The following is a 229,026-nucleotide window of genomic DNA, read 5'->3' as shown; positions in this document are numbered from 1 at the left end:
GATTCAATTGTGATGGAAAATGGAAAAAAAGACAGAGGACTGCCACAGTTGTTTGGAAACAGGGGCATCTGCAGAATAAAGCAGAGGTGAAATCAACTTACCTTTGCTACCAGCTCGCCAATGTGAGGGGGTGTTATTGGCTTTGCTCACATGTGCCACCAGCTCGCATGCGCCACCTCCACTCATGTGCAGGACCTTCCACACATGCATCAAAAATGGGACATGATGGCATCCTGGTGGGTGGGCAGAGCCTCCCATCACCACCAGTTCGCCTGAACTGGACAGAACCAGCGGAATTGCACCACTGGAATAAAGGTGCTAAAAGAATTAAAGAAGGCAATTGGGAGTGGGTGGTTGAAGCTTGTCTTGAGTGGTTTTAACATATCCCCAAAAATAATGATGCCTCAGTCACAAAATTGCAATCTCTATCGTTACTCCCTGTGGATAGCTTTTTGGAGATTCCTTAAGGTATTCATGGTCTCTAGGTCACTTCCATGTCTCCTTTGGAATCTCAAATAGGGAGCAGAGATTAGAGTGACCTTAAAATACCCCAGTCTTGTAAGCAGCATCCTTAATGCTATTGTTTAGAAAGAGCCAAGAAATAAGTTTCTTGACAATAAGATTAAGGTTGAATGGAGCTTTAATTCATTCAATGGAAGCCCCTGAATCCAGAATTAATTTGTTAAAGATAAATGTATAAACAGCTAAGAGTTACAGCAAAACTGACATTTTAGATAGCAATAACTTACAGTGGTGGGTTATCAACTTGCCTACTAATATCAGTGATTACAGCAGGGGTGGGCTTCAAATATTTTAGCAGGGGTTCTCTGCCTGGTTGTTGGATAGGCGTGGCCATGGTAGGTGTGGTCTAGTTGGCTTCCTGAACCATGGTGCAGGGGTGGCATTTTTTCCCTCTCCGGGCTCCGGAGGCTTTCTTCGAGCCTCTGGGAGGGCAAAAACGGCCTCCCCAGGCTCTGGAAACCCTCCCTGAGCCTCCATGCACGTCCTGCACTTACCTGCATCCGAAACGGGCTGCATGGAGACTCCTGGGAGGGGAGGGGAGTGGTGGGTGGGGCCAGCCAGGAGTGGGATTTGGGGTTCTCCGAACTGCACAGAATCTTAGCTAGAGATTCTCCTGAACCCCTGCGAACCTCCAGCAGCCCACCCCTGCAGCAGATACAACTTACTTCTTGTATAGAATTCTCTAATACTTCTGTTAAACTTTTAGTACAGAACAGTATATCATATTTCTATACTAGTGGTAATATGGAATATTTCTTTTATATTGAATAGAAAGGCATTGAATATATTTTATTCATCCTTCTTAACTACAACACTTGAACAATTCCAATACTCCATGAATAATGTGTTTTGCCAAGTGCTGAAAGGTTAAAATGTTCTCAGTTAATGATTTTTATCCATCATTCTGTCTTACAAACAGAAAGCTGATTTTCAAAAGGATTCTATTTTTTTTTCCTATTACCAGGATTCTTTTGAAACCATGAAAGTTGGATCTTGTACTTTCATACTCACAAACATGTTTGTTTGGCAGAATAGAGTTTTACAAATTACAATTATTGTAGGAGGGGAGCTACGTTAGATTATGGTATCTGAACATCAGATAGAGTCAAGTGGCCACTTCAATTAATACATTTTATTAAAAGTTATAAGCTTTTGTGAGCTGAAGGTCACTTCTTCAGGTGCATGGAGGAGTGTTCTGACCTCAGCTTCCCCAAAAAGCACGAAGCAGATTCCTGGTCCTGACAAAACCCTTTTTATTAAATGAATGTGAATTCCTCTCATTCACATTCAGCAAAGGCCTGGTAAACAGTCTTTCAAAGGTGAATTTATGACCACAGACCTTATCAAGCTTGGAAAGCTGCCATGTAAATATTTTCCCAATGAGGTGCCATCCAAGGAAAGACACAGGGCACAGAGTCTCTGAGATTCACGGACAGATCTTCACGCTCCTGAAATGAATGAACGAATTGTTTCCTGCAAAAGCCCACTCCCCTTTTGCTCCTTCTTTTCTTATGGGAGGGGACGTTCACCATCTACCTGTGGCCTTACTCCCAAGCAGACCCTGATTTCTTAACTGTTCTTTTTTTCTGACAGCTCTGCGCATGCACACATTGGGAACAGGCTCCAGCTGTTTCTCTGTCTCACTGCTGTCTAGCTCTGAAGGCAGCTGAGAACTGCCAGACGGTCTTGGTCCCATCTCTGCCTCTGATGCAGAGCCCTTGTCTGAGCCTTCCCCATCCTCCAGGACTGGCCCATGTTCCTCCCCAACCTCCTCACTATCCTCCTCTGCTGCCAGCTCTGCTGGCTGTTGGCGGGCCACCACAAGGAGTTTGACCAATGTAGGATTTGGATTTTAATGAGAGGAGGAGGAGGAGGGGAAGACAGGATGGTGACAGAGATGGAGGTTACATGGGAAAACCTCTCTTATAATTTTATTTATCTATTTTAAAAATTTGTATGGCTGCCCATCTTAAGTGTACAACTCTGAGCAGCTCATAGGAAAAATAAAAAACTATATAAACCACAGGTGTGAAACTCACACTGTCACGGTGGCATCACATGATGTATCAGAACTTTCCCCCCTTTCGCTAAACCTGGCGTGGGCATGGCCAATGCGGGCTGGGAGTTTGACAGCCCCGATATAAACCATAAAAGCCAAAACCAAAACTAAATACCAGTGCAAGCATCTTCCGAAGGTGCTCAACAAACCTTCATAGGCCCAATCAATCTGTCCCAGAGGCACATCTTGATGGCCTTCTGAAAGACTAAAACGGTGGTGTGGATAAAGTTTCTTCCCATTATCTTCTTCAGGGTTTGAGTCGAAAACTTCTCAGAGGTGGTAGCTATTTATCGTAGCCTAAATATTCTTTCATTTTATTAGCTGTCCCAGTTTATTTGTTTAATTTAAGACAGGGGTATCCAAACTTGGGAACTTTAAGACTTGTGGACTTCAACTCCCAGAATTCCTCAGCCAGCATGGCTGGCTGGGGAATTCTGGGAGTTGAAGTCCACAAGTCTTAAAGTTCCCAAGTTTGGACACCCCTAATTTAAGACATTTAAATGGGTCCCCATCATATAACAAACTCTGGTTGGCTTCCAGTCAAAACCTAAACCATTAAAACCACATTAAACCAACAAATCCAAACAGATAAGAACAAAAGTGTGTTGCCAAGTCAAGCTTCTGAAAAGCAGCCATCGCATCTCATTTATATACATTCCATCTTTATTATTTTTATAAAGAACTCAAGGTGGTGGACATGTCCAAAATACCTTCCTATTTCCCCCACAACAGCCACCCTGTGAGATGAGTTGGGCTGAGAGGGTGTCACTGGCCCAAAGGCACCCAGCTGGCTTTCATGGCTAAGGCAGGACTTGAACTCACAATCTCCCACCTTCTAGCTTTACCTCACACTTTAGGGAAAAACCTAGGTCTGTGATGGCGAACCTATGGCACTTGTGCCACAGGTGGCATTGCAGCGCCCTCTCAGTGAGCACGCAAGTCATTACCCCCGTTCAGCTCCGCAGTGCATGCGCGCGCCTCCCACTGGCAAGATGGTCTCTGCTGCATATGCGTGGAGGCGGGGTGCATGTGGGAGGGCCGTGCACCTGTGTGTGGCACGTGAGGTGTGTGCATGCACAGGGGCTGTACACGTATGTACAGTGGCGGGGCACATGCACAGGGGCTGCACGCTCATTGCATTGTGGGGGTTGGTGTGCTTTGGGCATTTGGTCTGGAAAAGGGTAGCCAACACTGGCCTAGGTCTTTGGTGCTTTTCAGAAGGCTAGGATGGAAGAGACTTGCAGAAATCCAGGGGGCAGAGGGTTCCTGAGGGCAGGGGCTGGCTTCTTGGCTCCCTGCACCCATAAGGTGCAGCCTTTAAAGGAAGGGATTAGGAGTGTGCTCACTCTATCTTTACCCAACTTTCTTGGCTTTGCAGACCAGCTGGTGGGGGAGCATGTGGGCTCCATTTGCGCAAGTGTCAGGCATGTGTGTTCACCATTCACACAAATGGAGCCCACACGCACATGCTCGCCCAAGTGGGGATATAGGCACACTCACCTGCTGCTTCTGAGGCCCAAATAGTTCGTGGCTCAGTAGTGGGCCAAGGCCTGGGGACTGGGGACCCCTGCTCTATCTAACCTGGTAAACTGGGTAGATGTTATTTATTATGTATTCAGTTTTACTAATCACATTCATATCCCAAGCAAGTCTCCCAAGTGTTGTATCTATGGGAAAATTTCTCTCCCTGTATTATCTTTACAATAACTATGGGAAGTCAGGTGACATTCTGACCAAAGTCCATTTCATTACTGGGAGATGTTTGAATGTGGGCTGAGTTACACTGGCAATATTTTATGCATAATCAATCAAATAGAACTGGAAGGGACCTTGGAGGTCTTCTAGTCCAGCCCCCTGCTCAAGAGAACCTGTACCATTTCAGACAAGTGGCTCTCTGTACTGTCCAGACAGCAATTAAGTGGAATAATCTTTTGACTCTTCAATTTAGGAACATATATTTGTTTATGGATCTAAACACCAATTAAATGTTCAATTTTTGGCACCTTTCACTTCTTTTCCTTTAAGCAACTGTGGCCAGAGACACTAGAGACGTCCTAAGTCTTGGCACCGGGAACAGATTTCATGCCAGGATAGTTTCCTGCCATCTCAAGGCTGAGTGGAAAGGCCTTCACCCATCGAAGGGGCAAAGGCCTCTAACGGGAAATAGAGGGCAGTCAGGCAAACTAAACTATCAGGTCTGGTGATGAGTTGGCTGACGTTGCACTCCGTAGTTTGCAGAGATGGAGAAATCAGTAAATAATTTTTGAAACTGAAATGCAGATCCGAGCTGGTGCCTTTTCTTTCTTTCCCTCTTTATTCTTTTTCTTCCTTTCTCTCTTTATCCTTTCTTTTCTTCCTTTCTCTCTCTTTATTCTCTTCTCTCTCTCTTTATCCTTTCTTTTCTTAACCTCTTTATTATCTTTCTTTCCTTCCCGCTTTATTCTTTCTTCCTTTCTCTCTTTATCCTTTCTTTCCTTTCTCTTTATTCTCTCTTTATTCTTTCTTTCTTTTCTTTCCCTCTTTATTCTCTTTCTTTCTTTTCTTCCTGCTTTATTCACTTTCTTCCTTTCTCTCTATATCCTTTCTTTTTTCATTTCTCTTTATTCTCTTTTCTCTCTCTCTTTATTCTTTCTTCCTTTTCTTTCTCTCTATTCTCTTTCTTCCTTTGTCTTTCTTTCTTTCTTTCTTTCTTTCTTTCTTTCTTTCTTTCTTTCTTCTTCCTTCCTCCTTCCTTCCTTCCTTCCTTCCTTCTTTCTTTCTTTCTTTATTTCTTCTTTCTTTCTTCACGCGCAACAACCCAGAAAAGTTTAAGGCGGGTCCTTCTGGACTCGCAACTCTTCAGGATGAAGCGGCGCGACTCCTCGCAGGATGCCCAGGTCAGCCGCCCAACGAGGCGCGCCGGGCGAAGGGGAGCCGAGGGCTCTGCCGGGCGGCCTCGCCTGGCGGAAGGGGAAGGCTCGTACCCGTGAAGTGGCCGGGGATTGGCTGCCGGGGAGGGAGGCATCTTTCGCGTTCCCTCTCCCCGCCGCGCTTGGCAGGGTCTGGCGCCTGCTCGCCCGGGTGCAAGTGGAGCCTTCTTGGGGAACTGCGGCAGGTCTGGCGGGGCTCTCTACCGTCGAGGTAAGCGGTTCCCTGCAGGCTGGACGCCTTGTCACTCCGGGGGATGGGTTGGGCGAGTCGGGCCTAGGAGTCGCCCAGATTCCCGGCGCGCACATGCTGCTTTTGCAGAACCTGCTCTCCCTCTCGGTGCTGAGCCCCCTTGCAGTAGGCCTCGCGGGGAGCGCATGGGCCGTGGGAGCGGCGCGCCAGGTTAGCCAAGGGAGGCGGGAGCGAATCCTCCTCCGAGCTCTCTCCTCGCTCAACCTGCATCTCCTACGAACCGTCTTCTTGCTCCTGGCATTTAATGGGACCCTTGTGGGCCCCCTTGGCTCTTCTCTCGTTCCCATTTCTCCCGAGCCCGTGGCTTTGGGGAGAGGGTTTTCCCAAATTGTTTTGGGCACATTCCCAATCGGCATTCGGGGATTATGGTTCCAATATGTGTAGAGACCCTCTTGGGAGAAACATCCTGGGTCTGCATCAATAATATAATATAGCAAAATAAAATCTCCCCCCCCCCCAACTTGAAAATCCCTCAGAGGCAGGAGAAAGCAGTTGGCTCAAAAGTTTCTTTAGCCACTAGATCAGAGGTCCCCAAACTTGGCAACTTTTTAAGACTTGTGGACTTCAACTCCCAGAGTTCTCCAGCCAGCAGGGTCCACAAGTCTTAAAGTTGCCAAGTTTGGGGACCTCCCCACTAAATAGTAAAGTACAATACAACATTTAAGAGGTTGTGGGCTCCCATATCAGTCCCACTAAAGATATTCTTAGAATATGAATGTTCAATAGTCTTGGGGCAGTTGAAGATTTTGCTTTAGAGAATTGCTTTAGAGGTTAGAGATTTCCAAAGGCGACTTACACCTGCATATTTAACATATAGCGAAGCAGTCCTTTTGGTGTAAGCAGGGAATAAAAGAACCAGGAAAGTGATTTCTATTCCTGCTTCAGCACAAAGTTAGCTGGCTGACTTTGGGCCACTCCTTTTCCCTCAACTCTGCCAAAAAGAAGGCAATGGCAAACCGCTACTGAAATTGCTGCCAAAGAAATGGCATAGATAGAGAACAGCATTCATTATTTAGAAGAGCACAAAGTTTTGAGGTTATCACCCCATCCTATCTCCATCCAACCTAATACTATTGGCTTCTAGATTAGTTCTATTTTCTTGTTCTTGCTTAGATTAAAAGTTTGGCTGTTATTCAGTGCTACTTTTGCAACTTTTCTGGGATTGTTTCTGTATCAGATAATGATTTTCTATTTCCATACTGTAAAGATCAGGTCAGTCACCCAATTCAGAAATGTAGAGGAGACAGTGATTTTCCATTGCCATTTCTTAGCAACCAGTGTTCAGTAAATGCTCTCTGTGACCTCAGAGAAAATAAATAGGTGTGTTGGATGCCTAAGTTGTAATTCTCGTGTTTATTCACTTTGGTTTTTTATTCTTTTGGTTATAAAAATTCAGAGTATTTCTAGTATTGGTTCAATTCCAGTATAAGAAAAATAAGTAGATAACTTATTAAGATGAATTCTCATTGGTAGATGATCCTATACGAATTTTTCTAGAGCCTTTTAAAAGCCCAACTTAATTGGTGACCATCAACACTTCTTTTTACCTCAACGCACTCATTCGTTCATAAGTGCATTGATGTTATTTTACAGAATTTTAATGAGCTTGCCAGAATAATTCCATCCTGAATTTCCTATATTTAATTTTACTAGATATCTTGAGTTCTAACATCGGGAGAAAGATTTTTCATACCATGATGATTTATAAATCACGTTTCTTCTTCTATGGTTTTGCTGCCAGCTAAAAAGTCCCCCAAAATGTAGGCTTTCCTTGTAGAGGCCCACAGTTCCCCCACACCACACTTTGACAATCACTACTCCAGAATATCCAGTTGTGGTGATCACAATGATAAGCAGTGCTCCAAACTTGAATTCATAAAGTCACATAAGGAAAATCTGTTGATGTCTTTTTTATTCTTGGTTCCCTTCTGAATGATTTCATTTCAGCAGCCGTACACTGGATTGATATTTATTTTATTTTATTTATTTGTTAAATTTGCCACTTATCTGGCCATGCGGCTACTCTAGACAGTTATTTTTCTTAAGCTTCCCATTTGTAAGTCAAAAACAGGTCTTCTGATCTGCTTAGATCCTATTAATGTGTATTTGAAGTTTAGATTTTTTTTTAAAGTAAATGACACCCTTGCTTCCCTTTAGTGTGTTTGCTATTTGATAATTGGGATTGATCCTATTGGAGCTCTTTGTAATCTTTTGCTTTTAATATAATTAACAATTTACTAATATTAGTAAATTTGATCAACTCACTGCTCTCCTTATAGAATCCCAGCTTGCATTTTTCTCAAGCATGAGAACTGTCTACTTATTCACTTTCCCATATTTAAGTCAGTTAACAATTCAAAAGAACATGTGCCTTTTTATCCCGTGTTACTCCCTTTGGTAACTGTAATAGTCAAGGAAGGTGTTATATAACTGTATATTGATTTTAGAAGTGGCAACTAAACTGTGAAACAATGTTGCTGTTGGAAGAACAGTATGAATATCTTTGCTACAGTGTTTATAAAATTGGCTGTAAGCAATTTCCAATTTATTTGTGGAACTTTTTTTTTAAGGCTCAGATTTCTTGTTACTTATCTGCATGCATGCTAGCACATGTATAAATTCCAAAATTGCAGTGACCGTGTAAATCACTGAATTACAAGGGCACTCTAACTTTGGAGGCATATGTGGTGTTTGAAATTGTGGGTACTTGAAATTGTGAGTTCTGTGGTTGAAAACTTTGAAGGGTTGAGGACTCCCAACAGCAAGAAGTAAGAACAGATACCTATTGTTCTGTAGATTATTTCTTATCTTTTCCCCTGGAGTAGCAGAGAACAGACCTCTGCCATCTTCTGATTCACAGAGTTTCAGGTGTTTCAAAAATGTATCCCTGTGCTTGGGTAAAAATATCTCACAGCAACACTATATAATGATTAAGTACATCTAAAAAAGTTATCTCAACTCCACACTGGCATAAATCAGTGTGCAATTTGAGAGTTTCTCTGGTAAAGAGGAAGAAGGTGATATTCAAATTTGATTGATAAATAAAGAAATAAATTTCTCAAACCTCCCTTTCTTTTAGGCTTGTGGCTTACTAGTAGTACAAATTGCTAGGATAGTAACTGGAACTTGAGTATAACTGAACTACAGGTAGTTCTGATTATTGCTTTAAAGCCCAAGGTGACCTCAGATAGCCAGAGTAAACCTGAATATGAGAAATGCCACTTTATCGTCTCGTGAATCTACTTAGGGACATAGATATTGATCTTCTCCAGGCACTTTTGATGTCAAACACACTGCAAATGTCAGATGTGGCTTTTTGTGATGGAATTTGGAATATTTTCCCTGAGGAATTTCATTGGGTTCCAATTTATATATCTTTCCGGTAAACTCTTTGAACTTTGTTTCACCTAAGACTTTCCGGTCCCACCTTTGGCACAAAAACCAGCTGCATAACCTTGGGTCATTCACTCATTCTCAACCCTATGAAGTAGGCAATGGCAAATCATGTTTGAAAAATCTTGCCAAGAAAACGGCCAATACTACACCAGGTGGTCACCAAGATTTTTAAAAAAATGATTTGAAAGCACAGACATCCCAAAGAATTGGACTGTGATCCAGTGGTGGGATTCAATTTTTTTTTATTACCAGTTCTGTGGGTGTGGCTTTGTGGGCATGACTTGGTGGGCGTGGCAGGGAAAGGATACTGCAAAATCACCATTCCCTCCCCACCCTACTAACCTGCTTTCCAGCTCCATTCTCCTGTTCAGGGCAACAAAAGAAGATCAGCTGGGAGGCAAGTGGGGGGGGGGAAGCCTATTTTCCTGTTCTCTGAACTATTCAAAATTTCTGCCAGCGGTTCTCCAGAACCAGTCAGAACTGGCTGAATACCACCTCTGCTGTGTTCTTTTTGGAAGATAAATAAAATCTGGCTGTGCAGGCTGACTTGGTGCCCCAATAGGAGCACTCAAGGCTGGGAGGGGCTGATGGTTAGAGAAAATATCCCCCTCCCTGTGTTGCCTATCCTGTGGCTTTTTAGTCTATTTAATTTTTCTTAATGTTTAATTGTTTTTTATTATCTTTTTATTGTGCTGTAAGCTGCCCAGAGTCACTGTTACAGTAGGGGATGGGGGTGGCATATAAATTTAATGAATAAAATTTTAAAATAAATAGAATTGGAATTGTGGATTATTATAATTTCGATCAATGTGGTTGGTAGGATCTTTTATTGACAACCAGGAACCATGTGAATTCTAGGGGAAGGTTAGGATTGATTGGTTTGGATCTGTTTTTTGAATTCTTGAAGCACCTTTGGGGGATTTTTTTGGAATTTCACATGTATATTTACGGCACGTCTCCTTTTTTGATATGTTACCTGCAAAGTTCTGTTATGATCTTGTTTAGTAAAGAAAAGCCATTTGAACAAATTTAGCTGCCTAAATTTTACAGCAGATTTCTAAGGAATCAAGATTTCTTGCTCTGTTGTTCCATTAAAATGTTGCTTCAAAACATATTTATGCTGCATTTGTTTGTTACCACATCTTTGTTATGGCAAGGTTTTAAATCATGCTGCAAGCATTCAAACACACGGGGGATCAGTTTGAGAGGCACCTTTCTAGATGGCAGCAATATCATAAGTCTGTCCTGGCAATCAGGAGGGAGGATGTTAACGCCTGGGAAAGAAGAGCCCCTCTAGCACCACGCCATGTCAAGATGTTGACCAACTTGGGGTACAAGGTTCTGGTGCAACCGTCCAATCGCAGGGCCATCCATGAAAAGGTATGTTTCGGTCGTGGTGGTGTTGCCTGTTTTGTTTTGCTCTCTTGAACCGAAAGAATATATGAAATGCACAGGCAAATTAATAAGCTGTCTATATTACGACCCTCACTCTGTCAATGACCTAGGAGTACTCATCTCAAAAGATCTAAGCCCCAGAGCTCACTGTAACAGCATTGCCAAAAAGGCATTAAGAGTTGTTAGCCTAATTTGGCAAAGCTGCTTCTGCTGTGAAACTGTATTGCTAACTAGGGCATACAAAACCTTTGCCAGACCAATTCTTGAATACAGCTCGTCCGCCTGGAACCCACACTGTATATCGGACATTAACACGATTGAGCGGGTTCAGAGGTATTTCACCAGAAGGATACCTGAGATGCCAGTAAACTCAAACGGGACTTAGATCAAAAGCGACACTCAGAAGAAGGAATGTAATGAAAGAATGATAAGAAGAATTAGAGATAGGCGAGAGCAGCAGAGGTGAAGAAGGATGAATTTACATTGAAGAATCTTTTGTTCAGAAACTTCTGGCCTTCTTTTAATGTGAAAGTAATTATATTGCAGCTTCTGCTCTGGGCTGATGAATATGATCTAACTAAAAATCAAAAGGTTTCCTCCCCCTACAAGACTGTAGAACCACTCCATGGGGAGGCTTCTGCTGTAGCTACGTGATCCTGGAAACAGATGCGATTGCTTTAATGAGTGGCACGCTCTGTACTGGTGGTCCTTGACTTACAGACACTTGTTTAGTAGCCGTTCAGCGTTTCAGTGACACTGGAAAAAAAATGACACCAGTGCCTCCGCTTAATGACTGCATGGTTCACTTAACCACAGTGAGTTGCTTAACAACCATGTCAGAAAAGGTCATAAAATTGGGCACAACATACTTACCAACTGCCTTTTTTAGCATCCAATTGTGGTTGTAAGTCGAGGACTGCCTATAATTCAGCCTTGCCCGTGTTCTAAAATAGCTATTCAAAATCAAATCTGAAGAACTGCACATTTATCTTGACCAATATAGATATAAATTATACTCATTATTCAGAACTAGCATCTAGAAAACGTATCTGTGTTTTCTGCTTTTGTTCATCTTGGCTGTGTCAGTAACCTTTTAATGATCCATCGGCAGGACTATATTAAAGCGGGAGGCATCATACAAGAAGATATTTCCCAGGCATGCCTTATTGTGGGTGTGAAGAGGCCCCCAGAAGATAAGCTAATTCCCAACAAGAACTATGCTTTCTTCTCTCATACTATCAAAGCTCAAGGGGCAAATATGTCCTTGCTGGATGAGATCCTAAGCAAGGTAATACTGCACTTACTGAGAATTATTGTTATGATAATACCATCATGAAATGCAATAGAAGCAGTGTGATAATACTTGTCAAGCATGCAATTTCCATACTTTCCATACTATGACAATTTTCTATAATGTATGTTAGGAGTTTTAAAGGCAAAAAGGAGGAGAAAAATGCACACATTCCCAATCTACTGTTACACCTTTTTAGACTATATTAATCTAAGCAGGCAACATTCCCTTCAGCGTGGCTTACATTTTAGTAGACATGAATCAAATGCTTGATTTAATTTCTTACTACAATTAAAAGATTTTTTTTATCTTTAATTGGTTTTCCCTTCTGTACCCATCTATATCTTTCATGAACTTTTCTCCATTCACACAGTAAATTGTTAATTATTAAGTTAGGCAAAGGATTGGAGAAACGGAAATTGTATTTTAGGTTATTTAGAGAAATTCAAGTGGAGCAAGGAAAGGATAAGTAAAAAAATGCAAATTAAAAAATCAAGATTGAATTAAAACAAAATAGTCACTAATACTAAGAAATATCCTCTTGGGACAGAGCTGATTTTCAATTTATATTAATCATTTTTTAAAAGCATACATAATATTTTGAACTTGCGAGTAAAATAAAGGCACATTTCTCTTCTACGATTTCTGAAAGGGATACGGTGGCTCAGTGGCTAAGACGCTGAGCTTGTCGATCAGAAAGCTCGGCAGTTCAGCGGTTCAAATCCCTAGAGCCGTGTAACTGAGTGAGCTCCCGTTACTTGTCCCAGCGTCTGCCAACCTAGCAGTTCAAAAGCATGTAAAAATGCAAGTAGAAAAATAGGGACCACTTTGGTGGGAAGGTAACAGTGTTCCGTGGGCCTTCGGCATTTAGTAGTGCCAGCCACATGACCACAGAGATGCCTTCGGACAGCACTGGCTCTTCAGAGATGAGCACCACCCTCTAGAGTCAGGAACGACTAGCACATATGTGCTAGGGGAATTTTACCTTTACTTTACCTTACTATTCTGAAAAGAAATATATTAAGACTAGCTTAATCTTTGATAATTGCATCAATCCAGTGAATATGTGCGTAGATTTTGTAAGGCACCCAAACCTGATATAAAAACTGAAACCATATTTAACTCTGTTAAAAGTACCTGTATCTGGATCATTGCGATCCAGATGTGAGAAGCAACTTGCAGCCTGGCTTCTATGACTTGACACATGCTCTCTGCTTTATGTTTTTAGAATATTCGATTGATAGATTATGAGAAAATGGTGGACCACAGAGGAGTGCGAGTTGTAGCATTTGGAAAATGGGCTGGAGTTGCAGGTATCCTGATTGAATATTAATATTGTACACTTATTTTTCAAGAAGAATATTTGGAGTAACTATGAAGTGATAGTGTAGATAAAGTGATGATTCTGTTTTGTTCAGTTTTAGGGCATTCATTTAGAACAGGGGTGTCAAACTCAAGGCCCGGGTTGGGTGCTTAGATCTGGCCTGTGGGGCCGCCCTGGAAACAGCAAAGGACTGGCCCGTGGTGCCTCTTGTCAGTGAAAACAGAGCTTGGGAGAGTGGCCCTCCTGAGCTGTTTTCCCTGGCAGAGGGTTGCATGAGGCTGAAAGGGAGCTTGGGAGCCCGTTTTTGCTGGCAGAGCTCTTGGACCACCACAGGCGCCCCTGACACGTGACATTGAGCTGGCCACACCCATGCTGGCCACGCCCACCCTGACCACATGCACCCCACTCCCCCCAGGTCAAATACAACCGTAATGCAGCCCCCAATGAAATCGAGTTTGACATCTCTGATTTAGAATGTCTTAAGTTTCTGCAACATATTGCCCTCTTGGACCGCAAGATTCTACCTTATCACAAGCAGCTCAGTTTCATTTGGGAGGTTGTAGTCTGCCTGGTAGCTACTCATCCCGCCTCCTCCCATTAAAACAAAAACTGGAATGCAGTGCCTCACTCAGGGGTGGATGGTCTGCATTAATCAGTAGGATAAGCAATAGATGATCTTATCCAGTATTTATTTGAATAGGAGATTGCATTTATATATAGGATCTTGTCTGGCTCAGTTTTAGATAAGAATAGGTAGGAACTTTCTCCAACAGGAATCCTTCAAACACTGCAGGCTAGAGTTCCCTCATTCCTAGTAATTTATTTGATAAAGGTCTGAAGGGATTTGTACTTCTAAACTTCAGAACTGACTCGTTTTGGAAAGGATGATGATATATTTTTGATATACAAGCTATTTCAGTTCCGTTCTGTCTTTCAATGTTTTTTTGTTTTCTTTTGGCATCATGATTGCATCATTTGATTAATAACTGTATAAATTGCAATTCTAATCCAGGTATGATCAATATTTTACATGGAATGGGATTACGTTTTCTTGCTTTGGGACATCACACCCCATTCATGGTAAGACTGTGCACCAAGCCAAAAGTTGGATTACAGGCTTTTTTAACCTTTCTAAAAGTTTTATTGACAACAGTGTTCTGTCTTTGGTTTCAGCATATTGGTATGGCCCATAATTATAGAAACAGTAGCCAGGCTGTTCAAGCAGTTCGGGATGCTGGCTATGAAATTTCTTTAGGATTGATGCCAAAATCTATTGGGCCCCTCACATTTGTGTTTACAGGGACTGGCAATGTCTCTAAGGTAAGACACATTTGAAACATGCCACATTAATAGATTTTCTCACTGAAACCATAAGCTATTATCTATATCAGGGTAATAAATATTTTTATAAGCACATGATGCCTATCTACTTTATAAATACTCAGTGCAGAAGTGTGATTGCCCCAGGTGGCAGGTAGAACAAGCCATTGCCCTTACATCAAAGTGGGAAACTCATGGTCTTCATTTCCAATGAAGCTTTGCTCCTACTTTTTTATCTTGGCCCCAGGATCACTGAATCTCTCTTATTGTTGTAAGTTGTCTTGATAGTCAAATATGCTACGGGTTTTCACTGTGTTCTCTATGGAACCACAGTTCATGAGAACTGGATGGAGTAAGTGCAAAGTCTCTCTCTCCCCTCTCTCCCTCCCTCTCCCTCCTTCCCTCCCACCCCCTCCTTCCTTCCCTCCCACCCCCTCCTTCCTTTCCTCTCCCCTCCCCTCCCTCCTCCCCATCTCTCTCTCTCTCTCTCTCTCTCTCTCTCTCTCTCACACACACAAACAATAGACTTTTAAAAAACAAACACACTCTGGCCCTCAAAAGTATAAACATTCTAGCAATAGTCAGAAAGGTAAATTAGGAATCCAACAGGAAATTTAATTTATAAAATTGATATTAGTCAGTAAGAGTTTTTTAATGCTTTGTGGAGATAAGGGCAAAATAATTGCATTATTTTGTTTAGTTATTCAATTTATATGCCACCCATCTCATTATAAAGCTTCCACAAGACTCAATACACGTTTTTTTTCCTTAGCTACCTCTTTTTTTTTCAAAAGTAAATGAAAATGGACTACAAAAGTTTAGTAGTATTAAAGCTGACTATATCCCACAATGGGATCGTGTATACTCATTTGTGGAATCTCCACGATTTTAGAGGCTTTCTCAGATTTCTAGGCTGAAAGCAGATATGGAGTCAGAATTTGAAATAGCATGAGGAAACATGTGTTCCGGGGTCCCTCTCTGTAGTATCTATCTTACATTCAGCAGTAGGGTCTACAGGAAGCAAGAAATGAGAGCAACAATTGAGAAGGAGGGAACTGGTGATCTAAAGTCAGGTAGGACTTGAATCAGAGGTGGGTTGCTCCCAGTTTAACCCAGATTGGGCAAACTGGTAGTAGCACCGGTGGGAGGCTCCGCTCACCCGCCCGGACGCTTCTGCGCATGTGGAGAAGCATCGAGCTCATGTGCAAGCAGGCACACATGCACGAGCAAACCGGAAGCAAAAAATTTGGAAACCCACCACTGACTTGAATGGCATTTTTCCTTGGCCAATTTGAGCATCATACCATTATTGACTCAGCATACTGGCTCTATAAAGTATAGTGTACAAAGGTCTTTAGTATAAATATTATTTCTCACTGATTTGCATTATTTCTAAAATCTTATATTTTTCTCTCCAGGGTGCCCAGGAAATGTTTAATGCTCTGCCTTGTGAGTTTGTGGAACCCCATGAATTGAAGGAGGTCTCTAGAACTGGAGGTACTACTAAATCAATCATGTGTGCATTGGAAATTTGCAGTATCTAGTATCTCTGTCTGATTTACTGCCTACTTCATCACAGACCTTAAAAAAGTATATGGAACAGTACTAAGTCGACACCATCATCTTGTAAGGAAAACTGATGGAGCATATGATCCAGTAGAATATGACAAGCATCCAGAACTCTATACATCACGGTTTAACAATGATGTAAGTAAGACTTCTAATTTTTCCAGACTAGGAGCTCCTTGTTCTTTGAAATTCACCATGGATTGTGAGCACCTGCCCTCTAGTTATAAAACCCTTGTCTGAAATTCATGCTAGTGCTAGCCATTCTTGGCAAGGTATCCTACCTGAACAAAGGTGTTTTTTTTTGCTTTTTTATTTTGGGTTCTTCAACTGTTGATTACTTAGACCTGCTTCTGGAAAGCCCATAATTTGCATGTAATCTTCAATGATCACAAGTGTCAGCTTCAGAAGGAACTATTTATTTGTTTATTTTATTTTTTATTTATTTAGTTTGTCAAACATGTACAAGATAACAGGTATAAGTATAAACATGGACATGAACATAGAAAATGTGTACGAATAAATGGGGGACAGTAGGATAGGAATGGTAGGCACGTTGGTGCGCATATGCATGCCCCCTACAGACCTGTTAGGAAAGGGGTGAGGTTCATACTAGACAGTTTAAGGTTAAAGTTATGGGGGGCGGGGTGGGTTTGAGGATGTTTTCTGCAATTGAGTTTGGAGCGGTTTACCTTTAGTTTGTATCTATTGTTTGCCTGTGTATTATTGTGGTTGAAGCTGAAGCATTCATTGACAGGTAAAACATTGTAGCAGACAATTTTGTGTACTACGCTTAGATCATACCTTAGTTGGTGTAGTTCTAGGTTGTCTAAGCCCAAAATTTCAGGCCTGGTGGCATAAGGGATTCTATTGTGAGCAAAGGAGTGCAGGACTCTTCTTGTGAAATACCTCTGGACTCGCTCAATTGTATTAATGTCCGATATACAGTGTGGGTTGCTGGCAGATGAGTTGTAATTGAGAATTGGTCTGGCAAAAGTTTCGTATGCCCTAGTTTGCAGTACAATGCTACCGGAGAAAAAGCTTCACAAGAAGAAGCTTGGTGACTAGGTTGCTGTCACCAAAATTCTCTGCCAAATACCACCAAAGGAAGTACACTTAAGGCTCCTGTTCAGTGGGATAGGGAAAGGATAATTTTCCCGGAGGCGAGAATCAGAGTGGTACAATCTCTCCTCAAGCATTCAGCATTGTAACAGGAGATCCATCTTGATCACTTGTTATCAGGTAGCCTGTTCTGCACCCAAATCTTTTGATGCAAGGGGTTCAGTTGATGGAAAAAGCCATTCAAGCTAATTAATTTGTCTCATGCAATTGACATCACATGGAATAAGTAAAATACAGTTTCATTTACAGATTGCACCCTATGCTACCTGCGTGATAAATGGAATCTACTGGGAGCAGAAAACGCCACGCTTGCTAAACAGACAGGATGCACAAAAGCTTTTGACTCCTCTCCAGCCTTCTCCTGCGGCTACAGAGGGCTGTCCTGAATTGCCACACAAGTAAGATGTTTTAACTAGGACATGATTTGGAAACAACCCGCTAAGTATCACAGTGGAATGGATGGAGGTGGAACCAGGCTTAGAGCCCGTGGAGCTTGGCTGGCACTGGAGGGAAAAAAAGCTGAGAAAGCATTGGAAAAGCAATGCTCTTTAATCCACCCCCTTCCTTCCCTAAGCCACTTTAACATTACTCCAGATGCTGCTCAGATGTTCTGGAACATGATGAGAGGTGGTGCTGTAGGTTGCAGGACAGATGATGATTGGAGAACTGGTCCTAATATATCCAAAATAGCCAGAGGCCAAATTATCTTCTTCAGCTGCTATCTTCATCATTCCCATTATTAAGAGCCGTGGAGGTGCAGTGGTTAGTATGCAGTACTGCAGCCTATTTTTGCTGACTGCCGGCTGCTTGCAATTTGCCAGTTAGAATCTCACCAGGCTCAAGGTTGACTCAGCCTTCCATCCTTCCGAGGTGGGTAAAATGAGGACCCAGATTGTTGAGGGCAATTGGCTGACACTGTAAACCGCTTAGATAGGGTTGTGAAGCACTGTAAAATGGTATATAAGTCTAAGTGCTATTGCTGCCAGTCATGCTGACTAGACTGACAGAGTAATAGGTGACAATTAATTGATCTAGTTGCAAGTTAAATATCTCTTTCCTGTCCAATAATAACAAATAGTAATAAAATAGCTTTCCCCAATTTATAAGACAAACATTTAAAGGCTTGCTGGCAGCAAATATAAATCAAATATCGTTTAAAACCTGTTAGGGCAAGCAATAATAATAATAATAATAATAATTTTATTTGATTAGCCGCAACCCTCTCCCGAAGGACTCGGGGCGGCGTACAATCAAAACAAATAAAATACAGATAGAGACAACATACATACATAAGAAACAAAGACATATACATGTGCATGGAGGAGGTAGACTAATAAGTGAAGACAATTAAAAAACACAATTTAAAATCCCATTAAATAAAATTACCAAATTAAAAAACCCGTCAGGAGCGATATGCAGTTATGGTTGAGCCAGGCCAGCTATTTGGAATAGGTGGGTCTTGAGCTTTATGCGGAAGGAGCGGAGGTCAGTGATGGTCCTAATATCCGGAGGGAGGTCATTCCACAGGGCTGGGCCCGCCACAGAGAAGGCTCTGCTCCTAGGCGCCGCCCCTCGGCACTGTCTGGTGGACGGCACCTGGAGAAGTCCCTCTCTGTGCGAGCGGATGGGTCGCAGGGATGTATGGGGCAGAATACGATCCCGCAGGTAACTAGACAGTTTAAAAACTGCGGATCCGTTTAGATGAAATTTTTTTTGCCTATCAATAGATAACATTGAGGGGTTCCTTGCCAATCTGAAGATGTTAAAATCTTTACAAATAGCATGTCTTCAAATGATGTCAAGATTTATAGACCAATCATTTGCGTTTGAATAGAATATATCAACTATAGAAAGAGACACATTTAATCCCAATTGTTAGGGCTTTATGGGAAGGATCCTGGAATTACTTTTCTAATGAATAATTCTGTGCTGAAGACATAGTTGACTAAATTGGTATATTTCTGGTCTGTTCTAACCAATGCAGTAACTTTTCTGTTATTGCTAATAGTAATATTTTTTCTCTCCTGAGTTCAGGTTATGCATATGCATTCAGCTGCCCTTCTCTATTTTGTGTAGGAAACCTGGTGACCTCACGTAGTTTGGAGTTATTCGGTCTCTTGCCACTAACCATGGTGGTTGGTAGTGATAAAAATGAATCCAAAATATTTAGATAACAACAATTATCTATCTCTGTCTTATATGATCTACTGTGTATGGTTACTGCATTATGATTTCATTAATTTTAGGCGTGTCACATTCTGCAGTCTTGATTTTAAACATACCTTTAAAAATACCCAAAATGAATAGGAAAAAAAATATTCATACTACTATACTTGCATCTAAACTTTACCTAATGATTAGCATTGTGATAGCATTCTTCCCACTGCTTTCATTCCTTTTTAATAAAATTATACCCTGGAATGGTAATGCTTCTCAAATAATCAGTTTTATTGTTTTTTTTTCTAATTAATGACAATTTTGCTGAGATGAATGTAGTTAAATCAGCCTTACTATATAAGCCAGGGGTGTCCAAACTTGGCAACTTTAAGACTTGTGGACTTCAACTCCCAGAATTCCCCAGCCAGCTGGGAGTTGAAGTCCACAAGTCTTAAAGTTGCCATGTTTGGACACCCCTGATATAAGCTATAAGTAATGTTGAACAGACAAACAGAGACAAAGGAAGATCTAGAACTATTCCTAATTTGGATCACTGTCCAATTAGAACATGGTTAGAGGCTAGATATTCAGAAATACAATTCTCATAATTTATCAAGATACATTTTTTTCCCACTTAAATCTATCCATAATGATATTTCATTCATTATTCTGAGGGATTTTTTTGATCAATGGATTATTATTTTGTTTTAATCAATTCTAGACTTGTTGCAATATGTGACATCTCAGCAGACACTGAAGGATCTATAGAATTTATGACAGAATGTACAACAATTGATAGCCCATTCTGTATGTACGATGCTGACCAGCATATTATTCATGACAGGTAAATTTGTACTGGCTTGCTTTTGATTTGAGGATTCGGAGGTTTTTTTAAAAGATGCTTTTGGAATTCTTTACTTAACTAGGATGAATGTAATGAAGCATAAGAGATGCCAAAATAATTTAGTTTAAGGAATTTCTGGAAATAAAAGTTTCCTGTCTAACCACCCCTTTCTTGGCAGTCATTTGTAAATGAGCCCCTTCTCTAACCACTCTGGCAGGGCAAGGGTTCTCTTAAACAGCAAAAATTAATCAGACTTTTTGGAAGAGAAATGAATTTTTTGTTCTGTGTACCATTTACTTTAAGATCCAAGCCAGATTTGGGAAGTAGGTCATGCTCCTTAGAATTCCCTAGACCAGGGGCGTCAAACTCAAGGCCCGGGGCTGTATCTGGCCCACAGGGTGCTTAGATCTGGCCCACGGGACCGCCCTGGAATCAGCAAAGAACCGGCCCTTGGTGCCTCTGCCAGAGGCAGAGGGTTGCAGGATGCTGTTGCAACAGAAAACGGAGTTTGCGAGGGCTGTGAGTGGCCCTCCTGAGCTCCATTTTCAATGGCAGAGGGTTGTAGGAAGCCGTTGCAACCAAAAATGGATCTCGGGAGCCCATTTTCAGTGACAGAGCACTCGGGCCACCACAGGCACCCCCGACACGAGTGACATTGAGCTGGTCATGCTCACCTTGGCCACGCCCACCCTGGTCCCCCAAGGTCAAACACAACGCTGATGCGGCCCTCAATAAAGTCGAGTTTGACACCCCTGCCTTAGACCTTATCTGATAGGTGGTCTCCTCTATCTTAAGAGACAGCTGTTCTCTCCCCCAACGCCATTAATGACATATTTTTGGCTGTTCATTTCATGGAATGAAATGTCTCTCTCTTCCAGTGTGGAGGGACTTGGGATTTTGATGTGTTCTATTGATAACTTACCAGCTCAGCTTCCAATAGAGTCAACAGAATGTTTTGGAGACATGCTGTTCCCCTATATTGAAGAAATGGTAAGTAGAGGATGCACCTTTTGATCTATTCTAAATAAAAGAAATCTGCTGCAAAATGTAACAGGCTTTCATGAAATGATTTCTAAATATTCTTTTTTTCATCTTGCTAAAGTTTAATCCCTTCAAATGGTTTAATATTTTCAAATATTGTTGGACCGCTTTCCTTTCTTCCTCTGCTCACATTGCTTGAGAGAACTTCATCATCTGGGAATAAAAATGTAGGAGCTGAATGTTGCATACATATAGTATATCATATAGGAGCTGTTTCATTGAAGTTGTCTTCCTACCCAAATTATGATAACTCTTTTCTGGATATGTTTCATTTAGCTAATTATGGGCAGTTCTTAAAAAGGTGGCTAGTGAAACATTTTTTTAAAAAAAAAATTGTAATGGATAATATTGTACTATAGCCCAATCTGATTGGCTATGTGGTATCACGATATCAATACATTTGTGGTATTTAAAGTGGAAAATGGACATTATTGGATTGATACGACTGTAAATAGCTATGGTAAAACCAGGGAAAAATTAGACAGCAGAAAACCTCCAATACAGTGGTTATAAAACTTAATACAGCTTTCATTTGCACTGAAAATATATTTTGGATAGAGTTGCTTAAAGTATTAAAGTGGAGTCCTTGGTAATAAAGTAATAAAGTGGAGTCCTTAGTGCTCTCTGAACTTGGTTGTTTGTTTTCAGATGTTTTATTACCTGAGTAGATAACATTATCAGAAGTAGTGAGTATACAGTTTACTCCATGTTTATATATGTAGTAGCTTACCCTACCAGTGTTGATAGGAATGCAGTTTTCTCCTTGATAGTTTCTGATTATGACATTGGGGGTTTCTTTGCTAGATTTTCTCTGCTGTTAATTCTTGCTTATCTGGGTTTTGGTTGCTAGAGTGGAATGTGGACTTTTTGTTTCCTTCTTAGCTTTTTTAGTGGCTCTTTTGAATGGTGTGACACACCTTACATCACAAAAGCAATGCTTTTGACATTTGAAAAAAAAGCCTCCAATCCTATGGATGCCTCTGATTAACCTGATTTTATTTTTATCTTTATTGATTCACCCAATCAAACAATTTTCTGACAACTGATAAATAGAGATTAGGAAAGATTTGTGGCTAACAAATCTTATCTGGGGAGGGATATGACTATTGCAGTGGTTTCCTAGATAGTAGGCTGCAATTTAATCACTAATTATGTGATATGAGAACAATGAACTAAATATATAGCAGTATTATTGACTGTTTTGAAGATAGGATGCTTCAAAATAGCTACTAAAGATAAATATGTTAAATATCAAATTTTAATCAATTTCAATTATGCATGCATTTTAAAATGGAGACATCAGTGGCCGAATTTGGGATAATCTCATATAAGACTAAGCTATTCTGTTGACTAGAAATGGACTGCAAATGTCTTCATAGCAAATGAAAACTATATTATGGTGCTTCCAATGCAAGTTATTCCTTTGCTATAAAGAATTATTCAAACATATTAGAATTACAGCATTCATAGCCATTGGCGTGACTGTTTGCCTATCCCTATTTTAAACTGTGCTTCTGTAAAATCCAGCTATTAAACTGGTTTGTTATAGTTTCCTAATAGTTTCTTTTCTGTTGTGATATGAAAACGTATCTTTGTTAAATTTAGTTCCTTTCCAAATCTTATTCTAGAGCAAAAAGGATACTCTTTTATATTACTTTCTAAGAATCATAGTTCTTGTGTTTCTTGCTTTCTAGATAAAACCTGTAATTATCAGGGAATGTACAAAAAGACAGGTCTGGCTTTTTGCTTGTATTTTGCCATTCTTCTTTTCTTCCTGCCTTTCAGCTTTTGTATGTGTCACACAGATCAGGCCTCCTATGGATAAAAAGTTGGAACTGGTTCTTGATTTCCTCTTTAGAAAATTGTACATATATAATATAGTCTATGGTTTAAAAATATATTGTGCTTGTATCCTTTTCACTTCAGTGGTGTCAATAAGTTAAAACGTGGAAAAGTTAATCCTAGAAAAGTTTTAATTGCCAATTAACGTTCCAAAAAATTTCTCATTTTCAAAAATAACGTGGCTACTATTGCAGCCCGCTTTTTCAGCTGAGTTTCTCTTGACAGTTCCTATGTTTTTAATAATTTTTTTGCCCAAGGTTCTCTTACCTGTCCAACATAATTACATATCTGAGCATGTCTGTCTACATAAAAGCAAATATTCTAACAGAAAACCTTGCTCTCCACAGCTCCTCTCTGATGCTTCAGAGCCCCTGGAAAGCCAGAATTACTCACCTGTAGTTAGAGATGTAAGTCTTACAAATCAATTGTCTTTCTTCCACACATTTTAAATAGGAAATCTGGCATGCCAAGGTCAAATGTAAAGAGAGTAACAATGTCTCTCCTATATCTTTCTAGGCAGTGATTACATCCAATGGTTCACTGACTGATAAATATAAATATATCCAGAAACTGAGGGAGAACAGGTAGAGTACTTTTTTCCTCTTCAGAATATAGTGTAAAATTATTGAGTCCATTTGTGCATGCTAATATCAATGTTTTGTTTTATTTGATGAGGTTAACAGCAATCACAACGTGTCTATGTAAAGTCATGCAAAAACAAAAGGAGCAAATATGGACTATTCCTTTTAGTGTCACCACTAATGATTAGATATTTGTGATTCTTTGGGGAAATGTTCAAAGTTTACTTTTAGATCTGATCATCTGGATGACAGTCTCTTGCCACTGAAATATGTGGTATATAAAAATTCACTTGAAGGTGACATTGTCATTGATTTGAAGGATTCATTTGAAGGCAAATCAATTTAGTGCAGAATTCAATTGATATAATGAAGTGGTTTCTGCACTTTGTGATTGTGGGGATATGCGTACAACAACACATATGTCTTTTGTGCCTGATCAATGCACATTTGAGGACATCCCCGCAGTACAACAGAAAGCAATTAACATTACTAGTTTCTGGGCAAGATCTGTTTAACTTGTACATATTTTAATCTTGTATTTTATATTTTAAAGAATATGTCTTATACTATGCATTATTTTAATTGTGATGCTTCTGATACGATTAAACAAATAATGAAGTGGCCTTATATAACACTAATTCTAAAAGGGTTACATTGGTTGCCCACTAGCTTTTGAACCCAAGATGATGGCATTTAACATTTAGCCAAGGATCATAGTGGGAGAAGTAATGGTGCAAAGTAGCTGAAATTTTTCATCTTTTTCCCCTTGGGTTTTTGGACGGATTTGGATTCTTCTTTGTTTTAAAATGTATGTTCAATCATGTCTTAAGACTTAGGCTATATTTCTGTGTGTTTCCCATCACACAATTCAGAAAAAAAAACATGTTACCATTTTTAGCAATTTTGGACAGAGAACCTTCTAGGGATTGTAAATGATAGTTGAAGCTTGTTTTAATCTCTTAATGATTCTATTTCTCTATAGAAGTGTTTCTTTCAGTACCCCACCAAGAGAGAGGGAGGGGATTCCATGTTGCATAAGGGGAGGTAATTTCTGGTCTTACATTGATTATAGAAGCTTCTAGAGCAGCATTTTTAAAGTTTGGATCTCACTTAGAGTTCTTTTGGAAAAAAGTTCCACCAATATCATACAGCCCTGGGTCTTTTCATTGTACACTCCTGGCCTCAGGCAATACATTTAATGCTGCCATTGTAGTCCCTGTAAGTTTTGGGTTGTGGCAAAATGAGCTGTCCTGATATAGTTTGGGATGATGTAATAAAAGTTGTGGGATTAAACCCTGTTGTCTATTTATTATCATCTTTACTTTTGTGAATGAATTCAGACTGGCTAGCTAAAAGGTTCTTACACCAATATTTAAGCAAGTCTCACTGATCAATAGAGCAACGGCTGTAATCTCTTGGGCTGTATTTAATAATATGTGTTGATACTATGATGGCAGCAGAAAGGAATATATATTGATTTCACTGTAACCTTGTAAGTGTAAAGCTACTGCTAGAGTTAGTAGAGGCATAGAGACAGGGGCATAAATTCGCACACTATTAAACTGACCATTTTCACCGTCAAAAGCAAATGCAATATTGAATTTTTTAAAAAATATGGGCTGAAATTAAATGAGCTCTGAAGGAATAAAACCCTAGTAATCAAACGTTTTCAAAGCTAATTTATAATGTTAACAATTTTCATGTTTATTTTACTGATATTTACTTTTAATTGTATATATATATATATATACTGTATATTGTAGGGAATATATGCAATCCCTGACCATGGATAAGAAGAAGAAGGTTTTAATACTTGGATCTGGATATGTTTCTGAGCCTGTAATAGAATATCTTACAAGAGACCCCAATGTTGAAATAACAGCAGGTTTGTAAGTAAGGTTATAACCCTAAAATCTCAGCATTATTCAAACTAGGGGAGTTTCCTTTATTCAATTTCTCATTTGTTTGAGAAGAATTGTGTCTTTGTTCCTTCTGTTTGTTCTTGGCTGGCTACAGCTAGTCCTCACCTTATGACCACAATTGGGACCAGAATTTCCATTGTTCAGCAAGTCAGTTGTTAAGGCAGTCATGCCCAATTTTACAGTCTTTTTTTAAAATCCTGATTGTTAAGTGGATCAATGCAGTTAACTCAGGGGTGTCCAAACTTGTTGAAGTCCACAAGTCTTAAAGTTCCCAAGTTTGGACACCCCTGTGTTAACTGAATCAGACAGTCGTTCTGGCTTCCCCCATTGACTTTGCTTGCCAGAAGACAACTGGGAAGGTTGCAAATGGTTATCAGTGATGCTGGCACACTGTAACCAACGTAACTACAAGCTGTTTGCCAAGTGCCCAATTATTATTTTTTTCCTGATCATGGGGATACAGCAATGGCTGCAATAGCACTAGCAATAGCACTTAGACTTATATACCACTTTACAGTGCTTTACAGCCTTCTCTAAGCTGTTTACAGAGTTGGCCTATTGCCCCCAACAATCTGGGTCTTCATTTTACCGACCTCGGAAGGATGGAAGGCTGAGTCAACCTGGAGCCAGTGAAACCTGAACTGCCAGACTGCTGGCAGCCGGTGATCAGCAGAAATAGCCTGCAGTACTGCATCCTAACCACTGCGCCACTGTGGCGCTTGCAAGTGCAAGGGCTAGTCATAAGTCACTTTTTCAGTGCCATTTGAAAGATCACTAAACAAGTGGTTGTAACTCAAGGACTACCTGTGCAGGCCATTGGGTGGAATGAACATAGAGCAGAAGGTCATCACTCACAGAAGCATCCTACCATGAAAACATATTTTAGCACTAAATCTTATTAAAACAATTACTTTGTATCCGACTTACTAAGTTTTGAATTACTTCAAGAAATGGGTAAAAGCAGAAGAAGGCAAGCTTGTGTTTCAGTGCCAAGGGGTTCTGTAGATCTTTAGACCTGCATGTGTGAAAATTTGCTTTGCTCTTCCATCATCATCATCATCATGGTTTTTTAAAAACCTAATATGGAAGCTTCCTGGAGTTGCTTCTATGACTGAGGTTTATAGATGTTTATAAATAAATAAAAAACACACATCTGAGATACCTAAATTAACCCAATATACCGGTGTGCATTGATGTTTATATTGTGCTGCTAGATCTTCTCCCATAAATATGCTATGTTCCTTTGGAATTAACTTTTTCAATACTGCCATTAGCATCTCTGCATTTTTTTTTAAATTGCAGAACTGAGATTTTAAATTGAGAATTGAAATTTGGATGGAATCTTGGGCCAGCTCTTCTTACTGGGATTATTCTTTAATTTTTTTAAATTTTGTTCAATGATGTTCTCAACATCTCTCCATCCATGACTGATAAAATTGTAGGGTGGGGTGATTTTTCTTTTGCTTGATTTTAGTGGAATTTTAGTGGAAGATCTAGAGCCTTATGCTACTTGCCAGCAAGTTGAGTTAAAATGTACCTGACTGCCTACAGTATCACCCACATTAAATTTCTTCCTGGTGGAGAATGTGGGAGTAGTTGACCTGAATGGCTTAGAATGACTAAGCCATCATTTCATTATTTTCCTTTGTTGATACTCTTGATTTCTTTCCCCTCCAAACAGTTTCTTCGGTGAGCCTTTGTCCTAGATCAGGTACTGCTTTGCCTGCATGGATTAGCTTAGTTTTAGCTAAATATTGATCAGAACTCCTCCTTCTGTTCTTGCCACTATGTACCACAACATGGTTTTAGAGAACATTCACTTTTTGGTCATGATTCTACAGATAATAGTTTCCACCAATAAGGCTTGTTTGTTGAAGTTTTATTGCTCTAATCCATTTGATACCTCCTTCTCCTTTCATCTTAAAATGCTGCCTCCCTGTTAGAATGGCTGCCTTCAGAAACCATTGCAAATTGCCGAAGTTTATTACACCTATTTTATTGCCTAAGAAAAATAATTTTGCCAACTTGTGATGGTTAAAGTACCAAAAAATTTCCCATCATTGGTTTACATGACCAGTTGGGCTTTATATCTCACAGATAATCCCCTTCTTTTCTGGATGGTTCAGCAAGCTATGCCTAATCTGATAAAGATGTGAAACTTTCTGACATTGTTTCAGTGGAGGAGGAGTGCATGAGAACAAGGTTTTCCTGATCTCATCCTGCTAATGCTAAGCTATGGTTCTGGTTTTGAGAGGCAGCATCAAATCAAAGACAATATACAGGTTAAAAATACTGTGGGAGCCAGTCTTTTTCATCTATTATTTGCACTCTCCAATAGCCTCTATCATGAAGACTCAGGTTGAGCAGTTGTCCAAGAAATACAATAATATTGTTCCTGTCATTATGAACATCACAGAAGACGAGAGATTATCATCCTTGGTGAAGAAACATAATCTTGTTATTAGGTCAGTATTTGATTATCCATTTCAGAAAGTGAAAATGAACTGTTCCAGAATAAACCTTGATAATTTAAGCAACTGATTCCTAGCAGTCACCCACGTTGGAATTTTATTTATTGAAACCTTTTAGGTGTTTACCTCCAAAATATGGACCCATCATTACATAACATTAGCATTAAACAATAAAAATGAATTATAATGATACAATGATCGCAAAAATAAAGTCTAAATGTATATGTTAATATCTCTGATAAGTATACTCTGATGAAATATAGTGAAATTCCCAAAAAGATTATATTATAATACACTTGGCCTTATATAGATGTTGTCTTTTCTATTATTTAAAATGTTTTGGGTTTTTTTAAAAACTAAGAACATGTTTCAGGCTAGTTGAAACATACAGTACATTTTCTGGTTCAGGTGTTTTTTCCCCAAAGAACTCAGGATTATATATGCTAATTTCCCCCCAACTTGGTGTTTTCTATGGAGTTTGATGGAAGATCATCATCTGGAAAAGCACAGTTTGAAAAAAAAAAGAGATGTAAACTGTCTCTCTCCCTCCCTCCCCCCCATTTTGTTCTTAACAACATCTTTGTGAGAGAAGGATAGTAAGTGATTCACTCACTGATATTATTTATGTATTTTATTTATTAAAAATGTACTGTATGGCTATGCATCTAAAGCAAATAATTGAGTGGAAACAAATAAAAACCAAAAGAGACATAATAAATATAAAAGCTGAAGCATCTTATGCATAATTAAAAATCCCAATGTACTATATAGTCAACTTTGCCTTCTACTAATTTAAACCCAGTTTGTTCGATTTGAAATCTGTCATAGTAACGGACGAAGTTCATAATTCTGATTTCAGTAAACTATGTAGAACTGAAGAAGTATGTTTTTCTATGTGTGGGTGTGTGAGTATCCATGCAAACACGCACACAAAAGAAAGCTCATGTAGCAAGAACTAAAGGCATTAATTGCCTCACATTTAATTAAGTATTGGTCCATTTGAGTTAGCACTGACAACTAATGATTTCCCATAATGATTGAGCAGAAAGAGGAAAAGGCATAGGTCTTCCTCTCATGTTCATGAGAGATTCCAGATTTAAACCTGGATCATTACATATGTAGCATGTGCCCTAGTCCTCTCAAAATTTCATTTAGCAATTTTTATATGTTTTATAAAATGCTGCTTAATAACGTTTAAAAAATAAAGTAGAGCAGTTCATATTTAGAGGCAAGCAAGTTGGTCCCTTTCTCAGAAAATTTATTTTAAAAAATCTGACAAATATTTCCTTCTTAAACCTTGATACTGAATACTATTTGTGGATGTAAGTGTGGCTGAAAAAAAGTTATTTTTCTTTTCGCTTTGTGACCTTATTTTAAAAGTCAGAGAATGACCTTTCCAATTAAACTGATTTTATAGAAATCGGTAAGTATGGGCTACCTTTCTCTTTAGAAATGAGATAACAGTGGCCTGGGTATTCTGCCTGTTTTGACAGCATAAAAGAGAACTGGCATTTTCTAGTGTTGACCTTGCCCTCACTTTTTCACCCCTCTTGTTTTTAGTTTGTTGCCATATTCATTCCATCCTCTGGTTGCTAAGAAATGCATTGACAGCAAGGTGAATTTGGTGACTGCAAGTTACCTGACGCCTGAAATGAAAGAGCTACAGAAAAGGTATGACCCACCATGTTTGAGCACTTAGCATCCTCTGCAGATTTCTCAACATCATTCTTGAAGCTGAATGTAAGTTTAAGTCAGGTAAATGACTTAAATGTGGATTATCTCCAGGCACAGAAATTTCGCCATTTTAATCAGAATATCAAAATCCAGCGGGGCTAAATTACAATTTGCCCCCATCTTGTGACAAACATACAAATGAGGCAAGATTTGTGACAACTCTGCCATGCTGTTCACTGACAGCAGTCTGGTCAGTCCTCACTTCTCCTTCAGATGTCACTTCCTCCAGCAAGAATGGATAGCTGGCCTCAAGGTTTTTTCCTTAAAATCCATGGCTGGATTATCTCACTTAAGATATACAAGCTTTTGGTGGCAACACTTAACTGTTTTTAAGAGGATGAAACAAAGGAGGCAGGATGATGCCATGTCCCTATATGCTTGTCTTCCCAGCCATCTACCCCCAAGTTTCTGCTTTGTTTTATAAGCTATTAAAACATGTTGTAGGCACATGCAATATGATTTTCTTTCAATTTTCCCACCTCATTGGGAACCCATACCAATGACTTTTGGCAGTTATAATAGGGAGGTACACTAGAAAGAAAAGGAAGGGAAGGGAAGGGAAGGAAGGAAGGAAGGAAGGAAGGAAGGAAGGAAGGAAGGAAGGAAGGAAGGAAGGAAGGAAGGAAGGAAGGAAGATTGATCAGAGACTACCTATATGACCTGGAGTCAAAAGTTGGGTTTGAAAGAAAGTCACCTAAATAAAAAAAAACTGTTTTCCAGATAATTTATTGTGTGTAGAAAGCACATGTATATCAGTATAGCTTACTCACTGAAGGAATCAAATGTGGTCCATTCAGCTCACTGCAGCGATATTTGAAAACAACCTGAAATACAATGAATTGTATGTACCCCGCTTGCTGGAGCAGTGTCTTTCAACTTTGGCCTCTTTAAGACATATGGACTTCAACACCCAGATTTCCTCTGCCAGGATGGGTTTCAAGTGTGGATGTTGAAATCCACACTTCTTAACAATTGCAAGGTTGAAAAACCTTTGTTAGAGGATGGTTTGGGAGCTACTGAGTTCAATCAACAGTGGAATATAGGTAGTCCTCGACTTGTAAACCACAATTGAACCCAAAATTTCTATTGCTAAGTGAGACAGTTAAGTACATTTTGCCCCTTTTAGGACTTTTCTTGCCACAATTATTAGGTGAATCACTACATTTGTTAAGTTAGTAACACAGTTGTTAAGTGAATCTGGTCTCCCCATTGACTTTGCTTGTCAGAAGGTTGCAAAAGGGGATCACATGACGCTGGGACACTGCAACCGTCATAATACGAACCAGTTGCCAAGTCTCTGAATTTTGATCACTTGATCATGTGGATGCTGCAATGGTGGTAAGTGTGAAAAATGGTTATGTCACTTTTTTCAGTGCTGTTGTAACTTCAAATGGTCACTAAATGAAAGGTTGTAAGTCGAGGGCTACCTGTAGTTCAGGGGTGTGTCAAACTAGCAACCCACAAGCCGGATGTATCGCATGCAGGCCACGCCCACCCCAGTTCCGCGAAGAGAGAAAATGTTGCGATATGTCACATGATGGCAACATGATGCCGTGCATTTATAGAGATACCTTGTAGTCTGTACTTTGTAGAGATACCTTGCTGTTGCTTTCTACCTGATAGCTTTCCTTGTATTATAGTGCAGAGGCAGCTGGCATTACCATCGTCAGCGAAGTAGGTTTGGATCCTGGCCTTGATCATATGTTGGCAATGGAATGTATTGATAAAGCAAAAGAAGTGGGTGCTACGGTAAGCTCGACTGAAAAAAGAATCCACATCATCCATCGCCCACACTCCTTCTCCCAGGTTTTGTTTTTATCCTCCTCTTCTTCCTTTGAAAAAATGGAAAGCTTTCCTCTTTCCTTTGCTTCTTCTATGAAGCATCAAGTTTTACCACACACAAAGACAAAATGGAAAAGACAAATTCCGATGAATCTTGAGTTTTGAATTTCACCCGAGCAAAGTCTATGGACTGAGGAGCAGCTTAAGTCCTGCAGAAAGTAATAACATGCAGCTGCTGTAATTTTTAATACATTTATAATAAATCCTATCATTTTCAGAGGGGTGTGTAGGAGAATCCCCATCACGTCTACCCATTTCTTTTTCTGAAGCTCATAGATAGCTATGGGATTGCAGTGAACTCACTTTGTGATTTGTTTGTGCTTAGAATGTGCAGGCTTTATATGAATAGAAGATCCTAAGTTAAATTTTAATTCTTTTTTTTGTTACTAGACATTATGAAAGTTAAATGAATGAATTTCTAAAGAAAACTATATAAATGTCTTAGATGTCTTTCTGTAGACATACTGCAAAACTATATTAATCAGAAATACAGAGTTAGACTATGTTAAATAAATTCAGGAATCTCTATTGGATAAACTAACTGAATTTAGATTGAGAACTTTATTTTCATCAACTCCAGGTGATCTCCTACACTTCCTTCTGTGGAGGCTTGCCTGCTCCTGAACATTCTGACAATCCCCTGAGATATAAATTTAGCTGGAGTCCACAGGGAGTCCTACTAAACACAGTTAAACCTGCAACCTATTTAAAAGATGGAGAGGTGATGTAATTTCTCTCTAAAAGTATAAACATTTGTTTGTATGTATGAGTGCTTTCAAGTCCATGCCTTTCTTGTAACATTTTCACAAATGGTATGCCGTTGCCTTTCTCCTGGGACTGAAAGAAAGTGACTGGCCCAAAGTCACCCAGCTAGCTACATACCTAAGGCAGGATCAGAACTCCTGGTTTCTAGCTTGAGGATTTTAACCACTGTATCAAACTGGTTTCCATGTGTATGCATATATATATGTTAAAATGAAAAGGTGGCTAATAGGTATATCAGGTTGAGGAATTTTGAAAACTTCTGAAATGAACCAAGTTAGTTCTTAACGGAACATTTTCATTTTCAGTTAGGAAGGGGCAGATATAACTGAGCCGATCCAAGCACAGCCATTTTTGTATCACTACCCCTTTCCAAAGTTGTCTTTCCCATGTCATCCATGGTTAAAGGAAATGTAGCCTTAGCTGTCAATCACCTATTAACTAAATTGTCTAATTCAGGGGTGTCAAACTCCCCCCCCCCCCGTGGGCTAGATGTGTTATGCGCTGGCCATCCCACACCCAGTTTAGCAAAGGGGAAAATGTTACAATACGTCATGTGATGTTGCTGTGACACCATAAGTTTGATACCCCTGGTCTAGTTCCTTCTTCTTAGAAATAATCCATGGACAATACAATGGTCACCTAACTGTTACGTGGTGAGGTGATCAAAGAAGAAATCACTCTATGGGGGAGATAAATTTGATAAATAATGTGAATGCAAGAAGAGTCTTCATGCTGCTATAATTTGCATGGAGACTGTTTTAAAGAAAAGCAAAACATTGATCAGCTCGAGAAGGACTGATTTCTCCTAATTTTGAATTAAATCTTGTTAAAATTCAGCCACCCATTGGGACAAATTTGAAGAGGAACAAACAATTTGGCATAGTAATAATAACTTTTGTTACTTCAAAAGATTTAAACATGAGATTATGTTAGTAACCTAGGCTTTTAGAACATGAATCAGTAAGATTTAAGGCACTGCCAAAACTTTTTTAAGGAAAGTTTCTGTTAAGGGAATGCAGGTTATGTGTGCCAGGTAGCACACTGAAGGTCTTGTGAAAGAATAGAGGACAGAGCAGGGACTGAAAGGAAGTGGCCATAAATAAGATTTGGGAGAAATGCTCAATCTTCATAATTGTGGGAGACAGGCATTTGTAAAGAGGAGTTTACAAAGTTTGGTGGGCCCTGTCCTCAAATATAATACACTTACATGATTGTTATTTTTCATAATCCTTAGATTATTAATATTCCAGCCGGAGGAGCTTTGCTTGATTCTGTTACTGTCATGGATTTTTTCCCAGGATTAAATTTGGAAGGTTTTCCAAACAGGGACAGTACAAAATATGCTGAACCTTACGGCATTCAATCAGCTCAAACTCTTTTAAGAGGAACTTTAAGGTACACGGTAGGTACATTTGGCATCATAGAAGTGTGATTGATCTTAGAGAGAGCATGGGCACCCACAGAGGAGGGGGGGAAATGACTCAAACCACATGGATTATGTATTTGCATGGGATAGGGAACAAAAGGATGAAAGACTCGGCTTTTGTGTTGTGATATCATAATACAGCGATGGCGAACCTTTTTTGGCTCGCGTGCCACAAGTGGGGGGAGTACAGGGGGGGTCGTGTGTGGGTGTGCCACACACATAATGCAATACGCAACCTCCCCAGTGCGCATGCGCGCAGAACATGCGACCCCCCATTTTTACATGCTTTTTTTGCCCTCCCCAGGCTCCAGAGGCTTTATGGAAGCCGGGGGGGGCGGCGAAAAGAGCCTCGCCCACCCCAGCACCCCCGAGACCCTCCGGAGGCTTCAGGGACCATCCGGAGGCTTCCCTGAAGCCTTTGGAACGCTTAAAACCACCCTCTGAGCAAACCGGAAGTCACTTCCAATTTGCTCAGAGGGTGGTTTTAAGCACTCCGAAGGTGTCAGGGAAGCCTCTGGACGGTCCCAGAAGCCTTCGGAACGCTTAAAACCACCCTCCGAGCAAACCGGAAGTCACTTCCGATTTGCTCAGAGGGATGTTTTAAGCGTTCCGAAGGCTTCAGGGAAGCCTCCGGACGGTCCCTGAAGCCTCCGGAAGCCCCCTGGGAGGGTGGGGGAGGCTCTTTTCGCCCTCCCCAGGCTCCTATAAAGCCTCTGGAGTCTGGGGAGAGCGAAAAATGGTTTTTAAAAAGGAGAACTCAGCTGCCCAGCGCGCGCATGCACGCTGCCCAGCTGACAGGGCAGTGCCTCGCGTGCCCTGACAAATGGCTCTGCGTGCCACCTGTGCTACGTGTGCCATAGGTTCGCCATCACTGTCATAATATATACATCATTGTGGTTTGTAATATATACATCACTGTGTTAGAAAGCTGAAGGTACTGTATGTCCATACCAATTAAAACACTAGTTAGTTGCTCTTTGGCTTTTAATTCTGGAACAGGAGGCTTTTTTTTAATAGCCCCTGCTCAGGGGTGGGATCCTACTGGTTTAACAACCGGTTCGCTGACTACATATGTTTGCAGTTTACCTAACATGCCTGACTGCTGGCAAGGAAAACAGCTGAGGTACGGCAATCCACTCTGCTGTGCCGATCAGCTGGGCTTCGGAAAAGGAAATACAGGTGAGTATAGTGCAGGGGCGGGCAGACAGGCCCACTTCAAAGTTGTAGCAAACCAATTTGCTCCCAGCTTATAGTTGGAGCTACTAGTTCGCTCGAACTGGTAGAATCCCACCCCTACCCTGCTTTACACACAGATAATCCATGACTTGCAACTATTTGTTCAGTGACTGTTCAAAATTACAACAGCACTGAAAAAGTGACATGGGTGGTGCTCACAATTATGACAGCTTCCCCATGGTCATGTAATTGAAATGCAGGCTCTTCCCAATTGGCATCTAACTGGTTGCAGTGTGCCAGGGTCTCGTGATTACCATTTGTGACCTTCCCAACTGGCTTCTGACGAGCCAAGTCAATGGAGTCAATATTGTCATGAGCTTTTTTTCATGCTTATTAGGTTAGTACGTCTGAAGGTTTGTGTCATTTCCTAATCCTTTCCATTTGTCTTTTCCAGGGTTACTGTAAAGCTATAGAAGGTTTTGTGAAATTGGGACTAATCAATCAAGAACCCTGTCCTATGCTTAGTGTGACTACACCTTCTGTAAAATGGGTAAGTTATACCCGTTCCAAATGAGAGAAGTAAACTGAGGTTGGTGTGATAATTAGTCCCTGTAAATTTAACAAGTTTATAATATGCATTGTTTTAAATTAGTGTAAATAAGAGCAAACCTGTAAAATCATTTTCTTTTGAGGGATTTTGAGTAGAGCGGCCATCATTCAGAAGGCCCAATCTTTGATGTCTATGAGCCTTTTATAATTTTTATTGAAGATTTTTTTTTACAAAGTTAAAATTACCGGGGAAAAACCATGGGAGAGAGAAAAAGACATAAAAAGAAAAATAGAACATTTTATAGTATATAGCTCAACAATAGAGAAAGAAATAAAGCAACTCCAATTTTCTTTGCAGAGGTTGCAAGGATAATCAGTCCCCCCTCCCCAAATTACATAACATAATTTACTTCTTCCCGTCTATAACCTTTTTTTATTCAGTAAGTCCAGAGATCACCATTCATGTTTATCTATTTTCAGCAAAATCTTCATAAAGTCTATTATAGTTTATTATAAAAGTAGCTATTGCGCCTTCCCTAGTCAAATAAGTCAATTTAGCCATTTCTCCACATTCTGTCATCCTCATCCACTCCTCCATTGTGGATATTTGTATATTTTTCCATCTTTGTGCATATAATAGCCTTGTTGCATCTCTCGTGAGTCTTTTCTTATTGTCTGTCCTTAAGTCCTATTAGTAAAAGTTCTGGTTTTAGCGGAATATTAATTTTTAAAATTCTCTATGTATTTGTACCCAGCTTTTAAAAAACTTTTTCCTAAGTCTTCCAAATATGGTAAAATGCCCCTTCATCTTTCGGGCGTTTCCAACAACAATTACTGATATGTGTCAGAAAATCTCTCTAGTGATATATACCTACAGTATATCATTTTATTTTTAAAAATCTCTTAAATTATAAGACAATGTAAATTTCATTTCTTTTACCCACATTCTTTCCCATTGATCTATCTGTATGTTGTAATATGTTCTTAGCTTATGTTATCATGTACTCTTTAACTCATTCATCTTCTATTTGAAATTTCAACAGTCATTTATACATTTGAGCAATTGCATGTTCATCATTTGTTGTATACCTGGTAGCTTTTTATCTATATTCAACTTCTTCCTCAGTTGTGCATATGAAAACCATTGAAAAATAAATCCTTCTATGGCAGGGGTGGGCACCTACGGTCCCTTTACAACCTGTGAACTTCAACTCCTAGAATTCCTAAACCAACATGGCTGGCTCAGAAATTCTGGCAGTTGAAGTCTACAGGTCAGAGGTGCCCACCTCTCTTCTATGGTCATTTGTTCTCAGGATTTCAAATTTCCAATTTTCCTGTATTAACAAACCTTGATATGTTACCCATTTTTCCTTGCCTGTTGATTCTTTTGGTATATTTTTCTGCATTTTTTAAGGCCTCAGTACCTTGGTTTTCAGAATTTCAATCATTTTTCTTAAATTGCTTGTATTTAGAAAGAGCTAATGTGTAAATTACTTGGACTTCAGCCTTCTGTCAAATACGATGAACTCCAACAGGCTGTCTGCAGACACCTGGATGGGAACAAAAAACAGTTGGAAGCAGTGGAATGGTATGATAGAAATTGTAGGATTTCCTCATTTTTTCCTTTCACTTCTAACATTTAGATATTTCATATACTGGACTGCTATATCGTTTTTCCTAAAATGTGAATCAGTCATGTTTATCTTGAAATGTTTAGCTCAGTGAATAAATCGGTACTCGGATTTGCTTGCAAGATTACTGGCAAAGGTTAATTTACTGGGGATTTTTGAGCTGCCAGCCCTCCCTCAAATACCTAAAAGGGGAGTGTAATAATGTTTAGAACAAAAGTAACCTTATTAGTGAGATTAATTATAGAGAAAGCAAAAGGCAAGTCTCCAGCTAAAAATATTAGCAATATTCTGATTTTGCTGAATAGTCTCAATAGAGAATGCATTACCAAAGGTCAGAAAACTGTATGAGTGTCAGGGAAAGTAGGAGGGAGGGGTGCATTCCAGAGGCAACTCAACCTTGATGTTATGTGGGAGAGAAAGGGGATGAAGACAGTCTCAAAATTATAGTTTACAAACTAAATGGAGATGGAGATACAGGAGATGCAGGATTATGTCTATAAATGTGAAAAAAAACAAGAAGATCTTGGAAGAATAATCATGTAACATTCCTCGTTTTAGGCCTGATATCAACAGAACAGTCTGTCCAACCCCTCCCCCCCACCAACCATAGCTTGCACAAAAGTATTCCTAGACTTCATGCTTAATCATTGGATAGAGAATTCCCCCCTAAGAAAAGGAAAAACTAAGAATTCCATGCTAAGTGTCTTATTTATACTATTTATACTGTTTCTTCATAGAGTTCCTTCTCTGCACAACAAATGTATACAAGGAGTCTAAAAACATGGCAGCAACCCGAAACTCCTTGAGAGAAATGCTTTTGTACAGCTGTTCATCTGTCATTTATGTCACAGTGACAAAATGGTGTATACTTTATGACCATATGGGGTGAACTCGGAGTTTGGGGAGAAGATTAATATCATACAAGTAGCCCTTGACTTATGACCATAATTGAGCCCAAATTTTCTGTTAAGCAGGGCAGTTGTTAAGTGCGTTTTGCCCCATTTTATGACCTTGTTAAGTGAATCATGCATTGTGTAAGTGACTCTGGCTTCCCTCAGTGACTGTGCTTGTCAGAAGCTGGCTGGGAAAGGTTACAATTGGTGATCATTTGACCCTGGGATAAATATACGACAGAGGCCATGTGCCCGAATTTGGATCACGTGACCATGGGGATGCTCTTATGTGAAAAATGGTCAGTCACTTTTTTCAATGCCGCTGTGTTAAAGCTTGTACTGAGGAGACGGACACAGCTGGATGCTAGGAACGCGTTTATTAACTCAAAACAAACTGACAGGAACAAAAACCTAACAGAAGCCGTCTGACAGCTATTTATACATGCAGCTGTCAGACGGTGGACCAATAGGAATTGGGTATTTGTCCCGCTGGCCGGCAGGCGCGCCTGGACCAATCAGAGGCACTTCTCTGAACGCCCTCTGCTGGCCGGGCTCGCCAGTACACAACACCCTGTAACTTCAGTGCTCAGTAAAACAAATGGTTGTAAGTCAAAGACTGTACTCTTGCTTCTCAGTCATTCCTGTGCAGAATAGGAAAGTACATGTCAGTCCTGCATGTACTTAAACAGGGTATAGCTTTTCAACTTCTTTTCCTAGTTTGACATTTTAGGGTGTCAATTTTTAATAAGAAAATTGTGCCAGAAATTTGTATAAGTTCAGGTTACATACATAGCCTATCTATATCCATGAAAATATAATTTTCAGGGTAGTGGGTAGGATTTTTTTAAAAAATAGTTCAAGTGCTTTATGTTCTGCCCTTTACACTTGAACAAACTCTATTTCACTGGGGAAAAGTCTTCTTGCTGTTCTTCGCATTACCTGTTTTTTTTCTGCCTTTCAGGTTGGGGTTACTTGGAGATGAACCTGTTCCAGCAGCGCATAGTATAGTAGAGGCATTGGCCAAACATATGGAAGCAAAACTCTCATACGGTAGGTGACAGGCTCTTCACCCATAGTTCTATTTTCCAATACAGGTAATCCTCAATTTATGACTGAGCCAGGAATTATGGTTCTAAGTCATTAAGTCATTAAGGGAGTCACCATGTGACCGTGTCTGATTTTCCAATCATTTTGTGGTGGCTATTAAGCAAATGCTGCAGTTGTTAAATGTATCTTTTTTACCCAAGGAGTATTTTTTGGTGGAATCTAGAAGCTAATGAAACAAAGGAACTACCAGATGGATTCATCTAACCTGTCCTAATTAATGTCAAGGAAACAGCTGAGCACTGAGGTGGTCAGACCACTCCAATGATACAGTAGAGATAGTCCTCCCCTAAGTACTAATTGGGACTTCAAAATCTCTTGTTAAGGAGCACGGCTATGTCAGCCATCCCAAGTTTGTTTGTTATTTATGTCAGAAGCATCACAATTAAAATAAGGCATACTATAAGGCAGCAATGGCAAACCTTTTTTGGCTCGCGTGCCATAAGTGGGGGGAGCGCAGGGGGGTCATATGCAGGCGTGCCGAACCCATAATGCATTGCGCAACTCCCCCAGTGCGCATGCACGCACTACAGGCGCGACCCCCCCATTTTTGCATGCTTTTTTTGCCCTCCCCAGGCTCCAGAGGCTTTATAAGAGCATGGGGAGGGCGAAAACCGCCTCCCCTGCCTCCCGAGAAGCCTTCCGGAGGCTTCAGGGACCTTCAGGAGGCTTCCCTGAAGCCTCCGAAGCCGTCAAAACGACCCTCTGAGCAAACCGGAAGTGACTTTTTAAGAGCTCTGAAGGCTTCAGGGACTGTCAAGAGGCTTCCATGAAGCCTTTGGAGCTCTCAAAACGACCCTCCAAGCAAACCGGAAGTCACTTCCGGTTTGCTCGGAGGGTTGTTTTAAGCGCTCCAAAGGCTTCAGGGACCTTCAAAAGGCTTCCCTGAAACCTCCAGAGAAGTCAAAACGATCCTCTGAGCAAACAGGAAGTGCATTCCCGAACTTCTGGTTTGCCAGTAGGGCCGGTTTTTTGCACTCTGGAGGCTTCAGGGAAGCTCATGAAGCCTCCGGAGGGCCTCCAGTGGGGGGAGGCTCTTTTCGCCCTTCCCAGGCTCCTATAAAGCCTCTGGAGCCTAGGGAGGGCGAAAAATGGCTTTAAAAAAGGGTGAATTCAGCTGGCCAGTGCGCACACTCCTCAAATATTTTTCCCTGTACAGCTATTGCTAGCCGTCCCAGGTGATCAAGCAGGAAACATGATCATATGAGCTAAATCTATTTTATTATAAGGCTCCATTAACAGATTCTTGCAGATCTGAAAGCGCAAACTTCCTGCTGCCACTTTTAACCATCTGATTAATTAGGGTGGATCCATCCTACAATTCTTTCTCTGTTAATTCCTTGGAGACTGTACCCTCTCTTTGATTGTTTCCTAGACAACATCTCTTTCCTTCATCCCCCAAGGTCATTCACACATTCCATTTTGGTCAGAAGTCAAAAGAATCATGTGACTGGTTGCAACACTTAGCCACCAGTTCTGCAGTTCTAATTGAGATCATTAATCGATGACCATGAGGACCATTGAATGAGAACTTCATGTGGCTGCATATTCCTGCCAGCTTCCTCACCTGTGTTTGCTCATCCTAACCAGGCAGGGAAGGCCATAAATTGCAATCACATGACCTTTTTAAATAGAGAAGTGAATCTTTAGTATGATTTGGATGGGAGTTAAACTGCTGTTTTAATGCATTTGTATTTTATGGCAAAGTTAGTGATAACTGAGTTTCATAATGTAAGTACAGATTATTTTTACAATTAAAATTTTACTTAGCAATAACGCAACACATACAGATATGCATGGAGAGATGTATTCAATTCCCTCTTTCAAAAGGTGCATTAATAGTGCTCTATGCTAATTCTTTTATTATAATCCTTTCATTGTTCTTAAAGGTGTATTTTCAAAAAAATATTGTCTATGAATAACAGATAATTACTACTCAATATAGCATTAGTAAAAGTTGTACTGTTCTTGAAATAGTTTTGCAGTTCACTTTTAACTTGGTCAATTTTTAAAGAACAATTTCCTTTTGTTTAGGATCTGGAGAGCGAGATATGATAGTTATGAGGAGTGAAATAGGAATTAGGCATCCCTCTGGTCATTTGGAAGACAAATATATCAATCTTGTGGTGTATGGAGATGATAAAGGGTATTCTGCGATGGCCAAAACGGTGGGGTACCCTACTGCTATTGCAGCAAAGATGATTCTGGAAGGTATGTAACTTTCTTCCCATCTTTTAACTAAGGAGTCCTTGAAAGTAATGTGGTTGCTTTAGACAATTGTTATAAAATGCCTCCTGAAAAAGCACAACTTATTAACCTTGTTATACCTTTCTATTTATGTGGTAAGTTAAGTCTCAGTGCCCAACTACTTATTTTAAAGGGCTTTGGTTACACCAGAGGTATTTCGTTAAGATAACGTTTTGTTGTTCTAACCTAGAAATATGTGTAGAGTAATTTCCCATAACGATCCTGTTCTCATATTCCTAGTATGGTATGTTCCCCATTTTTCTTTTTCTTTCACTTCTCTTTCTCTGAGTGAAAAGAAATGAATTGTTCACTTGAAATTAATACACTTGCAGCAGATATATGGTATTCTATCTATTCGGAGTGCTTCACTGAACCCGTAGCAGAAATTGCGTGTGGCCCCGCCCACACACCCCAGCTTTATGGCATCCCATTTGAGCCCTTTTTTAGCAAAAAGCACACGTGCGGAAGGCTTAGCGCGTGCGCACTCACTTTTGTGAACAGGTAGGGAAGGTAAGTAAATACCACCCCTGACTTGCAATAGTGTTTCAAGAATAAGTAAAGACGCAAGCCTTAACTGCAAGTAGAATGCCATTGTATATTTTTTTATGAAATGAGTACCTACACTTTCTTAAATGAAATGTTATAGAACTATTATGCTGTTATGCCCCTCTAAAATTTGTTCAAATAGAAAATTAGATTATTTTGTATTTCAGGTGAAATTAACAGCAAAGGTATGATCGTCCCGTTGACAAAGGATATATATGGACCAATACTAAAACATATTCAGGCGGAAGGCATTGCATACACAACCCAGAGTGTTATCAGGCAATAAAGCAGTCTTCATGTTCCTCTCAGCCACCCGTCCATTGAGTTTCTAGTATGCACAAATTGAAGCTTGAAAATCTGCCATGGATACCTTCAGCTGCAAAGTCTTCTGTGCTGAACCCATTGAAATGAACAGAAGAGCAACAACATTTCTATTAACCTCCAGCCTTTGGTTCAAGCTTTCACATGAGATTATCCTGTTGAATTGGGTTAATTAAAGGCCACAGTCCCAATGAACTAATTTGGAAGCAAGTGTCAATGACTTCTGTTTTATTTGTGTACTTACCACAATATTTATCATGGTATGTCATGGTATTTTTTTTCTTCAGAAATGTAGGATTTTTATATGTGAGGCAAGGCTCTTAAGGCTGTGCAAAAGTATTTTTCATTGTTTCATAAATGCTGCAAAATTGCTGCATGTGGTGAATGTTAAGACTATTTTCTAGTACAGCGTTTAAAATGGGTTTCTAAAACAACGTATTTCTAAATTTAGAATGATTTGCTCTTTATTAGGAATGAAGAGGTTTTATGACCTAAGTGTCCATACTATTGATTTTGAAAAGCTCCCACTTCACCCAGACATGGTTACGTTTTGTTATATCATTGGTCTTCTAAGAATGTGTAAGGCAGGGGTGTCCAAACTTGGGAACTTTAAGACTTGTGGACTTCAACTCCCAGAATTCCCCAGCCAGCCATGCCTCCCCATGCTGGCTGGGGAATTCTGGGAGTTGAAGTCCACAAGTCTTAAAGTTCCCAAGTTTGGACACCCCTGGTGTAAGGGATAATTCATTTTCCCATGAGCCATTTTTGTAGTCACTTTGTGATTTGGTCCATATGCTTGATGAGCATCTTCACTGATTCCTTGAATGATAACTATAGAGTCAAAAGTAGTTTGGCTTTTTCAAAACTTAAATCATATTGTTGAGCTAGCTTAGTCTAAGCCAGGGGTGTCCAAACTTGGCAACTTTAAGACTTGTGGACTTCAACTCCCAGAATTCCCCAGCTGGCTGGGGAATTCTGGGAGTTGAAGTCCACAAGTCTTAAAGTTGCCAAGTTTGGACACCCCTGGTCTAAGCACTTCCAGTTAAAGGCTGCAATGAGCAGAATTGGAAATGATCTGTCTCTAGAATTCTGAAAACCTTCTCCTAAAAAGGAGATTTTAATGTGCAATACAGCAGCCTTTCCTAACTTGATTACCCTCCAACGGTATTGGGACTGCAGTTTCCTATATTTTTAGACTGTATGAACAGTTCTTTGAATGTCATAAAACTGATACAGCTGTAATATGATTTTATAGCCAAAGGGAAAACTGTTTTTCAGTTGCGCTTTTAATTTGGCATTTTTAATGTATTGAGAATATGATTGTTCTAGACACTTCTATAATACATGTTTAAAATACTATTGTGGAGGTAAAATGATCTACTTTGCTTTACATTTGCCAACGGTTATATTCCTTGAAATTATGTTTATATATTGCTAAACTTCTAAATTCTGAAGTGCCATGTAAAGTTGCCAATTAGTTTATTTATTTACATTATCTTGAAGACAGAATATTCTGCAGTGCCTTGTAAGGGTTCTTACGTGTTTCAACATTAGAGAGAAACAATATAAAAACCTGTTCTTATTCTGTAATGGACTTACAGATCAGTGTCACACAAATAATATCAATTTCCTGTTTCAAATGGAAATATGCTGCATGGGAAGGAAACCAGGATGCTTTCCTTAAAACCATTCTGGAATGGAGAAAGGTTTTTTTTTTTAATCCCAGGGAGGGAAAAATGTGGGCAGAATTCATTTGGAAGTATAGATAAAAATTGAATGTGATGGGAAAAATGTGGAGTCTCCACTGATATCTGCAGCCATACTCTGTTGACCATTCAGATAGCTAACCTAACGCCAACATAATTTTCCCAGAAGTTTTAATTCCGAGATACAATGAGTGGTAGCTCTGGCTCTTTTCTTAGTATTCTTGGATATACAAATACTAAATTTACACATGGGCCCCTGATATTTGATGTATTAGTTAGGTCAGAGCAATTTTTAATATTGTATAATCCTGTGTTATACAATACAATTGTATTGTATTGTATACAGTACAATTGTATTGGATAACACATTTACTGAAAAGTAAATTCCACTGTAGTGATGAAATGTAATGTGTATATACAAGTCTATCAGCAGAAGCCTTAATATCTATATAGCATTAATGTCCCTAATTTTTTTAATGCTCACTTATGCTAGCAGAAGATAATTGCTATCTGAAATCATTTTTTAAACACAATGTCCAATGTTCTTTCTCTGCCTGTTGCGGTCACTGAGAAGTAGGAAAAGTGAGTACAAGATATACAAACTGGAGCCCTGGGGGCGCAGTGGTTAGAGTACAGTACTGCAAGCTACTTCTGCTGATCACCGGCTGCTAGCAGTTTGGCAGATGGAATCTCACCAGGCTCTAGGTTGACTCAGCCTTCCATCCTTCTGAGGTTGGTAAAATGGGAACCCAGATTGTTGGGAGCAATAGGCTGACTCTGTAAACCACTTAGAGAAGGCTGTAAAGCACTGTAAAGCGGTATATAAGTCTAAGTGCTATTGCTGTATTCACTGGAAAGTAGTGGAACTGCTTCATTTATACTTAGCAAATTTTGCAGACATTTTTTTGAGGGCTGCTGGCCTGCAAACAATTTGCCACCTAATTTCACAACAAAATGCCTCACTTTGTACAATCCCCGTAACAACCAACCGCCCCCCCCCCGTTCTAAAATAAATTTGAAAAGGTTAAATAAAGCTGTGTTACTGTGCATTTCTGTGGCTCCTGCATATGAGAATGTATGCATGGAGAAGTGGGAGAATAAGGAAACTAAGCAGTAAGGAGTAAATGTATCAATAGAGTTTCAGGAGGGATGATATACAGGTTTAGACTTCACTCAGGGAAAAAGGCGCAACCTGTTTAAGAGAAACGTTTTAGGTCAGTGATGGTGAATCATTTAGACACCAAGTGCCCAAACTGCGTGCGCACACATGCCCAAAACTGAATGGCGTGCCCAAACACGCACATCACGGTTTTAGGTAACCCAGAGTTGATTCAGATCATTACTCTCTTCTCCTGCCCAAATAAAAGGATTATCACGGAAGCCTTAGTTTTATATGGTTTTCAGTATCAGAAAGGGACAAGAAATTGCCTGACTAAATTCAGAGTCACTGACATAAAAAGTATGGTTGTGAGAGACAATTTTGCAATTTGTGTTGTTTTTGAAAATTGCTTTCTTGCAGAGACGTAAAGTGGAGGACAATGTGTTACATTGGGTTTTAAAAATCTGGTGCTTTTGCTATCCTGCCACACAAAATAAAAATGTTTGATCTTCATGTGGGAGCAATTCTTCATATACGTGAGAATGTTCATACTGCATTGTTATCCTAATATAGTTTATGTACAGTCAGTGCAAAGAAGCATTAGACCTACATGCAGAAATGTTTTGAATTCTTTTAAGTATAAGGCATGCATTCATGTAGCAAAGTATTAACCGCAACAAATCTCCTTAGCTTTTGAGATCACTCAGGTTAAGAGTGGCTTGTTCACTAAAAGGAAGCCCTTCTATGGCTCATGAATTGAATCCCCCCCCCCCCCAGAATTAATGAGGATTGGTAAAGTTGCTGCAATGTTACCAAATGTCAAAATGAATCTTAATGGATAACTTATATGTCTAGTCTAACGCAAAGAAGGACCAGGGGAGACATGATAGCAGTGTTCCAATATCTCAGGGGTTGCCACAAAGAAGAGGGAGTCAAACTATTCTCCAAGGCACCTGAGGGTAGAACAAGAAGCAACGGGTGGAAACTAATCAAGGAGAGAAGCAACTTAGAACTGAGGAGAAATTTCCTGACAGTTAGAACAATTGGAACAGCTTGCCTCCAGAGGCTGTGGATGCCCCAACACTGGAAGTCTTTAAGAAAATGTTGGATAGCCATTTGTCTGAAACGGTATAGGGTTTCCTGCCTAGGCAGGGGGTTGGACTAGAAGACCTCCAAGGTCCTTTCCAACTCTGCTATTGTATTGTATTGTATTATATATCCATAGCATTGGCCTCTTTTACAGCTAAGGATGCACTTTAGACTGTTGCCTGATTTTGTAATGAAATATTTGGTTCTAACAATGAGAAATGAAGCACCAAGTTAAAATCAAAAGTTTTGGTTAACAATGTGCCAGAAAGGTATATATTGGAACCATGAATCACTACTATCAGTGAAATACTGGAAAACTTGCAATTTTCATAGTGGTTGGAATGACATTTAGGAAATGACATTCTTGACTATGTACAAGAATAATCTGAAGGTTTGCCTTTGTTAGGATCATTTGTATCTCTGATATGCTTATTTCTAAAATATATATGCCATTCAGTTCCAAAAAGATTCTAAGCACCTTACAAATTCAGATGTTGCTTGACATATAACTCTTTAACAATCATTCAAATTACAATAACCTTGGGGAAAAGTAACTTACAACCTGTCCTCAAAGTTACAGCTGTTGCACTGCCCGTTTGATTATGTGATCACAATTTGGTTTGGCAACTGGCTTGCATTTACAACTGGTTGCAGTCAAGTGATCATGATTTGCAATCTTCAGCTGGTTTCCAACAAGCAACGTCAATTGGGGAAATTGGATTTACTTAACAACCATGTCAGAGGTGGGCTGTACTCACCTTAACAATCGGTTTGCTGGTTGTGAGCGCCAGCGCTCGCTTCGCTCACACCTCTTCGGGGCTGAAACGGAGCTTCAAACATGCAGCTAATCAACTCAGGCAGCCCTGGTGAGTAGCACAGGAATGGTGTGGAGCTTGTCTGGGCAGGGAGAATCAGCCAGAAAGTTAGTTATAAATGGAAAGGACAGTTCAGGGGTGGATGGGCGGGGCCAGCCAGTGATCACAACTACTAGTTCACCCAAAACGGTCTGACCTGGCAGCAGCCCACCACTGAACCAAGTGATTTGCTTAACAACAGTCATTTGTTTGATATGTTATGACTCACTTAACCACATTGTTTAGCAACTGAAATTCCAGTCCTAATCATAACATGAGAACTACCTGTAATTAAAAAAAAGCAACAAGGAAAACACCACCATCCTAAAAAACCCTAGTAAGATTTCTTGTTGACAGACACAGGGCAAAAAGCCATCTTACTTGTCTCTTAGAGGAAAAGGCCTTGCATAGATGTCACCATATCAACAGTCCTTAAAAAAACAGTAGCGTTTGGAGGAGTTGGGTGCCAAATGTAATCCTGAGTATCAAGGCCTGTGAATGTTTTCCTGCCTTGCCAATATTTTGCTGCTGAAAAATGAAAAGACATCTCTGAAGGTACAATGAGGGTCTTTAAGAGTGATGAGGCAGATTTTATTTTTTCCAAGTGTTCAATACAAGCTGAAATATTGATACTCATTTTTGTAATGCCGTGGATAAAAAACATTGAAACAATGCTTAGTACAGACGTTATTTTCATAGAAACTTCATATTTCGAAACAAGTATATTTCGATTTCCCACAAAAGTTAAAATTACATACAGAGATAGTTACCATTTAGGATGCATGACACTATATCAGAAGCTACTAAAATTAAGAACAGGTAATGAACTACATCATTTTAACAATGCAATTACACAGAACTAGAAAACTGACTTTGTAGTAAAATATAAAAATCTACAATTATAAATATAAATTTGGTCCATGGAATCCACTCTAGAAATATTTACAATAAGTATCAGTTCTACTAAATGCCTACTAAAATTTTAAAATGTTGAATATTACAGAGAATATATTTACATTCTACTATATTAAAAGTTAAATTTCTAACAAAGGTATTAGGAGTGCTATAAATAACAGGGAATTGGATACTAAAATGTGTGTTGCTGAAAAATTCAGCTTCTATAGTTATGACAAAATTTAAGTGAAAATGTAATCACAAAAATTAAGAACTAATACTGTAAAAGACTACATACCATTCTTAGAAACTGCAGAGTTCAGCAAAATTAGTTCAAACATAACAAAATGCATTACGAGATTTTTTTTCCCGAAAAGGCACACATTGTTAATGCATTTGCAAGAAATGTTTATTCAAATCAAATGAAATTAAAAAAAGATTATCTAATAGCTGGACATCACCCTGCCCCATGTAAAAAAAGGAAATATTTCCAGCTCTGGATAATTGCTCTGACATATTTTGATTGAAGTCAAACTAAGGATTCCAAGCTTTCCGCTGCACTGCCATCTGGTAAAGCTGAGCCATTACTGTCGATGGATATCGAGGGATTTTCTTCTTGCCTTGAACTAACAAGACTGAGGACAGTTTTGTACAAAAACTGGTAATGGTCCTAGAAGAATATAGGTGGGTAGAAAATGATGAGACATTAGCGTGGCTTGTATGAATTACAATCACTAACAGCACATTCAGTAGTAAGAAATAAGCAACTGCATGCTCAGGAGAGGGTTGAAAGAGACACATCAATTTGTCAACCCCACAGCAAGGAGAGCATTTTCCTGGCCAAGAATAGTGCCTAGGTGATGGTAAGGAGAAAATATAAAATGACATTTTCAAAATGGTAAAAGAAGTTCCTGAGTTATAGATCAAGTATATCCATGCTCAGCAAATTGGCAAATTCATTGTTGCCAACACGAAGCAATACCAGGGTGGGATTGAAAAATTGTAGCAATGGATTCTTAGCTGGATGGGCATGGCCATGGGGGCATGACCTAGTTGGCTTCCTGCACCACAGCAGGGGGGCATTTTCACCCTCCCAGGCTCCGGAGGCTTTTCTCAAGCCTCTGGGAGGGTGAAAACAGCCTTCCCCAGGCTCCGGAGGCCCTCCGGAGGCCGGAAACGGACCCGTTTCTGGACTTCCAGTAGGTCTGTTTTTCACCTTCCCCAGGCTCCAGAGGTTTTCCTTGAGCCTCCAGGAGGGTGAAAATGGCCTCCCTCAGGCTCCGTAGTCCTCTGGAGGCCAGAAATGGGCCCATTAACAGACTTCCAGTAAGCTCATTTTTTTGTCATCTCAGAGCCTCCGTGCAGGCCCTCCACTTACCTGGCATGATGAAAGGGCTGCATGGAGACCCCTGGGAGGGAGGGGCAGGGTAGGTGGGGTCAGCCAGTCCTTCCAACTACTGGTTCGGTGAATCGGTCTGGGTCCGAACTGGCTGAATGCCACCCCTGCCACGCCTGCTATTTTAAATACTTAACATGAGATTTAATCTCTTTGAGAATGGAATTTCATCCCACAAAGAATGCAGTTTCATCATGCAGAGTAATTCTTGGCTACTTACAATATCTGTGAAGACTCCAGGTCTCATCAAATTGACCATCTTAGCTATTTGATAAACATCCACACAACTTTCATTTTCTAGCTGATGCATAAGTGTTGTTAAAGCACAGAAGGTACCCGCTGTCACTCCTCCATGCCTTATGAAAAAAAATACATGAATGTACATCTAGAAAAAGGGCATGCCTTATACTTTGATAAATTACGAAGCTGCTTAATAAAAATACCATTTAGGACTTCCTAGAAGGGTAGAGAATCAATCAAATGTGATTTATTTATGATCAACTACTAGTTCTGATCACTATTAGATGGGCATACGCACTAAAAAAGCATATTAAAGGGTTCACATTCTCTCATTTAAGAGCATCCTTCGTTACCACTTGGCCTGTTTGATTGTTGCAGTTCTTATGAAACATAAAATATATATTAAAAAAGATGTATGCACACTACTTTTGGACCTTTTAACAACTGAGTTATTATAAACCATGAAATCTCTTGCCTTCTACTCCAGAACTGTGCTTGCTGTTCTAACATTTTTCTTTTTTTCCTTTTTCCTATTTCTCAAAATCATTTCTTGTAGGTGTTTCTTGGATCGATTTTGAAGCTGAATTAATGTCTTTGAGTTGACATGACATTAAATTTTCTGTGCCACTACATGTTTTATTATTATCCTTTTAAGTAGTTTTATAGGTATTAAATGTGCAAACATAGCAATAGACCATGTAGATACATTTTGTTGCCTTAAATTACAGAGGATAGCGTTAGGGCACCTGACTAGAAAGTGGGAGTTCTAGTCCCACCTTAGCCAGGAATGACTTTGGGCCAATCACTCTCTCTCAGCCCAACCCTCCTCACAGGGTTGTTGTTGTGGGGAAAATAGGAGGAAGGAGGAGTAACTCCAGGTATGCTCACCACCTTTAGTTATTTGTAAAAATAATAAAGGCAGGATGCAAATAAATAAATAAATAAATAAAACCTGATTCTTTTTTTTCTGACACGGCAATGACTGAATAGTAAGAAATTATTAGTCATTGCTTTTGCATGATCTTTCACTTACAATGATCTTTTATTCTATTAAAGTGTTGCTATTTCTTTTCCACATACTCTTGAACTGTTTTGCTCCATGGGCAGTTCCCACAGATGCAATATACTGAAGTACTGGCAGAGTCAAGAAGGCATTATTAAGAGATGGTGAATGCCGGCACTTTTAAGTGGAAGAGAAATTTGGCTCCAATTTCTTTCTATAAATATGACTTTTATAACTCACAGATGCTGTACAAAACATACATAGAGTTGCCAACAATGATTGAATTTGAATTAATACTTACTCATCATGCACAATCATAGGGCCATCTCTGTTGGAAGTTTCTTCTTTTATGATGCTTATAAGTTCAAATGTTTTACTAATAGGGCTATCTGGATTTGGCCATTTTGGACACTGAAAGTGCCTCACTTCAAGAACGTAATCATCCTCAAAGATTAAAAAAAAATAGTGCATTTAATTGATTCACATTTATGAAACAGGTGAATCGATACAACTGAAAAACGTGTTTGGCTTGGAAATTTCCCACAGTTCTGTGAAAAGGTACTTGCCCCCATAAGGATTTTCTGAATGTTGACAGATCTTTGCCACTAAATCCATCAGAGTTACTGAGATATAAAAGATTGAGTGAACAGAACCTCAATCTCCTCCTCCTCAAATGTTTGGGATATGTTTCATTTAGTTCATGAACAAACAATCTTACACATAATGTTCCAGTTTATCTATATTCTTTTAAGAAAACAGGAGTGACCTGTTTTTTTTTTTAGCTCATTCAAGTGAAATTCTCATATGCAAATTCTAGACACAAGACATAATACCTCTGAAATTAACATTTTGAAAACCTGGGTTAAAAAGGCACTGATGCCTTTCAATCTGGAAAAGTTTACAAAACTATTTCTAAAATTCTGGGGTTCTACTACTACTTTAAGACATATTTTAAGATTATGTCTTAAAGCAGTAGTAGAACCCCAGAATTTTAGAAATAGTTTAGTCTCAAAATGGAGAATGTTTGGAAACCCTGAATTTTCCCAATTTTCTCATCCTGTTAAAATGAATAAAAAAGTGCAACATAAAAATGGAGAACTGCAATCCTTTTGCTTGCCAAAACAATTGCTTATCTCAGTTATTAAAGGGTATCTCTGTGGAGGAATGTTTTATGGAGAGATGACTCAAACATGCCCACATTTGGTCTACATTGATATTGTTATTTCTTCTGGAAGCCAAATTCTGTGTTTTACAGTAAGACTTTCATACGAATTATGAAGCATGGAAGTACTGCCATGAGTTGTTAGGGTTGTTTTGCTGTCTTGGGAACTAGATATTTAGTCATCGTTTAAGGAATCAAATTCTTTGTTTTATATTAGAAAATTGTACATGAGAAAATTAGAACGTTAACAATTAACTGAAGAAGCTGAAGAACAAGTGGGTTAAGAAGCAAATTACTCCAAACAGGTCTATACAAAATGAGTTTAAAAATTTCAAGATTTGCTTGGAATGGCCAGATCAAATCAAAACCTAAATCTTATACCCGTGATGGCGAACCTATGGCATGCGTGCCAGAGGTGGCACGCAGAGCCCTCTCTGTGGGCACGCCCGCTGTCGCCAACTGTGTTTCTGGTTTATGAGGTTTATACTTATATAAGTATAAGGCAGTGAGGATGAACCTTTTTGCCACCGAGTGCCCAAACTGGAACATGTGCACGTGTGCATGCGCCAGAAACCCAAAGACCAGCTGGCCAGTGCGCATGCACACACTGGGCAGCTGAACTTTGTGCGTGCCAGAGTGCCAGAAACTTTGTGCATGCTAGAGTGCCAGTGCATGCATGCGCACTGGCCAGCTGGTCTTTGGATTTCTGGCACATGCACGCATGCACATGTTCCAGTTTGGGCACTCGGTGGCAAAAAGGTTCACCCTCACTGCCTTATACTAATATTTTGACAGATTGTGAAATGAGCTGCTCATGCTAGAAAATTCTGAAATGATATTGAGCTGAAACAGCTTGGCATGGAGTAATGGCCTGGGTTCTGATATAGGAATGTAAAGAATTAATAAACTAATTATGAGGAGTATACTAATCAATTAATTGTTAATTCACTGCCTTGAGTTACTTATAAGGTGATAAAGGTTTAGAATAAAATCTAATAAATAAATAAATGTGACTGCGATTACTGCACTTTAAGGTGGTACAACCAGATACCAATCACTCTTTCATACTTGTTCACTACATATTGGATCACAATGTATGAAATAAATGAAACAAGCATCAACGTGACTTATTCACTCAGACTCCTTTTCACGTCAACAAGACTATATGAATTTCTGATAACATTAAAGGTAGTTACATAAAAATTAAGAACCTTCAAAAAGGTTAAATACAGGTATTCCTCTACTTATGACCACAATAGAGCCCACAATTTCCATTGTTAAGTGAGACATTTGTAAAGAGAGTTTTTCCCCATTTTACGACTTTCTTGCCACAGTTGTTAAGCGAATCACCACAGTTGATAAATAAGGAACTGGGTTGTCCCATTGACTTTGCTCATCAGAAAGTCTCAAAAGGTGATCATATGACCTTGGGACACTGCAATGGTCATAAGTATGGATCAGTTGCCAAGCATTGGGATTTTGATCACATGTTCATGGGGATGCTGCAAAGGTTGTAACTGTGAAAAATGGTCATAAGTTGCTTTTTTCAATGCAACTTTGAATGGTCACTTAAACAAACTGTTCTAAGTCGAAGACTACCTGTGTACTTCTTTATAAAAGTATATATACATATGTAATAGTTTAGAAATGGTTTCCATGAAGATTTTAACTTTAATCATTTTTTTATTATGTTTCTATATACTGTATCAATGATCCAAATCTGGGGACATGTATAAATGTGCTTAGAATTATATTTTTGGCTGTTGTGAAAAAACACTTTAAGAATATTCCAACCAAAGAAGAAATAATTATATTCATTTTATGCCTTATTAGGCATATTCCATTATGGCATTTGGAATTACAAAAATATAAAATGACAGGGCTAGAAAGCAAGCTATTGTAACCCCACCCCTAAAAGCAAAACAATCATCTGTTGTGTTTTAATTCAAAGGACAGTAACTGTATTGTATAGTAGGAGAGCAAGTGTACTTGTGTAGCTTCTAAAATGAAATCCTGGATTATGAGCTTCTCTTCATTGGATAAACACTTATGCTCTTCTGAAATCAGGCTGACTTTAAAGCTCTCACAGTTTATAGGATCCTCTTTGTTTGGCCAGTAGACAAATTCATCTTCCGCCTGCTAAAAGGAAAGGAAAATAAACCCTTCAGATTAGCTATGAAAAAAAGGAATAAAGGCTATTTTAATAAACTAACCATGATGTCATTTAATTGCACATTCTAAAATAGGTCAGTAATCACGTTGACCTTAACCTTTATGAGTATAATCAAGATTTTAAAAATATGCTTTAAAGCAGGGGTCTCCAACCTGGGCAACTTTATGGCTTGGCGTACTTCAGCTGGGAATTCTGGGAGTTGAAGTCCGTCAAGGCTTAAAGTTGCCCAGGTTGGAGACAACAATTTCCTATCTCTATTCTTATGACAGAAATCTATTATCTTTCCAGCATTCCATCATTTAAAGTATTTTATTTTATTATCCCTATTATGTCCAAAAGACTATATTCCATGCCTTCATTAAGATATTAGTAATGAGAAAAGCATTTTTTAATATCATTTTCTTATTTTTAACACCGAGCTCACTAATCAGCAAAGCGGTGAGATTCTGTTTCGTGATTAACAACTCTAGTAAGTAATAAAAATGCTGATATGAAGCAAAGCATTTAATCTTACCATATTCTGACTGTCAGGGAGCATAACAATTATTTGAGCATTGTGATCCCATATCATTTTCCAGAAATCTTTGATAGTGTGCAGCAAAGGATGTTGGGTAATAATGAATTCATTACTTTGATAATAACCCTGTAAAGAATACAAATTAAATTAAGGACACCCTGTTTCTTATAAACATGTGTTTCTTATAAGGAGTGCTCTTCCTTTTAATAGGATTGTGCTGTTTCTTAGAAGCCTCAGAAAAGGCATAATCTTATTAAAAGCAAGAAGATTCCTCCAGAAGATGAAGGACTAAACCAGTGCATACACCACAGACTACTGCAGAAACACTTCAGAGGATTTCTTGTTCAACCTTTTCCGTGACCTGTTTTATAACCACATGGTTTAAGGCAGTGATGGCTAACCTTTTCTGGGGTGAGTGCCCAAAGCGCGCCTGAATCCCTGAAATGCAATGCATCCCCTGCACATGTCCCATCCTCGCACATGTGCACGCATCCCCTGCAAATGCCCCTCCCCTGCACATGCGCCCTTGCATGCTCCCACCCCTACATATGCATGCACAGCCTCCCCTCATGTGCATGCGTGCCAGAGACCCGCTGACCATCTGGTTGGAATGAGGGACGCATATATGTACGGTGCTGAACTAGGGGGACAGCTTGCACGTCCACAGAGAGGGCGTCGCATGCCCCCTCTGGCACGTGTGCCATAGGTTCGCCATCACGGGTTTAGGAACTTTTTAAAATGTTTATATTGGCAAGGAAGAATATTAAATCATTTTCATTTCTTTGATAGCGAGGATGTTAATTTCTGTCCAAAAGTAATCCCAAAGGTGCTTTTTCCATAAGGCAATTGGACTTTCTTTTTCTCCGTGAAGTTGTCTTGCTTCTCATCTAGGAAGCTTCTTCAGTTCTTTAGAGTTCTTCAGAGAACTGAAAAAACCTCTTGGATGAGAAGCAAAACGTCTTAAAGGAAAAACCAAGGAAGACCAGTTGCCTTTTGAAAAAGCACCTTTGGGATAACCATGACCTGGATTCCTGAGAATTTCCATAAATATTTGCCTAAAAGTAAGTTATTTTTGCGTATCTATGCAAGATGACCTACATCAGAATTGTTTCCAAAGCTTTTATGAATGCTAAACAGGAAGTTATTTTCCTCCATGCACTTGAAACAGAACATTAATTGAATCACATAAAGCAGAGCTATTGGGGAAAAAGTGAAAGACCTGGTAGATCTTGGCAAAAATAATTGCAGTAGTTTAATAGTACCTACACTACCATTCTGTATAATCTGTATTTAATTCATTGCTTAAAACTGATTAAAAATGTTGATCTAGTATAATTTTACTAGTTCTCTGTAAATATACTTCAAATTGGCTATATATTCAATTAGAGTGATACATAATTTTTGTTTTTGTGGTTTTAACTATTTTTAGCTGTTTATAGATTTTTTATTTCCCTTTTACTTTCTAGGATTTTTCCCCACTGCTTTTTCTCTCTTCAGTACAGTACAGTACAGTACTAGTATTAGTATTAGTACAGTATATAATCCCTTCACTGTACAGCTTGTTAAAACATTTAAAAATAAGAAAGCAACAACGCAACAAAAAAGATAGCATAAATGCTATCCTTTTTTAATATTTGTTTTTATATTTTTTCCTCTTGTAATATTGATCCACAGAACACCTTCAGATTGCACCATGGATGTTCAGTGGGACTGATTATTTAGCTTTCCTTTCCTTCCAAAAGTTACAAAATAGGTGAATTAACGTTCCCAAAGATGATGTCTTTCATTAAAAGGACCCCTGGCCTCTATGTTCTTTCAGTCTGTAATCAGTGGGAACAGACTGACCTGGAGAGGAGGGGATTGCTTAAAGCTGCAGCTACTCCATCCTGGGGTTGGGATGATTTAAAAAGCTACAATTAAATATTAAACTGTCACATCCAACTATAAATAGCTCCTGCTTCCTAACTTAAGGACTGGCATGGATTTCTGAACAACTTTTCAACTTAAAAGAAAGCTGTGTCATGATATCTAAAGCCAAATATTGTGTAATATAGTGCTGGTCCTTACATTTTACTTGATTACATATGTGTTCAATCCATGGATGCCACTTCACACAAGATAATGGCAACTCTTTGGTGTTCTCTTTGCCCTATCTAGTCTTGTTGCTGGTTTGTTTGGTCAAAAGCTTGGCTGACACAAAGGAAGTCCCTCAGAAAGCTGACACCAATGAGTAGATCAATTCAAATTGTAGTGTGGTTTACAAGATAACTTACCATAATATAGGAAGCATTAATGTAATCGGTGCCCTCACCAGACAAAGATGAAATACCAACTCTAGATCTTTCCACTGTAACACAAAGATAAGAATTTATTGGGATGTGTGTTGCCAAACATCAACCATTTTCTGACATATGTTTTAAAATTCTCCAAAGCAGAGAAACTGGAGGAGCACAAGCTATTAACACGGGAACCAATATCTGCAGCTATATCTATTGTATTTATTTTACTGAGAGGCCCGGTTTAATGTTCTGTTGCTGAGATCTGGAAGCATAATGGGGCTTTCCTTTCTTCCACTCTTCCATCTAAGCAAATTATACATTTTGGATCATTTGTACATTGGATCCATACATTTTATCCCTACAGATGAAGTTATGGTAAATTGCTCCTCCTCCATTTAATATTGTGTGAATGGTCTGTAAATTATGAGAAGGACTCTTTCTTTCTTTCTTTCTTTCTTTCTTTCTTTCTTTCTTTCTTTCTTTCTTTCTTTCTTTCTTTCTTTCTTTCTTTCTTTCTTTCTTTCTTTATTCCTTCCTTCCTTCCTTCCTTCCTTCCTTTCTTCCTTCCTTCCTTCCTTCCTTCCTACTAAAAGTGCATGAAATACAAAACTGAAAAGAGAGGGTTTGGGATGATCTGAGTTACATTATCTGAAATGTGCAGTCTTTCACAAATGCATTGTCATTTCAAGGTGCATCCATCTTATCCATTTTGAATTATATCTATGTAGGCTTACATAGAAAAATACCAAAAGTTAATATACCGGTAAATGACTATTTACCACAACTTTTAGTATACTGCATAGATAACTTCAAAATTGGTCACAAATATTAAAAAGGGAAAGTGCAAAACAACAGATTTGTTTTCTCCAAACTTCCTTTATCATGATATACTCTGGTATATTAATAATAACTGCAATAAAATTACTGTCTTAATTTTGTGGTTATATTTAGTGAATTTTGTTTTTGACAAACCTACCAGGAATTATAGACGAAGTCCTGTTTTTTTCTCTGTTGCACTGTTTCAATGCAGTAGAATAATCACACTGCTGTATATTTGATTGGTTCAGAAGCTGAATAAAATACACATATAATAATAGTATTAATAATAAATGAACAACTGTAATACCACTTGAATACCATCAGCATAGACAACATTGCCATCAGTCAATTGCCAAAGGCAGCTTGCCCAAATATGGGAGGGAGCGCACTACTCCCCCTTTCTGTCCTTCAGCTCACTACAGAAGACCATCCAGGCAGAAAACCATATTTTTATTTTTAATGTTGCCTTTGCTATGTTTGTGTTGTATTTGTGCTGATAAATAAATAAAGGTCAATTTATAACAACATATATATATTTATTTTATATATATATATGCTGGTTTTGTTGTATTCGGGTCTTTTCCCGTGTAAGGTTGAGATTGTCTTTGCAACGTTTCGGCAGGATCACACCTGCCATCTTCAAGCTGTGGGCTTAAAATATATATGTGTGTGTGTGTGTGTGTGTGTGTGTGTGTGTGTGTGTGTGTGTGTGTGTGTTTGATATATATGATTATATATCATTTTTTACAAAGAGCCTAAGTGATCCAAGCATCAGGGAGGAAAAGCAAATTCCATTTTATTCCTGAAAGGCATTGTAACTGCAATAATAGAAAAAAATGAAAAAACTTGTGTTATGATGTCAAAATGCAAACCCTGGAGTGTTCTCTTGCATCCTAATGCTGTACACATCTACGTAAGTCATATCAATTGTGTTACGAAGTCATAACAGACATTTTGTCATTTTCTGCTTAATCTGCAGACCCCAGAAACATTATGATAATTGTCCTATGATTTTAGTGGGTCAAAATGTTAGGCAACAAAAGCATAAGAGTATATTTCTCTATGGCTGACAAGTAGTGTGAACTTTGCTTGCTTTATTTATTTCCAAATTTATATAGCTGCCTAACTCACACACAGTGATATTAGCATGCAAAAGGCATGCTAACTACCTGGCAAATGCCAGGTAGTTAGAGGTAAATAATCTGTCATGCTTCACATGGCAATATTTGCAACAGAGTTGAGGAAACAGCTGAGGCAGAATTGCCAATTTCTTGAAATCCAAACAGCCTCACCTTGAACTGTTTCTCTAATCTTGTCTTTCCCATTGGTCCTGGTATTAAGAGTGAATTCACATAGGCATGAATGTGATTTTCGGGTACTTCTGTTTCTTTGCTTAGTATGGCTTCCACAAGTGCATCATGAATGAAGATGTACTGTTCCTGATTTACAACATGAAGAAATAGCTTGGTCATAGCATTAGTGTTTATTGTGATCCAATGTCAGTTAATTTAGGCTATGTCCTACTATAAACTATTCAGCAGAACAGACTAAATAACAATTATACCAGTGGTGAGTTCCAGCTGGTACCGGCCCAATACTGCTGTACCGGTAGCGGCCAGGAGCAGCTGACAGCGTACTGGTACAGTGGCCCGCTTGGCCCACCCGTCCGCCCACTTTCTATATCTATTTTTAAAGCAACCAGCCAATTGCACACACGCAGATAGCATGCGGTGCCTGTGTGAGCTCCGACAAGCAGCTGGGTGTCGCAGGGGTGTTGGAGTGCGCAGGCGTGTGCAGCATGTGTGCACAAACAGGACGTGCAGTCCCGTGAGCAGCGTACCAGTAGCGACAGGGAGAGGAACCCACCACTGAATTATACACATTTTATTCCAAAGTCAGAAACATGTTTTTTTTACAGTTACAACAATTATATAAATTGCTACATTAACATGCTTATATTCATTACTGATCACAGGAGGCATCAACAAACTATAAGGTGTGTAATGTTTCATTTTTGTTAGAACTTGTCAGTCATTGGTAGTCTCCTGTATTTGGACTATATGCTCAACTGCTGAGTTCCCCTTTTTTCACACACATATATTTGCAGGTATATAAGAATATTTTGAACATTGCTATATTTTAAATCCACCTTAGAACTGCATGACAAATTTGTAGTTTTTCATTTTAGATCTAGAGCAGAAAATGTCATTAAAAGGTCTCCTAAACTATAATAGTAACATAAGGTTCCAAGAAAGAACAGTTTAATGCTCCTGATACTGTCTCCATTGTTCATTTAAGCACATTTCGGATTTCTTCTAATTAGTTGCAGAGTAAAAATCAGGCAGCTGATATTGATTTTATCTTGTAAAACAATGTAGGCATTTTCTATACGTTCCTTATAATACCTTTCAAAATACAGTTCCAGTGCATTCTTTCATTTTGGAATTCCCTAATGACACACACACAGATTTACAATGCATTTTTTTTGTACAACTGGCTTCTTGTTTCAAGTCAGCAGTGGTGTCAATAGAGTATGGTTAAAACAAAAATTCAAGGATGGCCTCAGTGACGTGATCAGCACATAAAAAAATCAGGTGGAACTTTGATAGCACCTGTGTGGATGCCATCTCCTTTTCTGCCTACGTGCCATTGCAATGTAAATGTGGATGAAGCCACAAGTAAAATATGCATATGGCAATTTTCTGTGATAGATTTTAATTAATTTATCTAATATAGTTCTCTAATGCACTGAAAAGGTTACAGGTAGTCCTTGACTAACAACAATAATTATGCCTGGAATTGTGGACATAAGATAGTGGCAGTCATTCATTACAACTCATAACACATGACCATGCCTGACTTTATGGCCTTTTTATGGCAGTCATTAAGAGAACATTACAGACATTAAGTGAATGCTGCAGTCATTAAATGAACCCATTGTATCCAATGGGTCTTTTTTACTTTTTTACTTGGTTTCCGGCAAAAATTCATGGTCAAGTGACCATGGGACGCTGCAAATGGCTGTAAATTGCCAAATGGTCAAAATGCAATTATGTGACTGCAGGACAGCCATTGTAACCTCAAATGATCCCTAAGTATCTGGCCATAAGTTAATGACTATCTATATATTTCTTTTTCAAAACTAGTGAGCTTTCAGGTGGTATGTTACTTGTTTTATATGTGGGGCAGGGGAAACATTTTATAACAGGGCTCTGCAACTGGTATTGGAACCATAGCATATTTTGATTTGCCTCTTTTAAATCCATTTAAAGAGTTACCTTTGTGAGTTTTCATGATACAACATAGACAACCTAATTCAAAGCAACCCTTTTTCTTACCTCTGTCTGCACCAAATAATTCCTTTGTGTTCGAATATGCTTCAGGAACCCAAATATGTTGACAGTCCCTTCATGTTGAATTTGCTGGAGCATGCTGTCTAATACTATGTACGTGCCTGTCCTTCCAACACCAGCACTGTTAAACATTAAAAGTGAAGGATATATCTAAATCTGAGAAAAAGCATCAATGCGCCTATTCAGATCCATTCATTCATAAAAGGCCACCCACAGAAGAAAGGGCTTGATACCTCCTTATGCATAGTTGAAAACAACATTTTACATTTTATGATTCAAAATCTGCTTTGTTAAAGTGAAACCTAAACGAGAAAGCCAAGTTATAAAGCAGACTGAAGTTCACGTGGATTGAAAACATTAAGAAAATATAGCTTCCTTATGGAGAGGTTCATTATGTTTTTTTCCTAATAATTAGTTTAGTTTATTAGACTTCTAGACCGCCCCCTCTCCCCGAAAGGGACTCGGGGCGGTGTACAGGTACAAAATTAAAACCATACAATCGATAATAAATATAATTAAAATCTGATTAAATAGACCCCTGTACAAGTTTATAAAAATTAAAAACTTAACCTTAAAATCAAACCGTAAAATTTAAAAATACAAACTGAGGTGGGAAAGCTGGAATTAGGCCAGGCCGGCTAGATGAAACAGGTGGGTTTTGAGCTTCTGGCAGAAGGAGCAGAGGTCCGTGGTCATTCTAATGTCAGGGGGAAGGTCATTCCAGAGGGTCGGGCCCATCACAGAGAAGGCCCTTCCCCTGGGCGTTGCCCGCTGGCACAGCCTAGTGGACGGCACCCAGGGGAGTCCCTCTCTGTGTGAGCGAATCGGCCGAAGGGATGTGTGGGGCAGGATACGATCCCGCAAATAACTAGGTCCTGTGCCAATTAAAAGGGGAAAGGAGAATAAATATCTAAGTGAAAGATAAGAACCACAGACCTGCAATGTACCACCACAGGACCTACAGCATGTCGTTTAGCATAGGATGCCTTTCGAACAAATGTCAGCACTGGCAACGTGTATTCAGGAACACCCATGTCAGGCCACTGAGTATAATGATACTGAGAAACTAAACGACCACTTGACCTTCCTTTTTGGGAGCCCTGTGACATAGAATAAAAATTAAATCAACAACATTTATATTCATTGTATAGTTTTATAAAGCCACATCCCTCACAACGTGCCTGGCAATGTACAAAATGAGTAAGGTATTATTACATAAGACAAAACAATACAAAGCAAAACCAGCAGATCCCAACAAAATTGAAAACATAAGCCCCAACTAATGGGAGTATCTACCTTCTTCACTTTGGTGTTCCTGATAGTGAAATTCCTCACAGTGTAATAGGCGAGAACATGAATGCTCTTTTGCGTCACCATAAAATTTCCATATTCTTCACTGCCATCAGCAGGCCAGTACTGGTCACATTTTCTCTGGCAGCCAAGAAATATACAATGTTAATATGGAAAGGAAGCTATAAAGCATTATTTTAACTAGTAAACTGTCCGAGCATGTGTATTTAAATATCTCTAGTGCTAAGTAACTACATTATATAAATGGTTTGTGAATGCTGTTATTTCCCCCCCAACTTTTTCTAATGGTTTTCTAATGGCTAATATTAATTGAACAAATGATTGCGCCATACTAGTATTAAGCCTTCCACTGTTATGAGTCATTTTCAAGAGTATTTCAAACCTATGTGTGCTTATTTAAAATGAAGCTGCTTTGTTCCGTGAGTTTATCATTAGAAAGCATTCAATTAATAGGTTTTATTGAGAAGTTCATACAACATATAAAGCTAAAGAATATTAACTAAGAGATTTATACCCGTCCTTTCTCAACAAGGTTCGTTATCATTACAATGACTTCCACATTATGTTCCCATATCATTCTCCAGAAATCTTCTGCTGTTGATTTTAAAGGCCCCTGGGCGGCAATATAAGCTTTTGGTCTGTTGTAGCCCTGCATGAAACAAAGCAAAGAAAACAGTTTAGGATAGGACAGTGACATATTGCCCTTTTTAATGAAGTTGTAGCTTCAGGCAATCTTCTAGAAATATATTCATTTTTTAACGTAATGAGAAATAAAAATGAAGCTTTTTTCTTGGACTGAGGTTATATTTGAGGGTGTAATGTTAAATATTGCTCAGCATGGATTTCTCAGACTTTCAGGCTGAACTGGATTGATGATTGGCCTTTTACACAGTTTTTTTTTCCAAAAGGGAATAACATGAATGGGTATGTGAGAGACCAATATTTTATGTAAATTTGTTCCATTTGCTAGCCAACTGCTATTTGACCCATGACGTAAACACCAATATGCAACTTATCTTAAACAGGAGAAAAGAAAGAAAGAAAGAAAGAAAGAAAGAAAGAAAGAAAGAAAGAAAGAAAGAAAGAAAGAAAGAAAGAAAGAAAGAAAGAAAGATCCATCTTCTGAGTAACTGGGACCTTTAAAGCTACTGGTTCTAGGCATAGGGAGACTTGATTTAATCCATCAAAAGACTGTTGATATACAGTATAAATGCTAATCTTAAACTAATCTTCAAGGAAATACTTCAAAATGTATAAGGCTATTCACATACGCCACTTTGAGATTATATGTATAAAAATAATTATGTAGCAAGCAGATAAATTGTGTTTGTGTCTCACAATGAGTGACATACATGGACAGCAGTGGTGGGTTGCAGGCATGGTACGGGCATACTGGATCCTGCCCAGAGCACTGGATACCGGAACGGTACGGTACTCCGGAGAGCCCACCCGCCCGCCCACACTCCTTACCGGTGCTTTATGCTGTTGGAGCTTCCATGCATGTGCATGGCGCATATGGTGCCTGCATGACACTCTGCGGAGCAGCTGGAGCGTCGTGGAGGCTTGCGGAAGCCTCATTCGACACTAGAACGCATGCGTACACCACATGTGCATGCACGGATGAGGGCGCACCACGCGTGTGCATGTGAGTAACTCCGTACCGCTTGGAACGGAATCCGGAACCCTCCACTAATAGACAGGCATCAGGATGAAAATATGCAATGGCAGCATTTGTGTGATGACTTCATTTTTAATGTCATTTGGATGTCACTATAGTTTTTGCAGATGCCAATGTATCAACACATACTTAATGGCAGTTTTGGATCTGCTTTTAAGGTTCACGTATCAGATTGTGGAGAGGAAAAGGGGATTACAATAAATATATTATTTTTTACAGTGCATATTCTTTTATACAAAGAATGTGATAAAATGTAAAATATCTCCAATATCTCTATTCTCTAAAGTAATATTTCTTAACCTTGGCAACTTTAAGAGATGTGGACTTTTAATTCCCCAAATTCCTCCACCCAGCAGAAAAACACTGCTCTAAATAATACATTTTCTTAATGTTCTTAATTTAACTTATTGGTTTGGTGACTTAAGCTCTCAGCTGGGTCTCTTTTTTCTTTTTCTCAGTAACTTGGTATACTCCCAGTGCTGGGAAAGGAGAAATCTTTCAGGGATCCAAGTTCGAAACTCATAGAAAATGGTGAATAAACAAAAAAATAAAAATAAAACAACCATATGGGGGAAGATGCAAACTTACATCAACGTAATTGGCATTAATATAGTCAGTAACTTTTCCATCCTTGTCTGAAAGTTGGGTAAGTTTAACTCTGCTATGATCATCTACATTGGAAAGAAAGTGAAAACAAAAATGTTTTAGCAACAGGAATAATAGTCTTTCTTAACAGCGAACTACTAAAATTTAAAAAATCAGAAATTATTTATAGTGCATCCACTATCCTAAATTTACTAGACATAATACAATAAGATGAAAACAAACCAAAATAAAAATATACCGGATTCGAAGATAGAGTGTAATTGCTTTTGGTAGAGGGGTGTTGTTGTTGTTTTTTTGCTATACATGAAATCGTCTATGTGAATTTTTAGTGAAATACCCTGTTTCCCCCAAAATAAGACCTCCCTGGATAATAAGCCCAATTGGGCTTTTGAGCGCATGCGCTAAAATAAGCCCTCCCTTGAAAATAAGCCCTCTCTGAAAATATTGCAACACAGCAGCAGCCATGAGGTGACCACGCTTACCGCCTCCTGCACCTCAAAAATAATAAGACCTCCCCGAAAATATGGCTAAGCACTTATTTCGAGGGTCAAAAGAAAATAAGACCCTGTCTTATTTTGGGGGAAACACGGTATTACTTTTGTAGACAATTCACACTGTTCCTAGAGAAGCAAAAGATTCATTGGGGTAACTAGAGAGGGAAGAGATTGTTCCCTGTTTTGTACATGTTGACTTGTATATGCAATACATACATACATACATACATACATACATACATACATATATATATATATATACACACACATACGTGTGTGTGTGTGTGTGTGTGTGTTACAACCCCTGGTATGGCCAAATATGGGGGGGAACTCACTACTCCCCCTTTCTGTCTATCGGCTCACTGCAGGAGACCATCCAGGCAGAAAACCATATTTTTAATGTTGCCTTTTTATATTTGTGTTGTATTTGTGCTGATAAATAAATAAAGGGAGACTAGTATAGATATATTTCAAGCTATTTAGCTCTCATCAGCTAGTCATACCCTTAGGTTCGAATCCCAGTAAGGGTATGGCTAGCTGATGAGAGCTAAATAGCTTGAAATACATCTATACTAGTCTCCCTTTATTTATTTATCAGCACAAATACAACACACACACACACACACACACACACACACACACATGTCATTTAAACCAAACTGTTATGAATTTTAAAGAAAACCAGTTTCATTGGAATACCCAAACATAGTATAGTTATCTGCTTCTACTTTATACCTCAGTTTCCTTCTGCAGCAAATAGTCAACATGGCTTCTCCAATTACATAGAAGTATAGCAGCTAATTTATATCATATTTCTTAACATTAACAACTTTAGCATGTGTGGACTTCAAGTCCTAGAATTTCTCAGCGTATTACTATTTACAATGAATAATATGTAGAATTACTTACAGGCAACTATATTTATGTATCTATTCTTATTCTTGTTATCAGGATGGTTTGAACTGTCTGATGTAATTCCTAGATCTACTGTGCAACTCTGGATTTCCTGTAAAAAGGAAAATAGAAACATGCTGCTGAATACACATGTACATTTGCATACATGGCCCCACCCCACCAAAGATCCATATCTTGCCACTATTTCTTTACTAAAATAAGATTTGTTTAAATAATTCCTTACCTGATAAAACTCTTTCAGTGTCTAATGAAGGAATGAATGCAAAAATAAAAATAAATCAAATTTCACAGCACACAAATGAAAGTTTATATATTACAAATACAATGGAAAGCAGTTATGGTTATGAGATACACATATATACCGTAAATATATACATGTTGAAAATTGAACATTGCTGAGTATTTCCAATATAAGGCATGCAATTAAATCATTTTGTTTCAATCATTTTGAAACATAATTTTACTGCCTAGATCAGGGGTGTCAAACATGATTTCATTGAGGGCCGCATCTGGATTGTGCTTGACCTCGGGGGTTGGGGGGGTGGAGTGGGCATGGCCAGCTTGACATCACTTGTGTTGGGGGGTGCCTATGGTGGCCTGAGCCCTCTGCCAGCAAAAATGGACTACTGAGCTCCTGCAAACTCTCTACAAGCAAAAACAGAGCTTGTGCGTGGCCCTCCCAAGCTCTGTTTTCGCTGGCAGTGGCACTGTGGGCCAATCCTTCACTGTTTCCAGGGCGGCCCCGCAGCTCAGATCTAAGCACCCTGTGGGCCAGATCCGGCCCGCGGGTCTTGAGTTTGACACCCCTGGCCTAGATGTACAATACAATGTTCATTGAAGTCAGTGGAAATACATCCTTTTGCTATCTTAAATCATGGGTTGCTGTTTCAATGCATAATGCGTAAAAATGCTTGTGATTTTTCAGTAGTATTGTCTTCAACAGAAAGTGGCTTGGTAAATGCAAACTTGTTTTGCAAATAAAAATATTAATGGCAATGTTTCCATTAAAACATGCAAATAATAAGTCATGCACAGAACTGGTAAAATATATGAACTGCAAATGAAGTTAAATTTCTATTTCGCCGATGCAAGACATAGAAATTAGGTATCTAATGGGGTTACTTTCAATGTTTTCAATGCCTTATATCAATACTATTCATGCATTGCTTCCTAGATAATAAAATCATGATGTATACATGTATTCTCATGAAACTAACCACCAAACACATACTGTGAATCTCGGAAATATAAGATGTAAAACTGAATAAGGTAAAATTCAATCTATTATTCTATTATATATTGATCAAGACTTCCATATTTACTTTCATATTTATTATTCAGAATTAAGGTCAAAATCAGCAGTTCTCAGGTGCGACATGCCAATTATGACAAAACCCAACAACTGTTCAACTTCAAGAGCATAAAGTACAGAATGAGAAGCCCAGTGAAAAAGGAGAAAGGGCAGAAGAAAAAGTAAGAGATTTAAACTACAATACGGTGGGTCTAAAATAGAACTGTACTTAAACACAGAGAACAATTAATTCAACTATATCAGATGAAAGAGTTCAGGTGAGTTCACATTTAGCAGCATACTGCAGTTAGGAATTGGATTTTTAGCCAGGTCCTCATCCATGAGCCTCACACCTATGAAATGTATAACATGTGAAATGAGAGTACAGGACAATAATAAGTTTGAAATGGGGAGATTTACAGGAGAGAATAAAATTTCCTCTTCCAATGCTCCATGTGCAGAAAAAGCTCAAAAGAAAAATCATTTCTTGCACTTTTTATAGTTCTTATGGGTACATTTTGCATCCTTATTACTATAGTTTTTTTTACTATAGTAATTAAAAGTATGGTTCAACCCACACAGGCTTAGATATTCTTTTCATACAGAAACTTATGTTCTGAAATGTTAAGATGAAAAACTATTTACACACTCAACTTGATCATTGCCCAATATCCAATTCACTTTGTGCTCATCATAAAATGGCTGAGTTTAAATATGTCTTTTCCATATATAAATATGGACATTTCATTCTTTTAATTTCAGAAAATCTGATTTTTTTCACCACTAATGAATATACTTGCAATTGTGCCTTTAATTTTAAAGGAGCAATAGTTTGTACCTCAAATTCTTCTGCAAATCCATTACTGGCATGCAAATCCGCAACATGTTTTGGAAAATGTTTTGTTGGGATTGCTCCAACATCGTCTTAAAGGTAAATTGAGAAAAAGGGAGAAAGGGGTGGGGAAGAAGAAATGTAAACAAGGTAAATAAAGTAATTGTAAATAAGTATTTATTTTTAAGTTATTATTTTTGAACAGTAAAAGCCAATCAAGTCTTAATGATTCCTTCATAAACATGTCAGAAGATGGATGTCTCCACTGTTGAAATGCACCAGTGAAACATGGAAAAATGTTTCTGAAGGCACACAATGTACATATTAACCAAGCACATCTATTCTAGGATAGAATATACATCAGCACAGCAAACTATATATTTAATTATTGGTCTAAGATTGATTGGTTCTCCTGAAAACTAGAATAACCACATTGCAATTGAGTGCCTTATTCCACTAGTTCCTTTCTTTTTTTCTTTTAGAATAAACTCCTGCCAGTTTGTTAAGTATTTTTTAAAACTTTTTTAAACTTAAAAAAAGTGGCTCTAAATATCAGTGATATTTATAGTATTTATTTAATTGTTTTTGTTGACTGTTTTTAGGTGGATGAAATCGGCATATTAAATGGGTGGATATGTGTGTGTGTGTGTGTGTTGCATTTGTGCTGATAAATAAATAAAGGGAGACTAGTATAGATGTATTTCAAGCTATTTAGCTCTCATCAGCTAGCCATACCCTTACTGAGATTCAAACCTGGGCTCTTTTTACACGTTAGGCAGTTGTATTAACCTCTAAGCCACAAGCTTTCCTCCCTTATCAGCTGAGCCAAGGAAATGATTAAGTGTTATGTCAAAGCACCTGGTATGCCCAAATATGGGAGGGAGCATAATGCCTCCCTTTTGCCTTTCAGCTCCACCCTAGGAGCCTTCCAGGCAGAAAACCATGTTTGTGTTGCATTTGTGCTAGCTGGCTAGCTGATGAGAGCTAAATAGCTTGAAATAGATCTATACTAGTCTCTCTTTATTTATTTATCAGCACAAATGCAACACAAAAAGGGTTTTCTGCCTGGAAGGTGATTATCTTATTAGAAATGAGATACTGAACTAACCCCCTCCCCCAAATATGATCAATAGGTTGCTTTGTGTGTTCTTCTTATGTCATGCTTTGTAATTTCAAATGATGAATAAACATCGAAAAAAAACTACACAAGGAACTTCTATTTATGTCAGCAGATGTTCCCTTATTTAAGTTAAATAACTTTTTAAAGCTTCAGCTAACAATAATTTGCTGTTTTGTATTAGGATCCATCTGTTCTTCTTTTATTTGAATAGGCTTGAATGCACAGATCAAATTAGCAGTTCAAACCTGCATAAAACTGCATGAATGTGCAAGAATAACTTCACACCTTGGTGAAGGAAGCTGTCAAAATGTATTGCCTAATGAAATTAGACTATATGTTAATTTTCTTTTAAATACACAGCCATACAATTTTACTATAGGGAAAAGACACAAGCACACTTGTAATAGGCATTGAAATTACATGTTATATAAAGTGGGATAAACTTATATGAATATCTATACGTATAAACACACAAGGGATAGAGATCCAGATGTTGCAAAATAAATAATTAAAATGGAAAGATAAGTTGTATGAAGGTCAGTTTGCGACTGTTAGGCTGCTTAGAAAGTTCACTTCAACAAGATGGAATGCAGCATAAAATAAATCTTCTTGAATACAATTTTATTTAGAGAATTGCTCTCTAGCATATTGTGAGCATATTGCAGTTGCTTATTGTTGAGAGAGTGATTGTCATTGTTCATTGTCAATTGAAGCTTGCTAGAATGCTAGAGATAAAGCCCACACACATTTATCTAGAAAAGGACTCTTTGTCCAGTCTTTTCTTTGTGCTTTTCCTGTGTTGTGATGAATCCTGGAATTTAACTTTTGAAAGAATTTTATATTTTCTTAAATGCAAGGCACATACACTTAGCTTTTATCCCCCTTCAGAAGTGATTTTTGGATTAATGTCTACAAATAGTAATTAAACCTGGCATATTCTCTATATATCTAAATATACAGACATTGTTAACAATGAACACGGGCGATGATAAAATAGATTTAAGTTTAAACTTCTTTGCTTTATGCTCTAATGTATAAATATAAAATTGTCAAACAATGAATAAATTTGCCTTTTAGGAACCACATCTAGAAATGCAGACATCACTCCTTATTACATTTCAAAGCGATTATGATTATGTACCATGTTCAGAAATTTCTAGAACAGGCTTCTGATCAGATACCCAAATACAGTTGAACATAAACCTCGATTCTGCATATAGCATTGATCTTGATGTTTTTCTGCTGGATGCTTAGATTTTATAATCTGAGTGAAAAAGCCTGAATGGAATGTCTATTCGACACATAATGATATGGTATATCACACCAATTCATGCCTCTTCATCAACTCACAATTCCATTTAATGAAACAATGCATTAATCACCATGATTAAAACTAGCCATTCTTCATAAAATATATTCTAAGCACATTACCTGACACAGGAAAGACAGGTGCTGGGGGAATGGATATCACTCGAGGGGATGTGTTATCCTCTAAATAAAAGTGTGCAGTTTGAAAGCATTTCCTAAAACAAAAGAAAACAAAACTTCACATAAATGTAAGACAGTTCCACCCAGTATTAAGATGACATGCAGTTATTTGTCTGTTAAATCAGGACTGAAACACTTGGGGGGGGGGGGACCTTCCTCTGCACGCATGTTCTGACACCTATATGCTAACATCAGTACAGTACATTCCAAGTAATAACAGGGCATTCCTCAGCCAAAGTTTAATACATTTATACTGCCTTGATTTCTAAATGAGAGTTCAAAAAAGATACATGCAATGACACCTTAAAGCTTTAATTTTGGCTTGATCACACCAAAACATTAAATGAAACAACTGTTTTTTAAATACAATTTTTACCTGAAGAAGATGCAGAAAATATAGCAGACATCTGTCATAGTGGCAAGGGTGTACCCCTCAAATGCATATTCTTAATAATGAAGTTCAATGTTTCAGTGATAATAAAGCTATTACTGCAATCAAATCCAAATGCTTCCTTAACAGGTCTTTTTCATAAGCTAGCTAGCTTAGTTCTGGATCTGCTCTTTCAAGCACCTTTTTATATTACACTGAGATATGTTTCTCCAGGGATATTGGATTTAATGAAAAAGTAAACCATTGTGAAGAGGTTCCAGTAGTTTCCAATAAAACAGGTAAAATTCAGGGGGGAAAGGTTAGTTAATCAAACGATCATCACTCTGTTGCACTCCTCATCCACACCCATTCATTATAGATTACAGAACATTTCATTGATCAACAAAGAAAGTTAGCAATTTAAGTCAAAACATTTACTGTGTTTCATAACATAATTTGAATATTCTTTCAGTACTCCAGATGTGATGATAATAGAAATAGCATCTGGTAAGAGCATGCTATTAGCAAATTAAAAAACAGTACTAATCAGCTTCAGCTTCAAACAATGCAGTTTTTCCTTAATTAAAAAAATCAATTTTAGATAATTATGCCTACTAATAACACTTTATATGGATCATTTATTTTATCAGAAATATTATTTACCAAATATGTTTTTTAATATGAGACAGCTGCAAAGAAAGCACCACTCTTCCGAATGAGTCATTTCTTTTTGTATTTGTTTTCTGACTATTACATAAATTAATGAAACTGGATTTTTAAATTTTCAAATCTATTATGTTTCCACTGATTTAAATACTAATATAGTATACTGGATAGAAAAATTCTTTTACACTGGACTTAATAGACTTCATTACATTGTGCTTCAATAAACTTTTTGCTATGGAAAACGCAAATATCAAGATAAATTAGGATTTTTTAAAAAATATGGAAGCACCATGAGTTAGCATATGAGATGATGAAATAATACTTAAAACATATGTAAGCAATAGTTAATTTGGACAACTTAAATAGCCAGAATATTCAGCTAATTAACCTGATTTACTAAGTCAAATGAGATGAATTTCAATCAAGGGGAGTTTAGATGTTTAAGTCACAAACTATTCCAAGCAAATAGAGTTCCAACTTCTGGAATATTTCTGTGTTAAGACAGAGGAAAAGCTTTGTTCTTGTATGAAACAGCACTGGTCTTTTCTTACCTGCCACAAGTATTAAATGGTGTCAAAAGAGGGATCTGAACACAGCAGAAGCTCTAAAAAGAATGACCTCAAATACATGGCAAGTTCAGCAATTGATTTCTTATTCTGGGAAAGTGGCAGGAAATTGGTTCAAGTCCAGCAGGAGTTAGAATTTGCAGGCTTTGAAGCAGAGAAATGGCCTGAAGAGGACAAGGAGACATGCTCCTGAAAGCCATATGTGGGAAAGAAAGTGTTCAGGTGTGTGTGTGTGTGTGTGTGTGTGTGTGTGTGTGTGTGTGTGTAGATTGCAAGTGTTACTAGCTAGCTACTGCCTAATCACAAACTATTATTTATCATCAACTATTATTTACTATTTATTATTATATTATTATTTTCAAACTTTTGGGCAAGAACAATACTATGGAGAGCAGGTTTACTTATGGGAAGCTGCAAGGAGAATGTTAAATCATAAGTGACTTGACTAAACATTGCCGTAAACTTTGCACATTTCATGAAATGGCCAAGACACAAATCTTTGCTAACTGGCACAAAATAAACAATTAATCTCAATGGAAGTTGACAAAATGAAATTTTTGTCAACTTCCATTGAGACAAAGCTGTAAATGCTGAGGAGTTGAAGATGATGAATTAGAATGCCCTGTAAGACTCTGTATTATATATTTTAAATGCAATATGTAATTAATTCCTTGCTCTACAAAACAATTTTAATATTTCTCATCTGTTTTTGTGTGACTTTACCACATCTAGAATTAAGATGTGCCAAGAAGACAAGAGAGATAGGAAATGTTGCTTGATTTGCACTTTAACATGAATCTGATGTATGTTTTGAGACAATGATACAAACTGAGATCCAATTATTAGTTGAAATTCACACCTTTTTGTGATGATGTTCCCAATCCCTCATTTCAACTGAAAACACTGCACTTCTATTTTACACAAAGTACTAATAATCACAATATCCACGAGTTTTCACATTATACAGATATTAACAGAATTGGCTTAAATGTGCGATAAAGAACAACTAGGGATTCACCAAAATATGCTTCAAGCAAACATTTATTGTACCCAATCAAATATGTGCATCTTCATACTAGTAATTTGCTTGGACCTTAAGTTGTGGAGAAATCATCTCCTCAACAATTCAAAGGAATGGTCCCAGAATAAATAACCCCCTAGGCAGTGGGTTGGACTAGAAGACCTCCAAGGTCCCTTCCAACTGTGATATTGTATATAACATAACCCAGAAAACCATTCATTTCAGAGGTGGTATTCAGCAGGTTCTGACCAGTTCTGGAGAACTGGTAGCAAAAAGTTTGAGTAGTTCAGAGAACCAGTAAATACAAACTCTGATTGGCCCCGCCCCCATCTATTCTCTGCCTCCCGAGTCCCAGCTGATTGGGAAGAAATGGGGATTTTGTAGTATCCTTCCTCTGAACTGGAGTGGGAATGGAGATTTTACAATATCCTTCCCCTGCCACGCCCACCATGCCACATCCACCAAGCCATGCCCACAAAACTAGTAGCAAATTTTTTTGAATCCCATCACTGATCCATTTATCCAGCATAATGTATTACTTCACTTGAAAAAGTATCAGCCACCATTTGCTCAATGTCAGTGCATATTTAGAATTGTTCTTACTATTTTTAACAGCATTTTCATGTGGTTGAAATTCTACTTCAAACAAGGAACTAATGTTCAGACTTTCAATTATGATTTTCTATTAGGTTCATTCATCTGAATTCATTCTCTCTCTCTCCCCCTCCCTCTCTCTCTCTCTCCCTCCCTCCCTCCCTCCCTCCCTCCCTCCCTCCCCCTCCCTCCCTCTCTCTCTCTCCCTCCCTCCCTCCCCCTCCCTCTCTCTCTCTCTCTCTCACTCTCTCTCTCTCTCTCTCTCTCTCCCTCCCTCCCCCTCCCTCTCTCTCTCTCTCTCTCACTCTCTCTCTCTCTCTCTCTCTCTCCCTCCCTCCCTCCCTCTCTCTCTCTCTCTCTCTCTCTCTCTCTCTCTCTCTCCCTCCCTCCCTCCCTCCCCCTCCCTCTCTCTCTCTCTCTCTCTCTCACTCTCTCTCTCTCTTAAAAAAATTACCCAAACAGGATTTACCAGTATCAGGCAGAGAAATGATCAACAAAAATGTAAGAGTGCAAACAAGGCTGACAAAAAAGAAAAGCTTACCTCCAGTATATTAGAATAGCCACAAGTATCACTAGACAGGTGAATGTCAAGGCTGATACGATCACAAGGGGTATAACTGTCTTCTGTTCCGGCAGTCCAATAATCAACTGATGGCTACTATTATTTGCTTCTGCAGTCGGAGAAAATTGAAACAGCCTATATTTAAACTTTGGCAAAAGAGACCACATAACTGGCCATGATTTCAGAACTTTAGGTTATTGTCACTTACCCTCATGCTTTAGCACACAGAGCAAAATGTGTGTGAACGTGTGTATACATAGGCAGCACATGTACATTTGCAAACCAGTTTAAGGGAAATAGACAGAAAAGGCAGCAAAGCAGGAGAAGTCAGGCTTAAGCAACTGAACCACCTCAGAGTCCAAAATCCCATTTGCCATTCATGATCTTTATGGTGAAAAAAAAAATCAGGTTTGATTCAATCCAGAATAATAAAGTAGGCATGTACTTTATTTACTTATGGTTAGAAACAATAAAAATAATTTCATGTGTGTTTCCCTATAGTTTAATGCTGATAGGATGCAATTGCTGTTTCTAACTTACCATTTTATTCTTTACTCATACTTTATAATTAAAGGTATTGAATATGCTCTTCGTTGAACATCAGACCTGCATTAAGGCAACTCCCATAGAAAATAGTATTATATTATAATAATAATACAAGCTAGAAATAGACCAGGCTTAACCTTTCTGCCAGGAGAACTTGTAGAATGTTTTGTATCAAAATGTCTGCTTTTCTTCATTAATATATTGACATCGAATGGCAGGTATTCTTCTGTAATTATAAATGTTTCCATAAAAGCTCAATATATTGTAATGATCTAATGAGAAGAGTAGAAGCTAGACGCTAAAATTATAATCTTCTAAGTCTTCGTAGAGTATATTTGAAGTATTAACATAGTCTGGAGACATAGGCACATATTGTGAAGTATTTCTAAGTAAATTTCCCAGCAATGACAATATAAATGCATTTGTGGAACACATACATATATCTGAGCTCTTGGCTGAAAATGAAAACAGTAATAATAATGGGATGGGGGAGGACAGCATGACAGGATGCCAAATTTGAAAACCTACTCTCTGAAATAAATGATTCTATCAAGACAAATAGAAAATGCTTTTCTTGGCCAAATTTTGTAGTTTATATTTTAGTAAGTACCCAACTTGATGGAAAAGTCTGTATTTAAATTGTATCACAAGACTAGAGAAATAAGCCCTGATTTTTTTAAAAATGAGGATCAATTGTAAATTATTGTTACACTTAAGAGATCCTGACAATGATTTCAAGAAGATGTTGTGTGGTCCAAGGAGTTACGTCCAACAATCAACAGAATTGATATGGCTAGCAAAATGGATTTCTCCTTCTGCAAAGAGGTCAGTGACCCTGCTAAGCAGATTTGGAAAGAACAGAAAAGGGAAAGAAAGAAAGAAAGAAAGAAAGAAAGAAAGAAAGAAAGAAAGAAAGAAAGAAAGAAAGAAAGAAAGAGAAAGGGGAAAGACTGATAAAGCTTGTATGGAATCCACACCAAATAGCACTTTGTTCACTGTAACATCATGAAAAAGTAGGTGCTGTGCAAAAGAGATGAGTGCACATAAACTTTCACAAAATCCCAAGGGAAAAAGACAGTCATTACTCATACCAAACTGCACACATGTATTAAGGTAAAGGTAAAGTTTCCCCTTGCACATCTGTGCTAGTCATGCCTGACTCTAGGGGGCAGTGCTCATCTCCGTTTCAAAGCCGAAGAGCCAGCGCTGTCCCAAGTTGTTGGCATGTGGCCGGCATGACTAAACACTGAAGGCACACAGGTGTTACTTTCCCACCAAAGGTGGTTCCTATTTTTCTACTTGCATTTTAGATGCTTCCGAACTGCTAGGTTGGCAGAAGCTGGGACAAGTAACGGGAGCTCACTCCATTACGCAGTGCTAAGGATTCTAACCACTGAACTGCCAACCTTTCTGATAGACAAGCTCAGCATCTTAGCCACTGAACCATTGCTTCCCACATGTATTAGCATCTAAAACAACATCATGCTTCTCTATTTTAAGCTGTCAGCTACACGAAACTGAACAGAACATCTTAATGCCTGTAAAGCAATTGAGGGTTGTTTTTTTAAACGTCTTCAGATTTCTGAATTTATATTACTGACAATGGAAGGAGATAAACTGTGGATTTCATACACCAAAATGCATAGCCCCAAAAAAGTAAGCAGACTTTGTAATAATCTATTGACTGTCAAGAATCTGTTCAGGACAACTGATCCTTCTGCTTTCAAATTTGTCTTATTCACACAGATCTGACCGGCATAATATAATTAGTATTTCCATGTGTTTTTAATGCAGAAAAAAAAATCAAAACATGTAAAAGCATTGAAGAGTTTTTTCCCCTCCACTGAAGATACTGGGGTATTTAGGAGCCTTGCAAACATAATGAGTAGCGTATAGTAAATGGAGAATAATGGACTGCATTTAAAGGCCATTTATAGAGCAAGACAAAAATCTTAATCTGCTAAAAAAAATTGCCTACTTCTAAAGGAATGCTATTAATGAGATCATCCTCCTTGCCAATATTCATGTATTTACTACAATCCTGCACACTTGGAATAATAGGTATTTCTGTTTAAAGTCAGTGACATAAACGCAGTCAAAGCAGGGATGATGATCACCTTGGGATCTGCAAGAATTGCAGCCCGTCCTGGATCTTCATTCTAACACCCCACATCACGGTCTGCTAAAAGACTAGTGCCCACTCACTGAAGTACCTTGGCATTTGCCTAGGTTTGCAGAATGGAGATAGAATTAGTCACTGGCAGAAGAGGGCTGTGCATGGCACAGTGACCAGCCTTATTCTGTGCTACATAATATGAACTCTGGTTGGCATCAAAGAGATACAGAAAATTCTTAGTTGTGTTGTCTTATTTTTGTCTGGATTTGTGTAATTCAGATATGGTAACAACCTGTAAGTGCTGCTCCACCCAAGCTGCAAACTGTGCTGCTGCTGGCCCTTCAGAAAATAGCTTGTATGTGCAGACCCTGCTGCTTCAAAGGGAGCCCCATCATTCTGTAATGATGAATCATTACAATGGGGCAGAGGTCTCCAACTTTGGCAGCTTTAAGACTCAGCTGAGGAACTCTGGGAGTTGAAGTCCACAAGTCTTAAAGTTACCAAGGTTGGAGACCCCTGCAATGGGGCACCTCATTTATTTAGGGACCAAAAAGCTTTACTCATACATATGGTTTAGAGTCAAATGCCCAGGTCACTGAATTTTACATTTTGTTTTATTGTAAACTGCTAAATGAATAAATAAATAAAGTCCCTCAGCCACAGCTATAGGGAAGTCAAATATTCGATCCATTCATTTAGAGTTGAAAATCCATGAAGCGATAGATGGTCTTTTATGTGTATGAAGGACACTTAAAAACCATTTACACAACTTCAGGCTTACTCAACACTCCTATTTCCTGTACTTGGATTTCATTTGCATTTCTAGTTGATTAGCAAAATACCGCTTCATAGAAAACATTAATGTTTAACTGCTCCTCTGCTGAAATAAAAAATAAAGCAGAGTAGAAGAAAATACTGTTATAATACCAGGAAGGGGTAGAAAATCAAAGGTTACTTCCCATGAAGCATAGCATGCAACATTTCTAAGATATCCTTTAATTGCTGCTTAGGGTGAAATGCAGACAGCATACTATATTGTTAATTAGAGTAAATTAAATGTATTGTCCTCACTTAACTTTTAAAATCTCTCTTTGTATATTTCATTTCTACCCTTTAAACAAATTGTCAATAATCTGATTAATGATACTATTGGAAAGCTGTTCAGTCAGTGTGACATGTGGATATACATTTTACTGGATCCTTGCTATGGTGAATATTTCATGCAATGATCTAAAATCATGCTGAATACCCATAACATCATTTCAGTGAAGGTAAAAATAAAAAATAAAATAAAAGGCATTCCTCAGAATTTTTAGCCTTATAATCATGCACAGTAGCTCAAATTGTTGTATGTGAGGCTGAACTCTCAAAAACTTAAATACACAATTCTTTCCTACACACAAAAGATAAAAGGCTATATAATACTGCCCTCTACAGGTACAGCTTCAGAGTGCAGTTTACACTCAATTTATCAAATTTAATTTAAATCTGTATCATATGAGACCATAATTTTGACATATAAAATATCAGGTGAATAAAAAAACTGATTTTAGTTCCCTAATGTTTATTTTAAATTAAATCATATTGATATAGAGAAAGATATTTAATTCTTCTTTCAGTTTTAGTGTGAGGGCAGATAGCAATGCCTTTATGCCAAAACAATTGAAATCGGAAACTTTTCCTTACCAAGAATTGTCTTATCCTCAGCTATTCCAGCTGAATATTATAAAATCAATTCATAGCTCTAAAGTTAATACTGATGCTTTGTTTTCTTCCCATCCCCCCATTTTTTTCTTTTGTATTATATTAGAATGTAAGCGAACATAAAGAAAATGTTTTATACAATCTCCCAAAAGTGTCATATTAATGAACATTTCCTAGATTCAGAGAATACATTGTTCTGAATGAACATGGGCCTTCTCATAGTATTGCCCTACAATCCACAGAATTCTCTTTAAAAAGATATTAAAAATCAAATTAGAAGGCTGCTGTAGCTATGCAAATCATGAATACCCACCCACGACTAACCTGCCTCAGAAATGTTGAAGACTGTGGAGACAGCTCTAGATATGAATTCTATTGATGACTGTTGCAGTCCAGGAGTTAATTCTGAGTTACCTGTTCCAACTACCCCTTCCAAGTCATGTTCATTAACACCAAAAAAACTGAAATCTGTTGACATCTCCTCATTTATGCTATCTGAGGTAACTGGGCCAGAACCGCTTTCTTCATCACTGGTAAAAACTGCCCAAGATTTAGATTCTAATGTTCTTTGCAATGGGTTGCTAAGAATCTGAACAGAATTATCCAGTAAAGCCTGATCACCGTGTTTCTTCATCTTCCTGTTTGGAGCCATAGCGGGAACTGACGCTTGCTTGAGTTGATCTGTCTCCTCAGTAACCGTATGGTCTGACAGAGAACTTAGGATTTTCTTCGCTTCCTTTTTCTGAGGCCTTTCAAAATATAGTTTTCTAATTATGTTCTGATGACTGTTCGCACTGTTTAGGTCAGTAGCTGGCTCATCTACCTCTTCCTGAGTTTCTCTGGTGGAAATGCATGTGTGACAACCACTTACAGGCAAGCCACTATCATACTCATCGTATTCATGATCAACAAGAGAAGACCACGGTTCACGATCAGAACTGGTTGTGGGGAGCAATTGAGTGGGAATTAATAGAGGGTTTAAATTTTTGCTGCCTTCACTGCTGGAAGAATCAGCCGTAAGAGAACTATGTGTATCTGGTGCATTGATAGAGGCATGCTGAATAGAACCAGAAATTACTTCAGGCATAGAAAATGTCACATCAACTATCTTAGCACTTGAGGATAAAGTGAGAGACTCAGCCTTTGGCCCATCATTTGGAGGATTGTAACTGTGAGCAAAGGTAGCTGCATTTGGCAACATTTCAGTTGGCCCAATAGGAATAGTCACTGTATTCACTGCATTCAAGGGGAAAGCATTTTTATTTTCAAAATTGGTTGGTGGATACGGCACACCATTATTATACAAGGAAGGAGAAACCTGTTGTATGTCTTCACTCTTAGGCAAATAGGGAGAGATGTACTCATCACTTCTATGGGGAAACGTTAAACTTTCTGGCGAACTGATAGCCTTACCAACAGTATGGGATATATTTACAGCAGATGGTTTTGATGTAGAATGCAATTGTTTTTTATTTTCAGCTGCATTTGTGGCCATTTGAGACAATATTTGGCTAAAAACAGAACTACTACTATGACCATTTGTAACATTTTCAACCAGTACTGGATCACCAGGGACAGATGTTTTACGCACTGTATCATCATTGGAGGATTGAAAGGAGGTTTGCAGCAATGAAATATTATTTAGGGTAGCTGAAGCCCAGTAAAAGTACTGCTGGCTGGGAGAAGGCAGTGTTTTGCTAGAAGCAGGGGTAGAGGAAGCTTGCTGTGAGCTTGCACTAAGCATAGGCTTAAGCAAAGTGTCATCAAAGGCCGGAGTTGCAACATGCAAAGACCGAATAGGAACATTTTCCAAGCGCTTACTAACATAATAATCAAACACCTTAGTAGCAGGAAAAGCAATAGATCCTGGCAGGATTCCCTTTGCACTAGAGACAGTAATGAGGCTTTCTTGAGGACGTGGATCCTGCTTAGGAATCTCATAATTAGAAATGGATAGAGGAGGTTCAGTCATTTCATTTTCAGTGTGAGAAGCCATTTCACCGAAAGCAGAAATTGGCAGTCCTTTGTCATATCCATGCATTACACCATTTTGGGGAGTCATCTCAACCTCACCTGTGAATACAGGTGTGCTGCACATTACTTCACTGGAAGAAACATGCGAAGAAGCTTTCAGTACCGACCAAATATCTGTGTCAGGCAAAAGGGACTCACTACCAGAATGAGCTTCAGAGCAATCCGTTTCACTAGAAAGAAAACATGGAGGCCGCAGAAAAGTATCAGCTTGCGAGACTGCAGAAGAAGGCTTAGGCACCGGCATATTGCTATAGCTGTTAAACAACGGACCCTGATGAAATGTGCCAACAGGCTCATGCACAAATTCAGACGTGTAATAAGAAGCAGCAACAGTTTGAGGAGAACCCACACTACCAGATAAAGCATAAACAGATTCAGACATTGTAGACACTTCATGCCCATTGAAATCATTGCTGGGTGGCTCCACTTGAGGTAACAAGTGAGTTCTATCACGGCCAAATCCCAATGTCTCTGAAGTAGCATGGACCATCTGATATGATGTCACATCAGAAAACTGAGTGAGGCGTGATTTGGTTAATGTGCCACCCTCCTCCAATGTCAAAGAAACATGCAGGGACCCTTTATCATTTTCAATAGCTGGAGCAACTTGTGGAAATGTTTGAGAAACCATATATAAATGGTGAAACATTTTACTACTGGAGGAAGCAGAGGAAAATGGAAGCAGAGGTACATCATCATAGGAAGACAAGGTGGATTCAAATGACACACCAACACTGGGAAATACAGGTGTAGCATGCAAGGTCACATCACTACTTGATGCTTCAGGGGAAATGTTGAGCAACTGAATGTCAGACAATAAAGGGGTGACTAGAGGAAACACTTCACTACTGTAGGAAGGTTGAAGTGGTATCTCACCATTATAAACTGCTTGAGTTGTCTGAGAGAGTACCTCACTTCCAGAAGAAACAGAGCCATGTTCTTCAGAATTTGATGAGACAGAGTAAGATGATAACTCAGAAGAGGAGAGCGCAAAGGTAGAAGAATTTAGCAATACTGTAACTGCAACTGAAGTATCTTGTGGCCCCTCGGGATCATTAGGATAAAGTGCTGTTGTAGGAATAGGGGAATTAACGTTAGAAAGATCCTTGCTATCCAATGCAACAGCAGTACTATCTGTGCTATTAGGATACCACTCATTTTCATTGATTGCAGATATTTTGGGGGCAGATTCTTCTGCTTTTGAGGGTAACATGCCATCTGATAGAATTTTGACATAGTTTTGAGAAAGATCATCCTGTGTGGTTGTGTCTGGACTTCCAGAACTAAACGTATTTTCCTGAGATGTCTCCATATTAACTAATCGGGTAGCAGAGGTGATAGGAATGGAACCCCAAGAGTCATCAGTTTCTAGGTCAGGCTTAAAAGCAGATACCTCTATATCATCTTCATTACTATCAGCAGCAGATTCTCTGGTTGTTTCATTGCCAGAAAAAGTGTGTGCATACTCTTCCTCATTACCTTTGGTGGAGCTGCTTGCAGGAGGAACAATTGCTGTTGCTGCTTGAAATTCCATGGGGTTATCCTCTTCCTCCTTTAGTCCTTCAGTGAAAGGTGGAAAAGTTTGATCAAAAGTTGTTTTGGAACTATCGTGTAAGTGTTTCTCTTCTGTCAAATATCTCTGTATTCCATCTTCATTGAATTTTGTTTTCATTCTTTCCTGACTGTAGCTAGGTGTGGTAAACTGGAACTTGCTTTTTTGGATTTGGTTTGTTGCACTATCTCTACTGGCAATTACAGTAGCGTCTTCATCCAACCCTGTCCTTTCATCTTCCATTTCATCTTCCTCCTTTAAAAACGTGTGTAAAATATAGTTAATGTCTTCTTAAATAATGCCTGAACAAATGAACTAAGATATTATAAAGACACGTATTTCTGTAGCTTATAGTAGCAGAGCAGTGATCCCCTGGCTTTGCGGACTGGCGGGGGGTGGGTGGGAGAGGGAATGGTTACATGGAAGTGGTGGGCATGTGCACACATGTGAATGACTCAATTTGTGTGAGTGGTGGGCACATGCACCTGCTGCTCACATAAATGGAGCTGCGCCCACACTCACCTGCCGCTTCAACAATCCAGTTCTGAAATGGGCTGGTACTGGACTGCGGCCTGGGGTTGGGGACCCCTGTGATAAAGTACTGCGATGTGGCCTCTCTCTGGATTATCCTTTAGAAAAAGACTACCAAAAGTAGCATCCAAGTTGTTTTTGGAATTAGCAATATTCCAGAATTTTGCAAACATACAAAATGTTTTCAGTGATATACATAATCGCTATTAAGAAATACACATGGTAATGAACCAGAAAATCATTTGATGTCATGAATTAGATTTGATTCCCATCCAATGATAAGCTCTATGTATGATTATTTCCCATCTCTCTTGATAATAGTTATTGATACAAAATGTACAGTATATCATAACATTCAAAATTTCATCTGCTCAAACAGTATGAAGTACAGCATGACTGGGAAACGTATTTAAAAGAACACATGGCAAAACCTATTTTGGAGTATGGCTTTTTTCTGCATTATGTATAATATATATTTTTGAGAAGATGCTTTAGTATCTGTTCGTTGATGTAAATTGGTATGAATCATATAGCCCAGTGGTGGCTAACCTTTTTCTAAAGATGTGAGAAAACTGTGTGCATGCACGCTATTATGCGCATCAGCCTGCCCACCTGCGTGAGTGACCCCCCCATCTGCACATGTGCGAGCAGCCCCCCTACTGCACATGTGCGAGCGACCCCCACAGGGGGGTATTTCCTGAAGCCTGGGTAAGGCAAAAACGGCCTCTTGGGGCCTTCCGGAGGCCTCGGGGGGTCGAGGGAGGCCATTTTCACTCTCCCTAGGCTTCAAGAAAGCCTTTGGAGCCTGGGGAGGGCTAAAAAGAGGCCCCAATGGGCCAACCGGAAGCTCATTTCTGAACTTCTGGTTGGCCCGTTGGGCCTGATTTTTGCCCTCTCTAGGCTCCAGAAGCTTTCCTGAAGCCTGGGGAGGGTTAAATGCTGGAAGACCGAAAATCAGATGGCCGCCACATGCATGCGTGCTGAAGCTGAGGGCTGCCAAGGGCTGCCGTACTGGCAAATATGGCTCTGTGTGCCACCTGTGGCACTCGTGGCATAGGTTCACCAATCAACAGCCATGTCTTACAAGTGTCTAATGAGATATGCCATATTATTAGGAGTATAAGATGCACCAGAGTATAAGACACACCTTAGTTTTTGGAGAGGAAAATAGCGGGGAAAATTCTGCCTACCAGATATTCATCTGGCTAGTCCTTAGCCTGGTCAGCTTCAGCACATTAGTTCGCTCGCTGGTTTTGAGGTTGGGGATGGTGGGGGCTGTGCTTCTAAAGCACAGCTGATTGTCGGAGGGAGCAGCAATTAGAAAAGTAGGCAAAGCATGGAAGATTGCTTAGCTTGTGTTTGGGCTGAAAAACAGCTTCAAAAGCACAGCTGATCTTTGGAGGGAGCTCCAGTGACTAAAGCAGGCAAAGTAGGGAAGGGGTAAGACAAGGCAGCCATTTTGGGCACTGCGCATCAAGCATTTGGAGGCTGAAAACGCAATGCGCACAGCCAAAAAACACAAGCCATTGTCGGTGGCAATCTCTGCAGCCAGGAAGAGAAGGCATGGAGGCCGAAGGGTAGGGGCTGGTGGGTGGGCGGGGCTACATCTGGAGTATAAGTTGCACCCAAATTTTCAGCCACTTTTAGGGGAAAAAGTGCATCTTATATTCTGAAAAATACGGTATGTGCTGTTAGTTCAAAGGATCTACCTTTACACATGTTATCGAACTGCAGCCCTGTAATCATTTTTCATGCTTTAATATAACTTGCCATATTATTTAGAATGCTTTAGACTGACTTTGTGACAGCTAAATATTTTACTTCAAATGTCAAAATATTCACACTGAATAGTCTATTAAATGCAATACTTTTATTTTCTAATCGCAGGAGCATAATCTCTTGCAAGATAATGTAATAACCATACCTCATAATCTTCTGTTTCAGTCAATTCAGGAAACAGTTCAATTTCTACAAAAGAAAAATATGAATGTTTAAACTAAAATTTCAAATTCATAGACAATAAATCATGTTACAATTTTTTAAAAAAAGTTTTAATGGAATTTCTGAATAATTTCTGTACTCTGATTTCCAGCACAATTATTTCTGACATGTAGTATGATATATAGCAGAAATATTATAAAGTACTGATATTGCATGATCGAAGGAGCATAAATAATTATTTAGAAAACTCAATCTATTCTAGGATACAAATGTATAGGGAAGATTAAAAAAACTAATATTTAATTTAATTTAATTTTGGAACTTCTATGACCAAGGACCAAATTATATGTGACTGTGGAAAATGCAATTTAGGTATCTATCTATTTTTTGATTCATATAGTACCAGAGTTGCATTTTGTGTGTCTTAAATTTAGAACTGGCCATACTATGCTTTGGAATATACTTGTCCCATATTTTATTCATGATAATACCTTCTCTGAATTATTTTCTGTTTTAATATTTTCTGTTTTAGTATTTTGATGAATATTTAAAGTTGGGATCAAATATTATAAATTTACAATAAGTAAATAATATATTTAAAATTGATAACGTGTAGCACAAATAATATCCTCACCATCTTCCAAAATATTACATTTGTGATTATGTTTTTCCAAACAAAAAATGTCAAATTCCCAGTCATGAATTCCCACATTATATCTTAGTCTGTTTATTAAGGAAGCAAGAAAATAAATGCACCCTTGTGACTTTCTTAAACTTGAATCTATTGAACATGTCCATCTGTACAGCCCATTCCATAGGAATGTTAGAATTAGTCTAAGAAGTTACTCAGACATTTTCATTTATTACAAGGTTATGTTATTACTGATTGTAATCCTTTAATAACTTATATGGTTGGGTGTGGTATGGCAGCATAAAATAAACATTGGGAACTGACTGCTAGTAAACCAAGACAAATATCATCTTAATACATCTGCAATTTTTCATTATCAGTAATTATTTATCTTTTAGCTTTTTATTATTGTATTATATCATAAACCTCATTCTAAAGCAGGGCAGAATTTAAATATATTTAAATAAATTCAATATTTTTATCTTAGGCTACTCAACAACCATATCAACTTTTGGGTTAGCAGTACAACGATAGCAACAGAGTTCCCAAAGTTGAGTTTTAAACGTTTACCAGCAAATCAACGGTTGTAACTTTGTCAAACTCCCTTTTAGCTTTTGATTTGCCAAAAATAGCATATAGCAAATAGCATAAAATAGTTTTTTTATTTGATCTGAGGAAAAAATAAATCTATGTAGGCATATGCTATTTTTTGCAAATCAAAAGCTAAAAGGGAGTTTGACAAAGTTACAACCGTTGATTTGCTGGTAAATATTTAAAACTCAACTTTGGCAACTCTGTTGCTATCGTTGTACGGCTAACCCAAAAGTTGATTGGCAAGCCAGTCATTAGGGCTCAGATTCAACCAATTCCCAAAATTTCAGGGAATTTAACAATTACCTCTTGCAAGCCTGTGTGATCTGGCCCAAGCCTGTGTGATCTGTACCCCATAACTAATAATTTAAGAATAATTGGAATAGTTTGGGCATAATTGGAAGTTCCATTAAAAAAAATAATGCACCCTACTTTTCTGGTGTAGAACATGCACCAGAGGTGTTTAAACAGCGTACTTAAATACATAAGTGTACAAAAAAAAAAATGCATTTAGGAAAAAATAGCATGGAATACAACAGGTTTTTTTAACAAAACAAAACGAGATGCAGAATTTTATTAGATGTTTAGGAAAAATGGTCTTACCTGTTATGTTCTGAAGACTAAGAAGCTAATGGATAAAATAATGATGATATTCCCTGGCTTCTCAATACTTAAAGATTACACACACACACACACACAGATGTGGTTTAAATATTTTTCTATTTCATCCATTAGTTACAATTACAGCACTCTCTTACAGATATTGCTTTTGCAAACTATTGTGTTTCCCCGAAAATAAGACAGGGTCTTATTTTCTTTTGACCCCCTCAAATAAGCACTTGGCCTTATTTTGGGGGAGCAGGAGCTTCTGTATTGCAATAATTTTGCGGAGGGCTTATTATCCGGGGAGGATATTTTCCGGGAAACATTATAACCATGGAAAAGTGAAGCCTGAACGTATTCACCTTTTCCCTTTCTATTCCTCTTTTTAAAAGTACATATTTTCAGATCCTACACTTTTATTTAATTATATAAAATTATAAAATATAAAAAATTCACTGGGTGGCTTCCAGCCAAAAACTTTATGCTTTAAATAAACAAATGCTGCTTCTCTTCTTTTTTAAAAGCACTCACTGATAAAGTTTTACATATTCTTGTATTACCAACAAAACACTTCACGATGAAGAGCCAGGTCTCCCTTGAATACTGATGAAGAAATAAATGCAAGTGAACTTTATTTGCATAAACCAGAAACCAGGCTGAAAAATCAGGATGTGTCTCATTTGAGAAGACACAAAAGGGGACAAGAAGAAAGACTCTGAAATGCAACATAAGCTTTTTCAAGTTCATCACAATAAGTCTGCCTAGGACAAAATAGTTTCTCCAGTTTTCTATAACAAAGAAGTTTCCTAATGTCACACTTCCTTGCCTGGAAGAAAACAAATGTTGGATAGGTTTATGAGTTCTTTGTTGATAAAGGGAATAACAAATAAATGTAATCTTACTAATTCATTCATTCATTAATCTTATTCATTCATACTACTCTGATTGAAAAAAGAGAGTAAAAAACTATCAACTTAAAGCTGTTTGGAAATATATTCTTTAAAAACAACAACAAAACTTTACAACAAGCAAGGGAGCAAATTCAGTCTTTCATGAATGGATGTTTGTTCCCTTGTTGAATCCTGAAAGTTCACCAACCCTTCTGAACTAGATTTAAAACAGAAAGGTCTGTAAGAAGAGCATCTATGAAAAAAAAGGGATAATTTGTTCTGCTGGAAAAAAGTTTTGTTAAATACAACCATATTTATGGTTCTGAGTCATCATGGTGTATTTGCTAAAAGAATATTTCACAGAAATTCAGTCCTTCCAGCAAATGTGCAATAGCACTATTGTTTTACATGAAAGCTGAACATTTTAAAGAAATTAGTGACAATACAATGGATACTAGCTGCAAAATTGGATCATATTCATTTCAATGGGAAACAGGTGAAACAAGTGAGTCATATTATGTCTTTCAAGAGTGAAAATAAAGTTTTGAAATAAGTGCAATTAATTGTTAGTCTTCTGATTTCAGCAATTCAACATTAAGAAGCAAGGGAATTCCATCACCACTGATCTCATTTAGAAAAGCAACATGCAATGGAATTTCAGAATCATAAGAACAGAATTTGTTAATTACTGTGTCCTATGCCATCAGGCCTTTCCTTAATAAATAAAAATTACACATGTTTTATACATTCTTTTAATCACAGACACTTATTATTTTTTCTCCAGTTGGAATTATGTTGAGTAGGAATCTGAATCTAGATTTAATTTATTATTTTTAAAAGTAATCATAGGCATATGTTATGTACCAGCTCATAATAAAGCTTACTGTAGACCCTCAGATATTATATTTATCGTAAAACAATAAATCTGGTTCTAACATTTCAAAGGAATCTTTGAAATATCTCAGAAAACGAGATATTTAAGGTGAAGAACACTGGTATAGAAATGCCATTGCATTGTGTTTTGTGCTGGTTTGCAAATAAAAGACCATTGTGGATTTTAAAGTAAAATTTACCTTTGTAAACTTACCTGGGTCATCTAAAGGCATGTCAACAATAACTTGATCACTGTACTTTCCATACAGACCGTTAGCACAAACAGCAACTATCTGAAGAATATAACTCGTATTGGGCAGCAGGTTATTCAGAATTGCTCCCTGAAATGATTTCAATTCAAAACCATATTTATTACTTTCTGTATTTCATATAAAGTTATATATTATATTTCTTTAGTCACAGAAAATTCCACTGATAAGAAAAGGCTTTCAAATTAACTTAATGTCAAAATAAATATACAATTTTAATCATTCTAACACTTCTGCTCATCCATAGCTACGAAGAAAACAGCTGAAAATTAATTTATATATATATATATATATATATATATATATATATATATATATATATATATGTATGTATGTATGTATGTATGTATGTATGTATGTATTTGTGTTACAAACAAATTGTGTTACTAGTCTCCCTTTATTTATTTATTTATCAGTACAAATACAACATATTTGTATGTTGTATACAAATATATATATATATATATATATATATATATATATATATATATATATATATATATATATATATATATATATATATATATATATATATATATATATATATATATATATATATATATATATATATATATATATATATATATATATATATATATATATATATATATATATATGTTGTTCTTTTGTGTTGTAACGACCTGGGTGGTGGGTGGGGCTCGTTTGTTGACTAGGGCTGGTTTCCAGATGTCTGGCAGGTGGAGGTATCATCACGTTTATTCATGTTGTGGGGGTATTTTTCTATTTTGATGGGTTCCATAATTATTCTCTTCTTGAAGTGTTCAGTTTTGGAGATTAATTTGGTTCCTTCAAAATCAATTTTATGTCCTATTGCTTTAAGGTGCTGGAAAAGGGAGGGAGTTTTTTCTTTTTTTCTGACTGCGTTCTTGTGTTCTGCAATGCATGCATTTATTCTCCTGTTCGTTTGTCCAATGTACGTGGCAGGGCAGATTTTGCATGGTATTTCGTAGACTCCTTGGTTTTTTAGCTGGATTTTGTCTTTGGGGTTTCTTAAGATGTTGGCTATTTTTTGGCCAGTGCTGAAGGCTGTCTTGATATTGTGCTTGTGGAGAATTTTGCTGATTTTATCTGTGGTGCCTTGGATGTAAGGGAGGAGGGCGATGCCATTGTCCTATTCTGTGTCTTGGTTCTTGGGGGGGGGGTCTCCTTTTGGATTAGGTTGGTAATTGTTTTTCTTTGGAATCCATTGGAGATTAATACATTTGTGAGAGTGTGTAATTTTGCATAAGTTACAACACAAAAGAACAACAGACACACAGCCAGCACCTCAGCCACACAGGATGATACGAAACAGCCGACCAATCTACAAACATCAACTCCATCTACCGATCAGGATGCAGCTACACAGCCAATCAACCCACGTACAGCAACAAAGCCAGCACTCCACCCTCACTGCCACCAAGATTTATAGAGAGAAGGAAGCTCTGACCACGCTTTACTCGCACAAGCACGAAGCCGAAAACACCAGCCTGAAGATGGTGAGTGGGACCTCGCCGAAACATTGCCAAGACAATCTCAATCTTACACGGGAAAAGACCCGAATACAACAAGACCAACATACCTACACCTGTGAAAATCTACGAATATGTAAATCTATGAATATGTATTATATATTCAGTATATATTATTGCAACTGTGATTTTTTCTGACAATATTCAAGGGAAAATATTTTTGTTTATGTTCCTCATGGATCATTAATGATGGCTGCAAACTTAAATACATTTAAGTTCAGTTGTACCAGAATTCCTCGACTTATGATTATAACTGGGGGTAGAATTTCCATTGTTAAGCAAAGAAGTGAAGCAAATAACTGCATTTGTTAAATGAATCATGCAGTCATTAAGTGAATCTGGCTTCCCCCATTGACTTTTCTAGTTGGAAACTGGCTGGGAAAGTTGCAAATAGTGACCACATGACCCTCTGATGTGGCAAGTGTCATAAATACATGCCAGTTTCCAAGTGTTTGAATTTTGACAAGGCCATGGGGATGCTGCAATCAGGGTGAATGGGAGGATTGGCTGTAAGTCACATTTTTAGTGCTATTGTAACTTCAGATTAATACTTTCAAATTAAGGACTATCTGTACTTCATCTGAATAGCTTATTTAACATCATTGCAATCAATTTAGATATAGACAGTATTCATATTAACATATGTGGACTCAGAATGAGTGACACAGTGGCCTAGAGATGGAGCTCTCCTGTCACAATTGTGAGGCTGTTAGTTTGATCCTAGGTAGCAGAAGACATTTCTCTCTCTGGGCATGAAGTGAAAACATCTGCTGCAAACTCTGCATAGGCATCATGAAGGGTATCCGGCTAGTAAATGTTCAGCTTCATTCAGTTGCCCCAACTCTACCCCAAGGGATTACAGGGTTGTTAAAATAAAATAAAAAAATGTGGACTCAGCATACCACTAATACTATTGGTAAAGGCTACAAAAAGCACCAACTTTTCATCTTGCAAATTGTAGTAAAGATACAGATGATTGTGACTTTCTTATTCTCACCTGTCTGCTGTAGGTTTCCCAGCTTTTAAAAAGCATCTCTGAAAATGACCTCCAAGGCAATCTGCAAGATGGACTGGTAGAGAAAAGTGGGCAGCAAAACTTCCTTTTTCTTAAGATCCCTTAAGCTAACTTACCTAAGATTTGGAGTGAGTCTATTCTCCAGTTATGCCTATGTCCCACTCCATTGTGTTATAGAGAATCCAGAGAGTTTTTAAAGCGTAGATGGAGAAGAAGAATAATTTGGAATTTGCCTCATGCAGACTTTTAAAACTTTTTGAAGTTTATTTATTTTGAGATGGAGGATAGTATTTTTAGCTAAGCCCTAGGGGTTTTGCATTAGTATATGATTATATGCAGCTGATTCACAGAGCATTTATTTCATAACATTGCAAAAATCATTTATAACATAATCAGATGATATTTTGGATGCCATTCACAAGGACATTTAACATAAAAATGGGAGTAAGCATAAAAACATTTGGAGTTAAAAGCTGCACTGAATGTCCATTAAGGCAAGTAATCAACATGAATTTGAATATTATTGGCTTAAATGATGGGTGAACTGCACAACACTGATTTTGTCATCATTTGTGATAATAAGTTGTTTCAGATGAGTAATTATTTGCAGATTTTCTTGTGCTTCTGATAATATCTTTATTGTAAGAGATTTATGTATTTATTTATACAGGAACTGTGGCTGCCAACCTGCAGCAATGATTCTGACAGGCTAAAAGTAATAAAGAAAAAGGAACAGCCAATAGAATAATTAAAAACATCTACAATAACAATTGATATGCAATGTATTGGAGGTCCAAATCAATCCCATCAATCTTGAAACCAACAGTCTATAAGCAAATAATCAACAAGGTTCATGCTTGTGGGAAAAGTCAAATCTTTTAAGGCAGTGATGGTGAACCTTTTTTGGCTTGTGTGCCATAAGTGGGGGGAGCGCAGGGGGGTCATGTGCAGGTGTGCCACACCCATAATGCAATGTGTGACCCCCCAGTGCGCATGTGCGCACTACAGGCATGACCCCCCCCCCATTTTTGCATGCTTTTTAAGCCCTCCCCAGGCTCCAGAGGCTTTCTAGGAGCATGGGGAGGGTGAAAACAGTCTCCCTCGCCCCCCCTGGAAGCCCTCTGGAGGCTTCAGAGACCTTCAGGAGGCCTCCCTGAAGCCTCCGAAGCAGTTAAAACGACCCTCCGAGCAAACAGGAAGTCCATTCCCGAACTTCTGGTTTGCCCATAGGGCTGGAAGTCACTTCCGGTTTGCTCGGAGGGTCATTTTAAGCGCTCCGAAGGCTTCAGGGACCTTCAGGAGGCTTCCCTGAAGCCTTGGGAGCAGTCAAAACGACCCTCCGAGCAAACAGGAAGTCCATTCCCGAACTTCTGGTTTGCCCATAGGGCTGGTTTTTGCGCTCCGGAGGCTTCAGGGAAGCTCATGAGGGCCTCCGGGGGTGTGGGGAGGCTCTTTTCGCCCTCCCCAGGCTCCTATAAAGCCACTGGTGCTGGGAGAGGGCAGAAAATGCCTTTAAAAAAGGGTGAACTCAGCTGGCCAGGGCGCGCATGCGTGCTGGCCAGCTAACAGGGCAGCGCCTCGCGTGCCCTGAGAAATGGCTCCGCGTGCTACCTGTGGCACGCGTGCCAGAGGTTCACCATCACTGTTTTGAGGCTTTACAAAACACCAACGGTTAAGAATCTTGCAGGTGGGGGAGTTGCTATTCCACAGGTGCTGGAACAGAGAAAGTATGTATGCTTAATAGATGACACTTGGAGTGGGACAACCTGTTCCATTTGGTAGGTTTAGCAGAAACAATAAAAAGGGTATTCCAGAAAGAACTTTGCTCTTATAGCAACAACCACCATTTGGATTTGCACTCAGAAGCTTACTGGGAGCTAGTTCAGCTCATGAATCAGTGGCTTTCAAGCTGCTCTTAATGCCACAACCTGGATCACTGCAGCTTCTAAATGTTCTTAAGAGCAAGCCCATGCAGAGCAGATTTTATTAATCAAAACAGAAGGGAACTAAACCAAGGATGCCTATGAGTAAGTACTGTGGGTCAAGAAATGTGCATGCAATGAACCGTGAGTGCAGAAAGAGCTCCAAGCAATATATGAACTCTGTTGATATCAGAGTTAAAGAGGACTCTCACAGTGTCCAGACACTGTCAAAATGCCTGTTCAGGTAGTTCTTTGCTTACGAACATAACTGAGACCAAAATCTTGGTTGTTGAGTGAAGTGATCATTAAATGATACACCATATAACTATTTTGCTTAATAACTGCAATCCCAATACTCCTGGTTATGGTTGTTAAGTGATCTTTGAGTTGAGTGATCTTTGACTTGTTCAATGGACGGAGTCTGAGGTGAGGTGTGTAGGAGTGCCTCAAGAGGGTGGAGCAGGTCGGGTAGGGACCTGGGGCAGGTTATAGGACCCACCAGCACATGAAGCTTGAGCCTGATTCCTGCCTCAACATGTCCAGGAAACCAAGAAGACCCAGAGGCTCATGTCTAAAATCTGTCTGAAAAGTAGATAATCCAGATAAACAGCATGGAGACTTCAATCATCATCATTCTAAGCATCTAAGACCCTAGTGGAACCATGTATCAGAGTCCCAAGACAAGACCAAGTTCCCTCTGAAACCCAATAAGAATCCATGAATTGCTGGGGTAGTTTATTCAACTAGGTCCTATCTTCCTGCAGTAGAGCAGTCACACATTACTCCAAGACAAATAGGGAGAGATGTATCCATGTCATGGCATTAAAAGTGACACCCCTCTATTCCAAATTATGTTGCCATAGACCTGAATTAAAAACCAGATCTAATACATAATCCCCACTGTGAGTTAGGCTAGAGATAATCTTGGCTGCCATGATGACCCTATATTCCTGGTTCATTTCTAAGTCCATATCCATGGATGGAAGGCTGATCTTCACGAGTAGCATAAGCCTGGGAAACTCCACTAGTAACTCATCTGCAGATTCTAATAGATAGGCAGATTACTATGTGCCTGTGGGGATGATATATTAGCCTTCTTATCAGAACAATTTCACCAACAGAGTCCTGGTGCCAATTATTTCTGTGGTAAGGGTTTTTTAAAATAATAATATTTACACAATCCATGAAGCGTCTTGGTAAGGGAATGCTTGTAATGAATGGGAATGGCTTTAGGCATGAGGCATGAGGTAAAATCAACTTGGTAAGCAAAAGCTGTCATAACAATTATCCTGCTGAAGCACTTTATATCCAAATTTATCTAATCCACTATATATGTGCAATCCCTTACATTTTGATTCCCAGCTCTATAGAAAACCTTTTAAATTGTCATTTACCAAGTCCTGATAACCATCTGTTAGAAATTCATGCTTTGTCTGGTCTTCTCCTTCCAACTGTTGGTAAAAAACAGCAAATTTTTCTATCATTGTGTCATATACAACTCGTGGCCTTTCCCAAGTAACAAGGAGACTGGTATAGTTCTTTGGATCAGCTTGAACATTTTCTGGTTCTAAGCTGCAAACTTAAAAAAAAGAAAGAAAAGGTGATTTACAAGTTATAGCAACTAAAGGTATGTATTATAAAACAACAACTAGAAGATAGACTTACAGAGAGAAAATTCACATTTATGGCTTTCACCAATTAAAATAAATATACTTTTTAATTAAGCAATATATAGTCCTCCTCCCTAAAAGACTTGAGTACCATACTCCATAATTCTCACTAGAGCTATTACTCTAGCCTCATTTTTTAGTCTTCATACTGTAATATATGTCTTTGTATATTATGAGTTATTATATAAACATTTTAGAAGCATATGTTAACTTGTTAAATTTATGTCTTTTAAAAATGGGAATTCAATAAATACGATGGGATAAATAAAACATGTACTATTTCTGTGATATATTTGCAAGAACTAGAATGATAAAAATAACCAAGGAATTGAAATGAATAACTGTTATGATCATCTCTGTTTCAAATATATACAATTCTCCTCACATTTTTTTTAAGCTTGGAGATTTAATCTGGAAATCTCTTCTCATTTTAAGATGGAAGAACTTGAATGATGTATCATCTCAGACTATGAGAAGGTTTTTGGTTTTCAAACAAACAACAGTGGTCCTTGTACATCCAATTAAGTATAGAATTGCTGAGAATGCTTGGATAATTTGGGTGCAATGAAAACACGTTCTGTGGTATTGTGGTAAAAATCAATGATTTCCCACAGGCCAGAAAAGCTGAACTGTCTTTAATTAGATTTAAACTAGTTCAATGCAGCTACCTTAAAATATAAATTGGCCTAAGTTCAGATAAAAAGCCTTAACTCATTTATTGAGATGTCACCATTGCCCAATCAATTTTCATTAAATCGATTTCACTTAAGTTTTTAAATGTGTTTTTCTCTAACATTATTTCAGAATTTATCTTTTGAACACAAGAGGGCACTCACTACTCAATATAGGTTTCCAACATTAAACCTGCATAATAAAATAAATTTTAAATTGGTATTTTCCCATTTTATCAAACTGAAGTTTAATAACACATTCTTATTTAATGTGTGACCCATTTAGAGCTTCTTTTAGAATAAAACAAACAGATAATGTATTAATGATCATTTGCCTGATTTTATTACATATTCCTTTGTTAGACTGAGTAAATACTCTGAGCCTTGATTTGCCCTCTGGGCAAAAAATCCTTCACTCAGTTGTATTAATTGCCTTTTGGCCTTTGGCTAACTAAGCTCATTCACAGTGTGGTTGGATTATACTAAAACAACAAAACATGGAATCTATGTGGGGTGAATCATGTGATAAATGTGTGTGATGGTATCATCAACTACCACAGCTTATATACTTGTTTAGATCTCAGGATAGAAATACAAAATTGTTGCATTTGCAGGATCCCATTACCACAAATGGATGGTACTTATCTTACATCCACACTTTTTGCTGGGAACGGGAGTTGTTTCTGTTGCAAGTAATAGCTCACTTAACCAAGGTGAAGGTAATATGAGCAGCCTTATCTAATTTGGTGTTCTCCAGATGTGCCAACAGTCCCAAGGTATCTAGAAGGTACTGGCCTGATGTAAAGGCATGTACTTATGTGCGCATCCTCAGGACTATGTTGATATAGCTTCAAAAGCTCAATTTCATGACAGCTGATCACGCTGGACAAATTTTCAAGTTTTGGCAAGGTTGAATTTATTTACCCATTTATTTTTTGCTCCTTGCTTAGTGCCCCACAGCTAATTAGCACAAGAGATAATTGCCTTAAAATTCTCTGCATCTGGACAGTTGAATAAGGCTCTCTTATTGTTATCCTTAGGAGCAATTCACTATGGCAAAAATTATGCTTAAGCCCACAATTCTAACAAACAAGTACCTGCTTCATGAATTTCTTCCTGCCCAGTGTATGATGAGAATACTTGGCCAGAAAATTTATGCTGTTGATCTCTAAAATTATTTTGTAGATAGTCCATTAGCATCACATAACCAGATTGCTGCATAGTTAGAACATCACAAAACACTGACAGCTGGAATAAGACAAGAAATGGAAACACAGAAGTAATTTAGTAAGGAATACGTTTTTGAAAAGCCACATTCCGATGATGGAGAAACATGTACTACTCTAAATGTTACATTGCCCGGTTCTTCCTATATAATCTTTTTGTTCAACAGAATAAAGTTGTTTAGAACTAGAGAGTTCATAAACTGTTCAGATAAACATTTAAAAGAATAAAAATTTGAATCTTTCTAGACAAGTATATCAAGGTTGCTGACTTTATTATTAAACTCTTTCCATACCTTCCATTCCAATTGACTTTTTTCTCTTCTTTTGTAACTATAGTTCTAAAGAAACTCCAATGTATTGTGCAGGGATTTTCACTTTGATGCCCCCTCCCCATTTCATTTTAATCCCCAAGCAATTGTTTAAAAGAAACATACTCAGAACCTCATTTTGTCATTCTTTTTGTCAATAAAATAATTCAGATGTACATCAAAATGGCATTTAAACCACAATAGAAATAAAAGGTGGTATTTGATAGGAAAAGAGAAAGAGAAGACATAAGGTAGCACACTGTAAAGTTTGAAGTTCATTCTGAGCCTTAACAAAATATTTGTTATTGGTCAACATTATTATAGATATAGTCCATACTATCACAAAGTCAGTTTCTAGGTACAGATAATACTCTAATCACCAACAAGCAAATATATTTTGTTGGTTCAGAAAAGAACATCCTTTTCCTAAAGCTGGTGTAGATATAGATACCACAACTGTTTATTTTTTGAGGAAACTCTGTCCTTGTTTCACTCTAATCAGGTAGATTTATTGACTGATGCTGGCTGCATATCATTTTTCTTTACCATTAGGATCAACTCTTTCATACAGACATGCATATAAATCACCTGGTTTTCTGAAATGTTAACAGTGTCTTTGAACACAATCCATTCAACTGTTTCTGAGCATGGAGGAGTTGACAAAGATCCATTGTAAGTGTAATATTTGTCTGTTGAATTTGGCAAAAGATTCAACAAAATGAAAGGTTCCAGTTCATTTTTCTTCCCTGCAAAATATAAAGAAGTTCCCATGATGATATTTTAAAATCCAAATTGCATGATGTAGAAATGGGGGAAGCTAGATGAAGGCATGGATCTGTCTAGGTTAGAATTCAAGACTGAATTGTCTTCAGGATTATTTGAAATCAATACAAATAAGGAAACCTGTACTTTGCATTGTCCCCAACACACAATTTATATCTCACAGAGCAATAGAATGCCAGGCTTAAAATTTGGGGAATAAAGGCTGCCTTAAACTTTGCAACGATATAAGGCTCGCTTAACATCTTTTAAAATTTCCCAAGTCTACCATGAAGGTACCTAATTTTTCCAACGAGGAGAAATGGAAGGGTTAAGGGGCAAAATTAGTGCTTTAAGTCTGGGAAAGGAAATCAAATTAAAGCATCCCTATTATATAAATTCATGTATGATAGATTGTTAATCAGGGGCCACTAGCCATGGACTAAAATGTTCAGTAATCCACTCATCCAGCCAAGTCTCTTTTCAAGCTTGGTTCCCCAGTTTTGCTTCTCCTACACCCTGGAATCTCTCTGTTCCTGCTGATATTTTCCTGCTATACCTGAATAGCTGCAGTTTTAGTATCAGAAATAAAGGGAAAAAAACCCTATTAGATTACGGTACCAGTTGAAGGGAAAAATTAGAAGTGAAGGTTTGCTTCTTTAATGCTATGGTAATGAGCTTCTTGAAGAAACTCATTAGCTTATGCTAAAAATGCAATGCTAGATTACATGATTTTTTCCCCTTTAATCCAAATAATAACTTTTAAAATGAATGTATGTATATATTTAATGATAAGCCTCCTTTAAATTGTCATGCTGGGAATCTGATATTTTCAGATTCCACTAAACTACCTGAGCCTGTGATTGTCTCCAATGGATCTCTTATAAACAATAGAAGTGACTACAATTCACCAGCTCTGTCATCTATCTTGTGAACTACAGGAAGTGTCCATTGCTGCCACACATTTTCCACCATGGTGGCACAGTTTCCTTTTGGTAGAAAAAGGGATGCAGTTCCCTTCCCCACGGCTTCATGCCTCTTGCCAAACAGAACACAGAAGCGGAGATCTCTCTGCCATGGAAATGCTTGGCAGACCCATTTCAGGAAGTGTGAGGTGGTACAGCAGGGTTTCGATGCCTTAAATCTGTTTTTCACTGGGGTTGCTGAACATGCCATGCTCAGGGGTGGGCTGCTGTGGATTCGCACAGGTTCATGAGAACCAGTAGCTAAAGTTATGGCCACTTCAGAGAAACTCCAAATCCCACCCAGAGCTGGCCCCACCCAACCTTCACCGCCCCTCCCAGGAGTCTCCACATGGCCCATTTTGGATGTGAGGTAAATGCAAGGCCCACGTGGAGGCTCAGGGAGGGGAAAAATGGGCCTCCCAGAAGTTCCAGAAGGGCCTCCCACCCAGCAACCAGGCAGAGAACCTGTTGCTGAAATTTTTGAAGCCTGCCCCTGGCCATGATGATATCTTACTGAGAGCAATGTGTTATATTTGCTCTGTGTTTTATTTCAAAACCCAGATCTCTCAACAATTTGGTATATAGCCACTCTCTTAATACAGATTATTCTAATCCATAATATTTAAACCAAATATAAAGGAGGCCATTACAGCTTGTTTGGTGCAATTTACATTATTCCTGACTTAAATGCTAATGAAACACTTTGACCTTTTTTTTTTTCCTTAATTTACTTATATTGACTAGGGTATGAGGGAGCCACAAAAGTGCACTAAAATAAAATTTCCTTTGAGATGAACCTGACTCCAGGTGATCTCACATATCTTATGGAAATGGTTTGCCATTAACTTCTCATTTTGTTGTATTTTGTTGTTGTTTTTAATCACTATAATTCATAACTGTTAGATTGTTGGATTCCAGTCCCTAATAAATTCCAACCTGAATATTGAGTTTCAATCCTGCACTAGTGTGCTACCTGGCCTTTATAAGGAAGGTCCATATTTTGTCATGATATGTAAAGTTATTTTTAAAGAAAACAGTATCTTTATTCACATAAAATGATATTGAATACTATGGCTGCGATAATAGGGGAGCAGGGCTGATTAAAATCCTTTGGAGACATGCATTGCACAGCATTAGAGCCATGTTCTTTTGAACATTTGGCATGCCATCTAAGCATGTTCAGCTCAATTTCCATTGACACGCAAAGTGCCTATTGGATGGTATGCAAAACCCTACCATTTATATATCTTCAACTATAGGATTTGAATAAATGTTTGCCATGTACCCAGATTCCATAAATTCATATATTACCAGACTTAGAATCTTAAAATTGATAACTTCATATAATTTCTCATATTTTATCACAGACTCACCAAACCGACTAACGCTGGCCACTCCTTCAATAATTGAATTATAATCTATATTATCTTCCAGACCAACCTGTTGAAGAAAGATTGGATTTTTTTCAATAAGAAATCATGCAAGATATTGTTAGTTTGACAGCTAATAAATAATAAATATTATATTTCTTTTAATATTTAACACAGATACACATTAATGCCCAAACTTTTTTAAAAAATAAAGCTAATTCTTCTTATGCAAAAATAATTAACAATAACAATACCCATAACTTTTACCCTCAAAATGGAAACAATTACATTTCAAAGTTGAAGAACCATTAATCATTAAAAACTATTACCTCAAATAAAATTGATAAAGTTCTTAATTTCCCATTTCCTTCAATTGCTTTGTCGATATCTGAAAACTCATTTGAATCATAACAGTGGATTTGCATCTATAATATAATACAGTTAAAAAAGTTAATAGAACCATGAAATGAATATGCAAGGGACATTAATTAGTTCTGGTATACCAGGAACTTTAGAAAATTAAAGCACTGATATGCTCAGTTACATATCACTTGGTTTCAGTCAATATAAGAATATAATAATTCAATATGGATATTAAATATAATTAAATATAATTTAATATGGATATTAAATTAAATTATAAATTAATTTTATTATTATTATATAGTTATTTAGTTAATGATTACTTTTCCATTAATAATGGAATACATATCAAAGTTATTGGGTGGCACAGGACATTAGCAATATTTTAAATGATTCCAAAGCCATGCTCTGTTGTACAGCTGATATTGTGCTGGATTTCAAAAGAGGCTAACTCTCGATTATTCTGATTGTTCTAAATTTATCAGCAGTAAAAAAAAATAACAAAGAAAGTGACAGGGCAGCCCATAAAATACCAAAATGGTATGAAATTCCAATTCTACTAAAATTATAATAATAAAAGTCTGAAAGCGAAAAGCTGTCAAAAATAGGACCATAATAGGTTGCAGGTGGAGCTGGATTAAGGCTAACCTAAGCACAGCCTAACAATAGTGCTCTTCAGCCCTGCCACTTCTTAACTTAAATTAAGACTCAATAAGTGTTGGAAACTAAAGCTGAATGTGGCAGTGAAAGGGTAAAAGTCATGTCAAATAGAGAAAAAATGTCTCTGGTGCCCCCCTTTTGCTTAGTACCCTTAATACATGCCTATTTGTCTGAGTAGCTACAGCTCTCTGGTAAGAGCGTACAACAAATCCGAAAAGGGGATTGAAGAAAACATTAAGGCACAAGAAGGATTCAACCATTGGAATGAAAATTAATCTGTGCACCTTGAAAGACTACAAGCAGCACCTCAAAAACTGGGTCCACAATTAGTAACTAGCACACATGGCAAACTAGCTAGATTCTTTGAAACAAATTGAGGTTATCATATCAAAGGTAAATTTATTAATGCCATTTATAGCTATTTAATCATGTCTAGGCAAATGAATGTGCACAAATATATTGATATTTATAATGTTATTAAATCAATTACCTCAAGGGGATATTTTTGTCCATCTATACTATGTTCAGATCCATCATGAGATATATTACATTTTCCCCAGTGAAATGTTATCCTGCTTGCTTTAAATATTGCTTCTGATCCTCCTCCAATCACAAAGTATTCATTTTTCAGCTTGATTTCCACTGGGGAAAAAACAAAAAATAACTATTATTCATTATATTTAAGAAGAAAAAAGTGGCTTGCACCTCAAATTTATCAGCATTAATTTTAAGATTATCAAATCAAATTATATCACACCATGAGTAAAATTTAAAATAGGTTAACTATATTTTCCCCACTGAAATCAACAGGATTTGAGTTAAATTAGGCTTATTATTAATTATAATAATGTTCATATAGCTCAACTCAGAATATGGTTTGAATTTAACCTAGTAAGTATAATTTAGACCTTATGGATAGGAATTATGGAAATATATGTAGACTCCAATATAGAAAGAGTTAATTTTACTGTTAAGAAATATTATTTTCTACTCTCACTGTGACACTGCTTGAATGTTTAAAGTAATCATTTCTAAGAACTTTAGAGAACAGAGTCAAATTATTACTAATAGCTCTCTTCCTGCGTTCCACCCTTAAATGTTCATGCACCATCAAGTATTTCTTCTACACATTTCTATGAAAATAGATCCCATTGCCTATGTGGAAATAGAATGTAATCCAATTAAAAATGAATCTAAACTTAGCATTAATATATAGTGTTTGCATGCTAGATTAAATATGATTACTTATATGAACTTTAATATATTCTGAACACTTTAAGTACGATGTTTGTATAGATCACTTTTATTTTTTCAATTTATAATTTTCAAAAGTTCAGTTTGCTTTAAAAATTCTCTGAAAAATAAAAGAACAAAATAAATTATGAAGCAATATACAATTGGTTTGCAACTACATAGCTTCAGCAGATAAATTGTACAATAAGTTACAGTAGGAAAACCTATTAATACTAAATATTATATCAAATTTAACTAAATAGCTCAATTTCAAATGTTGAAATATATTTTATAGGTCTGGTGAATATTCAACAGATTTCTATTCCATACTTCAAGTTTTTGTAATTTCCCTTCAGTTTTCAAATGAAGCATTACTAAGTAATTTAGTGATTCAAATGTATGTTTTGAGGAATAAGTCAGTGTTTTCTCACACAAAAAGAATACAAATCATTAGAACAAATTGATATGAAGTTTTGCAGGTTTTATAATATATATTCTAGACAAATAATATTCTACATGATTAAATCGTATTCTGCCCCATACATCCCTACGACCCATCCGCTCGCACAGAGAGGGACTTCTCCAGGTGCCGTCCACCAGACAGTGCCATGGGGCGGCGCCTAGGAGCAGAGCCTTCTCTGTGGCGGGCCCAGCCCTGTGGAATGACCTCCCCCCGGATATTAGGACCACTACTGACCTCCGCTCCTTCCGTGTTAAGCTCAAGACCCACCTTTTCCAAATAGCTGGCCTGGCTCAACCATAACTTCGTAACGCTCCTGATGGGTTTTTTAATTTAGTAATTTTATTTAAGGGGATTTTAAATTGTGTTTTTAATTGTGTTTTTTAATTGTGTTTTTAATTGTCCTTCACTTATAAGTCAACTCTCCTCCATGCACATATGTATATGTCTGTTCTTTTTGTATATATGTTTGTCTTATGTGCATTTTTATCCGTTTTGATTGTACGCCGCCCCGAGTCCTTCGGGAGAGGGTTGCGGCTAATCAAATAAAATTATTGATTATTGATTGATTGATTAAATACCAATTGGATAAATGATAGGTTTATTTCAACTCATTTATTCATGCGACTATCAATATATTGATAATCTGTACATGGCAAACTCTCAATAATTAGAATGATGCCTCTTGAAATAGAACATTGTAATTAAGTAAGATAAATGTTTAAATCTATCTTTATAAACTGTGAAAACATTAGCTGGGTCTTTGTGACATAACATTGTGCACAATGTGGGCTGTATTAATAGCATGCATATTATGCTAAAATATATTTATATTCAGAAAATAGAAAGGACTTGATTATAGGAATTACGTTATTTCAAGGGTTATTTTTGTTAATGTTTCTTTTGGGCCTGGAGGCCTCTTGAATTAATGCTTGTTTGCTATTGCCATCTGTCTTCCCATTAATTGCAAGAATCTTAATTTCAAAAAGATAAAAAAGGATAAACCAAACCAAGAGACTGTAAAAAAAAATTGCCTCACATATGAAGAAAAAAACTTCTATGAATATCAAATATAATATGAATACGTATTCTTTACCTGTTTTGCCTGTGTTATAGATTAAGGTGTCCTCTGAAGTTTCTTCTTCCCAACCTTTGAACTTCAGTTGCTTGAGGTTCACATTTACTTGAGAGAGATCTTCATCAATATTTATAGGTGACTGCTTGGCACCATTGCATGCTGGATATTTTTTCCCCCACTTTGTTTGATTTAAGGCTCCTAAAAACCAGAACGAATCCGGGAAGTAATTTATCTAAACATATTTGATAGATTTTCATTTGTTTATGAAAGCCACAAATTATGTTCTAAAAGATATTCTGTTAATCTCTGAAACAACAAGACTCCCCTCTAATTCACATGCTTTTACAACATCAGAGTGATATTCAGCCAGTTCGGACCGGTTTCGGTGAACCGGTAGTGGCGATGATCAGATGGTCCGGCCCACCTGCCCCTGCGCTATCCTGTCCTATATTTCCTTCTTTCTGGCTCAGCTGATTCAAGTGGCACTGCTGATTTCTGCGCCTCCGCTGTTCTACTTATCGGGGCTGCCTTAGAATGTAAGCAGCTGAGCTTCAAATTGCTATATTTTGAACACTACACATAAGTGCGTTAGGTACGCCCATGAACCCAAAGTGTGCGCCCACCAGGGACGTGCGGTCAGGGGAGACAGGGGAAGCAGAGCCTCACCGCTCTCATCATGAAAAAAAGGGAAAGGCGCTGAGGAGCCTCGGGGAATGGGACCACGTGTGCAGGAGGGAGGTGCAGGAGGCTCCTCTAGCCTCAGCCTCCCTCCTGCACATGTGGTCCCATTCCCCGCCTTCCTGAGTTGCGGTCCCCTTCATGTTGACTCAGGAAGGCGGGGAATGGGACCACGTGTGCAGGAGGGAGGCTGAGGCTAGAGGAGCCTCCTGCACCTCCCTCCTGCACATGTGATCCCATTCCCTGTCTTCTGTCGGGTTTGATGCCAGAGCTCATGGTTCCAGGGCGAATGCGCATGTGCGAGCGGCTCCCTTCCTCGCCCTGAGCAATGGCCATGGCTGATTCCAAGAAAACTAAGCGGGGTCAGATTTGATTAATCTTTGGTTAGGATGGGGACCCAGGAAATCCTAGGCGGAGAATGGGACCACGTGTGCAGGAGGGAGGCTGAGGCAGCCTCAGCCTTCTGCACACGTGGTCCCATTCCCCGCCTTCCTGATGACATCACCACCCTCACCAGCCATAAACCTCACTGCATGTCACTGGCACCCACCGAACTGGTTGTTAAACCGGTTGCATCCCACCACTGATGACAATGCCAGAAAGGTTGTTACGAGTAACATTGACAAATATCCTGCCAGATCACAAATCCTCAGCAAAGCTAGTATATCGAAGTATGAGACTTTTCCTTGAACATGAAGTTTGAGTTATAGCACAATCATTTTCAATTTCATGGTGTCTACAGTAGAAATGCAAGAGGGACAAATGTTGACATGTGCATGTGGTAAAGATGGTTTCACTGGAAGATGGGTGAAGACGAATTATAAAGATCTGTGTCCTCGACCTACAATTGCAAAGGAACCTGCCCATCATGGTTGTAAGTAGTGACCAACTTGATTTTATAACCATTTTTATGTGTCTATGGAGATTCTCAGTCATGCAGGTCATGGTTGTCCCAAAGGTGTTTTTTTCAAGAGGCAACTGGACATTCTAGTTTTTCTTTTTTCTTTGAACACATTTCGCTTCTCATCCAAGAAGCTTCTTCAGTGAGAACTGAAGAAGCTTCTTGGATGAGAAGCGAAACATCTTCAAGAAGAAAAAAGAAAACCCAGAAAACCCAGTTGCCTCTTTAAAAAGCACCTTTGGGACTTTTTTGAGGTGGTTTTAAAGCAGTGTTTCTCAAACTTGGCGTAGCATAGCTGGCTGGGGAATTCTGGGAGTTGAAGTCCACAGGACTTAAAGTCGCCAAGTTTGAGAAACACTGTTTTAAAGTGAAACTATTGTTTGTTATGAGATGTTTTTGCTGAAAATCATAGATAATATTAGAACTACTACCGACTTCCGCTCCTTTCGACAAAAACTTAAGACTCACCTGTTCCGGTTAGCCGGCCTGGCCCACTTATAGTTCTACTCTTACCTCCTGGCGGATATTTTATTTGGGATAGCTTTTAAGGTTAATGTTTTTAACTTTTTAAAATTTTTAAAAATTTTTATTCTAACTTCACTAAATTGTACAGGGAACTTCTACTACCTCCTCCAGTCCTATATTTAATTTATTTATTTTATACTTATAACATGTATATTTACTGTTTAACTATTTTAATATGACTGTACACCGCCCCGAGTCTCTTTTGAGAGAGGGGCGGTTTAGAAATCCAATAAAGTTAAAGTTAAGTTAAGTTAAGATAAGCACTATTTCATTTGGCAAAAATGTGAATTGCAGTCATGTGACCACAAAATATTGTTAACAATTGTTTGCTAAGCACCCAAAATGTGCTCAGGTGACTGTGGGGCTGTCGGAACATAAAGTTCCAACTTACAATCAGTCTCTTAACAACCACTCAAAGTTACAGCAGTACCCCACTCCCCAAAACAAGTAACTATGACCTGGTTCTGAAGTGGTGTGTAATACCGTGTCACGTAATGTTTCAGTATGTAATCATTAAGTAAGCATTTATTTTAACCACAAAAGGCTGATCCTTTGTTTTGTCCTCTCTTTGGTAAGGAAAGTATGTGCAAAGTTTGATGATCTTTCTCATCTTCAATGCTACTTAATCTGGTCTTAACCTTGGCAGGAATGGGTGATGCATTCCAGGAATAAGACAAGATAAACTTATCTCTTTGGGTTGGCAAAATCAAGTGAGACAATGCTTTTGAGAACAGAAAGGGCTAATTATGCTTTAGAATCTATATAAACTGGTAGGCAATCCCCATGAGATGCACGTTCCATGCAGACCTGACTGAGACAAGTGCTGCATAACCAATAGCTTTGAAGAGGCTCACCATCATTTTTCTGGGTTCCCTGACTGGCAGAAGAAGTCTTTTGTCTCCCTTTTGTTCTTGAATATTATCTGATTGCTATTTTATATTATAATGTTATCTTTAATGTTATGTTGTTATACTGCTTTGGAATAAAGCCATATTAATGTTGTCATTGCTTCCGAATCCAAAAGTACCCATCACTCAAACTTGCTGGCCTGGACACAGAGCAATATACAGCATGATGCATGTAAATTTTGAATCAGGCATCAGGACACAAATATACAGTCATGGGCCATATATGACATCATATATCAATTTCATCATTTTAGCATCATTGCAATTTTTTTGCAGAGACTACTGGTCATCTTCATTATCCTCAACTCCTAGTTCATTTATTATTGGTTTCTATTTTAAAGAAACTCAGTTGGTTCTTAGATTAATATTCAGTCCTTTTTCTCAATCACTTTGGTTTCAAAATTCATTTCTTCGGCAAAGTTGACCTATCAAAGAGTGACTCCTCTTAACTTTGCATTTCTATATATTTTCCATATGTGTAATTGACCATAAGAATGTCAAATAATGTTTTAGTGCAAGAGCAGTAAAGTTGTGTTAATAGTCCTTCTTTCCGATATAGCATCTGTCAAATTTAAAATGCCCCTATCATGCGAGGTCACCAAATCTCCCTAGATTTCCATATCCTTTGAAATTGTTACAAGGTTTCCTGTCACAATTCCATCATTTTATATGTATTGTTAATGTTAAGTTTTCACAAGGCATTTATGTTTGCATGAAAAATGTGGTGAGCTAGTATTATTTCAGTCTATTATTTTCACCTATTTTCCACCTCCTTCATATGACAAGAAAGAAATGTGTATCACTTGACAGATCCCAGAATCACCAACTTAGGTCTGAATACCTGAATACATGTTGAATACCTCTAAATGAAAGTATATTCTGGATTAAGGTTCCTTTCACAAATTCCAAAAGAATGAAACAAGAACACTTATGAAGCCACTCAGCTGCAGTCTAGCCCAGTGATGGCGAACCTATGGCACGCATGCCACAAGTGGCACGCAGAGACATTTGTCAGGGCACGCGAGGCGCTGCCCTGTCAGCTGGCCAGCACGCATGCGCGCGCTGGCCAGCTGAGTTCACCTTTTTAAAAGCTATTTTAAATGACTTCAGGGTTGTTCAGAGGGTGGTTTTAAGCATTCCGAAGGCTTCAGGGACTGTCCGGAGGCTTCCCTGACGCCTTCGGAGCGCTTAAAACCACCCTCCGAGCAAACCGGAAGTCACTTTCGGTTTGGTCGGAGGGTGGTTTTAAGCATTCCGAAGGCTTCAGGGACCGTCCGGAGGCTTCCCTGATGCCTTCAGAGCGCTTAAAATGACCCTCTGAGCAACCCGGAAGTCACTTCCGGTTTGCTCGGAGGGTCGTTTTAAGCGTTCCGAAGGCTTCAGGGAAGCCTCCGGATGGTCCCTGAAGCCTCTGGAGGGCCTCCGGGGGGCGGGGGAGGCTCTTTTCCCCCTCCCCAGGCTCCTATAAAGCCTCTGGAGCCTGGGGAGGGCAAAAAAAGCATGTAAAAATGGGGGGGGGTCACGCGTTGTGCGCGCATGCGCACTGGGGGGTCACGCATTGCATTATGGGTGTGGCACGCCCACACATGACCCCCCTGCGCTCCCCCCACTTGTGGCACGCGAGCCAAAAAAGGTTCGCCATCGCTGGTCTAGCCATTGCTGAAATGTTGATGCTGTACATACCATGCTGGACAGTTGCTTTGCTAACTTGAATCCCCAATACTAAATGATTCATGAGAGTGAGAAAGGAAACTGACATCACACATATCATTATGCCAACAAAAGTGCTTTATAGTCAATGCTATCGTTTTCCCAGTTGCAATGTATAGCTGTGAAGGTTGGACCATAAGAAAGGCTAAAGAATTGACGAATGTCATTATGGCTACATATCACCCAACTCCGTATAATCCCCTGTCTCATTTTCCCACAATAGAAAATGCATAGTAGAATAATAGAAAGTGTGGCAGGCCTGAAGGCCAAAAAAGAAAAGATGGCTTGCAGGCCTGACACATAGAATGTAACAACATAACTCAACTATGATTTTCTACCATTATGGCAGGATTCTTTCTGAGCAATATTTCCAGGAAATTATTTGTAACAGAAAGTTCACTTAAAAATAAAACAATCATACTACCTCCTCCTAGTCCTATTTTACCAATCTCTAAAAGTTAATAATTGTTGTCTATGAAACAACTGACTGCTTAGATTTAAATGTTACCAAATTTTAACAAAGCTTTTAATTATAAATCTAACCTTGCAAACTGTGCCACCCATTTAAATTAATAGTAGACAGCTACAATTGCATCAAAAAATATTATTACATTGGCATTTTGCTTGATTACTCTCATTTTTGCTGACTTCCATATAATCTGTCACAAAGAACAGAAATATATAACAGCCTGTCATCTCCTCATTCTCTGCCAGAGCAGGTAATTACTATGATTTTCAAGCAGCAATTGTTCTATCCTACTCTGAAAATATTCTTAGCACTGTACTTTCCTATGTCCTCTGTTGCTTTTTGGAATTAATCCTAAAATGCTAGTCCTGCAGCTGACAGATACTGTATATTGGATTTTTTTTATATAAACAAAGTTTTATTGGTTTTCAAATATATAGGGAAGGGTAAATAGGTATACAAATTTTTTTGGCAGCTTTCATACTGCTGGTAGAGATCCCAGCATGGTGCTCATTTATATAACATTGTACAACAAATTTATAGAAGAAAACAGTAAACCAAATCTTACTCTATATTGTTAGTCTTGTGTTCCTACATGTTTCTCTTTGTCATTTTCTAATATATCATTAACTGCTATTGTTCCAAATAATTTTATTTTTGAGATCTGAGCCTTTTCGATATTGCTTCTTCCTCCCTGTCGCCAGAGAGAGCCTCAGTGCCTCCCTCCTTCCCGTCTTGGATCTTACTGTCTTGTGTTTTACTGTCTCTTTCACTACTCCCACTCTGTTCCTCCTCTGAGAGTGGAAAATTCTTTTTAATGAAGGCCTCCGCCTCCTGGACTGTATTGATTCTGATCCTATTTCCCTCCCAGAAGATTAACATCCCCTCCAGAATCAGCCATTTAAACCAGATCCCTTTTTCATATAAATTTTTTTGCTAGGGAGGAAAATTTCCTCCTTCTATCTCTTATTTTTTTCGGGATCTGTTTAAGAATGGTGATCTCTTCACCCTTATATTTCAATGGTCCCTCCCTTTGGGTCGCAAGTACCTCGTCCCTTGTGGATCTCCTGACAAACTTAACATGTATCTCCGTCGGAACATTGTGTCTTCTAGCATATGCTGAATTTATCCTATAAGCTAGATCCATATCCCACCATATTTGTTTTTTATCTCTCTTGAGATAATCTGCTAAAATTGTACTCATAATATCTTTAAGGTTTTCATTCTCTGTTTCTGGTAAGTTCTGGAATCTAAGAAAAAAGGACATTCTTTCAAATTCTACTTTTGTCTGAAAGCTTTTCATATCTATGTTTGCCTTATGCATTGCTTTCACTTCTTCCCCCAGCCCCGCCATTCCGTCCTCTAACACCAAAATTCGTTGTGTATTTCCAGCTATATGTTCTTTAACCACTCTGAGTTCTTTGATCTCAGCTCTCATTTCATTCTGTCCCTTCATAAGTTCTTTAAACATTTCCGTAACAGATAATTCCTTAGGATCCTCCCCAGCCACTGTTTTCTGCAACATTGACGATATCTTAGACTGTTGCATCGTGGGACTTGGGGCAGCCGATGAGGGGGCTGAGTGCGCTTTGCCGCTAGGGGGTTTCCTTGCCGCCATTTGTTTAAGTTCAAAGATGCAAATCCTTGCCAAGGGAAGTGGTGTCAGAGGGTTTCACAGCTACGCTGGTCTCCAAAGGAAAACAATCGCAACAGCACCTAATTTGCAGTTCCAAGAGTAAAATACACCAAGATGAATGGAGAGAAAAGTCAGCCAAAGATCAGAAGATCCTACACAGGAGGAGGTCCCAGTTTCCCTTTGGGAGAGTAAACAAGCAATCCACTTTTCTTTATTCTCTCTTTGGGAGTAACTTCAGAGGACAGACTTCATTTGCATAAAGACAAAGAAAGAGGGACGAGCGCCATCTTGGCCCTCCCCTTCGCAGGGAAAGAAGTTGCCAAAAGTTTTTTGTTTTAAAACAACAGTTCAGAGTCGTTTCCAGCAATTGTGAAAGTCATTTTCAATTAAAAGTCAAATAAATCAGTCTTTTAACCTCTCTCTTCCCGAGGGTCCATTTTCAAAGCTGCTTAGTCCGAGCAGGGGAATGGTAACCCCCCCCCCCTAATCTCTCTTCAAGGACAGAAACACAAAAGACTCACAAAGTGATTGTTGCTTTTCTCCTAAGTCCTCCAAGAGCATTGGTCAGGATCCCCACCTTCAGTCTCCAGCTGCACTTCTCCAACTTTTCTTTTAGCCTCTGGAGCCATCCGATGAGAGGGCAGGCAGCGCGAAACTGTCTCTCGCCCCGCTCCACTTCCCAGCTCCTAGGCAAAGCCGAAAAGCACCCCAGCTGGCTGCCGCCAAATGCGGGGTGCCTCGGCCAGCCGCCCTTCGGCAGGACCCCCCTACAAGGGCTTCTGTGTCCCCTAAGGGACCCACCGGGGAGACGAGCGGCAGACAAACATGTCCGTCATCGTCCGATCCCGGAAGTGACATCACTGTATTTTGGATTTTTATTGTTTCCAATACAGAAGAATTTTGAAAGAAAGGAGGTTGAAATTCTGTCGATGAGTTTAATAAATTGATGGAAGAGAATATTTGTAGCTGAGGGTTGAACTGTGGCATTGTTGATGTACTGATGATGTTACCTAATGTGGTAATGAAATGTCTGCAAGAAATCAGCCAAGCTCAGAGAGCATCAAATACCCCACAGTTTAAGAAAATTCTGAAAACTGAAAAAGTCTGGAACCAAGTAAGCAGGGAGAAGTTAGCAGAAGAAAAAGATCAGGGAGAGGGCTACAAAGGGGGGGGGGGAAATCACTAGTGGATCCCCATTGTTCAGTGGCTCAGAAGGTGATTCATCTATTCTAGGTCCTAGCCCCATGACAGCAAACCTATGGCACGTATATGTGCGCATTTCCCACCCCCCACCCCGCCGCACCCCATTCTGTGCCTGGGAGGCCTCCTGCACCAACCTGGAAGCCAAAACGGGGTGCAGGGGTGGTGCCCTGTTTTGGGCCTGGAAAGCCTCCTGGGGGAGAGGAAGGGGACGCATGAGTGGGGACGCACGCGCATGTGTGTGTGGGCGCATGCACGGGGGGTGCTTGCATTGCATTTTGGGGTTGCGCACATGTGCTTTGGGCACTCAGCACCAAAAAGGTTAGCCATCACTGTCCTAGCCCCTTCCAGTCACATGATCCAAAGTGGACCACATGCAGCTTTTACAGTCCTTCCCAGCACTCTCAATGCAATATGAACGAAAGCAACACTTTACACTTAGAAACATCACTTTGTTACACAAAAGAAAACATAGGTGCACCTGGCTTTTGGTAAGAAGTTGGAAGGAATTCCAGAAGTCATTCTCTGCATGCTGTGGCTACATTATTTATCAATGCATTATATACACTAAAGGTTTTTTTTCTTTTTATTTCTCCCTTTTGTATTGAACAACCAATACATACAATGGCACATTTGGATTTCTCCCTGCTAGTCAATTTGTTTCCTGTTTAGGAGGCTGCCGTACTTATGCCCATGTGATATTTCATGTTTTTTTTCTTGTTAATAAATGTACAGACATTTCTAAAATTCTGTTTTCACTTGTTATTATGGAATACTGAGTGTAGATTAATGAGAAAAAATGAATTTCAACAACTGTAGAGTCAGGCTGCAGCCTAACAAAATTGACAAAAGTGAAGGGGGTCTGAATACTTTCTGAATGCACTGTCTACAGTATTTCAAGAGCCCAGGAAAACCGTCAATAGAGGAAATGTTCAGCGACCATTTAATTTTAATTTTAAATACAACAATACTGAACGAGACACTTATGGCTGGTCCTTACAGTTGCAGCTGTTACAATGTCCCCATTGTCACATGATCACAATTTGGGCACTAAGCAACTGGCTATCAATTACAATAGTTGCAGCATCCTGTTATCATATTTGTAACCTTCACGGTAGTCTTCCAACAAGAGAAGTAAATGGGGAAACTGACAGGAGATTGCAACTGTCTATCACATGTTCCTCTACCCAACAGCCATGGGCAAAGTGCCTAACAAACACAACCACTGGAATTGCTGCCATTAAGTCAGCATGGTCACGGGACATCACACTTAATGACCTCATTGTTTAATGACGGGGTTCACAATTCCAGTTACATTTGTCAGCCAAGGATTACCTTCATTATAGGGAGTAACTATTTTCAGGTTGAAGTCTAAAATATCCCAAAGAGTTCTTGCATGAATTAATAAGAACTGAGCAAACAGAATAAGTTTGTGATAAACAGTGAATAATATATGCCATTTCTTTAACTGAATGGATTTCCTTCCAGAGAAAATATCAGAACTTTTAACCTGATAATCATTCTGAAAATTTAAAAGTTCATATTCCACTAATTAAAAAAAAGGACTGCTGTGAACAGCTGGCTAGGAAGTGACATTCAAGCTAAGCTTCTTTCTGAATTATATCAGTATAGGTGACCTTTAAAATAATTGTAGTCTCAGTGGCTGTAGTTGATTCTGAGTTATAAATTTATAGATCAGAAAGAAGACAAACTTCACAGTCTGTGGAGCAATGTCACATTTCTGTGTGGCTGTAATATTCCATATAGATGGCATTTTGGGATTTTTTCTATTTTAAGTGACATGCATATTTTAAAGTTGGAGTTTATGTTACAACTCCACTCCCTTATAATAAATATTTTAGAAAGTCATGCTGAATCTTTCAGATTCAAATTTTGGTCTTGTGCTCCATTATATTATTGCTAATACGTTTTATGTTCTCTCTCTCTCTCTCTCTCTCTCTCTCTCTCTCTCTCTCTCTCTCTCTCTCTCTCTCTCCGTGTGTGTGTGTGTGTGTGTGTGTGTGTGTGTTCATGTATGCATGTCCTATCCATACCTACCCTCTGACAGGTCCCAACACTGTCACAATGGCATCCAAGAACATGTCTACTGTATTAAATTGACTTTCCCTAGGAGGATTGAAGCAGATTAGGGAATGGATTTATCACACTTAGTCGAAAACCATTGTCATCTGAACTTTGCTGGGAAAATAGACCAATTATGGATACTGAATTTATTATATTTAACTGGACAATTGATAAGAGATGGTATTAAGAAACAAACATGAATATTTGATCTAGAAGGAATTATTCTTAACTGATAATTTCAGATAAGTAAGATGCCATTGTAAATTTTCTGTAAATTGATTACAATAATAGTTTGTTAACAGAGGGTTTTGAAACTTTAACCTTGCCTTTCTCGTTATTATTGTTCTTCCTGCTCACTATTTTTTCAGTAATATAGCATATAGATGACAGGTCAATAATCTGAAAATAGATTTACCGGTTTAAAATTTTTGGGAGCCTGTTCCGCAAGGGGTGGGAAAATAACATTGATGTATTAATCAATGTTCAACTGGGGGGGGGGGATAATATATGCATATGTGTTGGTTTTTGTTTTTAATACACTTTTTCAATGTCTTGTTTGTTTTTTGTTTTTGGGAGTTTTGCATTTTAACTTTTTTTCAAATAAAATAAAACTAGATTAAGAAAAAAACAATACATATTTGCCAATGGAAATTTATCACTAGTTTAATTTAGTGCTTAAGGCAACAAGCTAGAAACCAGGAGACCATGTGTTCTAGTACTGCTTAGATATGAAAGTCAGCTGGGTGACCTTGGGCCAGTCACTCTCTCTCTCAGCCCAACTCAACCCACCTCACAAGGCTCTCGTTGTGAAGAAAATAGGAGAAGGAAGGAGTGTTATATATGTTTATTTCACTTCACAAAGGACTGAAGTTTCAGTCCTAGATACATTTGCAGAAAGTAGGATTTATGGGTATACATGGGTAGGATTAGACGGCCCTTGAGTTATTAAATAATAACAATAAAGATAGGATAGTAAAAAAAAATCTAATCTCACAAAGGAAGCAAATATATAGATGTTCCAGGATAATGTTGCAGGATTTAATCTGGTCAGTCACTACGACCAGAAGTTAACTCTTCCGAGCCTTTGAACTCGTGCTGGAGCAGATCCTCAGGGAATTTCTCTCTCACCAGAATGTGTAGGATGGGCTCCAGCATGAGTCTAAAAGCTTGGAAGACTAAACCTCTGGTCCTGGTGACTGACCCAGATTGGATCTTGCACATCTAAATCTAAACTAAAGAGTGAAACAAAGGAAAACAAAAGATGAAATGATAAAATTAAGATAAAAGAATAAAAGAACTTCCTTTTGACAGTGTAAAACAATAATTTCAGTTTCAATAAAAACTGAATATCTTGAAAAGATTGGACACTCCACAGTGGCAAAGTATCAAGCCAATCAATATAGTTTCTTATTTAGTTTATTTAGTATTTATTTATTTTATTAGACAAAGACATCTCTGGACATCAAAGTGACAATAGACCAGGGACGTGCGGTCAGGGGAGGCAGGGGAGGCAGAGCTTCAATGCTCTCATCATGAAAAGAAAAAAAAAGGGAAAAGGGAAAAGGCACACGTGGTCCGATTCCCTGCCCTCCTGAGTCAAAAATGAAGGGGACCGCGGAGTGCGCTCTGCCAGCTCGCGCTCCGTGGTCCCCTTCATGTTGACTCAGGAAGGCGGGGAATGGGACCACGTGTGCAGGAGGCTGAAACTGCCTCAGCCTCCTGCACACGTGGTCCCATTCCCCGCCTTCCTGATTACGTCACCAGCCTTACCAGCCATAAACCTCACCGCATGTCACTGCAATAGACAGCTTGTTAAAATTATGAAAACAGATGCCCCCATATCCTATATACAGTAATTAGTCTGAGATAATAGCAACATCTTCTTACATTTTCTTGAAGTTAGATCAATTAGAATAAAAGTCAAGCAAAAGGATACACATTTTCTGTATTGCATTGTAGAATCCTGGGCCCACTAACCACATGGTGCTGATTAGTGCTAACAAAAGAAACTGGCAACAAGGCCAAACCCAAGAATGCACAAATTTGCTATCCTGAATAGCATATTTTTAAACACAAATTAACTATTGGAAAGTAAATAAATCAGGAATCCTGGCAACAATAAAAAACAGAATGGAAACAGAATTCCCAAAAGACACTTTTTCTTTCCTTTGCCTAATAAATATCTCATAATCCACAGACATGCATGCAAATTCTACACCATCAAATGATGGAATGTATAAACCTTATTGAATTTTGTTTTGGTGCAAAAATAATGCTGTTAGATTCTTGATTCTTTTCAATCAGTAGTAAGAAAACAATGAAGCAACTATGAAAACACATTGGACTGGTGGCATTTTTAGGATATAGGAGTGATGATATATGCCTCACCACTAAGAGTAATTCAAACCAGTTGTAAGAATCAATTAAGTTGATACATGACCTGAACACTAAAATCCTAATTGAAAAATATACATATGAATCTTATTTTTATCTGTATAATTTCTGTAATAAATTATGCATTCTCACATTATTCATCATAGTATTATTCTGCATATATGTCAGAATAAGAGATAAAATAGGCAGAAATGTTACTTTGTATTATCTCTTTCTGACATTTTCAGTAATCAATATTATTTTGAAGCCTACAGAGCATGAAATTCATACTATCATTCTAGTCCTACATAATGAAATCTTACATTTGGAGAGAAATAAAATATTTTAGAATGGAATATAACTAGTATTGTTTGGGATTATCTATCTATCTATTATCTAGATAGATAGATAGATAGATAGATAGATAGATAGATAGATAGATAGATAGATAGATAGATAGATAGATAGATAGATAGATAGATGATAGAATATATCTATTTATCTATCTATATTATATCCCTGTATATAATATATAGGAATCCCAGTAAGGGTATGGCTAGCTGATGAGAGCTAAATAGCTTGAAATAGATCTATACTAGTCTCCCTTTATTTATTTATCAGCACAAATACAACACACACATACACACACACACACACACACACACATACAAACACACACACATACACACACACACATACATTTTGTGTATTGTGTCACAACCCCTGGTATGCCCAAATATGGGAGGGAGCATACTGCTTCCCTTTTCTGTCTTTTGGATCACCCTAGGAGTCATCCGGGAAGAAAGCCATTTTTTATGTTGCCTTCTTACATTTGTGTTGTACATACATACATACATACATACATACATACATACATATATATATAATACAAATATAACACACACACACACACACACACACACACACACACACACACACACACACACACACACATATATATATATATATATATATATATATATATATATATGATTAAAAGCTAATATTTCATACTGGTCATTAAGAAAATGGGATAACATTTGGTGACTTTTTAAACCAGTATTATATTATTATATTGCTTCTAATAATTCTGTACATTTCTGGATGCACATTTTCTGTATTCAGGAACATTTATTTTTCGACCAATTTTATTGCTTATTATGGTAAAATCTGTGCTATATATGAATAGGGACAATTAATTTCTTTAAGGAACTATTGTTTTATCCCATTATCATCTTAATACATTATATGGAAACTCTTATTACTCATTCTGCTATCTCCAAATCCACTATGTTAGAAAATGGAGAATAAGATAAAAACATTAAAACTATGCTAAGTGTGCTTTTACGTTCTTCAAACTATACATATTATCTTGACATTTTTATTAAGAAATTCTACTTTGAAATCTGTGTATATTTTATTAGAACTCTGCCTTGTTATACTTCTGCAGTTGTTATAAACTCTTCTCTTAGCATTATCATTGTTTCAAAACTTACTATGAACCTCTCACAGAGAAATCAGTGGTGGTTTACTACTGGTTCTGTGCGTGTGGCATCGTTTGGTGGGCGTGACAAGGGAAGGATACTGTAAAAACTCCATTCCTACCCCACGTCAGGGGAAGGATGCTGCAAAAATCTTCATTTCCTCCTGATCAGCTGGGACTCAGAGAATAGATGGGGGCAGAGCCAGTCAGAGGTGGGGTATTTACCGGTTCTCCAAACTACTCAAAATTTCCGCTACCGGTTCTCCAGAACTGCTGAATACCACCTCTGAGAGAGATCATATAATCAGTAATAATATAATTGGAGATTAATCAGAAATTACATTTCTGCAATTCCAGGATTTGAACTATAATCATGTGAAGGGTGTTTATATAGTTAATAGTTTAGCCATGAAGGGTAATCAAAATTTTAATATTCATTTTCCCGTAAACTTTTAGTACCCTTTTCACATCATTTAATGTAATATTCCCTTAGTGTTAATTTATATCATTGAAGTCAACGCTACAATAAACCATTTTTTATGGATTTGTGCATTTTTATGGTCAAGCAAATCATCCCTGATTCTTTCAGCAGCCAGTGACATGTTGTTTCTTTGACTGTATGTAGTTCAGTAATACTGCTCAGGCTTGAGAAAGCAATTAAATGAAATCATAATTCCCAGTTTAGCATATTCATTAATTAACCCAGAAGAGATGGGACAAAAAAGGTTACTTCTTGTGTAAAACAATACAGGCATTTACTCATCATGGTAATCCTTTTCCAGACAAACTATTATATACAGTAGGAAATAGAGTAAAAGATAATAAACCAAATAATTAGGTGTAATATAATACAGCTAAATGTATTTTATATTAACTAGAACCATTCATACATCCCTTTGTATCTTTGTAAACCATTTGTGCTTTTACCAACTCCACAAACCATTTCAGTATTGTGTTTTTGTTCTTAAAATGCCGTGCCTTCTGTAAAAATTCCTGTTATTGAGAACTACAATTCTTCAACAAATTTTGACATCTAATTATATAAGCCATTTACTCCTCAATCTTCTCAGATTTAGTAATATGTTATTTTGATACAAGATTTACATATTATGCTTATTATAATTATAATATATACTTGTTATATTAAGAAAATGCCTTAGACTATTAATTCTTTACAACTACATTGATAGACCTTCTACATGCCATTTTCCCATCCTTAATACATATGTTACTAAAATACAAACACTAACCTAACTTGCTGTAGGTTTTTGCCCTTTATTTTTAATTGGAATTGTTCTGTCAAATATGACTATCTTGCTCTTTGGCACATTAATATTAAAAGGCATAATCCTAGTGGCATTTTATACACTGTCTATATACATATAATCTCTATACACATTGTAGACACATTAAGCACACTGTAGAATCACATCCAAATTTAAACATTTTATAATTCCACATGCATTTGCAAACTTACCATTTCTCAACAATCTCAAAACATTTATAATGTTCTCATCCATTTTTCTTACATTAACACTTGATGTATCAAATTTGTTTCAATTCCATTTTTCAATATATCTTTCCTGTATACTTTACATTTCTCACATGCATTATTTCTTTCAAATACTTCTCATTTAAGTTTCTTCCCAAATCATTCAATCATCTTTATTCTTAATTCTATTCAATTTGCTAAAAATGTTTTGTTCAGCCCTCTTCACCCACTTCCAAAGCAATTGATTTCCATCAGAACTGCGCTGCATTTTCTCAGCCTCTTTTAATTTTAATTATTCATTCCTATGTTTCTATGTATTAGAGAATATGTTTTTCTCATCCTAAACCTTCTCTTACATACATTTTTCTCATCCAAGCCTCTTTTACTTTGTCATCGCAAATATAAAAAGTATCACTTTTATATTCCCCTTTATTAGGTCTCTTCTGTGTCACTCTCTAACTAATTCTTTTCACTTTGTTCCATATCACTTCCCATTATGTCCACTTCCCATGCTTTCTGCTGGGTGATTAATCTATGTTCCAATGCTTTTCATGGAGGACTATTTTCCTTTATGCAGTCATTCTTCTATAGCACGGATGTCAAACTCAATTTCGTTGAGGGCTGCATCAGGGTTGTTTTTGACCTCAGGGGGCTGGGTGGGCATGGCTTGGGTTGGCATGGTCAGCTCAATATTTTTCATGTCAGGGATGCCTGTGGTGGCTTGAGCGCTCTGCCAGCAAAAACGAGGGCCTTAGCTCCATTTTGGCTGTGACGGCCTCCTGCAGCCCTCTGCCAGCAAAAATGGAGCTCAGGAGGGCCCTCCTGAGCTCTGTTTTCGCTGGCAGAGGGTTGCAGGAAGCAGTCGCAGCCAAAAAACAAAGACCAGGAGCCTGTTTCCACTGGCAGAGGCACCACGGGCCAGTCTTTCACTATTTCCAGGGCAGCCCTGACGGCCAGACCTAAGCATCCCATGGGCCGGATATGACCCAAGGGCCTCGAGTTTGACCCCCCTGTCCTATACTCTACTTTCTTTCTCTTCCATGTGCATTTTCCCCCCAACTCTTGATGCTACCAAAAATGATCTCTCCCATGACCTGAATCTTCCATCCAGACAGCCTTCCCTAATTTGTTCATTCATATTTAACCAAACCATTCAATCTTTTAGTTTTATATTCATTCCTTTGCTTTGTACATTATGAATAGATTTGTGCTTAAACTAGCTATTGTCATTCAGCAAGTCACACAATTATCTCCTGTACTCTTTTCTAAATTCTTCCTTCATCATCCTTCACTGGAGTATAACATGCAACTATCACCACTTACAAATTCCATCCACAAAATGTAGATAATATATTCATATTTTGTGATGTACATTTTTAGCCTTTCCATTCATAATTAAACCAACATTTCCCTTTCCACAGATGTATTCATAAATTCTACTTCACAAACTCAAGAAACCTTCACTCTGACTTATCTCCCTGTTTTTAGTTTTTTTAATTTTTATTTCTTCAATTCGTGCTTTTTATGATTTACTTCTATTATTTTCCAAATCTCAATATTCCACATCTCAAACTTGACAGCTTTAAGACTTGTGGACTTCAACTCCCAGAATTCTTCCTCCAATCATGTTGGCTCAGGAACTCTGGCATTTGAAGTGTGCAAGCCTTAAAGCTGTCAAGTTACAAGACCCTTGCACCCCTAACCCTTTAGAACCTCCCCCCAAAAACCTTAAAAATATTTTTAAAGCATTTTGCATCTGGGGAAAGTCGGAGCAAGGCACCCCAGCCACACACCACTCATTTTGAAGTCTTTCTCTTGTGCTGCCTCACTGCTCTTCACCTGCGGTCGCCCCTTCAACCTCCCACACGTGGAGGATGCGTAGTGGTCATCCTGGAGGGGCAGCCGAGGGGCACTTTCACCCACCCCCCAAATAGCACATAGGCTGAGGAAAGTGAGAGGGGAGAATGGAGCTGCTCTTTTTTTCTGCAGGGCAGAAGGAGGCGAGGCAGCCTCAGGTGCCATCTGGAGACAGCCCCTCAGAGGCATTGCTTCTTGCCCAAAACAAGCGGCAGTGAGGAAGGGGTCTCTGGTGGCTGCAGCAGTAGCAGAAGCGGCGACTGCCGCTGAAGCACAATCCCAGCCAGTCAGTTCTGGCTCTCCCTTCCCCGAGCATGTTCCATTGCTGCTAGCACTGCTTTTGGTGAATCCAGCTCAGCGGCAGGGCTCTTGCCATCACGGGCAGCCGTTTCTTGCCATTGCCGTCGAGCCAGATTCACCAAAAGTGGTGCCAGCAGCAACGGGACATGCTCGGAGAAGGGAGAGCCAGAACAGACTGCCTGGGATTGTGCTTCAGCGATGGTCACCGCTGCTGCTTCTGCTGTTGGTGCAGCCACCAGAAACTCCTTCCTCGCCTGTGCTTTGTTTCGGGCCGAGAAGGGACGCCTCTGAGGGGGTGTCACTGGATGGCACCTGAGGCCATCTTGCCTCCTTCTGCCCCATGGAAAAAAGAGCAGCTCCACTCCCGCGCTCTTCTCACTGACGCTGCTCAGCCTGAAACATGAGGATTGTGAAGGAAAGCGTTTTCAGGATGAGCAGCAGCGGCAAAGAGAGCGCAGACCTCCTGAGCTGTGGAAAGCGGCTGCTAGCGATGCTCTCAAGGTGAAGATGTTGCAAGTGGAGAAGACTTGCCCCCCTCAGGAGCTGCGGGTATATTTTATGAACTAAAACCAACAGCCAACAAATCCTATGATCACAGCCATCCGGGTCCTACAAACCAACTCACAGAGCCCCCAATTCAGCCTCTTCCGCTCTGGGGGTTAACTGAATATGGTTAGTTGTCCTGTTATCTCTTGGTTGCAGTTTCCGCCTTAATAGCAGAGTTGGAGAGGGCTAATTTCAAATGGCTTTTTTTTCCTTTTGCCGAAGCCCGATTTCTCTGCCACTCAGTGGGTGACCTGGTGGGTGTTCGAAGGTGTTGGGCATGCCATGGAAGGCACGAGCAAGCAGGCATGGCCATTCCCAGTGTTGCAGCCAGTGAGTGAGGCTCTTCACTCTGATTTCACCGGACTTGCCTCTGATGATGTGAGAGCAGGCACAGCCATTTTAAAATTGATTTTTGACAGCTTGGCTGCGTGGAGAGGCTCTAGCAACTGGCGGGCAGTGCACACAAGTTGCCGTGCCTGCTTCCAGGCTCACAGACTTTGCCAGCTTGTGGGAGGCACGCGCGAGCAGGCGCACCCATTCGCAGCCTTAGGCAGGATATTCTTTCTTTCACCATGGGTGTGTGGCCAGGCCGCCATTGTTACTGGTTTGGTCTGGTATGCCAGATTTTCACTACCTCTTCTGGCGTACTGTACCATACCAGGAGGAACCAACCTCTGGGAAAAAGCAGCCAAATAAACGAAGAATGTTTCAAAGAGACTGAAGGAAGAAAAAGAGGCATGGCACTAAAAAAATATCAGTACTTTATCTGCTGGCCATTAATAAAAAATAAAATAGAAATATAATGAGAGAGAATGAGACAGAGAGGATTTAAAGGAAGACCAGGATCTATAAGAATTAACTAATATGTACAGCATAGAAGAATAAATACTACCCTGTTTCCCTGAAAATAAGATCTCCCCAGATAATAAGCCCAATCAGGCTTTTGAGTGAATGTGGTAAAATAACCCCTCCCTGAAAATATTGCAACACAGCAGCAGCCATGAGGTGACCACGCTCGCCCCTCTGCACCTCAAAAATAATAAGACCTCCCCCCCAAATAAGGCCAAGTTCTTATTTCAGGGGTCAAAAGAAAATAAGACTCTGTCTTATTTTCGGGAAAACACAGTAATATAGTAAAATAGTAGAGAACATTGCATAAATGTAAGTAGTAATTGAAATATAGTTCTACACATACATAGAAAGAGTCACACATATATATTTGAATGTTTCATTTTTGTATCTTGGACATTTTTACAAAATAAATTCTCTTCCTAATCTTTATAGGGATATATAAAAATCCCATTGTCTGGGGTCCTATACTTTTTGTGGATGTTTTGAGTTGGAGTCAATCATAGTTTAAAAAGAACCTGTGACACAGGGAAATTTATGTGACAGCAGGGTTTGACTTTCTTTGCTACCCATAGCCTAAAGACAAAGAAGGTTTACTTCACAAAGCCCAATGAAGAGAGCTGGCATCAGTCAATTAATGGCTTGGATTAAGACCAAGAGCCGTCCTTGTGGATGCTGAAAACAATTTATTTTGTCACAGATAATCTAGGAAACCCACACAATGTACCTTAGTGAAACAGAATGAAACATTAAATTTGCATTCAAGAAATGTGATAATATGGAGATCTCTTTAAAGAATTGACTTGAAAGCCAGTAATAAGTTTTCTTTCAAAAGGAGCATGATTTCAAAAAGGCAGTTTCTTTGCATCATTTCGTATTCCTACAAAGCCTTCATTATAATAATGGGAAGTGGCATATTCTTCTTAATGTTTGACAATGGCAGACAAGTGAAACATGCTTTAACTGCTATTTCAAGAGCTCTGGTATCTGAGATGAAATATGCATCTCTGCTAAACTGTCTGATCCTACCCATGTATACCCATAAATTCTACTTTCTGCAACTTCAGTCCTTTGTGATATGAAATAAAATATTTTACTGTATCTTCAGTTCAAACTAGAAATAATAATCTTATGTATTTTGTGATTTTCTGCAAAATTGAGGTTGTAGAGACACATGGACCGGACTGAGAAAATACATTGCAATAACTTCAAATCTGACTTGATCCTCTGTGTTTGTGTTTTGCTCCAGAGAAGACCACTGAAGGTAATCTCCATGCCCATGTGACATAATTGTAAGCTCTTCCCTCCCCAAAAGTACTATAAAAAGAACCACACAAAATTTAGCATAGGCTTAGTGTGTCACCGGCCATTCTGGCAACAAGTCAGCAAGTTTCTTTTGGTTTCTAATTTATATAAAACAATACGAAGTCATTAATAGTTTAAAGACTTAGATTTGATGCAGGAGATTTGTGATGAAATTGCTAATTTTATAGAGTAGGATAGGAGATTAATTTATTTCTTCCAGTGATCCTTTAATGAACTGATCTGTAGTTCAATACTACATCTATTTCCTTCCATTTCCCTCTAAATTTCTGACAAGTCTAGGTTAACTTGAATCAGGTAAAATCATTTTTATATTACACTGAATGGTCCCATGAGTTGCTTCCAATGACATGACTTATATTAAGTAAAACAAAATAAACGGAATCAGAAAAACTAAAATATAATTCAAACCATTAGTGAAGAAGAGAAATTTCAAATCAAGGCCTGGGAAAAGAGAAACAGAAGGCCAGAAAGCACAAATACTTGGAAGCAATTAGATTAAGATTAAGAATTTCTGTACTACAGGTCTTCAGGCAGTTTACAACCAAAAAAATAATAAAAACAGTTTTACCTAAGTCTTTCAACCACACTACAAATTCTAATCAAACTTCCATAAAATAAAATAGAATAAAAATCATATTATTATAATAAAAGGTAAGCCCATTGCAGTGGTGGTTCCGGATCCCGTTCCAAGCAGTACGGTTGGAACGGTCCCGGCGGCGTCCACATGGATGTGCGCAGTGGGCGTGCACACGTGTGCAGTGTGCACATGAGTCTTAGCACCTCTGCGAGCCTCCGTGACGCTCCAGCTGTTCAGCAGAGCATCGCACAGGGACTGTACGTGCCATGCGCATGTGCAGAAGCGCCAAAGACTTAAAATACCGGTAGGGAGCTCAGGCGGGTGGGTGGGCCCTCCAGAGCACCGTATCGGAACGGTATCCAGTGCTCTGAGCAGGCTCCGGTACGCCCATACCGGAGCATACTGCCTGCAACCCACCACTGGCCCATTGATAATTCAGATTCGACATGACACAAAATACTTTTGGTGTCTCCTAGTAATGGAAAGGCCATGGAAAGGCAGTTCCATAACAGGGCAGTTAGTGAAAATACTTTTCTTTGCTCTCTTAGGTTGAATGTTGAGGGCAAGAATATTCTGCTTGAAGGAAGATACTTAAGGGCCATCCTAGGGAGGGCTTTATATGATATAATGCATCCATTTCAGTTTATCAAAATAGCTGTCCACAATGCCTTCCTCATATGCTGGCTGGGTAATATTGTAAAGCAATCAGAACAAAATTTAAACGGAAGTGGCAATATGGATACAATAATTGAGCAAGGCCTGTTTCATTTCTAAGCCAGTTGTCTTCTAATGATCCTGTCAAATGGAGTTAAGCTTCAAGACGAATGAAATAGGAATTATAATTGTCCAAGAATTACAATAGTACTTCTCCTTGTGTGTGTATGTGTGTCTTTGAGTCTATGTTGACTCCTAATGACTGCTTAGACATGTGCCTTAAGTTTTCTTGGCAAGATTTCAGAAGTGGTTTGCTTCCTGGGGTCGAGAGAGAATGATTGGCCCAAGCTGTCACTCAGCTGGCTGTGTTCCTAAGGCAAGACTGGAACTCACTGTTTCCCATTTTCCAACCTGGTGCCTTACCCACAACTCCTGTGATGGCAAACCTATGCCACGTGTGTCCAAAGTGGCACAAGAAGCCATTTTGCCCAGCACACAGGCCTTGCATGTTTGTCTTCTGGGTTTCTGGCATGCAGAAATCATCAACTGTCCTTTGTGCGCATGGCAGTGATGAAAACTGGTGTGCATGGGAACCGGCCAGCTGATTGTCAGGTGTGCCAGAACTTGGAAGTTCGGATTTTCCAGAGTGCGATCCCTTTGAGCGTGCAGCAGTTCCGAAAACTGGCTTGCCTATGCACACCAGCCAGCTGGTCATCAGCTGACCATCATACACACTAAAATCAGGAAGTCCAGCTTTTCCGGAGCACTGCCCCTACGAGCACATGTACCCATGCACGATGTTTCCGTGCAACCTTTCCAGCATTTGGTGCCGAAAAGATTCGCCATCCCTGCATTACACCAGTCTGGTTCTTGCTCCTTCTTATTTTGTCTACAGCAAAGAAGTAATCAGTTCAAACTGACAAATCAATACATTCTGACCCAGGAACTCAAAAGAAGATGACACTTGACACTTGGGTTATAGATGACTGGAATAATTGAACACTCCCAAAATGGTAATACAGACTATTTTGCAATAATTTAATCTTCAATCTCCAGTGACTTTGGGCAAGGGAGTGCTCACTTGGAAGACAAATTCATGCTAAAAGATGTTCACTTGCAAAGATACACAGAAAAATGCCAAATTCAATTCTCTAGTGTCCCAAATTACATTGCAGAAAAGCAGCTTCTTGTTGCATATTAATATAAGTGATAGGAAAAGTGTGAGATGACCATCTGTAAAGAATTCTTTAGGTCCTGCATTAACCTGAGGATTTCTTGTTCTAAGTAATTGTATGATTTTACCATTCTGAATATATATATATATTGCTTGTCTTAAAGGCACAAGAGTAAAAATATATGAAGAAAAGTAAAAAGGAGATGCCTATTTTACTGGTTATACATAAAAATATTCATGATAAAAATACATATATATCTAGTTCTTTTCTTTTATTACCGATAGTATTAACACTACGTTGGAAGATGTAATTTTACCGCCTCCTATATTTAATATTTATCCCTAATAATTTCAATTGGAATAGGATTTCAATGGTTTTAATAGTGTTTGTTCCAAAGAAATGAAAATAGGGAAAACCCTAATTGATATTAAACATTCAGCTGAAGATCTGAAGCAAAAGTATTTTTCTAAAAATCTGCAGAAGGAAATAATGAAAAAGTATGCTACTGTCTGATTATTCTCAAACTGCTATTTTGGATAAGTGTCTGCTGAATGAGCTTTTAAAGAGTACAATTATGTATATAAAATTATCTAATTTGTGAACTTCTGAAGGTATTAATTGGGAGAGCTGACAGCAGAATTTTACCATGGTAAATCCAGTCCACTCTACCACCTTTCTAGACTATTTTACTAAGGAAAGATAATGACCAGACATACATAGTGAACTAACATCTACAGAACATGAAACTACATCCCAGGCTGACTTTCCAAGGGACTCAGATTCATACTTAATTTATATACATCATAGGAGTTTCTTGGTGGATCAGGGTACCAGATATAACGGCAGTGCAACATGAACCTGAGAAACTGGGGTTGTGAAAGTAGTATTTTCTAACTCATGAGAGTATGATTGATACCACTAAGCATTATTAAAGCAGCCACACCTTTTGCAGGATTTATGTGCTGCTTTGGCAGCTGCTTCTAGATGTTTCTACATGTCTATGCATGCACATAGCTAGTTTATTCCATTCCATTACCCAAAGAGAAAGATAGAAAGAAGCAAAATAATAAGAGCTCTGAAAAGATCAATCTAATTAATTAGAAACACATTAAATAGTTTCAAAAGAAAGCATAAGTAAGTCATAGAGGGAAACCTCTACACAAAACTACATCTATTATCTCTAGTGCAATGAAGCATTGCATACTGAAATGGATCTTCCAACATGAAGCACTTCTTTCAAATGCTTTGCACAGCCTTGTGAGGCTTACTCCACATGTACTGAAACTTGTTTTGTTTTCAAGCAATTGGAAAAGAATCAAGACTATTTATTTATTCATTCATTCATACCTGAGGGGCAAATAACATGGGTTTTGTTATTTGTTAACTAACATAGTTAGTTTGTAATTTCATCTGATTTATATTCTTTCTTTTAAAGCGATGTTCAAGATTTATTAGCTTTTAACATTCCTAAACTGATGAACAAGCTTCTGATAAGAAAAGTTTGTTAGTACAAACTGGGGTCTGGCTTATCTCTTTTGTGAACCCTAAACAATCTTTCTTCTTACAATTTATTCCCCTGCAGACCTCATTTTAATTTTATTATCCTGTCCAGTCAACTTTCCTCTTTCAGATTTATTTGTTATGTTAGCTATAAAAGGGGATGTAAGCTAAAGATCAGGGTTCACTCTTTGAATGAAGAACCCCCTTTGTCTGAACATTCTGATAAATTGTAATAAAATGATCTTCCTGTCTCGGTTTGTCTCATTGGAAAATATGTACATCGAGGCACGAGCCTGAAAAAGCCATATTTAGCCATCATACCCCCACCTTTATTATTTTTTATAAATAATTCAAGGTGGTTGAATTAGGAATATAACACATCTTCTTCCTCCTATTTTCCCCACAACAGCCATGTCAGATGGATTGGACTGATAGAAAATGACTGGCCCAAAGTCATCCAGCCATTTTGCATACCTAAGGCAGGACTAGAACTCAGTCTCCTTGCTTCTAACCTGGTGCCTTAAGCAAAGGGCAAACTGGTTCTTTGAAGTCTCAATTGATTGCCTTCTAAAAGAAAATTTGTTCTTTCTGCTTAGCCTGTCAGTAGTATGAGCCACTCATTATCTCCTAAGTGTAGGAATGGATGATGTCATTCTCCTTTCACAGATGGACTTTAGCAATTCATTTCATCCTAGTAGCAATCCCAACTCCAACTGGCTACAGGGCCTGACACACCCCTTTCCCTCCAGTGGCTAGTCACTGTCATGGGTAGCCATTTTGATCTGATAACAGAACAACGGAATTGGAAGGGATCTTGGAGGTCTTCTAGTCCAGCCCCCTACTCAGGCAGGGGACCCTATACCATTCCAGACAAGTGGTTGTCCAGTATCTTCTGAAAAGGCTCCAGTGATGGAGCACACACAACTTCTGGAAGTAAGTTGTTCCATTGGTTAATTATTTTCACTGTTAGGACATTTCTTCTAAGAGTTCTAGCTTGGTTCTCTCCTTGATTAGTTTCCATCCATTGCTTCTTGAACTGCCTTCAGGTACTTTGGAGAATAGGTTGGCCCTCCTTTTCTTTGTGGCAGTCCCTCAAATATTGGAACACTGCTAACACCCCTAGTTTTTCTTTTCAGTAGATTAGACATACCCAATTCCTGCAACTGTTCTTCATATGTTTTAGCCTGATATGCTTATATGTTGTATTTTTATACAAAGTAGCTTTCATAAGTTTCTATCTACTGGTCTCTTACATTCCCTCTGATTATTTTCTTTTTCATCATATTGAGATTGATCTAATAATGACCCTTTAATCAATGAATTATCCTTAACTGTAGAAGTTCAAGCTTCATTCAACTTTTAGATCTCCCAGTGGACACAACTTTCCATGCTTCCACTGCATTCCCCTTCTTTCCAATCCTCAATAAGCAAAATGTAGTTTCCCTTTCCCCTTTTTCAGAAAACCCCTTTGCTTCTATGATACTGAATTACTTGTTCATCCTTGCTATAAAGTTTCCATGGAACTGCAGAGCAATATAGGAACAAAACAGCAATATGTTTCCTATTGCTTTGATTACTGCAGCAGTAGAATAATGATGGAACCATAAGAAAGAAAGAAAAAACCTGGATTAATCTCAAAGGAGATAACTGAATCCTGATAGTGAGAGTGAAGGTTTCAAAGAAAAGGCATTTGCTCTCCCCCCCCCTTTTTTTTTTTTTAAAAAAAACAGATCCCGGTAAACCAGCTAACAAGACTTTGCTTTGCTGCAAAGGTAGGAAAAGCAAAAAGATTGAAAATGGCAAATGCCTTGCAATGGTTGTAGACCAGACTGAGCACCAGCCCATTGCTAATCCAATTCACATATGCGAAATTGATTTAAGAAAATTCAGGGACATCATGGGAAATGAGATTGCAGGGCAGAACTGCCTTAAATATCCTGAAAGTACAAAGGTTTATAAAAGGCACAGTAGTGTTTTTAGTGAAAAGAGGTTGTGCCTTTTAGGACAAAAAATTATTAGCCAAATGCAGTCCAAAAATTAATATTTATTTGCAGTAACTTGGGGTAAGGTAAAGTTAAAGGTTCCCCTAGCAGATATGTGCTAGTCGTTTCTGACTCTAGGGGGCAGTGCTCATCTCCATTTCAAAGCCAAAAAGCCAGTGCTGTCTGAAGACGTCTCTGTGGTCATGTGGCCAGCATGACTAAATGTGAAGGCACACAGAATGCTGTTACCTTCCCACCAAAGATGATCCCTATTTTTCTACTTGCATTTTTACGTGCTTTCGAACTGCTAGGTTGGCAGAAGCTGGAACAAATAACAGGAGCTCATTCCACTACGCGGTGCTAGGGATTTGAACCACTGAACTGCCGACCTTTCTGATTGACAAGCTCAGCATCTTAGCCATTGAGTATGCCAATCAACCACTCACTTTAAGTATATTGTCCCCCCGGACACAATAGTTGGAATGGTTAGAAAGATTTTAATTCTTTTCTGGATTTGAAAGATTGATCAGTAGTTTTTTGCTTCACAAATTAGACCATGCTTATTTCAAGAATTACCACTGTTTTTTGTTCCATGTTAGAAATAGTACAAAATCATGACTGGTCTCTTAAAACTGCAGTCAAATTTGGCTTTGGTGTCCAGAGGCTGCATGCAATAGGTGAATAAGTGAGCATCATAAGACCTTCTAATATTTTTAATTAGATCCACAGAGCACATTTTAAATAACTGATCTTTATAGCTCATACTGCAGCCAACAGGAACAATTTGATTTGGCCAGGGGAAAACTGGCCGAATTTTTGTAATGAAGCATTGTGAAATAAAAGTATCCAAAAAGTGTCAAAATAGGGTGATCAAACAATTGCCTGTTTTTATGTGATGCACACCATTGCAGCTTTCATCTTAATGTTTTTGACCACAGTCTTTGAGCACTTTTGGTGAAGTAGCAGATAATGTACTTACCTGAATAGGACCAATCAATAGTTTCTGCAAATTTTCGCTGTGGTGGAAAATAGCCAAGAATCAGTTCTAAAAACAAACAAGCAACATAAAAAGTTAACATTAAACAGCAGAGAGGAATTGATTAAATATTATTAACTTCAATGCATTTGCTCTCAATTTTAGTGACTTGGTGTAATTGCCTGTGCAGGAGGCAGCATCTAGTTCAGTGATGGTTAATCTTTTAGGCACTGAGTGCCGAAACTGGAGTGCACGCACATGCGCTGGAGTGCTGGAACCCAGAAGAGAGCAGCTAGCCAGCATACATGTGCATGACAGAACCTGGAAGATCAACTGACGATGGCGCACATGCCCACAGAGAGGGCTCTGCGTGCCACCTCTGGCATGCTGGCACACATACCATAGGTTCACTATAATGGATCTACTTGACTTTAGGCCTGGAAGCTAAAACATAATGCCTGGAAAACTTCAAGAAGACTTCTCTATGGGCTGCATTGGGAAATAGAGAAAATACCTTGAGAGAAGAAAACCATGGCAAAGTCATATCTGTCTTGTGGCCAAGAAAAGTATATAGATATGACCCTAAATTCTCCAAGAGTCAATATCACATTCAAATTTACTTTGACCTTTCTTAAAATTAACATGCTATTAGTTATTCTAATCTATCCAAATATTTACTTAATTTGTACTATATAACAAACCTTCACTCATTCTTGTTTCCATTGTTCTAGTCTCTACTTCTTAAATCAATGTAGCTTTCCAATGTACACTGGGAAATAATTTATTTATATATTTAGAACAAGGGGGAAATTCAGCAGATTCTGACAGGTTCTGGAGAACCAGTAGAGGAAATTTTGAGTAATTCAGAGAACCAGCAAATATCACCTCTGGCTGGCCCGAGTGGGGTGGGAATGGAGATTTTGCAGTATCCTTCCCCTGCCACCCCCACCAAGCCATGCCTACAGAACCGGTAGTAAAAAAAAATGAATTTCACCACTGATTTAGAAGATTTATATGGCTGCCCATTCACTCTCAGTGATTCTGGGTAGTTTACAAACATAAAGAAACCCCGCTATAAGAGAATAAAAACAATACCCAACCACTCCGGCGGCAACAAGCAATCAAACAAGCCACTTGATGGGCTCCATCCCTCTCTGGATGCCACAGGCTGTTGGCCAAACCAGGTCTTCAGGGCTCTATAAGAGTATCAAATCTCTGTAGAGATGGTATTCCAAAGGGAGGCAGCCAACACAGAGAAGACACTTCTTCTGGGTCCTGCCAATTGTATCTCCTTAGGAGACAGGACCCACAGCATTCCCTACCTTCCCGCTCTAGTGGGTCAGGTGGATGTAACTAGGAAGAACGGTTCTTCAGATAACCTGGTTCCCACCCATGAAGGGCTTTAATTTTATTTTTCAAAAAATGGAAGAAACACAACAACAGACAGCAATTATTGATTAGTATCAGGGTTGATTATTTGAGATTTCATAAACTATGCCCTTGCTTGCATGCTCTCCCTAACCTTCTCTCGTACATTCTCTAAAGAATAGCTTGGGGCTTTGCATTATAGCAAAGTTCTTGAACTTCTGGTTTAATGCCAGATAGCAAACCAAAACAATCAACCAAGCAAACAAACAAAACAAATAAATCCCCAGCATGAGATTCTATTTTCATATAGTAGTTGGATAGTATATAAAGTTAGAGCAAGGGAGAAACTGGGGTGAAATAGGCACTGCTAAGGTTAGAATATGAATTTTCTCAGTCTTTCACTTGTTTGAATATTGTTCAACAATTCTTAGAAATATTTAGCATATTAATAACGTTTTAAACATAATGTTATTAAACTTTAGAAGAATTACAATAGCCATTTATTTAAAAACCTTAATTGTATATGTGCATACGAATAGTCATATAATTATATAATTACATCACCATTGTATGAAATACTATAGACTTTTTTTTACAAAAAGGTTTAGCTTATTATATAAAATAAAATATATAGTAAAAGAAAAAATAAACGTATACTGAACTGCATCAGGAAAAATAAAGCAGAAAAACAATGAAAGAAAACACATTCCAAATAAAGGAATGCATTATAAGCTCCAACCCTACACTTAAATTGCATTTAATTCTAAACATTGAGAAAAGACCATTAAGAGAAAGGGACAAAAGGTAAAATATACAGTATATCTGACATTTGAAATGATATAAGTTTCATGATTCAGTTTTTGAACAGTGATCTAATTCAGGGCATATAGATTTATATTGTGTCTCCTTCAGCACAAAGCTAGACTAAAATCTGGGAATTGACAACATTTCTTAAGCCAGTCTTGACCGTCTAGGACAGTGGTGGGCAACCTTTTTTTTCAACTGAGCCAAATCTCGCCAAAATCACGATTGAAATTTATTTGGAGAGCCGCATTTTTAAAACCGAAAATACATAGGATGGTACACTGTTTTTAGTTTCAATAAGTTTTTATTGAGAATATTCTGCATGCAAGTATCCACATAGGTCGGGAGGATACAAATAACACAACTAATAAAACAAAAACTTTAGAACGATATTATTTATCGATAACGTTAAATTCCGTAAAATTTGCCTTACAATGTAGAAAAAATTACATCCTGACATTGACTGACAAAGTCACAACCACTAATGTGAACATTGGCCTTGCATTTCCTTGGATAGTTTGAGTAAGTCAGGTTTGTATGTTGTTGTTTTTCATTTCATCTCTCTCTCCCACTTTCTTTCTTTTTTTCTTTTTCTTTCTCTCTCTCTCTCTGGCTCTTTGACTCTCTCTCCCTCCCTCCCTCCCTCTCTGTCTCCCTCTGTCATTTTCTCTGGGTGTCTATTTGTCTGTCTGTCTCTGTATCTCTGTCTCTCTCTCCTCCTTCCCCCATCTCTGTCACTCTGTGTGTGTGTGTGTGTGTGTGTGTGTGTGTGTCTGTCTGTCTGTCTGTCTGTCTCTCCCTCTGTCTCTCTCCCCTCCCTTCCTCTCTCTCTGTCACTCTGTGGATGTGGATGTGTCTGTCTCTCACTAATTCACTTAATCACTCACTCTGTGTGTGTCTCTCTCTCTGTCTGTCTATTTTTCTCTCCCTCCATCCCCCTCTCTGTCTCTCTCTGTGTTTGTGTGTGTTTGTGTGTGTGTGTGTGTGTGTGTGTGTGTCAGTCTCTCTCTGATTCCCTCCCTCACTCCCTCTCTCTGTTCCTCTCTCTGTCTGTCTGTCTCATTCACACACACACACACACACACACACACACACACACACTGTGGTCACCTTGTTGAGTGTTCCAATCACATTTGAAACACTCAACAACTGGCCTGCATTTATGCTGCAAAATACCATAAATGCAGGCCAGTTGTTGAGTGTTTCAAATGTGATTGGAACACTCAACAAGGTGACCACAGTGTGTGTGTGTGTGTGTGTGAGTGAGAGAGACACACAGAGAGAGGAACAAAGAGAGGGAGTGAGAGAGGGAATCAGAGACTGACAGAGCTGTATGCGCGCGCCTGTTTTCCACAGCGTGGAGCAGCGGCGAGATTCTGTGCGGCGAGAGATGATTCTGGGGGCCATCAGTGGGGGGGGCAGGGTCTCCCCTCGCGTTCCTCATCTTCCCGGATGGCCCCTGGAATCATCGCTCGCCACGCAGAATCTTGCCGCTGCTCCACGCCGTGGAAAACAAGCGCGTGCGCACAGCTCGGAAAATTACAGCCTGGGAGACTTCTCATTCGGCTTTTGCAGAAGCTTCCCTCCGAAGCGCGGCTCCCCTCCCTCCTCTCGGGCTTCGGAGGGAAGCTTCTGCAAAAGCCGAATGAGAAGTCTCCCAGGCTGTAATTTTCCGAGCTGTGCGCACGCGCTTGTTTTCCACGGCGTGGAGCAGCGGCGAGATTCTGCGTGGCGAGCGAGGATTCCAGGGGCCATCCGGGAAGATGAGGAACGCGGGGGGAGACCCTGCCCCCCCACTGATGGCCCCCGGAATCATCGCTCGCCGCGCAGAATCTCACCGCTGCTCCACGCCGTGGAAAACAGGCGCGCGCGTACAGCTCGGCAAATTACAGCCTGGGAGACTTGTCACTCGGCTTTTGAAAAAGCTTCCCTCCGAAGCCCGAGAGGAGGGAGCGGAGCGGGCACCCGGCACACTGAAGAGCCGCATTAAAATGTGTAAAGAGCCGCATTTGGCTCGCGAGCTGCGGCTTGCCGACCACTGGTCTAGGACATAAATATTCTTTCATGAATACATAATCACTTTTTTTTTTTGCAACAGTGAAAGTTTTCATATATTGAATTTTCAAGATTCCTTGTGTGATGAAAAATCACATTCAAATTTTCTATCCAATAATACCCTGATATGTCTAACTATTTTAAATGCTGGGAAACCAAATTCCTACTGTTATCACCAAAAACTTGCCATTCATCTATAAAGGTGATAACGTAAAACTCTCAAGCTGTGCCCAAAATGGTAGAAGTGAATATTATGCTCATTCCACTATTGTGGTTAATAAATCAGCTAGTATCATTAGCATTGTCAAAACTTATGTTCCTTCCATTAAAAATTTAACATTTAAGCTTACCAATCTTCTTGAAATATATAACTAGAACTAATATTACTTTGTATTATCTATCAGTCTTAATGCAACATTAATTTTTGCAATAAATATATCTTTATTTCCATAAAAGTATGGATATTTTTAACTACCTCATATCATTTTCCATCTAGATGATAATTTTGAAATGTTCTTATCTATTATTATAGATAATATTTGGTATTATAAATACATAACACTGGGTATTTCCCTTGGCATAGTAATCCCAGATATTTAATAACTTTGGAACAATATATAAAATCTAATATTAACTGTGAGTTTTAGAATTTTCTTGCCAATTGGCAAGTGACTGTCCAGTTTACTGAATATCCCATATATTTATTATATCTATATACCTAAAAAATTATCAATGTTTGTAGACAATATTTTTTAAAAAAATCACTTGCTTATTACAGCATTGTATTCAGAAAACATTTTTAAACGTTGTGTTTTATTAAGCATATTAGGGGTTCCAACACTAAATTACAATTTAAATGTGATAAAGACATATTTGATGAGTTTCACATTGCACTTTAAATAATAGTGAAATATTCCCATTCTTGGTTATATGAGAAGGATATGACATTCTATAAAAAAATTAACTTCTGCCACACTTAATTGAAACGTTATTTGAACAGAATTCTAATAATGTAGAGGTATACAGTAGATAGCTGCTGTTTTTTCTGGTACATCTGTAAAGGTATACTATGGTTGGCAAGTGAGGAAAAATAATCTGAAAACCACCTGTCAAATATAATTCTATGGGAAAAGTTTAAGTCATTCATTCTAATTAATTGCTATCTACAAAAGATCAAGCTATATCTATATGCACTTATAGTTTATGAAGTAAATAAGAGTACTTAGTGATATTAAGCGTGTCTATCACCACTTTTTTTCTTGAATTTCTTTATCCATCATTTTATCTGTTATCTGAGTTTTTTAATTATCTGTTGCTTTTCTTAATTATTAAGCACTCATTAAAGTATTAATTGAAAAACTATGTGAAATTTGCACATAAGAAAATCTAGTTTTAAAACTCCTTAAGGATTTTAATGAAAAATAAAATGATAGTCCAATAAAACAGAAGTGTACATTCTGTGCATATTCACAAACACATTTATCATAGTTAATAAGTATCAAATGATGCTAATTTTAACATTTAAACTATAACAATATTTCTTACTAATGCCTTCATTGTTTTAAATAAATAAAAACTGATGGGCAAAACAGGAGCAAAAGTAATTTAGAATGCACTTGACAAATACTAAATATATTACATAGCTAAATAAGAAAAACGTTTACTATATGATGGATGACTATAATAAATTGAACAGATTTGAATTGCATTGTTATTGTGTTATTTCTTAGTAAACTGCTTTGGAAAATGAGCATATTGTGGAGAAAATATGAAGAAAAAATTGCCCTTCAGTTGACTTTAACATTTACCTTATTTAGGTAGATCAGACTACAGATTTATGGACAGTATTTTGTCTTAAGACTACCCAACACAATGTTTACAGGAGACCACAAATAGCATATCCTGTTTATGTTCCCTAGCAACTAGTAGTGAGAAGCATGAAATTTTTGATATTAATGATAAGTAACAACTGAGCTTTACTCTTCATGAAATACAGGTACAGTATATACTTGTCTATTTTAATGCATTCCAGATGATATTAAATTGCTGAGAAGTTATTTCATATCCACATTATACAATAAGATAAATATGACTACTCGTATGTATTAATGGGACGCAGTGGCTAAGATGCTGAGCTTGTCAATCAGAAAGGCTCTGCAGTTCAGCGGTTCAAATCCCTAGTGCCGCGTAATGGAGTGAGCTCCTGTTACTTGTCCCAGCTTCTGACAACCAGTAGTTTGAAAGCACGTAAAAAATGCAAGTAGAAAAATAGGAACCACCTTTGGTGGGAAGGTAACAGTGTTCCTTGCGCCTTTGGCATTTAGTGTGCCTTTGGCATTTCCCTAAAGTTGGGAATGTGCGAGGGGAATATGTGCGAGGGGAACCTTTATCTCATGTATTAATATCTATGGATTTATATAATTATTTTTAAATTTAAACTAAGGCTAGTTGAACTCTCAAAGTGGAAATTTAAGAATTCACAATGAAATCACAGCAACCAACAATTCTGAGTAGGATAAAAACAATACTGAGATCAACCTTGAAAATATATTTGAAGAATTGGAAAGTCATTGCTGAAAATGGGCTAAGTAGGCCAAAGTTCTCCAAGCTTTCCGGCTTTGTGGACTGGCTTGTGGGGCCGCGGGGTAGGGGATGGTTCTGCACCAGAGGCCAGCAAATGCACACATACAGCTCCACTTGCGTGAATGGTGCCCACACACATGCAGTCACCCACTGCTCGTGCAAGTGGAGATACACTTACGTACACACACATTCATCCACTGCTTCTGCAGGCCACTTTTTAATGGCATATGGCCCCATAGTAACAAGGTAAAGGTAAATGTTTGTCCATCTGTGCCTACCTTAAAGGAAATCACCAACACCAAATTGTATCTACGAATGGACTGATAGACAAGATAACTTCATTGTTTCATCAAAAAGATGCATTTAGTACTTTAATCCATTTTAGTGTTTTAGTTTCAGAAGTACTTAAAGATAGCTTCATACCAGAGGTGGGTTCCTGCTGGTTCTAACGAGTTCGGTAGAAGAGGTTCGTCAAATCTACTGTATCGGTTAGAAGAGGTTCCACCTGTGGACCCAGAAGTAAGTTCCGGAATGCGTGCCCCGTCCCTTTCGCTTGTTCGCCCTGCCCATTCCGTCGCAGTTTGCTTGCTCCCCCGCCCGTCTGCACTAAACTAGCCCAGCCCACCACTCACTGATTGGCTGGAGTCCAGCCAATCAGTGAGCAGGCTGGAGTCGACCCGCCCATGTCTAACACCCGTTTAAAAGCATGGCACCAACGGCCAATATCCCGAGCAGCTGTCACATTGCACTTGCTGATCGGGTCCTCCCTTCGTTTCGCTTCGCCTTCCAGCAGCTAGCTGCTTCCCTGAGGTAAGCAACTAAGCGCGAGGGGTGGCGGCGGCGGGAGGCTAGTGTACGCCAGCTTTCAGGCCTTCCCTCACGAAAGCCGCGAGCTGGCGTACACTAGCCTCCCGCCGCTGCCGCTGCCCACCCCCTTTCGGCCATGGGCTGGCATACACTAGCTTCCTGCCACTGTGCCCCTTTCGGCCATGCGATGTACGCTAGCCTCCCACCGCCGCTGCCGCCCACCCCCTTTCATCCACCCAGTATATGCCAGTCCGTACACTGCATGGCCGAAAGGGGGTGGGTGGCAGCGGTGGCAGGAGGCTGGCATACGCCACGTAGCCAAAAGGGGGTGGGTGGCAGCGGCGGCGGGAGGGAGGTTAGCGTACACCAGCTCGCGGCTTTCGCGACAGAAGGCCTGGAGTACGCTGCATGGACGAAAGGGGGTTTCACTGCTACACCCCCCCCCCCGCCCCAGTCCCCAGCCTGCTGGTAAGTGACCTGTTTTTTTTCTTTTATGCTTTTAATGTTTTTTAAAGAATATTTTATTTATTGTGTATAGAATTTTTTTTAATCGTTTTATTTAAAAGTATTGAGTGTAGAATTTTTTAAAAATGGTTTATTTTAATTTATTGTTGATAGAATATTTTTTTAAAATTGTCTTAGACTATTTATAAAAAAGATTCTATCAACAATAAATTAAAATAAACCATTTTAAAAAATTCTATACTCAATACTTTTAAATGTATTGTGTATAGAATTTTTTAAAATTGTTTTATTTAAAAGTATTGAGTATAGAATTTTTTAAAATGGTTTATTTTAATTTATTGTGTGTAGAATACTTTTAACTGGTTTTATTTTAAATTATTGTGTGTGGAATACTTTTAACTGGTTTTATTTTAAATTATTGTGTGTGGAATACTTTAAAATGGTTTTATTTTAAATTATTGTGTGTGGAATACTTTAAAATGGTTTTATTTTAAATTATTGTGTGTGGAATACTTTAAAATGGTTTTATTTTAAATTATCATGCATAGAATATTTTTAAATGGTTTTAAAGGATTTTTTTATTATTTATAGAATATATATTTTTAAAAAATTATTTTTAGGGAATGTTTATTTATTTATTGTTTATAGAATATGTTTATTACAAGAAATGTTATTCCTTTTTGCAAATGTTTTATTTGTGATGCAATATGTTGGTTTTAAGTGTGCAGATTGGTGCATGGTTTATGTGTCTCAAAGTGGCTGCATTTCTATGGGCATGCCAGGTTGGTGCAAGGCAGATTTGCCAGATTTTGTGTGTTTCTGTATGATACCTGCTTGTTTAGGTAATTGTGAAGTGGTTGATGGTTCTGTGAGCTTCCTGGCACTGTCCTTTATAATTTCCCACAATGCCTTGATGCTTTTTATTCCAGTGGCTTTGTCTTTCCTGTCCTAAGGGTTAGGGAAAAAAACTGCAGTCTTTTGGGGAGGGGAATTGTTTTTGGTTTTTTTTTTTTTGGTGTTTTCCTGGCACTGTCATAGTTTGTGTATGTGGGTGTGTAATGTCCCGCAGTTATCTACACATCAAGTACTAATAATATTTCCTTATACATTTTAGTGACCTTTCCTTACATAATTGGTGTTTTCTTTCATACTTTTAGATTTCTAATTTCTGTTTCTGTTAGTTAGCAATTGATAAAACAAGTGCATGCAATGAAAGAGTTCATTTCTGTGTCTCTTCTTTGTGCAGGCCATTCATTGGAATCAGTGATATTGAAGATTGGCAAGGAAAGTCATCTTCCTTCGGTAAGTAGCTCTTTTATTGTTTTGTTTACTTATTTTAATCTTATTTAAGTAGTAAGTACACAAAATAATAAATTTCCTTTTTTATATCTTTTTGTAGATCATCCATTGGGGCAAAGAATTCAGTGACATCATCTTGGCCACTCCCACCCGGTCACCTGACTGCCAAGCCACTCCCACCTGGTCACATGGCTGGAAAGCCACTCCCACAAAGCAGGCCACACCTACAGAAGAGGTTCCAAAAAAATTTGAAACCCACCACTGCTTCATACAATCCATTGCAGAAGCCTCTTTTACAAGATATTATGCCATGGATAATTTTGGCCAGGATATTCATATCTCAGCAACACAAATGCAGTGCAAACATTTATGGAAATTCACCATGTTTTCATTTATGCATCGTTCATTACTTAAAACTCAAAATCAGATTAAGTTCACCTCTTTTGTACCAAACAAAACCATCTTCTAATCTTTCTCTTTCTGTGTGTGTGTGTGTGTGTGTGTGTGTGTGTGTGTGTGTGTGTGTGTTCCAGCATAACTCTGGAATACCTCAAGCAATTTCAACCAAACTTGGTATACAGATAATTTACTCTCTGGAGACAAATACTGCGGTGGTAAGACACCCCTAACACCCCTCAGGGTGTGTGTTCTGTTAAGATGATGCAGCTTGTTGTGCCTTTAAATGGATTCTACTGTACTGCCATAAAATGGCTTCTACTGTACACAGCAGTGGAGTTGCCATGGTAACAACTTCACAGTACTCCCCAAAGGGGCTCCCTCTGGTTAGGGGGAAAATCCAACATTAGAAATTACGTTTGGTCTGGACATTTTTCCCCTATAAATAAATACCTGGACAATGCTGGGTTATTGGATAGTCCTTAATAAAAATAGAATAGAATAACAGAGTTGGAAGCAACCCTGTAGGTCATTTATAGTTCAACCCCCTGCTCAAGCAGGAGACCCTACCATTTCTGACAGATAGCTGTCCAGTCTCCTCTTGACAGCTTCCAGTGATGCACGCAACAACTTCTGAAGGCAACCTGTTCCATTGGTTGATTGTTCTGTCAGAAATTTCTCCTTATATCTAGGTTGAATCCAAAGGTGGGTTGCAGGCGTACCAGAGCCTGCCCGGAGCACCGGGTATCATTCCGGTACGGTGCTCCGGAGGGCCCCACCTGCCTGCCCGAGCTCCTTACCGTGTTTTAAAGCTATTGCTGCTTCTGCGCATGATGCGTACAGTGCTTGTGCGATGCTCCGCCGAGCAGCTGGAGCATCATGGAGGCTTGCAGAAGCATCATTTGCAGCTACAACACATGGACGTGCCACGCGCGTGCATGTGAGTGATGCCGGGGCCGTTCCAACCGAATCCGGAACCCACCACTGGTTGAATCTCTCCTTGATCAATTTCCATCCATTATTCCTTGTCTGGCCTTCAGGTACTTTGGAAAATAGGTTCATCTTCTCCTCTCTGTGGCAGATGCTCAAATATTGGAACACTGCTATCATGTCCCCTGGTTCTTCTTTTCACTAGACTTGTCATGCCCAGTTCCTGCAACCATTCTTCATGTTTTAGCCTCCTGTCCCCTAATCATCTTTGTTGCTCTTCTCTGAACTTTTTCTAGAGTCTCAGCATCTTTTTATAGTGTGGTGTCCAAAACTGAATGCAGTATTCTAGATGTGGTCTTACTAAGGCTATTTTATAGAGTGGTGTTAGTACCTAATGTGATCTTGATTGAAACCCTCTCTTGATGCAATTTAGGATTGCATTGGTTTATTTTGCTGCTGCTGCACACTGCTGGCTCCTATTTAATTGATTGTCGATTAAGTCTTCAATCTCCCTCTCACAGTTACTGCTCTGAAGCCTGGTTTCACTCAATCTATATGTGTACTTTGGGTTTTCTTTGCCTAAGTGTAAGACTTTACTTTTCTCTACACTGAATTTCATTTTGTTAGATAGGCCCAGTGTTCAAGTCTGTTAAAATCCATCTGGATCTTGAGCCTGTCATCTAGGGTGTTGGCTATTCCTGCCAGCTTAGTATAATCTGCAAATTTGATGAGTTCCTCTTCTATTCTTTTGTGTTCTGAGTTAAATGACAAAACGGCTACTGAACGGTTAACTGTTTATTAACACCAGTACAACAGAACAAGAACATACCGGGCTGACAGCTATTTATACCCACAGCTGTCAGACCGGCAACCAATAGGAACACTAGGATTGTCCCGCCACAGAGATTGCTCGGTTGGGCCAATCAGGGGTGAGCTGCTGGTCGAGCTACCGAGCGCCACCTGCTGGTGGACACTCTTGATACATAACACCCCTTCCCCCTTGTCCGCGCAAGCGTAGTCACGTAAATATATAGGTCGTCTGCGCACGGGCTGAGATCTTCTCAATTGAGGTGTGGCCGTCGTTGCAGGAGGAGTGTTCCTGGGGAGTGACCTGGTAGACCTAAGTCCTAGAGTCCCATTTAATTTTGAAGGTAAGGAGTCCGGCGAGAGCGGGGCGGTTGAAGCGGCGCCGGAGCTAGTTGGGTTGTGATGGTTGGGCCGGCAGGCGGCGTTGTCAGGGCCTGGTGTATTCTGAACTGGAACGTGCGAGCTGTCCGGTGTACCTTCATTGATGCGCCGCCGCAGCTGGTCTAAATGCCACCTCCATTGTCGTCCATTGCCAAGGAGGACCCTGTAGGAACAGGGCCCTGTTAACTCTGAAATGACTCCGGGTATCCACTTCGGGTCACCTGCGAAATTTCTCGCAAACACCACCTCCCCCACAAGAAAAGTCCTAGGGGGTGGGGAAGAATGAAAAGAGGGGACGGAATAAAACGGGTGCAAGCGGTCTAGGGTAGTGTGGAGTTTTCGACCCATAAGGAGTTCGGAGGGGGCTTTGCCCGTGATCGGGCATGGGGTGGTGTGTTGGCAACGTAGAAAGGTAGCCACGCGTAGATGCATTAACAAGGATGACATGCGGGAGAGGGATTCCTTAGCGGAGCGCACAGTGCGTTCTGCCATGCCATTCCCCGCCGGGTGGAAGGGAGCTACGGGGGCGTGGCGGATGCCTAAACGTTGCAGGTAATGTTGGAATTCTTGGGAGGAAAATTGGGGCCCATTGTCCGATACTATGATGTCGGGCAGGCCATGGGTCGTGAATAGGGTATCCAAAATGCGAATGGTGGCTGAGGAGGTGGTGGAGTGCATGGGGAAAAGTTCCACCCACTTTGACCAAGCGTCTATGACGAGGAAAAAAGAGGTGCCATCTATGGGGCCCAAAAAATCCACATGGAGGCGACTCTATGGAGCCCTAGGTTGTTCCCACTCTCGGGAAGGAGCGGCGGGAGGCGCCACGCGGACTTGTTGGCAAGGCGAGCAGCGCTGCACCCAGGCAGTGATGTCCGCATCCATGGAGGGCCACCAGACGTAACTGTGACCCAGGCATTTCATACGGACTATGCCTGGGTGGCCCTCATGGAGGCGGGTCAGCACTGCATGGCGCAGGGAGGCAGGAATGACCACCCTATGGCCCCATAGTAAGCAGCCTTAGATGGTGGACAGTTCGGTGCGGCGGCGATAAAAAGGAAGGACTTGTTGGTCTATGGGGGTAGTTGGCCAGCCGCTGCGAACAAAAGCGATGACCTTAGACAAGGTAGGGTCGGAGCGGGAGGACAGGGCTATGTCCGAAGCGGACACAGGAAGGTGGAGATCGTCCAGGAGGCAGATTGATTCAGTTGGAGCAGGGTCAGAAACCGGGAGTGGCAAGGGGCAGCGGCTCAGGGCGTCTGCATTACCCATGTGGAGGCCAGGCTTGTGAGTTAGTGTCTAGGTGTAAGCAGAGAGAAATTCTGCCCAACGTGACATGTGGGGTGAGAGGATGGGCGGGGTGGGGCGGTCTCCTGAGAGAATACCTAATAGTGGCTTGTGGTCGGTCAGGAGGGTAAAGGGCCGCCCATAAAGGTAATGGTGGAAGCGTTTTACTCCCGCGACGGCGGCCAGCGCCTCCTTGTCCAGCTGGCTGTAGTTTCGCTCAGGCTTGGACAAGGTGCGGGAGTAAAAGGCTATGGGGGCTTCAGAGCCGTCGGGGTAAACGTGGCTCAGCACAGCGCCAACACCGAAGGGGGAGGCGTCGCACGCTAGGAGAAGTGGCAGGCCCTCATTGTATTGGGTTAAAACAGGGGGAGCTGTCAAAGCCCGTTTGACAGCCGCGAGCGCATGCGCTTCGCGGCCAGTCCAAACCCAAGGCGCTGAGGAGTCTAATAGGCAGTGGAGTGGTTCCACTAGGGATGCCTTGTGAGGGATGAATGATGAGTAGAAGTTGAGGAGGCCTAAGAAGGCCTGCAACTCAACTTTGTTCGTGGGGGTAGGTGCAGAAAGAATGGCATCAACTTTTGAAGGGGAGGGGTGGATTCCATCTTTATCGATGAGGAATCCAAGGAATTCTACAGCAGGAACCCCTAGCCTGCATTTAGAGGCTTTCAGATGAAGACCAGCGGAGCGGAATTTAAGAAGGACAGCGAGGAGGGTTTTGACTAGTGTAGGGGCATCCTGCGCTGCAATGAGAACATCATCGAAGTAGGGGGTGACCCCAGGAATACCATGGAGCAGTCGCTCCATTAGCCCTTGGAATATTCCTGGGGCCACGCTGACGCCAAATTGCAACCGGCGGCATTTAAAAGCCCCGCGGTGCGTCACGATGGTCTGCGCAAGCGCGGTGGCTTCATCAACAGGGAGCTGCTGATATGCTTGCACCAGGTCCAATTTAGCAAATATTTTGCCGCGTCCCAAGGTATGTAGGACATGCTGGACGACAGACACAGGGTGGGGGTGGGCTTGGAGCGCTTTATTTAAGGTTTTTTAAAAATCCGCGCAGATCGTTATGGATCCGTCGGACTTCAAGGGAACAACGATAGGTGTTTCCCAAGGGGAGAAGTCGACGGGTTGGAGCACCCCCTGGGCCAGAAGTTTGTCAATTTCCACGTCCACTTTCGCCTTCAAGGCGAATGGCAAACGCCTTGCCTTGAGACGGATGGGAGCGACTGCAGGGTCAAGATTTAGAGAAATAGGGGAACCCTTATAGCAACCCAGGGAGGGTGAGAATACGTCCTGAAATTCAGATAGGAGAGAGGAAAAAATATTAGGAGGAATAGAGGTATGGTGGGTGGAGTGAATGCCAGCTATGGACAGTCCCAGAGCCCTGAACCAATCGAGCCCCAGTAGAGATGCGAGGGGGTCTCGGACCTCTAAAAGAGGCAGGCGGCCGGAGAACGAGCCGTAAGCGACTTGGAGCGTAGCGCAGCCTAGGAGCTTAATAGAATTTCCCTGATAGTCCCGCAGGCGGCAGTTTGCAGGGGCGAGCTGCGGAATGCGGTAATGGGGCAGAATTGAAGACAGCGTCTGCCAGGACATGATGGAACGGGCTGAGCCGGTGTCAAGTTCCATCGAGCAAGGGCGTCCTTCGATGAGGATGGAGAGGTGCAGCTTACCACGACCTCCCGTAGAAGCGGAGGAGGAGTCGACAATCCATTCAGGGGAGTACTCCTCGATGTCTCCCAGGGACAGGGAGTTGAGCCGGCGGTTTGGTGGGGCCGATGCAGGAGAGCAGTAGGCAGGACTTTGAGGTGGAAGCCGGTTGTCAGGAACGGGAGAGCAGCATACTGAAGCCAAATGCCCTTTTTTTCCGCATTTTCGGCAGACGGCTGCACGGAAACGGCAGGTAGAGCATGAGTGACGGCCGCCGCAACTGAGACAGGAATGGCCATCCTTGTGGGTCAGTGATTGCAGGCGGTCAATAGCGAAGTCAATCTCGGATTGTAATGATGGGGCAACTTGCTGGTGATGAACTTGAGGCGTTGGCATCGGCAGGCCCGTAGGTAGGGGCTGAGGTAAACGGCGACAGTCAGGAGTGGACTGATCAGCCATTTCTGAGGCGCGGGCTTCATCAACGGCGATTTTTAAAGTTAGGTCTGACCAGGAGAGGATTCGGCGGTGTAGATTTACATCCTTGAGCCCGTAAATAAATTGCTCAAGGAGAGCTTCATCTAGGTCAGAAAATTCGCATGGTATTGCAGCCGCGTGGAGCGCAGCCACGTAGTGGCTGATGGATTGTCCCTCTAATTGTATACAGTGGCGAAAGTTTTGTCACCGAGCAAATCGGGAGGGAGCTGGTTCGTAATGCGTCTTTAGTTTAGCCATCAGGGTGTCCCATGACACTGTATGGACGGGAGTCGGAGCTGAGAGAGCTCGAGCGGTAGCGAACATTTCTGGTCCGCAGTAATTGAGGAAAATGCCTCTTTTTCTTTCTAGTGTGAGGCTCGTAAGGTCGTGAGCGAGCAGGAAGCACTCGAAGCGCTCAACGAATGCCTCCCAGGTTTCTGCCTCCACACGGAATGGCGAAAACATCGAAGAGGTCGTCATTTTAGATCGATGGTCTTGGGTCACTTTCGCCAACCTTCGTCGCCAGTTTTGTGTTCTGAGGTAAATGATGAAACGGCTACTGAACGGTTAACTGTTTATTAACACCAGTACAACAGAACAAGAACATACCGGGCTGACAGCTATTTATACCCACAGCTGTCAGACCGGAAACCAATAGGAACACTAGGATTGTCCCGCCACAGAGATTGCTCGGTTGGGCCAATCAGGGGTGAGCTGCTGGTCGAGCTACCGAGCGCCACCTGCTGGTGGACGCTCTTGGTACATAACACATTCCCTCATCTAAGTCATTTATGAAGATATTGAAGAGTACTGGGCCTAGAGAGACCTTGTGGTACATTCTATTTACTTCCCTCCATGTAGATGTAGTACCATTAAGGACTCCTCATTGAGCATCGTTTGTCAGCCAGTTACATCTGGTGGTGATGGTCTCACCACAAGATGAGAACATCACTGCCACCATAACAATAATAAGAGAAGCGCTCTTGCTCTCTCCTTAAAAGGAGCACTTATTTCCAATGTTTAAGTACAACATGTAGCCACTCATGAATAAAAGAGAAGTATTCAGTAGCCTTTGGGGTATCAGCTTTGCAAAAATAAAGCACTCATTGAGAGAATGCTAAAATGAAGAAAAAGACAGACTCTGTGCAGTAATGGCTATAAATGCTGATTGATTATTGCAGGAAGGGAAACTGAAATGTGTGAATGAATACTGAGAAGGAAACCCTCATTCCCTTGTATCTCAAACTCTCCCCTGAATGCCAGTCCTCATGAAGTTAAACCTAGATAAAGGATCTTGAGAAGAACAAAGCTCTGTCACTATATTTAGGATTCCTCCCTTCCTCCCTCCCTCCTTCCCTTTTCTCACTTAGCTCTAGATAGAGCAAGCTTTCTCTTGGTAGAGATGGATCTAGTTCTTTTTTCTAGTCTTTGAAACCTTTAGATTGCTGAGCTACCTCAGAGCCCTTTCCCTGATTTGATTTGATGGTAACATCTTTTATAATTTTATGTTCTTTTTTTTGTACTAATTTTTTATTATTTTTGTCTTTTTATCACATATTACAATCTTTATATCAACAGTTTGTACAATGTTACATCATCGTATCTATGTATGTTTTCCTCTCTTTACCATATATTACAATCATTATGTCATCTTATCTATACAGTTTTATGATATTTTACATATTTACCTACTTTTATATACAGTTCTATGTTTATTTATGTATATTGTTTTCGGCTTAATTGTTTTTCTTATTATCCAACCATTCATACCACTTATTCCAAATTTCGTAGTATTCAGATTCTTCTTTGTCCTTTAATTTTAGGGTTAATTTGTCCATCTCTGCACAATCCAAGGTTTTTTTTATCACTAATTCGTCTGGCGGTGTATTATTTTGCTTCCAGCATTGGGCAAAGGCAATTCTAGCTGTGGTTAATATATGTGTTACTAGATATTTAATTTTTTTGTGTAGTTCCCTTTAATAATTTCTAGTAAGAAGGTTTCGGGTTTATACTTTATTTGTTCCCCCGTAATTTCTTGTGCCCACTTCCAGATTCTTTTCCAATATTTTTGCGATTCCGGGCAGGTCCACCACATGTGGTAGTAGGTCCCTTGTTCTTTTTTACATTTCCAACAGGTTGGTTTCAGTGTTGGGTACATTTTTGCCAATCTTATTGGTGGTAGGTGCCAACGATCAAACGTTTTGTATATATTTTCTTTCAGTGTTGCTGATCTCGTTAATTTATAATTTATATTCCAAATTTTTCCCCAATCCGCTAGATCTATATTATAACCAAATTTTTTGGCCCATGCTATCATACATCCTTTAACTATTTCTTCTTCTAAGTTTATTTCTAACAAATATTTATACATTTTCATTATAAATTTGTTTTCTGGGCCAATTAAGATTTTGTCTATTTGTTGCAGTTCCGTATATATTCCATATTCTTTTATATCTTTTTTATATCTTGATTGTAATTGGAGGTATGGCCACCAATCTATATTGATATTGTTCTCTTTTAGTTCTTGGTTCGTTTTCAGATTCCCCTGGTTATCTAAAATTTCACTATACCTAACCATTTTTGATATATCTAGCATATTGGGGTGTGTCATGGCTTCCATGGTGGAAAGCCATGCTGGTATTTTCATATAGTGTTTTGCTTTAATTTTGTTCCAGACCCGAATCAATGCTTCTCTAATGTAGTGTGTATGGAAATATTTTTGCTTCTTTTTACTCTCTTCCCATAAGAAAAAGTGCCATCCTGTTTGCAGGTCATGGCCTTCTATTGCTAATATTCTTTTGTCTTTTAAATTTATCCAATCTTTAATCCAAATTAGTGCTGCTGCATTATAGTAGAGTTCCCAGTCAGGTAGCCCCATACCACCTCTGCTTCTATCGTCCTGTAATGCTTTCAGTTTTATCCTAGCTTTTTTCCCTTGCCAGATGAATTTTTTATTTTGTTCAGTTCGGTAAAAAAAAAATTCTCTAGTTTTATGGGGATCGTTTGAAATAGATATAGGACTCTTGGTAGTATGTTCATTTTTATAGTTGCTATTTTCCCTAATAGCGATATTTGTAATTTCCCCCATAATTCTAGGACTTTTTTTTATTTGTTGCACTAATTTTGTGTAATTATTTTCTTTTATGGTTGAGCACTTTGCAGTTAGCCATATTCCTAAATATTTGACTTTCTTTACTACCTGGAGTCCTATTGTTTTTTCTAATTCTTTGTTCTGTTCTTCCTTCAGATTTTTGGTTATTATTTTGGTCTTTTCTCTATTAATTTTTAGTCCTGCCACATCTCCATATTTTTCTAGTTCTTGCATTAACTTGTTCCCTGTTTCTAATGGATCTTCTATAATAAATACTAAGTCATCTGCAAAGGCCTGTATTTTGTATTCTTCATTTTTAATTTTGGTTCCTCTTATTTCCTGGTTTTTTCTAATTCGTATCAGAAGGCTTTCTAGCGTCAGAATAAAAAGCAGAGGTGATAGTGGGCAGCCTTGTCTTACTCCTTTCGTTATTTCAAAGGACTCTGTATTTTCCCCATTCAATAGTATGTTTGCTTTTTGGGTGGAGTATATTGTTTCTATTAATCTTTCAAATTTATTTCCTAAATTCATATTTTTAATTTGTTGTTTCATGTATTGCCAATTTAAATTATCAAATGCCTTCTGTGCATCCAGGAATACAAGTGCCACTTGTTTCCCTGTATGCACCTCATAATACTCCAAGATATTACCTATTATTCTGGTATTGTTTCTAATTTGTCTTGTTGGGAGAAATCCATTTTGATCTGGGTGTATGTAGTCATTTAGTAATCTTTTTAGTCTCTCTGCTATTATTGTTGCAAATACTTTATAGTCCGCGTTCAGCAACAAGATTGGCCTGTAATTTTGAATTTGGTTTTGGTCTGTACCTTCTTTATATATTAACGTAATGTATGCTTCCCTCCATGTGTTCGGTATTTTTGCTTTCGTCAATGTTTCGTTATACATCTCCAGCATTAGAGGTTCTATTGATTCATTCAGATCGTTTATCGTTTTGTACCATTCTGCTGGGAATCTATCTGGGCCTGGTGTTTTATTATTTTTCTGTTTTTGAATTGCCTGTTTCAGTTCAATATTTGTTATTTGTTTCGTTAGCATTTCTTTCATCTCTTCCGGTATTACTGGGAGTTCTCTGTTTAAATATTCTTGTATTTGTTTGTCATCTATTTGTTTCCCCTTATATAACTTCTCGAAATATTTATGTACAATCTTTTTTTCCCTTCCATTGTGTGTTGTAATTCACCCGTTTCCTCTTGGAGTTGATATATTAATCTTTTTTCTCTTTGTTTTCTCAATCTATAAGATAGCCACCTTCCTGGTTTATTTGCTTGCTCAAAATTTTTTTGCTTCGTTAGTTTTAAGTGTTTTACTATTTCTTCCTGGACTAGTATGTTTAATTTGTGTTTCGCTAGCATCCAATCTTTTCTAATTTTGTCACTTTGTGGTTTGTTTTGGAGTTCTTTTTCTAGGTTCTCAATTTCGTTCTCTAATACTTTCTGTTGTGCCCATTTTTCTTTATTTCTTTTTGCTGAATATGCTATATTGATTCCTCGTATGTAGGCTTTCATAGTATCCCATAGGTTTTGTATTGATGTCTGTTCTTTTGTGTTTTCTTTGAAAAATAGTTCCAACTCACTCTTACACTTTTGGATAAATTCTTTTTCTTTTAATATTTGCAGATTTAATGTCCATCTTCGTCTAGTTTTTTTTCCCCTTTCCAGATTATTAATGGGGTTATGGTCTGCCCAGGTGTTTGGTAGTATTTCAATTTTATATACTTTATATACTGCCCCAATTTCCTTATTCATCCATGCCATGTCGATCCGTGACCAAGATTGGTGTGGATTTGAGTAAAAAGTAAATTGTTTTTTATTTGGTTCCATTTTTCTCCAGATGTCTATTAGATTTAGCTCTTCCATCATCTCCATACACGTTGTTGGTAATACTTTTTTTTTGGTTTTGGTTTTTTTGTCACTTACATAGTCTTTTTTGCTATCTACTATGGCATTATAGTCTCCTATTATACAGATGTTTTTCCCTCCAATTTCTCTGATTTTTTCATGTAATTTTTTATAGAAATTTTTCTGGTCTTCGTTTGGGGCATAAATTGCTACCAGCAATATTGATTTTTGGTTTATCCATATCTCTAATATTAATATTCTTCCCCTTGGAGCTGCATAAATTAAGCTTGTCTTTATTCTCTCTTTAACATAAATTGCTAATCCTTTTCTTTTTTCTTCTGCCGATGCTGTATATAATTTTCCCAATTTCGGACATTCTAAGTATTTTATATCTTGTTGTTTGATATGTGTTTCCTGTAGGCATATTATGTCTGCTTTTTGTTTTGTTAATTTTGCCCAGATATGTTTTCTTTTTGTTAGTGAATTTAAACCATTGACATTTACAGATAGTAGTTGGATTTCTTCTTCCATTTTCCTAAATCTCTACTTGTCCTTATCTTTATTTGCCTCTAGTTTCTTTTTGATTTCTTGTTTTTGGTCTTACTTCCTCTTCTTTCTGTTGTTCTTCCTCTTCCCTGCTACGTCCTCCCTGTCTTCCCTCCCTTGCCTTTTGTTGTCTTTCTTCCTTTCTTCTATATTCTATCTCCTCTTCTGTATTTTGTTTCTCTTCCGGATACATTAATTGCTCGTATAATTCCTGTGCTTTTTCAAGGTTGTCAATTTTGATTCTCTTCTCCTGCCATGTTACTAACATCCCTTCTGGTATTAACCATCTAAACAGTATCTCCCTCTTAATTAATTGTGTCGCCAAGAATTGGTAGTCTCTTCTCTGTTCCCTCACTCTTCGTGGGATTTGTTTTAATATTAGTATCTCCTTCCCCTCGTACATCATCGGTTCTTGTCTTGTTATTTTATATAGTATGTCTCTTACTTTTTTCCTCGCGAACCTGATGTGCACTTCTCTGGGTAGTCGATGTTTCCTCGCATAATTGGTGGTAACTCTGTAAATGTCGTCCAATTCATTTATGATCTCTTGCTTATCTCTGTTTAAAGTTTCTGCAATTAAGCCGGACATTATCATAGTTAGGTCTTCATCTTTTACCTCTGTCACATTCTGAAAGCGGAGGTAGAAAGCTGCACAGTCCATCTCCATGTGAATAAGCGATTCCTCTAGATTTTTATTTGATGCTTTCATTTGTTGTTCAACCTGGTTTATTTTTATTTCTGTCTGTTCTGTTCTTTTTTCTACTTCTTTTATTAATTGTTCATTCTTTCCCAGAGCTTGTTGTATGGTTTCCATTTTATCATCTAATTTCTGTATGTCTTTCTTGACTTCGTTTTTCATTTCACACATCTCTGCTTTCATTTCATTCATATCTATTTTCATTTCATTCATATCTTTTTTCATTTCATCGTGGTTTTTTGTTGCTGTTTCTTGGAATTTTAACATAGTTTCTTGAATGGTTTGCAGCACTGTCTGTATATTTTCAGTATTCGGCCCCGCATTTATTTTTTCTGTTTCATTCATTTCTTCTGTTGGTCCTTTGGATGTTGGGGGGGGCGGTGAACCCCTTGTTGTTGGGTTTATTGCAGGGTTAATGTTCGTCTTTTTTCCACTTCTAAGTGCTGTTGATGTTATATTTGCCATTTCTCTTATAGTTTTATCTTGTTCTGAAAGTATCTTGTATATATTGTCCCAAACTGGCATTCAATCTCCCCCCCCTTTTTTTGTATTAGTATATCCACATTAATCTTAGTATACTATATAAGTTTTAAATAATACAGTATAAATAAATATACAGTAATATCTAGAGGTTTTGGCAGAAGGGGTTATATAGGCAAGGAGGGGGGACTGGGGAGGGTCTCAATATTTGTTCATATTAACATCTACAATGCTATATTTTAAGTACTTAAATGCTTAGATTGTTTCTTAATAATGTTAAATTTAAACTTATTTAAATGGTTGTGGCATATATAGCTAGTAATTGCCACCAGGTTTCAAACTTACTTATTTATGGTTATAACAATGTAGCAATAGATATATATATATAAATAGAGCTATTTGTCTTAAATATTGATTAATTTAAATATTTGGTTATAAAGATTATAAAAATTGTATATAGTTATGTATTGTTAATATAGACAGTTCATTCACCGCTTTTTCCTCTGTGTTTCTTTAAGTTTAGAGCTTCTTTAAGTTCTTTTAAGTTCTTTTCAAATCCTTTCTTTCAACTTTGCTGTTACCCTGGCTCTTCTAAGTTGTTACAATGTTGCGATTTCGTCAGCTTTCTCTTCTGCCTTGATACTTTGTTGCTCTATAATTAATGGCCGTCTGCTGCTGTTCCCCGCTCTAGCGCAATCTTTCAATGTCTCCCTCTGTCTCCTTTCTCCTGCTACCCGAGTCCACAGGAGCCCCAGCCAGATCGTATTTCCCCCCCCTCGTTTCTTCGGGCTCGTTTTAGATTTTAAAGTGTCGCTCTCACCTCTTCCAGTGGCCTTTTTAATGGGGTTTTCACGCCAGATCTCTGGAGTCTCCCTGTTTGCCCGTTCTCCTCTATAGTTTAGGTACGTCTTTTCCCAGCCTGTAGCTCTCCGCTGTTTTCACTTGTATCAGGCGTTGCAACAATGTAGCAAAAGTTGATTCAATTCTCTTCCTTCCTTCTTCTATTTGGTGGTTTGCCGAGGCTTCAGGTCCACCATTCAGTGAAGCAAGCGGCGAACGCTTACACGCTGGGTTAAAAAGGGTATCCTCAGTCGTAACGGGCGATCGCCTTCCACCTCGTTCATTCTGGGGTATCCCTACTTCTCCGCTTCACCCTACAAGTTCAGCGTATCCCCCTGGGGGATCCTCCAAACGTGTATATCGGGGTTCGAAGAGCAGAGCCCTGCTTTCTTCCCCCCACTTGCCTCCACGTCACCACCGGAATTTTATGTTCTTTGTAATGCTGTACTGTTTTTATTTGACAAATTTTATATTGTTTTTGTGTGTGTTAACTTATCAAAAAGTGGTGTTCTTAGTTTTGGTGGCTACAACTACATCATAGTCTGTCCCATAAATAATATATAATGACAATACAATGAAAAATAAATATTTCCCTTATTTATTTTATTTTGCAATTCTATTATAGCTACTGTGCTCATGAAGCTTAATATGCCCAAGATTAAAATCAAATTATATATCAAAAGGAGAGTTAAACAATAAAAAACAGAATTTGGGATATACTTTAAGAATTTAAATAATATCCTACTACAAAACATATAAATGCATCCAATGTCTAAATACATTCAGAAGGATGTGCAGAAATATTTATCTGAAATATATGCCACCATAAAGAAAATAATACATAGAGTTACAATCCATTTAATATACTCTCAAAAGTGAAATCATCACTTACAGGTACAATTGCTGAAATCATCTTTGCAGACATGTACTAGATATTACTATATATATTTAACAAAACAGGGATCTTTAAAACTATTCATCTTATTCATCTTCCAAGACAGCTTGAAAAGTCTAATTCTAGCCACTGAGTCAAAAGGTATTTCAAGGTATTGATCACCATCTTTAAAACGCTCCATGGCAGAGGACCTAGTTATCTGCAGGATCGCATCCTACCACACACGTCCCTGCGACCTATCCGCTCACACAGGGAGGGGCTCCTCCTGGTGCCGTCTGCTAGGCAATGCCAGCGGGCGACACCTAGGAGTAGATCCTTCTCTGTGATGGGCCCAACCCTCTGGAATGACCTCCCCCCAGACATTCGAACTACCACCGACCTCCGTTCCTTCCGGCAAAAGTTAAAGACCCACCTATTTCGATCAGCTGGCCTGGCACTTCCTTAGTTTTATCTCCCGGGATTTATTATTTTAATTGGGTTTTAAGGGTTTTATAGGTTTTTAACGTATTATATTTATTATTCGAGTACAGTCTCATAACCTCCTTCACCAGTATTAATTTAATTGTTTATGTATGTATTTTATATGTATTTTAGTGACTGTACACCGCCCCGAGTCCTCTCCGGGAGAGGGGGCGGTCTATAAGTGTGAATAATAAAATAAATAAAAATGTAACAGGGTTAATAACTTTTAGGGCAATTTCATGTTATATTCATTTGATTAGCTTTTTTAAACAAAAAGCTGTATAATAAGCTTTAATGTATAATAAATGTATAATGCACGCATACACACGCACAAATAATATTATTATTATTATAATATTTTATTATCTAACTAGAAAGGTAATACTATATAATATCTCATTATTGTACTTCATTCAAGAAACATGATTGTGTGTGTGTATGTGTGTCAGTGGTGGGTTTCAAATTTTTTTAGAACCTCTTGTAGGTGTGGCCTCCTTTGTGGGAGTGGCTTGCCAGCCATGTGACTGGGTGGGCATGGCCAACTTGTAAAATGTGGTGAAACTCACTTAAAAACGCTCTTGCTTAGCAACCAAAATGTTGCCTCAGAAACTCTGGCATTTGAAGCATGCAAGTCTTAAAGCTGTCAAGTTACAAGATCCTTGCACCCCTAACCCTTTAGAGAAAAAAAAAACCCAGGGGTGTTCAAACTTGACAGCTTTAAGACTTCAACTCCCAGAATTCCTCCTCCAGTCATGTTGGCTCAGGAACTCTGGCATTGAAGTGTGCAAATCTTAAAGCTGTCAAGTTACAAGACCCTTGCACCCCTAACCTTTTAGAAAAAACCCCCAGGGGTGTTCAAACTTGACAGATTTAAGACTTGTGGACTTCAACTTCCAGAATTCCTCCTCTCGCTCTTCATCTTGATGATGTGAGGACGGTCGGGGGGAAGGAGCTGAAACCGGTTCTAAACGGCACTGTAGATTTGTGGAACCTCTTCTGTAGAAGAGGTTAGAACTGGCAGGAACCCACCTCTAGTGTGTGTGTGTATGCATGCAAGGTAGAAAATGGAGAACTAAATGGTCAGCTCTATTTTCTATACACATATAAGCAACCTGGGGGTGGGAAAGGGATGGGCAGACAGCTAAGGCCAAGTAAATGCTGGCCTAGGGCAGCAAAGCTTAGGGGCCCCTCCTTCTGAATAGCTGCATTGTAAAAATGCAAATCTTTGCATCAACAAGAGGTGGCAACATCATTCACTGTGCCTAGAGGCACCATATACCCTTTGGATAAGAAGCACAGGAGTCACACTCAGTGTGCTATTACATGAATGAAACTAGGACAAAAGACATCAGAAAATACATTTCAACTCCCACCTGGAGTTGGTTATTCACAGCCTGAAATTGCTTTCAACATTTTTCCACAGAGTTGTGTTAGATTTTCTTTGTTCTACTCTTTAAATAGAGGACAACTTCTATAATCTTTCTCAAACAGTTTGTCAGTTTGGGTTTACCTATGCAAACATACTCATCTACAGAACAGCTTCTCGGTTCAAAATTGTGCCAGCTATTTCTATTATCATACAACTGGTTCCTTGTTTAATCTTTAACAAAAGTGGTCTAAGAATCATTTTCCCCAGCATCTTCTTTAACAAAGCTCAGGGCTTTAAAAAAAAACATTTTAAAAGCATCCCCTTTTCATCTGGAATAAACTTTTATATCCTATAAACCTAATTATACAGTTGATGCATCTGCTTTTGAGCCTAAGGCTGGAAATTTTTTAAGGTTTAATTATTGCTTTCTGTCGCAAGTTGTTTTTCTAATAGCTTTGTTAAGCAGATGTAACTATTCTAATCATACAGGAAGTTTCATTGCAATAAAAAACTGACTGAAAAGTATAAAAACATAAAGATGAAATCAGTTTGTTTAATCATGACATATTATATTATTATTATTGTTGTTGTTGTTGTTGTTGTTGTTGTTATTATTATTATTATTATTATTTGTATTTGTAGTTATTTATAATTATTTCATATTTAGATAAGATGCATTTTAACATCTTCTACATTTTATGGAATTGATGAGATCCTGTAATTTGGTTGTACATTTACAATTCCCATTTTTCCTTTTTTTAAAAAAATAGAATTGGCCTTGTCTCACCAAATTTTAGAAATTCACCTAAAGCAGACCAAAAAAAAAGACAATGAAAGAAAATGGCTGCCATGGCATCCATAAGGTGAAACTTCTGCAATGCATCTCCATACTACTGTCATCGAAGACCACTTTGAAAACTGCATTGGTCCAAAATGCAGCAACCTGCATATTGATTAGGGTCAGTTGCTATCACCATAGGTAAAGGTAAAGGTTTCCCTCACACATATGTGCTAGTTGTTCCTGACTCTAGGGGGCAGTGCTCATCTCCGTTTCAAAGATGAAGAGCCAGCGCTGTCCGAAGACGTCTCCCTGGTCATGTGGCCTGCATGACTAAATGCCAAAGGCGCACAGAATACTGTTACCTTCCCACCAAAGGTGGTTCCTATTTTTCTACTTGCATTTTTACATGCTTTAGAACTGCTAGGCTGGCAGAAGCTGGGACAAGTAACGGGAGCTCACTCTGTTACGTGGCGCTAGGGATTCAAATCGCCGAACTGCCGACCTTTCGACTAGGTCAGCCTCTTAGCCACTGAGCTGCTTTGTCCCATTACTATGACATAATATACCTAATTTGCAAGCTATGTATTGATTAGCAGGGTTATTGGTGCAATGCAAAGAACTACAGGTAGTCCTCGAGTTACAACAGTTCATGTAGTGACTATTCAAAGTTACAATGGTACTGAAAAAAGTACTCTATGACCATTTTTCACACTTATGACCATCGCTGCATCCCCATGGTCTCGTGATTAAAATTCAGATACTTGGCAATTGGTTCATATTTATGACGGTTGCAGTGTCCCGGGGTCATGTGACCACCTTTTGTGACTTTCTGGCAAGCAAAGTCAATGGGGAAGCAGATTTGCTTAACAGCCATATAACTAACTTAACAACTGCCGTGATTCACTTAACAACTGTAGCAAGAAATATGGTAAAATGGGGCCAAACTCACTTAACAAATGTCTCATTTAGCAACATAAATATTGGTCTCAGTTGTGGTCATAAGTTGAGCACTATCTGTTGTGATGTTTTATGAGATAAAAGAGGTTGAACAAGGCAACTTTGCCTATATGAGGCCTATATTATTAATGCAGAAAGGTGTTATAGCTTAGCTGGATAATACTACAAATCACTACTGTGGAAATTTAATGAGTAGTTCTGTCTTCATTTCCAGTTGCTTATTTAAATTTGTGAGCAGGCTCATTTTTACACATCATAGATTTTTCATATCATAGATTCTACAAAATTAAGAGCTGTCCTTTTGGAGAAGATGACATCTGGGATGATAGGTTGGGGGGCTACAGCCTTTTAGCCATGAATTAATTCCAACTTTATTAACATTTGGATTTATTATACTGTCGTGAAACACAGTATAAGGACCCATAATTTGATCATCAGGATAAATAACTGACCCATCAAGGGTGATACATCTTTTATGTAGTCCAGTTCATTAAGTCATTGAGCTGTTTTTAATAAAGGAATACTGTGCTCTAAAAGAACGTAGCTTTTGTTCAAAAGTGTTTCCAGGAAAAAATAATTGTGCTTAGCTTAATTTTATGCAGTTTATGTCTTGGTAGCTTATAATAATGGAAAAAAAAATAAAAAGCCTGCACAGTGACCTTTTTTTTAAAAAAATGACTCAGTTATTAACTGTTATTACACAATACCAAGTGATCTTTTAAGGGAAAAAAGACACCTGGTATGTCACTAGTATATATGAATTAAAATATCCATTGAACCCTTTTTATAGATGGTAGCAAAAGAAGAAAAAGAAAATAGAGAAGAGCCTGAAGTGCAAAATACAAAGTATCCTGGGAGATTCGCTACTGATAAGACTGTGCAGAAGTGATATTTGAGTTGCAATCCTCAGATAATTTACTGTTCATTCAGTTATATTTTATTCTAGTTTAAGTCCTATATGCTCTCAAAGCAAGAACAATGAAAAAAAATCAAGTTCAGTTTTTTAAAAAAAAACAGTTAATGGGACCCCTGTTATTCCCAATTGACTGTTAAATCATTATGTACAGTAGCACCACTACACAAATGACAACACATATATATGTATACAAAAGATGTCAACTGATGCAAAAGTTCTAAATGCAATGTATGTTTATTTATTCATTTACTGATCAAACTTATATCTTGTTTTTCCTTTGAGAGCTCATAATAGAGATTTAGTCCGCAGTCCATCATGGAATGAACTAGATCTTGCTAGTGTCATTCACACATTTTCACTATTATTGTATTGGCATTGTACTTGAAAAATGCCTTCCTTTCAATGCAACAAACATATGGGTCTGTCATATGTTGTATCTACGCACAGAAATACAACACTAACAATGGTTCATATATAAAGCAGATTTTCTCTTGTTTATGTTGCATTGAGCGAATACTGAATGTATTGTTCTGATTTTCCACGCAGTCAATGTTTCTTGGATGTTCAGCTGAGACACACCAATTATAAGAAGCATTTAGTATGATACAATAAAATATAGCCATTGTTACATAATACAGACTATGATGAGGATACTATATGCCACTTCCCATGGAGCAGGGTGTGTTAGACCTTTTGCTGACACACAGGAAAATACTTGATTCTTCAACCTGAAGTTTTTTTTGAATGCTGTACAATTTTAATAAGTTGAAGTATTTTGAATGACAGCATATGAACTTACATAGATTAGATTGAAAATATGTAGTGTACAGGAACATATCTAATATTGTACTCATTAAAACCTGAAGAGTATTGTTGAATTCATCAGTATCACTACATTGTTAACGTACCATGATGTACTCATTTATTTAGGTTCAACTAGCCAAAATGATTTTGCAAGGAATTTGAAGACAATTTCTACCTTCTGTAAGGTATCTACTAGTTTTATGAACATTACTTGGCACTAAGGAAAATGAAAGAAATTTCCATTTACAAGACTTTTTAAAATTCTCTTGACTGTTATGCGGTAGTTTTTCTTCTTGAGATAATTTCTTATAAACCATCTGACTCCTTTTTAAAGCATTTTAATGGTGCTATGCTTTCAGATCTATTATGTTCCCAGCATACAACTGATCCATTACCCTTGCTCATTTGAGCTGGTCTATTTGTTGCATTAATCTACTTCTCTCAACTTGATCATTTGTTCTTGCTTCACATTATTTGTTCCTTTAATTTATGTGGCTGCCTATTGTACAGATGTGATTCTGGATAGCCAACAGCACATTAAAAGCACTAGGATAAACAATATCAACAGAACATTAAAAAAATCAATGATAACTGAGAATAAACCCAGAAAACATTCAAGAGTACAACAACATTTCATTTAACCTTTTGACCAGTTATGCCTTCGAGCGCAAGCAGCACTTCAATGCTGCACAAAAGGATAGCAGGGCTGGGGGCCTATCTAATCTCAGGAGTATATTGTTCCAGGAGACAAAAAAGGCCTATTTCCTAAGCCCTATTCGATGACATTCTTTAATTGAGAGGGCCTGGCCCCATGCCATGAAAGCTTTATATGTGATACCCAGCACCCTGAATTCTACTCAAAAGCATATTGCATACTGCAAGCATACTGCAAGCAAATGTGGCTCATGGAGCAGAGGTGTAACCTGAGTGTGCTGTGATATACTCATAAAAGCCCAAGGTACTGGGTTATATGGAAGCTACCAGTTGTAGCTTCCACATCACCCAGGTATAGCACATTGTGGTAATCCACACAGGAGGTACCATTCAGGAGGCAGACAACTGTCACAGAAAACAAGATTACGAAAAGTCCTCTTGGTCACAACAGCCAACTGCCACCAAGAAGCCCTGTGTCCAGAAGGACCTCCTGATTGCAAACTGGTTTTGTCTGTGATCTACATCCAAAAATGGAAAATCACTAGGCCCAGTGGGGGGTCCTACAACCCTACAATCTTGCCAAAGTTCAGCCACAAACGTGTGAGCTTCTGCTTACTGATCACTTCCTTTCTGATAGCAATCTATGTTTCGTATACTTCTTGCACTCCGTGGAACTCTTAAAAACTATGCCCATCTTCTGAAGAAAGAAAAAATTGGAACTTTCTTAGAAAATAGTATGAATCTACTCATGGTAAAACATTAGAATATTTATCTGCTTGATAGATACGTTAGACAAGACATGCAATTCAATCCCACAACTTACAATTAAAAAAAGAGAAAGAGAAATTCTGGATGGAAACTAACCAAAAAGAGAAGCAATTTAGGACTAAGGAGAAATTTCCTAAGGGTGAGACCAATCAAGCAGTGGAATAGCTTGCCTTCTGAAGTTGTGGGTGCTCCATCTTTAGAGGCTTTCAAAAAGAGATGGGACAACTATTTGTCTAAAATGATACAGGGTCTCCTGCTCAAGCAGAGAGTTGGACTAGAAGACCTCTGAGGTCCCTTCCAACTCTATTATTCTATGTTCTCTATGTTCTATGATTCAAAATCCCTGAGAATAGTAGGATTTCTCTTGGACAGACCAATTGGTTATGAATGAGTAAAGAGAATAACTCATAAATCAACCATTTTTAGAAAAATGTACCATTAGCGAATGCTACTGCCTTTAGTTGTATTCAGATTCCTGTATAGCTTACTGCTTGTTTTCTTGCATAAACAACTGGTGCCAAAAACCTAAAACACTGCAGAACATTAGAGTTCAGTAACTCATAAATGTCTAAAGTTAAAACTCCTGTTTCCCATTTCCTAGTGACTGGTATTTGTTTTTTAAAACAAATAAAAAAACAACTGGCCAAAATAGAACTAGTTTGGTCTAATGGTTAAAGCACTGGGCTAGAAAGCAGAAGACTGGTTTCTAGTCCTGCCTTCGCCATGAAAGCTAGCTGGGTGACTTGGGCCAGTCACTTTCTCTCAGCCCAATCCACCTCAGAGTCCTTATAGTGGGGGGGAAAGGAAAAGGAAGGTGTTGAATATATTCACTGCTGTGAGTTATTTGTAAAAATAATAAAGGTAGGATATCAATCAATCAATTAATGCAGGGGTGTCCAAACTTGGCAACTTTAAGACTTGTGGACTTCAACTCCCAGAACTCCCCAGCTGGGAGTTGAAGTCCACAAGTCTTAAAGTTCCCAAGTTTGGACACCCCTGAATTAATGGAATATCTACGGTGCTTAATCTATCAAGGCAATGCTGTATGTTAAACTGCTGCGGCTAAACTGCTTTCTTCTATTTAGTAGTTCAGAGTAACAGGTTGCAAAAGGATATTGGATTTTTAAATGCACTGCCTTTTTGTTGCAATTGATTGAGGACCATTTGTGACTGAACTACAGCAATCAAAGTTGGAAGAACTAAACAGTTTACTCTTCTAGCTTATCCTCAGCTTTTGAAGGTCCTTCTCCTTAGATAACAAGAAATATTACAAAGTTGCCTCCTTCTGCTATTATTTCTTTCTTTCAACTTTGCAACAAATGCAACATTATATCAATTAAGACCTATAGCAAAGGTTCTCAATCATAGATTTAAATGTGAGTGAACTTACCTGACATGCACATTTTATACTTTGAAACAAATAAAATGTAAATGGCCAGATAGCTGGTCTAGTACTGGGGTGTCCAAACTTGGGAACTTTAAGACTTGTGGACTTCAATTCCCAGAATTCCCCAGCCAGCTGGCTGGGGAATTCTGGGAGTTGAAGTCCACAAGTCTTAAAGTTCCCAAGTTTGGACACCCCTGGTCTAGTAGTTAAGGCACCAGACAGAAATCAGGAGACTGTGAATTCTAATTCCACTTTAGGGATGAAAGCCAGCTGGCTGATTTTGGACGACTCACTCTCTCGCAGCTCAACTCACTCACCCCATAGCAGGATTGCTGCTATGGCGAAAATAGAAGGAGGAAAGAGTATTAGATACTGTATGTTCACCACCATACATAAAAGGCAGATAAAAAATAAAATAAAATAAAAAATATTGGGGTTTCCCACACCACCAACTGAGGCTATCAAAAACTATGCTTATATAAATAGACAACTACAAATGTGAGTTACATATTTGCCTAATAGGTGACAGAATAGCCCCCTAACCAGTGAAGTGTATTCTGGAAAGGGAGCAAGGAAGAATGGCATATGCCTGCAGCCTGTCTATCTGATTTCTTTCAGAAAAGCTGGACTGAAGCATTTCATCCTGCTGGTCCACAAAATGAGTTTTCAAACTTTTGATTCACATTGTCCCATTAATTCACTGGATAATTCATACCACACCATACCTTCTTTAAAATTTAAGGACACCATTTCTATAAAGTTAAATTTGAGGCTTTTAAGTCACTCTTGCAATGCTGAATGTAGCTGATACAAAATTTAAAGCAAGAAAAAAAAACCACTCAAATTTGGAAACTCCTAATGGTTTGCCAAGAAAATATACAAGTTACAGTTGTACAGGCAGAGAAACGGGTCTTTATTCATTAAACTCCATCTGGAGCCCTTTATTTCTACATAATACATTCCATTTGGAAAAACAATGGTATGTCAGTAAAACTAAAAAACAAAAATGCTGTCCAGAAACTGCATAATTTTGTACCTCATTTTTCTATAAACAACAAAAAAATGTTACTTATCTATATTTTTTCAGGCTTTAAATTAATTAAAGTATTGTATTTAAGTCAATTTAGATTTCTACTGAAGCATTAACTATGTGGAGCATTAAAAGCAGTTTACTAAGGATTCTGCTCTTTTTTAATTCCAGACACCAATATTGTGTTAGCCTTGAATGTTTGTGGCTACTAATGAGTCTTGCAAATAGAATTGGGATTCAGTTGATGGAGCAGCCATTCTTCTGCCAGCAGGCTCCCTCTTTCTTTCACTGGTGATAAAAACAGATTGATAGCCTTGAGGAAATAAAATATTCACGTCCAGGTGAGTTCAAGTGGAGCAGCTTGAGATTTCATGATTTTGTATTATAATGTTGCAAATTATAGTAAGCTTGTCATATGTGAGACAGGTTTTATTATGCTAGAATAAGGAATACTAATCCAAGAAAATGGGAATTCAGTTATGAGGACATCTATAACTGCTGAAAGATTGACCAGTAAATAAGGTCTGATCCAGTAAGTCAGGGGTCAGTAAACTGCAGCTCTGGAGCTGCATGTGGCTCTTTCCTCCCTCTGCTGCAGCTCCGTCACCGGTCGGCGCCACAATTTTGAGAGGAGCTTCCGGTGGGGGGGGGGGAAGCACAGTGTGCCAGGAGAAGACTCTATGGCAAGGGGAGGGTTTTCCAGTTGTCTCCACAATTGATAGGGCTTATGACAGGTAGAGGAAAAAGTATGCCGTGCTAGGAGGAGACTCTATGTTGGGGGAACTGAACTTCCGGTCAGCTCCAGAATTGAACAGGGGGCTTCCAGTGAGGACCTTTGTGGCTCCCAGTGTTTTCTTTTCTGTGGGAAACGGGTCCAAATGGCTCTTTGAGTGTTTACGTTTGCCGACCCCTGCAGTAAGTGATGAACACTGTTCAGGATTTATACGGCTTTCCTCCACAAGTAGCCTGCAGCCCTTTTCTTTATTCTTGGATAGGCTGTACAGTAGAATCATTGAAACTCTTTGATGTGAGGAAAATGGCAGAGGTTGAAGATCAGGGCCCACAATTATTTATGTATGTATTTATTAAAGTAATTTCTATGCGGCCTACCCATCAGACTCAACATAGCTTCTAATATTAAAATGTTAAAATGTCATATAAATAAATTTAAATATATCAGTTACTACCGGTTGTGAGTCCCTAGGTGTGAGATGGGGCCCAGGGAGGCAGTTGGGCCTGCTGATTGTATACTTGGCTCCTCGCTATACATCAGCGGCCCTGCCCGAGCTCCTCGAGCTGATCTCAGAGACGGCGGTTGAGATCCCCAGGCTTTTGGTTATGGGGGACTTCAACCTGCCGTCGACGGGTGCAGCATCTGAGGTGGCTCAGGAGTTCATGGCTTCCATGACAGCCATGGGCCTGACCCAATTAATTCAGGGCCCCAAACACGAGGGCGGTCACACACTGGACCTTATTTTTGTATCTGAACAGTGGACGAGTGATCTGGGAATAGGGGATTTAGTTATTACTCCCCTGTCATGGTCAGATCACTCATGTCTCCGACTCGACTTCCTTGGCGCTACCCTCCACCGTGAGGAGGTGGAACCAGTTTGTCCAAGCTGGTACCGCCCCAAGCACCTGATGGAACTGGATAGGTTCCAGACGGAGCTTGGGCCACTACCTGTAGCCCTGACCCGCGCTCGGTCGGAGGACCTAGCAGCCGCCTGGAATAGGGCGGCGGCTGGGGCCTTGGACCGGGTTGCGCCTTTGTGACCTCTCCTGCGGCAGCGATCCACCCGAGCTCCTTGGTACACCAAGGAGCTGAGGGTGATGAAGCGCCATAGGAGACGTCTAGAGAGCAGGTGGAGATCCTCACGCTCCGAGTCTGATCGAACACAGGTAAGAGCCTATTTACGGACCTACCTTGTGGCATTGAGAGAGGCCAAACGTAGACATTGTGCCGCTCTTATTGCGTCCGCGGATAACCGCCCTGCCGCCCTGTTTAGGGTGACCCGCTCCCTCTTGTCACAGGGGACGCGGGGGGCACCCTTGCAGGGTAGAGCAGAGGAGTTTGGGGAATATCTGCAGGACAAAGTCGCTCAGATCCGGAGCGGATGGGCCCCCTCCAGTGGACCGGACGAGCCGTCAACAGTGAGTCTTGTGAGACCATTCTGGGAGGAGTTTGACTCTCTTGCCCCCGAGGATTTGGACAGGTTGCGTGGACGGCTGCGACCCACCACATGTTTAATGGACCCATGTCCCTCCTGGCTGGTACTGGCATTCTGGGAGGTGACACGAGGCTGGCTTCTGCGCCTGGTGAACGCCTCATTGGGTGAGGGATCCTTACCAACTGCCTTGAAAGAGGCGGTGGTGAGGCCCTTACTCAAGGGGCCTTCACTGGAACCAATGGAGCTAGCTAATTATCCTCCAGTCTCCAACCTTCCCTTTTTAGCGAAGGTTGTTGAGAATGTGGTGGCACAGCAATTTCCACGACACCTTGATGAATCCGAATATCTAGACCCACGCCAGTCCGGCTTCCGACCCGGACACAGCACAGAGACAGCCTTGGTCGCGCTGGTTGATGATCTCTGGAGGGCCAGAGATAGAGGCTGTTCCTCTATCCTGGTCCTATTAGACCTCTCAGCGGCTTTTGATACCATCGACCATGGTATCCTATTGCGCCGGCTGGAGGGGATGGGAGTCAGAGGCACCGTTTTACGGTGGTTCGGCTCCTACCTCTCCGCCCGGTCGCAATGTGTGTTGACAGATGGGCAGAGGTCGACCCTGAGGCGACTCACCTGCGGGGTGCCGCAGGGGTCGGTCCTCTCGCCCCTCCTGTTCAACGCATATGTGAAGCCACTGGGGGAGATCATCCGTGGTTTAGGGGTTGAATACCATCTGTACGCTGATGATACTCAGCTGTACATTTCAACCCCAAACCACCCCAGCGAGGCTGTCGAAGTGATGTCCCGGTGTTTGGAAGCCGTCGGGGTCTGGATGGGTGACAACAGACTCAAACTCAACCCCTCCAAGACTGAGTGGCTGTGGCTACTGGCACCTCGGTTCAGCCAGCTGACTCCAATGCTGGCCATAGGGGGCGAACAATTGCCCCCTGTGGAACGTGCGCGCAATTTGGGCGTCCTCCTAGATGCCCGGCTGTCAATGGACGACCATGTGGCAGCCGTGGCAAGGGGGGCGTTCCACCAGGTTCGCCTGGTGCGCCAATTGCGCCCCCTTCTGGACCGGGATGCCCTACGCACGGTCACTCATGCACTGGTGACGTCTCGCCTGGACTACTGTAATGCTCTCTACATGGGGCTTCCCTTGGGACGCGCCCGAAGACTGCAGCTAGTCCAGAACGCAGCCGCGCGGGCAGTCATGGGGAGTACCAGGTACTCCCACGTAACACCGCTCCTGCGCGAGCTGCACTGGCTGCCTGTGGTTTTTCGGGTGCGTTTCAAGGTTTTGACCACCATCTTTAAAGCGCTCCATGGCACAGGACCTAGCTACCTGCGGGATCGCATCCTCCCACACACATCCCTGCAGCCAATTCGCTCTCACAGGGAGGGGCTTCTCCTGGTGCCGCCCACTAGGCAATGCCAACGGGCGACACCAAGGAGTAGGGCCTTCTCTGTGATGGGCCCAACCCTCTGGAATGACCTCCCCCCCCGACATTAGAACCACCACCGACTTCCGCTCCTTCCGACAGAAATTGAAGACACACCTGTTCCGACTGGCTGGCCTGGCATAATTATAACGTCTACCTCCTGGCAAATATATTTCTTACTGGTTTTTTAGGGGGATTGTTCTTTTAAATTTAATTTTATAGGATATTTGTTGGGGTTTTAAATTTTTAAATTTTAAATTATTTACTTAGCAGTACAGTTCTGTAAATCTTTTTATCCTCCTCTTATTTATTTATCTATCTACTTAATAATTTTAATTGTCTAAATTTTATAGTTATTCATGATGTATTTCTGATATGGACTGTACACCGCCCCGAGTCCCTTTCGGGAGAGGGGGCGGTCTATAAGCGCTAAGAAATAAATAAATAAATAAATACCTTCCAGTTAATAGTCTTTATCTATAAATAATCTACTGAAGAGGTTGTTTATGTATTTATTGTTTCTTAAAAAAAACTAGATGGCTCCTCAGCTCACTCATGGTGGCTACAAGAGTGACTTACAGATATAAAAACCACAAATATGCAACCCAATAAACAACCCGCCCCCCAAGACAACAATGAAACAAACCATGTTCTTGCAAATTCCCTGAAGGGTGAAAGAATAAGGGCTAGCGTGACTTCTAAGAACAAGGGGTGCTACAGATAAGGATCTACCATGGAGAACGTCAGTCTCAAGATTTCTTAATGTATAGCTAGATAACATAGGGTAACCACTTTTTATTTAGAGAAGTTGTCTGAGGAGTAAAAAGGGCCCAAGCTGTAAAAAGTGTTGTAGTTAGCATCAGCATCTTGAATTGAATGTGGCTTAGGGCAATCAGTCCTGTTCCAGCAAGTTAGGTATTAATTTATCAAATCATATAATACCAGCTACTAAGAGGACAGCTTCCAAATCGTTTTCATGGGTAGCCTCCTTAAAACAGATGAATGGTTACAATGCCATTATCGCAGCATTGTTGTTGTTCAGTTGCTAAGTTGTGTCTGACTCTTTGTGATACCATGGACCACAGCACACCAGGCTCACCTATCTTCCCCTGTCTCTTGGAGTTTGCCTAAATTCATTTTATTGCATTGATGACATCATCTAACCATCTCATCCTCTGCCGTCCCCTTCTCCTTTTGCCTTCAATTGACCTATCTGCAAAAAAACCTAATAGTCAATTTTGTATTTGATAACATCTAGAGAATTGGCCTACTTTATGAAATGTAGTAGCAACTTATCACCCTGAACTTTAATTTTACTTCATTCTATTTCTATATTCTTTTTTCTTTATGCAGTTTGATTTCCCCCCTAACAGACCCATAACTGTTCTTTCTTCATATTCCATCTTCAATGCTTTCTCTTATCATTTAGAACTATGTAATATTATTTTCATGCCCTATTTCTGCATATGTCTTCTAATCAATAATTTTCCTTGTAAAAAGCACAGCAGCACTTATTTGAAAACTTCTCAGATATGAATTCTTCAGAGATTTATCTATCTGTTATTTGATAGCTTCCAAATAGGCAGAGAACTCATTGTCTTCAACAACCCATTTTGGTCCAGATAGCCATGTTTTTTAAAGACATCTCTTGTACCTCTTAAGGTAATTAACTCAATTCAATAATTTTCATTGCAGATGTCTGCTACAAGATAAAATAGCAACAGCTATAAATGGTATTTCCAAATCAACTTTATTCAAGTCGGGGTATTCAGGCATCAGTGATTTCTTATAGCAATCCTTTTTCTATTTTTTTAACTAAAAGGAAAAAATAAAGAAATAATAGCTGGTATATTTTGATGGAACAATTAGAAGGTATAGATTTTAATATATGTGCATGTGCATTTGCTTGTTTAATTAATTTATAGGCTGCCCCACTCTATCATGTCTCTGAGTAGCATACAATATAAGACAATTTAAAGCAATGCTAATTAAGAAGCATATCTCTGGAAAAAATACCAATATTCTGACAAACCCCACAAGGAGTCCATCATCCACGATAACCAAAGAGAAAGGACCAGTTTTAAGGGTTCATTTGAATAAGATAAGAGTGGTGGAAGGCATATGAATCTTGGCGTAAGCTGTATCATTCCAAAGGGCAGGAACTAACAGAGAAGGCCCACTTCCCAAGTTCCATCATATAACACTATTTAATCTATGACCCACAGCATGCTGATTCTACCAATCTGTATAGGATGACTAGAACCTATGGGGGATAGACAGTTCCTTGGACCTGTGCCATGAATGGATCTATAGATGACAACCTATACCATGAATTGCATCCAGAAGCCTTTTGGTAACTAGTATGGCTCATAGAGAAAATATGTTATATGAACATACTATGGTATGTCTATGACTCCCTGTGTTTCTGTGTTCTGGCCAGCTACAGCTTCTATGATATTCAAGAGACATTCCATGTAGAGTAAAATGCATTCATCCAAACAAAGGTGACCAAAGTATGGGTGACTTCATACTTAGGGTACTTCAATAGTGAACTGATGATAACTGGCCACAAAGAAAAAGAAATTACAGCAGCCTCCTATAGATATTAAACAGGAGCTGAAATAAAGAACTTGAGTTGAAGCAAGAAAGGTGAGAGTACTATGCCCTAAGGCAATTCATACGAGAGGATCCTGGCTTGATCTCTCCCTCCCACAATCAATCAACATTAGCTTGATCTGATCGCAGAGAAAGGAAGACTGTGATCCCTACCTCTAATCCCTGTAGGTGGTCCACAATAATACCATTTTAAATAGTATTGAAAACCACATTCCCCCCCCCCCGATTCTTGTCCCAGTTCCAGCAGATATCATCAAGATGCATGAGCAATGCTGTATCAGTGCCATCTTCCAATTTGCAATCTGAATGAAAGTAATCTAGATAATTCATATTTTCTAGGTCTGCAAACCAACTATCTTTTCAACAACCTTCCGTAAGAAGGAAAGATCAGACACTGCATAAATTTTCTCCAAGACTGTCAGGTCCAGTAGGGAGAAAGCATGCCATTTTCCATTGGTATTATAACTCTTTCTCTTAGTAAACTATATATTATCACATGGGTTCAATCATATATCATTCCCTCAGATAGTCTTTACCAAACAGGAAGAATATGGAACTAATAAATAAGTCCTGCATTACCAGACCTGAAGATCCTGTCCACTTCATCAGAATTACTGGCTCAAATAACTACACAAAAACATGCTTCTAGTACATTAGTATAACCTGTTCAAATGGAGTCCAACTCCAAGCAAACTCTGAGTGATTTTGTCTACCGTGGGCCACAAATGTTCCTCACAGTGGCCATCCAAACACTTCTGTGTTCTGTCCTTTCCCAGCAATATAAAATCACTTTAAATATGGTCTCTGGATGTCTAGCAGCAGAAACATAGTGGTAGAAAAATGTGTTTTCCTATTGTGATTGTTACAAAATAATCCCTAATATGGGTTTGGTCAAATTCACTGTGCATCTTCCTCCAGTGATACTCCAGACATCTGTTCTGGCATTTCATCTCTTGACATTCCTCAGAAAACCAAGGAGCATCTCAGGAACAACACACAATGAGAGGTTGCATAGGAGCAATTTGAGCCAACACCCACATCACTTGCCTATTCCAAACAGCAACCTTGGCCTTGGGGGAAACCCTAATCTCCTTCTGAAATCATTAGTTACTTAGCACTATTAGTCACATGGGTGGATCACTCTAATAAATCTTATCTTCTTCAGGGTCAATGTTGGGAAATGCCCAGCCAGGTTAGGAGGAGGGATCAAGAGAGGGAATTAGCCTTGAATTGTTGTACAGCTGCAAGAGATCCAGGACTCATTCTCTCTCTCTCTCTTTCTCTCTTTCTCTCTTTCTCTCCCTCCCTCCCTCCCTCCCTCCCTCCCTCCCTCCCCATGGAATCTTATCTATCTGTTCCCAAGGGAAAGCAAGCAGTCTAGGGAGATTCCTGTATTATAGAGAGAATACAATAAAGTAGTTAGGTTGAATCCTACACATGAGGATCCTGTCACTTGTGCGTGACACCAGGCAGTCAAACAGCTATTAGAAAATGATCTGATTGTGGCAATTGATTGATATTTTACATTCTTAGATCACATCACAATTGTCCCAAGGCAAAATGCAACCCTCAGTCCATGGTTGCCATGTGGACATGAATTACTGAGCTATCCCAGACCTGTATGTCACCTAGAAGCAGTTTAAAGTAACCAAGAACCATAAACTTTGGGAACATGACTCTTAACTAGGCAATGGAATCTAGCAACTTAGGCAGAGATGTCACTGCAGCAATGACAAAATCCAACTGCTTCTTAAAACATAACTTCAACCAAGATGTCTCATACCCAATGATTTGCAAAGCAGATCCTCTAAAAACCATAATAATGAGCAAAGTGTGCATGTAGCGACCCAGTACCAACTAGTACAGGAAGCTACCCCTAGTGCCTATCCCTATGAAATGTTGACATCATAATCATTATTGTCATCATAAGACTCAACAGTATCTAAAAATACCTCTAGGTACATGCGAATATAAATCCACTTCATATATTGACCTAATATTGCAGCTAACGAACAGCTTGACAATTACAACTTAGTTCTGCATACCAATATGTGATGCATGTTCTTTAAACCAGTACCCATAAGATACACATTAACAACGCGAACTTATCTTTAGTGTTATCCATATGAGCAATCTTGCTGCCACAGAAACCCCTAATAAGCTTACCTGAATAGAGCCAAATAATTACATTGCACAACATAATTCATGTTGGGCTCAAAGTTAGAACACTTCCACAGGGTATACGATTACATTTGTGCAATAGTTACACCGCACCTAAATCTCACTGCCTCTTAACCAGTATGACACATCACAATTTATTGTGTTTTCATTCTAGAAACACTTTGGTTATTTATTTGGTCTTATAAACATTGTAAACACTAGCCTTTTTCAAAATGGATGCTTTAGAACTACAATTAAAGATTTCCCACCATAACTGAAGAGTACCAGATAGATTAAAAAAATACATGCAAGGTTTAGTATGTTTTAAATGACATTAGAATTTTATATATTCTTGTAAGGTGTCCCAAAATTTTGGAATGGTACCATATGTACTGTATGTACAAAGAAAAAACCAATTAGGATTAAAAACTTATCTGGATTAAGCAGTATCTTTATTTACTTTTGGAAAATATTTCATGCTAAGATTTCAGATTGTAACAAGCAGCATCACCTTGGAAAAAATAAAATGTCACTGAAATATTTGTGTGTTTGTGTGTATCACATTTTTTTCTAGTGATGTTATATACATATACATATGCATATGCGTAGGTGGTATTCAGCAGGTTCTGACAAGTTCTGGAGAACCGGTAGTGGAAACTTTGAGTAGATCGGAGAACCAGTGAAAACCACCTCTGACTAGCCCTGCCCCCATCTATTCTTTGCCTCCCAAGTCCTCACTGATTGGGAGAAAATGGAGATTTTACATATCCTTCCCCTGCCACGCCCACCAAGCCACGCCCACAGAACTGGTAGTAAAAAAATTGAATCACATGCACACACACACACACACACACACACACAGACACCACATATATACATACACATACATACATATATTATTGGACTAAAACCTAGACAAATTTTGTGAAGTACCAGTTCCAACAGTAGTTTCCCAAATTAATGTAATATTAATTTGGAGTAGTATATTCCAACATCAACCTGTCAAGGAAATGGAATCTCTGATAGAAATCTACCTTTTTGAGTAATAAAAAGAATCAATTATAAAACCAGCAAGATCTCTGTTTATATTTAGTTCATATTTGTTATATTTAAGATCACCTATGTGCTGGTCATAGGGAAGCTGTGATGTTCTAACATAAGATTTTTCATTTCTTACATTATTGGTCTACTAAACAGAACATCATTAATATATCTGAAAACTTTGAGTAGCAAGAAATGAGAACAACCTATCCAGATTGCAAATATTGAAAACAATCCACACATTCTTGCTGCCATCGCTTGAAAGAATAATTGCCTTTATAAGTGTTGAATCAGTTTTATTCCAATGATAATATTTTTAATCCTTAACAAAATTTGATTACTGTGATTTGAAAAGACACCCATGCAACAGTACTAGCAAGACCACCAAAATCCAACCCTATGATTTTATGAAATTAACTTGAATTTACATGGTCGTATGCTTCCCTGAATATTCAGGCTGCATCATATAGAAGTAAAATATTACAGTTTTAATCAACATAATTGACATTAAGTGGCTTGGTAAAATTGATAGAAATAAAACTGGAAAATAATTAAGCAAACATACTGCTTAAAGAAATAATAAGATGAGAAGGAGAAAGTAGAGAGAGAAAATATCTTCCCTTCTAATATGTCCTTAGGATTTTCTGCAATGAAGGATAGAGGGTTCTCTGATATTTCAAGAATTAATTAAAAGAGAAAGAAATGCCATATTTGAAACTAAACAAGTGCTTAGGATGCATCTTCAATCTCATTATTCTGGAATAATCCTATTAGCGTATTTCAGTTATTCTATGAAAATATTCTGCCTTCTTTTTCACACATTTTCAATATTCCTGCATTTTGTCTATTGTATCTCTAAAATAGAAAAGGATTTATGTCTACCCTCAAAAAGAAAAAAAAACCCTTAAGATATAAATATTGTAAAATGTAGCCGTTTCCTTGGACAAATAGCTCTTGCACTGATGAGTAGCATTTTTCAGTTTTATTAATCAAAGCTTTATCATCTTTTCCAAGATTACTTTTGTTTCCTCAGGCAGAAAAAAAAAATCCTGGTATCTCCCAATAGACCCTCGCCTTAATGAGAAAAATAGTTGATAAGGATAATTAGTTCATTAATGAAACTATGAGTCAAATTGGAAAAGTTTAGAAAGTACAAGAAGTTGTAAAGAATAAAGCTCTTTGATGCTCTTCTATTCGAGATCAGATTTCCAGGGACTGAATCACACTGTTTCAAGAGGAATTGAAATTGTCAGCAAAAGAGCTGAACCATTTCACCCTTAAGTTCCTAATTAAAGCAGGCAGCCACAGTGGGAACTGACCATTTAAATGACAAGTAGAAGAAAGGAGGGAAACAAGAGTTGCTAAGATGACATTACTCAATTAATTACTTCACAGTAATTCTACAGTTCTCAGTGAAATACATTGCCCAGAAAAATAATGCAAGGATGCCAAAATACCATTTAAACTATTTTCAATCCTGTTGCAGTGTGTAGGTCTAAATAGGCTCAAAACCAACACTTTGGCACATTGTATTGATTGCTGTAAGCTATCCAACTACTTTGAAGAATAAAGAAAAGTGAGAGAGTATCAACTGATTATGGTATCGATTCAACATTGTTTCTTTTAAATAGCCTACATATTGCCACAAATACATGCAAATTTACCCTCTTTCTTGGATTGTGTTTTGTATGGTTCACTGATTATTTCTGCTGTTTTCCATATTTGGATTTTGTTCACCACTAGAGTTGTTTTGGCTTGGTGGGTGGGTGGGGGTTACTATACAAATTTAAATCAGTAACATATTAACTGATGGAAATGCTCCTATATGATGAATATTAACATGAGACCACTTCTGTTCCTCTACATAGTAGAAGATAAAAGATAGATTAAAATAGTATACAATGTATACTATTTTAATCTATCTTTTATCTTCTTCACATTTTAAAATAAGATTTAAGTAATCCAGGACTTCCTAAAGCCTTGAAGAAGGGTCACCAGATCGGGGCTGCAAAAAATTATCTGGACAACTATGAGATAGCAGAAAAGGTCTAAGAGTTCTCTACATATTTTTGCTTCCATCTGGTGATCATTCAGATTTTTGCAGCCAGATTAGACACACCTAGTTTAGAGAATGTATGATGTTATACCAGGGGTCCCCAACTCTCAGTCTGGGCCTTGGCAAATTAAGAACTGGGCTGTGGAAGGGGGGGGGGCAAGTGTGCTCCACTGCAGTTGTGAAAGTGGCATGTGCATGCAAAACCATCCCCTTTCCCCACCACCACCGCCACTACTGCTGGTCCATGGAAACAGTTGGAGACTGTGTTATACCAATGTTTGTGTTGTGCCAATGTCTGTAGTTATACCAAAGTCTGTAGATTTAAGGCTTTGAATATGATCTCAAAACTATAACACCATTTATAGCATTTTTGAATTTTTGTTTTATTCTCTGGTGTGGTCTATGCTTTGCCAGGGTTATCAATCAAAGGCCTCTCTTGCCACCTATGTAATGTAGTTGTCCAACATTAATATTGGCTCCAGGAATTCCTAGGTGTTCAGTCTAATCTCCCAGAAGAAATGCATCCCAATCCTGATCAGACCTATTTTTCAAATTCCCAAATCAAGCCATCTTCTTGAACTCAGTTTCTTATTCAGTTTCTTCTCTTTACAGCCTAAAGTCATGCAGAGCAGAAGAGAATCCAAAACTAGTACATTCATATATTTAAATTAAATAAGAAATTAATATAGGACTTTATCAGGGATTCAGGATACTACAACAGTTGTAAGTGGGAAAAATAGTCATAAATCACTTTTTTCAGTGCCATTGTAACTTCCAACGGTCACTAAATAAAATGTTGTAAATCAAGGAGTATTTGTAATTCATACTGCTAACTTTCTGGAAAACTCTAGGAAGCCCATCTTGTTGCACATTAATATCACAGGAAAGTAGGTGACCAGTCAGGGGAAGCAACTCATACAGATGAACAATAAGAGTGTACAGTGCCTGGATTCAATTCCAGAAAGATGCATAAACATAGCACATATATCAGCAAATCTTTAAATTGGCTGTATTTTCTTCCAAGAATGTGTGCCAGCTACAGAGGCCAGCTGCACAATCTTGAGAAAAGACATAGGTGCTTTAAAGCAGTGTTTCTCAACCTTGACGACTTTAAGTCCTGTGGACTTCAACTCCCAGAATTCCCCAGCCAGCTATGCTGGCTGGGGGATTCTGGGAGTTGAAGTCCACAGGACTTAAAGTCGCCAAGGTTGAAAAACACTGCTTTAAAGAATTGCAAACAGGTGCCACTTTTGTGCCCTTAAGTACTTCAAAGAACCTTTTTGTGATGTGAATGTGAGGTACAAGTCCTAAGAAATCAATATTACATGGTGCATTAAACTCATCAAGAGTACCACTCCTCAAAATGGCATCAAACCAAGTATACATCGAAGCAATTTTGCATCCACAGCTCAAGGTGTTCATAATGTAATCAGATGGAATTATTTGGCCAGAGCTACCAATGGCTACATCCTCTGGCCAATAGTTAATACAAGCTCTGGGATCCTGTGGTACCTGCTAGATATGGTCAGCTCCCTTGGAGCTCAGTGAAGGTTTTCTGGACTAGATGACTCCAGCCTATTCTTGAGCAATTCTGAAGCATCCAGACTAGCAGTATTTCATCCAGCATTTCATTTCATTTGCAGAAGCTTAAAAGAAACCTGCTCCCTCAACACTGTTCAAAACCATCTGAATTGCTTTGTTGAGATGAATCAGACAGACTTGCCAATTCATGAAATGAATCTCATCATCTTCATGACAAAAATTGCTTGATATCTACTGTATATTGCTTATGCTTTGACTGATCAGATTCATCCTTAGATGTGCCCATTAGTCACTCAAGTTCCATCACCTGCAACCATTCTGTATACTATTATGAACAAAGATATGCTGGAGGAAAACATTATTTCCTATCTATACCAGGTTGCAATAGGGTGGCCAGCCAAGTTCAAGAAAGGACCCCTAGTTAGAGCTACCATACCTAAGATCTGGACCAGCCAAATTTACAGTATATCCTGACCTGTTCAATGGGTTTGGTTTAACAGTAATCCTTCACCTGGCAATGTTCCATCCATGGCATGGACACTACTCTGGAATTGATATAAAGATGATTTGTAGTTCAGGGCTGAAATGAGGGGTCCTTGGTGCTAGAACTGATGATGTTACCTACTTTGGGTAATAAAAGATGTGATATAAAGCAACCAAACTCAGAGAGCACCAAGGACACCTCAAAGATAATTTCCCACTGTGATAGTAATGAGATTAAGGAATGAGATTACTTGCTTCATGGGCATTCTGTGAAATGGACTGGTAAAAGATGAAGAAACCAAGAAATCCACAAAAACCTAAGGCTGTTCCTCTCAAGGAAGACAGCTTCAGAATAAAATCCTGAAGTCCCCCAATGCCTTGAGTGTCTCCAATATTATATTCAAGATTACCCAAATCAGCTCAGTTAAGTTTTCCATTATGCAGTCAATACATCAGTGGAATTCCTGTCTTCACCTGACATTCCACACCAATATCATACTCTGACTTCCCAGTGAAAGGACCTGAAAAGAAGATGAAAGTCCTAAGGATTATAGCAACTTCCAAATGGTTGCAATTCATGTACAGAATCTTCTCTAGGAGCAGATATATCTTAGGAGAGTTATTTTATCTGACCAGGCTGGGTTTTTTTTTCCAATCAATTACTCAATCACAAATCATGAAAAGGTCCTCTAAATGCTTCTTTTTTCAGCTCCTTTTATCAAGTTGTCAGGAGCATGATTTTCAGTTGCAATACCCATAGCCAGTTTAAATTATGGTGCTGCCAGAGTTAGGGTTAGTACATGCCAAAAACAAATATCATTATTATTACAGTTATTACTATAGGCGTAATACAGTAGATTTTATTGGATTTTTAAAAAAGAAATCTATTAAAGTTTAATGATATAGAAATGTGTCTCATTAGAAATGACAGCTTGTAACAATCCTTTCAACTTTCCAAATGAATTGTAATAATTTGTATAATAATTAGATCAATACATTCATATCTGAGAATAATTTATTAACTTGGAAAGCAAAATGTCTACTCAACAAACGCCACAATAATTACCCTTGTCCAATAATTTATTATTTTTATGATTCTTTCAGCACATATCTGAAAATAATGGTGTGTCAGCTAGACAATGGCCAACATTATACCCTTTGTATAAATTAAAAGTTTTGTTCATACCAATATCATTCTAATTTGTATCCCAAATCAAATGAGCACTTCCCACCCCACTTTAACAAAGAAACCTTGTTGAAAATATTCAAGAAAAAGAACCAGTACTTTATTATAGAACGATATCTTGTGTCTTTATGCAATTGATATTAAAAATGCTCATTTAAGGTGTCATAAATTCAAGTTGTGCCCCATTCAAAGAATCAGTGTCCAGCAACTGGAGAAATGTTGCTCATCTTAATATCTAAACTGAATTCTGTTCACATTGAACAGATTTGACTTTAGTTAAGATTTTTTTTATTCCAGTCTACATATTTTGACACTCATTTATTTTTTGTTCAACTTATTAATATCTAGTACCATGGTTGGAAGAATTCAGTTAAAGCAATAATGACTACCAAAGCATTAAAAATATTATTGTATCACTCATCCAATTCTACTGGAGACTGTACTTAATAAACTCAGTTAGTTGCAAATTAAGTTTTATTTTAGCAGACTTTGAAATAGGAATGCAAATTAATTTGATGTATGAAATAATGATACGTTATAAAGAAATTTTTTTTGACTAGTTGAAATAGGATACAAATCATCATGGTGCAGAGAGGTTTAATATACTAAAAGGATGCTTACCCGTTGGGTAAAGAATAGAGATTAATGTTTTTTGTGGTAAAAGTGGACTTGAATATAAATTATTGCACCAAGTCATTACTTTCAGTAAATATTAATAATATAAGGTACATTAGCCTAAAAAAATCCAATGCCAGCTTGTCAACATGTAACACTTGTAAAATGATTGGTGTAATATAATTCCTATTGTAACTAGTATTAATTACAAAGGAGAAAAGGCACTGTTCGATTTTATACTTTCAACTGAATTTGATTATGCAAGTTGTAGTGTTTAAAAAAAAACACCCAGTATTTGAATAAGTAAGTGATGGCTGCAGGTAAGTTTACTAATAAATTGTTTTGCAACTGTGAGCTATCTATATAATACATTTCACCCCCTCCCTCCCTCCCTCCCTTGCATTCCACTTCTAACTACATCGGAGGTAAGAGCCATTGATTTCAAAAGAAAGAGCTTTCACATCCAGGGCTAACTGCCTGAACATGTAATACAATGTAATACCCAGGACACTGCACAGACAGGTTGATGCCTGTTGTCAACACCCTGCTTGGACTGTAGGCAATTTCTTATTCCCCATCTCATTCTCTTTTATAGGTCATATGTGCAGATGTTCACCTAAATGTTTCATTTTGCCAGGGAGAATGGCTGAAACGGATTTCCTATGCTCTCTCTTTCTCTCTTTCCCTCCCCCCCCCCCCCCATCCCCGGTTGCCGATTTCATGGCAATGCCACTGATCTGTATGAAATCCTACTGGATGTGGCAGAGAGGGAAGAATGCAAGGAGGAAGCTTCTTCATTTCTACCCATCTGCCGGTACAGGGGAAGCTATGCTTCCTACACTCCGGTAAACAGAAGCAGGGGAGGGGGGGGGAGCTTTCAAGAAATGTCCCTTCCTTTAAAGAAACTCCCGCCCCTCCCCAAACTGAGGCCGAAAAGGGAAGGGGAGAAAAAAGGAGCAGGTGCGTCCTTCTAGGCGCCTTGGTCCCACGCCCACAGGCCAAAAGGGCTCGTTTCTCACTCCAGGCATGAAACCCCAGAAGTGCCTTTATTCCTTAAGTTTTGTTCCAGGCGCCTAGGAAGAGGTGGAGAAGGGGAGGCGAGGGAGGAAGGGAAGGGACGAAAAGCGAGAGGGGGACCCTTCCCAGCCTCGTCGACGGCGCGGGGTGCAAGTAAGGCAAGAGAATGGGACGGACAGAGGCGCCAAGGCAAAGTTGCCCGAACCGACGCCGTGCAAGCGGCCCTCACTCACCTATTGGGCAGAGGCAGAAGAGCTGGACGGAAAGAAGCAACAAATGCCGAAGGAGGCGCATTTCCAACCCGTCCGGAGGGGTTGCCTCTTTCTTCCAAGCAGCCTCTCTATTCCCCCCTCCGGTAAGTCGCCTTTTCTCTCGCCGGGGGAAAAAGGCTCGCCGGGCTGAAAAGGCTGCAGGGTTGGGGGATAATAAGTCCCGTTAGCGAGGCGCTGCGAGAGAATCCAGCTCGGGCTGAGCGGCCAAGCGCATCTCGGAGCGCCTTCCCCCCAGCCTCCTGGCAGCCCCAAGGCGCTCGGCGAGAGGAGAGCGGAGTGGAGCGGAGGAGCGGGCGCCGGCTCTGGCTCGTCCGCGCGTGCGGGGAGAAATGCACGGGCCTGAGCACGAGCGTGACAAGGCGCGCGCTCCCGGTGGGGGTATGAGCGCCCGCCTCAGCCGAGCTCGGGCAGCAGCCAGGCTGGGAGGAGCGGCGTGGAGTGGCCTGAGGCGGGGGGGGGAGGGCAGTCGGGTGTGTATGTGTGAGGATGGGTCGGAGGAGAGGGAGGAGAGGGTCGTCCGCCCTTGGCGGAGGAGGCGAGGGAAAGAGGACGAGCGTCTTCAATCCTACAGCCGAAGCATCCTTAGCGCTGGGCTGGGTCTATGGGCTGGGGTGGGGGGCTGCTTGTGGTTGGGATGCCCTTTTGAAGCTTGCTCTCCCTTCCCTCCCCCCTCTCCAAAAATAAGGTCAAGAAGGGGAGGGAAGGAGGGAGGGAGGCAGCCTTTCGTACAGATGGTCGTTTAAAGGTTGTGTGTGCCCGCGGGAAAAGAAATTAAAGAAATGACGGGAGGGAGGAGGGAATCGTCCATGATCTCCCCCACCCTCCTCCCGGCAGGAAAAGAGAAATGGTGGTGGTCTCTGCCGAGCCAGGGGCGGCCTCCGTCAATGGCCACACCAAATCGTCACAAAAGCCAGTGGGGGTGACCAAAAATATAGGTAGGCATTCCGTTCCGTTGCTATTCCTGCCGTTGCCACCAAAATGCAAAAGGAAGACATGCGATGCTTGCAGGCACATTCCCTTGGAGTCCGTTGTCTTCCCCGAATGGTGATCCAAACGTTACTGTGAGGTAGGATAAGGCAGCACGATAGGGTAAAGCTTATCGTTGCAGATGTTCCCCCCCACCCTTTTAAAAAAATAGAAACCCAATCTGCCTTTCTCCAAACTACTCAGCTGTTGGCGAAGTCATGTTTCCAAGATGGCACAGGGGTTTTATAGAAAGAAAACAAAAAGGTACCTAGTCAATCTTAGGACTCTAACAATATGCAGAGCTTGCAACTTGAAGTAGCCACTGCTCCATCGCTCCCCTCTTTCATCTGTGCTTGCTGTCTTGTCTGATAAAGATTTGGGGGCAAAGTCCCAAATTCACATCTCATTATCAGACTCTGAGCTGTTTTCCCTAAAAGGCATGGCTTCATGGATTTGGGAGCTGAAGGTGCTACTCAAGGGCATCTTCCCTAAAGACGAGAACCATGAAAATAACCTAGTTGGCCTTTCCTGGTTTTGTAGAATTAAGCATGTGTTGGGTTTTGAGCTTTGTGTTTAAAAAATTAGAAAAATGTCTAATTTGACTCTGCTGGTGGATTTCTCTCTCACATACACCCTAAAACCATGATGGTGCTGGACAGCTACTCTACCTGGTTCCGGGGTGCAAATGGGCGCCTGACACCTGGTCTTCACATGAAGACCTGCTGGCCAGCATGCATGCGTGTGCCTGGACCCAGAAGAGAGCAACTGGCCAGGGCACATGCATGCTGGACCAACTGGACACTGGGCGCATGCATCCCAGTTTTGGCACTCAGTGCTGAAAAGGTTGACCATCACTGCCCTAAACAAAAGAAGATTCTGTATATCTTCCCCTCCTCCCCACCATTTAAGCCATCCTAACATGACACTTGGTGGTAGCACCAAAGCTGGGCCCGAAATAGAGACTCTGGCCTTGACTTCAGCCCGAGTGCCATCATGACATTTTGAAACAGTTCATTTTGCACCATTCCACAAAGCCCCTGCAGCCCAGTGATTTTCAGGATCAGTCATACACTGTTTACCTTTAGGTGGTATTCTCTTTCTGTTTCCCTGTCCCTCAGGATTGCAGCTCCAGGCTACACAAGACCTTTGTTACTGAAGCAGCTTCAACGAATGCTCTTCAGATCTCCAAAAACTGCACAAAAGCAAAGTTCTTCCAGGATTTCCCCCCCTATAGAAATCTCTTATTTAGGCCCCACTGCAGCCAGTGACATGAGATTCTGCCCTTGCAATGCACCCTAATGTACAGTTCTGGGGTAAAACCTTGCCGATGCTGAAATGCTAATTCCAGTAATGTCAGTACCATCATGTATATCATATATTGCATTCATACAGAATAATACAGGGGCTGGTATTAGGCAATGCACACAAGGGATAAGCAACACAAAGTTCAAAAAAAATAAGACAAACGATAAAAACAGATGCTGTGATGGCCTCTAACGATCAACATTCAACAGTTTAGAATTGTATAGATAATTTTACTTCAGTAAATGACACACTAACTATTGATATCACAGTGGTAAAGGTAAGAAATTACAGGTAATTCTTGATACTAACCCTAGAATTAGCATGACCTAGTTACTTGCGGGATCGCATCCTCCCACATACATCCCTGCGGCCAATACGCTCACACAGGGAGGGACTTCTCCTGGTGCCATCCACTAGGCACCGAGGAGTAGGGCCTTCTCTGTGATGGGCCCAACCCTCTGGAATGACCTCCCCCCCGACATTAGAACCACTTCTGACCTCCGCTCCTTCCGGCAAAAACTGAAGACCCACCTGTTCCGATTAGCAGGCCTGGCATAATTCAACTGTCCCTCCTGGCAAATGTGTTATATCTGGTTATTTTTGGGGTTTTTTAATTTACTGTATTTGTTTTTAGGGGTTTGAATTTATCTTATATCTGCTTTGTACAGTTCTTTTAACTGCTTTTTAACCTCCTCCATGTCAATTGTCAACTGTACATATTTAATTTTATTGTATCTTGTTATATTTTGTATGAACTGTACACCGCCCCGAGTCCCTTGCGGGAGAGGGGGCGGTCTAGAAGCATTAAATATTATTATTATTATTATTATTATTATTATTATTATTATTATTATTATTATTATTATTATTATTATTATTATGTGTAACGTGCTAGTCGTTAAGTGGGTCTCATATCATCGACTTGATTATATGACTTTTTTGTGGTGGTCACTAAGCAAATCACCATGGCTGTTGAGTCAGAGCTGGGTTCCTACTGGTTCGGACCGGTTCGACCGAGTAGGTAGTAACTCGGCCGGCCACGCCCCCGAACCAGTTCCATCTTGTTTTTTGCTTCTGAGCAAGCGCAGAAGCATTTTTTACCTACTGGCTGTGCATGCGTGCATAACACAAATCAAGCGCACATGCACCCAAAGTATTTCCCTGAGCGAAGCCGGAACCCACCCCTGTGTTGAGTGAATGTGCTATTGTTAAGTGAACTCATTGTTCATAAAGGGTGTCCTTGGCTGGAAACCAGAATGATACACACACACACACACACACACACACACACACTACTCCTCCCTCCTATTTTATCTGCACCAGCAACTGGGCTGGGCTGAGAGAGGATGATGGACCCAAGGTCACCCAGTCGGCTTTCATGTGTAAGGATTAGAACTCGCCGATTCCTATTTCTAGCCTTAACCACTAGACCAAACTGATCATCACATAACCACATGCAGAGAGGCCAATTGTCAGAACTTTGAATCAAGGTCATAAGTACCTTTTATTTAGATCCATCATAACTTTGAATGGTCATGACTGGTCATCAATTGAACACTACCTGTATATGTAAAAGAAACTTCCCCGGGTAGCATATTTATTCATTTAAAAAAGAAAAGCCATGTGACACTTCACAGCTTGCTTTAGTTAATACATGTCATGTGTTCAATCTCATACTTAGCCAGTTTTTAAATAACATACTTATCTTTTTTTCCCTATGACATATATTCCCTTTGCTGTTGGAGAAAAGGTAAGATATAAATCTAATGAAACGGGATGTCACAATAATTAGAGGAAACTAAAAGCCTTGTGTCTTTTTTCTTCTATAATGTTAACTTTCATACTCCTCACATATAATGAAAAAATGCTCACCCTAAGGTGACAATTCTTCCTATCTATAATTTCTGTAACATATGCAAGTTCAAACGAGATCTTAATGATCATTTAATATCATCTAGCATACCGGGATATGTCAAACAAGATATGGAAACCAGTTTTAAATCATGTTTAATACATCTGGTGTGTGTAGGTGGAATTTTTGTTGTTGTAGATAATTTGAGAGGCTTTAACTAACCACATATCTTAGAGTGGTTAAGGCTCTTAATTCTCATTTTCGCAATTGTGTGCTTTCAGTAACTAGTGATCTCTGCTATAGCAGTTAGTAAAAATCAGTAGAGACTGTCAGTTTGTCTCCTAGACCCCCTCCAACCTTGGCAACTTTAAGCCTGGCAGACTTCAACTCCCAGAATTCCCCAGCCGGCTTTGGGAGTTGAAGTCCTCCAGGCTTAAAGTTGCCAAGGTTGGAGACCCCTGTCCTAGACTGCTTGTGCTTAAGTGTATTTCAGGGGTGGGTTCCTGCTGGCATTACTCAGCGCGCAAATTTTGCTCTCTGCGCATGCGCATTTGCACCTAAAAAGGTCTGTGCATGCGTACAACATTAGAAAAGGAAAAAATAACATTTTTTTTCAATGAAGATTGTTCTGCGCATGTGCAGAACAGAAAATCAAGATGCCACCACCTAGAATAGAACCAGTTCGGGCGCATGACCGGGCCGAACCAGTAGGAACCCACCTCTGGTGTATTTGTAACATTAACCTTGCTTCTTTAATCCCCACCTTATAAATTGAATCCGTCTTCACTGTTGAGGCTCTAACAAGAGGCCATACAGAAATGTAATGTATTACATGTATTAAAGGATTCTGTTTTTAAAAGAGAAATGTCACCGTTCCAGGAGACATTTCAGTGAAATGCAGCGGCAGTAAGGATGAATGTTAACCTTTTGCTTCACTTCAAAATTTCCCTCAATTTCTTTTCTTACCATGGATGACTTCAGCAATATTCTGGTCACAATCATTATTCTATAATATGATTTCCATAAAGCTTGATGCACTTATTGCAACCTCGTAGCACCGAAGGTCCAAACACCCATAGCTCTTGTAAATTGATTGTAGCAACGGTGAGGGCCTTGGAAGATTATGGATACCCCTACACTTTACCATGCTGTTTTCCAATCGGTGAGGAAGAAGAAAATGTGTTAGAACTATGTTTGGCTCACATAACTGATCTCTCCTCTGTCTCAGTAACAAAGTCTGACTTGCAAATGGGATTGTCCTAACAATTCAGAGCAAGAAATTCCTGCTGGCAAGAAAAATACCTACCGATTTCTCTTGCTCAAGTGGACTAGTGAAGGGACTGGAGGAAGAAATGAATTAGAGAAGAAGGTGTCTGAATGTTCTCATGTCAGGCCTGCAGCCATCTTTTCTTTTGGACCTTTGACTTGCCACACTTTTTATTATTCTACTATGCATTTTCTATTGTGGGAAAATGGGAGGGGGGATTGTACAGAGTTAGATGATATGTAGCCGTAACAAAATTATTTCTAGAAAGCTAAGGTCATCCTTTGTCTTTGCACCTCTGCACCTGACCAGAACTGGATGGGTGGAACTGCCAGTATGGCAGTGGAAGATTGGGCCATGTGATGGACTTGTTGGTGTGGGAGCAAGATCTTGAACTTTCAACTGGGTGGGGAAAACCGGGAAGCTTTCAGATTCGGGTTTTCCCAGATGTGCCAATATGGCTCTCTTAATAAATTGGAACTTCGAGCAATACTTTGCCTTGGACTCTGATTTACTTTTGGATGCTATTTGGAACCCTGATGTCTCGTTCCAAACTTCTTCATCCTTAAAAAAGTTTAATTATGTTAATCTACATGAACACTTATTCATGGACAAGGTGTATATAATGTCCTCCTTCTGACATTGTTTCCTCTTAATATTCTTGTTCTTCCCCAGGCTTTTATGATGGTTCTTTTGGGTGATAGCAGCTTTTCTTTTTTTAAATACTGCAAATAAGTATTGTTCTATTTTTCAGCATTATAGTTCCTATTGGTAGGAGTGGTTTCAAAGTAGCTACAAGAATGGGCAGCATGACAGAACTGGTTTTCTGTAAATGGGTTGGTCATCCATACCTCTTTTGAATGCCTTAGAAGAGGGTGATACCATTATAAAAGACAGTGTAAAAAGAAATGCAAAGAAATTCCTTTGAAGTAGTAAAGAATTATTTTCATAAAGCAGAGTTTCTCCAAACTGGGAGAAAGAAATTTGCAATTAAAAAAAAAACCCCAAACCAATTTATTTTAGAGTAAAATTATAATTCTTACACCTGCATTCCTGCATATATGGAGATATGTTTACAATTGTTTGACTTCAAAAGCTGATATAGCAATGTTTGGAGCTATAGATCTGTTTCCCAAACCCTGGGTGAATTCCCCAAAATTGAGTAAAAGTGTTTTTCACACTAAACCATTAAGAGTTTTTCAGAGTAAATGATCAAGTTTAAATCAAGCAGCCAGTGCAAACTATTATTTGAGGAAAAGGAGATAGTAAGCATTCATACCATTTACTTATAATTTCAGCTCCATGAATTAATATGGGACAAATTGGGTGTCCCATATTGTGTTCATGTCATGTATTCCTTTCCCCCAGGAAGTAAATATATTTAGAACAAATACTATATCTCCACGGTGATGCTACACATACAAAAAAGAGTCTTGTATAAAATTGCTCATTAGCCTAGAGCTGGCGTATGAAACTCATTTGTCATGGTGATGTCACATGATGCATTTGGATTCCCCCCCCCTTCACTAAACTGGGTGCGGATGTGGCCAGCACATGATGCATCCAGCCCGTGGGCCAGGAATTTGAAAGCCCCGTCCTAGAGGATGACATTAAAGTACAGTATTAATTCACTCACTCATTCATTCATTCATTTTCTATAATCCCACTTATTGAATGTTATCACCCTATGGGTCTCAACATGCTTAAAGTCTGTTATATCCTTCACAAGTCCCTAAACACAGGGGTGGGCTGCTATGGGTTCACCTCTCCTCTCACCCCAGGAGAATCCATAGCTAACATTATGGCTGGTTTGGAGGACCTCCATATCCCACCCCTGGCTGGCCCCGCCCATCCTGCCCCCCCAACCCTTTTCCTCCCCTCCCAGGAGTCTCCACACAGCCCATTTTGGATGCGAGGTAAGTGCAGGGCCTGCATGGAGGAGAGCCCGCACTCAAGGAGGGGGAAAACAGGGATCCCAGAAGGCTTCCGGAGACCAAAGGAGGTAGTTTTCTCCCTCCCAGAGGCTTGAGGGGAAGGTGAAAATGCCCCTGCTGTGCTGCAGGAGGCTGACTAGGCCACACCCACCATGGCCATGCCTACTCAGCAACCGGGCAGAGAACCCGTTGCTGAAATCTTTGAAGCCCACCCCTGCCTAAACACAAGGACCAAATACTGGTTTTTCACATCTTCTACCTTGAAGTTGAGAAGGAAATGAAGAGTTTACTGAATGAACAACAGAACCTGGGTTGACCAGATGAAAACAATTTGTGAAATCTCTTGATTTCATCCATCTTTTACCATGTTTGTCTATAGAATGGAATATGGAAAGCGGACAATATACTGTATATATAACATGCATATATACATATGGTATCACAGTTTGTCCAGACATGCAAAATAATTATCAATCTTCATTGTTTTTCATAATTAGCATTATCAATTAATGACTTCTAGGTATTCTGAAGGGGAATACTTAGAAGAAGATAAGCAAGTAGTTCACACTGTCCCTAAGGTGCTTTTGTGAAAGGCAAACAGACTTTGTTTTTGCATAAAGATGTTTCAATTCTTTTGCTTCATGGGAAGCGAAATGTCTTCAAGGCAAAACAAAGTCCAGTTGCCTTTCGAAAAAGCACCTTTGAGAGAACTATGACCTGGATGACTGAGAATCGCCATAGGCAATTAAGTGATTCGTGTGTATCACCCTCCAGAATTTCCTCCTAATCTGCATTCTTTGTAACTGAACTGCTATTTGATGATTTGTATTAAAATGGTAAAATATTCCATGTTCCTCTTCCTTTTCTCCATTCAGTTTTTTAAAAAAACTTCTACTTATCTTGGCTATAAATACAATTATATTTTACAATCTTGCAATTATTTTACTGGGTACTTTCCTACAGTATGAAAAAAATAAAACAAAACAATTTAAACAAAATAACCCTATTCTATTTAGATAAACCTATGAACTATTCTGATAGAAAACATGCCAACGAGAAGAACAAGAGTGATCCAAGAAACTGTCATTGCTATTTAGCAATTTAATCACAGCTAAGCAACTGGCTGCTTCTGCACTAAGTAATCCACTGTCAGCATTTCTCACAAAAAGTAGTCATATGGTATCCACGAAAGGTGGCTTTTTTAGCCAAAACAATAGGGCTGGAATGAAAATGGCTCTTCTTAAAACAAACAAAAATTATAATGTCAAATATAAAAATCTCAGAACAATGTAAGTATCAAATGTAAGACTTTGCAGTAGATGCAAAGAAAGTACAAGGAATGCTTTCCTGAATGAATGGAAGGATTTGGGATGAATCTGTTGATAAAGGGGGAATCAAATGTTTTCAAAAAAAATAAACCAGTGGTTCTGTAGGATTTCTGAAATAAGTAATATCACCAAAACTGATTATATTGTAAAACTGTGATTTGGAATAAATCTCATGACTAATGATATCAGGAGTGTATGAAAAATGGTTATACATTAAAATATTGGAATTGAAACCTACATGGAAAAAATGGAATTTGAAAGGATTTCATTCTTTCTTAGATTTCAAAATATACGTGAAATGGAGGGTGAAGATTTAAGGGAGACTATGATAACAATGTTAGCAGACTATCTTAAAAGAGATAAACAACAGCTAGGGTGGGACATTGATCTGATATATAGAATTAATTCAGCATATGCTAGAACACACAATGTTCCAAGGGAAGTCCATGTTAAATTTTTTAGAAAGACTCCAAGAGATGAGATTCTAGGGGTTCAAAGGGGGCCAGAAGGCTTGTTGATTTTCTGGGAGGGTGGTAGAGTGAGAATTAATTCAGTGGTGGAGGCAGAAGCCTTCATGGAAAAGCACAAGACTCTTCTAGACGGAACAAGAGACAGTGCACAAGATATGAAAGGGGGAGGAGCCATGGCTCAGCCAACAGACAGGGGAGAGGAGGCAGCAATGAGACTCAGGTCACAGAAATGAATTAAAAGTACATTGCAATTGTTAATATAATGAAATGGTTAGAAGTGATATAAAGTATGATTGAAGATGTTAAAGAATTTGAGGCAAACCTAAACTGCTAATATGTATGTAATAATGATATTTTGATATATATAAAATAACAGAGAGATGTAAGATCCCGGGGAAGCACCACCTTCCGTATGATGTAGCTGTCAAAAACTTTTCCATACCTATGTACCCTTTTCCCCAAAATATTTGTAAAAACCAATAAAACTTTTTAAAAAATGGTTATATATTATAGGTGATACGGTAGCCAGGCAACATTTAATGGAGAAGACACTGTTTCAGTCCTGTAGCTTGCATAGATGTGAGAAAACTTCATATGAGCTGCCACTTAATAAAGCTGAGAGATTTGCTGGCATCTAACAGTTGAAAGTAATGCAAGATCAAATCTGAATCGGTCATTGGAACCAGAGGTTTACTCTTTTGAGCTTTCAGGATTATACTGGAGCCCAGCGAACTTCTTTCTACGGGAATATGTGCTTTGGGCTATTTTGTGAGTCATACTTATATGGTGCCTTCCTATTGGTTGATTGGTGTGTTGGTCATTGGCTGTTGTTTCCTTGTGCAACTGCACCCTTGGCTCCTAAGAGCCCAGATTTGATTTTGCAACATTATACTGAGGCATGTATATTTACCTTTATACTTTGATTTAAGAAGAAATACAAAGAGTTCTTCAAGACACAATAGATTGTTTGTATAAGGGGTGAACACCCCATTTTAAAGCCAGTAGTGCATCAAAGCGTAAAAAACTCCCTTTCTAATTTAAAAAAAGCTCCTTCTATCTAAGTATTTTATATCAAGCACAGATAAATAGTAAATGTCCAATATAGCTAAAGGGTTTAAACAGGAACAGGTACTTCAACAGCAACAATTTTCTTTCAAATGCAGCAAAAACAATCCCAGATCATTTTACATGTATTTATAACATACAATATATCCATGCAATCTGTTGCAAAATGTTAATTAGGACTACCATCATGTAGGTTGCATATTAGCGGTTACACAGTGTTAAAATAGAGTGCAACAGAGCCCAGGTAGCATTTGGTATGTGGGAGGAAAGAACTGAGACATGCTTTGCTAAAAGATTCACAGTATCCAGAGAGTCACCATAAGGTAAACAAGAATACTTACTAGACTAGAAATAAGTTACATGTGTTGCTCTGGCTTCATTTTTCATATTTATTTCTTTGATTTTTGGATTTTTTTTGGAGTTGGGGGGGAAAGTCCTTTGTTGACTACAGAATCCTATTCCAAATACTTTTTGACACAAAATAATTACTTGAAAACTGGAAAATTCACATGCATTGAGTGAGGTGAGCTGTGGTGTAGCAAACAGCAGATTTTATTCTCTTTTATTTATACTGTGGCAAGTATGTTAGCACACCATATGTGAGGTTATTCCTCTCTAGCAATTAGCATCCTATCTGCTTGCAATCATAAACCTGCACGCTATACTGTACATAGTTTAATTCATTCTTGTGTATGTGTGTGTATATACTTTTTCATTTAAGAAAGAGAAATCAAATGCACTGGGATAAAGTTCATTTAACTGCATTTCAAAAAGGTCATGGACTTGTGACCAGCCAGAGGCTGGGTATGAGTAAGCAGGATAATATGGTGCTAAAAAATGAAAAAATAGAAATCAATTGACTGATTAATTGAATGATTGATTTGGGGTTTGTATAATTAGTCACATTACTTCTAAATCATGACAATTCCTACACTTGCATTGAATGGACCACAGTGGAGAATTATTTCTGGTTTGATTGCCACTCTTTAGGAATTCAGATGAATTGGATAAGGTTCAGATAAAGGTAGAAAATAACTGATCAGAGGATTGGTATGACAGATTGGTATGATGGAATGTAAACTGGGTAAGCTTAGTCTTCAGAAGTAAAGATTGATTGAGAGATCTGTCACTCTTGAAGTACCTGCAGACAGAGCTATTATACAGCAAAAGACAGAAATTTCTCTCCTAATGAACTTTTTAAAGCTATGGAAAGGTATATTTCAGCTAAAAATTAACAAAACAATTCTCATGACAAAATGGCTCAACAAAGGAATCAATTTACAAGTAAGATAGTAGGTTGTCTGCCTTTGGGCGTAGTCTAGCTAAAGTTATTAAGTCATCTAGTTTTGTGCTGGATTTCTGTACAAAGTAGACTCAATGATAAAGGGACGTGGTGGCTCAGTGGCTAATACGCTGAGCTTCTCAACCAGAAGGTCGCCAGTTCAGCGGTTCAAATCCCTAGTGCTGCATAATAGAGTGAGCTCCCGTTACTTGTCTCAGCTTCTGCCAACCTAGCAGTTTGAAAGCATGTAAAAATGCAAGTAGAAAAATAGGACCTACCTTTGGTGGGAAGGTAACAGTGTTCCATGCACCTTTTGGCATTTAGTCATGCTGGCCACATGACCACGGAGACATCGTTGGACAGTGCTGGTTCTTTAGCTTCGAAACGAAGATGAGCACCGCCCCCTAGAGTCAGGAACAACTAGGACATACGTGTGAATTAATTTCTGGTCAACCACAACTGGTTTCAATAGGCCCCAATGTTTCATTTAGATTGCTCAGTATTTCATTAAAAACATCTAGGATTCAGTCTTTAGTACAAAGAAAGCTTCAGCATTTGAAAAAATGTTGCATGCTTTGAATACATGGTGCATATAGTTCCATCAACTCAATGGCTATATCCCTCCATTTTGCTACCCAAGGTAGGACTACCTTGGAAGGATTGGCTCCATATAAATAGTATTTCTCCTCTCCCAAATTAGCTGTTCATATATGGGAAGAGAAACTTTCATTTTATTTGTGTTTTTGGAGATTAGCTTACATAAACAATTCAGCAAAATTGAACAATATGAAAGTGAATGATGAACAATATGAGAAAGAAATATATAATTGAATCATCACAATTCTTATTTGTCTTCAAATCATAATGTTAAATCTTAAATTCTGTCCTATGTCCCCTGTAATTAAAACACTATTCTATAAATAAGACCGAAATAAGACTGAATCCTCATGCTGGGAGGCATTGGTGTTCATGCCATGTTGTCTTGGATACCTTTCTTCTCCTCCTCAGTTTCCTTCAGTGCCAATTCATTGTGCATATCCTAGGAAGTAGTCTAGCAAATGAATTATTAATAATTAAGTGTAATTGCATTAAATTTGTAATAGTATATTTAAATCACAGCCCCCAATCTTTCTGTTTCTGGCATGCTGTGGATGGGTGCCGATCCATGGACTGGGGCTTGGAGTCCCCTGTATTACATGAAATATTAGGTTATCCATAAAGAATTATTTTAGTAGTTACAGTTTTTCTGCTTGCTTGCTTGCCTGTCCATCCATCCATCTGCCTGCCTGCCTGCCTGCCTGCCTGCCTGCCTGCCTGCCTGCCTGCCTGCCTGCCTGCCTGCCTGCCAGTACTGTTTGTAACTTTAATATATTAGATATATTAATGTATTTCACCACTCCAGTCTGCCATCTTCTCCCCCCCCTGCTCATTGTCCCAATGCAGCTATTTGGTACAGGACCAGTTGCTATTGGCATCATTGACAATATTATTCCCTTATCAAATAGTGACTTCAGGATACAACGGTTGGCTTGTACTGGCTTTTGTGCAAAACATGATGAAAATAGATGACACAACTGTACTCTATTGGCCTGCTCCAAACCTTTTTCTGCAACTGTGGTTTAAAGTTCAAAATCTAAAAACAAACAAGAAAATATTCTATTTTAGTAAAGACAAATATATTTGTATGTCCCAGCTAACTCATTCACAAATAGATCCCCCAAAAAATTGTCACCAGGGAAAATTTTAGCATCTGAATTAAGCTCTGCTTTTAGCCCATGGTGATGTGATTATTTATTGGTTGCTTTAACTATAAAGGGGGGGTGGAACATGATTTCTTTTTACACACTTACTAAAATCTGGTTAGGATTTTAAAAAATTCAAGAAATCCATATTGATCTTCATTCAAAACCTTTACAGCTTCAAAAGTTAGTAAGACATTACATTTTTTTTTAAAAAAATCTAGAACATTGTTTAGCAAAGGGAATTCAGTAGCTACCAAAAATATTTGCAGACTAGATCATTCTCTAGTTCTACAAGATAGCTCTTTTAGTCAAATCCTCTGACTCAACAGAGCCTTTGGAGAGAACTGTTAGGGTATGTTCCATGCATAACAAAAGTGCTCCCTAGATATAAAGCAACTACTGTTGAGAAAAATGGGAGCTTTCTAGGAAAGAAGGAAAACAACAACAAAAGAAGGAAAGAAGCAAAGGAAAGAAAGAAAAAAAACCACTGTTGATCATGAATGTGAAAACATTCCCTTTATCCCTTGACCTTGTTTGTAGATGAATTAAAAACCATTATACATATTTACTTGGAAATGTCTCATTAAACTCAATGGAGCTGAATTTGTAATAGAGGTTGCCCTTAAATGGAGTGTTTTTAAATTAACTACTGCAAACAGTTTTTTGTCAAGATTTTTTTCCCTGGGTATATTTTTAGAGTTATTACTGCATTACTATATAATCATTAATTTTTTGATATATGAAAGAAGCAAAATAATTAGATTACAAGTCAGAAATATATGATATTACAATTGCAATAAATATACAGCAAAGCATTGCACGCATTTGAATTTTCACTATTAAGATGTTAAAACTATAGTGTGCAATCTTCAGTAGTATCTTTACTGTCAGAAAAAGAAAGTACATTATTGTATGATTTATACTTCTATCGTACTAAACATGTAGTTTTAGGATGAGGGGCTTATTCTTTGAATTCTTATAAGCATCTCTGAACTTTTCAAAAACCCATTTAAAAAGATTGATGCATTATTATCAAACTACTAAGATTATACAGTATTACTATCAATAATGTTTATGTTGAAATTCAATTTTTAAACAACAAATTGAAGCTGGATCACACAGAAGCATATCGTCGGCCTCTCCATCATTACAGAGGTAATTCAAAGGCTAAAAATTGACAAATTTCATTAAGCCAAGAATTGGGGATACATACCTTCTTTCACAAGTGAATATTCATCCTTTTGGATATCCAAGCATGACATATCATACATTCTTCTGAAATTGAAACTTGGCAGATATTTGGGATATACTTTAATTTTTTAAAAAATTGGCATCTTTAGCCTAACTTTCTTTGAGGAGCCAGGGTCATTATAACAATAACATATAACCAATATGGAAATATAAGTAGATTAGCACATAACATATGTACCAAAGTTCCTTCACATGTATTACATCTCTACCATAAAATCAATGGGAGCCAACCTTTTTTCAACCTTAAGATTCTTATAGGATTTATTTGCTGAAAAAGCTTAAAAACATGCCTACTATTTTTAAAAATCTGAAGCCATTGGTTGAGTACTCTGAGATATTCCAATTCATGATTGTAAATTGCTTGGATATTATCCAAATTTATTTTGATTTTTTTAAAAAAATTGTTTAGTTTCTATGAAGGCCGTTTCCAACAACTAATACTTCTAGTGTTTATAAGGCTACAGTGGTCTAAGGGCTGAAAAATGTAGATTTTTTTGTAGTGGCATGCATTACCATTCAGTCTATCTAGGTAAGAATTTCTAAACTTTTAAAAGTACAGTTATTTAATATCTAACTGAGGGCTTTACCTTTCTGAGAACTAGGGAAGTTCATGTCTGAGACACTTTCTCAAATTACATTTCTGCCCCTGACTCAGAGTTTTTTTTTTATCTGAACATACCTTGTTTGCAGCCCTTCCTCTTGTTCCTCAGAATTATTCCTTCTGTCATTTACAACATATCATGGCTGTTATGCTTAATTTTGATCAGTGTGGTTAGGAAGTTCAATATTAAGATTAATTACACTGATTGCTCAGTTTCCAAACGTTTGCAGCATTATTGGATTTCAGACTAAATATATTAGTTTTTTAATGTATTTCTGATAAACTATCAGTCTTTGGAAAGAGTGAGACTTAAGCACAGTATTGAAATCAAATCAAGGGACATCCTCTCAATTAGATTTGGAAACTTAATTTCCTCACAATTATATGGATGTAGTAAAGGTAATGTCTAACTTAACCACAAAGAAAATGATTTTCTATCTTTGACCTTCATCATGCAAATAGTGTTCATCTGAGATATAGAAACTTCATATTTATTAATTGAAAACTCTCCTAAGTATTAGTTATATAACCAAACATATGATCTTATAGCAATGTTGGAACTCGATTTAGCATTGTATCTTTCTCATAGGCTGAAAAATACATTAAATAAGAAGGTAAATTGATAAAGAGGGGGGGAAATCAATATTATATTCCAAGGAGGTTTTTGGCCATCAGAACAGCCAAACTCTTTAGACATTTATTAAATTAAATTTGGCTGCAAGCTGAGAGAATTTCAAATACGTTCAATATATAAATGAATTTTGTAGCAAGGATTTGGGAAGAAAGAAAATCTCAAGACTGATAGCAATTGTTGAGAAATAATAACAGCTGCCATCCAACACATTTATTTGGAAGTAAAGTGCCCTGCAAACAACATTTTTAGTCCTGCATAAATATGATAGGACCTAAAGGCCAGACATGGTTGCCTCATGACAACATAGCAACTAGACATATTCATGTGCTTTAGTTATTACTAATCATAATTCATGGATAACTCTGATCCAGATTGGAGCCACCATTTTCAAGGTTATAATTAATGATTCTAATCAAGACTAGAGCTGCTGAGGAAAGGGTTAAACAATCTCCCAGGCTCCTGGTTTCAAGATTCCTTTTACTTTCTTTTGAAATGTAAAAAAAAAAAAAGGATATACTCTTATTTCTTTAAATTTCCTACCTGGAGAGGAAGAAGAATTCTGAATTAAAATGATTAGAGGTAACCGAGTTGGATTATGATTCCACACATTTCCTCCAATGAGATGAAGAAAGGCCTTTGTATGCTATGTTATTACCAGGGATGGGTTCTGACAGTCGCTTCTGCCGGTTTGCTTGTGGGTGCACCACGCACGTGCCCCCCCACTTGATGCGTGCTGCGTGCACATGCACAGTGCAATAAAAAATTGTTCTGCCAAACAAGAAGCAAAAAAACAGAAGCAAAAAAACAAGATGGTGCCACCAGGAAAACCGGTTCTGGGGTGTGGCAGGCCTGGGTCGCTACCAATTCCAGCAACACTACTGGTTCAGCCGAACTGGTCCAAACTGGTAGGAACCCACTACTGATTATTACACACGTAATGCCTAATCGAACCAGGGAATTGCAGAGCTGAAGATTAAACTTACATTCCACTACAACCAATTGCTACACTGGAGGTGGTATCCTTCTCATCTAGGAGAAATATCTTAGCAAGGAAGAGATCAGCTTGACTTAATTAGCCCAAGAAGAAATTGCCATATACATTCACTGGAGAACTGAAACACATAGCACGGTAGACAATATTTGGGGATGGGGGGTTCTAGGGAATTTGAGATATTGAGAGCTTATTGTGAAGGCTGTCACAAAACAATGGTAGTTGGAACTTAAATATCCAAAAAACCTGCCACAGTGAGCACAGCCAGGTGCAAAATGCTTATTTAATAGTAGCTAAACTGTTGAAGTTGCTATATATTCCATTCCTCCAAGACTTTCATAAAGCTATTCTGAAGCTGTGTACAATTCAAGAATAAGTTCATGCTTCATACTTGCATGAGTGTGAGCATACTACCTCTTTGTTACCCATTAAAACAACCTGTGCCTGAGAAAGATAATACAATACAATACAATTACAGAGTTGGAAGGGACCTTGGAGGTCTTCTAATCCAACCCCCTCCCTAGGCAGGAAACCCTGTACCATTTCAGACAAATGGCTATCCAACATCTTCTTAAAGACTTCCAGTGTAGGGGCATTCACAACTTCTGGAGGCAAGCTGTTCCATTGATTAATTGTTCTAACTGTCAGGAAATTTCTCCTCAGTTCTAAGTTGCTTCTCTCCTTAATTAGCTTCCACCCATTGCTTCTTGTTCTGCCCTCAGGTGCCTTGGAGAATAGTTTGACTCCCTCTTCTTTGTGGCAATCCCTGAGATATTGGAACACTGTTATCATGTCTCCCCTAGTCCTTCTTTTGATTAAACTAGACATACCCAGTTCCTGTAACTGTTCTTCATATGTTTTAGTCTCCAGTCCCCTCTTCTCTGCAGTCTTTCTAGAGTCTCCACATCTTTTCTACATCGTGGCGACCAAAACTGAATGCAGTATTCCAAGTGTGGCCTTACCAAGGCATTATAAAGTGGTATTAACACTTCACATGATCTTGATTCTATCCCTCTGTTTATACAGCCTAGAACTGTATTGGCTTTTTTGGCAGCTGCTACACACTGCTGGCTCATATTTAAATGGTTGTCCACTAGGATTCCAAGATCCCTCTCACAGTTACTACTATTGAGCAAGGTACCACCTACACTGTACCTGTGCATTTTGTTTTTCTTGCCTAAATGTATAACCTTACTTTTTTCACCATTGAATTTCATTTTGTTAGATAGTGCCCAATGTTCAAGTTTGTCAAGATCCTTCTGTATCTTAAGCCTATCTTCTGGAGTGTTGGCTATTCCTGCCATCTTGGTGTCATGTGCAAATTTGATGAGTTCCCCATTTATCCCCTCATCCAGATCATTGATAAAGATGTTGAAGAGTACAGGGCCTAAAACAGAGCCTTGGGGTACTCCACTGCATACTCCCTTCATGTAGATTCAGTTCCATTGAGGACTACATGTTGAGTGCGGTTGGTCAGCCAGTTATGAATCCATCTGGTGGTGATGCTGTCTAACCCACATTTTTCTACTTTGTTTAGTAGTAGGTTATGGTCTACTTTATCAAATGCCTTGCTGCAGTCCAAGTAAATTATATCGATGGCATTCCTTTGTTCCACTAATTTTGGATATTGCTTTGTTTACTTTTACGTGTTCGCTAATTCGTTGCTTGGTTATCTTTTCCAGAATCTTTCTTGGTATTGAGGTCAGGCTGATAGGTCTATAGTTTCCTAGATCTATTTTTTTTCCTTTTTTTCCTGGATAAAATATTTTATAAAATATAAAATAAAATAAAATAGATGTTGTGGCTTTAGAGTCAAGGTAACTTATAACTAGTGTAATTCATTTCTGTTATCTATCATAACTTGTAGTGAAATGGATTGCCTTTTTCCATAAACAGTATACTAAGATGTGTATACCTATCTGCTAAATATACTCAATGTAATTACCAAAGCATTTGTTATTCTTGTGCTTATTGATGATATCAGTTGACACTACCTTCATCTTTCCTATGAAAATCTGGTTTGGAAAGCAGTAACTCCACCACTACCGATGAGCAAGGGATGGGAATCCTTTGTAATCTTTATGAATAATGACAGCAGTGACAACAGTAGAAGTTGCAGATATGGATCTGGCATTCCAATATATCAGTGCACAAAATCTTGATTTGATTGAAGTCATTGCCATCATATTTGAGTTGCATGCATTCACAGTTCCACCAGAACATCAAATTTAGAGAACCTTAAAATGTCTACAAAAGAGCATTTCCTGTATAGCGTATAACTATCTAATGGATCTGGCCTAAATTGTAAATTTAGTGGTGCCCCTCATTATATTAGGTATCAGTTAACCCATATAAGTAGAATGATGTTGCTGCTAAGAAATTAAATTTTGAAGTAATTCAACGTCCAGCATTGGATGAAATCTGATATTCATTCCAACTTTACTCAGAAATAAGGTTTCTCGTGTATCATTGGCATTTGATCAAAAGAAATTATCACTGCTTTCAGTTTTGCCTCCCTCCTTAGTAATTATGTAGAAGATTGCAGCTTTATCCACTATTTTTCATTGGAAGCATTTGTTTCCCCAAAAGAAGAAAGCCTTCTACAAATATAAACAGCCCCTTTTCTCTCTGCCCAATATATAAGTGTGCAATAAAATTTTTAAAAAAGCAACGTGTATAAAACCCTCACGTATAATATAACAAATTGAACATTATACATGCTTATAAGCATAAATATCAAAATCTTTCCTGCAATTGTAATATAGCTCTTTCTCCTACTTCCAGATACAACATCTGAAATGAGCACCACATGTAATCCACAGCCTTCTGTTCACCTAAAAAAAACAACACACATTGGCTTTCTTTCCAGTGGAAGTTTCTTTGGTAGAAATGCCACTGATTATTTTACAGAGATAAAATGAGTCAAGATCCTTGATTAAACTAGAGATTCCTGAGCAAATTGTAAAGCTTTCTAGGAAATAATCTTGGAGGCTGCAATTACGATCATATAAACCTCAGGACTTTCCAGCTTCTTCTAGGTGAGTGGTGGGGAGAGTGAGGTGGGGAGGAAAGAGGAAGATGGTTACTCAAAGAGTTTCTCCCATGGCAACTGATATGCCAATTATATCTTTTCATTTATCCCATAGCCAAAAATATGAGTCATTAGCAGGAGCATCAGGATTGTTGCATGAATAATAAATGGCACAAAGCTTTTGAAGTCTCTCCAGGTACTCCTCAATATTAATGGCTGTTTTGGTGTTATTTACTAGGTAGCATATTAAGAAAGCAGCAGTTAGTATTTAGAAATACAATTTGCCAGAATGGCACCTTTAGAAGATAAGGGTTACTTGGTTGCCAGGCAACAGATATTCTAAATCCAAAAGCTAACTGCAGAATGTTATGAGCTTCAGTAAGCCATGATAAGGAAAAGTTCTACTTTTTCATTCTGTTTATTATGTTCATAAAGAGACTGTTTGTGACATTTCTAATTTCTCAGAAGGGAATTAAATGTCCAGGTCATCAAAGTTGGTAGAAACAATTTTTTATTATATTTTCTTCTTATGACACAAAGGAATAGTGCATGCCAAGCTGATACACATCAAAGTATTGTGAAGTAAATTCTAAATCCGCATATGGTTCAAGAGACCAATGACTGGTTAGAAAATTGCATAAAGCAGTGGGTGGAAATCATCATACACTCTAGAGCATTAGATTAATGTGCAGTGGGAAGATTTGATACTGCAAAGGAATGTATCATGTGGTATGTTTTTACTCAACACCGAGATCATATCCAATCAGATCAGTTCTTATTTGTTTCTGGAGAATGTGTCATACTATTCTAGGAAATGAAAGACAAATTAGTTCCCAGAGGGAACAAATTCTCCAAATTACATATAAGCCCAAATAGCAAGAGGATATTAAAAAGTAAATCCAAGCAGGAATGTGGTATATGTTCAAATACATCTTCCTGTAATGAAATAAGTGTCATGACCTCTGAGTATTGTGTCTCGTATATGCATTGTAAAAACAAAAGGGGGCAGAGGAAAATAGAGGAAAGCACCCCAGAAAGTCAAAAACAATCATTTCTATAAAATATGCCACATGTATAAAGTTACCCTAATTTTAATAGAAATGTAGGGTATTAATAATGTATCTTACCATACTGGGAAAGGCTGACCTGATAAAGTGTGTGTCAATTGTGGATCTGATATGGTGTGTGGTCAACTATGAATAAGCAGTTTGAAGGCTCTGAACCCTAACCCTTATGGTCCCTTATTTTAAATTCAGAGCAATCTGGGATGATCCGCTTTCAAACAGAAGTCACCTTTTCTGAAGAAATTAACTAGGCATTAACTTCAAATATATAACTAACTAGCCAATAGGCCGGCGTTGCCCTAATATTTATTTATAGAGAGAAAATATCTGAACCAAACATAATTTTGAATGTTGGATTTTCCCCTTTACCAGAGGGAGCTCCCTTGCGAAGCCATTACCATGGCAACTCCACTGCGCCGTACAGTAGAAGCCATTTAAAGGCATATCAAGCTGCATCTTAACAGAACACACACACTAAGGAGTGTCAGGGGTGTCTTACCCCCATAGTATTTTTCTCCAGAGAGTAAGTCATCTGGGTACCAAATTTGGTTGGAATTGGTTGAGGTGTTCCAGAGTTTTGCTGAAACATACACACAGGTGTATGCACATGTGCGCGCGCACACACACATATTTATATATAGAGAGAGAGATTTATTCCTACCAGTGGCATGTGAGCTGGGAATTCTCAGAGCTATAGTCCCAGTACTTAGGGATGAAAAAGATTTGCCTATTCATTCCAGATTGCGAAGCATTGTTTATGCCATCAGAACCTTCTGAGATTGTGCTGTAGTTTTTTTTCCCTTGAGGCTTAGAAGATAGGGAGACACAGGGAAAGAAAGACTAATATCACATGCCTCTGCTTCCCTCCCCAATGTTTTTTATTTCCTGCTGAACTAATCCTTTTCACTATTAAATCTGCCTCACTTGCCATCCTTCTTGCTTGTTTAGATGACTTTTCCCAAGCTCTCTTAGTCATGCACTTGACTGATGGTTCTTATATTGGCAAAACGATGAATGAGCCAAAGCTGAATTCTGTGTTTTTTCTGCTGAACTGAAACACGAAGCTGCTAGTTTCTCACACAAGATCTCACATTGAAAGCAGCCATCGTGATATGAGGCAAGGAAGTCTGTAGTTCCCATAAATGTTTCGTATATTGGATTTAAATTTTCATCTTTCATAACAAACGTAGATTTATACTAAAATATTATGTAAGTCTTGAAAGAATATTTTGTAGACAAAACTACTATAATAGTAGCCAGCATCAAGCCAATTTGATGTCAATGTGATGTTTTGTTATGATGTCATTGCACAAATTACTTAATTATGTACTTGTGCATAGTGTATTCACTATCTGCTCCTTTGTCTCCATCATAGTACTCATGAGTTCAGCTTTTAAACTAGCTTGAAACTGTGGGCAATTTGAAACCAAGGAAGAAATAATTACGGTATGCTACTTAAGTTAGGTATATCAGTGCCTAGAGTCATTGACTGAGATGGGAAGCTATAGAAATTAAACAAACGAACAAGCAAACAAACAAACTAGCTGTGTGGATAGTTTTTCATTGTATGCTTGGACAGCCATTTTGTGATGAACTTCCAATCTCTGCATCTACTTTGGGAAAGTACTCCTCAGAAGGCCTCAAAAACTGATTCAATATATTACTTAAAGCTCAATAGCATTGCCTATCCTTGTGTTATATTATCAATGGGTGGTGGAGCAGTGGCTAGAATGCAGTACAGGTAGTCCTCAACTTACAACCCCAATTGAGCCCAAACTTTCTGTTGTTAAATGAGATATTTGTTAAGTGAGTTTTGCCCCATTTTACAACCTTTCTTGTCACAGTTGTTAAGGGAATGAGTGCAGTTGACAGGTTAGTTTGATTCATTTGTTAAATGAATCTGGCTTCCCCATTGACTCTGCTTGTTGAAGGTTGCAAAAGGTGATCACATGACTCCAGGACACAGCAACTGTCATAAATACATGCCAGTTGCCAAGCATCTTAATTCTGATCACGTGAGAATGGGGAATGCTGCAATGGTCGTAAGTGTGAAAAAAGGTCATACGTCCCTGTTTTCAGTGTCGTTGAAACTTCAAACAGTCACTAAATAAATGGTTGTAAGTCAAGGATTACTTGTAATTAATTTTTTGCACCTTTTTGCATATTTACTGCCAAAGTTAAGTTGTTATGTGAATCTGACTTCCCCATTGGTTTTGCTTGTCAAAAGGTTGCAAAAGGGGGTCACATGACCTTATGACACAGCAAATGTATGTGTCAGTTGCCAAACATCTGAATTTTGATCACATGACCATGGGTATACTACAAAAGTTGTAAGTGTGAAAAATGGTCATAAATAACTTTTTTCAGTAATTTTGAACACTCACAATGAATTGTTGTAAGTCGAAGACTATCTGTATTTCAGGCCAACTCTGCCCTTATTCAGTTCTGGCTGACTCAAGGTTGACTCATCCTTCCATTCTTCCAAGGTCAGTAAAATGAGGACCCAGATTGTTAGGGGCAATATGCTGACTCAGTAAACTGCTTAGAGACGGTTGTAAAGCACTATGAAGCAGTGTATAATTCTAAGTGCTATTGCTATTGAGTCAGCCTTCCAACCTTCCAAGGTTGGTAAAATGAGGACCCAGATTGTTGGGGGAAAACTGTAGACCATTTAGAGAGGGCTTTAAAGCATTGTGAAGCAGTATATCAGCCTAAGTGCTATTGCTATAATCCAGTGTTTGAACCAACTCCAAATAAATAATGTATGTTCTCTGAAGTACTAAGATGTATCAGTAAACTGTACCAGATATTTGGTTGATACTTTATTTCAGTCCTTCAGTGCAAAACTCTCTACATCTGATAAGGTCTAATTATATTTTAGCCTGGTAGGAAACTGATGAAGTAATTCACACCCTGACTTTTTTCCACCATTAGAAAAAGATGCTTTTATTTTCTTCTAATGAAGATCTTGCCATGCAGTTGGGATACCAGGGATCAAAATGTTGGACAATGTTGGCAGGATACAAAGTCCATTTTTGTTTTTGCAGAGCCTAACAGGAAATTACAGAGCAACTGTGATTAAAGACAAATGACAAATTTTGATGCAGAAAAATGATCACAGCTTCTGTCTAGGTAAAAATCACTCTCACTAATTATTTAAAGTTGACGGTAAATTTCAGGAGGATTGGGCAAGGGAATGAGATCCTGATAGTACGGCTCAGGTTTTCTTCTCGTGTGTTGGATCTCACAATTCAGAAATATAGATTGGTCAAATAACCAGAACATAACCAAATGCTGGCAAGTGTTACCAGTATAGGGGATATTTGTAGCTCAGAGTTGAAATGAGGGGTTCTGAGCCTGATTATTTTCTTGCAGATGTTTTATTACCCAAGCTAGGTAACATCATCAGTGCTAGTAAGGAGTGGAGTTTGCTCTCTGTTCATATTCTAGTCACTTGTGCTGTCAATGTTGGTGGGGATGGTCCTAGAGATTCTTTGCTTGGACTATTTACCGTTGGCTTGTTTTGCAGTTCCTTGATTGGGGTATTGTTCACTTGATTGTTGGTCTGATGCAGGCCTGTCAAACTGGTGGCCCGTGGGCCAGAGACATCACATGCAGGCTACACCCACCCTGACTCCACAAAGGTAAAAAAATGTTGTGATACGTCACATGACATGATCGAGTTTGATACAGCCTGTGACATGATCGAGTTTGACGCCCATGGTCTGATGTTAATCTTGGAGTTAATCTATGGTAATCTAGGTGTTGATTGCTAATGGGGAGGTGTTTTGGACATTTTGTTCCCTTTTTGCCTTGTTGAATAGTCTCTTTTGAATAGTATATAGATATTGTTTATGTTTATATGCCTATTGATGGTTAATTTGTTAGGGTGCCAGGCTTCTAGAAATTCCCTAGCATTTTTGGACTTGGCTTGGTCTAGGATGGTCACAGTTTCTGAATTAAAATATGGGTAAGTCTGTCTATATGTTTGTTAGTATGTGAAAAGTTATTAGTCTGATACATATGCAAATGTACCAGAGGCTGGAACTGGAAACAGATTGAGAGAGAAAGACAGAAAAGGGAAAGGGGGAGAGAGATTAAAATATTTAGGCAGATAAGTCTTTATCTGTGTTCTACAAGTGAGACTCTTTAATAGGGATTGTTACAAGTTTCCTTTTAATGCCCCAAAGGAATTCAGACGTGGTTCTCCTTTTGCTGGTCTTCTTAATGAAACCTTAAATTTAAATGGCTATTAGCTCTCTTCTCACATATTCTGTCTCAGCTTTAGAGAGCTCGCCTATTGTAATCAAATACAACAGCTTCTTTAGGGGCACTGAATTTCCTCCCCTCTCAATGGGAGTCACCAAAAGGGAGAAGAAGAAAATTCAGTGTGTCAGCAAAGGGACAATCTAATCCTCTTTGCGACTACATCGGCCCTTGCAGTTTTGCTCTACAAATCAAAAGGCATTCCGTTAATGAAAGACCCTTTCCTTTTCGTTTTTATTCAGCTTGTGAAATGTGACTAGTATTCACAAAATGCAAAGGGTGGGGGAGAAGAAGTTTCAGCAAACTTTCAACACCAATATCCACAAGAAGAGTCTACACGTTGATTTGTTGCCTGGTTTCCGTTCACTATTCTCCCCTCGTTTCTCTTTCTCCCCATTCTGTCTCTGCTTCATTTTACGCTGTGGACCTTCTCCCGTAGCTAAGTGCACTACATTCACAGAGTCTTACAAAAACAAAGCTCTTGTTTCTTGATCAGCAACAAACTCATCTTTGTTTGGGCAGCTCAGTTAAGGAAAGCAGGCCAATTTGATGCAGGTTTCTATGGTTCATGGGTACAAAAGCATCTATTTGTATGCAGGCTCTCTGGCAGCCACACAGCAGACTGTGAGATCACCGAGTGCTGGAATCACCAGCTGTAATAAGGAACTGTTAAATATATATATATATATCTCAAAACTCTTTTTATTCAGTGCTTTTATTTTCTCAGCTATCTGTGCCATGGATTTATTCACAGTTCTATGGGGTGGTAACAAGGGCAGCTACGAATACCTCTGAAAACCGGGAGCCCATTGGACCTTTCCCCCACTTTTGTTTAAGGACTAATGATATTTGTCTTAAGCAGGAAACGATGCTTGACTGCTTCATCCCAGGACTATAATTACTGGAGCTGAAAGAATTCTCACCCTGCATTTGACAGACTTCCATAGCACTTCTGTGATGACCCCATAACGTCCTGCAGCAGATAATAATCCATTTCACAATTGCTTCTCTAAAATCGCTCACTTGCTGTGAGGCTTTTAAAGATATTCATTTTGCAAATTCAGTCAGTTTCCCTAACATTCACGTTGCATTCTGATATGTAACATCTTAAAAATATGTCCCCTTAAATTCAGTGGAATTGAATTTAGGTATGGGGTATTTGGGATTGCAACCTTAAATGGAACCATCTAGTAGGCTTTTTTTGGGGGGGGGAGGAAGCAGTGGTTGCAATCGGATTTTATAATTTATTTTTTAAAAATGAGATAGTATAACATTTCATTATAAACACAGTCCAGCATAATTTTAATCATGGAATCATTTCATTGAGGATACACCAATGGAAAAGTCTTCATGATCTCTGGTTTTGGTTGTTTTCTTGCAGATGGTTCATTGCCCAACTGTGTATTGTCTTCAGTGCTATTATTATGTGCTATAATATTATCCTCTATTGGAACAATCTGGCTTGAATTGTTAAAGATGAGTCACTTGCCTTTTTCTCTATAACCCAGGAAAATTCCAAGTTGCTTAGACCTCAATAGCCATATACTCTGTACATACAAAATATGGAATGCAGCCAGACCTTTTTCTTTCTAAAATCTAAGAAATGTAGATAGGTCTATTGTTGCATATGGCAACTGACTTTATGCGAAAACCCATTCCCATAAACCCATTTCTGTATTATGTATCCTTTACAAGTAACAGTGATAACAGCATTCCAACCAGTGGTGGGTTCCTACTGATTCGGACTGGTTGAGCCAAACTGGTAGTGGTATGGCGGCCTGGGTTGCTGGAACTGGCAATGACCCAGGCCTGCCACACCCCCAAACTGGTTCCCTGGTCTCAGCTGCCGTCGCCGGCATGTTTCTGCACATCTAGATGCCCTATCACCAAACCGGTAATAAACCGTTAGGAACTCACCATTGATTCCAACCCTTGGTTCAAAATGCATGTACTTCTCTTGCTCTACAGAGGTCCATGCTAAGTGATCCCTGTATTATTTTGGTGATATTTTGGTGGGCTTATGCTAAGAGCTAGTAAAATAATTATTGCAACTCCACCCTTTGAAAACAGAATTAAAATGAAAATAATATATACAGTACACACACACACATACAAATTAAGAATGACTTCAACTTAAATGATCACTTGCTTTTGGGAAAGTTTTACACATTATTTTGGAGTAAGTGGTATACCTGACAAAATGATGCAATGGTAACAGATCTGGAATTCTTGCCACCAGCTGTGTTGTATTATTGATAGAGTCTTCTATTCCATCTTCTTATGTGCATCTTCTCCATCATTCTGCTCACTTTATATCTTTGAAAAAGCCCATGGAGACAGTTTCATGATTCTTTTCTCATTATATAATGGAAGCCTAGAAAGCTAGAAAAAGGGACATGGTGGCTCAGTGGCTAAGACACTGAGCTTGTCGATCAGAAAGGAGTTCAGCAGTTCAGGGGTTCGAATCCCTAGCACCGCGTAACAGAATGAGCTCCTGTTACTTGTCCCAGCTTCTGCCAACTTAACAGTTCGAAACACATAAAAAATGCAAGTACACAAATAGGAACCACCTTTGGTGGGAAGATAACAGCATTCCATGCGCCTTCGGCATTTAGTCATGCCGGCCACATGACCATGGAGACGTCTTCGGACAGCACTGGCTCTTCAACTTTGAATGGAGATGAGTTGTAAGTGTGTTGGGAGTTAGGAATTAATTGCCATATTTTTCAGAGTATAAGACGTATCAGAGTATAAGATGCACCAAGATTTTGAAGAGGCAAATTAAAAAAAAGTTTTTGCACTCTGCAGACCTCCCAAAAATGGCCCATTTTCCGCAAAAACAGGGTTTTTTTCCCCCAAAAAGGGGCATGCACAGCCTTTAGGAGGCTTATAGAGTGCTCCTGGGGGCTGGTGGGGGGGCAAAATTGAGCAAAAAATGGCCCGTTATTCACTCATTTCTTCCCTCCCCAGCACCCAAGAGCACTCTGAAAGCCTCCTAAAGGCTATGCTTGGCCATTTTGGTGAAGGGAGCATGGTTTTGGGAGGCAAAAAATGCTGTATTCAGTGTATAAGACGCACCCAGATTTTCAGCCTCCTTTTCAAGGGAAAAAGGGGTTTCTTATACTCTGAAAAATATGGTAAAAAGAATGTAATAGGAACTAAATGGAATGGAAAATGTATGCAGAACTACTAAGGGTTTGGGGTCTTTTGTTGCTGCGGGGAGGAGGGCATTTCAGCTTCAAGATTAAACCGTACACTGCTTACAATACAATAGGTGGTTATCAGTGACATCATCAAAGTAAACAAATCCCACATGGTGCAGATGGCACCAGATCATGAACTCTATCAGGAATGACGTATTACTAATCCCGTCAGGAAAGGCTACTTGGCAGCCCTAATATTGATGAGTAACATCAATCTCTACTTCAGGGGTGTCCAAACTTGGCAACTTTAAGACTTGTGGACTTCAACTCCCAGAATTCCCCAGCCAGCTCTGCTGGCTGGGGAATTCTGGGAGTTGAAGTCCACAAGTCTTAAAGCTGCCAAGTTTGGACACCCCTGCTCTACTTCATTGCATTGACTCTGTAACCCCAGATTTGACTTTATTGAAAAGCTGTATTTTGAAGCAAACCTAATTTTGATAGCTTTGGAAATAAAGAAAAACATATTGAAGTTACATTTTTATTGAGTTTTTTTTAAAAAAAAAAACATTAGCACTTTAAATTCCTGGAAATTAACTTTGGAAACTAAAGTTGGGGGCTTTTTTTTGTTTCCAGTTCTCCTTTTCTGAAAATAAAATACATATGTATATTCCTCATCCCACACAGTCCTCAGAACAATCCTTCTCTGTTTTGGCATGTCAAAAATTTTAATAATGCTGCACTATATAGATCTGCCTCTGATCCTGCAAATCTGTTTGATGAAATCCCCACAAACTGGTGACTGCAGTATCTGTTTTTTAGTAGTTTTCCTAATGCTTAGATAAATTTCTCTTAAATAGTAAAAGTTGCCTTTCATGGCATCCTTTCATGGCAATAAAGCTCATTGATATGTATGCATTAGATTATAATACAAGTCTGTAAAAATGTTGACTTGGAACTAAAATTGATATAGATAAGTTATAATTTTCTTATAAATATCCTGGCAATTGTATAACCAATTTAAATGCAATACATCAATCTTCCACTTTGATCTTTTTAGGCTAATAGGCTTAGGGACACATTCAGAAGCCTTGCTGGAAGAAAAAAAATGCATGAAAAACAAGAGTAAAATTGTAGTCTTTTAAACTCCATGGTAACTCAAATTGCCTGACAAATCCAGGTCACATTTCCATTTTGGATTTCTTTTCTCCCGCTAAAGAATAAAATAGACCCTTTTAAAAACTCCTTACTGACTGAAAATTGGTGAATCTTCTCAGAGGCAGCCAATTGGAGCTGACCAATTTGTGGATTCTACAGAACAATCCAAAGGCTGGCAAACAGAGAGCAACTTTTTTTATAAAGAAGGGAAACCAGCACAATAACGGTGAGTGCCCTCAATGCTGTCAGTGCCAGGGGCCTTAGGCTTGAAGCGTTAGTGAGCTCACAGTAAATAGCAAAAAAAGAAAGAGTCAATTGGCAAAGGAGAGTTGCTGGAAAACCTATTTAGTTCAACAAGAATACTTCAGTAAGTTCATGATATGGCCATAAAAGTAGGCGACACTTCAAGCAGCCTTTCAGATTTCAAGCTAAGCTGAAACACCAACAACTATGGATGTGAAAAGCCTTCAATTGACCCAGTTATCAGAACTTGCATTGTAAAAACTGCATGGTCAACTATAGATCTCTTTGGACAGGGTTAAGCTTGATGAGTGGTGATTAGGTTGATGAAGGAAGCCTAGCTTTTCTTCTGGTTTCATTCATTTGTTTGAGGGATGAACACTGATGATGTTACCTAGTTGTGTAATGAAGCATCTGCAAGAAAACAACCAAGCTCAGAGAAGACCACATTTCAACCCTGAGCTATAAATATTCTCCTATATTGGTATTCATTTGGGGTTTTTTAAAACAAAGAAATGTAAATATCCATCAATAAAACTGAAGACTTCAGATAAACTAGTCTCATGTTCCTTCAGAATAATTCATTTCCATAAATAACCATCTGTGAATTTACTGAAATGTAACAGGAGTCTCCTATTCCCATAAGAATCTCTCAAAACCTGAGAAACAGAAATCCTGAGTAGTGATCTATTAATAACATCTTCCAGCTGAGCCTTGGATGAGGTTGGGGAAACTCAATTTCAAATCCAGATGACTGAAATGAAATTTGTGTATTATTTCCCTATCACATAGCCATGCCCCTTCTCTGCCCATTACTTCATTAAGGAAACAATGCTTGATTTTTAATTTTATTAAAAATAAATAAAACTGTTGCTATACCTTCAGACTCATTTTTATTTATTGTGGACTTTATTTTGCAGTTTGTTTCTCTGATCTAATAAAACACCCCAAGTTTTTCTTTTAAAGTATATTTCTCATATTTATACAGAATAAAAGACCTGGACTGCAAAATTCAAAAAATAAATGCTGAATTAGCAAAGGATCTTTCAATTCATCTAATGTTGTCTTAATTAATGTCTTAAACTTAAGACATGGCTGCATGCAAAACTCTTCAAGATATACATAGGACGAGATTTCCTCCTGCAACACACATCACCAAGGATTCTATGATCATTTTTAATTTTTTTCAAAGAATATTTTAAACGCAATATTAATAGCACAACATGACTATTTTGAAGTAAGCCCACTGAGGTTTATTGTCTGCGTACTCACTCTTTTCCAAAATGACAGAGAATTAAAATGTTTCTCTCAACACACACTTAAACATTACAAATTTATTTTCAATTTAAGTCTACATTTTTAAACTTTATTTTCTTAGCCTTCCGATATGTTATATTAATGTCTATTACATTATAATAGTGTGTTTATTATATGAATATTTGATTTTGGTATCCATTGCCCTAAGAGATTCTTTTCTGGGAGGAAAGTACAGGTATCCTTTAAAAAAAATAAATGCCTAATATAACAAAGAGGAATAGCATGTACATCCTTAGTATCAAATTAACAGTAATTAGTTTCCATTGGGGAAGCTTATTGTTGGTTTCTTCTCCCAGCAGGTATGTTCCTTTAGTTTCATCTAAAAGGGGAAGAAAGTGGGGCTATCAGAATCAGGTTAAAAAAAAAGCACAAAACCAAGTGATTTCTAGATTCCAGAGTTTTCCAAATGTCCTTGAAGTCATGTACTGGTTGTCCAGATTTGCAGTTCAGATCTCATCTCTCTAAAATAAAGCTTTGATGTAGTTACCAATTTAATTTTCTCCCTTTCACAAGGATTTTTGCGCTGCCTTGCAAGTGTCTTCATGTCTGGAGTCTTCACAATACTTACTACAGGCCTTGAACTAACCAGTCCTCTCTCCAGTAAACAGCTGAAATGAACAAAACTCAATATCTAATCAGTTCCTTGCTGAGTTTGCTTGTAGTTTATTTTTCAGAGAAGAAACTTGGTTACCTTTAATTTAAAAAAACATGGTGACTGATTGTAAGGAATTGAGTTCAAATGATCCTATAACATAAAATATCATCCTACTATAACGTTTCTTCCTCACGAAGGTGCTTTTCCCCCCCAAGAGGCAACTGGACTTTCTGGTTTTTCTTTGATGCTGTTTCACTTCTCATCCAAGAAGCTTCCTCAGCTCTTCACAGTTCCAGCCTTAAAATTATAATGCAAATGATCTACGGGAGTGTTTCTCTTCCTTAGTAACTTTAAAGATGTGTAGATATCACCCCACAGAATTCCCCAACCAGCATGCTGTAAGTAAGTAACCTGTAAGTGTTTCTTCCTGTTCTGTAGCTAAACCAGACGTTAGTCTGTCCAGCTGCCAAATGCCAGTGTTATTGAGACTGGAAAAGTATGATAACAACACTTGATTGAGGCACATACTGAATTTGAAGGCAGGTAAGGCATTCTTGCCTTTGTTCATTGACATGTTGAAAAGCATAGTGGCAAAAGAAAAAAAAAGTCCTGTGCTGGGAAGCATGGAATCAAGGTAAGTTCTGTTTCATTAGTAATAGAACTAGAACTAGAAAGTAAAAGGAAATAATAAGAGGAATTTGCAATGTTTATTATGAGTCACTTACACTGCTGAAGTGTGACTTCTGGCACACCTGAGAGTAATTAAGATGTATTCATCATAGTATATAAGTAAAAAGTAGTTCCTATTGTGTGACAGTATAATGTATTGATATAACTTATTGCAGTGGCTATTTTATTGTTTTGTATACAATCTGGAATCCAAGCTGCTGAACAAATTAGGGATAATTCTTAACAGCATATAACAGTTTATTCTGAGATATTTGGAAGTGCTTAGGAAAATCTGGAGTTGAGGATGATTGGTTTGAAAAAAATGTAGGTGCCTGACCTACATTTTTTTCAAATCAATTGAAGCCATATAGCAAAAGAAAATACACCTATGAATTACAATAGAAAGGACATTTGAAAAGAATATAGAATGCTATTACAAATCACCATTAAAAGAGAATCTATCTATCTATCTATCTATCTATCTATCTATCTATCTATCTATCTATCTATCTATCTATCTCCTTGGGCTAAAGCATTCCAAATAATTTTTCAAAATATCTTATTTTCATAAAGCAAGGGAAAAGGAATGATGTATTCCTATGGGCACCAGGCTGAAGGGTGTATCTGGACATTTATTGCCCGCAGTCCAAATGAATTTCCAAACCAGAACTTGGCACATTAAATGTGGTGAATTTATTTTCAGCAATTTTCTATGCAAGATGAAAATGGCACACCAAGATACATGAGAATATTTACATGGGTGGTTGATTAGCACAGCACTGCACAAGTCTATGCATGAAAATCTGACAGATGATTTCAAAAATGTCCATAACAGCTGAAAGTGTACATATATTGTACTGCTTCGTGGAGGTGGAATACAAATGAACAGAATATCTTCCAGCTGCATCTACCAAATAAACATGGAGTTACTAATTTTCTTCTTAGGCTACCCTATAAATTACTCATATATTTTACTGAATATAGGTATGGTTTCATTTTTTTAGGCATAGTCTTAAAGATGAACTTGAATAAAAGACAACTTGGACTTGAGTAGCTAATGGCAATCTGAGAAATAAGATCATGTTCGTTGATGCAAGTATTGATTTAACTGTACCAGCATTTTCAGAATTCGCGTTTCATAACCGGAGCAATGTTAATGCTGTTTAAATTTTAGACTCCTATCTATGCTTCTGTTTCCTCTTCATATTTTTCCGAAAGAACCAATCCCACATTTAATAGTTATCTGTATGGACTAATTTCTATTCCAGTCTTCAAAAAGAATGAACAAAATGGGTGATAGATTTCAGAGAGTGAAACAGATATTGAATTTCTCTCGAAGCAGTGGTGGGATTAAAATAATTTAACAACCGCTTCTCTGCAGTGGTTGCTTCTGTCTCCCGTCGCAACCGGTACACTGTGCACAGGGGCCGGGCATCCTCGTTGGGCACATGCGCTCTGCACACATGCGCATGCCACCGCCCTGTGATACCCAGCTGCTCGGCGGAGGTCGCTCAGGTGCCGCACGCTGGGGGTGCATGCCCAATTGGCCCGGTCCTTCAAAAATAGGTAAGGAACGCAGGTGGGTGGGTGGGCCAAACGAGCCATCATACTGGTACAGCGGCCACTGCTCCCGGCTACCACTGGTAAGGCTGTACCCCCCAGAACCCACCACTGGTTCTCTGCCCTAATGATTTCTTCCAACAACCAGTTCACCACACTGCTCAGAAACCATCTCTCCTTAAGTGGTGCGAACTGGCTGAATCCCACCACTATCTAGAAGCCCACAGTACATATCTGGCTGATGAAAAGTGCTGGGTTTTAAATTCTAAAATCTCCAGTTAGAATGGAGCTGGGCTTGTTAATATATAAAGACATTAAATGCTAGGAATTCGCAGCAAAACATTGGAATGGAGGCATGTCCCGATAGTTTATTCTGGTTCCCCAATCTAGCTTTCAGATGTAATGAAATATATTGCCTTATTATCAATGGCAAAAGAAGTATTTAAGTTGCAGTCCCACCACCTTTTCTACACAGAATAAAAGAGCATGTTTTCTCAAAGTACTACATATCGTGCATCAGATCTGAATAATAACAATATCAGATAGCAAGATTGATAAAGATTGTCACCCTAAGATCCTGGAGAAGTACTGCAGATGAAGTAGACAACCCTAGACTAAGTAGTTTATATTTGTGGGAAGAAGAAAAATAATGATTGGCTAAGTCAAATGTCAGGAGTAAGATTTTCCTTAAATAAAAAGTAATAGTAAACCTCAAGTCAAGAGAAAAAGTTAAACCTTAAAAAACCTAAAATGTGGCTTTTTAAAAAAGTTAGATCCACATATTAAAAAAAAGTATCCCGTGATGTTTTCACCCCAATTTATGGAGGTTGGCTGCCATGCTCAGAATCTTATTTGGTCTACAAACCAATAATAAATACATGGAGCAGTTCAATGCCATCTGGAACTACTTGTCATAGAGATGCTAAACTATTCTGCCTCTCAAGATTGAGCTGTCAGACACATGTGACTTGTATCTAATTAAGCAATCTCACCTCTGTATTATCTTCCTGTCATATGCAATCTCTGATGTTAGTGTCTTTTCTTTTGTTCTTCAAGTTAAAACATAATCCCATTACCAGTCAAAGATCTATTGGTTTGGCTATCATCAACACTTTTTCTATCTGGAAAGATCCATCCATTGTCTGTCTGTCATCTCTCTTTCTCTCATATCTATCCATCCATTGTCTGTCAGTCTGTCAGTCTGTCAGTCAGTCTGTATGTCTGTCTGTCTATCTATTATCTATCTATCTATCTATCTATCTATCTATCTATCTATCTATCTATCTATCTATCATCTATCTTCATTAAATCACTTTATTAAATCATTGGGTTATGAATAGTAACCATAATAAACATATCTATAGGCCATCATTCCTTGACTTCTTGGACACTATATTAAGGGCATGACTAAGGTTTTAGAAGGCAGTATTTTCAATATTAAGCAAAACTCAAGAATACAGAGGCATAATCTAATCTGACAGGAGGGACATTTAAAATAATGTTAGAAAGTATTTACTTCACAGGAAAAAAAAAACAGTGGATGTTTGGAACTAACTTCCAGCAGAGATAATCATCAGTAACTGAGTTTAAACATACTTGGGATAAACATATTATAGACATATATGTCAGTGGTGGGATTCAAATTTTTTTACTATCGGTTCTATGGACATGGCTTAGTGGGCTTGGTGGGCGTGGCTTGGTGGGAGTGGCCGGGGAAAGATACTGTAAAATCTCCATTCCCACCCCACTCCAGGGGAATGTTACTGCAAAATCCCCATTTCCTCACGATCAGCTGGGACTCGGGAGGCAGAGAATAGATGGGGGCAGGGCCAGTCAGAGGTGGTATTTTCCGGTTCTCCAAACTACTCAAAATTTCTGCTACCGGTTCTCCAGAACTGCTCAGAATCTGCTGAATACTACCTCTGATATGCCTACAATCTGACAAAAACTAAAATAAACAAATAATTCAATAAATAAAAATAATGAAAAATAATAAACATTTTTTTAAAAAAAAACCTCAAAGGACAGACTCAATGGACCACTGGGCCTTTTTCTACCATCAGTTTCTATGTTTCTATGTTTTGTGATGTTTCACTAGGAACTGCAGCAGGCATCTTCAACACTAAAGATGCCCATCACATTTGTCAATGAAAATCAGAAAATCTTTATGTAGATCATGGTCACTAAACCCAAAAGACCAACACTGATCAACTCCAACTCACTCCTCAGTTTTCCTCAGTTACCCTTTTTATTTTCTCCTATAGCTTGGTAAAAGGACCCCTGTTTTACTATGCTTAGATAAGTAGTTCTACTTCTAATAATTGTATTTTCCAGTCTTGATTATTTTCACATTAGTTAATTACCAGATCAAAAACCTTTCCTATCTTGAAAATGTTATTGATATACCATGATTCTTCTAATAAAGATGGCTTTCATGATTTTTTAAAGTTAATTGGCTTATTAGAAATGCCTTCGGTTTCCTAGCATAGCAGCGTCATTCAGTAAACAAAGCTCTCTTTTAGATTTCTTCTTTTAATTATTGTGTGCTATTTCTTTATGCTATAAATAAGGAAACTAAAGTCAAATCAAAACTGCAATTAGGATTTACAAAATTCTTCCCTTTAAGTTGATAAACTTCATGCAAAGATTGAGAACCACTGATATATTGTAATTGATTACATATTATATAATTAATTGTTACAAAAACAGCCTGTTTTTTTCCATTATAAATGTTTAAAAACAATTTCATATATTTATGTTATATGTATTCCCAAATTTATTTATCACCATCATTAGCGTTGCTCCAGATCATTTTAAGGCTCAGATTGAGCTACTTAGATAGCAGTTTGAAAATAGGGTTAGTAAAACTAAGATTTCCAAATATTTCTGCATATGCCTGGAATTCCAGTCATTATTAGACCTCCCTTAATAGGTTAATATGCAGTGGTGGGCAATGCTGTGATCACACCTCTCATATGTCCTTAAAAATTGTGTACAGGTAGGATTTAGGATATCAATATTCAAAAAAGATAGCATCAAACACTTTGCCATTTTCCTTACTCTAACTTCCTTAGTTTATAGAACTTCTTTGAAAGCCAAACACCTGCGTGTGCAGTTTTACATATGCTTTTTACAAAACTAACAATAAAACTTCAGGAATGCCCATGGCCACCAACAACTACGGTAATAGCTGCAAATCCATAAACAAGACACAGGATCTAAAACCAGACAATCCAGAGTATTTTATCGCAAATAGATGCCAGATGTGAGCAATGAAATACATTCTGGAAACAACTTGAATAAATTTAGAGATTTCTTAAAACCTATTTTGTTGAGGCTTAATGAACCCCACCTGACAATTCAATTCCCAAGGGTGGGGCCACAATAGAAAAGCCCAAACTTTTCCAGTGTTAATTAATAAATAGGCTTTAAAGAAGGGCAAATAAGAAGGCCCTCTTCCTCTTCTAAATGAACATTGTTTTTCCTCATGAAACACTCTTGGACTTATCAAAGAGGGAATTTTAAGGCATTATATAGAATGAAAACCTACCAAGAGGCAAAATCACTATAACTTCAAACCATGCAATGAAAAGTTAATTGTATATTTTTATTGGTACATAATTAATTGCTGAGAAGTGCTTTGCTAAACATTGACTCTTAAAGAGAAGAAGCACAGATCTTTTCCTGCTTATTAAAATGAAAAGCTTTTCACTCAGAACATGGCTGGGGGAAAATGTAGCTTTGATATCAAAGCCATGTTTGGCCAGTTGATTCGAGTGGGACATCTGTTTTCTTCAAAGTAACTTTTTAGATCAAAGTAGCTTTCTTCTTCAGGTTTTCTCCTCAGATGAATTATGACTGAGCCTTGTTTGTGTGAGTGGATACTCTTTAATTTATCAAGCCATTTCATTATTTAGCATGATTCTCATAACTATTTTATTTTTGCATTTAATTGCCACAAAATATTTTATTGCAGGTTTTTTTAAAACCGATTTTGCAGTATCTTCCTGGAGGCAAAATGTTGTCAGGAAATTATCTGCAGATTGTTTCCTTGGTGACTGCTGATACATTTTAATTTTCTATTGTCCTTCGAACAAGGACGCTACCTAACTCCCAATTCAGATGCTATATTTTAACATGTATCTTCACTTATGCTTATAAACCCTACTGGGGATATGTTAATATCCTCGTTTCTTTTACATTGAACTGTGAATAATAGTCTAAATGAACCTCTCATGGCAGAGGAGGATGTTCATTAAAATGATTTCCTTTTTACAGATCATGAGTCCTTAAACTATTGTGCAACGTAAGAGCATTTACAAAAGGGGCTCTTGCTTGCATTCAGCAGATTCTCAATAGGTCCTTAGCGTAGACAAGGAAGATTATGAATGGCATCTTACAAGGCTGTCATCTCTCAGAAGTCATTTTCTTTTTTTTAAAGGGGGGGGAACCCAGATTTCATCCTGTACTGCCATCTTTTTCATATATTTGACAAATTGCCAATCTGCCTAAAGCTTCTGAAAGAATGTTCAAATATTATGCATGAGTGTAAGGAAGGAAAACTTGTTTTGTACATAGGTGTGAATGTATAAATCTCTAATGACTTCTTGGCATTGGATAGTACCCTGGGGCTTTATGTCCGCCCCCCCCCCCTTTGAAACTTGCACAGGAGTTGCAGAATATGAAAATTGAACAGATCATAACAAACTCCTATATAAGGCTACAGGAAGCTCTGCTGCTGTTACTTTTCTGGTATGTCAGAATCTCCTAGTAAAACCTCTAGCATTATTCCTGGAATAATCCTTTTTGCCACCGCCTGATTTCAAAGCAGTCTCAGATTGAGTAGATGATCTTGACTCATTTACAGTTGATTTGGTGAATGGTGAAATGATGACTGATCGGTAGATTTTGATATTAACACATGTAGTATCTTTCTGGATCACTTGGAGATTTCAGCTTGGAGTTGTTCCTCAAGATCAGACTGTTATGGACTTCCGGTTCCGGCGGCTATGGTGACGGGCAAGCCTTTGCCCGCTCCCGCTCTCCCGGTGGGCTTCCCCTGCTTCTGGGGGGGCACAGGATGCCCCGGTGAGGCGTCCTGCCGAGGGAGCGGCTCGCAGAGGGCCCTGGCATCGGCGGCGGCTGGTGGGGGCTTCTCCGCTTCGTTCTAGGCACCGGGGAGCAGTTTTGGAGGGCACGCATGCATCTCGCTCCATGCCGATCGGACAACGTACTTTTGAAGGAAGCAGCGGCGGTATGGTGAGAGGCTTCCTTTCTTCATTCCCTTTCTTTTGAACTGATGGACTTTTCAGCGTTTTTTAAAAGTTTAACTTTCGGATTCTTGCTGGAGGTGCGGCTAGAGGGAGGGGGATTTCCCCCCCCCTTGGACAAGCGGCTTGAGAAGATTTTGCTTTCGCCCCCAGGGGAAGGAGGAGGGGGGAGAGCCAACTAATGATGCCTCACCCCTGTAAAAGTGACTTTCATTGGATTTAGTTCCAGAACTTATGGGTGAACTGAGAATTTTCTGAACTTTTAAAAGTTTGCTATGCCTCTGAGCCCAAAGCTGGCAGGGCAAGATGGCACACTTCCGTTGTCTTCATGAACTGTGAAACCTGACTCCACCTTTAAAACTCAGGCTTCCGGTCTTTGTCTCCGTGTCACCCAGAAGAATCTCTCGTGGATTGCTATTTTCTGAACCCTCTGGAGAGAAAATTTTTCTCTATTGCTAGACTGACTAAAGAAACTCCCAGCTGCTTGGATCTTCTGCCTCCTGAACTCATCTGCCTGCTCTACTTCTTCAGCTGTCCAGTCTCTACACTGACTGATCTCTCTGCTTTATAAACTATGTCTCCAAAAAGACCACCACCTGGAAAACCTGGCTTTGCTACCTCTGCACCGACATCTGCAACATCCAGTCCTGCCACACAGTCAAAGATTACAGAACTGATGCAACCCAAGAGTACAGAGATGGATTTGCAACAAATGCTTCAGCAACTCATACAGGGCCAGGAAGAAATTAAGAAACAACTAAAGGAAATGAAGGAGGAAATTAAAGAGAATCAAGTCCAAATTTATAAGAACTCACAGAGACTGGACCTTGTGGAGGGTGTGGTGGCGGAGGCGGGGGGGGGGGGTAGAAGCTTTGCAGAAGGGTAACAAAGAACTTGATATCCAACAAATGAAAACAGAGTTTGAGAGAATGTCCTTTTATCTTAGATTTCAAAATGTTATAGAAGCAGATGGGGAAAATGTAAGGGACATCATGACTAATATCTTAGCTGAATACATACACAAAGATAAACAACAGATGGAATGGGAGATAGACCTGGTCTATAGAGTGAACTCAGCATATGCCAGAACACACAATGTGCCCAGGGAGGTCCATATCAAATTTCTTAGGAAAAGCACAAGAGACATAATTCTGGGTGTACAAAGGGGGCAAGCATTGACATATCATGACAGGGAGATAACCATCTTGAAGCAGATCCCCCAAAAAATTAGGGAGAAAAGGAAAAATTATTCGCAATTGGCGAATAAATTATACCAGATAGGGGTGTGGTTTAGATGGTTGATGCCTGAAGGGATGCTGATATTCTGGGAGGAGACAAGAATTAGAATCAATACACCCATAGAGGCTCAGGCCTTTATGGAAAAAAATAAAGCGATCCTAGAAAAAACAGAAGATTCTTCAACGGTCACACAGGACACGGGAGGGGCCGGAGCTCTGCCAGCAGGGGGAGAAGGGGCAACACTAAGAAAGCTCAGATCACAAAAATGAATAAGAATATCACATTGTTATAAACAGACCGAAAGTAATAATGAAATTATATCTAGACTATATATCATAATATATAAGCTGATTGAAAATTTTTTATAGAATTGATATGCTGATTTTATACGATTTTGTATTAATGTTTTATACATAGATGTAATTTATGAGTTTGGAGGGAGGGGGCATCTGCCATACTTGCAACTGCCAAAATTTGTATACCATTCCACCTACCCTTTTCCTTATAAATGTTTTAAAAAACCAATAAAACTTTTTGAAAAAAAAAAAAAAAGATCAGACTGTTATAATTATTCTGTAGTACAATTTGCCTCTGTCACCTTTCAAAAATTACATGAAATTGTAGATCATCTGAAAATGTGAAGTTGTGGGTGTGTATCAGTATTTTGATGACATCAAATCTATCGCTCTCAACATCACCTGTGAAGCAGTCTTGAATACTTGCTCTCAGGTGCTAATTGACTGGACAAAGTAACATAGAACTATAGAGTTAGAAGGGACCTTGTAGGTCTGCTGGTCCAATGTCAATAATACATTGAAGCTGACTCAATGTTGGAGGTGCTTGTAAAATTTCTGACTTCAGGGAAATGAATCCTGAATGGGGTTGTATTTCTCTGAAAGAGCATGTATGTAATCCTTCAGTCAGCTCAGGACTTTCAGCTTTGGCTAAAATGCTAAAATATCTCTTTTCTTGGAAGAAAATAATTTTTAAATGGTAGCACACATGTTGATAGGCTTGACTATTGTTGTAAGCTCTATATTGAACTGCCTGTATAGCTGGGCCAGATACATTGGTTAATCTAGAATTGTGTGGCCAAACTGAAGTGAAGGAAGTCATGCTGCACTTGTGCTGAAAAAGTTACAATAGCGGCCAACTGATTTCCAGGCAAAATAGGAAATTCTGGCTATCACCTCTGAAGGCTTGCATGTTTTGAGTCTGGATTATCTTAGAAATCACCTTGTTCTACGTAATATTCCATCCTCTGAAGTCGTCAGATGAGATTTGGTTTTAGATGCAATGACTCAGAAATGTCCAGAGCCAGACCCGATCTCTGGATTCCACTTTCTGTTGGACTAAAAGATCGAACCAACTTGTCAGTATTCAAAAAGGCTTTGAATACACAATATGATTTTCTTAAAGGATTTAATGTTTGATGTTTATTTTTTGGGGGAAAAAAACAACTCTGATTTTCTTTCTTGATTGTAATGCACTGTACTCTCTCCAGGCGATGCAATATTGAAAATAATAAATAGGAGACAGGAAATGTGGATAGTCACAGATGCTTGCGGGCAAATATCATAAAACTTGGTTAGAAGCTATGCTCTTTTTCCCACACCAACTTAAATGGTACCGTTATAATTCTTTTAAGAACTATAAATGTAAACTAACACTAAACTAATCGTTAATCTAATTAAGACGAAATAATGATGCATTTCAAGTATTAAATAGCCAAAGAAATACAGTAAAAGAGAATGCAAGATAATTAACATCTGAGAGAATTTCCCCATCACTAAATTTAGTTGTTCTCCAGCCATCTTTGAATTGGCAGAAAATTCTACTGGCATGACGTTTGCTGTTTCTGTTGCCAGTCCTTATCCTGCTTCTGTTGCCTCTAAGCTACTGTAGTAATGGATGCCAAAACTTAACAGGTGTTAATAAACCTTAATGTTGCTCTTGTTGGTGTTGAAATAAGGCAGAAAATATTATTTTAACAGGTTGCAAGGCAGATCTAAGTGGGGGATGCCTCTTGAGATACAATTGTTTCAAAAAATAGAGCCCTGCAGATATGCATGTAATAGTTTTCAGGAATACTCTAGAGCAGCTGTGCCTTTCCTGAACTTGTGATGACTTGCTGCCATCCACTGCTAATAGTCAAGCAGAATAGACCTGGAAGGGACCTTGGAGGACTTCTAGTCTCACCCTCTGTTCAAGCAGGAGACACTATACCATTTCAGACAAGTGACTGTCTAGTCTCTTAAAAACCTCCGCAATGTCTGAAGGCAAGCTGTTCCACTGGTTAATTGTCCTCTGTTAATTTTTAGGAAGTTTCTCCTTAGTTCCAGGTTGCTTCTCTCCTTGATTTCTTGCCATCCATTATTTCTTGTCCTGCCTACAGGTGCTTTGTTAAATACAGTAAGTTGAACCCATTCTCTTTGTGGCAACCTCTCAAATACTGCAGAGGTGGGTTACTACCGGTTCGGACCTCTTCAGCTGAGTAAGTAGTAACTCGGCCTGCCCCCAAACTGGTTCTCTTGGCAGCTCCATAGGCGGCACCATCTTGCTTTTTGCTTCTGCGCATGCACAGAAGCATTTTTAGTACTGCGCATGCATGCATAGCGCACATGAAGCACACATGCAGTGCATCCCTGAGCTAACCGACAGTAGCAGCAGCCAGAACCCACCCCTGAAATGCTGGAATGCTACTATCATGCCCTCCCCCCCAGTCCTTCTTTTCTTCTTAGACTAGCCAAACCCAAATCCTGCAACTGTCCTTCATATGTTTTAGTCTCCAGGCCTTTAATCATCTTAGTTGCTCTTCTTTGCACTTTTTCCAAAGTCTCAACATCTTTTTTGTAATGTGACCAAAATTGGATATAGTATTCCAGGTGTGGCCTTACTAAGGCTTTATAAAGCGGTACTAATACTTCACCTGATTTTGATTCTATGTCCCTGTTTATACAACCAAGGATTGTATAAACACTGCTGGCTCATATTTAAGTGATTGTCCACCAGGACTCCAAGGTCCCTCTCACAGTTAGTTTTTGAGCCAGATTTCACCTAATCTGTACTTGTTTCCTGGGTCTGTTTTTTTCTCTTATTTGTTTCTAGATGTTTGAATATCTGTTTTTTTAATTATCTTTTCCAGGATCTTCCCAGGTATTGATGTTAGGCTGATTGGTTCCTGGGTCTGGTTTTTTTCCCCTTTTTTGAAGATGGAAAGCACATCAGCTCTTTTCCAATCCTCAGGTAATTCCCCAGTGTTCCAGGATTTTTGAAAGATATGGTACAATGGTTCTGAGATAACACCAGTCAGCTCCTTCAGAACTCTGGAATGTAAATCATCAGGTTCCAGTGATTTACATTCATCAAGAACTGATCATCAAGATTTATATTTGTCAATATGCAATGCCTGGAAAAGATAAAATTCTGTGGCAAATCATACATCAACAGTACATTTTCCCTCTGATATGATCCCTCTGATATAGATTATAGGTATTAGATTATTAAGTAGACTTTTCTTGTTCAGTTTTCAGGCACTTGACCTGAGGGCCTTTATTTTGTGTAGGTTCATTGTAAGTAATGGTTCTTTGAATTCTTATAAGCTCAGGGGTCTTTCATCCATAAAAGAACCTAGCCATTTTTTGTTCTTCTCAGTTGCACTTCTTCAATTTTTTTTCTAAACATCAGGGTTTCCTCTCATTATTCTGCTCCAGTGGTGAGCGGGAGGAGGAGGGGAGGAGAGAGATAGAGAGAGAAACTTAAATTAATAAATTAAAATCTGACATCTGGGACTTATTTTGGTAGGATAAAAAATAATGGTAAATAAATAAACTGAGAAATATTTATTTTTATACTTTAATAAATTTTGCAGAAGCATCTGTGAAAAATCCCTGTTAAATCAATATCTTCAGGTTGATAATCATTATTCAGAAGACCATTTTCCTATTGTATTGTGCAAAAGTTTCCTGGAATAAACACAGAGGCTTGTGAAGAATCCTATACCATGTTGGGCTATGCACAGAAAAATTAAGCAATTGGTCCGCCAACTTCTCTTCTTTGTAAAAGTGCTTCACATGATCACAATTCTCCTTTTAAATATAGCCCGAGGGTGTGAAGAGATGTGTACCCTAGAGCGAGCTAATTAAAGAAAGTGCACTGAAGTATGTATAACTAAGCACAGCAGAACAGGCCGGGCAGATGCCCGTAAGCAATGAAGAATTCCAAGCATGAAAAATAATTCTAGCCTCCTTCTCAAAATCTCAAAATTGTACTCTTCTACATGCCAAGGCAGGCAATGATGGTGCCTTACCTAATAAAATTTATTTAAAGGACTTTACCTCTGTAGGTAAGATGTAGTTAAGCGATTTGAGAGCCTAAATTTAAGAATCTTATGGAGAGCCCTTCCTTTGATGTCATTCTTTTATACACAAATGAGTTAAGCCATCCGTGCCTCATTCTTCTGAATGGGGCCCTGGGCCTTTAAGTTGTGCCTTAAAAGCTTCCAGGCTTATGTTACTATTTCCACTCTCCAATACCCCATTTCTCCTGTCCTTGTTTGAATCCAGAATCACCCTTACAGGGTAGATGGGTGGCATAAAAATTTGATAAACAAATCAACAAATAAATCTTACAGAAATGAACACGGCTGTCCAACCGTATAAAGTAGCAAAATTCATTCAGCATAATTGAACAAGGTTAAAATGTTCAGGAAACAGGAAACTTATAGCATGAATAGATAGTGCATCTTATTCAGACAATTATTTCAGTTAGTATGTAAAATATGTAATGAAATGTTATCTAAGTTTGGACTTGGAATTTCAGTATTTGTTATAGGCATTAAAAAATGCTGCTTTTGAAGTTTTGATAGAAATGTAGGCTCATATATAGATATGGTGTCTGTGTGCGTGTATGGATGGGTGCGTATAGGATAGAGTATGTCCTTCTGGATGTGTTTTTTTTATTCCTTATTAGCTGTCGAGAGCTACTATGTACATACATTTTCTAAATAAATAATTATTTATGTTCAGAAGTACGATAAATTTGACTGACTCCAGAATCCAGATCCAGATCCAGACTCCAGATCTGAAATCTTAAATTATAGCTCTGTGTCATTTCTTTTCATAATATATACAGTATTTAATGAAATACAAAGCCTTAGGATATGAATATCCTTTGAATGACTTGAATGAGTCCTGCTGAGTAGACTTAAGGCAACTATGCCAAGTATCAATATATCAAATGTTGATACTTGTGAATTTCTTTTTTTCAAAGTGCTTGCAAGTGTGAACAGAAATATTTGAAAACAAAAGGAAGAATATAAATGTGTTTTTTTGCAAATTAATTTGAATTATTAGAAGTTGCCTCTGACTTGTGTTTCTTCTGGCTGTGGTTAGTAACGTCAGAAGGAAATAATATTTATCTGTAGATGTTTTGTCCAGAAAAACAATTTTGTAGGGGAGAATGAATATTGGTTGATCCTGACAAGGTGGAAGGGATGTGATGTGAATTTTTTCAGTTTACTTGGTTTACTTGCAGTAATTCTTTTTCAGAATAATCTCTCATTAATTCTGAAGACTGATGTAGTCTATTCTTCTTTCAGATGTTGGAAGTGGAACATGGAAGATTATGGTAGGGAATCTGTGGGAAACCAATTGTCATGCTTAGATTTACAACACATGCTATACACACTTTCACCAAATGAAAGTGAGAGCAACTCAGTCTTCCCTTTTTAAAGCTGTGCCCCACAGGGGCTCTACTTTGGCTGTGTGATCTGCCTTGCCTAGGAGATAAAGCCAGTGTTGCCAGACTCCTTCATAGGAGTGGCCAAGCTTGACAGACAGTTTAGCAGCCTTATTGGCAACCCAGAAAGCTTAATGATCAAAGACAGCAAAGCATACCTTGGTGACAATTGAGCAAAGCACTTAGACTTATATACTGCTTCATAGTGCCTGGGTCCTCATTTTACCAACCTCCAAAGAATGGAAGGCTGAGTCAACCTTGAGCCTGGTGAGATTCGATCTGCCAAACTGCTGGCAGCTGGTGATCAGCAGGAATAGCCTGCAGTACTGCACTCTAACCGCTGCGCCACCATGGCTCTCTCCTTAATACCCTTTTTAAAAGCGTGTATTCTAAAAAGGAATGTAACACATGCTCTGCACCAGTGGTGGGTTTCAAATTTTTTGGGAACCTACTCTGTGGGTGTGGACTCCTTTGTGGGAGTGGCTTGCCGACCATGTGACCTGGTGGGAGTGGCTTGCTGACCATGTGACCTGGTGGGAGTGGCTTGCTGACCATGTGACCTGGTGGGAGTGGCTTGCCGACCATGTGACCTGGTGGGAGTGGCTTGCCGACCATGTGACCTGGTGGGAGTGGCTTGCCGACCATGTGACCTGGTGGGAGTGGCTTGCCGACCATGTGACCTGGTGGGAGTGGTCAAGATGATGTCACTGAATTCTTTGCCACAATGGGTGAACTACAATAAGACTAAAATAAGTACAAAAACAATAAAAGAGCTACTTACAGAAGGAGGATGACTGTTCTTGCCAGTCTTCAGTATCACGGACTCCAGTGAATGGGCTGCACAAAGAAAACACACAGAAATGAACTCTTTCATTGCCAGTTTGGGATGAAACAAGCACACAAAAGAATAGAAAAGGAAAATTACTGTCCTTTTTTGCGTCTTCTGCACCACCTTGCTCCAACAACCTGCACAAAGACAGACAGAGAAAGCAAGACCTTAATTGCATGCACTGCATTAGGATGAAACAAGCACACAAAAGAATAGAAAAGGAAAATTACTGTCCTTTTTTGCGTCTTCTGCACCACCTTGCTCCAACAACCTGCATAAAGACAGACAGAGAAAGCAAGACCTTAATTGCATGCACTGCATTAGGATGAAACAAGCACACAAAAGAATAGAAAAGGAAAATTACTGTCCTTTTTTGCGTCTTCTGCACCACCTTGCTCCAACAACCTGCATAAAGACAGACACAGGAAGCATGAAGGGCTTGCACTTCACCATCTCAAGCATGAACACAGCACAGACCACACCACTCAGCCAGCAATAAACTCAGCTACTTACAGAGGAGAGATGACCAGCTTGCCCGTCTTCTGCACACCACCTTTTCAATAGAAGCCCAAAATACTTGCATAAAGAAAGACACAGGAAGCAAGACCTTAATTGCTTGCACTTCACCATCTCAAGCATGAACACAGCACAGACCACACCACTCAGCCAGCAATAAACTCAGCTACTTACAGAGGAGAGATGACCAGCTTGCCCGTCTTCTGCACACCACCTTTTCAATGGAAGCCCAAAATACCTGCATAAAGAAAGACACAGGAAGCAAGACCTTAATTGCTTGCACTTCACCATCTCAAGCATGAACACAGCACAGACCACACCACTCAGCCAGCATTAAACTCAGCTACTTACAGAGGAGAGATGACCAGCTTGCCCGTCTTCTGCACACCACCTTTTCAATGGAAGCGTATTGAAATACCTGCATAAAGACAGACACAGGAAGCAAGACCTTAATTGCTTGCACTTGCACCTTACATAAGAATAGCACAATGAAAGAGATACACTCAAGTACTTACTTGTTTTATTGCTTTTCTGGTTGTTGATATCTCCATAGTGTCCTTAGGCTTCCAGATTCTTCTGTTGCAGCTTTCTTCGTCTTCACCCGTGGATCATCAGCTGTGTGGTGGTGCGCTCTGAGCCAAGCTTTCACTGTCGGAATTGGGTCCCATCTCTCAACAGGTATGCCAACAACACTTATCACCATCAGATTACTTATGTTTTGTACAGTTAGGCGTGTTCTTTGTTCCGAACATATGAGGTTCATTTTTGAGAACCCCCTTTCCGCCTCTGCTGAACTAACAGCAATTGTTCTGACAATATCTCTAGCTTTCCGGATATTGCCAGGAATTTTGTACTTCTGTGGATTTTTCTTTACATTTTCCAAAAAATCTCTGTAGTCATTAATGTTAATGTTGTGATTAAAAATATTGCCAAATGCATCCAATGCTTGCTCTGCCTCAGCCCATGGAACGACTACATCTTCAATGTGCCAGTAATCTGGCTCCAGATAAGTGATAAAGTGCAATTTGTTTGGTGTTGGCAATAGGCTACCTGTTCTTAGATGGTCGCAATCCATCAGCCTTTTCTTTAAATTGGTGATGATGCTTTCCACAAGTATTCCATGAGGAAGGGCAACAAATCGGTGATTTGGAGCTAACTTGATGTTTTGGAAGGCTTCTGTTTTTAGCAATTCCACAAGTTCGTTTTCACATTTGCCCT

The 229,026-nt window shown here is 38.8% G+C and overlaps 2 protein-coding genes across 8 annotated transcripts; one reads left to right on the top strand and one right to left on the bottom strand.

Moving 5' to 3' along the window:
- The first annotated feature begins 5,599 nt into the window (after positions 1–5,599).
- On the top strand, positions 5,600–42,746 carry AASS (aminoadipate-semialdehyde synthase). 2 transcript variants are annotated; one of them, XM_081957349.1, is made up of 24 exons: positions 5,600–5,701; positions 10,294–10,516; positions 11,643–11,819; positions 13,051–13,135; positions 14,159–14,226; positions 14,320–14,466; positions 15,885–15,963; positions 16,046–16,173; positions 17,404–17,552; positions 20,033–20,155; positions 21,034–21,145; positions 23,386–23,445; positions 23,555–23,622; positions 25,383–25,504; positions 27,880–28,006; positions 29,573–29,683; positions 31,387–31,495; positions 32,169–32,309; positions 33,588–33,755; positions 35,410–35,505; positions 36,977–37,092; positions 38,990–39,078; positions 41,167–41,343; positions 42,093–42,746. In XM_081957349.1, the coding sequence occupies exons 2-24, from the start codon at positions 10,304–10,306 to the stop codon at positions 42,209–42,211; spliced, it is 2,784 nt and encodes a 927-aa protein (XP_081813475.1). In that variant the 5' UTR covers positions 5,600–5,701; positions 10,294–10,303; the 3' UTR covers positions 42,212–42,746. The 2 variants fall into 2 exon arrangements, with proteins under 2 accessions (XP_081813475.1, XP_081813476.1); XM_081957350.1 differs by lacking the exon at positions 20,033–20,155.
- Positions 42,747–47,555: 4,809 nt separating this feature from the next.
- PTPRZ1 (protein tyrosine phosphatase receptor type Z1) lies at positions 47,556–180,773 on the bottom strand. 6 transcript variants are annotated; one of them, XM_081958405.1, is made up of 30 exons: positions 180,452–180,773; positions 131,060–131,125; positions 103,876–104,055; positions 101,577–101,728; positions 100,393–100,488; positions 100,067–100,133; positions 97,558–97,715; positions 96,533–96,683; positions 94,489–94,673; positions 88,571–88,697; positions 84,752–84,795; positions 79,332–82,551; positions 74,324–74,453; positions 70,509–70,600; positions 67,964–68,049; positions 66,058–66,078; positions 65,829–65,925; positions 64,408–64,490; positions 62,656–62,790; positions 62,127–62,261; positions 61,767–61,930; positions 60,816–60,951; positions 58,770–58,916; positions 57,635–57,728; positions 56,653–56,726; positions 54,377–54,505; positions 53,679–53,825; positions 50,829–50,971; positions 49,505–49,640; positions 47,556–48,558 (listed from the first exon to the last, which is right to left on the bottom strand). In XM_081958405.1, exons 1-30 carry the CDS (start codon positions 180,510–180,512, stop codon positions 48,418–48,420), a joined length of 6,597 nt encoding a protein of 2,198 aa, XP_081814531.1. In that variant the 5' UTR covers positions 180,513–180,773; the 3' UTR covers positions 47,556–48,417. The 6 variants fall into 6 exon arrangements, with proteins under 6 accessions (XP_081814531.1, XP_081814530.1, XP_081814534.1 ...); XM_081958404.1 differs by having other exon boundaries at positions 53,679–53,828; positions 180,452–180,771; XM_081958408.1 differs by having other exon boundaries at positions 53,679–53,828; positions 81,621–82,551; positions 180,452–180,762.
- Between the last annotated feature and the right edge of the window lie 48,253 nt (positions 180,774–229,026).

This window comes from Natrix helvetica (assembly GCF_964273705.1).
Source record: "Natrix helvetica genome assembly, chromosome: 6".
NCBI lineage: Eukaryota > Metazoa > Chordata > Lepidosauria > Squamata > Natricidae > Natrix > Natrix helvetica.
The sequence above is the reverse complement of the archived record's forward strand: the minus strand, read 5'-3'. Positions and strand labels throughout refer to the sequence as shown.

Bases quoted from the DNA above. Each gene is read 5' to 3' on its own strand.
- PTPRZ1 (XM_081958404.1), bottom strand. From the start codon at position 180,512: ATGCGCCTCCTTCGGCATTTGTTGCTTCTTTCCGTCCAGCTCTTCTGC. The intron at 64,491-65,828 runs GTAAGTAATTCT...TTTCCAATGTAG, and splicing joins ATACATAAATATAGTTGCCT to ATGATCATAGCAGAGTTAAA. The intron at 61,931-62,126 runs GTAGATACTCCC...TCTATGTCACAG, and splicing joins GGAACACCAAAGTGAAGAAG to GGCTCCCAAAAAGGAAGGTC.
- AASS (XM_081957349.1), top strand. From the start codon at position 10,304: ATGCTGCAAGCATTCAAACACACGGGGGATCAGTTTGAGAGGCACCTT. The intron at 13,136-14,158 runs GTATCCTGATTG...ATTCTAATCCAG, and splicing joins AAAATGGGCTGGAGTTGCAG to GTATGATCAATATTTTACAT. The intron at 37,093-38,989 runs GTATGATAGAAA...TCTGCCTTTCAG, and splicing joins CAGTTGGAAGCAGTGGAATG to GTTGGGGTTACTTGGAGATG.